At 45.6% G+C, this 233,572-nt stretch overlaps 5 protein-coding genes and 1 non-coding gene across 29 annotated transcripts; 5 read left to right on the top strand and 1 right to left on the bottom strand.

Annotated features, from left to right (window-relative positions):
* Window positions 1-12,225: 12,225 nt before the first annotated feature.
* Window positions 12,226-85,205, top strand: Gm960 (predicted gene 960). 7 transcript variants are annotated; one of them, XM_011248635.3, is made up of 16 exons: window positions 12,233-12,762; window positions 14,797-14,935; window positions 18,434-18,487; window positions 38,772-38,881; window positions 47,324-47,407; window positions 50,650-50,705; window positions 51,438-51,512; window positions 52,484-52,679; window positions 58,664-58,814; window positions 61,120-61,266; window positions 65,218-65,339; window positions 68,716-68,826; window positions 73,623-73,721; window positions 83,692-83,770; window positions 84,749-84,975; window positions 85,056-85,203. In XM_011248635.3, the coding sequence occupies exons 1-16, from the start codon at window positions 12,271-12,273 to the stop codon at window positions 85,116-85,118; spliced, it is 2,205 nt and encodes a 734-aa protein (XP_011246937.1). In that variant the 5' UTR covers window positions 12,233-12,270; the 3' UTR covers window positions 85,119-85,203. The 7 variants fall into 7 exon arrangements, with proteins under 7 accessions (XP_011246939.1, XP_011246938.1, XP_011246940.1 ...); XM_011248634.3 differs by having other exon boundaries at window positions 12,228-12,762; window positions 84,749-85,205; NM_001033447.3 differs by having other exon boundaries at window positions 12,271-12,762; window positions 51,441-51,512; window positions 84,749-85,098.
* Window positions 85,206-85,293: 88 nt separating this feature from the next.
* Window positions 85,294-88,346, top strand: Rce1 (Ras converting CAAX endopeptidase 1). 15 transcript variants are annotated; one of them, NR_160879.1, is made up of 8 exons: window positions 85,294-85,506; window positions 85,644-85,746; window positions 85,847-85,926; window positions 86,176-86,254; window positions 86,758-86,925; window positions 87,042-87,113; window positions 87,376-87,438; window positions 87,697-88,344. NR_160879.1 is itself a non-coding variant. In NM_023131.2 (8 exons), the coding sequence occupies exons 1-8, from the start codon at window positions 85,322-85,324 to the stop codon at window positions 87,930-87,932; spliced, it is 990 nt and encodes a 329-aa protein (NP_075620.1). In that variant the 5' UTR covers window positions 85,294-85,321; the 3' UTR covers window positions 87,933-88,344. The 15 variants fall into 15 exon arrangements, 6 of the variants coding, with proteins under 6 accessions (NP_075620.1, NP_001355641.1, NP_001355644.1 ...); NR_160882.1 differs by having other exon boundaries at window positions 87,363-87,438; NR_160878.1 differs by having other exon boundaries at window positions 86,176-86,279.
* Window positions 86,984-87,041, top strand: Mir6986 (microRNA 6986). Its single transcript, NR_105952.1, has one exon. It is a non-coding gene; the product is annotated as a microRNA 6986 (primary transcript).
* Window positions 88,347-89,186: 840 nt separating the features above from the next.
* Pcx (pyruvate carboxylase) lies at window positions 89,187-200,467 on the bottom strand. Of its 3 annotated transcripts, NM_001162946.1 has the most exons (21): window positions 200,358-200,467; window positions 195,249-195,285; window positions 109,204-109,339; window positions 108,890-109,074; window positions 108,564-108,729; window positions 108,320-108,465; window positions 108,064-108,181; window positions 107,728-107,879; window positions 106,356-106,474; window positions 103,245-103,407; window positions 100,893-101,075; window positions 93,215-93,359; window positions 92,885-92,974; window positions 92,419-92,797; window positions 91,741-91,981; window positions 91,370-91,619; window positions 90,915-91,159; window positions 90,646-90,825; window positions 90,324-90,572; window positions 89,979-90,119; window positions 89,187-89,899 (listed from the first exon to the last, which is right to left on the bottom strand). In NM_001162946.1, the coding sequence occupies exons 2-21, from the start codon at window positions 195,249-195,251 to the stop codon at window positions 89,651-89,653; spliced, it is 3,540 nt and encodes a 1,179-aa protein (NP_001156418.1). In that variant the 5' UTR covers window positions 195,252-195,285; window positions 200,358-200,467; the 3' UTR covers window positions 89,187-89,650. The 3 variants fall into 3 exon arrangements, with proteins under 3 accessions (NP_001156418.1, NP_032823.2, XP_006531741.1); NM_008797.3 differs by lacking the exons at window positions 195,249-195,285; window positions 200,358-200,467 and adding an exon at window positions 116,497-116,620; XM_006531678.4 differs by lacking the exons at window positions 195,249-195,285; window positions 200,358-200,467 and adding an exon at window positions 116,479-116,637 and having other exon boundaries at window positions 89,236-89,899.
* Lrfn4 (leucine rich repeat and fibronectin type III domain containing 4) lies at window positions 95,272-99,155 on the top strand. Of its 2 annotated transcripts, NM_153388.4 has the most exons (3): window positions 95,272-95,976; window positions 96,425-97,783; window positions 98,301-99,155. In NM_153388.4, exons 2-3 carry the CDS (start codon window positions 96,435-96,437, stop codon window positions 98,860-98,862), a joined length of 1,911 nt encoding a protein of 636 aa, NP_700437.2. In that variant the 5' UTR covers window positions 95,272-95,976; window positions 96,425-96,434; the 3' UTR covers window positions 98,863-99,155. The 2 variants fall into 2 exon arrangements, with proteins under 2 accessions (NP_700437.2, XP_017173631.1); XM_017318142.2 differs by having other exon boundaries at window positions 95,286-97,783.
* Window positions 200,468-212,355: 11,888 nt separating the features above from the next.
* On the top strand, window positions 212,356-214,151 carry 2010003K11Rik (RIKEN cDNA 2010003K11 gene). Its single transcript, NM_027237.2, has 2 exons — window positions 212,356-212,695; window positions 213,325-214,151. The coding sequence occupies exons 1-2, from the start codon at window positions 212,420-212,422 to the stop codon at window positions 213,421-213,423; spliced, it is 375 nt and encodes a 124-aa protein (NP_081513.1). The 5' UTR covers window positions 212,356-212,419; the 3' UTR covers window positions 213,424-214,151.
* The last annotated feature ends 19,421 nt before the right edge of the window (window positions 214,152-233,572 follow it).

Genomic DNA, 233,572 nt, shown 5'->3' with positions numbered 1-233,572 from the left:
TCAGTGAATTATTGAGCTTAGGGTATTAAAATAGCTTTATCGTTAACTAAATTTTACCATTTTGCTTCTTTCTGGGAAGGTATGCATATCTAAAACAGCTACATGTAATCACACTACTTTTCAGGTATGATTTTCACAGAGTAAGATCACTGTGTTCAATGTAGTTTTAAAAAATCTGTAAAGTAAAACAAAACCTTGCTACCACCACCAAACAGTTGCATTGTTTTATCCATCTGGCCCTGGTTTTCCTCGTGTATAAAGTGGGTTGGGGAGGGACTGGGGAGTTTTGTTAAACTGCTAATCAGATCTGAGATTCTATCATTAAACGGGAATTTAGCCTTCTGTAAACTGTATTTCAGGGTGTTTATGATTTTTAAAAAGTCACTTATGTAGAATGTGCTACGCCTTTAATCCCAGAGTTCAGAAAGAGGCAGAGACAGGCAAATCCTGAGTTCAAAGCCAGCCTGCTCTACATGGGAATTCCAGGCCAGCCAAGAATTTGTAATTACAAACAAAACAAAAAAACTACCTCACTCCATCCAGCAGTGTAAACATGAGCTTCTCCTGACCCCAGAGCCGGAGTAGTCAGGATGTTCAGGACTAGGCCAAGCTGTACATGATAGTCGTCATGGAAACATGGCCAGGAGACATTAAAACTGATGATGAGATGGGAATCAGCTCAGCATCAGGCAAACTGCAAACCTTTCGTTTCTGTGGCTCAGGATTCTGGGAACTGAGGGTCTCAGAGACAGCCTGTTAGGTTGTGGTTAGAGTAGGCAAGGGTGATATTAGGTCTTGTGATTGACCAAAAGAATAGTGTTTTTAAATTAATTCTTCATTCCAGTATTGCACAATCTTTTGAAAAACCTTAAAAGCATTCTAATTTTCACTCTTATTAATAATCAAAATGATATTCAGACACCTAAGTGGAAGTCCAAATTAACCAAGTTAACTTACGGCAGAGACTCCTTATCTTGTGATTCTTAGTCTGTTCAGAGAAAGAGTAGGGCAGAAGAATTAAAAGTATAGATTTGGGGTCTGGGGTAGCCCAGTGGTCGATCAGTGGCCTTGCACAAGGCCTTGAGTTCAATCCCTAGTACCAGGGGCAGCATTGGCCTTGGAGTTGGATGCCCTGAGGTTAATATCTACTTGGGAACTGTGAGTGCTGGTTCACACAATTAAGCCAAGCACCCAGTAGGCTGAAGCTTGAAGGTTAGAGGATCAGCCTGGACTACAAAGTGAGACTTGTCTCCAAACAAACCAACAAACCTGGTTTTGTAGCATGTCCTTAAATCTGTACTTAGGGGGGCTGGTGAGATGGCTCAGCAGGTAAGAGCACCCGACTGCTTTTCCAAAGGTCCGGAGTTCAAATCCCAGCAACCACCAGGTAAGAGCACCCGACTGCTTTTCCAAAGGTCCGGAGTTCAAATCCCAGCAACCACATGGTGGCTCACAACCATCCATAATGAGATCTGACGCCCTCTTCTGGAGTGTCTGAAGACAGCTACAGTGTACTTACATATAATAAATAATAAATAAATCTTTAAAAAAAACCTGTACTTAGCTCCTTTGTGATGGAGCTTCCTCGCCTATGCGAAGTGAGGGTCAGGTGAATGACTGCAGGTAAAGCACCAGAGCAGCACCCCGCCCACAGCGAGCACTCAGTCCACGGCACCAGAACAGCACCCTGCCCACAGTGAGCACTCAGTCCACGGCACCAGAACAGCACTCCGCCCACAGCGAGCACTCAGTCCACGGCACCAGAACAGCACCCCGCCCACAGCGAGCACTCAGTCCACGGCACCAGAACAGCACCCCGCCCACAGCGAGCACTCAGTCCACGGCAGCCATTGTTTTACCAGACTCCGACTTTACTGTACTGTTTCCCAATTTGGAAAGGAAGCATGCTCAGTAAACAGAATGCTGAGATCACTTGTCTCAGCTCTGCGACTGGGTTGCTTTGGAAACTTGTTCTTTTTCTCTGTAGTGAATCAGTACAGTCAATGACAAAGAGAACCTCTGCTTCCTTTTCCTGTGAGTTGCCAAAGTGAATGGAATGATATCCCCCTAGCGTGCTGAGCTGCTCAAAGGATTCAAGGTTCCTGCTTAGGCTAGCCACAGCTCAGGGGAAGGTCTTGGCTAGACTGTCATGCCTCGAGTTAAAGCTGGATTTTCAGTTCTGTATTACTCTTCAGCTCTATTCTTCCCTCTCATGATTCTTCTGGCCCCTGTTCTAAATCTCATCCCCCCACCCCCACCCTCATGGCCCTCACTCCTGGTGAGCTCATAAACACATTTAAGGCGAGCTTAAAAGGCAGGCAATGCAGGGACGTGGTGGCGCACGCCTTTGATCCCAGCACTCGGGAGGCAGAGGCAGGCGGATTTCTGAGTTTGAGGCAGGCCTGGTCTACAAAGTGAGTTCCAGGACAGCCAGGGCTACACAGAGAAACCCTGTCTCAAAAAACAAAAAAACAAAAAAAAAACAAAAAAAAAAAAAGAGAAAGAAAGAAAGAAAGAAAGAAAGAAAGAAAGAAAGAAAGAAAGAAAGAAAGAAAGAAAAAAAGAAAGAAGGAAAGAAGGAAAGAAAGGAAAAAGCAGGCAATGTTGATGGCCTGTCCGTGTTGCGTGTTGGCACCATCCACCTTCTCCCACTCTGTCTCCTTCCCTTGGTTGGAACTGAACCCATGGCCTTGTGCTTGCTTGCAGCCTTCTTGAGTTCTCTGTACCCACTGGCTCTGCTTCCTCAGCTTTAGCAACCTTGATCACAGACCAAGAGAATCTGTGATCCACGGTGATCACAGACGGTAATCAAACAATCGCTCATTATGACCACAAAGTACATTCAGTGTTACAAATGAAAACTTCAGATGCTAGAAAACAGTTTAGCAGAGAGCAGAAACCTGGGTAAAGAGGAATAAAAGAGGATTCTCGTCATTTGACTGAGATTGGAAAGGAGAAGCACTGACAAGGTGGAGAGCGGCGAGTAGTAGTAACAACGGTCACGGACATGACTTTTCTTGAGGTTTTCACTACACTTCTCCCTCTCCTTTCTTCCTCTTTTCTCTCAGAGTCTCACTCTGTAGCCCTGGGTAACCTGGAATTAACTAAATGACTATGAAATCTAGACCAAGCTGCCCCCAATTTATTGGGATTCTCTTGCCTCTGCCCCTTGAATACAAGCCTATCTTATTTAATTTTTTAAAAGATATTTTTTAATACAGAACTGGATGCTCATTGTCATCTATTGGATGGCACACAGGGCCCCCAATGGAGGAGCTAGAGAAAGTACCCAAGGAGCTGAAGGGGTCTGCAACCCTATAGGTGGAACAACAATATAAACTAATCAGTACCCCCAGAGCTCGTGTCTCTAGCTGCATATGTAGCAGAAGATGGCCTAGTCGGCCATCAGTGGAAAGAGAGGCCCCTTGGTCTTGCAAACTTTATATGCCCCAGTACAGGGGAACGCCAGGGCCACGAAGTGGGAGTGAGTGGGTAGGGGAGCAGAGCGGGGAGAGGGTATAGGGGACTTACAGGATAGCATTTGAAATGTAAATGAAGAAAAATCTAATAAAAATTGGAAAAAAAGATATTTTTTATTTTCTATGCATGGGTGTTTTGCCTGTATGTATATATGTCCACCATGTGTGCCTGGTACCCACAGAGGCCAGAGGGTGTTCTGTTCCCTAGAACTGGAGTTGCAAATGGTTCTGAGCTACCGGACTGGGGCTGGGAACAAAATCTTCATGCTCTGTAAGAGCAGCAAGTGCTCTTAAACCCTGAGCAGTCACTCTACCTCCCCCACCCCTGCCCTCCGCTTTAACTTTTTTTAGGAACAAGGAGAGGTAAACATTAAGCCCATTTCACAGATAAGAAAATGAAGACACTGATAGAATGCCTTACCCAGATCACTGAAATGGGAAAGGAATGCCTCAGTTCAGGGTGACAGGAATTTTGCCCCAGCGCCTGGCGTTTACACAGCTGCTGGGATCTGAACTCAGGGCCTCGTGTTTGTACAATAAACACTTTACCCACCGAGCCATCTCCCCCGTCCCTGAGGCAACTGATTTACTGCAACCCAGATATATCTTTTACTCCTTGAGGCTCCTTACAAAATGGTCATCAATGATGCTATTTTTATTCTAGCTGCTACTTAGTGTCCCTCTTGGCATTGGTGACAACTCTTTGCTTATGGTCGCCATACTCTTGTTTGTTTTGTTTTTTCAGCTCCTGTGGGCCTTTCCTCTCTGTTTCTTTTCTGCTTATTACTTGCTTCTGATGGTGTTAGTGTTTTGTCTAGGCCTTTTTTTTTTTAGATTTATTTATTTATTTTTATTATATGTAAGTACACTGTAGCTGTCTTCAGACACACCAGAAGAGGGTGTCAGATCTCATTACGAGATGGTTGTGAGCCACCATGTGGTTGCTGGGATTTGAACTCAGGACCTTTGGAAGAGCAGTCGGGTGCTCTTACCTGCTGAGCCATCTCACCAGCCCTGTCTAGGCCTTTTCTTATTCTGTGTCTCTTTTCTGGACCATCTTATTCTCTGGGCAGCTTGAATGGCATCTTTAATCCATCAGTCTGACAGAGAACATTCACCTGCTGAAATCCTTAGGGGCTTTGTGGCAAAGCTTACATGCCACGTGTATTTCTCCAGCCTTACCTCATTGCTCCTTAGTTTATATCATAACCACATGGGACTCTAGACATTTCCCCATATGTGTGAGATTTTTGAAAATGCTTATTCATAGTGGCACAGGCCTGTAATGCAAGCATTCAAAGGCAGAGGTGGGAGGCTCAGAAAGCCACACAAGGCCAACTTGACTGCATAGAGAATTCAAGGCTGGTCTGGTTACAGATTCTGTTTGAAAACATGGTGGGGGCAGCATTTGGACTTGCTATTTCATCTAGATCATTCCCCATCTTTTCTGTGTAGGTTTCAACTTCGATACCACTTTTTGGTTTGTTTGAAACAAGATCTTAGTATGTAGGCCCAGTTGGCCTGAAACTCAATGTGTAGATCATGCTGGAATTTGAAGTTGTGATTCTCATGCCTCTGCCTCGATTCTGGGATTACAGTGGTGCATCATCCAAAACTCCATACTGGATCACCATTGCTCACGCCATCTTTCAAGCTGTGAGCACCATGAAGAAAGATAACACCCTTGTTTCATAGGCTTGTAGATACCTGTGCAACAAACTAATGCATGAGAGAGATGACCTTGGGAGGGAAGAGGATTCTGTATTGGAATTAGATGAAACTGACTTTTTTCATATTAAATAGTATGGCCACATTGTTTGTGTGATAGTGCTGGGGATGAAATTCAGGGACTTGTGCATGCTAGGCAGATGTTCTACCTGAGCCACACCCCCAGCTTCTGTCCCAGTTATTTTATCTCCAATCTGTATTCCATCATTTAAGCAGCAGAAAGCTGGACTGCTCTCTGAGTTAAATTCTTAACGTTTAAAAACTATACTAAGGCCATGTGAGAGGTGCATTCTTATAGTTTCAGCTACTCAGTAGGCTCTGAGAAAGGAGGATTGCTTGAGCCTCAAAACATGTCTCAAATCAAATCAAATCAAATCAAATCAAATTTACAATAGGATGGTATTCTTGAGACATTTGGTTCTTCAGTTGTAAGAGCCAGGTGCTTTAGAGAGATTTCCATTTTTTTTTTACCAGAAGTTTCCTTTAAATATCAAGAGACAGACAGATCCGGTAAGCATAAAGTTCAGAGATTATTCCATCATCTGTTGATTGGAAAAGGCATGTGGAATTTCACATAGAAAATATGTCATTTTCTGGGACTGGAGCAGCACTGGAAAGGCTGAGGACAGGAGAGCAAGAGTGTCCCCATGCCTTTGACATAGCCAAGCATGGAGGACAAAAAAGGCGTGGACTCTACTCCATTCCTGGAACTCTAAGAAGACACAGTCTGTCAAAATACCTGATGCAGTAGTGGGCAATGGTCTCAGAGTATCAGGAGTACTGACTGTGTAGGCAAAGGGCTGGTGGAATCCTCCCTATTGACCCCTCCCTATTCTTTCATCTCATCCTCTAAACCTGGATCTCCTTGGCTCCTTGATATTTGGAGGAAATTTTGAAAAGTTCCTTGGTATTCATCCCCTTAGAAGTATATACACAGTGTGTTGGGACATGATGGGAACTAAAAGCCAGGATGCTTGTGGGGTTAGTGTGTGAATGGCTCAGGCCAGGGTCCAGATGGGAGTTCAGCAGTCACAGGACAAGCTGTGGTGGCAGTTAGAAACCATCACTGTGCTTCAGCTACTAAGCCCACAGAAGCCACCTAGTAGGAACCTCCGCTGCAGACTCAGTGGCCTCGCTATCCAGTGGCCAGGCTCAACTGAAGGAAGCCACCATTTATCAGACAAGGAAGACAGAAATGTGCAACTTGGCCTTAGTGCTTCTTCCTTGGTGTTAGAGTGATATAGAACCTTTCAAGTAGACAGCCTCAAGAACGGAGCTGGTAAGGGGATCCTAAGAGACAGAGTTTAAAGCCTAAGACTGCGTGGGTTGTCTTGACTTTGTCAGCCTCATTCTTTTTCATTCATAGAAATGGGGGCTGAGAAATAAAATTACATTCTTTCCCACATGGGTGTTTGATTTGTGATTCTAAACAAGCCTAAGGAAAGCACTGAAAGGTGAGCTCCCAGGGGAGCACATGCCTTCAGAGAATGGGCTAATCAACTGCAACTAGCATAGACCAGGGTGCCAGGGTGCCAGCTTGCCAGCTTCAGGCATGATTTGCAAAGGATGGACATGTGTTGGAAAGCAAGTCTGCACAAGAGACTGCAGGTAAAGTTTTAGTCCAATGTGGCCTTTTGATAGATGGGGGCAGTTGCCATAGGGCAAAAAAGGACTGAAGAGTCCCACCTTGAGCTTCCTTTTACAAAGTAGGAAGGTTTTGGGCCTAGGAACCCCAAGGGCTGTGTCCTCTCTAAGCAGTGCTTTGAGCACATGCTGGTATTGACTAAATGGGGAAACTGAAAGTAGAGGACACTGAGATATTACATCCATTTATCTCTGCCCAGTTTGGATTCGAAACAGCACTTACTTATTATGTTCCATCCCTGCCAAACTATTTTTAACTTGAAAACCTAAATGCCATTAAAAACTGGGCTCATCCGAATGATCTTGACCCATCTAAGAGTGGGCTGGGATCAACCATGATATCCAGCAACTTTCACCTGTCAATAGTGAACCATTTCTTCCTTCTAAAAAGCTCATGCCATTAACCCCTGGGAGGACGGAGACCCAGGGGAAAGTGAATGCTCTCAATCATATCCTGGAAATAAATTTGGCAGCATATATTTACTAATAATAGCTGAAGGGAAATTGTTGACGGCTCCTCGGTTAAGCTGTACTGGAATTTGTGAGTTGTTCTGGGAAACCTACAGTGCCCATATCCAAGAAGAGTCAGTTTTCCGTCTATCTTTAAAGCTGTAGACATTTAGGTCAGTTTCCAGTGTCTTAGCCCAATTCACTCACATTGTGGTATACTTAGTTGTTCTATTATTCACATCTGAAACTTCTTCATGGCAAGGACAACAGACTGTGCTCTCATAGGCCTTGTTTGAACTCTGGTCTATCGCTTTCTAGTTGAGTGGCATTAGAAAAGGAACGAGCTTGACTGAGTCTGAATCTCCTCATCTATAAACAAACTGGATAGTTTTGGAGAAGGATGCTGTGGTGAGAAATTAAATAAAACATGGCAGGTATGAGACACTAGGTGCCAGATATGCACTCAACAATGTTTGCCTAGTATCATTATTTTGCATATGGAGGCAAAATTTGCCTCCAGGAAAACATAATATATGAAAATTTAGATTTGTATGAAAGGCGAATAGGGGAAGTTTGTGTATTAGATAAATATTGTCCAGGTCTGGCTTGGTGGATCTCAAGCCTGTAAGACCAGTGGCTTGGGAACTGAGGTGCGATGAGAGGCTCATGGCCTGCCTGGCCCAGAAAGTGAACTCAGGGCCAGCCTGGGCAACTTAGTAAGACAGAGCTTGTTTCAAAAATAAAAACTGAAATGAGGAGCAGCTCAGGGTAGAGTGCTTGCCCAGCGTGTATGGAGCCCCGGGTTCAGTGCCCAGCCCCCACTTCCATTCATGAAAGAACTGATAACAGGGTTTTTAAAGGAGTCAACTTCTCTGTCTAAAATGATTTGATTCACACAGAACTGGTTTATACAATGTTTTAGGGATACAGCATGTGTGCCAGGCTCAGGTCATCTATAATACAGTCATTCAGGCCAGGTCTGAACTACTGTGACAGGTTAACAATAACTATCCTAAGTACTCCCCAGGGCCTTTTATGATGGGATTAGATGGATTCTCTGTGGTTTCAAAGGACAGATCTGTGACTAATGAGTGGAAGACATGGGGCTAGAGAAATGGGAAAAGATGATAGCTCCTATGACGGAAAACACCTTCCAAACCACTGCTTTCCAAAGTGCAATGGTTTGTGGTGGCAAATTTCCAAATGTAAGACATTCAAGTAGACACTAGCTATCAACCTGAGTGAGGGACGGCTTAACTATTGTAGGAAATGGGGACATGGAATAAGTCAAGTGTTTCCCAATCTTAAGATTCTATGCCTTGGATACCCCATGGATACTAGGAAAAGACAGGAAAGAAAGTGGCTGTCCAGGGAGAGGGAAGGAATTGGAACATTGCTTCTCTGTCTGGGAAATACTGGATTAAATGGCCTCTAAAATTGTTTGTAATTTAAACATCTTAACTCTTATATTGTGTCATAGATGCTATTTTAACTATATCCCTTGGAGATATTTCTATTTTAATTGTAGGAGATTAGAACTTAACATCTGAAGTGCTGAGATGGGAAGGAGGTAGACACCCAGACCCTTCAGGTTTTTGATCCTATAACCTCTTCTCAACTTGTGAAAATGACAACTGGGGAGAGAGAAGACAGCCATGAAAGCCAGAGTGGAATAAAATCAAGGCTCCGTTAGAGTGAGTGAAAAATCAGCTCAGCTATATTCCAGCTCACTGGCTTTAAGATTGTGTAGGCTGGAGTTCCTGCTGAACTGCTTTGGAATGCTGGTCTCAAAGACTGACCCAAGACTGGCTTATGGCACCAACATCTTTTTAATGGGTCTCCTAGAAGATGAATCTTTGTCCCGATTTGCCTACTTGTCTTTCAAATCTGACTGTCTGGCCTTTAGACCAAAGGCTCGCACATGACCAGACTACTCAGCTGCTTCCATACCTTGCTCACAAAGCCAGCTTCCTTTCTAGGGTGTCTCAGCTGGCAGGGCAAATCCAGCTCCGTTTACAGAGAAGGTGAAAGTCAGCTATGGGGGGTGGGGGTGGGGGACACCTTTGTGACATTGTGATTTTGTAGGGTTTGCTTTTGTTTTGTTTTCCCAGCAAAGGAGAATCGATAGGGAAAGCAAAGACCTGAAATCTCCTGGCTGGCCCTGCACCTGCTGCTGGTACATGAGAAATCAGACTGTGTGAAGGGTGACTCAGCCAGGAAAGACAGGAAGCCACGCCGTACCACAGCCAGTCATGTTGAGAAGGAGAGGAAGAAAAGCATAGGGAAAGGGGGCGGAGAGGAAACTATTTTAGTTACGTAAACCTTGGTATTGCCCTTTGCCTGCAAATCTTAGAACAGATGTAGCCACGAACTGGTGTGGAAGTCAGCACCACTATGACCTCTGGTGCTCCCAAACGAATCCCTCGGAGGAAGCATCCCTATCTGACCCCTGATGGGAAGTCAGTGGTGAGGTTGCCCCAGATTCTATGCTCTAGGTGGAGAAGGCCTCAAGAAGGTGAAGGAATGAGCTAATCTGAGCTCATGGCCCCATTTGCAAGGATGTGATTAGTGAAGAGGCACCTGGGACCTGCTCCATTTCAGGAAACCCGGTTATGGGGAGTGGGGGTGGGTGGGACAGACTTTTCTCAGGACCTGAGAGAAGTAGTTAACCCTTTCTCATTGTCTATGTGGGAAACAACTTCTTGCAAACAGTTGCTTGTTTCCCGTGGGAGCAAGTCCTCAAAAGAACCCTTTCCACAACGGTTTAACAAGGAGGGCTCCAGGGACACTTTCAGTCTAAATTCCTAAGGTCGAGCTCTTTCAGGACATGTGAATGATCTGGGGGAGCTTGAGAGTAAGGGACAATCTGAGGAGTTTCTGGAATAAATGTAGAGAACACGTAGAAAACGGGAAAGGCATTCTAACAGTCGCTAGAATGTCGCTGCCTGGCAGTATAGTTTATGGCATTTTAGATCCATTCAAGCTGTCTTTTTGTCTTTTGGGGGTCTCAGAGTCAATCTGGGGCTTTTAGAGTAGAGTCTTTACTGTCCAGGAAGGGATTTGTGTCTCAGAACAATCAGTATCAGAAGCAGACATGAAACACAAATCCAGTTTCTGAGTAGGCAGAGGAATGACAACACTCATCCCGACACAGTCTCAGGATCGGTGAGAACCAGTCTCTGAAAACGGGTCAAGTAAGGTGCCAAAGGTCAGGACTGTAATACTTACAGTTATGCACAAAGGCTTCTCCATTGACCTGGTTGACTGTATGACCTGACCTTAGTCGGTCATTTAATTTCTTTGGTCCTCACACATCTTAATCTACTGATGATAAATGGTCCCCTCAGCAGTCCCTTCTGACTGTAGCATTTACTGGCTGGAGGAAAGAAACTGAGTAGGCACAGTTTCATAACACGGTATTCAACAGCATATAACTACTACGTCCGAACAGGTTGGCAACACAGACTGATTGAGTGAGAAAGCCCAGTGGAAGCTGTGGCTTATTTACGTCCTGGTCTGTGGCAGATGAGGGTGTCACTTGCCTTGGTTCCTTGGATCTTGTAGAGGGGATTAGCATTTTATGGTAACATCAATAATCTCACAGTACAGACCTGTCAGGCAGCTAGGCAGGTGGCATCCAGGTGGGGGAGGCACGGGGTAACTGGACAGAAGTGGTAAGAGGAGTTAAGAGATGCTTTTGTTTTGAGATTCCGACTTGACATTTACAAACTGGGTGTTAAACAGCCTGTCCCTGGAGCCTCATTTTCATTGTTTATAATACCTGTGATTACTTTTAACAAGTGGAGCTAAAAAGAAGTAGAGTGTGGATAGCACGGAGTCAGGGCTCAGCAAATGTATCAAACCTTGCCTATTATAAGAATAAAAAACATGGGAGTCCTGAAGGTGGACCCTCATATAAAAGGCTCCCCCAACTCTGGTCTAGATTTACTATCGAAAGCACTCTGTCCCTGGCCACCTCTGTTAGGTACATGCCTACAGATAGACGAGTGGTGGGTGCTCCCTGTACCTTTATCCCTGGGGCTTATTCCAAGGAGGAGGGCTGGAAGTCAGGACAACCAACTCACCTCAAGCACTGTGCCATTAGCTATCGTTCCTCCACCCTTCATCTCCAGTGGTATTTTCAAGGAGGAGCATTTCTGCTGAGCTGACATTTTCAACGGGAAATATTTTTTAAAAGAGATGAGAAAAGGAGGGAAAAACTCCAGCGACTTCCCAAATGCCAGCTTTTTATCAATTCTGATGATTGTGAATATTCCAGAAGTAAAGGCCACCTCTCCAGTATGTCTGGCTGTGAAAACCTGAGATGGGGACCAGGGGCAAGAGCTCTGAGTGCACTGGAAAAGGGTATACTTCAGGTCCCAAGAGACATGTTCTTTAAAGGAGCACCAAGGTTGTATACTGGGCAGGCACTCTGCCAGTGCCACAGCCTGTTCTGTCTAATCCCAGCTTCTGCAGAGGAAGAATTTTCTCTAAAGGAAAGCGGCCAACGCCCTGTTCCACCCTTCTCCTTGGGTAACTCGTTGCCAGGCAAGAATCTCTCAAACCAGCATCTTCTTTTGGCAACCCAAGGGACAATCTGTCAGATTCCCGATAGTTGTGAGCCTAAGTCCACCTCACTAAACCCGTTCTGCGCCTGTAGGACTGTCTCCCTTGCTTCCAGCTAGAGACACTCAGAGCTGCTTGTCAGCCACACGTTCTGTGAAGTCAAACGTGGGGGAAGAAAGGGTCTGGTGGGAACTGGGAAGCTCCTAGGATCCTCCTGGAATAGACTGGGGAGAAGCTTGGGGACAAGCTGCCAGATACAATATAGTACCTGCAGTTTTGAACTTCAAAATAAATTTCTTAGTATTTGTTCCAAATCTTATTGCAAGGCACACATAATACGGGGTAAAAAGGTTGTTCACCTAAAATCCAGTTTTAATTGGCCACCCATATTTCCCTCTGTTAGATGTGGGAAGTGGAGCCTGGTCCCAGGCACCGCCCGCAGAACAGAAGGCAAAGCCATCTGGGGTCTAGAGCCAGCTTGGGAATCCTGCACTACGCAGCCGCGGCTTTCCAGGGAGCAGCCCTGGAAAACGCCGAGGGCGGACAGAGCGCTTTGAAAAGGGCCGAGGGCCGTGTCTTGGCGAGACCGTGGGAAAGTCTCAGGAGCAGTCGCCGCCCGGCCTCTTCCCGGCTCGCCTCCAACCTTGGCAGATGCGCCACCTGTCCTCCCGCCCACCCGCCTACGGATGCGGGCCGCCTGGGGCAGCTCCCGCAGTGCGCAGGCGCGAGGGCTGGGGGCGGGGCGGACGCGCGGTCAGGCGGGAAGGGACTGCCCGGCGTGGGCGCCCTCCGGGTCGAAGCCCTAGCTGAGGAGGAGGCTGTGACCAACTGGCAGTCCCAGAGCTGCAGCCGCTCTCCTTACAGAATGGAGAGGACGGCTTTGGCTGTCTGTGAGGTGATGCTGGGAAGGGAGAGAAAGACAGTTCTGAGAGGAGGGCATTGTGAGGAGATCCTCCAAGTTTGGGCGCAGGGATCTGGCAATTCCTGAGGTGGAGAAGAAAATGCCGTGAATGGCTAGAAAAAATTAAAATCCCTCTTTCTTTGGGACTGTGGGAAGGGCCTGAGGTATGAGGTGCAGGACCACCCATCAGCCTCGTGGGTCCTTTCTGAGGAACCGATGTGTTCCGTGTTCCGGGCTTTGCCTGTATGTGCGCTAACATCACCACCTAAAGCCGAAGACCTGAAAGGTCACCAACTATGGTGATGCCAAATATGGGGTGATTCTGGAGGGGGCTTGGAGGTTGGCCAACTGGAGTTTTAGCGTTTTCTATCCACCAGTGATGAGAGGGGAGTTGGAAAGGTGAGAAGGAAATGTGCCATCATGGAAGGGTGGATCAGGGAATCAGGTGGTAGGCAAGGGGACACCAAGCTGTAGGAGAAGGTGTGATATGCTCTCGGGGCAGCCACCGTGAGGTGTGGAGGGTTGAATCCAGGGCTCGTACATACATACATACATACATACATACACATTTCTATACATGTGGACGGGGAACTGTTTAGTTCTGGAAGATGGCATTGAATGAATACCTGGGCCAGCTAGCTACATGTGTTCGCACCATTGCTGAACTTGGCAGCCATTACCTAATGGGACACTTAACTCCAGGCCTTCTAAAGAACACTGCACAAATGAATACAGAATTATAGGTTCTGAGATAACTTAGAATATTCCTGGTCCTTGGTGTCTTCTTTGTCATCGTCAAAGGAAGTTGGGGGATTAGATTTAACAAGATGACAGAACCTGGGATGGAACCCAGGGCTCTGACTCACCCACTAGTCAGTATTCTTTTCCCAACTGCTATCATTACACATAAAGGCACTGGAAAAAATCTGAACAGAGAGAGCACAGGAAAAATGTGAAGGAAGATGTTAGGCTGTAGAAGTGTCCAGAAACCATCTTCATAATTTATGGTACGAATTGGAATCTTAGTTACCAAATTTGTTTACTCAGAGCTCCCTGCCAAAAAAAAAAAAAAAAAAAAAAAAAAAAAAAAAAGGTGTTGGCTAAGAGATTTGTTGATTTGGGGCCTTCTAAAGTTTGAATCCCAGCACCCTGGTGGCAGTTCGCTCCATCTGACCTCCATGAGCAGCAAACATGTGGTCAATGTATGTATATACTGACAAAACACTCATACACATAACAATAAGACTTTTAGGCCATTAAGGTAACTTATGCCTTTAATCCCAGCATTTAGGAGGCAGTGGCAAGATGGATCTGTGAGTTTGAGGCCAGCTTGGTCTCACATTGTGAGACCAAGTTGTGAGGTGCCCTGTGGGTGCTGGAACTGAACTCTGGTCTTCTGCAAGAACAGCCAAGTACTCTTAACTTACAGTCCCTTTCCAACATTCACAAATAACATAGCTAAGTATTTATCTTATTTTGACGTTCAAAAATGTTGATTTACTGAATGAAAAAGATAATTCAAAACTAGATACCACTCTTTTCCATAGTTGGCTTTTATTTGGGCAAGAAAATAAAAAAACAAATTGCAGTTCATTTTTAAAAAAATTTTTGTTTCTAGGTGAACTTACCCAGCAACTTTTTTTTGTTTTGTTTTGTTTTTTGTTTTTCAAGACAGGGTTTCTCTGTATAGCCCTGGCTGTCCTGGAACTCTCTCTGTAGACCAGGCTGGCCTTGAACTCAGAAATCCATCTGCCTCTGCCTCCCAAGTGCTGGGATCAAAGGCGTGCACCACCACTGCCTAGCAGCAACTTATTTTCTTAATTTCCTGTCTTGGTGTGCATAATATTGAATTATACTGTCTACTTGCATATTTTTTGTGTTTAGATGCCATGATCTGAGCAAATGTAAATCTGTCATCTCATAAGCAGAACTACAGTATTTTATAATAGAGTTTTAACTGTATCATACAAATTTGCTTAGGACCATGATTTTAAAGATTATGTTTTATCTGAATTGTGCTCTTTTCAGATTTTAAGATATTTAATAATTCACTGGAAATGTGAGGCAGGAACAGCAAAGGGAACATTGCTGGATGGGCAGCTAGTGATTTCCATAGAAGCGTTACGTTCTAAGCACCTGCCAGATTCTCTGCATTGTATAATAACTAGTAAGTAAATTATCTGTTTTGTTTTGTTGTGAGGCATATCATAGTTTGTATAAAAATTTCAGTTTGTCACTGTCTCATTTCTAGTGTAGTTATAAAGCAAAATGACTTTTATAGGTATTCGGTAATAGATTTGTAAGTGTGCAATATAGGGAAGATAAATAGGACTATAGCTTTCTTAAATTAAAATTGCTCAAAAACAATTTTACTTTTGCTCTTAGTTTTATCTTTTTCACAACAAAATCATATCGATTTTATCTTTTTTGGCAATTGCAAAAAAAGGGGCAAAAATAAAGGAAAGGGGGGGGTAAAAAGAAAAGAAATGGCGGTGTATATTTTTACCCCCAAACCCCATTGCATGGGCATTTTGAGCGTAATGGATGCATGTCAGGCATAGATGGCATTTGCATTTATATATCTTCATGTAGTTATGTTTGTAATCTATCAAGAAAAAAGGTGATATGCACGTGACATAGTGTGTCATTATAGAAACATATTTGGAGAGCAAGACTTTGTAGTTATTTGACTTATCACAATAATTATTAACATTCAGTTATTAGTATTCTAGATTTTCTGTGTATGTGCGCACAACTAACTGGCTTTTTAAAGAAACAGTGGCACATACTTTAATCCCAGCGTTTGTGAGGTAGAGACTCCTCTCTTAAGTTCTAGGCCATCCTGGTCTATAGGATGAGTTCCAAGACAACCAGTGCTATGGAGAGAAACCCTATCTCAAAAAAAAAAAAAAAAACCAGAAATGTAATTGGTATATTATAGTTTCATGTGCTTTTTATTAAAGTGGTCAGTGTTTTGTGTTAGCATGTAGAAGAGATCTACTTCCTTTCTTTCTTTCTTTCTTTCTTTCTTTCTTTCTTTCTTTCTTTTCTTTCTTTCTTCCTTTTATTCTTTCTTTGTTTGTTTTGTTTTGTTTTTTGTTTTTGAGACAGGATTTCTCTGTATAGACCTGGCTGATCTGGAACTCACTCTGTAGACCAGGCTGGCCTCGAACTCAGAAATCTGCCTGCTTCTGTATCCCAAGTGCTGGGATTAAAGGCATGCGCCACCACTGCCCCGTTAGGACTAATACTTTTAACCATATATTTGGTTGTTTTTAATTACCTGTTTCTAAACTTATTTGTAATGTATTATCTTTTTCATTAAAAATGTTTATTTTTAATTTTTTGTTTGTTTCTGTTTGTAGGGATGTCCATGTGGATGTCCATACTTAGGAGACTAAAGGTGATGGAGCCTTCTGGAGCTCCAGTTATAGAAGTTGTGAACTTGGTTTCTGGGAACTGAACTCTGCTTCTTTATAAGAGCCCTAGGCACTATTAGCTGCTGAGCCATCTCTCTAGCCCCTTAAATTTTTAAAAAGGCATCATTATTACTGGCTTTTGTTTGTTTGTTTTGTTTTTTTGAGACAGGGTTTCCCTATGTTGCCCTGGCTGTCCTGAAACTCGCTCTGTAGACCAGTTAGCCTTGAACTCAGAGATCTATCTGCCTCTGCCAACTTGAAGTGCTGGGATCAAAGGCATGTGCCACCGCCACTCAGCTGTTATTATTGGCTTTTAAAGAAAGGGCCTTGTGTGGTCCAGGTTGATATCTGACTCAAAATATAGCCAGGGGTAACCCTAAACTCGGGCTCCTCCTTCCTTTATTTCCAGAGTCCCAGAGTTACAGGTGTGTGCTACCACAGCTGGTTTATGTGCTGCTGGGGATCCACGATACCTGTTTATACGCGGCATTCTGCCTACTAAGCTATAGCATCAGTCTCTTCTTTTGATTTTCTGAGATAGGCTGGCACTGTGTGGCCCAGATTGTTCTTGAACTCCTAGCAGTACTCCTGCCTTAGCCTTGTGAGCGGTAGTGTTATGAGCATAAGCCACCATGCTGGCTCCAACGTGTTCTAATTTTGGTACTTTCTGTAGCTGATACATAACTCTTTATTTTGGGGTCTTCTCTCAATCATTAATCAGAGTGTTTCTTGATTTATTTTCCTCTTGTGTTGGATTTTGTTTTCTGAGTCCCAATTTCTTTATGTCTTGGCTTACTCACTGTTGTGGTGGCTGTTAGGTTTCAGCAGCTTCCTGACAAAGAGGGTTGGGAAGGTAAATTTCTTGAGATTTTGTATTTCTGAAAATGTCTTCATTCCATACCTTTAGTAACTCAGCTGTTAGTACTGGAAATCCTGAAGTCTTTATAATTATCCTGTACATGACCTATTTCTCTTTTTCTCCCTGTAAGCTTATAATAATACTTTTAAAAAACCTTTGTTTTATTAGATGCAATAGATAATTTTGAAATTTCAGTGACTTAACAGATGAAATGTTTGTTTTTCCTTTATTTTACCACCAGGTTTTGTGTGTGTGTGTGTGTATGGATTTTTTTAAATGTAGAATCCAAGACCTTTCAGTCTTGTGGCTTCATGTTTCCCTGGATCCTCTAGTGTCTCCCCATTCAGCTAAGGATGGAGAAGGAGAACCAGGTTTATCATTAAGCATAGGCTTGGAAATGACACAGGTTACCTTTGTTCCCGTTCTTCTGGCCGAGACTTAGTCTCATTGTCATAATTGCTCTGTGTTTGCAGAGGAGCCTATAAAACATAGTCTATCTAACTGTGCTCAGGAAGAGTGGCTGAGAACCAGCAGTCCCTGCTCTTTGTTCTGACAATGCATGGTGCTGTCCTTGCTGCGGGTCACTTTCTCTCCATTGTGCCCGGTGCTCAGCCTTTTCATATAGCTCTGGTCCTTTGGGTGTGGTACATTTTGCTTGCAATTCTTCTACAAAAGTTTCTATTATTTAGATAGTGGATTTTTGCAATTTTCTTTTCTAAAAATTTCCCTCTATTTTCCTCCAGTTTTTCTTCTGACTCTTGGTCGAGGAAACCTCATTTTTGTTCAACATCAGTCTTGTTATGTCTTTGCTTTTAGAATGGTCAGATCTTCCATCTGATGGGTAAAAGCCTAACCGCTAACATTTCTGAAGCAAAGGAGAGAGGAGTGTTAGTTATCACTGAGCTCTCTGTTTGGAGTCACTAAAGACGTTAAAAGACAATCCCTGTTTTCATCACAGAGGCTCACACTTCAGTGTATTGAGAGAACAGCTTCTCTGTGCATCAGGGTTAGGGAGGGCCAGCCTCTGGGATCTTGAAAAGAGAAGGAAAGTCAACATTAGTTACTGGCATCTTGTACTCTGATCAATAGCTGCAGTTTGGAGTGTCCCATAATCATGGTCTTTCATGTAGAATAACATCTAAAGGAACAGTCCTGGTGTTGATTATAGGTGTTAAATATAGGTGAAAAGAACTGCCTGTGGCATCGTCAACCCCCACATAGTCATTGTACCTTAAAATACCTCTTTTGCCCTCTATTTATACTGAACTCATTAATAAGATCTCCCTTTAATATTCTGTATCTAAATGCAAGATTTTCAGAGTCCCACTGATCTGTTTAAAGTCAAATCTTTGTAATTGCCTCACTTTTTTTTTTTCTTTTCTTACAGTTGCTTCTACCAGAAGTGTTTATGGTGGCTTGAACTTCAAGAAGTTTCTACAAGGTAAACAATTCCTAACTTCCCTGAGACTAAAGCTCTCTTTGTCAATGAGGTTGATATTTTCTGAAATAGATTTATTCTAAAAGATAGAATTTCAGCCGGGCATGGTGGCGCACGCCTTTAATTCCAGCACTTGGGAGGCAGAGGCGGATTTATGAGTTCGAGGCCAGCCTGGTCTACAAAGTGAGTTTCAGGACAGCCAGGGCTATACAGAGAAACCCTGTCTCAAAAACAAAACAAAACAAAACAAAACAAAACAAAACAAAACAAAACAAAATGATAGAATTTCCTGGTTTCGTAAATAAAAATATAGGCTGCCCACTTAAGTTTGATTTTCAGAGAAACACTAGGTTTTCAAATATAATTTATTTTTCAGTTATGTGTGTGTTTCTGTGTGGGTGTGTATGTCATGTGGGTGTGGGTGTGTGCAAAGTTTGAGGAAGAAGTCAGATCTGATGCTGGTGTTTATGAGTTGCCCAACAGAGGTGCTGAGAACTGAACTCAGCTCTTCTGAAAGAGCAGTACATGTTCTTAACCCCCGAGCCATCTCTCCAGACCCAGACACTCATGTAATAATACTTCATACTCTCCTTTCTCTGACATTCCACTGAAGCAATAAAGTGGAATAGACTTAGGAATGGGCATGACGTCCAGGTAACTGTAGATTTTCTGACTATTCTCTGTACAACTCAGGCAGACATTTCCCAGATATTAAAGAGGATTTGTTCCTATAAAATTTAGATAAGTAATGTACTGTAAATGTTTTTTCCTGTTAGTAATACAGTAATATTTTTCTCTATATTATATGACAACATCAGTATGTTTTTAAAACTTTGTGTTTGTGTATGTGTGTGTGTGTGTGTGTGTGTGATTAGAGAATAACTTGTTGCAGTTGGTTCTTTCCTTCTACTGTGGAGATTCTGGAGACTGGACTCAGACTGTCACACTTGGTGGCAAGCTCATTGACCCACTGAGCAGATTAGTCTTGCCAGCTGCCGTTTAGGAACTTTTGATGATTGTGGGTTTAATGAATTCTTCTTTCCTTTGACTTATGAATAATCTGTATTTATTTTAAAGGACCAAGATGATCTGAGAACTGTTGTGCTTCTATTTTTATCTTCTGTGGTTGTTTGGTTTTAAAATATTAGTCAGTGAACATGGTTTTCTAATTATAAAAATGTAAATTTTACCGAGTTTTTGTTTGGGTGTTGGAGATGCAACCCAGGACTGCACACACACTAGGCAGATGCTATTATTACTTTTTGTGGTACTAGGGATGGAACCCTAGGTTTGCATATGCTCGGCAAGGGTCTTACTGCAGAGAAGCATCACCATCTAAGCTATATCCACAGCTCAGTTCCCATTTAGACTTTAGCCATCCTGTCCTGAGGCCTCCTAAGCCACCCTGAAGGGAAAAGGCATCAGCTTACCACCCTGAAGAGTTGCTGTGCTTCCAACACTTTGGGAGCGTTGAATCCAGTTTAAAAGTTGTGGATTATGAGTGGAGATGGTGGTACATACCAGTGATCCCAGCACTTGAGAGGTGGAGACAGGAGAATGAGAAGTTTAAAGACATCCTTGGCTACCTAGTGAATTTGAGATCAGGCAAGACTACGGAAAACCCTGTCTCAAAAATCCAGTCCCCTCCCGTCCTAAAAAAGAACCACAGAATAGTTGCCTCAAATCATCTCTCTTAATTATTCTCAGTTGCTTTTGGGGGGAGATTGTTTTCATGGGATGCTACAAAGGACGGAAAGATCATTCCGCTGCAGGTGACGTGTGTGAAAATGCTTTGGAAGAAGAAGAAATTCCGTACAGACAGAGGGAGTATGTAATGAGCACTGGGAAGGTGATAGTGTTTTCTGTAATATCAACTCATGCTTAATATGTGTGTACAAGGAGCAGATTATAGGTAAGGCTGCTTCAACTAATATTTGTGAAAGTGCTTTGAAAAATGAAAAGCCTGTAACAACAAAGGAGTCAGTTTATTGCATTGTTACTGGTAGGGAGGAGGCATCATGTACCACTTATAAAACAATCACGTTTTTATACTAATACAAAGTTTAGATAGTGTCATGGTGACTTAGATTTAACTGTTAATTGTAGAAGCTCAAACTCCTTTGTTTAATATATTTTTATATAATTGTGATACAGAGTGAATGGCTCTTTCTGCAGATATGAAATGTTATGTATCAATATACAGTAAAAATTGCCAGTCATGTTTAGTAGCCAACTTCAGCTTCATTCTTCAGTTGCTAGAGCTCATAATACTAACCTCCATTCCATAATGCTTTTTATTCATACTAATTAGTAGCATAAATTGCGCACTGAAGCTCACAAAGGAAATTGGCTAAGACTAAGGCTTGAATCCCTTAGCTCCCTGGCTTATGCACCATTAATTATGTCTTTATTACTATTATTATTTATTTAACATTCCTGTAACACTGTTAGCAAACTGCTTTAAATTGGTCCACTGTCCTTATACTGTTTAATTAGCTTCATCTGGGAGCTCCTGGCAGCTGATTCACTAATCACCAGGGTCCAGAATTGTGTATCTTTACAAAATTAGAGGTATAGCTCTGAATTCAGTGTGACCACACTGTCATCTTCATCCCTTACTTGCTGGGAATAATCCAGCTCCTTCTGTCCTCACTCTTTGGCTTCTTCTGTCTGGATATTCTTCCGATATTTCTCTAAGTGGACTCATACTTTATTCTAGGTTAATAAACAGTGGACCAAGGCAACTCCCTAGTGTCCTACCTGTTTCAGCTTCTTTTCTTTTTATCCTTTTTCAGTTCCTAACGATTCATGCTTTAAATCAGCAAACTTTTGTTGACTGTCTCCTTGCCGTGAAGTGACAGGAAGGGAAGACAGCTCTGAAAATAAAATGTGGTGTTAAGGGCTCTAGTAGAGCTACGTTCCCAGAGCTTTTGTGGTGATCCAGAGGATAGTCTCAACGTTCAATCACAAGTGTGCCTTTCTTCTTTTAGTTGATATGCATCATTATTCTATGTTAATTTCAGACAGCTTTCCTGATTTTTTTTTTCTTGGTTTTTTGAGACAGGGTTTCTCTGTGTAGCCCTGGCTGTCCTGGAACTCACTCTGTAGACCAGGCTGGCCTCAAACTCAGAAATCCGCCTGCCTCTGCCTCCCAAGTGCTGGGATTAAAGGCATGTGCCACCACACCCAGGTCCCTGATTTTTTTTATTGTGTGTATGTGTGTGCGTGTGCTGGGGAAGAGATGCACATGCCATGGCATACATGTGTAGGTTAGAAGATAACCTTCAGGAGTTGGCTCTTTCCTTCCAGTATGTGGTACTAAAAATCAATCCCAGGGCTCCAGACTAAGCGGCAGACATCTTTACCTACTTAGCTGGCTCGCTGGCTTTTGCTGTCCTGCTTTTAAACTTTATTGTTTCTATGCTGAAGACATTTTTTCCGTTTTTTATTACTGACATGTCATTAAACACCAATGGAAGAGCTTGTCAAATAAACTACTCTGAAATATGTGTAATATGTGTTCCTAAATTTCTATTTGATGTATCTATTCTTCTTTAGAGAAGTCAACACTCTCACAATTCTCTAGGGTTAGAAATCTTGCCTTTTTTCAGAGAAGTGAATTTCTCAGTTTTCTTTTCTTCATCATATAACAAATTAATTTTTTGTTAATTATGTCTGTAATATATAATTGTTTATTAAGTTTATTAGTGCTTTTCGGTTCCTCTATGAATTATTTCCTATTTGCTTAATTAAAGAACAAAAGAAAACCAAAGATCAGATTCAATGCCACCTATCAATTAGAATAATCCCCTTGGCTTTTAAGAGCAGTGGACACTGTGCTGGGTAGTTTTATGTTAACTTGATTCAAGTTAGATTCATCAGAGGGAGCTTCAATTGAGAAAATGCCTCCATAAGATTAGACTGTAGACAAGTCTGTAGGGCTTTTTAAAAATTATTATTACTGATCGAAGTGTGATAGCCATGCCCGTAGTGGGTGGTCCTGGGTTCTATAAGAAAGCTGGCTAAGCAAGCCATAAGGAGCAAGCCAGTAAGCAGCACTCCTCCATGGCCTCAGCATCAGCTCCTGCCCCCAAATACCCACCTGGCTGAGTTCTTGCCTTGCCTTTCCCAGTGGATGGTGACTGGGTTATTTATGTCAGCCGGATGAATCCCTTTGCTCCCCTCAACGCTGTATTCTTATTATAACACGTGCATGTAATTCTATTTTCATTTCATATATGTGTATATATTAGCAGCTGGATTACTTCTATAACATATGTCTGTTTAGTAAAACATGATTCTCCCAGTTTGTCCAACTTTCTAGGCTCTAGAAACTCCTTCCTCTCCGGTTCTTCCTGAAACCTGCCAGTTAGTGCTGCAACAGATAGCAAACACAGCCTTACCTATATTTTGAAAATACTTTCTCCTCATTCTTGTGTTTATAATTAACTTCATTTAAATTATTTATCGCAGTCTTGGTGGAAGGCCTTCAACATGCCAAGAGGTACACTCTTGAACACATCCCCAGTCCTCCATTTTTTTTATTGACATAATTTAACTCTATCCAGTTTGGCGAGACATTTTAAAAATACTTTTTTCTAAGTCAGAAACATTTTATCTTTTAAATTTTTCCAAAAATCTAGATAAAAACACTCATCTTTCTGAGTAAAGACTGTTTTGCTCTGCCATCAATGAGACTCTTTTTCTTTTTCCTCCTATTTTTGTAGTGCTCAGGATTAAATCCAGGATTTCTTATGAATGCTAATGAAGAGCTCTTCTAATGAACTGTTACAATCCCAGATTTCTTCCCTCTACTAGCCATTTAATTTTGAAAGTTTATTTGGAAAGTCAAGAAGAAATGATTAACTGAGCCAAGCTTGTTCAGCTTTGAGAATCTCGGGGTGATCAGTCTTTGAATTTTTAAATCTTATATCCAAAGAATAAAATTGTATTACAATTGAACATTTTAGAGGGTTGACAACTATAAATCTGAGACATTATCTAATAATCCCCTGCCCAGCACCAGCTGCTCCCTTACAGCTGTAGCCTCTTCTCTCTATAACAGAAGCTCATAACTTAAGGTCTGATAGAATTTTTTTTTTTTTTTTTTTAGTTTTTTTGAGACAGGGTTTCTCTGTGTAGTCCTGGCTGTCCTGGAACTCACTTTGTAGACCAGGCTGGCCTCAAACTCAGAAATCCGCCTGCCTCTGCCTCCCGAGTGCTGGGATTAAAGGCATGCGCCACCACGCCCGGCCTGATAGAATTTTAAAGTTTTGCAGTTTTGTGGCTATAATTATTTTTCTGGTGAAAAGATGCATAATTAAATTCAATCAGATTTTAACCAGAAATTAAGATGATTTTTATGGAAATTAAGATGATTAACTTTCTCTAATCCCTTTTATTTTTTATTTCCTTGAGGGTTTCACTAGGTAGCCTTGCCTGACATGAAATATACTATGTATTGCGCAGACGTGGCTGGCCTCAAATCCACAGAGCTCTATGTTTTTTCCTGCCTCTCTAGGGCTGGGGTTAAAGACGAGAGCCACCATGCCCAGCTCTCCTGTTCTTTGAGCAAGACATGACATCATTCATTTTTTTGAGAGGTAGATCAGACCTGTTATCTGTTTCAGAAATGAGAAAATCCAGACTTACATCAGCTTGTTCACCTAAGTTTAAAGAGAAGAATTTTGTGGTTTTATAAATCACTAGTTATCCATTAAACCAGAAGAGACCAAGCTTTTGTTACATTCTAAAGAGTTTCTGGCTGCCAAATTTGCCTTACACTAGGGAAGATTTTATAAAGGTTGACTAAAGACGAGAGAAACTAAGATAAGTAGATCTCTGTGCTCTTTTGCTTCCTTATTATTACTTTTGTGTATATTTGCCTGCATGTCTGTGTGTGCTTAGTACTGGAGGAAGCCAGACTTTTTTAGAGTTAAAGACAGTTGTAAGTAGTCACATGGGTGCTAGGAGTCGAACCCAGGTCCCTTGGAAGAGCAGCCAATGCTTTTAACTGCTGAGCTATTTCTCTAACACCCCCTTAATAGTTATTCTGTCTTCGTTTTTTTACTTTTGCAGCTATATTCATGCACCTCATGCCCCGTGCATGTGTGGATTGTATGTGTGGATTGTATGTGTGGATTGCATGTGTGGATTGCATGTGTGCATTGCATGTGTGCATTGCATATGTGCATTGCATGTGTGCATTGCATGTGTGCATTGCAGAGTATAACTTGGAGGAGTCTGTTTTCTCTTTCGACCTGGTAGGGCTCAGGGACTGAACACAGGTCTTCAGGTGTGGCTCCCAAGTGCTAGCAAAGTATAATGGAACTTGCATCTGAATCACTAATGCTACTATTTCTTGACATAACTTTTAAAAAAGCAATTTCAAAAAAATATAAATGGAGTCTAATTAAAAAAATCTACTCAGTCCCAAAATTTTCAATGAAATGAAAAGCTGTACACATTAAAATGCTAATTCCATAGTCACTAATGTTAATTATCATGTATTGATAACCATATGCTCAGCATAACCACTGTGCTGAGTACATTACACACCTTTACTTAATCCCCAAACAACTTTATGAGGTAGGCATCTTTTAAAAATCAAATAACTTGTTCAAGGACACAGTATGTGTTCTTTTTTTGTTTGTTTTGTTCTTGCTTTTCGAGACAGAGTTTCTCTGTTAGCCCTGGCTGTCCTGGAACTCACTTTGTAGACCAGGCTGGCCTTGAACTCAGAAATCCACCTGCCTCTGCCTCCCAAGTGCTGGGATTAAAGGCGTGCGCCACCACTGCCTGGCTGTTTTTTTTTTTTCCAGTATATGTTCTTAAAGTATTCTGTTCTTCGGGCTAACAGCTGGGTATGAACGTAACTAAATGTCTATTAATAGAAAAATGGGTAATTTATGATAACATGTTTTTTCTTTTTTTTTTCCTTGGTACTGGGGATTAAATATTGAGTGTGATGTTCTACTATTGATTCAACTCGCCCATAGTCATCTGGGTAAACAGTTTAGCCAGTAAAAATAATGACTAGATGACTATGCTATAACATGAAAAATGCATATAATATGTTAAATAAAAAAGCATATTGCATACATTGTGAATACAACTGCATCAAAATACATAGGAATGGGAGATTCTAGAAAGAATACTGTAAGATGCCAACATTTATCATTGTGTGTACACTTGTAAATGATTTTGATTAATGTCTGTATGTTTGTGCCTGCGAGCACCTGCATACCATAGCACACATGTGAATGTGAGAGGACAACTTTCTGGAGTTGATTTGACCTTTTCCACCATACATCATGGAGACTGAATGCAGGTCTCAAGTCAGCAGGCTTGTGTGGTCATCAGGGTTACCCACTGGGGCAGCTCACTAGTCCCAAGAAGTTCTATTATTGTTCTTGCTCCCCTTTTTTCTATTTTCACCTTTTCCTTCTGTTTTGCTTTGAGACAGAGTCTTGCTATATAGTCTAAGCTGGCCTTGAACTCTCAATCCTTCTACCTCAGCCTCCTGAGTGGGGATTGCTGGTGTGAGCCATAATATCTAGCATCCTTTTCTTAATTTTCTAATTTTCCAAATGAGCTATATTACTTCTATAAGAAAAAGATTCAAAGCTGCGTCTGGTGGTGCATGTCATTAATTCCAACACTTGGGAGGCAGAAACTGGTGGATTTCTATGAGTTTGAGGCCAGCCTGGTCTACATAGAGAGTCCCAGGCTAGCATGGGCTACATAATGAGATCTGTGATCATTATCACAGCAAAGCTGAGATCCAGCTGCTATATTATTTGGTTTCTTCAAGAGACTCAGGGCTGGTGAGATGGCTCAGTGGGTAAGAGCACCCGACTGCTCTTCCGAAGGTCTGGAGTTCAAATCCCAGCAACCACATGGTGGCTCACAACCATCTGTAACAAGATCTGACGCCCTCTTCTGGTGTGTCTGAAGACAGCTACAGTGTACTTACATATAATAAATAAATAAATCTTAAAAAAAAAAAAAGAGAGACTCAGAAAACCAGTAACGGTTGGTTTTGCTGGGGCTAATGCCTGTACCTTAGCATAATACCATAATAATGCCTACAAAGAATGCACCAGTAAATGGAGTGGAAGTATTACTGCAATTCTAAAAATGAGGCTAATTAAGGCAACACAGGAGGAGCTCTTTTGGTGACTATGATTCATATCATTTACACTGGCTATTGTTCTAGATTGTAAAACTTTTAAAGAAGGAAAAACAGCAAGAAAAGTGATCTTTCCGAAATGTTGCATCAAATCTTCAGTTGAGACTTTAAAATGCAGAGGGATCAGTGATTATGACTGCACGTTCACAGAACTCACCCAGCCAAGAAGCCCATTAACCGTGAAGGTGGGGAGGGCAGTGTGCTGTGTCACACAGCACAGTGGGTCCACACAAAAGAAACATGGACTGAGAATTGGGTGGGTACAAATTCAATTATCTTTTCAAGCCTTCACCTGCCTCTCTACAGCCTCACCAGTCAGATTCATCAAATGTGACCTAAGCTGCTGCTTACCATCCAGTTGAACAGGGAAGCAAGGTTATTGCATACAGCTGAATAAGGAGGCAGGCTATTACAGATGAAGAGGAAGCAGGGTTATTACATACAGGTGAACAAGGAGGCAAGTTTAACATTTTCTACACATACTATCAGTATTTGCACTTGGACCAGAAAAGGTGGCTTGCCATTTATCTGAACCCGAGCTCCACGCCTCCCCCCACCTCCATCCCCTGCCCCAAAGACATTTTCCTATGGGTCTGAGGCTGTGTCGATGTCAGCAGCAAACATTCACTCAGGGCCCCTGTGTCCTCTATGACATTTTAAACTTAAGGTTTTCATGGTTTTAAGCACTGAGCACTCACTCTTACTGGTAGTGTGAAAGCCAGAAATGGAAGTCTGGTGTCTTCTTCAGGCTCTCCACTGAACTTGAAGCTCATCACCAGTTGACGGGACTGGCTGGCCAGCAGGCTTCTGGGATCCCCTCTCATCTTCCTGAGCCAAATCCAGCCTGTCTGTGGCTTTGCCAGTGTTCACCAAAAAATCCTAGTTGGGGTTTGCTGAGATTTCACATCTTAAATTTTAGGAAAATTTGTCCATGCTTTTAAAGTATTTTTTCCTGTCTTAATTCTCCTTCTGGGACTTCTAGTATATATAGTTTAGACAGGTTGATATTTTCCTAAAAGTGTTTAAGACTTTATTCATTTTTCTACAAAATTTTCAAATTTCTTTTTTCCCATTATTTTATTTATTTATTTATTTATTTATTGACTTATCCGGGCCAGAGCCCCCCCTCTCCTCCCAGTTCTTCCCCACAACCCTTCCCCCACACCCTCTTCTTTTCCTCTGAGAAGGGGAGGCTCCCCTGGGAACCAACCTACTCTGGCATATCAAGTCAGGGCTGGCACGTCATTTCCCACTGAGGCCAGACAAGGTGTTCCAGTTAAGGGAATGGGATCCAGAAGCAGGGACAGCCCCTGCTTCAGTTGTTGGGGGACTCACATGAAGACCAAGTTGTACATATGCTACATATGTTGGGGGACCTAGATCCAGCCCTTGTATGCTCTTTAGTTAGTGGTTCAGTCTCTGGGAGCCTCTAGGGGTCCATGTTAGTTGATTCTGTTGGTCTTCCTGTGGAGTTTCTATCCCCTCCCAGTCTCTCAATACTTCCCTCAGCTCCCCACTTCCAGAGCAGCTCTGTCTAATGTTTGACTGTGGGTCTCTGCATCTGTTTCAGTTAGCTGCTAGGTGGAGCCTCTCAGAGGACAGTTATGCTAGACTCTTGTCTGCAAGCATAACAGGTTGTCAGGAATTGGTTCTTGCCCATGGAATGGGTTTCAAGTTGGGCTGGTCTTTGGCCATTCCCTTAGTCTCTGCTCTATCTTTGTCCCTGCACTTCTTGTAGGAAGGACAGATTTTGGGTTGAAGGTTTTGTGGGTGAGTTGGTATCCTTATCTATCCACTGAGAGTTCTGCCTGGCCACAGGAGGCAGACACTTCAGGCTCCATATCCCTCACCACTAACTAGGAGTCTCAGCCAGAGTTACCCTCAGAGACTCCCTGGAGCCAACTCCATCCCTGGTCTCTGACAAGTCCTAGAGGTGCCTGCCCCCTACCAGCTGCCAATTTCCACTCACTCTCCAAACCCTCTCCCTCTCCCGGCTCTTCCCACACCTGATTGCTGCCCCATCCTCCTCCCCATCTCTTCTTCCACCTGCTTCCCTCCTCTGTCCACCTCTGATGACTAGTTTATCTCCCCTCCTGAGTGAGATTCAAGCATCCTCTCTTGGGCTCTCATTATTTAGCTTCTTTGGGTTGGTGGATTAGAGCATGGATATTCTGTACTTTATGGCTAATTCTACCTATCAGTGAGTACATATCATACATGTCCTTTTGGGTTGCCTCACTCTGGATGATATTTTCTAATTCCATCCATTTACCTGCAAAATTCATGATGTCCTTGTGTTTAATAGCTGCATAGTATTTCATTGTGTAAATGAACTGAATTTTTTTTTAATTCATTCTTCGGTTGAGGGACATCTATGCTGTTTGCAGTTTCTGGCTGTTACCACTCTTCTCTACGTGAGATGATACAGCTTTAGGGAAAAGGAGATGATATCTTACAATGTTGTTCAGTCTGGCCTCACACTCCTGCATCTGACAGTCCTCCTACCGTAACATGAGCAGCTGGGTTTACGGATGCAGTACACGGGTCTTTAGTGATTTCAGTGGCTCTTCTTTCATGTCTACATTGCTGGTGAACCAATCCAGTAAGTTCAATTTTTCAGTTATAGAATTCCCGTGTGGTTTATTTCTTTGTTTTTTTTCCTGTGAATGATACTTAGTTATCACTAAATTTTTATTACATTTATCTGTGTATGTATGCATCCAGGTGTGTATGTGTGTTTGTGTGTGTGGGCAAGTGTATGGGTATGCGTGTGCCATAGTTTGCATGAAGATCAGATGTTGGCATATATTTTTCTCAACCTACTTTAATAAGGGTTCAACCTCTCCTCTATCCCACCACCCAACCAAAGGTAGTGGGAAAAGAAAAGTTATTAGGACACAGAGAAAGTAGACCTTTTTAGAAATAGTTCTTTGGAGGTGAGTCCAATCTTTAGTGTTGGGATATCAGCAGTCCAGCCTTCTAGCAAAACACTAACATGAATCAGTGGCAGTCTAGTCCATTCAGCAATCACCACTCACGATTCAGCAGCTGCAGACCAGTCCACTTAGCAGATATCACACAAGAATCAGCAAGGGCAGTTCAATCCAGAAGAAACCGCAAGGCTCACCAACTAGCCTGGGTCACAGAAGCAGCAAGAAGCTGCAGGAACCTCATGAGAAATTCTTTGTCAAGTTTCTATCAAGTCACCACCAAGAAAGCTCAACAATGCAATGTAAGGTGAACCAGTACATGTGTGCTGTCAGTGAAGAGTAGCGAAGTGAAGCAGAGCAGACCAATGCTCCTGCTCCCACTGTCTGTGGGGTCATGTTTATATTCCTTCTAAACGTCACTCATCCTTTCACATGCCTGCTATAACAAACCATCCTTTCACCTGTGTCTGCTTCAGCAAAACATCCTTTCACCTGTGTGCCACAGCAAAACATCATGCGACATAACTAATTTTCCAAAGAAACCAGAAGTTTAACTCTCTTTCTCTTTCTACTTCGTGGGTTCTGAGGATCCAAGCCAAGTTGTTAGGCTTGGCAGCAAGCACCTTTATCTACTGAGCCATCTTGCCAGCTTACATATTTATATCAAAGCTCTGGGGAACTCTTAAAGACACACACACACACACACACACACACACGTTTTAGCCCTGTGTTATATGTTGTTCTTATGTACTTTATCTCAGTAAACCTTTATAAGCCAGCATCCTTCCAGTTTCCCAGATCCTCTTGCCCCCAGTTTCACTCAGGAAGGCAACGCCTGAAGCATTGCATCATGCACAGCAGTCAGGATGCAGCTTCTGGGGCTCTTTTCCTTTATTTTTCATACAGCTTTTCAAGCTGGCTTAGGCAAGATTCTCCTCTGAACAGAAAGACTACCCGATTTTCACTGCATGTTCTCTCCAAATCATGGACGATTTTTCCTTGGGTTTTCTGAGATTTGTATTGATAAGCTGGAATAAAAATGATAGCTTTCTGATCACTCCCAAATGTGAAAACCTTGGCTGCTGTGATGTTGGACTCCTTTTGCTGGGCCTTGAGGGCCAGGTCTGTCTCTAGTTTGTCATCTGGGAGATACCCAACTTAGACTTGTCTGGTTTTTCCCTTGGTCGGGCTCATGATCTTGTCACTTGAGCATGACTCCATCTTTGGAATGCTGCCTTAGGAAAGGACCCATTTGATTTTCTGTAACGTTCATTTCTCTGCTGACATTTGGTTTGAGTATTTGAGCAGATTTATTTTTATGTTTCCTTCTACTGATGTAAAGTAATGAAGAAACTAAAAGAAAAGTAGGAAATCATGGAGGGGGGGAGGAAAAAGTAGGAATTCAGTTGTTTTGGTGAAGTTTCTCCACCATCAGAATAAGCCAGGATCCTCAAAAGTACAGTCATAGGATAGACAAGTTTATTAGTGTGTCACTTGAAAAGAATAGTGACAGAAGTCAGGTGGTGGTGGCACACACCTTAAATCCTAGCACTAAGGAGGCAGAGGCAGGTGGAGCTCTGATTTCAAGGCCAGTCTGGTCTACAGGGTGAGTTCTAGGACAGCCAGGGCTACACAGAGAAACTCTGTGTCAAAAAAACTAAAAGCATCCTTTGCTTTTTGCTCCTGAGTCTGTGAATTAATTAAGCTAACATTTAATTGGAACTATCTTTTATAAATGAACACATCTATAATAGAAACCTTAAAGTCTGCCTGAATTTAGCATCTGCTGTGCATGACTGTCTTCTGAGCCAAGAACTACTATCTTGGAGAGTTCACCTGCCTTAGGGTTTTGATTGCTGTGAAAAGACACCATAACCAACGCTTATAAAGGACATTTCATTGGTGCTGGCTTATGGTTTCAAAGGTTTAGTCCATTATCATCATGGTGGGAAGCATCCAAGCCGACTGGAGGAGCCAAGAATTCTATACCTTGATCCGAGGGCAGCTAGGTGGAGGCAGTTACACACTGGGTGGAGCTTAAGCACTAGGAAACCTCAGAGCCCACCTCCACAGTGACACACTTCTTCCAACAAGGCCACATCTCCTAATAGTGCTACTCCCCATGGGCAAAGCATTCAAACCCATGAGTCTATGGGGAACCATGCCTATTCAAACCACAACATCACTTGTTCCCCTTGAAAAAGGATTATCTATCACAGATGGGCACATTGACTGTTTACACCACCTCATAGAGGGTCCAAAGGATCACTATCCCCTCACATGAGTACCTAGTTGCTCCCTATGGTGTATTCATATTCGACAAAACCGTGCCTTAATTGCATGAGGCCTTAGGGAGGGGCTAGAGTATATAGGAAGGGAAGAACCTCCATTCCTGCTGGGGAATGGCTTTCCAGGAGCACCCACACTCCTGTAAGAAATCCCTCATCTCTGCTCTGTAAAAAAAACCCAGCGAACTCATTGGTTGCCCAGAATGAACTTTGGTAGAATCATGGTTCTGTTATTTGGACCTGAGGAGAAAGGGTAGATATTGTGTAGAACAATGGTGTAGTCTCTGATATGGAGACTGGGATAAATATCTGAAGGTGTGTGTGTGTTTACAAGGGGCTTACAGAAGGAATTTTTATTTTTATTTAATGTTTTTCGAGACAAATTTTCTCTGTGTAGCTCTGTCTGTCCTCGCTTTGTAGACCATGCTGGCCACAGAGATCCACCTGTCTTGTCTTCTCAGTGCTAGGATTAAAGACATGTGCCACCACCTCCCTAAAGAGAGAATTCCAATATGGTTTGTCCCTAAAGGCTGTGACAGTGCAGAGATTAGTGAGACGTGCAGCTAAGGTGAGGCTGCTTCTCAGAAGGTATGTAAATGCTAGGGACCCAAGACACAGTGTTACTGGGGTGTTGGTTGGTCATGGTCATATGAAAAGAAAAAACAAGAAGAAATTAGATATCCTGATGGTGAAGATTAAGCCTGCAGGTGCAGATGGTGGTAATCAGAGAATACTCACCCCCATAGCTGTTGGAGCTAGGAAAGTCTTCCAGACAAGCATCGAAGGAGCTAATTAGGGGCATCAAGTTCCTTGGGGCATGTAATGTCTGCTCTAGTCCCTAGAATTGCAAACATCACACAATCACAGACACTAGCTGGCAAAATCATGCTCCTGCTAGAGCATGAGGCAAATCATAGTCAGCTGCTGCAGTCAGTCTGAAGCAGCCCCAATTCTCACACCTGGAATTAAAACAAAAACATTCTTGTAATATTTCTCTGTGTGTTTTTAAGCAGCCAAAATTCTGGAATTCTTACTACAGAGGTCCCTATGAATATTAGGGACTGGAAAACAAAAAAGAGCAGGCGCCACTAAGGAAACAGGATGTTGGAAGCAGTGTTTGACCCTCCAGTTCTCTGGCTGAGACTGGGCTGTGTGTATAGGAGATGTAAGGAAGAAATGGATTCAGCAAGGACCATGAGGCTGGTGTGGAACATAGGTAGCAACGCTGAGTCCTTGGTAGGGCTTTGACTGATCTGTACCATACCAAGTCCTGTTTCTGTTGATCACCTCTTTCTGTCTGAACCTGTCTCTTTCTGTGTGTGTCTTTGTGTCTCTCTTTGTCTCTGTCTCTCTCTTTCTCTCTCAATCACACATGCATTGGTTGATCTGAAACTCATGGCAATCCTCTTGCCTCAAGTGGTGTTGATACAGGCGTGTATCACCACTGCTTTCTTTGACTTGTGATCACTGCTATTTTTCTTATTTATATTACCTTTTGTGCATATTTCACAATTTTGTATTTATTTGTTTGGTGTTAGATCAGGTCCTATGCTAGTCCTGGCTGACCTGGTATTCACCAAGTATGCTAGAATGTCCTCAAACCTGAAGAAATGCTCTGACCTCAGTCACTGGAGTGCTAGGGTTACAGCAGTGGTTCTCACACTTCCTAATACTGTGACCCTTTAATACAGTGGTGACCCCCAAACACAATTATTTCATTCCTACTTCATAACTGTATTTTTGCTACTGCTGTGAATTATAATACAAACATCTGATACTTGATCCCAAAGAGGTCTCCACTCACAGGTTGAGAACCACTGGATTGCAGACATGTGCCACCACATCTGGCTTGTACAATTTTATATCAGGCAATACACAGTCATATTCTATATCCTGTTATCTTCCTCAGAAGGATATTGATTTTTTAAATTTTATCATATGAGTAACCTTGACCTTGTTCAGTCTTGCTTTTATACATTTTAAGTCATAAGTTTAAGGAAAATCAAGACATTTCCCACAGCAATCTGACTTAGTGTCATTCTGCAACTCCAGGCTCTGTACCTTCATTGCTGGAGAGGTCCCAAGAAATTGTTTTGGTGGGTGTTTATATTGGCACACAATTAAGATTTTTCCATCAATTTTAATCATTAAAGAGCTATATGAAGAAGGTAGTTTAATATTGATAATGTCTCATTTTCTTCCTTTATGTGTCCTGCAAAAGTATCAAATTTTTTTTTCAAGTCAGGATTTCTCTGTATAGCCTTGGCTGTTCTGGAACTCTGTCTTTAGGCCATGCTGGCCTCTGTCTCCCAAGTTCTGAGACTAAAGGTGAGCAAGCACCTGACTCTACTGCCTGACAATATCAATTCTTTTTTCTTTCTTTCTTTCTTTCTTTCTTTCTTTCTTTCTTTCTTTCTTTCTTTCTTTCTTTCTTTTGTTGTTGTTGTTGTTGTTGTTAGGAGCTACTTCATTGCTACATTCTTTATTTTTTTCTTTTTTTAATTAGATATTTTCTTTATTTACATTTCAAATATTATCCCCTTTCCTAGTTTCCCCTCCAAAAATCCCTATCCTCTCTCCCCTCCCCCCTGCTCCCCAACCCACCCACTCCCAATTCCTGGCCCTGGCATTCTCCTATACCGGGGGCATAGAGCTTTCACAGGACCTAGGGCCTCTCCTCCCACTGATGACTGACTAGGCCATCCTCTGCTACATATGCAGCTAGAGCCATGATTCCCTCCATGTGTTTTCTTTGATTGGTGGTTTAGTCCCGAGGAGCTCTGGGGATACTGGTTAGTTCATATTGTTGTTCCTCCTGCGGGGCTGCAAACCCTTTCAGCTCCTTGGGTACTTTCTCTAGCTCCTTCCTTGGGGAACTTGTGGTGAGTCCAATGGTTGGCTGTGAGCATCCACCTCTGTATTTGTCAGGCGCTGGCAGAGCCTCTCGGGAGATGGCTATATTAGGCTCCTGCCAGCAAGCTCTTGTTGGCATCTGCAATAGTGTCTGGGTTTGGCCGTTGTTATGGTTCCCATGACTTTTAGGGTTCTTTCTTTGTCTTTGTTATTCTGAGTTTTGTTATGATATGTTTAGATATGTGGCTTTTAAAACATTTTATTGTATATTTGTATGTGTGTATTGTGACTGTTCTCCAAGCCAAGTAACTGCCATCTTGGCGGGTTCAGCTGTGCCCTTTGCAAAAGGATTGTCCCAGCTGGGCTTGCTGACTGTTTATACCCTCTCATAGAGGCTCTCCTTTAGTGGCTCTCAGCCCCAGGGAGGGGCTCTAGTATGTAGGTTGGGAAAGACTAAGGTAGAAGGGGCCTCATCTGTGAGGATACAGGGAAGCCTTATCCCTGCTGGGTAAAGGCTTTTCCAGGTATGGCCTGTTGGTGGAGGTCAGAGAATAACTATCTGGAGTTGTTATCTCTTTCCAGTAGGGGATCCAAGGACATAACTCCTGTGATCAGGCTTGCAGGGCTAGCCTGTGGAACCATCCCACCAGCCCTGTTTTGTTTGTTAGAAAATTAGACTTCTTTGTACCTGGCTAGCTTATTCAAATAGAAACTTAGATATGTCTTTGTCTTATAATAATTTTGTCAGTACTTCTCTTGGATCTATCTTTTATTTTCCTCCTAATTGATATAAATTCCACATGTCATAATATGCTGTTTTGATGCTTTGATGTTCACCTGTTTTTCATATGTTTCAATACTTATCTAATTCATTATCTAATCATATGCTCTCAATTATCATCTAATCATAAGTGTTATTAATTCCAGTATTTTCATCACCTAAAAAAAAATCCTGAACCCATCAATAACCATTCTACTTGCCCTCAGTCCCTGCACCTTGGCAACATTAATTTGTTTTTTTTTCCTCGATTGGTTTGCCTATTTTGAGCATTATGGAATATGAGCATGGTTTATTAGGATTTCCTGTGTCACACTGTGTCTTTGTGTTTCTATTGCTGTAACAAAACACCATGACAAAAAGCAAGTTGGGGAGGAAAGGGCTTGTTTGCTTTATACTTCCATGTTACTGTTCTCACTGAAGGAAGTCTGGACAGGATCTCAAACAAGGCAGGAACCTGGAGGCAGGAGCTGACACAGAAGTCATAGAGGGATGCTGTTTACTGGCTTGCTCAGTCTACTTTCTTACAGAACCCAGGACCAATTAGTCCAGGAATGGCACCATCCACAATGGGCTAGACCCTCCCCCATCAATAACTAAATAAGAAAATATCTTGCAGCCAGATCTTATGGAGGCATTTTCTCAATTAGGCCTCTCTCCTTTCAGATAACTCTCGTCTGTATGTCAAGTTGATTAGCCAGTGTGTACTTTATTTCTTTTTATGGTTGAAGTGGTATATTACATTTTGTTAAGCCCACTACTTATCATCATTTGGTAGATATTTGAGTTCCATTTTGTGTTATTGTGAATAATATTGCTAAAAACATCATGCCCTAACTTTTGTTTTGGTCTATTCTCATCCAGTTGAACCATTTATAAGTATTTTTAAAGATTTATTTCTATTAAATTTATTCATTTTGTGTATGGGTGTTTTGCCTGCATGTATATATGTATCCCAAGAGTTACAGATGGTTATGAATCATCGTGCAGGTGCTGGGAGTCAAATCCAGACCCACTGCAAGAGCACCAAGTGTTCTTAGCCACTTAGCTATCTCTCCAGACCCCCATTTATGAGGTCTTAAGTTCAAACATTGTATCTTTAAATCCCAAGATTTCTAAAAATGTTTCTCTGTTAGTTTTGCTTTAATTTATTACAATGGATTCTTTTTCTTTGTTAAGGGTCTAAATATTTATTTTACAATGTCTCATTATTAACTCTCAGGTCCAGTGTTATTGTTTGCTGTGTTATAAGTTTGATGGTAAGTTCGTTGCTTAGTAATTTAGAGTCAGTTGCCCACAAACTGTTTAGCTTGAAAATATCTCATGTTAACAACTGGTAGGTCAGAGGTCCTCAAGGTTGCTGAGCTCCATCCAGCCTTGCATGCTTGAATGGCATATGTCTTGGATTGTCCTTCACCCTGGTAGTGACATCCAAAGCTCCTGCCTCTCACTACCTGCATTGTGTAGTTCTGAGTCCTGTGGCTGCTTACATGACATTGTTAAAGCCTTTGTCACACAGCAGTGATGTGGCTACCAGTTTCCTTTGCTCTAGTTACCCCTCAAGTGAGCAGGCAGTGCTTATTCATGCCCTGGTACACGTGTGGAGGTCAGAGGGCAATGTGTAGGAGTCCATTCTCTTTTTCCACTATGTGGGATCCAGGGATTGACTCAGGTTGTCAGGCTTAGCAGCAAATAAGCCTCTTTCTTTTTGTTATCCATTCTGGATTATTACATTTTGTTTTTACTTTTTTCCCCACCATTAATGTGGTTTTTTTTTCCCCCCCGAGACAGGGTTTCTCTGTATAACCCTGGCTATCCTGGAACTCACTTTGTAGACCAGGTTGGCCTCAAACTCAGAAATCTGCCTGCCTCTGCCTCCCGAGTGCTGGGATTAAAGGCGTGCACCACCACACCCGGCTCATGAATGTGTTTTTATTAGATTTAAAAGTATTTGTTTTATAGTATATATTTGAACATGAACATGAGATTTCAACATAGGTTCAATTTATCTTGAAATAGTATTTCTGATTCTTTCACCTATTTAACTCTGGCTTTTCTATCTTTATCTTGTTTGCTTGCTCATTTCCTTTTTGTTGTGTAGATTGAGATGTTTGGAGTAGACTCTTTAAAAAGTACACAATTTATGTTGTTTTTAACACAATTTATTTTAAATGGTTATTAAGATTATTCTAAAGAATTCAGAGCCATTTCCAGCCCCCTTTCTCCTGCATTGATGTTCCCTTCATTTCTGTACTATCTTACTATTTTAAACAGATGTCCCTGATTTCACAGAAAAGTAATTGAATCAGAAAAGGGAGATTTCTCTAAGTAAGGCAGTCATCCACTGGTAACTTAAAGGACTTATGCCGAGTGTCTGGGTTCAGTGGCGAGGTCACTGAGCTTCGGTGCAGTGTGGCCTTGCTGCTGCCATTGTACTCAGTGCTTTGTGGGCTGAGTTACACTCACAGAGCACAGCGACAACAATGGTCTCTGTTAAAATGAATGTCTGGGGTTTTATTTGGGGAAACCACTTTTAAAAAAATAGTTAAAGCATTATTATTTCAAGACGAATTCAGTGATTAGACTTTTAAAGTTGAATTAACTTGTTATAGTGCCTTTATTCCTAATTGTTCTACAGGGCACTGTTTTATTAAAGTGGGAGGTTTTTGTTTTGTTTTGGTTTGGTTTGGTTTTGTAACTCAGGTACAGGAAATAAAGAAGAGAGATGGTGCATGCTATGCTATTCTCTCTGTTGTGGATAATCCATGCCCCTCCCAGCTGCTCTGTGGAAAGCACGGTCTGAGTCACACATACAAAACACGAGGAAGCTCATTCCTAAGGCAAAAACGGCGAGACTTTGACTCTTGCTAAGGCTACAATAGTTTAAAGAGCACAAACCTGAAACGGTCATTCTTGAACTTTTCCGTTTTCAGCTCTAAATTAATTCCCTTAGTGGACTTGTGTTTATTAAGTAATGAGCTGATTTGTTGAAAAAATGCAGGACTATCAGCTAGAATGTTGGCACTGGACATGACTTTATGGAAACTGAAATTTCAGATTGGTTTAACTAATCTAAAAAAATTACAAACAGCTATCTTTCCTCTAGAAAGTAACTCTAAATGTTGAAACAATTTGCCGATGTATAACCAGTTCCCATATTTTGCTTTTTGCAGGTAATCTTTCATCAGGTAAAGGCCTTCTTGGCTCCTGATGCAGTTCTGATTTGTTGGCATTCCTTCTCATATAGAAATACAGCCTGCGCTACCCAGGCTCTCTGCAAAGCTGGCTCTGGCTTCAGAGGAGGGGGGCCGTTCTCAAGACGCATCAGGCATAGCACCCTGCCAGGTGACTTTTGAGGCAAGTTTTGCTGTGGTTCTATATACTCTGATCATTTGACTTATTTTTACGCAATTATGATTACAGGAAAGAGAGCCTGGTTCCATCATAGTTTGAAGGCAAAGTAGAATAAAGAAGCTGTGCAGACATGAAATGATCCAGGGGCTCCCCAAACCCTGATGTCTGTGTTCCACTGAGAGGCTGGTAATTAGTCGACCTTCGGGGCCGCATTAGTCAGAGCTTCCATACAAAATATCATAGACTGGGTGGCTGAAGGAACAAAGATTTATTTTCTCACAGCTCTGTAGGCTAGAAATTCAAGATCAAGATGCCATCTGGATCAGGTATGATGGTTTGTGTCTGTAATTGCTGTATGTTGGAGGCTAAGACATCAGTATCAACTGAGCACTGGAGACAGGGTGGTGGTTCTTTCAGTTGAATTAACCTTGAATTCCAGAGTCAGTGAGATGACTCATGGGAAAAGGCACCTGCCACCACACCTGATCACCTGAGTTTGATCCCTGCATTTTACAAGGTAGAAAGTGAGAACCAACAACACAGAGTTATCCTCTGACCTCCACACATATGGTGTGGTATGTGCACATATGCACACACACGATAAATAAAGTATTTTTAACAAAAATCTCATCTGAACAAATTTTTATTTAGTTGGGTTATAGATCTCTTTATAGCCCAGATTTAAGAGTATAATTGCCTTCTATGTCATCTTTAATGATTTTCTGGTCTCCCATCTTTCCTTGAAAGATGAAAGTAATAGAGATCTAAAGAATTAGAATAATGTAGACATTCTTCCTAGGCCAGGCTTCGTGGCATACATTTGCAGTCCCAGCATTTGGAAGGTGGAGGCAAGAGATCAGTTGAGAGGCATCCTCAGCAACACCGAAGGTTCTAGGCTGGCTTGAGCTTTATAAGAACTGGTCTCAAAACAAATGAAAACCAAAATCTTCCAGGAAGTTCTGGGAAATATGTTTTCATGTTTGAACAACTACATATTCCTTGGGGACGGAACATGCACAATATCAGGACAGCTGACTCCCTGTCTGTGCCTTATCTTCTTTAGGGGAATGAAAAGTAAACAGTCCGGAGCAATTAATGGTTAGTCAGCTCTGAACTGCTGATGTCAAGAAGCAATAAAAAGGTGATTCCGGTGAACCAAGGAAAGCAGTGCTAAGAAACAAGAGCATGTGAGCCAGTTGGAGCAAGTAATAACTCGCATGACTAACATTTACAAATACTCAAGGCTCTGACACCTCTATGAAATGGGTAGAATATGGATTATCACTCCACTTTACAGATGACAAAAGTGAGATTCAGAGAACTGGGCTGACTTTCCTAGTGTCATATGAAGGTGGAAGAAATAGAGCTTAATCCGTCTGAATCACAAAGGTCAATGCGAGTTCAATATTTATTCATTTAGAAGCCAGTGTCTGTTCAAATCAGTCACACTTACATAGGTCTCTTGGGTACGCACTCTTAGCATGTGGTGCTTGATTCTGAGGAACTTGGATGTAAAGGAAAGGTGCACAGGCCAACAATTATTACACTGTGCTGTGTGCCATGATGAGGAGCACCTGAGCGCTGCCTAGCACAGAGGAAGGGCGCCTAGCCCAGCCACAAGGGGTTTCAGGCTAGAGGTCTTGAGATACTGAAAAGTAGATTTGAATTTAGGTCAGATAAGCTCTGGACATAGCAGGTTGTGACACTTGAAAGAATATTAAAGTTTCTCTTTTTTTCTATTGCAAACCTTTTTCCCTAAGAAAAATCTACTTGTGATTAAATCAAATATTTAGAGTACATATATAACATTTAAAGTACATATAATTTGGTTTATCAAAGAAGCCACTGCTGGGCTTGGTGGCGCATACCTTTAATCCCAGCACTCGGGAGACAGAGGCAGGCGAATTTTTGAGTTCGAGGCCAGCCTGGTCTACAGAGTGAGTTCCAGGACAGCCAGGGCTACACAGAGAAACCCTGTCTCAAAAAAAAAAAAAAAAAAGAAAAAAAAGAAAAAAGAAAAAGAAAGAAAGAGAGAAAAAGCCACTGGTAATATACTGGTGCGCATCCTTTCCAATTAGAGTGAGGCATTTTGGCTTAAAGCAGTGGTTCTCAACCTGTGGGCTGAAACCCATAGTGGTGTCAAGTGATACTTTCACAGGGGTCACATATCAGATATTTACTTTGTGATTCATAAAAGTAGCAAAATTAAAGTTAGGAAGTAGCAATGAAAATAAATTTTATGGTTGGGGGTCTCCACAACATGAGGAACTGTATTAAAGGGTTGTAACATTAGGCAGTGTACTGACTGGTTTTGTGTGTTAACTTGACACAAGCTGGAGTTATGACAGAGAAAGGAGCTTCAGTTGAGGAAATGCCTCCACGAGATCTAGCTATAAGGCATTTTCTCAATTGGTGATCAAAGAGAGAGGGTCCAATGTGGGTGGTACCATCCCTGGGCTGGTAGTATTGGGTTCTATAAGAAAGCAAGCTGATTAAGGCAGAGGGAGCAAGCCAGTAAGGAACATCCCTCCATGGCCTCTGCATCAGTTCCTGCTTCCTGACCTGCTTGAGTTCCAGTCCTGACTTCCTTGGTGATGAACAGCAGGGTGGAAGTGTAAGCTGAATAAACCCTTTCCTCCCCAACTTGCTTCCTGGTCATGATGTTTGTGCAGGAATAGAAACCCTGACTAAGACAAGAAGGTTTAGAACCGCTTGTTTAAAGTATTCAGAATCAGTTCTAAGATGTAACTATGGAAATAGTAAAAATGAGTTGAAATCAAGATCATGTTCTTTGAAGAGGTCATGGAATTAAGACTAAATTGTTGCTTAATACGATCATCTTATTGACAGGCAAAATGCTGGGGGTTGAACCCAGGGTCTCAAGAATGCCGAATGAACAGTCACTGAGTTACATTCCTTGCTCCTTGGTCAGGTACTTGAATGTGACATTCAGAAGAGCTCTGTGAGCTTAGTGACCAGGAGTAAGCCTGTGCTGGAGATGAAAGGTAAAAGAGTAATCCAGATGACATTAGCCTCAAAGGAGCAAGGACTTCCTTAAAGCATCATTACTGTTAGAGCTCCCTGTCTCTATCATAGAGCTATTAAGACATATTTAAATGAAGAGTATGATCAAGTAGCAAGATTTACACCAAACATCAGTTGAAACACTCATGAAAGGACTATACTAAATGATACATTTAACTTGGTCATATGAAGAAAATTAATCTCTGGGAAATGTCTCATGTAAAAGAGATTGTGACTTTGATGTTTATAGGACTCTTTGCATTAGGTTGGGTCCTTCCAATGGAGTATGATTTCATAAAACCTTATCTTAAAGAAATTTATTCAGCAGGGAAGTGGTGGTGCACACCTTTAATCCCAGCACTTGGGAGGCAGAGGCAGGCAGATTTCTGAGTTCAAGGCCAGCCTGGTCTACAGAGTGAGTTCCAGGACAGCCAGGGCTATACAGAGAAACCCTGACTCGAAAACAAAAACAAAAACAAAACAAAACAAAACAAAAAACCCAAATATGCAATGGGAAAAAAGCATCTTCAACAAATGATGCAGGTCTAACTGGATGTAGTGTGTGGAAGAAGGCAGACAGACCCATGTCCATCACCCTGCACAAAACTCAAGTCCAAGTGGACCAAAGACCTCAACATAAAGTTCAGATTCACTGATCCTGATAGAAGAGAAAGTGGGGACATCCTTGAATGCATTGGCACAGGAGACAACTTCCCAAAGAGAACACTAGTGGTGCAGGCACTAAGACCAACAATAAGTGGGACCTCATGAAACTGAAAAGCTTCTGTAAGGCAAAGGACACTGTCAATAGGACAAAACAGCAGCCTACAGAATGGGAAAAAATATTCACCACATCTACTTCTGATAGAGAGTGAATATCCACCATACATAAAGAACTCAAGAAACTTGACATCGGCAAATCAAATAACCCAATTAAAAGTGGGGTAAAGATCTAAACAGAGAATTCTCAAAAAAAAGGACTCTCAAAGAGCCAAGAAACATATAAAGAAATGTTCAGTATCCTTAGCTATCAAGGAAATGCACATTAAAGCTGCTTTGAGGTTCTATCTTACATCTGCCAGAATGACTAAGATCAAAAACACAAGTAACAGCTCGTGCTAGTGAGGATGAGGAGCAAGGGGAACATTCCACCATTGCTACTGAGAGTGCAAACTTAAAAAAAAACCACTTTGGAAATCAATATGTCAGTTTCTCAGGAAATGAGTCGATCTACCTTAAGACCCAGTTATATCACTCCTAGGCACATACCCAAAGGATGCTCCACAAGAACATTTCCTCAGCTATGTTCAAAGCAGCCATAGTCATAATAGCCATAATAACTGGAAACAACCTTCATGTCTGTGAACTGAAGAATGGATAAAGAAAATATAATTTACATAATGGAGTATTAGTCCGCTGTTTAAAAAAAAATCATGAAATTTGCAGGCAAATAGATGAAACTAGAAAAAAATCATCCTGAATGAGGTAACCCAGACCCGGAAAGACACACATAATATGTACTCATTTATAAGTGGATATTAGCTGCTAAGTAAATGATAATCATGCTACAATCTGCAGACCCAGAGGGGCTAAGTAACAAGGAGGACTTGGGGGTGGGACTCATGGATCTGCTGAGAAAGGGGAGTAAGATAAATTTGTCTCTGTGGGCAGGTGGGAATGGGAACAGGAGGAGTCAGGTAGGGGTGAAGAGAGGGGATGGGTACTGGGAGAGACACTGGAAGGGGAGCATTTGGGAGATGAAGTAGAAACCTAGTGCAATAGAAACTCCTAGGAATCTACAAGGTGACCCTAGCTTAAGACTCCTAGTATTGTGGGGTACAGAGTCTGAACCAGCCATCTTCTGTAACTAGGCAAGTGGAGGGGTTGGGACACCAGCCCAGCTATAAAACCTTTGACCTACAATTTGTCCTACCTATAAGATGTGCTAGGATAAAATTGGCACAGAACTTAATGGGAGTGGCAAACCAATGACTGATCCAACTTGAGACCCATACCACAAGAGGGAGCCCATGCCAGGAACCAGAAGCTGGATTGCCCAGAGACCTAGGATAGCACCCAGCAGGACCTGAAAAAAAATGTCAATGAAATGATTCCTAATGATACTCTGCTGCATGTGTAGACTGGAGCTTAGCATCATCATCAGAGAGGCTTCATCCAGCAACTGATGGGAGCAAATGCAGAGACCCACAAGCAAACATTAGGTGGAGCTCAGGAAATCCCACAGAAGAGGGAGAGAAAGGATTTGAGGAGCTAGAGGGATCAAGGACACCATGAGAAAGTGGCCCACAGAGTTAACTAACTAGGGAATATAGGGGCTCACAAGAACCACCAGGGAACCTGTCTGGGTCCTCTGCATATATGGTACAGTGTGCAAGCAGGGCTGTCTCTGACTATTTTGCCTGCTTTGGGGATCCTTTTCCTCCTATTGGGTTTCCTTGTCCAGTCTTAATGGGAAGGGATGTGCCTAGTCTTATTGTAACTTAATATGCCATATTTGGTTGTTATCTGTGGGAGACCTGCTCTTTTCTGAAGGGAAATGGAGGAGGAATGAATGTGGAGGAGAGGGGAGGTAGGAGAGACTGGGAGGAGAAGAGGGAGGGGAAACTGTATTCAGGATATATTATATAAGAGAAGAAAATATACACAAACATCTCTATCCCTTTACATGTGAGTGTTTTTGGATCTTTCTTTTTGTCTGCCTGTCTACCATCATCATCACCATCTATCTTACCTATACCTATCAAGGAGGAGAAAGAGAAACTGATACTTTCTTCTGGAGAATAGTCCAGAACACATGAATGCATTTATGTTTGAAAATAAACTTCTAAGCAGGGCACACAAGGTCCTGCCCCTCCCTGAGGATCCACGAGCAGTTAATGGTGGCTGGGTAAGGGAGAAACATCGTCTTTGGCGGTATATCTAAGGTGCTATGCTTCTGTATATAGCTGTCAGTAAACTCATTTGTAGCTTTAATTTTTTCAAAACTTATTTTTAATGGTAGTTGTTAAATGCTTTAACATCCCTTTTAGCCCACCAGAGGTAGTGGAAAAGAAAGGATGTGGGGGAAGTGGGCCTGTTTAGAAAGGTTCTTTGGAGCAGCTCTCATCTGTGTTGCCTGGAAATCAGCAGTTCAGTTCATAGGTTGCAGCAGCAGCAGCAGCAGCAGCAGCAGCAGCAGCAGCAGCAGCAGCAGCAGCAGCAGCTTCACTTGCAGACACCTCACAGAAGTATCAGCACTTCCAGCTCAGTAGAGTTGGGTCAGCAGCAGCCGTGGGTGGCACCGCCTAGCAGACAGCCAGGCCTCAGCCTTGGCTGACCTTGGAGGTCAGCAAAGCAATCTCTCAGCAAATTTAGGAGCAGAGGAAGACACGAGACCAATGCACTCACTGTACAGCTAGCTCTATAAGCTAGCTCAGCCCCTGCCACTGGCAAGTCCTTCCTATACTCCCTCTAAGCATCACAAGTCTTCCACGGGTCTTGCCTCAGCATGTTTGTCTGTCTCAGCTAACATCACTCTGCCAATCAGCCTGAGTCCATAGAAGTGGCAAGAAACTGCAGCACACTGCCAGAAGATTTTTGGTGTATTTCTCTTTATGAAGTACTGACAAATGCAGCTCAACTACACAATGTAAGACTGACCAATACATGTGTGTTGTTACCAAAGAATCTATCATCACGTGTCCTTTCATGTGCTTGCTTTAGCAGAACATCCATTCACTTGTGTCTGCTTCAGTGAAATGTTCTTTCATGAGTCTGCCTTAGCCTCTCACCTGTGTCCACTTCAGCTAACCCGTCCTTCACATGTTTGCCTCAGCAAAACAACATCCAACTGACTTTCCGAAGAACCCTTAAGTTTCCACTTCACTCATTGGTTCACTTTTTTAAAAAAGACACGAACATAGGAGGTGCAGGCTGGGGTAGAAGACAGCCAGAGGCCACAGGCCCAGCCTGCTGCTCTACGGTGGATGCTACTAAACTGAGCAAGTATGTGGTAGAGAAATGGGGGAGAAAGAGAATCAGCGTGGCTATGAAGATAGGCAGAACAGGAATGGAACAGTGGTGAGGAACAGCCTGATGTGAGAGGCTGTGGTGATGTCTAGGCCTGCACTGCCACCAAGGACCGTGTCTGAGTCCATGGCCCTACTAAAGTAAGAATCTGTGTCGATGTCTGTGGCCTGTGTTACCACCAAACACCATGCTGCATTTGTGATCCTGGGCTGCCGTCTGAGGCCATGATGATGTCTGTGCTGAGCTGGTCCCACCTATTTCTACTCCATGGTGGTACCGGTGGCAACCTTGATGCAGGAGAGCTGGCCACACCCCCTTGCCTGGGCAGCCCAGGAGAGCTGGTCCTGATGGTGTGGGTTTGGGAGAGTTGTCAGGCTGACCAACACTAATACCACCCAGGCCCAGATCCAGGGCTTTGAAATGTCCTACTCTAACATCTACCCCACATATGAACTGCCGGAGCATGGGAAGGGGGCAGTCCTACAGATCCAAAGTTTCAAGACTTCCATGCTCAGGACAACAGTGGGATATCTGAGAAGAGTCTCAATGAGGGTCCAGTATTAATGCTGTAGCAGAAGCCAGAGACCTCGAAGCAGACCAATGACTCAGTGCAGAGAACATTTGCAAGTAAAGCTGTTTGAACAAAAGGGGTGACTGTGTGACACACTATGACACACTACAGATTCCACGGCAAGCTTCTTTTTTAATTTTATTTTTTGTGGGGAGGAGGTTACAAGGGTGGAGGGCAGATGGGAAAGGACTGGGAAATGAGTAGGATTGGGGTGCATGATGCGATATTCATAAAGAGTCAATAAAACACTAATATAACTTATTTGCATATATGGGTCTATAGAAATAAAACCTTCAAATTAGAAAGGTTCATAGTTCAGTAGGAGAAATAAATAATTTATATGACAATGTAAAAAGTTAAAAAAAAAAGCTGGGCAGTGGTGGCGCACACCTTTAATCCCAGCACTTGGGAGGCAGAGGCAGGCGGATTTCTGAGTTCGAGGCCAGCCTGGTCTACAGAGTGAGTTCCAGGACAGCCAGGGCTACAGAGAAACCCTGTCTCAAAAAATAAACAAAAAAAACCAAACAAATAAAAAAAAGTTTTATAATTTAGATCTATGAGGTTGGAAAGAAACAGAAAACAGGTACTGCATCTAATCAGACTAGAAGCACCAAGCAAGTTATAGTAGGTCAACAGAGAATGGTAAATTGCCCATCTATCTGTATCAATTCCCTATCTTCCCTTTTTTGTGCATTTCTCACTTTCCAAGGTATTTCTCCATGAATATCCCTAAACTGACCTAAATGGCCACTTCTATAGGAGGAAACGTCTTCTTGGCTCATTTGTGCTGTTGGGGTTAAGGCTGTGTTTTCTTATTACAGGTTGATGAAAATTCTCAAAGTTTGATGACAGACTGTCTGGTTATAAAGCACTTTTTACGAAAAATCATCATAGTTCATCACAAGGTTAAGTTGCTTGTTCTTTAAATATTATCAATTTATCTATGTTTTCTTTAAAACAAAATCAAAATGAGAACCTGAGTAGCCCTGGCTAGTCTAGAACTCAAAGGTCTGCTGCCCTTGGAATATGGGATCAAAGGTACGTGCCACCGTGCCAGCCTCACCTTAGTTCAGTCTTGGTAGATCATGAACTTTTTAGGTGTTGTAGTTTAGAGCAACACATATATTGTTAGAAAGACCTAATGATTCCCTGAATTGCACAGGCATCTGCTGTATGGCTCCCTTTTCATGCCTAGTTTTATTCATTTGGGTCTTTTCTTTTTGTTAGTTTAGGCTAGGGCTTTATCTATCTTGTTTATCTTTATTTTTCTTTCTATATAACTAATATCTGCCCTGATTGTGAGTGACTTCTGTCTGTTGACTTTTTTGTAGTTTTTGTCTTTCCTATTCCTTTCTTGTTTAAGTATTATTTGGTTGTGGCTAATATGTGTGTGTGTGTGTGTGTGTGTGTGTGTGTCTGTGTGTCTGTGTGTCCATCTTCATAGTCCTCTCTTGTTCTGGGGCTTGTTCTTTCTCTGGGGCTCTAGGATATGTTGTTCAGTCACTTCATTCCTTAGTTGTAGGCACTTGGAACTCCACACTTCTCTCAGAGGGCTGCATGCATCCTACCCCATAGCCCTCAGTGTGCTGTGCTCATTTTCATTTGTCTATAGGACTGTCTTTAACTCTTGATTTCTTCAAGAGCCTTTTATCATTCTGTAGTGTGTTGTTTGCGTCATACTATAGGTGTGTGGTCTATGTGTGTTCTACAGTTTTCCTTATTGTTGGTGTGAAATGTTAGCCTATTGTGATCAGATAGAACACAAAGAATTAATAAGTTTTCCCCGTATTTGTTGGGACTTTCTTTGTGTGCAAACCTATGATGTGTTTTAGAGAAAGTCACACAGGCTGCTCTGTATCTTGCAGCATTCTGTAGATTTTTGTTAAGTTCATTTATCTATAATGTCATTTGATTCCGATTGTCTGTTTTTGTTGAGATTGTCTGTCACTCACGCGGTGAGAGTATTGAAGCATTTTGTCCTGTAGTTAATCTGTGACTTTACATCTAGTTACACTGTTTCTAGGAAATTGTGTGCACCTGTATTTGGAACATACAAATTTTAGGATTGTTATGTTCTTGACAGATGTTTTTCCTTAATCAGCGATCGCCTGTGTCTTTTCCCACCGTTTGTTTGAAGTCCGTTTTGTCAGCTATTAGAACAGCAACAGCTGCTGCTATCCACGGAGCGTCCACTTGAACACCTTTTTCTGTCCTTCAAAAGTGTCCGTCTTTTATGGTGAAGTAAGCTTTGGAGTCAAGATATAAATCATCCCTAGTTTTTGGTCCAGTATTCTAGTCTTTGCCTTGTGTGGGAAAATTAAGACCATTAATATTCAGAGTCATGAATGGAAGATGCGTATTGAGTCCTGCCATTTTGTAGTTTTTGTCTTTCCTATTCCTTTCTTGTTTAAGTATTATTTGGTTGTGGCTAATGTGTGTGTGTGTGTGTGTGTGTGTGTCTGTCTGTCTGTCTGTCTGTCTGTCTGTGTGTCCATCTTCATAGTCCTCTCTTGTTTTATCTCTGTCCTTGTTGAATTCTTCCAGTTTCTCTTCAAACACATATTTTATTTCCTTCCTGGCCATTCTATGGATGAGACTTTCCAGCGTTCTTTTATTTGACTGGCTGTTTTCCCCTCCGGTGCTTCCGCTTGGTTTCCTCAGCACTCCTGTTTGTGAAATTCCTCTTTCATAATAACCTTATTTCATTTGTTTATTTGAATGCTCATAATCACTCTTTTGAGTTCTGTCTGGGCTTTCATCTGTCATTCTTTCCTTAGATAGAATTTCTATATGATTATTAATTTTGGAGGAGTTATATTGTCTCAGTCATTTCTGTTTCTGACGTTACTACCCTGGGATTTGCCATCTGGTGGTGTTTCCTGGCTTGGCTTGTTTGCTTTAATCAGCTGTATTATTCAGTTGATGTCTTCCCAATTTTCAAGTAGGGCTTGGCTGAGATAGAGTTCAACGTTTACTTCAGAAAATAACCCTCCAGTCCGGGGGCTCAGGGTGCCTGGGGTTAAGTTCTGTTTTCTTAGGAGATAACTGGAAAAGCAGCAACGGCTCAGCAGCTCTATAAGGTTTACAAACGTCTACCAATTAATGACAGTGGACCATACTTCATAATAAACAACCAAGAGTCTTATGAATTCTACTCTGACTTTAGACAATAAGATGAGGAGTTGGGAGCAAGAGAGATGGCTCAGTGGTTAAGCACACCGTTGTCTTTCTTCCTGCTTATAATCTTGTGCAAACCAACGAGCAATATGTGCTTTTGCAAGAGTACCTGAGTTCAGTTCCCAGGACTCACATCAGGTCCAGCTCCAGGGAATCGGACACCCTCTTCTGTCCTCTGGTGACACCGTGCTAGTGTAAACATGTATAGATAATTTAAAATGTACACGTCAATTTGCAACAGATTAGAAGCCGAGAGAAGGAGAGTGGGTAAGGAAAAGACTTTGAGAATAATTGATGTAGGTAAAGTAGCTGGGCAGGAGAAGTTGGGGTTGTTAAATCTGTGGAAGATTACAATTTCGAACTATAATGAGAGGATACAGATAAGAGGACGAGGAAGAGAGATAAGAGAGGTAGCATAAGCGATACAGGTAAAGATACCTAGGAGTAGTGAGTGAGAAGCATAAACAGTCTTAAAACCTATCGGGGCAATGCAAAGGACAGCACAGCCACCCCAAGACATGCATGCAAGATGCAGGGCTGAGAAACAATAGAAAGGAGGAAGTAAGAGTCCATATGGACTGAGTTGCTTGCACAACTTTGCTGAGTTGAAAATGAAGTTCTCGCTGGGTAGTGGTGGCTCATGCCTTTAACCCCAGCACTTGGGAGGCAGAGGCAGGTGGATTTCTGAGTTCAAGGACAGCCTGGTCTAGCAGTTCCGTGTGGTGCTGTGGGCATCAGGGTGGGGCATTGGCCGCAGCAGCTTCAGTGTTAGTGTGGTTCTGGCCTGTGGGGAAGAGATGTTCTGAGTCCTCTTCTAGTCGCTCCCTGGGACCCCTGCCCTCACTGAGTCCTGTGGGTTGGATGTGTGAGCCACAGTTCTTCTCTTGTAGTTTCTACTGTTTCTACTGTGGACATTTAAATTCCTATCCTGCCTGTTGTGAAATCTCACCCTTCATTTGTTGTTTTGCAGCTCAAGTTTTCTTTCAGTGTCGCGGTGAATGGGACCCTCTCTGCAGAGACCTTCGGGTCTGTAAGCAATTTTATGGCTTTGAATGAATTTTAAGCATTATTGTCCTGGGTCTCTAAGAGGTTTACAATTTCAATTTTAGTTCAAAGTTTCCTTAATACTAATCCTGAGACTCTCACGTTTTCTTATTCTATATTAGCTTTTAACAAACAAATATGTTCATCTCAATCTTGCATGTTTCTCCTTCACTGAGGGGAATGAGCTTAAAGATGTGTTGATTTATTTTGTGTATGTGAGTACCCTGTAGCTGTACAGATGGTTGTGAGCCTTCGTGTGCTTGTTAGGAATTGAATTTTGTTTTTTAGGTCCTCTGCTTGCTCCAGTCAACCCCACTCACTCTGGTTGGCCCCGCTTGCTCTGGTGAACTCTGCTCACTCAGTCCCTGCTTGCTCTGGCCCAAAGATTTATTTATTATTATTCATAAGTACACTGTAGCTTTCTTCAGACGCACCAGAAGAGGGCATCAGATCTCATTACAGTGGTTGTGAGCCACCATGTGGTTGCTGGGATTTGAACTCAGGAATCTTCGGAAGAGCAGCCAGTGCTCTTACTTGCTGAGTCATCTCATCAGCCCAGGGAATGAGCTTAAAGGTTGTGATTTTATTATTTTATTTTATTTTATTTTATTTTTTTACTTTTTGGTTCTGGTTGCTGAATTCCAGTTATCTCTGGGTATTTGTAGTCATACAATCAAATCATGGTTGATTAGATTTTGTTTTTGGTTTGATTAGCAGGGCAGAGAATGAACCTACTTTGAGACTGGACAATGGAGTCACTCTTGTTGTGGGCTTCCAGCGCTATGTGAGGTAAAGGCAAGGTTACTGTCCCTCCTGCTTATTCGCCCCTATTTTGAGCATGAATATTGATAGAAGCGAGAAATGGTCTGCCTGCCTTTTCCTTTCCTCTTTCTTCCCCTTCTTGTCTTTCTCTTCTCTCTTCTTGTATCTCTTCTGTTTGGAAAAGAAGTGTTGGGCAATAAATAAATCAACCACCTTCTTTGTTGGGAAGAATGAGAGCCTCATTGTTCCCTCACACAGGAAGGAATAGTGTGTGCAGAAGTCTTTGTTTGTTTGTTTGTTTGTTTTTTGAGACAGGGTTTCTCTGTGCAGCCCTGGCTGTCCTGGAGCTCACTCTGTAGACCAGGCTGGCCGTGGACAGCGATCTGCCTGCCTCTGCCTCCCAAGTGCTAGGTGTCTCTCCACCACTGGTGAAATTTTTAAAACATTTTAAAAGTTCTTCTTAAACCTTCTTAAAAAAACACTTATTTATTTATTTTATTTTATTTTATTTATTTTTTGTTTGTTTGTTATTTGTTTTTGTTTTGTTTTTTTCTAGACAGGGTTTCTCTGTGTAGCCCTGGCTGTCCTGGAACTCACTTTGTAGACCAGATTGGCCTCGAACTCAGAAATCCACCTGCTTCTGCCTCCCGAGTGCTGGGATTAAAGGTGTGTGCCACCACACCCGGCTTGTGGCCACTTTTATTTAAGCCATTTGCTCACAGTTGTCACACACACACAGTGCTGGTCTTTGAGTGATTTCAGAAACATATGCTTGGACCCATAGACTATAATTGTAATGGAAAAAAATATAATTTTAGAATAAGAAACTATCAGAGAGACAACAAAAACAGGAGCAAAGATATAATCTTTGTAATGCCCATTTATCTGACCAGATACAGATAAAATGGGCTATGTGTATACTGAGAAGTTGAGGAATTTTAAATGTCCATTAAATTATTTCTTGAAAACAAAAGTTAAATTTGTATGTTTTTAAATAGTAAACCAAAGTTGAATTGGAGTGAAGCACACTGCAGCAGAATCCACCCTGTGCTAGGGCATCCGGCCCCACTGTTCATCCCCGATGCCAAGGCCGACACGGGCCTGCTGGGAGAACTGACACTGACTCCGGCTGCTGCTCTGTGCCCCAGCCCCAAGGGCTTCTCCAGCCAACTGTGCAGGATTTCTTCAGTTTCCATATCCTTTTAGCAGGTTCTAACCAATTGCCTTTGAAGATAAGGGTTTTTTAATTTTGATTTTAGGCTTTTGAAGTATTTGCCAAGGAACTGAAAACTATAACAGACAGTGAAAGGTAGCGATGGGACCAGGAGAAATGGTTGGAGTTGAGTGTGGTGGACCTTGCAGGGCTTCTGAGGGCATGTGACCTTCATTCTCTGCGGTGGGAAATAACTGCATGCTTTGGCAAGAGTACCTCACAGCATGTTCAGAGTGCTAAAGGAGAAGAGCTAGTACTTACTAATCAGTGAGTTAAGTGGAATAAGGACTAATGAGTCCTGAGTTAAAACTATGTATATAGAAAAGCAAAAGTCATCGCTTGAAGGAATTGATATGATAAGGAAACCAATGTTTGTTACTGAAGTTGGGCGAGACTGGAGCGAGGAATGATGTTTGTTTGTTTTTGAGACAGGTTCTCTTATGTACCAGGCTAGACTCAAACTCAGTGTGTAGCTGAGGATGACCTTGGACTTCTGATCGATGTGCTGGGATTGCAGATGTGAGCTACCCCCTGGCTTATCACGCTAGCAGATGTTCTGTGGGTGCCTTGTTGAGACTGGGCCTGGGTGTACATGCTGTGTGGTTGTTGAGACTGGGGTGTGGGTGTACATGCTGTGTGGCTGATGAGACTGGGCCTGGGTGTACATGCTGTGTGGCTGATGAGACTGGGGTGTGGGTGTACATGCTGTGTGGCTGTTGAGACTGGAGAGTGGGTGTACATGCTGTGTGGCTGAGACACCTCTTTGCCTCTCAGATTTGCAGTGGTCGTATCTCATGGGCTGCTTCTCCCCCGCTGCGGTGTGGTCTTTGTTTCAGAACTATACTAATTGCTGTGAAGCTTCTTAAGTCTCGGATATCTGACCCACACTGTGGGGTTTGTGGTCCAGGGCAGCTATGAAGGGAGCCGAGCACAAAGTTGTAAACTCATTTAAAATTCCATGAATTGGGGCTGGAGAGATGGCTCAGGGGTTAAGAGTGACAGCTGCTCTTCCAGAGGTCCCAGGTTCAATTCCCAGCACCCACATGGTGGCTTACAACCTTCTGTAATGGGATCCGATGCCCTCTTCTGGTGTGTCTGAAGACAGCTGCAGTGTACTTACATACATAAAATAAATAAATATTTTTTTAAAAAGTTTAAAAAATAAAATATGAATCTTAAAAGTTTTTATGTTTGTAACAATGGGAATTTTTTAGATAAACCACATCATGTTGCGGTACCACACAAAATGAACATGTGTGTGCTGTGTGCATTAATGACTTCATTTTGTGGTACTGTGCAGCTTCCCATGTTACATTCCATGAGCAGACAGTAATACTGGCACCATCAGACATGACATGCTTTTGGGGACCAGCTATGTGGAATAAATCAGTTATTGACAATGTTTAACTTAGCATTGCGAACCATAGGTGTTTGATGTTGCTTACAAGGCAGTAGATACTTTATTTGATGACTATGCATCTGTCCTGGCTTCTTCTGTGCTCATCAGTCGTCCACTCTGCTCTACAGTCAGCCTTTTGTTTCTCAGTCATTGGCAGCCACGATGTGGACGAGTCTAAGCTTTGCTTTATTGGCCTATCAGCTAATTTTCTTTCTTTTTTTTTTAATACATTGTTCTTATTTTTTTAAAGATTTATTTATTTATTATATATAAGTACACTGTAGCTGTCCTCAGATACTCCAGAAGAAGGCATCAGATTTCATTACGGATGGTTGTGAGCTACCATGTGGTTGCTGGATTTTGAACTCAGGACCTTCGGAAGAGCAGTCGGAGCTCTTAACCCCTGAGCCATCTTGCCAGCCCGCTAATTTTCATGATAAAAGTAAATGCTGCCTATTCTAGATTACCATTATTTTAAGCTCATTGTGACTTCTACAATGACCCAAGAAAACGGAACTCCCCCCAAACTGTGGATAAGGGGAAATTGTTCAATACAAAGTAGATGACCACTTTTTCTGTCAAGACAAATATTATGGCTGTGAACATTCCCAGAGTTTTATATAACAAGTTGTATAGAACAGTGTTCTAAAGAGAACTAGATTGCCTTGCCAGACTGTGTGAGAGAGTCTCCAGGCTGGGGCACACATGCGATACTCACCTACAGTCTGGTGGATCTGAGGGGAGATGATGTGAGAGTCAGGTAGCTAGAACTTAATAATAATAAAAAAAGAGGGCCAGGCAGTTGTGGCACACACCTTTAATCCCAGCACTTGGAAGGCAGAGACAGGTGGATTTCTGAGTTCAAGGCCAGCCTGGTCTACAGAGTGAGTTCCAGGACAGCCAGGAGTATACAGAGAAACCCTGTCTCAAAAAACCAAAACAACAACAACAACAAAAACCCAAAAACAAAAACTCGTATTTCTGGCATTGGGGTGGATGGAGTTCAGAAAACATTTCCTGAATAATAGGCAACAATGAGCTCGAGACTTGACTCTTCCCTCTCATTCCATCTGACAAACTTTGAGGCAAGATCCCAAAGACGAAAGCCGGGCGTGGTGGGGCACGCCTTTAATCCCCACTCGGGAGGCAGAGGCAGGCAGATTTCTGAGTTCTAGGCCAGCCTGGTCTACAGAGTGAGTTCCAGGACAGCCAGGGCTACACAGAGAAATCCTGTCTCAAAAAAAAAAAAAATCCCAAAGACGTACGTTGCTTACAAGAAACTTGGTAGTTTTTCAGAGGACTAAAACTTAATAAATACCTTGCATGGAAAGAATTAAAAATTAAGAACAAACTAAGGATAAATAATCAGCGGATGAAATGATGATAGTACACAGAGATATTCAACACCCACAACTGGCCAGATGTGATGACCACTTCTGTAATGTTGGTACTTGTGAGGCAGGAGGATTTTCATGAGTTTAGAGCCATCTTGAATTTACATAAGTTAGGACCCTATCTCAAAAACAAAGCAAAAAACGTGGCTTGATCAGCAAAAGTGCTGTCCAAGCATGAGGAGCTGACTCCCGCCTGTGTCCACACGCAGGCTGGCTGCGTGCTACATGTGTCCACACGCAGGCTGGCTGCGTGCTGCATGTGTCCACATGCTGCATGTGTCCACACGCAGGCTGGCTGTGTGCTGCATGTGTCCACACGCAGGCTGGCTGCGTGGGGCATGTGTCGTCAGCACTGAGGCGCGGGGACAGGGAGCCTCTCAGTGCCACTGGCCGCTAGAGCCTGTGTTCCAGGTTCAGCAGGAAGACCTGTCTGTCTCCATCCTCCATGATTGAAGAACACACCTGATATTGACCTGTGGCCTCCATGTGCACCCACATGCATGCTTACACACATGAACATATACATACATATCATATTCAAGCATTGAGAAGAACAACTGGTCATATTTTTATTTTTTTGGTTTTTCGAGACAGGGTTTCTCTGTGTAGCCCTGGATGTCCTGGAACTCATTCTGTAGACCAGGCTGGCCTTGAACTCAGAAATCCGCCTGCCTCTGCCTCCTGAGTGCTGGGATTAAAGGCATGCGCCACCACGCCCGGCTACAACTGGTCATATTAAAGACAAGGAAAAACACATATATTTTAAAAGATCCTAATTGAATATCTAGAGATGCAAATTATGAATTTTAGATTGAAAATACAGCAGATAAGATTAATGGCAGATTTACACATTGCAAAAGAAAAGTAGCATGAACTTAAAGATAGCAAGAGAAATTACTTAAAATGGAACCACAACAAAAGACTCTGTAATTTTCATGAAAGAGCAGTGACATTCAGGGTGATTTCTAGTGCCTAATCTAGTGATGCATAATTGGAGACCAGAAGGGAAGAAAAATAGATCAAATGTGTAAAGAAATACTAGCCGTCAGTTTCCAAAACTGATGGCCTGTCACACCCATTGTCTGTGAACCCTTAAGTGTAAGAAATAAAACTGCCCCAAAATACATTGTACTGAAATTTCTGAAAGCAACACGACACAGTACAGAGAGGAGATAACTATGGCAGTAACTTCTCCTTGGAAACATCTAGAAGAAAGCAGAATTGGTTTTGTGTTTGTTTTGGGTTTTTTTCCAGGTACTGAATGGAAAGAGAAGAAAAAGTAATCTACCTGGGATTGCATACACAGAGAAAACAGTTTTCAAAATAAAGGCAAGAGGCTGGGATGTGACTGTCAGTAAGCTGCTTACCTGATGACCTGCCTCAGAAACCACGTTTAAATGCAACGTCCGTAGGCCTGCTTTTCAGCCATTCAAAAGAGTCAAGAATTCGCTAATGATCAGTATTATAAAAAATGCTTAAGGAAATCCCTTATAATTTTTATTCTTTGACAGTTTTATACATGCATATAATGTATCTTGATCCTATCTATCCCCAACTCTTGATAACAATAATACAAAGCTATCAGGAAAGTTGTATGTGTGTGTGTGTCTGTCTGTCTGTCTGTCAGCTGTTAGAATATCACTTGAAGTTGGATCCTGATAAGATTTTAAAGCCTAAAGCAATGAGTTGTGACTAACTCATATGTCAAAAGGGAGATAAAATAATCCAAAATAGAATCCAAAAACAGTAAAGAGAACAAATGGACACCAGATAACAAGGGCATAGATTTAAGTAAAACCATGTCTGTATTAATATTAAATGTAAATGGTTTTAGGTATCCAATTAAGAGCTGGTAATATCATTCAATTGGTAGAGTGCCTGCCTAGTGTTCCCCAAGCCCTGCATTTGGATTTCAGTACCACATAAACTGGGTATAGAGGTGTATACCTGTAATCCCAGAACTCGGGTGAACTCAGAATCAGAAATTTCAAGGTCACCCTTGGCTACATAGTTTGAAGCTAGTCTAAGCAAAATGAAACCCTACCTTAAAGAGGTGTGGAGCTGGAGGGCTGGCTCAGTGATTAAGAGCACTGGTGGCTCTTCTCGAGGTCCTGGGTTTGATTCCTAGCACCCACATAGCACTTCACAACTCTCTGTAACTCCAGTTCCAGAGGATCTTCTGGCCTTTACATGCACTGCATGGATGTGCTACCCAGACGTGCATGCAGACAAAAACACCCATACAAATAAAATGAACATAGTTGTAAAAAGTAAAACACCAGCTGCGTAGTGTGGCCTTTGAGCCCGGCTCTCAGCAGGCAGGTGGATCTCCAAGTTCAAGGCCAGCCTGATCTACAGAGTGAGTTCCAGGACAGGCAGGGCTCCCTCCAGATACTCTACCCTTCTCATTGTGAAGCAGCTCAACATCCTCTGACCCTGAGCAGTGAGTGTGGCCTTAGTTCCTGTGATAGTGCCTGCTGAGGGAGACTTCTGAGAGGTTAGCCTTCCTTGTTCTGTGGCTTTCCAAAGCCTTTCAGTCTATAGACTACAGATAGCCCCTCCCCCAATGAGGACCATGTGCCTCCAAGTGTCAAGTGCTGATCCAGACTGAGAAACCCTGTTTAGAAGATAAGCAGAAGAAAGCAAGTCTAGAGGGGAGTCATTCTTTTCAGGGCCTTTGTTTGGGCTGAAGAATAGGTATGGATAGAGTGAGAGAAGTTTCTCAATTACTTTCTGGAAAATACTCCTGTGTAGTTCTGCCCAGGCCTGCAGCATCTTATATTGAAACTTGCTAGGTTTTATTGTCCCACATACTAAAATAAGGTAAAACTTGAGCATAGATACTGAATCTGGGTACTCATCTTCATACCTCCAGAACCTAGCATTTAGCCTGTGGTGCCACTCGGATCTATGATCAGATGGTAAGAGGAATCAATAAATTGTCCCAGTGTTCTAGATGTAGCCCACATTCATTAACTTCCTACAGAGATCTGAGGCTCCCAGTAAATCTCAGGTGCACTATACCTGTCTTTGGAGTGGAAAAAACCTAAACATGCAATTGTCTAGCATATGTGTATATTCCTGGGAGTGTGAACTAGGTCAGGATATAAGTTTTATACAAGAGAGTATACAGTTGAAAGAAAAGTTTGACAGTTTTCTTTAACAGCCATACATATTTCTATATGGACCTTTGGGTCTGCCTCTGCTATCATCAGATCAGGATCAGCCAAGTACAGCTGTCTTCAGAGATACCTCTTATTTCATTGACTGGAAGAAATACAATTTGTTTATGGTGCCCAATTTGGATCTCAATTTGGATACACGTATGTATCTGTATTTTGTACCAAAACTTAGAAACCTAAGGAGTTAGAGAAATGAATGTAAATAGCAGACATATGTGAAAAGAGGGCCCTGCAATATGCTGGCCTGACAATAGGATAGGATCTGACCACATTGGGGAGTCCATGTAGAGTCAGGCAGTGTCCACAGTAAAACTTAGGCAGAGCCTGCTTGTCCAGTGCAGTCTGACCCTTGTTCTCTCACTTCCGCTGGTGCCTCTATTTCTCGCACTTTTCCTGGGGACTTTCTCCGAAGGTTTCTGCCATACTTTCACTTGTTTGTGAGCAACCACTCTTCTGTACATGGAAGAGAAATGATTCCTATTGAAATGGGTGCTAATACACAGAGAACTACTCAGAAGAAATTAAATGTAACACAAATGCCAGCTTAATATCTTAAACCTAGAAAGCTGGCCGTGGTATCATGTAGGGTCTGGCCATGTTAATTTGGGGTAAGTTGTACTAAAACTGCATACTTACTAGAAATTGGATGGTTAATGACTGGACCAGTGAATACAACTGAGGAGTGGGCTGCAGCCATGGCGAAGGTCTTGGAGGCTTACAGTTCGCAGTTTGACTCTTTGGGCCCTATGGAAAATGGCCAGTCGAGAAAGTGGTATTCTAAGATTCCCACTAGTATGAGAAAGTTGCTGCACCTTGGATAAGGCAGCATCTCTAGGATAATCTAAGAAGCCAGCCTCTAGAGGAGCTTCTCTGAAACACTACCCAGAGGACAGGAGAGAGGAAGCAGCCTGGGGAAGTCCAGTAGTAAGTAGTTTTGAGAGGAAATTATTTTCAGTCCTAATGTGAGTTGTCATGGGTTCTAAATAGAATTTTTTTAAAATTGAAATTGAATCTTATTATAGACTAGGTTGGCCCCAACTTGATATGAAGCCAAGAGTGGCCTTGAACTTCTAATCCTTCTTCTTCTACTACCTTTTAAGTGCTGGGTTACAGACATGTCTCACTATGCCTGGTTTATGCAGTGCTGGGTGGGATTGAACCCAGAGTTTCATATATGTTAGGCAACACCCTACCATCTGAGCTACCGAACTACATCTCCCCTTCCCCTTTCTTTTTCTTTTTTTCCTTGTTTCTTTTTGTGTTTGTTTGTTTGTTTGGGCATTTTTTGAGATGGGGGTTCCCGCTGGATTTCCTGGAACTCACTCTGTAGACCATATTGGCCTCGAACCTGTAGAGATCCTCCTGCCTCTGCCTCCCAAGTGAGTGCTGGGATTAAATTAAAGGCATGTGTAGTCTGGCACCACTGTCAGGGGCCACTTTTTATTCTCTGGCTGTATTGATTTCCATTGTTTCTACAGTTCACTGAGTCTCAACTTTGGTCCATTAGTGTTTTAAATGAATAATACAGGAAACACCCCCTCATTTCTCTCAATCATTTCTTCTTTTGCTTTTTGAGACAGTGTGTTAAATTGTGTAGCCTAGGCTGTCCTCAACTCGCTGTAATCTCCCTTGCTCCCCTTTGTTTCTTAAAGGACAGAACTAGGGTCCACAGGGAGACACTGCTCCCCATGCACCTCGGTACGGGGCTGCCCTGTGGGACTTTAAAAGGTGCAGCTAGAACTTAAAAGTACAGATTTGGAGTTGATCTGGCAGGGTCTACCACTCAGTTCTACCAAGTCACAGGCTCAGGTTGGACATGGTATTTAAGCTGACTGCCCCTTTTCTTATTTGTAAAAGGTAAGAATAGGTCTTACTCAAGAAAGTTATGAAGTCTAAATCTTCAGATAGGACATACAAGGAATTTAACATGGCACCTGGCATGTAGCACAACTTACCTGGAATATCAGTACTTAAGTTTAAATCTGACCTGGGCCTCTTACTAGCCAGACTCGCCTTAGAAAGGTGTGCAAGAGGCCAGGTGTGGTGGTGCATGCCTTTGATCCAGGACTCAGGAGGCAGAGATAGGTAAATTCTGTGAGTTCAAAGCCAGTCTGGTCTACACAACAAGCTTCAGGCCACCCAGGGCTACCTAGTGAGATCCTTTCTCAAGGAAACGAAAACATTACACAAGAAATAAATGAATTTGTTGTGTAATACTTCCACAGTAAATGCACACGGATGCTATTTCCTGTGCATTGCACGTGCCTGGCTATGTTGATATTCTGCATGGAACTCTATTTGTTGCCATCGTGTGGGTGGAGAAACAAATTCAGAAGTGGGGCTGAGTGTTCTATTTAGACCTGGTGGTTCCTTCTTGGTCAAGATGTCGGTTCTTGGGTCACTTGGTGTGTACGGGACTTACCTTAGTCTTTGTCTTTTCCTCTAGAGTCTGTGCTTCCAGATGTGAATTATAAAGCAGAGTCGCCTGAGGGGAATCAGTCTCAGAATATGAACGCACAGGGACCAGCTCTGCTACTTTTCCTATTTGTGGATTTCCAAAGTGACGTCCCAGTACAACAAGCGAAAATCTGGGGTATGTGTAGAAAAATGCAGCAGCCAGATTGGGTGTGGCAAGCACTAGGTGCAGAAAGAGAGGGTGTGGACATCTGTTCCAATCCATGTAATCTGTAAAGAACCAGCATTGCCTTTCTAGATGGATCAAGGAAAGAGGCCTGTCTCGGTGCTGGTGCAGTCAGGGAGTCATCAGAAAGGTTTTCCTCCTCACAGGTAATGGGATGGTTCCAGTTTGTGGGCCACGGAACACGCGTATCTGAATCGCCTGGGTTATTTGAAGACCCACAGCTCCCTGTGTGAAGAATGATTCATTACGTTTGCACTGTTATAAAATCTAGAGTGCTTGAGGTGTGCGTTTTCACACGCTTTTCAGGTGAACAGAGGTGGTGAGACTTGGACGTCTTTGAGTGACTTTTGGTCACTCACTTTACTCCAATGAATCCCAGGAAGTGGATCTTAAGAGCTGATCAATACATTCCTAAATGGAAGAAAGTCACAAGAACTGGGGCCTAGACATGCTTCAGGACATTTGTAAGCCTCCTTTGGAGTGTTCCACTCTCTGTGGGCCGTGGAGAACCCTGCCCTTGTGTTCTTCCTGCTGTGCTATTGGTTCCTACTGCATCATGGGTGAAACAAGACTACTTATAACCCAGCTCAGAAGCTCTGCCAATGACTAGTGCTGGTTACTCGTGGTTGTCAGAATGAGACTGACCCTTCCTGCCACCTGCCTTCCTGCTCTTGCTCCTTCCCTGGTGCTTACACGCCCTGGGAGAGCAGCACAGCTTTCCTGCGCTCAGGCCTTTAACCCCGAGAAGCTGCTGTTCTTTGGTGCCTCCTTCCATTGACTGAGGCCAAAAGAGTGGAAAGAAAAGGGAGCCAGGTTATGAGGCTCAAGCGAGGAGGATTTGGTGAGGATTCTGGGGCATGTGCACACAAAGACAAACTACTGCGCAGAGCAGGAGAGAGGACTCAGGGAATAATTAAAACTGCTGGGTTTCCTTTTAGCTCTGATTCTAGCTTCCTCAGTGGTGTTTGAAAATCAAGTCACATACAGCAGCCAAGCCTCCCTTTTCAGTCTTTAACATGAGCTGTTAAATTAGGTGATATCAAAGGCCCTTCGGAGGCCAAATGCTGTCTTGAGACTGAAGATCTGTTACTTTCTAGAATTGTAAAATGCTTGCCAGAGGATAACCCTATGATAATTTGAGTTTGACACTGAGTCTATTGAACATACTCAAAGAACTCAGATGTCTTTAAAGCAGCGTTACCTGTCATTTTTGTTATACTAAGATCATTTAGACACTTCCATTTAGCATATCTCGGAAGGCCTGCAGCTCTTCAGTAGACTCACTTTTAGATTTAAACAATCACTGCTAAAAAACAATAATAAATAAATAAAAATCCAGGTATGGTGGCTTATACACTGTTTTTATTGTTGTTGTTTGGTTTGGGGGGTTGTTTGTTTTATGAGACAGGGTTTCTCTGTATAGCCCTGGCTGTCCTGGAACTCACTTTGTAGACCAGGCTGGCCTGGAACTCCAGATCTTCCTGCCTCTGCCTCCAAAGTGCTTTCTATTAAAGTATATCACCCAGCATGGCCCATGCTTTTAATCCCAACATTTGGGAGACAAAGGCAGGTAGATCACTTTGAGTTTGAAGCCATCTTGGCTAGTTCTAAGCTAGCCTGAGTTACATAGTGAAACCTTGTTTCGGGGCTGGAGAGGTGGCTCAGTGGTTAAGAGCACTGATTTCTCTTCCAGAGGTCCTGAGTTCAAATCCCAGCAACCATATGGTGGCTCACAACCATCTGTAATGAGATCTGATGCCCTCTTCTGGTGTGTCTGAAGATAGCTACAGTGTACTTAGATATAATAAATAAATAAATATTAAAAAAAACCTTGTTTCAAAACAAAAATCACTGCCAGGCTGAAGAGATAGCTCTGTGGTTAAGAGCAAGGTGAGTCCTGCAGAGGAGCAGAGAGTCAGGCCCAGCACCTAAGTAAAATGGCTCACAGCAGCTGCTGTCTCAAGTTCCAGGATCTGATGCCATCTTCGGGCCTCTGCAGCACCTCGAGGTGTGTATGTATACATACATGCATACATGCAGATAAACATAAATAACTTTTTTATCTTTAAAAATAGTAATTAAAATTCCTCTCCTGCTGCATAGTAAGTAAAGCAGCCTACTGGAAGCCCTCCAGGGCTAGGGCAGCCTCTGCAGGCTGCACCGCGAGGGCAGCGAGTCTGCTTTGTCTTTCCCCCGCCTTCCTTACTGCCCTGGACACCTTCTCCAGAGCTCCTTGCTTTAGAAGCAGATTGTGCAGCCTTAGTCTGAGTTCCTGTGTCTTTAAAATCAGTCGCTGGCCCCCGCCCACCTTGTCACGGAGCTTCCATGATTAACTCCTTATTCTGCTACAGCGTCAGAAGCATCTGGTGGTGGGAACAGTTTTAGGAATAATTTTTTTTTTAATTAAATGTATGCTTTCAAAAACTTCTCATTTCTTGGGTTCCTCTTGAGGCCAGCATATATAAAATAGAATCTACGTGTTCCGTCACTATGACAACAGCAGTACTTTCCCCCACTTTGAACACTGCATGTGTGTATCAAAATACTTCCTTTTGCATGATCTCAGTTTATCTAGACAACATATCTGAGAGAGCAGATAAGAAATGCTGTTTTCTGCATGAAGTGCAGTGAATGAAGTTACCTCATTGTCACTGACTGGTGACAAACCTTTAACCTGCGCTCTCTTACTGCTAGTTGCACATTCCTTTATAAAATCGAAGATAACCTTCTCTCCCCGGAGAGCTTTGTGGTGCCCTGTGATAGTAATTGATCCTTCTAACTTTTATTTTAAAATATGTGTGTGTGTGTGTGTGTGTGTGTGTGTGTGTGTGTGTGTGTGTGTGTGTATGTGAGTATGTGAATGAATGTTTTGCCTGTGTGTCTGTATATGTACCACATGAGTGCTTAGCATTCCCAAGTCAGAGTCACTGGAACTGGAGTTATAGATGCTATGAGTCTCCATGTGTGTGCTGAGAATCAAACCTGGTCCTCTGCAAGATCAAGAGCCCCTAACTACTGAGCCACTTCTCCAGCCCCGCGTCGGCCTCTGAGTAATGCTAAGCAGGGGTGGCTATGGTCGCCTCGTCTGAGATCATCCCCAGTTTGCTTATTTTTAGTTTGTTTTGAGGCAGGAACTCACATGCCTCCAGGCAGCCTCAAATGCACTGCTTAGCCGAGGATGCCTTAGACCACTTATCCTCCTGCCTCCATCCCCTAAGTACTGGATCACAGACATGTGCTATGCCCAGTTTATGTGATGCTGGCGATCAAACCCAAGGCTGCTTACACATGCTAGGCAAGTGCTCAGCTGAGTGGCATCCCCGACCTTAGCTCCACTTTAAATAATGTTTGTACGTTTTAGCCTTTTCTTTACTACAGCACGTAAAAAATGACACACTGCGGACAACAGGGGCTCCCTTATCAGTGATGTCCTAGAGGGAATAGAAGAGGGTTAGACTCTCCTAAGAGGAATAGAAGAGGGTTAGACTCTCCTAAGAGGAATAGAAGAGGGTTAGACTCCCCTAAGAGGAATAGAAGAGGGTTAGACTCTCCTAAGAGGAATAGAAGAGGGTTAGACTCTCCTAAGAGGAATAGAGGAGGGCTAGACTCCCCTAAGAGGCTTCCTTCTCCTTTGGAAGAGGATGCCACTTTGGCAGACACCACTATTATTGTTCATTGCGTGAATTAGCATTTGTTTCTTCAAAAGCAATGTAACTCACTTAAATTTTCCTCAGCTTGCTTTTGCAAATGGGAATTGAGAGGGGCTGTCTCTAAAAAGTAATTATTTGTGGAGAGGTAATAGAAGTGGCTGCCTCCAGGAGGCATTACCGCAGCTCCAGTCCTGTCACTTCGTGTGAGCAGTAGTCATCCTCACTCAGGGGTCTAACATTCTTATCCTCTCAGGACTCCACACTCTGCTCACAGCCCATCTCAGCGCCATCCTCTCGGAGAGCCGCAGCACGGTACAGCAGTCCATCCAGTCAGCTGTGGATCAGGTCTGGCAGCTGTACCACCATGATGCCAAGGTAACAAGAGATTGACAGCCTGGGTGTGGATAGTCCAGGGGCCTTGGACCCTCCTTTCCCTTGGTACCTCTTCCTGTTCTGCCTCTGCTGAGGTCCTAGCAAGCACTGCACCTGGGCAGGGAGCTAAGCTTTCATTTAGGCTACAAGCAGACAGTTTGTGCTTGAATAGCAACGGCAATAACACTAAAAACATGGCAACTGTGCCTCTTTCTGATGCTTTGCTTCATTGGTTTTGTTTGTTGGTTGGTTTTTCAAGACAGGGGTTCTCTGTGTAGCCCTGGCTGTCCCAGAACTCACTCTAGACCAGGCTAGCCTGGAACTCAAAGATCCGCCTGCCTTTGCCTCCCAAGTGCTGAGATTAAAGGCATTTGCCACCATCTCCTCTATGTTTTCCTTCTCTGTGCATCTTGATCCCATGCATTCTGGAGCTGATGTTTCAGTAAACATTACCCTTTGCCCTCATTTTCCCAATTCTTTAATAATGTCACACTTGCTGTGCCCAGACTGAGTTCTTCCAATCTGTGCACTTTTGGTAATACATTTCTTAACTCCCTTGTAGAGGGCTATAGTGTGAGACCCTGCCACAGAGTAAGGGGCCACAGGGATGACTCAGCTGGCAAAGCGCTTGCCACACTAGCCTGACCAACTGAATTTGATCCCAGGGACCCTCCTAAAGGTGTAGTGAGGGGACCAACTTGTTATTCTTTGACCTCCAAACATACGTACACTGTGACATGTGCAAACCTGCACATATCATAGACTCAAACAATAGGTTTAACACAAAAAAGTAAACATTTGCTTTATTTTTTTATTATTTATTTATTTATTTACTTATTTTGGTTTTTCAAGACAGGGTTTCTCTGTGTAGCCCTGGCTGTCCTGGAACTCAATTTGTACACCAGGCTGGCCTCAAACTCTCAGAAATCTACCTGCCTCTGCCTCCCAAGTGCTGGGATTAAAGGCGTGCGCTACCACGCCCGGCTTTTTATTTTGTTTTTTAAGATTTATTTTTAGAGCTGAGAAAATGGTTCCACAGTTAAGAGCATTGGCTGCTCTTCCAGAAGAGCCGTTTTGATTCCTACCACCCACAAGGCAGGCAGCTCACAACTGTCTGTAAGTCTAGTTCTAGGGCATCTAACGCCCTCTGCTGGCTTCTGCTGGCCACAAATGTGGTACACAAATAATTCCTGTAAGATGACCCAGATCCATAAAATGAAAACGAATCAAAGCCCTGTGTAGTGCCACACACCTTTAATCCCGGCCCTCAGGAGATGCAAGCGAGTGAACCTCTGAAGTCGAGACCAGCCTGGGCTCCACAGTGAGAGCCTGTCTCACTACATAGAAACAGGCAAGCAACAAACGTCAATTTACTGTGCTAAAGGCCAGCCCCGACCTCCAGGTAACTGAAGGAAGCATTGAGATGATTGGGTAGTGCTAACAGCAGTTGGGGGAGGGGTGTCAGGGTCAGCACTGCTGATGGACAGAACTTAGTGTCTGGGGCCGACAAGACTGCCAGGCAAGAAACTCTGAACTCTTGGAACTTTGTTTTGTTTGTTTTGTTTTGTTTGTTTTTTTTTTTTGAGACAGGGTTTCTCTGTGTAGCCTTGGCTGTCCTGGAACTCACTCTGTAGGCCAGGTTAGCCTTGAACTCAGAGATCTGCCTGTCTCTGCCTCCCGAGTGTTGGGAATAAAGGCGTGTGCCACCACGCCCGGCTGAACTCTTGTAACTCTTAAGAGGCCAGCGAGAAAGAAAAGGATAGAGAGAAAATCATGCACGCACACGCACACGCACAGTGGCTGGGCCTGACCACTTGTTTCATCAGTTTCACAAGTGCACATGCATATTTATATACATACACATGTATGTAGACACAAACATATGTACATATATATGTTGTACATACAGACAGGCATATATACATATATAGAGACACACATATATACACATATATACATTTGGTGGGTGGAGCAGGGCCCCAACAGTCACACTTTGTTTTTTCTCTCAGCCTTTTTATACCTTCTTAGGCAAAAGTTCTTTATGAAATTACCTCACAGATAAATGTTACACAAAAGGGAGTTAAAGAAGGTTGTCAATATTAAGTTCAAAGCAGTGTCTCATTCTATAAGCTCATGATAAGTTCAAAGGAACAGTTTCATGTGGCCTTGTTTTATCATAGTGCACACCTGTGGCTTCATTTTTGGATCTCATCTAGAATGAATGTTTTTCCTTGATCACACATCTGTCCCAACCCTGTTTCCCTTCTTAGTGTAATTTATGAAAGTTCATTGCCCTCCTTATTATGCAGTCTTTACTCACTATTGTCTGAGGAGGGCACTTCTATTCTTGATTCTAACTTTATTATACCTTTCTATCAAAATAACTAAAATCCCCTTAAAGTTTCTTCTTAAAATTATTTGAATCGAATTAGAAATTCTATAAGGTCATCAGTACATCTAAATAGCATTATTATATGAAAGGTCATCTTCATGTTAATCTGCAGGAAGCTTGCCCAACAGAGTGGGCCATCACCCAGGAAGTAATCACACCAGGCTACAGGCAGTGAGGGTCTCCTGGTGTCCACTCACACCAAGCCACATAAATGAGGACTATGGCAAAGACAAGCTGAGAAAGCACATCAGCCCCAAGAAGCAATCCTGGGACCAAGTCTCTGGGGCTACGCCTCACTAGAGTGCACCCCTTGCAGCCATGCCGACTGGTGGGCCATCTCCAGGAAACTCGCTTGCCATCATCTTTCCTAGCTGGCTTGTGCCATTAAAGTATTTTTAATTAGGTGCTTGTGTGCGCGGGTACTCATAGAGGCCACTGGAGCTAGGTGGCTGTGGGTTGTCTGACATGGATGCTTGGAACTGACCCTCTGTAAGAGCGGCACTTGCTCATAACTGTGAGCCATATCCAGTGCCAACTATGTCTTACTGTCTTGTTTGGGAAACAGACTAGCATAGTCTCAGCTAGCTTCAAACTCTTCGTGGACAATGATCTTGACCTTCTTTGTGATCCTCCTGCCTCTACTTCCACAGTTCTGGGATTACAGGTATATGCGCCATCCCTGGTTTATTCTGTGCTGGGGCTTGAGCTCAGGGCCTCATGAACGCTAGGCAAGCACTCTATCAACTGAGCTACATTTCCCAGTCCCTACCCAGTGCTGTCTTTTCTTAGTATGTCTATGTTGTTATGCTATCTCTATGAAAGAACAGAACGTTTTGAGTTGTAAAACAATAGAAATCAAGGTCATGCCATCATCTTATTAAGTATCAGTGGTGACACTGTCTAGTCACTGCCTTGAGTAGAATCTTCACCCCTTTGGCATTCTCGGAGCCTGCACTCTGTGGCTAACACGGTTTCCCCTTACTCCAGACTCAACAGAGACTGCAGGCCTCCCTCTCTGTGGCTGTGAACTCCATCATGAGTGTGTTGACTGGAAGCACCCGCAGCAGCTTCAGGAAGACATGCCTCCAGGCTCTTGAGGTTAGAAGATGGGGCACTCTGCAGCAGGCTTTACAACATAACATACAGTGCTGAACACTTCCAGTGTGATCCTACTGAGTACCAGGTGCCTTCAGAAGTATTTGTTGGGGCTAGAGAGGTGGCTCAGCAGTTAAGAGCTGCTCTCCCAGATGTTCAATGCCCAGCTCCCACATGGCAGCTAATTACCATCTGTAACTCCAGGTCCAGGGCATCGGACACCTTCTTCTGGCCTCCGTAGGCACCAAGCATACATGTGGTACCCAGAAATGCATGCAAGCCAAACACCCATACACAAAAATGTCTAATCTGGGTGCAGTGGCGCATGCTCTTAGACCCAGCACTCGGGAGGCAAAGGCAGGCACATTTCTGAGTTTGAGGCCAGCCTGGTTTACAGATTGAGTCCCAGGATAGTCAAAGCTACACAGAGAAACCCTGTCTCAGAAAAAAATAATTTGTTGAAGAATAACTGTATATATATCATTTTTATAAATGAGAAAAGTTACTTAAGAGTTACACTTTCTTTAGGTTACGCACACAACTATCTGAGAGAACTAGAATTAGATCCTTGGTTCCCAGTTCCTTGAAGAATGCTTCTCCATCCCACAGTGACACAATACACTAGAAATAAGTGAGCAGACACAGCAACTTGTTTATGTGACAAAATGGAGTGAGTGACATAAATTGGAATCGGAGTTGGGGTCAGTCAGTTCTGGACTTGTTTACTTGCTATATGGAATTAGGCCCATGTTTAACTTCTCTGAAATTTGTTTAAAAGTTGAGGGCAAATATGAGCTCCTCATAGATTAGGGGCTAAATATATACTACAGTCTGAATATTTGTATCATTCCCAACATCATATGTTGAAATCCTAGCCCTCAACATGATGTTCTTGGCTACCATACCCAGCTCAACGGCTCAAGATACTTGAAAGTTTTTGGAGCTGTCATGGTATCTCAGGTAGAGGCACTTGCTGCCAAACCTGATTGTACCTGACTGGAGTTTGCTACCTGGATCCCATAACACACACACACACACACACACACACACACACACACACACACACACAGAGAGAGAGAGAGAGACAGAGACAGAGAGACAGAGACAGAGAGACAGAGAGACAGAGAGACAGACACAGAGAGACAGAGACACACAGAGAGAGACAGAGAGAGTAAACCAGTTTTGGTTTTGGTTGTTTTTAAATAGGGTCTCTCTATGAGGTCCTGACCTGTCCTGGAACTCACTATGGAGACCAGGCTGGCCTTGAACTTACAGATATTTTTTGCCTCTGTATCACAAGTGCTGGGATTAAAGATGTGTGCCCTACAGGAAACTTTTTTTTTGTTTTGTTTTGTTTTTGTTTTTGAGACAGGGTTTCTCTGTATAGCCCTGGCTGTCCTGGAGCTCACTTTGTAGACCAGGCTGGCCTCGAACTCAGAAATCCGCCTGCCTCTGAATGCTGGGATTAAAGGCGTGTGCCACCACGCCCAGCTGGAAACTTTTAAAAGAGCTTTAAGTTGTGCTCTTCATTTGGCTGTTTGGTTCTCTGACAGCTGAGACAAATGGGATTGTATCAGGGCCCCACACCTGAGCAGGCTCTAAGACCTTAAGCACAACTGACTCCATGATGGAAGTACCATTCAGGCTGTAAAACTCAGCACATAGACAGCAGCACCTACCAAAACTAAAACGAAGCCCTAGTCCATCCAAGTCCCTAGTTCTGGGACAGTCTCTTAATGTATCAGCCTTGGTTTTTACATCTGTAGTCCTGCTTCTGGCTAACTGTTCTTGTTACCTGAAGGATGAAACTCAGGACATCATTTTTGTATTCACCCAGAGAAAGGCATGGTGCTACACTGGGGTCCTGAACACCCACTGCAGTTGCCATCTGGCTAATAATGACTTTTAATTGGCTTGAACCCATATCTGAGCAGTCTTCTCTGGAGAATACCTCACAAAGGATTAGTTCCTAATTAAGTGGCCTCCTGAGCTGCTAAGATGGTAGTGGGCAGAGTTGCTGCCAAGCCTGACAACCTTACTGTGATCATCGGTAGCTACATGAGGGATAGAGAAAACAGACTCCCACAGACTGTGCTCTGTCCTCTACATGTATGTCTTGGCACCCCACCCAGTAAATTAGAACAAAATGTGTCTCCAGAGAAAGCCTTGACCCTTCTGCAGTATGACGATGCAGAAAAAGATCGGGAAAGTCCCTGAAGAGGACCCTTACCAGAACTCAACTGTGCAGGCATGTCATGGTTTCTAATATTGTTGTGTGAAAATATTCTGACAGAGCAATTTAAGGGAGAAGGGCTTATTTCCACTCAATTCATCATGGAAGTCAGGACAGCAAGGGTTTGAAGCAACTGATCATATCACATTTGTAGTCATAGTAATACAGTATGCTGGCTAGTGTTTGGTCAGCTTGACGGAAGTTAGAGTCACCTAAGAGAAGGAGCCTCAGCTGAGAAAATGATCAGCTTGGTGGGCTAGCCTGGGGGGCTCTTTCTTTCTTTCCTTCTTTCTTCCTTTCTTTTTTTTAAGATTTATTTATTTATTATATGTAAGTACACTGTAGCTATCTTCAGATACTCCAGAAGAAGGCGTCAGATCTTGTTACAGATGGTTGTGAGCCACCATGTGATTGCTGGGATTTGAACTCCAGACCTTCGGAAGAGCAGTCGGGTGCTCTTACCCACTGAGCCATCTCACCTTCCCTTGTCTTGTCTTGTCTTTCGAGACAGGGTTTCTCTGTGTAGCCCTGGCTGTCCTGGAACTCACTCTGTAGACCAGGCTGGCCTCGAACTCAGAAATCCGCCTGCCTCTGCCTCCCAAGTGCTGGGATTAAAGGCGTGTGCCACCATGCCTGGCACATTTTCTTGATTAATGGTTGATGTAGTGGGATGGCGCTATCCCTAGGCAGGTGGTCCTGGGGTATATAAGAAAGCCGACTGAACAAGCCATGGGAAGTAAGGAAGCAGCATCCTTCTGTGGCTTCTGCTTCAGTTTCTGCCTTCACATCCCTGCCTTGAGTTCCTACCCTGGCTTCCCTCAGTGATGGAGTGTTACCTGAGAGTTGAGAGATGGAATAAACTCTTTCCTCCCCAGATTGCTTTTGATCATGGTGTTTTACCACAGCAATAGAAACTCTAAGACACAGAGCAATGGATGTATACATGCATGCCAGATCTCTACTCCATCCTATGTTTTATACAGTTCATGATCTCCTGCCTAGAAAACAGTTCCACCCATAGTTAAGAAGGGTCTTCACACAAAGCTGTCACAAGTACATTTGTAGCATTTGTAAACCCCTTAGTGCATGAACATGGATTGTGGTGGCCAAAGAGGCCACGCCTGAAAGCAGGTTATGGGTGATGGGTTCTCAGTGCAGGTTAGTCTTCCTTCTTCCTTATGGTAACCAGTTGGGATTGCCCATAGACCACAGACATTGCCAGTAGATAACAGACATTGCCAGTAGATAACAGATTCCCTATTTGTTTCTCTCTCTTTCCTTTTTTTTTTTTTTTCCTGAGACAATCTTTCCGTGTTCTGGAACTGGTCTTGAACTCACAGAGCACCACCTGTCTCTGCTTCCAATGTCTGGCTGTTGCTTCATCTCTATGTACTTTTTTCTTAAAAGATAATATGTCACATAGAAAAACTTAAGTACTAATTTCTATTACTACAATTTTAATTTTTTCACATCTCATATTACATAGTTGAAACCAGGAAATTATATTTTTGTGTATAAAATTGAATTTTACCAATTTCAACAAAGATAGAATTTGATTTTGTTAATAAATAGTGTACTTTATTACTTAATCTAATTTAATAATTCATTCCTCTAGTGTTGGGCTTTTACACTGGTAATTTATTGCTGTATGTAAATAGTGCTTCAATTAATACTTTAATTGTGATATCTTATTTTGTCTAAAACTGTTTCCTAGAAAAAAGTACTTTAGTAGCACAGAAACCTTGCCTTTATAAGCAAGTAAGAACCTTCAGTCATCGCTTCACCTTTGTGTGTGCGGATGATGGGGTAGGAAGAAGTGGCCCTGGCTTTTGTCCTACCTGATCTTAAGGGGCCACTTCTTTCTGAATTTCAATTTCTCATCTATAAAATTAATATGTAGGAGCTGGAGAAATGGCTCAGCTGTCATAAGATAATGTGCTACTCTTCCGGAGGATCCACATTTAGTTCCATGAATCCACATCAAGTAGCTCACTATTGGCTCCAGGACATTAATGCCTCTTCTAGGCTCTCAGGAACCTGCACACACACAGCTTCCAACATGCAAAAACACCTAAAGACAAATCTTTCTCTAACTTAGCACATGGTTTTAGCAGGATCCTCACGTCCTTTAACGGATGTCTACAGTTCTGTACTAAGGCATCCAAGGCTGAGCGCATTGATGAACTCAGTCTCCTGGGTGGGGACTGTGCTCTCTGGTTCTCTTCTCCCCAAGGGCTCATCAGACACTTCCCACCCCTTCCTCAGCCTCACTGCTCAATGGGATGGCTGCTTTCTCACTCATCTCAAAGAAGAGAATCCTTTCAACCCAGTCATGAGACAGAGGGATCTCTGCAATATTCGTCTGCTGTAGACAAAGGTCTTGGGAGAAGAATCTTGCTTAGGTGGGAAGACATGGGTCTCACATGCCAAGCATCTCAGGCCCTTCTCTGCCTTCCAAGCTCCCAGAGAGATAACTGAGCACAGTAAAGAAGTCACAGTTCTTGCCTCTACAGCACTTCCCTTGGGTCCCCAGTGAATTCAGCATCTCCGTTTTTTACTATTGTAGGCAGCTGACACACAGGAATTTGGTGTCAAACTGCACAGAATATTTTATGATATCACCCAGCACCAATTTCTGAAGCATTGCTCATGTGACACAGAGCAGGTATGTATATGATAATACTTAGTGCTTTCATAGACATCTTCCATTTTGATGTGGGAACCCTTAATTCAGGGTGGATGAGCACAAATGCTTCAGGTCTATAGCTGTCCTTTCAGCAGGGATGCCTACGTCTAGAGAGGCATCACAGCAGGGATGCCTACGTCTAGAGAGGCATCACAGCAGGGATGCCTACGTCTAGAGAGGCATCACAGAGCCGAGTGCCTTGTAGAAGCTGAGAGCATGGCAAGACCCTGAGTTCCATCCCTGCCACTGAGTCACTGCTGAGTCATCAGAGACTTGATGTAACATTTCTGAGTTTTGGGTTCTATGTCAGTAAAATAATAATAAGGCATCCGTAAAATTACTGTTGCAAAGTTTTTGTCTAATAAAAATCTACCTTTAGTAGTTTGCCTTCAGGGTGCTAGAGTTCTAGAGCTGTCCGTTTAAGTCTCTACTCTTAAGGAGGAGAGATAACTTTAGCACCTTTGGTAGCAAAGTCCTAAGAGGGGAGACCTAGGTAGAAAATTTTGTGTCTCCTCAGACCCAGGTGTAGCTGAGAGTAAACTCACTGAAGCCCACCTCTCCCGCTCACCCTCTCTCCCTGAGGCCCACTTTTCTGCTTTTTGTTTGTTTGTTTTGGTTTGTTTTTTGTTTTTGTTTTTTTCGAGGCAGGGTTTCTCTGTATAGCTCTGGCTGTCCTGTAACTCACTCTGTAGACCAGGCTGGCCTCGAACTCAGAAATCCTCCTGCCTCTGCCTCTCGAGTGCTGGAATTAAAGGTGTGTGCCACCACGCCCGGCTCAAAGATTGATTGATTGATTGATTGATTGATATGAGTACACTATAGCTATCTTCAGACACACCAGAAGAGGGCATGAGATGGTTGTGAGCCACCATGTGGTTGCTGGGAATTGAACTCTGGACCTCTGGAAGAGCAGTCGGTGCTCTTAACCACTGAGCCATTCCTTGACTCTCCCTCCCTCTGTTCCTCCCCTTTTGATTTTTCACAGGTTTTGTCAGCTTAGCCAGTGATGTCCTAGAACTCCCTCTGTAGGTCAGTCTAGACATGAACTCAAACACCTGCCTGCCTCCGTCTCCAAGTGCTGGGCTTTAAAGGCGCGAGCCATCATGCCTGGCTCTGGTTCTCTTGACTTTTTAAAAACTAAAGCATGGGTCTAATAAGCAAATGAGACTAAAGATTAAATGATTACACCAAGGCTTCTGAGAGGGAGGGTGGGAGGGAGGAAAGAAGGGAGGGATATCAAGGTGGGATTTAACATTAGGCAATAAATGCAATAATCATTTCTGAGAAATGGAAAACAATAAAAACATATTTTCTTAAGAATTTTCTTAAGAACAGGAGCTTACTCTGTAGTCTTGACTGGCCCGGAATTCTCTATGCAGACCAGGCTGATTTTCAATTCATAGAGATATCTTTCTGACTCTGCTTCTTGAGCACTGGGATTAAAGGTGTGTGCCATCACAGTCTATTGGTTCAGAAACTCTTTCATCAAACACAATGATGATTACCCCAACGTACTGCCTAGGGAAAGCACACAGGTCATCCAACCAGGAGAGGAAGATTAAATGATTAAGGCAAGGCTCAGAGGGCTGCAGAACGAATGTACAATGGGGCTGGAACCCAGGGGAGCTACTTTAGTCTGCTTGGCATCGCTATGACAAAATATGTGAGAGTGGGTACCTTATTTGGCTCAGAAGTCTGGGGTTAAGAGAATCTGGGCAGCATGGCGCTGGCACCTAATGAGAAAGGAAGCAAGAGACTGGTGAGAGGTGGGGAGAGGTGGGGTGCTTAGCTCCTGTGAGAGTCAAGTGCGCTCTGCACGGCAACAGTGGAATACAGATGACATGAACTATAACGATAATATACTTATTACTTTTAAGATTTCTTTTTATTCTCTGTATTATTATTTAGCTTGAATGTATGTATGTACACTACATGCATTCTGTACCCCCAGAGGCTAGAAGGCAGCTTCAGATCCCCGAAACTGGAGTTACAGATGGTTGTGAACCTCCATGTGGATCCTAGGAGTCAAATCTGGATCCTCTACAGAAACAATAGCTTTTAACCACTGAGCTAGCTCTCCAACTCCTAAAGAGGATATATTTAAACTATGCCTTACAAATTATTCTATTAAAGGTATCTGATCCAAACAACCCAACTACCAAATAAAAGAAAGGTGGGGGGGAGGGTATGGGGGACTTTTTGGGTAGCATTTGAAATGTAAATGAAGAAAATACCATATATATATGGAATATATATATACCATATATATATAAATACCATATATATAGAAAGAAAGAAAGAGAGAGAGAGAGAGAGAGAGAGAGAGAGAGAAAGAAAGAAAGAAAGAAAGAAAGAAAGAAAGAAAGAAAGAAAGAAAGAAAGAAAGAAAGAAAGGTGAGCAGAGTGGTTGGCGCCTGCCTACACTCCAAGCTGCATGGGAAGCTGAGGGAGGAAAAACTCAAGTTCAAGAGCTGACCAAACTATACAGTGACACTTGTCTCAGAACACAGGAAAGGGGAGAGGCTAAGGCCACAGCTCAGGAGTGCGTGTGGAGCCTGTGTGAGGCCAGTCCGAGAGAGAGAGACAGAACCTAGACCAAGAGGGAACTGGAGACTCCTCAGTGGTTAAGGGCGATGGCTGGGTTCTCTTGCAAAGACCCTGGGTTGGATTCCCAGCACCCACACTGTGGCTCACAACTCTCTGTCACTGCAGTCCCAAAGGATCTGACACCTTCTTCTGGCCTTCATAAGCACTGCACATACATGATGATGCACATACATGATGATGCACAACATGCATTATTATAAAATAAATAATAATAGAAATGAAATTGGATAGAGAATTAGGAAGTTACTATACAGTCTGGAAGAATCCTATTTTAACTGAGACCACTTCTAGCCTCAGGTTCTGAAATAGAATCTCATTTCAGAGCAAAAACAAACAAAAAGATAAGCTGGAGAGATGGCTCAGTGGGTAAAGTGCTTATTGTGCGGGCACCAGGATCTGAATTCTGGTTTTTGTGGAGGTGTTTGTCTGTTCATTTTCAGGACAGTTTTTCTGAGTAGCCCTGGCTGTCCTGGAACTTGCTGTGCAGATCACGCTGGTCTTGAACTCAAAAGATCCACTTGCCTCTGGCTCTGGCTCCTAAGTGTTGCGATTAAAGGCATGCACCACCACCAGCATTATCCAGCAGGCTCAGAATTCTGATTCCCATCGCTCACATAAAAATGGATGCCACTGTGTGTCTGTAACCTCACTGCCAAGGCGGACACAGTAGATACCCTGGAGACTTCCTGGCCAGGTATTCTAACTGAAATGGTAAACTTCGGGTTCAGTGAGAGATCCAGTCTCAAAAAATAAGGTGGAGTGTGATAGAGGAAAAGATGTGCTGGTCTACACACACACACACACACACACACACACACACACACACACACACACAAATATGCACCATATTAATACAAACTAGAGCTAGACTGGTGATATCAGCATCAGACAAGTAGGTTTTAGAGTGGACACTACTATGTAGGATAGACGGGATCATTTCAGGGCCAGCGAGATGGCTCAGGATAAGGTTCTTGCTGAGAAAGTCTGCAGACCAGAGTTTGATTCCCAGAGCCCACGTAAAAAGCCATATGTGGTAGTGTATATCTTTAATCTCAGCACTTCTAAGGCAGAAGAATTGGGTAGAAACTTGTGTATCACCTAGCACAGCATAGCAGAAAGAGCAAGAGACCAAGAGAGAACTGACCCCACAGGCTAGTCCTCCATCCCCCAGCATGCCTGTGCTCACACACATCATACACACATTAATAAATAATAATAAAAATAGAGAGGGTCCCTTCATACTAATGAAGTCAGTTGATCCCGACACACTACAGATATTCCTCAACTGATAATTGGATTGTATTGCAGTAACCCATCATAAGTTAAAATCACAACTAAATCCCACTTAATACACCTAGGTAACTGAATATCATAGCCCAGCCTAGCTTAAATGTGTTCAGACACACAGCTTCTAACTTGGAAAAACTATAAACACAAATCCAATTTTATACAACAGTTTGTGGGCTATATTGAATGTTATGCTGAATGTGTGGGCTAGGGGGAAGCCAGGCAGTGTAGGAGCCTTTAATCCCAGAGGAAGCACGCAGATCTCTGAGTTTGAAGTCAGCCTGGTCTACAAAGTTAGCTTCAGGACAGCCATGGCTACACAGAGAAACCCTGTCTCGAAAAATAAAACAAAAAAAGGATGGGGGACCCACAAAGATCATTTGAATGTGCATCCCCAACCACTGTGGAGCCAAGAATCCATGCTAACCATCACAGCCCAGGGGCCATCCATAGTCCTAAACATGCACAGACCGTTTAAGGCTTTAAAATGCAGGAAACAAAATGAAACTCTTAAGTGCAAGGAGTTAAATACAAGCTATATCTGGAGATTTCAACATACTTCTCTCAATAACTGGCAGGACGACTAGATAGGAAATCAGTAAGTCTGTAAGTTTTTAACAGTGCTATCAATCAATTTGACCTAATTGCTGTTCATAAAAACACTTTGTCCAACCATGTAAGATACAGTTCCTCATTCACACGTGATACATTCAGCAGGATAGAACATATCCCAGCCATCAGATATTTCTATATCAGAGCAGTGCGTAGTCCAGCCTTTAGAGATCTTTGTATCAGAATAGACTACGTTCCCAGACATTAGATATCTCCCAATGTAAACGTATTTAAAATTATACAAATTTATGTGTAAAATATTTCTAACAGCTACTTGTGCGGAGGCCAGGGGACAACTCGCAGAAGCTGCTCCTCGTTCCGTGTGTGTTCCAGGGCTTGAACTTGGGTACTGAGGATTGGCAATCGGCAAATGCCTTCATTCAGCGAGGCAGCTTGCTCTGAAGTACATGGTGTTTGATGTTACTCTGTGACACTTGCTACAGTCGTATGTAGGAATCCGAGTGATGACTGGCAGGGATCTGTCCTCTCCTACCATGTGGGCTCAAGATTGGAACTAAGGCTTGGTAACAAACCCTTTGCCCACTGAACCATAGCACCAGCTTCCAAAGTATATTTTGACCACACTAGAATTACTAAAACAAAACTAATAACAGAAACATATCTGAAAGATTTTATAGTAGTTGTAAAATAAATGATAAATGAGATAAAACATGAAGTTAAAGAAAAGTTAGGGGCTGGAGAGATGGCTCAGGGGTTAAGAGCACTGACTACACTTCTAGAGGTCCTGAGTTCAATTCCCAGCAACCACATGGTGGCTCACAACCATCTGTAATGGGATCTGATGCCCTCTTCTGGTGTGTCTGAAGAGAAGACAGTGTACTCACATACATAATGTAAGTAAATCTTAAAAAAAAAAAAAGGACAAAGAAAAGTTAGAAGTAATTTAATGAAATGAAAATGCAGATGATCAGAATGTGTGGACTGTAGCTAACGTTGTCCTGCCTGGAGAGGATGACCTACCTCAGCATGGCGGCCGTGCCAGCCAAAGCTCTTACGGACCGAGAAGAGCAAGCTGCACAAACAGAGCAAATGAAATAAGAAAGAGCCATGTGGACGTTAATAGGAAATAAAAATAAAGAAAAACCATGGAAAGGAAAAGGTAGAGCACATTGATCATATTAATAAAGGAATAAGCAGGTAAGCCAGAGTGAGGAAGAGGGCTTCCTGCAGTGCACAGCTGTAACCCCAGTACCCAGGAGGGTGAGGCTGGGGCATGGAGAGTCTGAAGCAGCCTGGGCTACATAGTGAATTCAAGACCAGATGGGGCTGCAGAGCAAGAATGCCTTGTCTCAGGTTGGTTGGTTTGGTTTAACTATAAGATGCCTCTATTGCAGGTGATATCTGTGAGTCCAAGGTCAGGCTGATCTACAGAGTGAGTTCCAAAATACAGAGGATCTTGAAAAACCAAAACCAATATTTGAGATATATATTGGTATCAGAAATTAAAAATGTGACATCGGTATTTTTAAATTACTCTCAGAAGGTCATATTTGGCAGTACATGTGACAAATGATGAAATGGGTAACTTACTAAGGGGACACCCCTGTGACATGGGATAATCTTGTGTCTATGGAAGAAACTGGATTTCTAGTTTAAAAATAAGTACAGGCCACTTGTCAAACAAAGTTCGTTATAGAACTCTATTCAGTAAGTGAGCACACTTAGCAAGAGTGCTCATACAGAACCCAGAATCCACAAATAAATACATACAACCATTAATCAGGGTATGAAAATTCACATAAAAATCACATGTTCGGGGAATAAAAAGGCCAATGGGCATGGTGGCATGTGCCTGTAGCCCCAGCTCTGACAGCTGAGGTAGGAAGACTGTTTAGCCCGTGCCAAACCCAGGCAACATGATGAAACCCTATCTCGAAAAGGGGGTGAAGCCTGGCGGTGGTGGCGCACGCCTTTAATCCCAGCACTCAGGAGGCAGAGGCAGGCAGATTTCTGAGTTCGTGGCCAGCCTGGTCTACAGAGTGAGTTCCAGTACAGCCAGGGCTACACAGAGAAACCCTGTCTTGAAAAAAAAAAAGGGGGGGGGGTAGATAAGAAGTCCTTTGGGAGACAACTTGACAGGTTTGGGGGGTTACACATATGCTTATCTGGCCTAGCTACCCACTGTGTCACACTGAAACAAGTGCATCCATGGTCATAGTCTCTTTGTTGTGTATTTGTTTTGTTTTGTTTTGAGACAGGGTTTCTCTGTATAGCCCTGGCTGTTCTGGAACTCACTCTGTAGACCAGGCTGGCCTCGAACTCAGAAATCCGCCTGCATCTGCCTCCCGAGTGCTAGGATTAAAGGCATGCACCACCACCGCCTGTTTGTGTATTTGTTAGAACTCCCAACAGGTTGATGATCTATATAGTTGAGCACTGTTCAACCGTAAAGGGAATGAACTATTGATCCGCACATGTGATCTCTTGGAGTCGGAGTTATAGGTGTTGTGAGACCCTGGAAACCAAACTCCTGCCCTTTCCAAGAGCTGCAGGCGCTCTCTCCAGCCCCTCGCATTGTCTCTCACCACTCTCAGAAAGAGCAGGACCTTCAGGACAGCGTGGGCATTTGTTCTCCCTTTTGTACCTCCTTTTACCTGTTGGAGGGGTGCTGGTGCTCAGGCAGGGCAGCCCACAAAGCAGAGCCTGTCAACGCTCCCTTCACAACTTCTGTCATAACCTGTGTGCAGGCCTCACTAAATCTCGTTGGCTTTCACCTAGTTGGAGAGCTGATGGCCACACCTCAAGCAAGCGAAGCTTCTAAACACGGTATTCGTTCTCTAGAGATGTTGTAAGCCATTACCAGAGACTTAGTGACTTAAAAACATCATTTATTCTGTCATAGCGCTGGAGGCCAGAAGTTCAAAATCGAGGCATGAGCAGGCCTGTGTTTCCTTTAGATGCACTGGGAGAGAATCCATCCTGTCTCTCTGGTTTCCTAGTTTGTGGCTTACATAACTCCAGTTTCTACCCCCATCTTCACCTAGTCTTTTCCTACCCAACTGTTTCTGATTTAGGGGGGCCCAGCCTGAGTCCTGCATGCAGTATGGTCCTATCTCTGAATCCTTAATTATATCTACAAAGACCCTTTTTCCAAATAATCTCACATTCACAGGCTCTTGGTGTTAGGATGTGGGCAAACTGGAAAGGGTGCAGCCTCATTCACTTCAACCAGGAACACCTTGAGAACACAGCCTGAGCCATCGTTAGAACCCAGGAGATCCCCTCAGGTTCTGGGCTGTTTCTGCTTCTTGAGATCTTCTGCTTGGACCTCTCTGACATCCCAGTGAAGTCGGAAAGAACTGATCTGAGCTCTTTACCTTTTGGCTCTAGTGGTGGCTCATAGCCTCAGGGCCATCTGTGGCCCACTTAACTCAATGATGCTGAAAGAAAGGAGTATTTACAGAATACCTAATCTGTATTTCCATTTCCGTCTCAACAAAGATGTTCTGAATTAGGTCATTATCTTCCACCTTATAAATAAGGTAACTGTGAAACCTAAACCTTGCTGGTTACATGGCTAATAACTGGCAGGGTTTCAAAGCCTGATCACATTGTGCCTCTGTAGGGCTGAGTGGCAAGCCCAGGGAATGAGTGTGCACAGATCCATTGTCATTAGTCCTTCCCTCATTAGAGGCCACTTTGTGTTAACTCATTGGTGGCACAATAGCGGCCCCCAGTGGCTTCAGCTACAAACTACATGATCAAGGCAATAGGTCAAGTTTTTTTTCCCCCCCTTTTACTTTGTTTCCATGGTAACTAGCCAACTCACCAGATATAGAATTAACCCATCTATAGTTTAAGGAGAAATGGCAGTTCTCTAAAGGACTGGGCTGTCTCTCTTGGGGCCCAGATACTGATAGGCATACAAGGCTCACAGTGTTAGCCATCTCAAGTGGGTCACCCCTCTGTAAGACCAGTTTCTAAAAGGAAAAGGACAAAGACGTGTGCTATGCAAGATTTCCCAGGCCAGAGTGAACCGAAACTCTGCTGGATTTTGAGGGTGATCTTTGCCCCTGTGTGTTCCTCAGAATGTAATTACTTAGAAGTTGGAATTTGTATTAATATGCAGTGAATCTCATGTGAGTGCATCTGAGGAGAGACTGTGGGATCCCCCAGAAATGATGATAACTGTAACTGCAGAGCTCCTATAACATAAAAATCTGTAATGAGAATGCCAGGTAGCTCTCACATTTAATCCCAGCATTTAGGAGACAGAGTGACAACCTGGCCTACATAGTAAGTTCCAGGACAGACAGAACTATCTAGCAAAACTGTCTTAAAGGGGGAAACAAGAAGCAGTGTATCATAGAATGCATAGTACTGTGGTGTAATTCTTACCTAAGACTTCCCTTTGAAAGTGTCAACTTGATGCTTTAAGGATAGTCACTGTGCCGTGTGCTCCTCCCCCAATCCCCAGAGGTCTCCATCACACTGAAAACAAGACTGTGACTGCTGAACGCACATAACCCAGCTCCTCTCCCAAAGCCCCGCCCACCTTCTATTGGCTTACTTCTCCCCTCCCCTTGGTGTAGACATTACAGGAGTGGGGGCGGGGAGGAGGGTCTCACTGTGTATCTGAGAATGGCTTTTATCTTCCTATGTAGCTGAGGGTTATCTTGAACTCCTGCTCTTTCTGCCTCCCTCTCCTGAGTGCTGGGATTACATATGTGCTACTATGCCATTTTATGAAGTGTGCTCCTGCAGCTTTCATGCAAACACTCATTTTTTTCAACTTTTTAAAAGATGTATTTTTAACTAAGTGTACATGTATATAGAGGGACAGATGGTCAGACATTAAAGGTCAGCTCTGGGATATAAGAGACCCTGTCTCAAAGAATTTAATTTAAAAAAAGACAGGGCCAGGGATTGTGGTGTATGCCTTTAATTCTAGCACTTGTGAGGCAAAGGTAGGAGGATCTCTGCAAGTTCAAGCCCAGCTTGTTCTCCACCATATACTGAGTTCCAGACAGCCAAGACTAAATAAAAAGGGACTGGAGAAATGGCTGTGTGGAAGAGGGACCATGCTGCTATTGGTTTGGTTTGGTTCCCAGTATTCACATCAGGCAGCTTGTCAAAGTGTAACTCCAATTACAGGGGACCTGACCACCTCTCCTGTAGACACATAATTCACATAGTTACAAATACACATGGTAAACCTGGAGTAGAAAGATGGGCATAAACACATAAAAATGATGAATAGTGCCATCTTCAGAGCCTGAGGTTCAGGGATATGCTGGGAATGGCTACAGTGTGAGTTGTACAAGGGTCCACAGAAGGGGGATGCTTTGAAAGCTGGAGGCCAAGTAGAGACTGTTGAGTTAGGAGGATGAGGGTGAAAACATCCATATAAACCAAACCACACGTCTCACTAAGGTTCATTCAGACTTCTGCAGAATTCACTTGGTCTTTCTAATTGTTAAAGCACCTGACTCCAGAGAAAAACATTTCAGCCCAGAACACCAAAGACCAGCACAAGAATATTGCCCAGGAATTCCCTGAAGGTAAGTTTCTAGCTTTGGGGGTAAGCCCTGGACTGAAACCAGAGAAATAAAATTCATGGTGTGGAGTGGTCCAGCTATCCAACGATCCCATTCCACTTTAGCCATGCTGCTGCCACCTGGGATTTGGCCGCCTTCCACAGTGATTGAGGGACTTGGAGTAGCAACCGCATGCATTCCTACTTTAAAGCTACTCAATAGGACTTGTGCGTTGTACTTAGTATGTGCACATTAGCCTTTCCAGAGAAACGTGCATTCATTGACTCAGGAGGAATCAGCCAAGGCAAGACTCTGTAAATCTGCACCTGCGAGGCTGGGGATGTAGCTCAGTGTCAGAGTTGGTTTGCTTGTCAATACCGAGTTTGATCCTCCTCTGTGTTTGTTCTTCCAAAACTGGATCTACTACGGATTAGTGATGGTGGTTCCCAACCTTCCTGACGCTGCCACCTTTTAATACAGTGCCTCGTGCTGTGGTGATCCCCAACCATACAGTTATCTTCAGTGTTACTAATTAACTGTCATTTTGCCACTGTTATGCACCACAGTGTAAGTATCTGATGTGCGACCCGCAGGTTGAGAACCGCTGAGCTAAAGCATGTTCACGAGTGTCTAATTCCAGCACTTGGGTGTTAGAAGCAAGATGATCACTTTAAGGCTAGCCTGGGTTTCAAGAGAGTCTGTCTGAACATCAACAACAAAAAGCTGCCTCTGTAGTAACTGCCTAGAACAATACCAGAGAGAGATTGAGTTGCTTATTGCCCGAAGCAAAGCTTAGGTTCAGAGAGGAACTTGAAATGCATATCACCTAGTTTGGGCGGAAAGTTAGATGTCGCCTATCATGGGAGGTCAGGTACTGAAATGTTTTCATCCGGAAAGGTGGAGCGGGAGAGTTAATTTAGAACGATACCCCTGCCCCAACAATCTCTGTAGCATTGGCACAAATCTTCGGGAGTAAGATGAAATGGGCTTGTTCTCTCCTAGAATCCATCGGGCAAGCAGAAAACAAGAGGCCCAAGAGGGGCAGCCCCAACCATGGCAGGGAAGAATCGCGAGTTCTGGGCTCAGCAAGAGACCGGAGCCCGCCAAAATCCGCCACGCGCGACCGCGAGCTCACCGAGGTCTCCCTCACTGCTAGAGGATCGCAGACCCAAGCGGCCCACGGCAGGGCCCAGGCGGCAGAGGCAGCTAGCCCTGCGGGCGGCCTGGAGGTACCGCAGCGAGAGCAGGGCGGGTGCGGGCCTGAGCTACCACCGCCGGGTCCTCACCACCGCCTCCTCTGCTCCCGCAGGACTTGTGGCTACAGGAGGTATCCAATCTGTCCGAGTGGCTGAATCCGGGACACAGGTCCTAAGCATTCTCTCTGAGACGCCCAGCAAGCCAAGGAAGCCCGGGACACGTGTGTCACAACTTCTGTATTTCAATAAAGCCGTTCCAAGCACAAAGTATCAACTATCGTGCAAGGGGAGGGGCGCCCGGGGGACCCGACAACTCGCGCCGCCGCCTGACGTCACCTACGCCGTCGCGTCACTGCCGCGCGCCACGGGTCCGGGCGTGATGGCGGCGCTGGGCGGGGACGGGCTGCGTTTACTGTCGGTATCGCGGCCAGAGCGGCAGCCCGAGTCAGCCGCGCTGAGCGGCCCGGGCTCGGGGCTGTGCTGCTGGGTGTCTGTGTTCTCCTGCTTCAGCCTCGCCTGCTCCTACGTGGGCAGCCTCTACGTGTGGAAGAGCGAGCTGCCCAGGTGCGGGGGATGCGCGCGCGGCCGGGATCTGCGCCCTCGTGGGGCGGGGCTGCGGGCGGAGCTTGGGCCGGACGGGGGTGGGGCCGCGTTGGCGTGGTTGCTGCAGGCCCCCCGGAACTTACTGTCCCTTTTCCTAGGGACCACCCCGCTGTTATCAAGCGGCGTTCCACCAGTGTCCTGGTAGTGTCCAGCTTGTCCCCTCTTTGCGTGCTGCTCTGGAGGGAACTCACTGGCATCCAGGTGCGAAGGAGGTGGGTGGGGCACAGGGCAGCTAGGGGAAGAATCTAGAATTTTGTGGGAGGGAACATCACTAACGCCCCCTTTCCTGTGGCTCAGCCAGGCACATCACTGCTTACCTTGATGGGCTTCAGGCTGGAGGGCATTTTCCCAGCAGCGCTGCTGCCCCTGCTGCTAACTATGGTGAGTCCTGCTTTATTTTTCCAACTCTGTTGTCACTAGTGTAATGACGTGCCCTGCTTGGGTACAGCTTTTGGCAGATGGAAGACAGGAATTATGATGTGGCCCCCTAAGCTTCTGGTGTACATGGCTGGGAAACCCTAGAACTCAGGAAACCTGAGGTCTGGTGAGGCTGACCAAGGGCATAGGTGTGGGCAAGGTCATTGGATTGTGGTAAAAGGCTTTCATTTTATGTTTGCCCCCCCCCCCCAGATCCTTTTCCTGGGTCCACTGATGCAGCTCTCTATGGATTGCCCTTGTGACCTGACAGATGGGCTGAAGGTTGTCCTGGGTGAGTCTTCAAGACTGAGGAAAAGGTAGGCACAGGCAGTCCAGAACACTGGGGAAAGGAGTCAGTGAGATGGTGTGATCTGGACTGAAGAGGTGAGATGTCACCTCTCAGCGTGTGTTTCCACATCAGTAAAATGGATTACATTGCTGAGTACCCTGTAAGTGTGATACTCAAGGAGGCCTGTCTGGACCACAAACAGCACTTGATATGGGCCAGACAGCATCTTCCCCTGCTCTCTCATCATTTGGCTTCCCCAAAGATTGGCCTTGGTAAAATTTGGGTGCCTCTGGAATTTTCTGTGACTCCCTCATCTACTGCTGCCTTCCCTTCCTGCTGCCAGCCATCTCAAGCCGTTGTAATTTGGTCTGATAAGGCTTGTTCCCTTCCCCATTCTGATTCCCAGGATCTCCTAAACTGAGTTTGGCTCGAGTAAATCTGTGGGAGAGGGCCCAGATGTCTCTAGTAACCAGGCACTCACTGCTTATCCTGAATATTCACTCTAGCCCCTCGTTCTTGGGCCCGCTGCCTCACAGACATGCGCTGGCTACGAAACCAAGTTATTGCACCGCTGACAGAGGAGCTGGTGTTCCGGGCTTGCATGCTGCCCATGCTAGCGCCGTGCACGGGTCTGGGCCCTGCTGTGTTCACCTGCCCACTCTTTTTTGGAGTCGGTGAGTCTCGCCCGTCCAGCAATGACGTTCCCAGCATGAGGGCTAAAAATGGGGCTTTGGGTGAGGGGAGCTAGGTAGAAAGCCAGAGGCATATGTGGTTTTCACCTTCCTCCCAGCCCATTTTCACCACATTATTGAGCAGCTGCGCTTCCGCCAGAGCAGTGTGGGAAGTATCTTCGTGTCTGCAGGTGAGGCCTGGAGAGCTGCAGAGGCAGTCAAGGGGTGGGGTGCTCTGATGTCCCTCATAGACACTCTGCGGAAAGGGTTGGAGACTGAGCTATAAGTATTGGACGGGGCCCACTAATTATGGAAGGTGGGGTACAGAGAACAGCCACAGATACTGGGCAGGCAGCCACTGCCAAGGGGACTGGGTGGGCTCTGGCTGTGGGATGTGCACGGCTGGGGTAGGGTGGGCATGCAGTTGTGGTCACTCGCAGCCTCCATCTCCAGCGTTCCAGTTCTCCTACACCGCTGTCTTCGGTGCTTATACAGCTTTCCTCTTCATCCGCACAGGTTGGTCCTCGGCCTTTCATGGGTCTCCAGGGGCCCACAGATGTGGGTGGGAGAAGGGGGACACTGTGGATGCAACTGTTTCTTTTACCACATTCCTAGAGACAGTCTAAGCCAGGGCCCTCAGCTTCTTAAGATCTGAGAGGTGGAAGCAGAGGTTATAATATGGGGGCAGATGAGTATGTGGGGTGGGGGGGGTCACTAACTAGAAGGGCCAGTGGGGGGGGGCGCTGCTTCACATGTTGTGCCCTCTCTCTCCAGGACACCTGATAGGGCCGGTTCTCTGCCACTCTTTCTGCAACTACATGGGCTTCCCTGCAGTGTGTGCAGCCCTGGAGCATCCACAGAAGTGGCCACTGCTGGCAGGCTATGCCCTCGGTGTGGGACTTTTCCTGCTTCTGCTTCAACCCCTGACAGACCCCAAGCTCTATGGCAGCCTTCCTCTTTGTATGCTTTTGGAAAGAACAGGGGCCTCAGAGACCCTACTGTGCTCCTGACGATCACTCTTTTGTGCACTCCAGTGAACTCTGACGGGCTCTCCAGCTCCTCCTTACCAAGGAATACTGCAAGGGAGGGACTGGCTGGGGTCCCCGAGATCTCAGGAATTTTTGTAGGGGATTGAAGCCAGAGCTAGTTGAATCCCAGGGACCAAGAGAAAGGAGCAGATATCCAAAGGGTGCAGCCCCTCTCGAAGGGGGGATGAGCAGCAACTGGAGGTGAGGGGACAAGGGCAAATCCTAGGAGCTGTGGACTGACGCTTCCTTGGCTCCTTTGCGTCCCCCCTTTCCCCTTGAAAAGCTGCTCGGTGGGTTTATTTATAAAACCCCTCCTCTCAACTTCCCAGGGTTTTCTCATTGTCTTTTTGCATCAAGACTTTGTATTGGGATATTAAAGAGATTTAACTTGGGTAACATGGTCTTGGAACCTTGGGACTCTGTGTATTTGGGACTATGTATACTGTCCCGGCTACCTGGGCAGGTAAGCCTGGCAGGCAGGTCCCAACCGTAGAGGATAGGAAGGCGCCTCAGTTGCTAAGGCTGTGGCTTACTTTCCTGAGCTTTGGCGGTTGAGTTAGCAGGGCCCAAATGGAAACTGATCATCGTGGGGCCTGCACCTCTGTTACCAAGGTCAAGGATGACCCATAGCTTTGGCCCCAGCAATGGAGCTTCCAGCCTGTGTCCTGTGAGCTGGAGGAGGGTGGTTCCAGAGCCTCATTCTACACAAGGATGTGGGTTCCAGGCCCAAGAGGAAACTTGTGTCTCAGGCTTTTGGGTCTATGTGGACTGCTACCCCTCTGCTTCACCCAGTCCCTGGAGGAATCCAGGACAAAGGTCACAGCCCTGAAAGTGGTAAGGACTCTCCCAAGCACCTCCACTCTTACCTGCCCACCACACTTCAAGAATGGTTTGTTTTCCTTTGCCTTTTTAAAAATTTGTGAATATCCTTTTAAGTCCCCTACATTTAAGGTTGTTCTGAAACCCACTCCCTGAAACTGGTGATGGAAAATGGACATGTAGTCATTTACTAGTGGCACTCACAGTCATGCGCCTGCCTCCCTAAGGAGCTCTTGTCTCCTCTAGCCTGTGAGGCTGGTGGTTGGGAGGTGAGGGGTGGTAGGGAGGTGAGGGGTGGTAGGCAGTGGCCTGCTCTACCAAGCACCCCGTGAACACTAGACAGACAGGCTTGCGGGGCCTACTTTACCAAGGTCTAGGAAGTTTAAAGAAAAAGAAAAAAAAAGCAGCAGATCTGGCCTAGATCCCATGGGAGTTTGAGAGAAATACACCCACACTGTCACTAGGGTGCGGTAGACTGTACATGACCTAGTGTGGAGGGCAAGGGAAGGCCACTTTTATTGAGCAAATTTCCCAGGACCTGTGAATTAGGTCTTCCCTCTACCCCCAGAGGTAGAAGCCCTAAGCCACCTCCCCCAGGTACAAGGCCACCGACTGTACACCTGTGGTCTCCCACGAGGAGCAGGCCCTTATTTGGCAAGAGATGAATATGTGAGCAACTACCTGCCAGTAAGAAAAGGACAAATAGCTGAAGGGAATGGGCAGGCCATTGCAGGTAGTGTGTGTGCTGTCCCATGGGACAGGACCTCAAGGGCCTGGCCTTCCTACTCTCAGGTACTGGCTGGCCTGGGCCTGCCCTGGCTGCACAGCTTCTGTTGAGAGGCTTGGGGTAGGGTCGGCCAGGCTGCCAGGCTGGAGTAAGATCACTCAATCTCTAGGATGAGGTCGTCGCCTTCCAGAGTCATGTCCTTGGTAACATGAACCTTTCGGATAGTGCCCTCCATGGGCGAAGTCACCACAGTCTCCATCTTCATGGCGCTGAGCACACAGAGGGGCTGGCCCTTAGCCACCTTGTCCCCTGCTGCCACCTTGATGTCTATGACCTTCCCAGGCATCGGGGCCCCAATTTGGCCCTTCACATCCTTCAAAGCCTTGGGATGGAAGTGCATCTCCTGCAGACAGGACAGAGACGACATAAGACAGCAGGTCAGGCCAGTCCCTACCACCTGACTGGCTCTGGTGGCACTATACCTTCATGGCCTGGGTGTCTTTAACCAGAATGGATCGAAGCTGCCCATTGAGTTCAAAGAACACCTGCCTCTGGCCAGCACGGTTCAGGTCGCTTACAGCCAGGGCTTTGATGTGCAGGGTCTTGCCCCGTTCCAGCTCAACCTGCAGGGAAGGCAGACCACAGGAGGCAGAGTAAGTCATGACCACAGGCCCCGAATCCCACAGGTGTGAGGAGAGCCCAGCCCTGGTCACACAGGACTGTTCCTGCTCTCCAGCTCACAAAGCTGTGCATAGCATTTGGGAGCCGTATGGCAGGGCTACTGTAGGCCCTGGGGCTGAATGAAGACAAACACAAGAACCACTGACCTCAAACTCCTCTGCAATTTTGGGTCCTTGAAGAAAGAGACGAGTATTAAGGCTATCCAGGGGGCCGAAGGTAGCCGTGAAGTCTTTGAATTGAGCAAAGACATCAGGGTACATGGCTGCAGAGAGGACGTCCTCTGGGGTCACCTCCTCCCCATGCCTATCAATCAGGTCCTTCTCCAGCTCCTTCAGGTTCAGGGGAGGGAGGGAGGCTCCAGGCCGCCCCTCTATTCTTGGCAGGTCCTTTAGCACCTGAAGAGCAAGCAGAGGGTCAGGCCAGGTTCTTGTACTCAGCCCCTGTCTCATCATGATGCACCTTCCCTACCTTAGAGCGAAAGGGCTCAGGGAAACCCCCATGGGGAATGCCAATGTAGCCCTGCAGGAACTCCACCACAGAGCGGGGGAAGGACAGCTCTTCTGCCTGAGCTTCTGCCTCTGCCCGGCTCAACCCATTCTGCACCATGAACTGGGCCAGGTCCCCCACAATCTTGGAGGATGGTGTCACCTGAAGAGAAAAGATCTCTGGTAATAAGGATGCTAGGCCCAGAGGCAGGAGCACAGCGTGCAGGGTCATTAGGTAAGGACCCTGCTCACCTTGATGAGGTCCCCCAGCATCTGGTTAGCCTCCACATAGGCCTTCTTGACCTCCTTGAACTTGGAGCCAAGCCCCATGCTATGGGCCTGGAAGTGCAGGTTGGTGTACTGGCCCCCTGGAATCTCATTCTCATACACGTCGGAGTTGCCAGACTTCATGGTAGCCGTGCAATCGAAGGCTGCGTACAGTCCCCGAGCCCCTTCCCAGTACTCACTGTAGTCAAACACACGCTCCAGGGGTACCTCTGCAGGGAAGCTAGAGTCAGGAGAGCTTGGCAATGTTCCAGTACTCCCAGGGGTCCTTTCCAGAACTCAGCGTTAGCTCAGATCTCATCTCAAATTTGGGTGGGAGGAGGCAGCGGCCAGGCCAGAGTGAGGCATCTGACTGCCAGGCTCCGCTGGGATTATTCATGACTTTGAAAGGGGCGTGGCCCTAAGTTGTTCCTCTGTCCTACCTGTGTCCAAAGGAGTCCCTTTGGTACAGGCCACCAGGGCCCCCATGCTTGGCTGTGAGGTCATCCCAGACATGGAGTCTACTGCCACGTCCACAACATCAGCCCCTGCTTGTGCACAGGCCAGCATGGCTGCCACACCTGCCCCTGATGTATCATGGGTATGGATGTGCAGTGGGAGGTCGGGGAATCGGTCCCGGAGGGAGCTGACCAGCATGGTGCAGGCGGCAGGCTTCAGCAGGCCCGCCATGTCCTGAAAAAGTGAAGAGGAGAAGGAATTATGGTGAGGAGGGACCTGATGTGTTCCTGTATTGTAGGCCACAGTGGGTATCATGGGAGGGTGAGAGGAATAGACAGGTAAAAGGCCCTGGCACCTTAATGCACAGGATGTGAGTGCCAGCTCGCACCAGTTCTTCAGCTAAGCCCATGTAGTACTCCAGTGAGTATTTAGTGCGACTAGGGTCAGCCACGTCCCCCGTGTATGAGATGGCAGCCTCCACCACACCCCCAGCACTGCCTGCTGCTTCCATGCCCAGCAGCATGTTTGGCAAGTAGTTGAGGGAGTCAAAGACTCGGAAGACGTCCATACCATTCTCTTTGGCCACCTCACAGAACCTGGCAGGTGAGAAAAATAGGTGAATTCTTCCTGACTTCCTGTACCTCCTTCTCTAGGTCCTGGCCCCTAGGGAATGAAGTCTGGCTTGGCAGGGGAGTGGGTATTTCAAACTGTGAACAAGGCCTTTTCCAGGACAGCCTGGACCAAGTGACTGGCACTGGCAGAGCCATCCAGCCTGGCTGAGCCTGGAGGACAGTAAGATTCTTAGCAAGGAAGGGTAGCTGAGGAGAACACTTGAGCAGAGAGCCCTCAGGCCCAGTTTCAACCCCAGTTCCGTGCTGTGACTCCTGGGACAAGTCCTCTCTCTCAGTGTTTGCTGCCACAGAGACCCAGAAGCCCTGACGGCTCTGCCTCTGAAATTCTGTTTGGTCCCCAGAGGATACAGCCAAAGACTCTCTGGAGCCCACTGCTGTGGTCTCGGCAGACCCAGGCTTACTTGAAGACCACGTTGTCAGGGTAGTTGGTGTAGCCCACAGCATTGGCCCCCCTCAGTAGCATCTGGAACGGGATGTTCGGGATAAGCTCCCGGAGCTCCTGGAGCCGCCGCCAGGGGCACTCGTACAGGAAGCGCATGGCAACGTCGAACGTGGCGCCTCCCCAGTTCTCCATGCTGAAGAGCTTGTTGAAGTTGTGGGCAACATAGGGCGCAATCTTTTTGAGATCATGTGTGCGCACTCTAGTGGCCAGTAGTGACTGGTGGGCATCCCGGAAGGTTGTGTCCATCAACAGCAGCCCCTGGTGATTCCGCACAGCTCGGGCAAAGCCCTCTGGCCCTTCTCGCAGAAGGATGTCCCTGAAACCAGCTGGAGGTGGGCCTAGGGTAGACAAGAACATCAACGCCTATCTTACGGCAGCCACCTCCCACTGTCCCTTTGCGATGTTAAAAATGGACCTCAACCTACCTATGGGCACCACAGGAACAGCAGGATCCACAGGACTGGGGCTCACATTGACAGGGATTGGAGTGGTAGGGCCATTCACCATGACATGTCCTGGGGAGAAAGTGGGCACTGGGTCAGGGCTGCTCAGAGGAGTCCAGGGCAGCAGTGTGAGTAGTGGGTTCTGGGAAGGAGGCTTTCTCCAGGACACCTGGGCCTCTTGGGTCTAGGCAGTGGAAACCTAATAAGGGACATGTGGACAGAAAGGAGGGTGCAGGACCTTAACAAGGGCAGGGGTACAGGGTGGGAGATAAGAAAAAGTCAGCAGGAAAGAGAAGGGCAGCGCAGGCAGACCGAGGTAATGTAGCAACTTCTGGGCCCGGTTCTGTGCAGGCCGAAGCTGGAACAGCTCAGGGTTCTCATCGATGAACTGGGTGTCCACTGTGCCTGCCAGGAACTGCTGGTTGTTGAGAACATTCTGCAGGAAGGGGATGTTGGTCTGCAAGACAGAGGCGGAGGGGTCACTGGGCAGCTTAAGGGAGGGAATGGGAGACTCGGGTGCTCCTCTGGAGCGCTGAGGCTTCCCCCACCTCACCAGCATTCCGGCAATCCCTGGAGTTGCCAGGGGCTAGACGCACACCCTCCGCCTTTACTCACCCCAGAACATATGCCAATGCCATCCCCTTGTGATTCAGTCCACACACTAAGATCTAACACCTCCCAAGGCCTAGAACCTAGCTCCGGGAGCAGCACACACCACCCTTTAACCCCTGCCAACCACGCTTCTTGAAGCAATTTTCACGAGGCCACCTCCTGCTAATTCCAAAGGCATCCTCCCATCTTCTTGCTAACAGCTCCCACCTAGACACTCTTTCCTGACCTCTTCTTCTACCCTTCCACTTCTCACATGCTATTGTCCTTAGGATATCCTGATCAGGACCTGCTGCTCCTATGACAGTCTCTGTCTCTGGAGCCAAGTGGAACCATCTCTAGTACATCTGCACTCCCCATGGAGCTCAGCAAGCCCTGCATCCCATGCTCCCAGCCTATCTGCCAGATGGATACCTTGCCCTCTACCCTGCCTACCCATCTTTTCCTGTGTGGCTGGGCATGCTGGACCCCTGTCTCATGACCAATCCTGTACTCTTAATCTCTTCTGCTCAATCCACACATTTCCCCCAAGCTGCCTCTACACAGTCACCCTTGCCCACCAGCTTCTGATAGGAAGTCATTAATGATTACAAAGCAGGACCCAGCTATCTGTGTGGGTGTGTGGGCCTTGCATCTGCTCGTCTCCTGGAAACTTGCCCATGCACCCTCCCCTAAAAGGGACCAAAGCATGGCACTTAACTGTAAAGCCATCTGAAGAACTGCATAAGGGTGAGAAGGACCCTCGAAGTCCCCAGCCACCACGCAAATTCCTCCCCTTTGCGACTACTGGACCTCCCACCATTGCCTCTGCTGGGAAGCTCCCTGGCAGTAGGAATGGGGCCAGGAACCACCTGGCTCCCACAACAGGCTACCACATGGCAGATACTAGAATACGTGTATATTTGGAGTGAATGGAAACTCTAGAGAAAGAAAAAGAAGTACTTGCCACCACCTCATATCACAGATGACCAAAGATCCAAATTATTTTTGCAACAGCTGGGGTGTCCCAGCAACAAACCAAGCATTGGCTTCCAGCTGCAAGGACTTAGGCCCCTCAAGCTGCAGGGTTTCCTTAGGTGTGAATGGTACAGGCAATTAACAGCCCTGGGTCTCCATGAGAAAAGCGCTTCTGTAGTTAAGTAACTTGCTCAAGGCTGGGCAGCTGTACCAGGCAGGACTAAAATCCAATCTCTTTCTCCCCTAGTTCCTGCCACCCACGCACTCCTTAGAGTCAGGTATGGAGGGAGGGGAAGAGCAAGATGGGGTCCAGGTAGCCTGGGACGAGAAGATGCCCCGCAGGAGGTGGTAACTTCCTGTCCCAACTAAGTGAAAGCACTCCTGGGAGACAAACACGATACCCAACTTGGTTCTGAGTCCACCTCACATTTTAGACCGTTCGGACTACACTCCCGAGGAGGCGGCCCCTCTGGAAGAGGGAAGGCGGAGCTATGACACGGAGAGGACCACTGACGCACAGCTTCAAACAGCGTGCCACAGCCAGCCTGCTGGGAAACCGCGCAGCACAGACCAATCCAGCCGGAGGCGGAGGCCGGTTGGCTGGGGAGCGCCCGGCAGGGCGGGAGGGAGACCGAGCAGAGAAGGGAGGGGCGCGGTGGGGCGGGGCACGACGCCAGTCCCCTGGCCAAGCCCTCAGGCCCCACCCGCAGAAGCCCTGTTGGGGGCGCCACCCCAGCCCGCACCCCCCCCCCCAAAGGGCCCGGGCCTGTGGGGGATTCTTCACGTGACGCGGTGATGCAGAACGGTTGTGACCTTCAGTGTGTGTCTGCGAACGCGGGGGTCCCAGTAACAGTGCGGGTTTGCACCCGGCCCTGCCCGTGGGTGCGGGGACGTGTGGGTGTGTGGGCATATGTGGGCGTGTTGGGGAGGGTGCCCAGAGACATGTGACAAAGACCCGTCTCTGGGAGATGGTAAAGAGGCCTAGAGCTGGCGCTTTGTCTGGTTGTCTGCAGAGCCGCGGCGCCCGCCTGAGCGGTTGCAGGATGCTTGGGCGCCAGGGTGGCCGAGGGCGCGCGCGTCCGTGCCAGGGTGAGTGCGCTGCGGCAGCGCCGTGGGGCAGAGCGGAGGGTTTGGCTGGGCCTCGGGCGTGACTGGGCGCCACCCGTGGGCGCTGCAGTGGCCGCGTGTCCCCGTGACCTCCCGAGCCCGGCTGGGGCCCGGGTGGATCCCTGTGCCCCTCCCGGTCCACCTTCCACGTGCGTGTTCGCGGCGCGCGCGTCCGCCAGCGCGCACCCGCCTGCCTGTCGCCGCCGCCGCCACCGCGAACGGCGCGGAGAAAAGGTGCCGGGAGCCGAGAGAGCCGGGGCCGAGGGCCCGAGCGCCATGGGCCGGAGGGCGCGCGGCTGGCGGGCCCGGCCTCGCCCCCGCGAGAGAGCGGCCTGGAGTCGGCAGGGGCCGGCTGGGTCCGCGGGGAGGCCAGCCCGCGCCCCCTGAGCGACGGACACCAGGTGAGCCCCCCCTCCCCCGCCCCGACAGGGCTCAGAGGGAGGCCCGCCCGGGGAGGAGCCACAGTCCACGCCAGGGATTTGGGGGACGCCATCCTCAGCCACGAAGAGGAAGGCAGGGAGGGGGGAGGGGGCTGGCCATTCCAGAGGATGCCAGAAGGAAGTTCCCGGACCCTCCCTGCTCTTGGCCCTCCTCCACTTCCTGCCTCAGGCCTCACCTTGTTCCCAGTACCTGGACTCCCTTCAACTGCTTGGGAAATGTGACCTTTACTCTGGGGGGCCCTAGTCTGCAGCCCCAGCCATCTTTTCTCCCTGGGGTCCTCTGTGAGCCTCTTACCCAAACCTTCCCCAGTTCAGACTCTGGAAACTGGTTCCTGGGACTGTGCCCTGGGCACAAGTGGGCACGTGCCCTAGCCCCACCTGTGCCTGGGGCTGCGGCCCTTTCCCACAGGGCACTCACCATGGCCCCGCCGCTCCTATTGCTGCTGCTGGCCAGTGGAGCCGCTGCTTGCCCGCTACCCTGTGTGTGCCAGAACCTGTCGGAGTCACTCAGCACCCTTTGTGCCCACCGAGGCCTGCTGTTTGTGCCACCCAACGTGGACAGGCGCACAGTTGAACTGCGCCTGGCCGACAACTTCATCCAGGCCCTGGGACCACCTGACTTCCGCAACATGACAGGGCTGGTGGACCTAACATTGTCTCGAAATGCCATCACCCGCATTGGGGCTCGCTCCTTTGGGGACCTGGAGAGCCTGCGCTCCTTGCACCTGGATGGCAACAGGCTGGTGGAGCTGGGCAGCAGCAGCCTACGGGGGCCTGTCAACCTCCAGCATCTCATTCTCAGTGGCAATCAACTGGGCCGCATCGCCCCCGGGGCCTTCGACGACTTCCTTGACAGTCTCGAGGACCTGGATGTGTCCTATAACAACCTCCGGCAGGTTCCCTGGGCTGGCATAGGCTCCATGCCTGCCCTGCATACCCTGAACCTGGACCATAACCTCATCGATGCACTACCCCCAGGTGTCTTTGCTCAGCTCAGCCAGCTCTCCCGCCTTGACCTCACCTCCAACCGCCTGGCCACCCTGGCACCTGATCCACTCTTCTCCCGAGGCCGGGATGCTGAGGCCTCACCTTCTCCCCTGGTGCTGAGTTTCAGCGGGAACCCACTGCACTGCAACTGTGAGCTGCTGTGGCTGCGGCGGCTGGCCCGGCCCGATGACCTGGAAACCTGCGCTTCTCCACCAACCCTGGCAGGCCGCTACTTCTGGGCAGTGCCTGAGGGAGAGTTCTCCTGTGAGCCTCCGCTGATTGCCCGGCACACACAGCGCCTGTGGGTGCTAGAGGGCCAGCGGGCCACCCTACGGTGCAGGGCCCTTGGTGACCCTGTACCTACCATGCACTGGGTTGGCCCTGATGACAGGCTGGTTGGCAACTCTTCTCGAGCCTGGGCTTTCCCCAATGGGACCCTAGAGATTGGGGTGACGGGCGCTGGAGATGCAGGAGCCTATACCTGCATTGCCACCAACCCTGCTGGTGAGGCCACAGCCCGAGTGGAGCTCCGGGTACTGGCCTTGCCCCATGGTGGGAACACCAGTGCTGAGGGGGGCCGTCCTGGGCCTTCGGACATTGCTGCTTCTGCTAGAACTGCTGCCGAAGGCGAGGGAACTTTAGAATCTGAACCAGCAGTGCAAGTGACGGAGGTGACTGCCACCTCTGGCCTGGTGAGCTGGGGCCTGGGGCGGCCAGCTGACCCAGTGTGGATGTTCCAAATCCAGTACAACAGCAGCGAGGATGAGACCCTCATCTACCGGTGAGGATGGGCCTTGCACACGCCCTTCAGCCTGCTTTGTTCACTGCGCCTCCCTCCCTGCTCAACCTGTATCCCCAGGGTCTGCCTGTTCCCCCTCCAGGCCTGTGCCTGCTCCTCTACTTTAAACTCTTGGCTTGGGCAGAGGAATGTGGCTGCTTTTAAAAGGGGTCTCAGGTAAGGCTGTGTGTGCCAGCCTTCCTGACCATCAGTGATAGCAGCTTGGGTGTCTGCTAAAGCACCCGACCCCCACCCCGGTATTTCTGCCTCTGTTTGGTTCCATCCCCTCCCCCTACCCCTCTCACCTGAGGCCTATGTCTGCACATGCCCCGCCCATCTCTGCCCTGACACTGGTGTGCACATGGATGCCTGCCATTGCTTCTGCTTTCCTGAGGGAGCACAGGCCTGTGTGTATGGACAGGGCCTTACAGGCCTCAGGGGCTGTCCAGGGCAAACCTGAAAGATGGGGATGGGGGCTGTACCCCACCCTGGGGCTCTGACCACCTGCCCTTGCCTGCAGGATTGTACCAGCCTCCAGCCACCACTTCCTGCTGAAGCACCTGGTTCCCGGTGCTGACTACGACCTCTGCCTGCTGGCCCTGTCACCTGCTGCTGGGCCCTCCGACCTCACGGCCACTAGACTGCTGGGCTGTGCCCACTTCTCTACGCTACCAGCCACCCCCCTGTGCCATGCCCTACAGGCCCATGTGCTGGGCGGGACCCTGACTGTGGCAGTGGGGGGCGTCCTAGTGGCTGCCTTACTGGTCTTCACTGTGGCCTTGCTGGTTCGGGGCCGGGGAGCTGGGAATGGCCGCCTCCCACTCAAACTCAGCCATGTCCAATCCCAGACCAATGGTGGCACCAGCCCCATGCCCAAGAGCCACCCACCACGGAGCCCTCCACCCCGTCCTCAGCGCAGCTGCTCCCTGGACCTAGGAGACACCGGAGGATGCTACGGGTATGCCAGGCGCCTGGGAGGAGCCTGGGCCCGGCGGAGCCACTCTGTACATGGGGGGCTGCTGGGAGCTGGGTGTCGGGGGGTGGGGGGCAGTGCGGAGCGGCTGGAGGAGAGTGTGGTGTGACAGAAAGGGCAGCCTCTTATGTGCCCTGAGGAAGGAGCAGTGCCACTGTTGGGCCCAGGTGGCAGCACCCAGCCTGGGTGGGCAGCACGGCCCTGGGTCCCACTCTGCTTTTTATCCTCAGTACCTCAGGCCCCCATGTACTTGGTGGGACAGCAAACCCTTTCCTTGGTTTTGGCCTCCAGACTAAAGGGACAGGTCCCACCAACAGGTGCTCAGAGCCACCAAGGCAGGGGCTGCAGCCACCAAGAGGGAGTCTTGTTTCTATTTATAATAAAATTGTTGGGGATACTTCAGTGTTGGTTTTTCGTCTCATCCTGCTTGGTCTCTGAGAGGGAGGAAGGGAGGCTGTTAGGGGTCCACAGGTGAGCATAGGTGTCAAGGCTAAAACCACCAGGCCCAGCAGAGATGGTTCTCATAGCCTAAGACTCCCAGCTAGTCTATGGTAAGCCCAGAGTAGCAGTCAAGAGTTGGGGTCTGGTGTCTGCTGGCCCTGCCAGAAGGCAGGCATCAGTCTAGGACCCTCTGGAAGGCCCTGTGCTTCCCTGGGCCTGAGTGAGATGGCTGTTCTAAGATGTGTAGCTCTATGTTAGGCTTTCCGGGAAAGCTGACTTCAACCAGCTGATGAGAATGCACAGCCTCTGCTCTGCTTCGATGCCTGGCTGGGCCTCACAGTGCTCAGATGAGTCCAACGTGGGCACCCAGTTGTTTACTGAAAGTGCAGTAGATACTGGCAGCTGAGCAGCTTGAGCAGCAGCTACTGTGCCCACAACTGCAGCCAAGCTCTCACACACCCAACCTCCTGACATCATAACAAACCGTGTGTGACCTAGAGAAATGCTTGCAGGACATAAGCAATAGTTGGGAGACAGGAGAGGGCAGACACAGGGTAGGATGTGTGCAGAAAGGGGACAGGAACAGGCCCCAGACCTGTAGTCATGAACCCTACTGTCGCTGCTCTTACGACTACAAGAGGATGCTGGGATCTTGAAGTCACTGTGGTACAGGACAGGCGTGTATGGTTGCATGGCTCAGGGTACCTGGCACAACCTCAAACCGGGACAGCCCAGCGTATACCCCCACAACCCCTCCCATCCCTCATCAGCCAGAGGAAAGCCAGGTCCCAGAGCATAAGGCAGTGGATCTAGGATGTTGGGAACTGATTTTGCAGCATACCCCTGCCCCCAGTGGAGCCTGTAAGCTCTGAATACCAGAAGGTTCCTAGCATCTAGGAACCCACTATCTTTCCCAAGATTGGCTGTAGGAGACAGGCTTCTTTGCCCTACCCCACTGGACAGGCTCAAAACCTTCCTCTCACAAGGTCTTCCTAAAAGTCTTTGAGCCCACTATGGTCACTGACAGAACCTGTGAACAGAGAGGAAAATGACTGGCCACTGTGGGGCCAGCACTGGCACAGCGGGGCCATAAGCCTCTAAGCTTTAACAAGAATAAGAGGACTGTAAGCGGTCAGCACCCAGCTCTGCCCACACAGCCAGAGCACCCACGGGAGCCTCTGTTAGAGGAGGGAAGAACTCAACAGGGGCTGTACCTAAGTGTGCCCCATCTTACGTGGGCAGGTGCTGGCTCAAAGGACAACAACATTTCTTGGCTGTGAATATGTAGCTGCAGAAACTAGTTACAGAAGTAGCCCAACGAGGAAGCAATAGGCACCATGAGGATCTTGTTACCGTGCAGAGGCCCAACCACTGTGGCTAGAGCCCTGACCCTTGCTATTCTGAAGCACCTGCCACTCTAGATGCCAGGAAGCCAGGATTGCTGGGAGCTGGCAGAGCGTCTGAGCTTCTTTGTCAGGGCTAGAGCTGTCACCCAGGAATCCATACTTAGTCAGAGACCCAGCAGGGCCCTGGCACCAGCAGTCTGAGTCCAGCCAGGAGAGATTACTGTGCCACTGAGGCTGAGAGCCACTTAATAAGAGTAAAGCAAGAGCGAGGCAGACAACACACCTGCCCCTCGGTAACACCCGACCAAAGGGCCCACTGTGGGCAAAGGTGGGGGACAGCGCGACATCTCACCTTTACACCTCGGACACGGAACTCGGCCAGGGCTCTGCTCATCTTGGTGGCAGCTGTGGGGTGGTCTTTGCCGTGTGCAATGACCTTGACGAGCAGAGAGTCATAGTGGGGCGATATGACAGCGCCCTGGAATGCAGAGGCGTTGTCCAGGCGGATGCCCATGCCCTCACCACTCCGGAAAACCTGTTGCCAGAGGGAAGCGCAAGTCAGCGTTGGGATGGAAACTGGTCCCCGGAGCGCTGAGCTCCAGGGTACCCAGACAGCCCATCACTGACCAGTCAAGTTTCTTTCTACTTCTGCCAACAGACCCAGGCTCCAGCCCTTCTGAGTCCTATGCATTCATTCTTGTACTGCAGCAAGGAGGAGACAGGGGAGGAGTGCCCAGCCCTGCCAGGCTCCCAGATCATGCTCAGCCCAGTTAGCAGCTCAGGTGGGAAGGGCCAGAACCTGACCTTTCACCACCTGCCTGACAACCCTCCTTGGAGGCCCATCCTGTGTCCTCCATCGTTCCGGAGAAGCACACACAGCAGCTCACTGCAGCAGAGAAGTCCCTGCCCAGATGGCGCTGGGTCACACACACAAGTGCACAGGCCACAGGCTGCTAGCAAGGAAGGAGGTGGGCAGGCTGACCGCGGAAGGATTCCACTGCTTAGATTTCCTTTTGGTTTTGAGACAGACCAGCTTTTTTGTAGCCCCGCCCAGCCTTATAATGTAGCCTAGGCTGGCCTTGAACTCATGATGAGCCTCCTGCCTCAACCTGGGTGCTGAGATGGCACCACCACACCCAGCTGGGTTTTTTTGTTTGTTTGGTTTTTATTTTTTGGTGCTGCTGCTGCTGTTGGTAGTGGTGGTGTTTAATGTAGAGGGGAGGGTGGGAGAAAGAGCAGGGGGGGTGGGAAGAAGACTTGGAGATGAAATATGCACAATGAAGGAAATGCATCCAACCCATCCAGGGAGCGCGAGAGGCAAACAGGGAAAGTAGCAGATACAGACGGCCGCTAAGGGGTTGGGTGTCTGGGGTCACTTAAATTTGCACACACAGGTGAGTGCTCATGACAGGCATGGGGCAGGTGGGAGATCTAAAGTTCACAGAGAAAGTGAGGGAGAAAAGAGGCCAGAGGGACTGGACTGGGGACACCCTCAGCATCTACCCTTCTGCTGCTAAGGACATAAGCTGTGTTCAGTAAAGAACTTCATGCAATATTTAAGGGTGGACACTCAACTGTGTGCAGGAACTACCAGCTAAAAATACCCTGTGGTGACCATCTCGAAAGCCAGCCCCTGGCTGTGAAGGTGGAGGTGGAGAGGTACAGTAGCCCAGCAGCTGGCAGCTGAACCCGGGTGTGTCAGCCAGCGAGTCCAGAAGACAAGCCTACCTGCCCTTCACCCTCCTGATAGCTACTTCCAAAAGTCTGTCCTCTGTTTGCCCTGTCCTAAGATCTGCTAATTCCTGACTCCCTGTGACACCAAAATTGGAAGTATAGGAGAGCCAGGGCTATAGGGCAGCACCAACACAATGCTGCCCCACCCGGGAACTCAGAAATGAATGCAGGTGGTCAGCTATGGTGGCCCTTGGGCCCTCAAGGTCATCAGAACTGACCTAGCACCCCAACCCTGCCTCATACTTAACCATACTACTTTTGGACATTTTTGCAATTCTGGCATCTGGTTTATGCTCATATTTGACATCCTTGTATCCTGGACACCAGTGCCAACCCTACTGCCTCTAACTGCATCCTGAACTTCTATCCTGCATCCCCTGACCAGTAGACAGTGCTACTGACATGCAAGGTGAGGGACCTGGCTGGAGCCACAGACTGGGAATGGAAGGGACAGAGGCAGCTGAGCCCAAAGGCTCTAACCCTGACAGGGGAATCGGCAGAGCTGAGGTAAACTGCTCCTCAGTGCGACCCACTGAAGAGATCCTTTGCTTACTCCCGAGGGACCTGCTGCTTCACTCACTCTCCCACAGAGACCCCAACCCTCTTTTTCCCTACAAGGTCCTGCCTTGCCAGCTACCCCTCATCTTTGACAGAAGGCTGGGTAGAGGATCAGCCACTCTGGGTTTGTCACAATGAGGCTTTGGGTTTCTAGGGCACCAGGACCAAAACATTACATGTGGGGGCTCACAACGATCCCCTAAGCTGGTCTGTCCCTATTCCCAGGTGATCTGCTGACTTTTTGCTAGGTTTCCGTGGAACGTTCTTCCCTTACTCTAGGACAGAACTGGGTTCCCATGTATTCTAAGCCAGCTACAACTGGGCCCCTTGGTGATAACCTGGGCACCATGAAGAAGCAGCGAAAGATCTCAGCCCAGACTGGAGCGAGTGTCACACTTGAAATGTCACCTACCTCAATGCGGCCGGTGTCTGGCTGGAAGCTGCGTGCAGGGTCCTCGGTGGTGACCCGACACTGAATGGCACAGCCATTGATGCGGATGTTCTCCTGCCGCAGGCCCAGGTCAGGCAGGCTCCGGCCTTCGGACACGTGGATCTGAGCATGGACCAGGTCCACACTGCCAATGAGGAGGACACCAGGGAAGGAGGAAAATGAGGTGAGGCATGGAGGCAGGGGTCTGTGATTCACAGGGCCAGTGCTGCTGCACCCTTCTCAGCCCAAGCAGCCTGGGCTCTACCTGATGGTCCCACAGTTTACACTCTTTCCCCAGCGAGTCCAGAAGACAAGCCTACCTGCCCTTCACCTTCCTGATAGCTACTTCCAAAAGTCTGTCCTCTGTTTGCCCTGTCCTAAGGTCTGCTAATTCCTGACTCCCTATGACACCAAAATTGGAAGTATAGGCAGAGGTTACTGTCACAGGATTGGGACATTCACTCTTGGAGAATGGGGGCTACACTGTGTGTGCAGGCAGACTGCAAAATAGGAATCACAAGGCCAGATATGTCAGTATGTGCCTGTAATCTCAGCATTGATAGGTACAGGCAGGAAGATTAGGAGTCCAAGGTCACCCTTGGCTATTTAACAAGCTTTAGGCCAGTGTGGGCCCCATGAGACCCTATCTTAAAAAAAAAAAAAAAAAAACCAAACAAACAAAACAGAATCAAAAGGCAAACAAACGAAGACAGGGAAATGTATTAGTTGGAAGCCTGCAAGGGTAGACCTCAGGCACATGTAGAGCAGAAGGCGCTCCCTGTTTACATGGTTACATAAGACTACCCTGAGCCACTTTGCCCCTTCTTAGAATTGGGAACAAAACACCCATGGAAGGAGTTACAGAGACAAAGTTTGGAGCTGAGACGAAAGGATGGACCATCTAGAGACTGCCATACCTGGGGATCCATCCCATAATCAGCCTCCAAACACTGACACCATTGCATACACTAGCAAGATTTTGCTGAAAGGACCCAGATATAGCTGTCTCTTGTGAGGCTATGCCAGGGCCTAGCAAACACAGAAGTGGATGCTCACAGTCAGCTATTGAATGGACCACAGGGCCCCCAATGGAGGAGCTAGAGAAATTACCCAAGGAGCTAAAGGGGTCTGCAACCCTATAGGTGGAACAACAATATGAACTAACCAGTACCCCCCAGACCTTGTGTTTCTAGCTGCATATGTATCAGAAGATGGTCTAGTCGGCCATCATTGGAAAGAGAGGCTCATCGGTCTTGCAAATTTTATATGCCTCAGTACAGGAGAACGCCAGGGCCAAAAAGTGGGAGTGGGGAGAGGAGTGGGGGGGAGGGTATGGGGGGACTTTTGGGATAGCATTGGTAATGTAAATGAAGAAAATACCTAATTAAAAAAAAATAGAGAACTTAAAAAAAAAAAAGACTACCCTGAGCTACGGCCACTCTTAAGAGCTGTGAGCACAGGCCCTCCAGGTCTAACGAATCGTCTCTAAGGCTCATGACTAGTACTGTACTGGCAGACTGTCCTTAGTCCTCAGTGTCACCTGCAAAGCACAGTGGTAATAATGGTCACCATGGTACCCTCAAAAGGTCACTGACCCTGCTTGCATGGTGGATCTCCATGGTAGTATTCCCCATCAGAGGAGTTGAGGGTCAGACAAGGCCACAGCTAACCAACCCTGCACATGGCTTAAGGTGTGGGGACCCTGATACTGAGCAAGCTAATCTTGGTGAAGCAGCACCAGGGAACTGACTAGAGAACAAGGCTGGAGCATTACTGTGACCCCAGCTCTGACTCTAGGGAGTCAGGCATCTGTGGGCAAAGACAGCCGCGTGGGAGGCAGCATCATTAGTCTTGAGTTCGGCCAAGGAGAAAATGATCAGGAATGTTCCATGGAAAGGTGGACTGGTCCGATGCCCAAGATTAATATTTACAAGGCTCAAAATATGTATCTTGAAATAATGAAAACAATTTTCACAGTTTATAAAATAAGTAGATTTTCTTTTTAAGTCCATACCCAAAGCTTGTAGGAAAATACACTGGTACAAATCTTATAGGAAGCTGCAGCTTACATTTGGACAGATGTTTATAGACATATCCTGAGCCACAAAAGCCAGAACAGTGCACTGTCCAACAGGAAACAAGATAGCTGAATTATTACAGTGCAGATAGTAGAACAGTCTAGTGCTACTAAAAGTGCTCACGAAGAATAATGTCTGGGGGATGCCTTCAACAAATAGCAAATTTTGTTTTGTTTTTTTTTTGAGATAGGGTCTCTGGCTGTCCAGGAGATCACTATGCAGATAAGGCTGGCCAGATGTGCCTGCCTCTGCTGGGATTAAAGGTGTGAGCCACCATGTCTGAGCAAATAGCAAGTTTTTAAACAAGAATAAACATTGCAGAGGCTGCGAGATGGCTCAGCAGCTAAGAGTGCTGGCTGCTGCTGAGGACCTGGGTGTGGCTCCCATGGTGGCTCATAGTGCTCTGTAACCCTAGCTCTGGGGGATCAGATATCCTCCTCTGGCCTCTGTGGGCAAGCATACATATAAAAATAAAATATATAAATTTTTTTAAAAAGTCTATCTAAGGGGCTGGAGAGAGGACTCGGCGGTTAAGAGCCCTGGCTGCTCTTCCAGAGGATCTGAGTTCAATTCCCAGCTAGCACACAGCACTCACAACCACCTCTACTTCCACCCTGAGGAACCTAGGCTTTCTCCTGGTCTCCATGTACACAGTGCACAGACACGCCGCGGCAAACATTCATACACGAAATAAAAACAAATCTCAAAATTTGTTTTAAGTCTATCTAAAACATCAATAGCATCTCTACAAGCCTTGGATTCATCTGAAAAATGGGGTGATGGGCCCCTTCTTCACAAGTACAGCCCCGAGAGCTCCATGGAGTGCCTGCACCCTGGGATCCTCATTATGAGGTAAGCTCTGAGTTGTTTTTATTTTGTGTAAAATTTTTATATTAACCATATAAAACCCTCATAAGATTTTTTTTAGTGAAGTCCCTAGGTCCACTAAAGTAAAGGCAAGTGAGCCTCAGCTGCCGCCTCCAGGAGCCCCTTTCCCGCCCTGCCCTGCGCTCACTCTGTGATCTCCTCGGTGACCGTGTGCTCCACCTGCAGGCGGGAATTGACCTCGATGAAGTAGTGCTTGCCGTGCTTGTCCACCAGGAACTCCACAGTGCCGGCGTTCTCATAGCCTACCTGCAGGGGTGGCCCGTAAGCAGAGGTTCCCAGAGTCAGGGCTGTGCCACCCGAGCCTGCCCACCACAGAGGTTCTGGAACAGAACAGCTTGTGGCAACCCAGCCACCTACCCTCAGCTCCCCCCGCAGTGGCCGCAACCCAGAATATACCTCCACCCCTACACTCTACAGTCTCAAAGATCCCAGGAAGCTACTAAGGCCAGGCTACCCGCAGCAAGTCTAGGTGAAGCCATCCTGGAACCACCTCCACTGTTGCTGTCCCAGCAGCCTCTTTGGCTCGTGTCCAAATCCCTTCCAGCCTCTCAGACCTGCAGTCCTGGGCTTCCCAGCCCAGCTCTCACTGCAGAAGTCCTTCCAGGAAGCTTCCTCTTGTGCTACTCTGCCTCATCCTTATTCTGGCCACCACCTCGAGCGATGTCACTTGAGGACGAGCGACGGTGACACTAACATGGACTACAGCCCTGCTTTCATTCTGCTTCTAGTCCTTCCAGAGCAACACGACACTTCCCTGGGCTCCGAGCTCATATGATTGGTCACAGAGCAAGGCCAAGGTGAGGCTGCTCCTCCGAGGCAACCCTAGCTCCACCAGACCTCACAGAGCCTCTGCTCACATTGCTGAGCCTTGTCTCAGAGCCACTCTGTCCCCACTCTCCATAGCCTCTTCTGAGCCCTGGCTGCCTGCACTGAAGGCCATGGGGGCTCACACCTGGGACAGTGTGACATACCTGGGGGTAAGAAGTCTAAGGGAGGTGGGTATAGGAGAGAACCTGCTGCCATGGTGGGGGCTTCTAGGCCAGTCAGGGGCAAGTCATTGCTTACAGACACAGCTCCCACCTCCACTCCCCAGGATCTACTCCACCAGCTGAGCAGAGACTGTCAGAGACACCGTGATAAGGAAATAGATTGTTCTGCAGCCAAGGTTAGAAGCCAGTGAGGAGGACACACCTTAACTCTGCCGGCATATGAGGACTCTCATTTCCTTTACAGTGATCACAAAAAAGTGAGCTTATATAGCAAGAGAAGAAAAATGGCGAGGACACCTTTCTCTTGACCAAGCATCTCTACTCCCAGTGAGCATCAAATCTGCTCTCACTTCCTCCAGCCTCAAGAGGATCTCCCCCCCCCCCCCCCCCCGCAGGGCCTACCCTTTCTTTCAACAGGCTGTCTACAGGGAGTTTCCAAACCCCCAAGCCGTGAAAGACAGTAAGAAAGCTTGCAAAAATGGGCTCATGTCCCTGGGAACATGTCCTCACCTGCTTGGCAAGTTTGACAGAGTCACTGGTGAGACGTGAGCGAAGTTGGGGATCCAGGTGGGTAGCAGGGGCGATCTCTACCACCTTCTGGTGCCGACGCTGGATGGAGCAGTCTCGCTCGTACAGGTGCAGGATGTTCCCATACTGGTCCCCTGCGCAAACAAGAGACTGGGTTCAGCTTTTCCTAGAATCCAGGTGACTCCTGTATACCCTCTGACCCCTCGGGCCACCTGACTTCTGCTCTGTCCCAAGTCCCCTGGAAAGGCTGTCCCAAAGGTGGCTACTGTAAACCGGGGAGATGTAGGCTTCTGCTGTTTCACACAGCTCCCCACTCACCTAGGATCTGCACCTCAATGTGCCTTGGCTTCTCAATGAACTTCTCCACAAACAACGCTCCATTCCCAAAGGCTGCCAAGGCCTCGGAGTAGGCCCGGGTGTAATTCTCTTCCAACTCCTAGGAGTACAGACAAGGCTGGGCAGACATGGGGCCAGCTCTGTGCCCTCTGCTGACACCTCTGTACACTTCCCAGAGACCAGCACAGGGGCTGCCAGCCCGGCACCGAGACCTTGGCGTACGTGCTGCCCTGCTTACCTCATAGCTATGCACGACCCGCATGCCGCGGCCCCCACCTCCGTAGGCGGCCTTGAAGATAATAGGGAAGCCGTAGGTGTTGGAGAACTCATGCGCCTCGTGCAGGGAGCTGATGGGGGAGTCCGTGCCGGGGACCACTGGAACGCCTGTCGGGAGAGGACGGGGATCTCTGTAACAGGCAGAATCCTCACGCCATCTTGTCACAGGCCCCTCCTGCCAGCCCCTAGGAGGGCCTGTATTTCACCTGCAGCGATGGCAATGGCCCGGGCTTCCACCTTGTCTCCCATCTTGCGGACCACCTCTGGGCTTGGACCAATGAACCGGACTCCAGCATCTTGGCAGGCCTGGGCAAAGTCTGCTCGCTCTGAGAGGAACCCATAGCCAGGATGCACCGCATCTACACCATTTTCCTGCAAGGGGCAGGAGAAATGCCTGGTTACCTTCCTCTCTCTCCTTTTCCTTGCTGGGATCTACTCTCATCCCCCTTGTTCACAGATTCTGCTGGTGGGTGTGGATGTAGGGCGCAGCACAAGATCCTACCCAGCCTCAGGAAACCCTGGCATCTCCTACCTTGGCCACCTTGATGATGTCTGGAATGTGCAGGTAGGCCTGCACAGGTGCCAGGCCACGGCCAATAAGGTAGGCTTCATCAGCTTTCTGCCTGTGCATCTGCCCTGTGTCCTGCTCCGAGTAGACAGCCACTGTGCGGATACCCAGCTCTGTGCACGCACGAAACACTCGGATGGCAATCTCACCTAAGACAGACAGGGTGAACAGTTAGACTCCTGGGTCCTGAGAGAAACACAAAGGAGACGGGCCAGGCAGGGTGAGGAGAGGAGGCCAGGCTAGGCTGGCCCAAGGACCTGAACCCTGGTAGTACTTACCTCTGTTGGCCACCATTACTTTCTTGATAGGCTTATACTCCAGACGCCGGACATTTGGGGAGGCAACAGGGGCCGAGGAGGATCGGCGGACACCCAGGAGCCTCAGGCCCCCTCGAACTGTTTGGAACTTCAGCATCTGAGGAGGGGCAATCAGAGTCTAGGTTAGAGCAGGCTACTGAGCAGCCCACATCTGGAAAGAGAGGAAAGAAGGAGGGACCCTGACCTACAGAAGACTACAAAGCAGGCACCTCATCTCTGGTTCCATCTGTGGTGGAGCTGTGGAGAGCAAGCAAATCTAACCCAGAGAAGCTCAGCTCAACATCGTTGTAACAGCACAGAGTTACAGAGCGGCCCTGTGCAGGCATGGTGTGCATCTTGATGCTGTGCACTCAGGCTCACTACCCTCATTCTCCACGAACCTCTAATATAGACTTCTTTTATGTGTTGATCCTGTCAACCTGCTCTCTCAGGAGGTAGCTTTGGCTCTCAGTTAAAGTACAACGCTTTTTCAAACAGAGGCCGGAACCTTCCTTCTACTGAGGAGTATTAAGCAAAATATTCATCACAGCCAGAAAGGGCAGCTGAAGAAGCTGATCCAGAGACACAGGTATGCTGTGGGATTCCACTGACAGGAGGTCCTAAAATGGTTAAGATGGTGAGATGGGGCTAAAGGAGAAGCAGAGAGGGGTGCTGTTCTAAGCTGATGGTAGGACGGGGAGTTGTATTTAACAGTGACAAAGCTTCCGTCTGCACCTTGAGAAGGACTTTGTAGCAGATGGTGGAATTGCTGTGAATGGACTTAATGCCACTGAACTGTGCACTCTGGCTGAGGTGAGAAATCTGCCATGGCGTACTATACTGCAACTTAATTTTTTAAATCATCTGAAAACAACTTACATACCACAAAGCAGGACTCATAGCTAACTACTCACTTTATAAACTAAAGATGCAGCATTGTGTGGAGGTTCCAGCTATTCAGGAAGCTGAGGCAGGAGAATTGCTGAAGTTGGGGCTATTCTTGGCTACACAGTGAGTTTCAGGACAGCTTGAATTATAGTGTGACTTCTACCCCTACTCCCTCAAAAAAAAAATCTATGGGAAGGGAGAAAAGGATGAGGTACAGAAGACAGAGGAGAGATCTAGGAAAGAAGGAAAAGACAAAACAGGGCTCACATCTCATTGGGCCTCTCCACCCATACACCTTTATCTAACAGTGATTTGGTTCTTAGTAAAAGGTAGAAATGGTTGACTCAGCCACTTGCTTTTAAACATAAAAGCAAACTCAATAAATAAAGCAAACATTGCAAAAACCTTGATGTCACAGGGACAACCATCGATACAGAGGAGGGGAACTATGAGCAGGAAGAGAAGGCATAAACAAGTAAGTCCTACAAAGAAGAAGAGGGCAGGGTAGCTGCAGGCCCACGCCACCCTGAGGCACAGTTTGTGGCCTTAAGCCCATAAAGGGCCTGATCTGTGAGGCCCAGCCAGCAGAGAGGGAGAAGGAAAGGTAGAAGCTCACTCTGACCACACAGTGATGACCAAGTGCTTCAAAGGTCATGTTTTGTGAATGTCCTGGGGAAAGACGGTTACTGCAACTGGACATCAGAGATGATTCTTTGAAGAGGGGACATAGAAGATGGAACCTGAACAGGGAGAAAGAGGTGGCCACATCCAGATGGGTGAGAACAGTAATCACCAAGGCCCTGAGGGAACAAGCTTGGGACAATGACAGAAGCTGGACAGGTAGGAGATGGAAGGAGTCCTCTGTGAGGCAAGGTTGGAAACATGGACAGACCAGCTGGTCACTGCCTCCTTCAGGCCATGAGCAGGTCTAAAGGGCTATTGGAAAAGCCCTATCAGACCATCTTAGAGGCTGAGAAGAGATGCAGAGCCTCTGACTAGGGCAGGGGCCATGGGATCAAGCTGGAGTCAGAGAAGATGTAGGATAACCTCAGACAACATTCACTCTGAGATCCATTGAGTTGAGGACTGATGGGCCAACACGACAAGACTATAGAGAGAAAAGCAGGGTCAGGAGTGAAGGGAGCTCATGGACAAGAGGAGGGCAAGGGGGAAAGCCTGGCATTATGATGACAGAGAATGTATAAATCCTGTAGAATAGAAAAGGCCCAGGCCTGTACTTTTTGACTTGACTAGGAGGAAGAGCCAACAAAGAGACAGCTACCTAAGAGGAAAGAGAAAAGCCAGGAACACAGTGTGCTGAGCCAGGGTGCACGTCTTGCTAAGCTCAAGGCTTCAAAAGTGTGTGTGGAGGAGTCCCCGTGCTGGACTCCAGGCTCCAGCTTTTCTAAAATAGCCATGTCTTGACCTTAGTAGTGCTATAAACCCTAGAGCAGCTATGGGTTGTTTTTTTTCCTTAAGTTTCATGGAGCCCAGGTTGGCCTCAAACTGCATAGGAGTTCAAGATGACCTCGAACTCCTGATTTTTGGGAGCCCCCACTTCCCAAGCTACAGGGATGCACAACCACAGTTGGCTACAGCCATGATTCTTGTTGTGTGTTTAGTTTGTTTTTGCCTCTGTCTGCCTCTGGAGTAATGGTATTAAAGGTGCCACCACTGACCAGTGGGATGAAGTTTTTTATGTATGTCCCATAATAAAAGTTTAACTTAGAAATTGCAAGCAGTAAGAGATTAACAGGAATTAATAATCAAATAGAACAATAACAAATGCCATGACACAGCCATGTGAATGTGATCTCAGGTCTTGCCTGTGGATTGTAGCAACTCAGCGTATTTTCTGCTCCTTAGTAACTCAAGAACTTTCACCTTTTTCACTTAAAGAAAGCAGATAGCTTCCCCTGACAAATCTTAGCAGCCAGCCTCACTTCCCTTCTGCTTTGGGGCCACTGAAGTAAAATACTGGTTACCTAGATACAAGTTCCACAGCAGTCAATGAAGACTGAGACACTACTAACAAACTAGCAAGCAGGTAGCAAATACAGCATAGAGACTCTGAACAAAAGTGAAAAGTGTGATTCTTTTTTTTTTTTTGAGACAGGGCTTTTCTGCGTAGCCCTGGCTGTCTTAGAACTCACTTTGTAGACCAGGCTGGCCTCTAACTCAGAAATCCGCCTGCCTCTGCCTCCCGAGTGCTGGGATTAAAGGCGTGTGCCACCATGCCCGGCTCAAAAATGTAATTCTTGATTTGGGTGGGAGGAAGTGGGAGACTGAAAGACCCATAACAGCATACCACCTAAAACTTAAGACTTGTTTATTTCTAGAATTTTCCCTTCATTACTTTTGCACCATAAAATGCCATGGGAGACTGAACTGAAGAAATAGGAATTGGTGGATCCTAATGTTAACACATTGTGGACAAACTGGGCCAGCATGTCACTGACTAGGAGTTGAATGTCTATCAGCAGCACCAAATGGCATCATTGGTACGTCCTGAAGTGATCCACTTCAGGAGTATGGAAGCCACAGTCCTACAGGGCCCTGCCTCAGATATACAACCACGTTTAACTAAAGCCTAATTTCCATATTTTACCCAATGGGAGACACACACAATTTTTATTCCTCCAAATATGTAAAATTAATGTTTCAAAATTAATGTTTCAAATATGTGAAAGATGCTAAGCATTGTGGTACAAGCCTTTAATCCCAGTACTCAGGAGGCAGAGGCAGGTGAAACTGTGAGTTTGAAGCCAGCCTGATCTACACACAGAGTTCCAGGACAGCCAGAACTATGTGAGAGACTCTGTCTCAATGAACAACAAAAAAAGCCCAACTATGTAAAAGTTCATATGGGACATGAACTGGAGAATCAGTTCAAATGAAAGGAAACAAAACGACAGCTAACTGCACATAGGCGCTGATTGGACCCTGGACTTCTGTTGTCAGCAAGGACACAAAGGGACTGCAGATAAAGTTTAAACAAGTCTGTAAGTTACACAGTGTGTATCTTGCTGCTGCTCAGTAGTAAGGAGAAGCTCTGACAGCAACACAAAGCCCAGCACGTGAGGTCTTCCCTGCAAACGTCTAGACACACACTGCAGACACACACTGCAGACAGAGCAAGGTGTTGCACACAGCAGCTTCATAAAAGATAATACCTCCAACTGAGAAGACACACAGGTCCCACTCCCAAGTCCTGTCCAGTTACCCTGCAAGCCCTGTTCAGATCTATCCAGAGCCTTCAAGCCAGGCCCACTAATGCACTGAATGGTCTCAGCACCATCAAGAGTTCAAGGCCAGTCAAGGCTATCTTTTGAGACTAAGTCTTGTTATAATATAGCTCAGGCTCACTTGAATTTACTGTGTAATCCCCCTGCGTCAACCCCAAAGGCTGAAATTAAAGTGTGTACCACTACACCTAGCTTTAAAACAAAACAAAAGCTTCTACAATACAAAAAGTACATTGAAGCTGGGAGGGAAGTGTGGGGGGCTAGAGTGGATCTGATCAAGGTAAGTTATATAAATATAGTCAAAAAATAAAGTTACAGTTCCTTTTACAATAAATGTAGGCCTCCTGTTCCTTGCTGGGTCAGTTCTACTCCAGGAATCCAGAATTCCATATTATGAAACAGAGACTGAGATGTGTATGTGAGGTGTTCAAACACCTCCATTTACAACACCAAACAGCAGAAGGGATTTAAAGTCTGACTGGAAGGTCCTGGGTAGACATTACAAATCCACAAATGAGGGGTTTGCATGGGTGTTTACAATATGGAAGGTGTTTGTGATACAATGTGAAGCCAAGAAAATGAGATAAACTATATATACCATCTCATAAAGTTTCTTCTGGAACCAGGCTGACAGCTGGTGAGATCACGCCAGTGAAGTGCCTCATTGCCACAGATTGGTGCAGTGTGTTTCTTTCCTCCCTTATGCATCTATATATCCCAGGTACAGAAGTCTGTATGTTTTATCCAATGGGAACATTTATTTTCTAAGATAAGAACTTTACTTATTTTTTATTGCTGTACTGGAAATAAGAAGCTGTAAAAACATGGAACAAAGCAAAGCAGCACAGCCACCACTAATGGTTAAAGTGGCGCCTCTGTGTGTGGGTGTGTGGGGGGGACACAAGGGCTACAAACACAATGGTCATCAGTGGCCTGATCACAGTCAGCATCTGCCATCTGGAACTTATGCATCAATGACTGGGTCCTGATTACCACTTAACCATCAGTACCGGTGAGAAGCCATCAGCAATTGGCTTAAGTCTCTATAGACACACAGTTTATAAACGTAAGCCTAAAGCCCAGACCTTAGGCCCTGTTGAAGGAGATCCCCACTTCACCATCCTTTAACACTCTCTCCTTCCGTTTAGTTTTCTTTGACTGGGAAGTATTTTTTTTTCTTCATTATTAGTTTTCTTCAATTTTAATTTGTCAAAATTCTCCACTTCAGACAAGTCTGGCTTATCATTCACTCATATTGACTGCCTGCTCCAAGATATGTTCCAGGACAACAGGTTAAACTGCTGCTGGCTCAGGACCAGGCTGGGGGCACATTTAGAAAAGAAAATGGGCTGTCGAGATAACTCAGCTGGTAAAAGTGCTTGTTGCCAAATTTGATGACCTGAGTTTAATCCCAGAACCCACATGGTGGGAAGAGAGAACCTCAACAAACACAATGTGGTACTCATGTCCACTCCTCACCAAAAATAAATAAATGTAAAATACACTTGTAATACCAGTTCTTGGTAGGCTGAGGCAGGAGATCAATCTTAAGTGCAAGGCTGAACTACATAGAAGATTGTTTCTTGATAATCACTCGCCACCACTTGAGCACTTGACTCTCATCCTTTGAGTAAACAGGTGAGTTTGCTGCCCTGCCCCTCTCTCATCACACAGGCTCCCCATTCCCCTCTCGAGATAAGGAGTCTTCCTTGGATTGGCATCAGGTGAGTTCCTGGAAGGCTAACCCCACAGAATGTGTGTGTGTGTGTGTGTGTGTGTGTGAGAGAGAGAGAGAGAGAGAGAGAGAGAGAGAGAGAGAGAGAGAGACTTGATGTGATTCCCCATAAATGATCTTGGTGGCCCAGTGACTCCTTGGCAATCCCAATCCACAAAGAACCTGGGGCCAAGAACACTGTGAAGAGAAAGAAGCCCCTCTCAGCCCTCATATCCCTGAAAAGGGCAGCAAAAGCAGACCTGAAGGTAAGTCCTGAGAGACCAGCTACTGGAGAGCAGAAGCCAGGGCTGGCAGCAAACCTGCACAAAATTACAGGCAGAAAATGGCAAGGCCCTTTTGGATGGAGTCAGAGCAGAGGCAAGTGGGAGCAGCCACCACCACTAGAGCTGGTGGGGCCAGGAGGCCCAATGTTAGCCTGCACTATGCCTGCCTGCCTGCCTAGGCCTAGCTCTCTTTTTTTCCTAGTACTGTGGTTTGGCAGCTCTGAAGCCCAGTTTCCTCATCTGTAAATTCAGGTGCCACTTCTAGCCCAGATAGATCATTCCCGGACCAACTGAGACAGAGACCTGAAAGTACTAAATCTTGGTAATGAATGCCAGCTGTTGTCACTCTTTCTCACTGTCTTTTCTCCTCCCACATGAATGGAGGGATATAGAAGAAATATTCCCAATCTCCCCAAAGCCCTATACAGATCACACCAGCATCCCTATACATATACATATACATATACATATACATATACATATACATACACATACACATACACATACACATACACATACATATACATACATACATGTTCACACATGCATGTATATACACCAAGGTCCTCTTGCTAACTGCCCCAAGGCCCTCCATCAAAGCCTTTCTCTGTATAGAGGTAGCATGAAGTCTGCTATATACCAATCCCTCCAAGGTTTTCTGAGTAGGATATTGATATGAGTCATACCAACACATACACACAAAAAGAGACAGACACAGAGAGAGAGAGAGAGACAGACAGACAGAGAGAGACAGACAGACAGACAGACAGACTAGTCCTCTAGCACAGAGCATGCTTTCATCACATGTAAAAACCTAGCCTAGCAGTTGATTAAGATTTATAGGGCCATACCTGCTCTGGAACAATTACCTTGTACCAGCCACCAACACACATACACAGAGAGAGAGAGACAAGAGACAGAGACAGAGAGACAGAGGCACACAGAAAGAGACAGAGAAGGAGACACACACTGTCGCACACATACAGAGCGAGTGAGAGAGAGAGAGAGAGAGAGAGAGAGAGAGAGAGAGAGACTAGTCCTCTAGCAATCCCAATTGAAAGCTAGCATGCTTTCATCACATGTAAAACCCTAGCCTAGCAGTTGATTCAGATTTATAGAGCCATACCTGCTCTGGAACAATTACCTTGTACCAGCCAAGCACCTAGGTGTGCTGCACACAGAGGACGTGATAGAGGATCCACAGGCAGTAACTGCTCCACCCGAGGTCATTGGCCCCAGAATACAAAGTTCTCCAGCACTAGACTGCTGGAGGCCTGGGCTGTAGCCAAGGCTGAAATCAGGGGAAGGGGCGCCGCCTCCTGAGGCCATCATGGGCCACTGGCTGCCTAGGAGGGCCGGGCCAGAGAGGCGGGGCAGTGGGTCATGCAGAAAGTAGATGAGCAGTGGCCTAGAGCCTGTTCCCTGGGCCCTCAGGAATACACAGAATTACAAGACAATACCTGCTAGAAAGCAGCTGCAGACTTTTGTGGTGGATTTTGGACATACTGCCACTTGAAGTTCAAGGCATAAAAATGTCACTCAGAAAGTAGAATGGTACCTAGACAGGCTGCTTGGTAGGGACTGTGCCAGGCATGATGGAGGGCAAGGGTCACATTAGCCTGAAGGCTGGTTCACTACTACAGTCACAGGAGGCCTGTGCTGCAACCAGCCTCTCCCCTAATTCAATGCACTGCCAGACACAAGACAAGGCCGTCACAGACAAGAGAACATACCACCTTGTTCCTAAGCATCTCCATAGCTGATCTAGCCTTTCCCTCACTGAATGAATCCCACTGCCCTCACAGGCCTACACTCAGGAACTTTTAAAATCATGATCAGCCAGAGAGATCCAGCCGCAGGACAGCTGTGGACCCACTGGGTCCCCTTAGGGCCCCACAGATGTTGTGACAGCCAACGGAGTGTTGAGTTCCAGGGTCTGAGATAACTCCAGTGATAAGGTTGACCAAGTTGCACCTGAGTCTCAGCAAATTCTCAAAGCTGAAGGGACAGAACCGTCTGCACAGCTCAGGGGGTATCATAGAGCTTGGGGGCCAGGTGAGAGAGCTCAGGGGTATCATAGAGCCTGGGGGTCAGGTGAGAGAGCTCAGGGGTATCATAGAGCCTGGGGGTCAGGTGAGAGAGCTCAGGGGTATCATAGAGCCTGGGGGTCAGGTGAGAGAGCTCAGGGGTATCATAGAGCTTGGGGGCCAGGTGAGAGAGCTCAGGGGTATCATAGAGCCTGGGGGTCAGGTGAGAGAGCTCAGGGGTATCATAGAGCCTGGGGGTCAGGTGAGAGAGCTCAGGGGTATCATAGAGCTTGGGGGCCAGGTGAGAGAGCTCAGGGGTATCATAGAGCTTGGGGGTCAGGTGAGAGAGCTCAGGGGTATCATAGAGCCTGGGGGTCAGGTGAGAGAGCTCAGGGGTATCATAGAGCCTGGGGGTCAGGTGAGAGAGAAGCAGAGCACCTAGGGTGGTAGGAAGACCTTGGGTGGGCACTGAATAGTGTGGTACCCTCCAAGCCCCCCAGAATTCCTCGTTTGGGTACTAAAGGGGACCCAACCTGTCCTGGCATCCTAATCTAATGTGACCATCCTCTTTCCTCACAACAGTGCCTCTTGGGAAGGTGTTTCCAATTACAGCCCTTCAGGCTGGCACTATTCCAGATGTCTCCTGTCATCCTCATCCCAAAAGATAGCATGGCTAGAGAGAGTAGTGGGAATGGGGGGCAGGCTTTCACTTAGACCACACAGTACCCTATTAGGGGAGTACTTGGTTGGATGGTTACCATGAAGTCCTCGTAGTTGACAATGGTTCAGACTCCAATTTAAATCCTCTGAGGGAAAGCCCTCCTACTTGGTGACATCAATAGTGGAGACCTGAAGTTTGCATTAAGCCTGAAGCTTCCAGAAAGTTCCTTTCCTTCTACATGGGAAAAGCACTCTGATTCTGCAGGCACAGCAACTGGTCCAGAGCACATGCCTCAGGGGATACCATACTGTCTTCCTTGGAGTGACACACAAGTAGAACTCCTTTCCTGCCCACAGAGATGGGGGAGATGGCAAAAGAACAAGCAACCCACTGTTCCCCAAGATCCTTCATCCCATGTTCCTCTTCAGAACACCAGCAACCTGAAGAGGCCTGTTTGCTATTTTCTGCAAATGCTGGCTAACAGATCTCATTCTTGTCTCGGGTTGTGCATTAAAAACAGGGAAATTCCAGGAGCTTGAAAGAACCCAGATGTCCTTCAACAGAGGAATGGATACAGAAAATGTGGTACATTTACACAACAGAGTACTATTCAGATTCATGAAATTCTTAGGCAAATGAATAGAACTAGAAAATATCATCCTGAATGAGGTAATCCAATTGCAAAAGAACATACATGGTATGCACTCACTGATAAGTGGATATTAGCCCCAAAACTCCAAATAACCAGGATACAATTCACAGACCACATTAAGCTCAATAAGAAGGAAGACCAAAGTGTGGGTGCTTTGGTCCTTCTTAGAAGGAGAACAAAATACTCACAGAAACAAATATGGAGATAAAGTGTTGAGCAGAGACTGAAGGAAAAGCCACCCAGAGACTGTCCCACCTGGGGATTCATCCCATATACAGTTACCAAACCCAGACACTATTGTGGATGCCAAGAAGTACATGGTGAAAAGAGCCTAAAATGGCTGTCTCCTGAGAGGCCCTGCCAGAGCCTTACAAATACTGAGGCAGATGTTCACAGCCAACCATTGGACTGAGCGTGTGGTCCCCAATAGAGAAGTTACAGAAAGGACTGAAGGAGTTGAAGGGGTTTGCAACTCCACTGGAAGAGCAATACCTACCAGCCAGACCTTCCAGAACTCCCAGGAACTAAGCCATCAACAAAGGAGTACACATGGCTCTAGCTGCATATGTAGCAGAGGATGGCCTTGTCATACATCAATGGGAGAAGAAGTCCTTGGTCCCATGATAGATGCCCCAGTGTAGGGGAACTGAGGGTGGGGAGGTGGGAGTGGGTGTGTGGGTGGAGGAGCACCCTCACAGAAGCAGGGGGAGGAGGATGTGATAGAGTGTTCCTGAGAGGGAGGGAAACCAGGAAAGGGGATAACATTTGAAATGTAAATAAAGAAAATATCCAATAAAAAAGAAAATTATAACATTATATCGAAATAAAATAAAATAAATTGGAGGATTATAAAACAAACAAACAAACAAACGGGAGAATAGACTGCTGTGACTGCCACTGAGGACGTGTAAATAACTCCTCTCCAGCCACAGTGAATGAGCCACAGTGAAGCGATGGGCGTCTAGCACACCTGTTTCTACCTTGTTACTCAAGGCAGCTCTTGGGAAACTTTTCACCTCATCCTGCTCCAGTTTTCTCCAACACTGGATCTATGAACTCAGCATTCCTCCTTCCAGACAGAAAACCATAGAGCTGAAATGGTGCCTACAACAAAATGCCAAATGAGGCAGGGCAAAGGTCCTAACATCACAGGCGTGAGGTCTGTCGCACTGCCCATGTGGGTTCTACAGTGAGGGGTGGGGGAGGCAAGCTCCCAGTGTCAGCAGGTCACTCTACAGGGTCCTCTCCCAAGCTCCCAGTGTCAGCAGATCACTCTACAGGGTCCTCTCCCAAGCTCCCAGTGTCAGCAGATCACTCTACAGGGTCCTCTCCCAAGCTCCCAGTGTCAGCAGGTCACTCTACAGGGTCCTCTCCTTCAGAGGCGCTTTTACAGTTGCTTTAGGATGAACTGACAGCAGCCAAATATGAGCACAATATCCATGCTTCCCTCAGAGTGGGAGCTCTGAACTAATAGGCATTAAGTCCCCACTGTGGAACTGAGCTGTGACTTTCATCAGAAACATAGTGTGACAGGTATTTAAACACTGAAAATACCCAAAATAGAAAACCTACAATTAAAAAACAACAAAAACAAACCTCCTGACCTCCATCAACTCAGGGTCTCCCTCAACACCCTGCACTGAACAGCAGACAGCAACAGTGCCAGTGGTCACATGTTCCAGATATGTCAGAGAAGTTTCAATTTTCCCAATAAATCATCAAATGTCCCTAGAAATTCTGCTTCTTCAGACCTGAACTATATCTTGCAGGCTGCCTCCTGTAACCAGAAGCAGCCAGCATAGAATTCCATGGTCAGGCCTGTTTGAGCCCAGATACTATGGCTACTATACTGCTGAAGAAATGTGCTCCCTGATAGAGCAGCCTGGCTGGGGAACAGGGCAGGAAGCCCTGTAAGTGCCGCAGTCAAGTGGCAGGCCCTAGAATGTTCCTTCTAGAACATGCGCGGCTTTGATCTTAACTATAGCTGCTTTTACAGAGTAGGTAGTAGAGGGATCACAAGGCAACATCCTGCCTCAGGCACTGGTAGCCAGCTGTCTCAAGTCAACTACCTGTGCTGACTCAAGTGTTCTGGAAAGCAGCCAGCTGTGCAGTAAGAAGGAAGAACAACTCAGAAATAGGCCCTAGTATCTACCAAACTAACCAACAAAACCTATTTCCCTCTTCCTAGCACCTGGCCTTCCCATGCTCCATTCCCACTACCCAGAAATCTCAGCCTCAGTCTGTCCTCTCCCTGGTGCTTTGGTATCAGCTACTGTAGCCTAATGACATGTCCTTTCATCTGTCCCTTTTGGCCGACAGATCCTGGGGCCCCTGTGGTCGTGTTTAGTTTACCATGAAACATCCTAGAGAGAGCAGTACATCCACCAGAGGACGGTGGCCAGGGAGGAACGCTCGGCCGAGATAGGGAGGAACGCTCGGCCAAGATTTTCTGGTTCACCCAGCCTGCAATTGCCTGCAGTGGCCCAGGATGACTGGTGTGAGGGAGGCTGGGAAGAAGGAAACAGGCTTTGTTGGTTAGTTGGATGTAGGGGTGTCACAAGGTAACAAGAGAGGACAAGAGAAGACCACAACAGGGACCCCCAGCCTGAATGTACAGCTTCAGCAAAACACTAGAACATTATGGCAGCTTGAGCTCCAAGGGCTCTACGTGGCCCTGGGTGGAGCTGGACCACTTATAATCATCAATGGCTGTATATGGTCCCACAGTGCTCAGCAAGCCTCCATTCAAATGCTACAGGAAGGGGAAGCCTGAGTATCTGCTGCTGCTACATAGAGCTTCTATGTGTGCAAAGAGACTCAGAGATAGGAGGCAAGAGGGTAGGTATCTCAATAGCCTGGAGAATAGTAGGAAGAGGATAAGGGACAGGTCACAGGGACTGCTGATATGGAGATGGCTGCTTTGTCCCTATGCCAGGCCAACAGTGCCCTCTGGTGCAAGAAGCCATCACTGTTAACCTGCTGCCCACACCCCATCCAAACAGGAAAGGACACTTGCCCTGATTTCTCCATATCCTTTGGGAATCTGAAATGAAATGCTTTCCTAGACACCCATATCCCCAGGTGGCTCTGACAGTCCTATTTGGGCAGCTATGGTCCCTTGAGCCACTCCATTCTCACCCACCGAGTTCCCATTGAGAGGCTCTCCCTGGAATGAATCTACATCCTCAGCAAGGTACACTTGACGTCACAACAACTGGCTGATCCATCTGTCTCTTCTTACTGGGCACGATGAATACGTCAGGCACAGTAACTTTAGCCTATTTGTTCCTCTACTATCTCTGTAACACTCTACATAATACTTGGCACCAAATTAAATATATGCCTGGGGAAGGCAATAAAGAATGAATGCATGGTGAATGAATGAATGAGTACTCCAGGTCACACAGTGAGAAGAACCGTGTGAGGCTGTTAAAATTCATTCAGAAATATTGTGGAGCATTTAGCAAAGATTAATAAGGTACAGTTCCTTTTGGGAACAGTACACCCAAACGAATAGTGTATAAAGTGTCCTCTCCACAAAGCTTAGAACCCAGTGTGCTGCTGGCAGGACACAAGAAAGGGCAAAAGAGCAGGGCAGTAGAGAACACCTGGCAGACTGAATGTTTGCTTCTGCCCCAAATTTACATGTTGAAACCCTGACCTTGGACTTCCCAGGCTCCAGACTACAAGAAAACACGTGTGTTGTTTATAAGCTCCCTGCTCTGTGGCATTTGTTAAGGTAGCCCAAATGGACTCAGACACAAGCTAAAGGTGGGAACTAAAAAAGTCAAGTTTCAGAGCTGAGTGTGGTGGTGTTGAGAAACACTAAAGTCTCAATCCTAAACAAGACTGGGCCATGTCTTTGGTAAGGCAAAGCAGACAGCAGATACTGGCAGATGGTCCAGGAAGTTTCCAGAGTCATGTTGGCCTGCTCTCCATCCATACACTCCTCTTTCATGGTTTAAGATGGTAAAAGGCCTTGGCTGGATAAGAGCAGGACTCTCAGAAGCTTTGAGGGACTCTGGGATCTGGTAAGTCCAAGACACATAGCCTAAATTGAGTCTCTTCAAAAAGATACGTTAAAGTCCTACAGCTCTGATTATAACCTTATCTACAAATGGAGTCTTTACCAAGCAGCTCGGATAGATACTGGATGGCATTTATAACCCAATATATGCCTGGTGTTCTTGTAACATGGAGAAACATGGACAGTGACAGATAGACAGATGGAAAATAATATGAAGATGCAGCCAGCCATGAGACTATAATGATAGGTCTACAAGTCTAGGAAGCCAAGCATCGATTGCAAACATAAGAAACTGGAAGAGGTCAGAAAGGACTCAAGGCCTTAACGGATAGGGCCTTATTTGATGCCCTCCAAAATCTTGGGTGTTTTAAGCTTGTCAGAGTTGGTCTTCTGTTGTGATGACCCTGAGAATCAAGCAATCAGAGTTCTCACAGGTGGCCAGAACTCTGTAGACCCTATTATGGGGCTAGGAATACATCCAAATGTACAATAGAACTCTTCTCTCCTCTGCTCATCCTGCTGCAGGTTGCAGCTGCAGCTGGGGTTTCAGAGCATGTAGCTATTTAGGACTGGCTCAGCCGGGGAAGGTGAGTGGGAGGCAGCAGAAAGACAAGTGAACAGTGATGCTGTGGCACACGGGGCTGCTGGGAAAGCTGGGCTGAGCCAGGAGGAAGGCCTCTGGGGTCAAAGACTTCAGAGTCAAGCCATGGAAGACAAGAGAAGGGGAGGAGAAAAATGGAATGAGGAGAGAACATCAGAGGAGGAAGGCCAGGTAGAGGTAGGGGGCAGCAAGAGTAAATCTAGTCAGCGTCACAAAGGAGCCCAGGGCAGAAACCTGGGCTCTGTCTAAGCCAAGAGTTTGCATGCTGGCAGAGGGAGTGGGCTGTGCCACAACCTCAGAGGATGCTATGGAGGAACCTCACAGCACAAGAGGAGGTGTGCTGCTATTGGCAGGAACCATACTACAGGGTTTGGGGAAGGAAAGAGTGAAAGTGGTTAGTAAGTCAGGAAAATGTTCTAATGCCTGTGAGACACCTGCTAAGAGGGAATAAGAACCCCACACAGGTTGGGAGCAGGGAGGAGAGAGGCAGGGAGTGGACAGGAAACAAAAGGCAAAAGGACAGCACCTGTTAGAAGGGAGGCAGAGGCAGGAGGACAGCACCTGTTAGAAGGGAGGCAGAGGCAGGAGGACAGCACCTGTTAGATGGGAGGCAGAGGCAGGAGGACAGCACCTGTTAGATGGGAGGCAGAGGCAGGAGGACAGCACCTGTTAGAAGGGAGGCAGAGGCAGGAGGACAGCACCTGTTAGATGGGAGGCAGAGGCAGGAGGACAGCACCTGTTAGATGGGAGGCAGTGGCAGGAGGGAGGGCAAACTCTGGGTTCCAATAAATCAAAGATCACAGAAGCAGGGGAGGTAGAAGCTGGGAGCTCCCTGAGGAACCCAGAGAGCTTGTGTTAACTGCCAGTTTCAAGATGGGATGGACAACTCGATAGAAAACTCAGCCAGAGCTAGATGGGGGAGTTGTCCCCAGTAAGACAACATGGAAACACCCATGGACGTGTGGGCAGGTCAGCGCAGAGAGAAGACACAACACAAAGAAGACAGCCAATACCCAGCGAGGGGCTGCTCTGAGAAATGAGGAGTCCAAGAAAGAGGGCATGGAGGCACAGAGCTCTGAGAAGCAAAAGAAAACCAGCTGCCAGTGTCCATACCGCAGAGCTCCTTGGTGGCTGGAGTTGTCCATCCTGGAGAGACGGAAGTCAGGTGGGTCAGGAGAGGGAAGGCAGGGGTGAGGGGAAAGTTAATAAATCTAGTCGCTCTATCAAGCTGCCTAAAGTTTCAACAAGACCTTTTATAAAGTTTAGAAAAGATGAGAAAGTCAGGAAAGCTAGAGGGTCCTAGGCTCAAAAGGCTTGTTTGTTTGTTTGTTTGTTTGTTTGTTTGTTTAAACAGGTCTTACTTTATACCCACGGCTACCCTGGAACTCACTAATAGCCAAGGCTATCAAACTCCTACTGCCTCAGACTCCTGAGGCAAACTGAGAAGTCTTTCCTAAAGAGTGCAAATCACAAAGGCAGCTGGTGACAAGGCTGCAGATGACAGAGGCTGCACTCTAGGGCAGCATGTGGACTGTGGTCATAATGCAGGGGGCAGAGAAAAAAAATGCAAGAAAGGTTCCACCCAGCAAGAAAACTGTAGCCCCTGCAAAGTCCGGCACTCAGTTCTGGTGTCTCAGAAGGTGAGAATGGCAGAGGCTGCAAACACAGGCAAAATGAAATCTGAGGAATTTGGAATACTCCAAGTTCTCTCCCTTCCACAGCCTGGGATGTCCCAGTCTCCAGGAGTGACAGTAAAAGCAAGCATCTGAAGGATGTGACTATGTGGCTCTGAGCGCCCTCTGCATTTACTTGTGACTCCTCACAGTAACCTGTGACAAGTCACCTGCCACTTCCAGGTCTGAAGCTATGGAGACATTCAGGTAGCTTAGGTTGAGCCAAATACCAGAGGAAAGCTGCCAGGATGTCAGGGCCAGAGTGCACAGCTCGGTCATAGGAATCCACCATCCTCCTGTTGGCCACTATAAAGATAGAAAGGAGGCAAGGTCCCTGAAGCAGCTGCAACCCTAGTCAGAAGTAAGATGGAGACAGCAGCCCCACAGCTCCATAGAGCACTAAGCAGGCTCACTCTTAAGCAGGGAGACAGAGGGTCCTGCCTTGGATCTCCTGTGTCCCTAAGGTCTGTTTGTCAAAAGGTTTGACCCCCAGACTTGGCACTATGTGAGCGTTAGAGCAGCAGCTCTCAACCTTCCTAATGCTGCAGCCTTAGCTTTAACATAGCTCCTCATGCCGTGGTGACCCGGGATATCTGATATGGAACCCCTGCAACCCTTAGCTTTAACATAGCTCCTCATGCCGTGGTGACCCGGGATATCTGATATGGAACCCCTGCAACCCTTAGCTTTAACATAGCTCCTCATGTCGTGGTGACCCGGGATATCTGATATGGAACCCCTGCAACCTTAGCTTTAACATAGCTCCTCATGTCGTGGTGACCCGGGATATCTGATATGGACCCTGTGACAGGGTCACTTAACCCTCAAAGGGGTCGTGGCCCACAGGTTGAGAACTACCATGCCAGAGTCTTCGGGCAGTGAGGTCCAGTGGAAGGTCTTTGCTTCACCAGGGCTGTTCTCCCGGAGTCTCCCAGTCTCCCTTCCTGGCTCTGAGATAGCCTGCTCTGCTCTGCCGCAGGCTGTGAACCACTTCTGAGACGATAGGCTGAAGCGCTAAGTTATTTCAGTGACAGAGGCCAGCCCAGTCTCACTGCTGCAGAGGTCTGGAAAAGGCTACCTACAATCCTGTCTCCCAGAAAGAAGGCCACTGCCCACACCTATAATCTTCTTCAACCGTCACCTGTTCACATCCCCCTGTGCATTTTGGAATTGCAGTCTTCCATACGAATGATCAGTCAAATGTCACTGGATACTTGAGGATATTGCCAAAACAGATTTAGGAATGTTTTAATGGACATTTTGGAGAGAAAAATAATATAAAGAGCAGACACATAGAAAAACTATAATTAATCTCCTCAGAGAAATAAAAAATGATTGCATCCATTAAGAGGCGGCTGTTATTTTAAAAAGCAACAAGAGAGAGCTCTAGGAAATTAAAAATAGAGCTGCAGAAAGGTTTTTAACGTAACAAGTATGATCACAAGACAGTTCAGGACAGCATCATCCAGAAAGGCGAGCCTACGGAAAACAGGGGACGGTGTAAGACTCATGCAGGGAGTCCACCATCTAGCTACTTGGGAATCCCAGAGAGAAAGAAAGCGAGGAGTGGAAAACAACCTGTGGCAGAGGGGGTGAGGGGGGCTGAAGGATACCCACTTCCTTCCATGTTGAAGGGTTCTGTGATTCATTTCTGGTTGCTGAAAGCCCCAGCTGGAAAGAGATTAGTAGGAAGCTGGTGAGCTTCCTATAGTTGTTTCCTAAGGTGATGGTAACAAATGATCACAAACTTGATGTCTGAGGACAACAGGGATGCACCGTTTTCAGTTTGGGAGTCCAGAAATTCAGCATCAATTTAGTGGAAATCTGCTCATGGGCAGGGCTATGGGAAGGACCCATTCCTTGCTTCTCCAGCTACTAGTGGCAGCTGGTCCTCCTTGGCTTGCAGCCATATAATCTCAATGCAGCCTGCCTCTGCCTCCACATCACTTTCATAGTGTAACTCTCTCTCCCCTAAGGACCCCTGAAATCGTATATAAGGCTTGTCCCCTGTAAAGGCCCTTAGTCAAATATATATAGGGCCTTGTATCTCTAGGTGTGATCATAAAATACCTCTGAGCAGAGGAAAAAGAGGTTACACAGAACAGTCATCAACAGGGATGCTGAAAGCTCCTGGACCAATATCTCCAATGTCCTAAGGCAGCCCTTTCCACCCTGAGGTGTCCTACAGTCAGACCATCACATTAGTGGCAGTGGGACATAGGCCAGCGCTCTATGCTGCCAGCTGTAGTAGCCTGAATGGTTACTAAGAATGCCCAGGTGAAGCCAGAATTCTTCACTTCACTGCAAAGAAGAATTTCAGGATAAGCTGGTAGAAAGCAGAAAAATCAGGAAGGGATTTTAACACAAAGGAAGGGCAGTACACGCTCCAATGGGGTGTGAGCGTCTCAAAGAGCTACATCCAAGTGTCTTGGCACCAGCCATGCATACTGCCTTAGTGGCTCTTAACATCCATTATTCTTGTTTTTAGACTTATAATTTAAATTTATCTGTGTTTTGCTTACATGTGTATAAGCTCTAGAACACACACACACAGATCGTTGTGAACCACCACATGGGCACTGGGAATTAAACCAGGGGCACTGGCACTAGCAACAAGTGCTCTTGATCATCAGGACATCTTTCTATCCCTGAAATTCCATCATTTACAAGTTTTCTAAGAAGCTTTCTTCCCTCTTTTTTGGAAAATGAGGTCAAAAGGTGGTTCCTCTTTGCCTTAGGTGGGGTCACAATCTGATAAGGTAAAACCATGGGCCTTGAGGGGTTCACAAAGTATGGTACATCTTTTGTCTTTTACTATAAGTAGACTTTCCATTCTCTATTTCATTATTTCTATTTTTTATGTGCATGAGTGAGTGTTTTGCCTGTCTATTAAGCACACAATGTGTATGCAGTACCTATGGAGGACAGAGAAGGGTGTCAGATCCCCTGGAATTGTAGTTATAGACAGTTGTGTGAGTTGTGGGTGTTAGGAATTGAACTTCAGTCTTCTGCAAGAGCAACAAGTGATCTTAACCATGGAACCGTATCTATAGCCTCTTTAATTTTAACTATTATCTTTATGAAAGTGTCCAGTCTTGCTTGTCTGTGAAATTCTCAGAAAATGTCAGGTTGACAGCTAGGAAAGGAGGAAGGCCATTCTTGATCATATACAGTTAGGCCTTAGGTTCATTACTATTTTAACATTCACATTTTCTCATTTGAAAAGTCTCTCTCTCTCATATATATATATCATATAAATACATATACACACCTATACATATATATGTATATACATACACACACATATTATATATCACAGTATATGTATATGCATGCATTTATATTACTGTGTTTATGTAGGCAACCTCCATAGAAAATTGTGCTATAATTTTTTAACTCTTGGTTACAAGACTTCAACTGGCCTCTGGAATGAGAGGCTCTTTCACCTTCTAGGTCTCCTTAATTTTCCATCTATTTATCTTGTCTAAATCAATTAATCAATCAATCAATGTCTAGAAAATACAGCTCTCAGGCATGCCAAGGCCCTGGCTGCCCCCAAAAGGAACAAAAGGAAGCACCTGGTGAGCCTCAAGACGTTTCCCAGCAAGCCTGCAGAGCCACCCTTAGAGTGAGCAGACTGTGGAAAGCTCAGGATTTTCCAGTGGAGTGGCTGTTAGACAACAAGAAAGGCAGATTAGCTGATGGAGAGTGAATGAAGCAAACACCAACTCCAGCAAAGTGAGACGTTAGACAAGGAAATGCTATCAGAGCACACACTTTCAGATGTGACTACTTGATTTGAATAATTTAAAATATAAAAAAGTATGACTACAACCATGCTAGAAGGCTGTAGGGAGAGGACAGGGTCCATAACTGGGACTGAGGAGAGTAGAAAATGAAATAAACCTATCACAGGGGGGAAAATCAATAAAGAGAGAACTGAATATCAGGCAGGCTCAGTTGATAGACTGTAGACGCCTGACTCGCCAGCAAGAAGGACGCCACAACAGGATTCTTCTGCACACGTTTATTGGGAGAGCTTGATAGCAAAAGCGAAAGACCCCGAGCCCAAAAACCAGTGCTGCTTATATAGGCCTAGGACAGGCGTGTCTACACCCGATTGGTTATGCTTTCAGTACCTCATTTACATACCTCGGGCCAGGCAGTGACTCTACTGCACATGCACACATTGGTTGTTTTCCCATATTCATGGGTGTCAGCTTATTGAAACCAGCGCCATCTTGTAATGGCGTTTATTGGCTTCCCACAATAGACTGCTTGCTGTGCAAGTATGAAGACCTGGGCTTGACGTCTGATATCTTCTAAAGGCTGCACATAGTGGTGAGTTTGCAATCCCAGAGCTGGGAAGGTGGGTCCAGGTGGGTCCAGGTGCCATAGCTAACTAGCCTAGGCTGATCAGCAAGCCTTAGCTGCCAGTAAGAGCTTCTGTCTCAAACACAAGATGGATGTTCCAGAGGAATGACATTAGAGGTTGCTCAGTGGGTAAAGTGCTTGTGTGGGGGCGTGAGGGCCTGACTTTGGATCCCTAACACCCACATAGAAAGCCAGGCATGGTAGCATGGATCCATAACTCCAGCACTTGGAGGGCTTACTGACCAGCTAGCCCAGCTGAAATGTCAGATTCCAGGTTCAATGAAAGACCCGATCTCAAAAAACAAAGAGATCAATAGAGGAGGACACCCTGACATCAACCTCCACAACCTTCCATTACAGGCAAGCATGTGTATGTGCACACGCTCGGGCGGGCACACACCCACACTCACACACACACACACACACACACACACACACACACACACACACATATACATACTATGTTCTGTCATCATTATTATAATATTTGTCTGTTTTATGCTGGAATCAAACCTCTGAAGGATACCTCCAGCTCTCATTTTCTTTTTTCTTGTTAATTTGTCAATTCCAGTGACTGTATACTGCTCTATATAGCAGAGTTGAATCATGACTAAATGAGGAACCACTCACTATTCATTGACTGAGTATTTCTGTCTGTCTTCCCACACTCACAAGTGATGACTCTACATATTCAACATGATGGTGTTAGCAAGTGTGATCTTTGAGAACCAAACAGGTCATGGAGGGACACAATTCCTGAATGTGATAAGAACAGTGATCTAAGAATCAAACAGAGGCCTTATTAGATACCTCGATCTTAGATTTCCAGTCTTTAGAAAGTGAGAACAAATGTCTATTGCTTACAAACGATGCTGCCGATGGTATTAATAGCATTTGAATATCGTATACAGACTGAGGCTGTGCTGACAGATCCTTGCTTCTTTTTAAAGCTAAAAGAACCTCAGCATACAGATTGATAAAACTGTAATTGTTAAGGCTAAGGTAACAGGCAAACTGAATTTAATACACTAACTGTTCCATTTTGTGAATGATTAAAAAGTCATAATAAAATCAATTAAAAATGCCCCCCAAAATGGACAGCTGTGATGGTATAATCCCAAAACAAAGGGAAAAAGAGGCAGGAGATCAGGAGTTCAAGGCCATCCTCAGCTAAATAAGAAATTTGAAGCCAACCTGGACTACTTGAGGCCCTGTTTCAAAACAAACCAACCAGAAATTAAAAATGAGAAGCTGGGGCTGGAGAGATGGCTCAGTGGTTAAGATCACTGGCTATTCTTCCAGAGGACTAGGTTCAATTCCCAGCACCTACATGCCAGTCACTCCAGTTCCAGGGGACCTAACACCCTCACATGGACATATACACAGGCAAAACACCAATGCACATAAAATAAGAATAAAATTATTAAAGAAATAAATGTACAGAAAGAAAGAAAGAAAGAAAGAAAGAAAGAAAGAAAGAAAGAAAGAAGGAAAGAAAGAAAGAAAGATAGATAGATAGATAGATAGATAGATAGATAGATAGATAGATAGATAGATAAATAGATAGATGCTGGCTATTCTTCCAGAGAATCCAGGTTCAATTCCCAGTACCTACACAGCAGCTCACAACCGTCTTTAAGTCCCGTCTCAGGAGACCATACTGCCTGTTGGACCTCAGTAGGCAATAGGCATGCATGTGGTATACAGACATACATGCAGTTAAAGCACCTATACAAATAAAGTAAAATAAAATTTAAAAGGACAAAAGAGAAGCCTTGGCTCCTATCAGAGGCATGCAAGAATTTCTCTTAGAAACAGATGTGCCATTGGAACTGCTGCATCAGACAGCACAGCAAACTCTCGCTCTCTAAAGCACTGTTCGAACAATTTGTGTAGGAGTGAAGGACAATGGGCTCCTACATAACCCCTAGGGTCACTACTGACTCCTACAATGTCAGGCTTTTGACATCCGTCAACTCTGTAGGTATAACATCATATTTTGTTTACATTCCTTTCACTTGTGTGTGCTCAGCGCGAGCCCAGAGCCTTGTATTTGCTGGGAAGTACACCATCACTGAGCTAAACCCAAGCTCCTGTTTTGTTTGCACTGTCAGGTCTCTATTAGAGAAGCTGGAGATGAGCTTGAGGTCACGGATATCTTTTGAGTTTTTCTCTTTGGTGAATTGCATGTTCATTTCACTTTCCCATTTTTCCACTGACCTGGTTGTCCTTTTCTTGCTAGCTACAATAAAAGTTTATTCCAGACCCAAATCCATTCTCCATTACCTATGTGGCAGACTCCCTCCTGCATGGAGAATGTCTAGCAGATATTAAGGAAAGGAAGAGTTGAAGTGAGAAAGAAAATAAGAGATGGGGCAAGCTCCAGGCTTGAGTAAGGGCTGGCCTAGAATCAAGCAAGAACACCTCCTTGAAAGAACAAGTGCTTGGGTTTTCTGGGACAGTCCAATTGTAAAATTTCCCAGTATCTGGCTAGGGACATTACCCAATGACTGACACAGTTTTTAAAAACTCTGGCACTAGGCCAAGGTACAGATGTCACTGTCCAAGAGACACGGCCAAAAAGAGTAGACCATCAGCCCAGGGCAGACCATGAGCAGACGGCATGCCTCCTACTGACATGTAAGCTGCCTGCCTGCCACTGCTGCTCCTAGAACAGGGATAATGAGGTCAAGCTGTATCAAGATTAAACTTGAAGACAACATCTGGTCCATGTGATCAGCAGAAGACTGAGATTAGAGATGCAGCAGCACTTGCCTCAGAGGGAGTTTAAGAAACTCACTTTCCAAACAAGTGGGTTGAGGTCAAGTGACTCTTGTGGAAAAGTGAAGACTGGTGGTAGACAAGAGCTCTGCTGTAGTCACCTTCTTGTTTTGGCAAGGAACACACAACACTTTTCTGGCTATAATCTGACATGTTTCTGTAGAGTGCTATGGTCATTGGCATTGTTGTTGCTGTTATTTTGAGACAGTGTCACAGACCTAGCCGCTCTAGAGCTTGCAATATAAACTAGACTAACTTGGAACTTGTAGTGTTCCTCCTGCCTCTGCCCCCCAAGTGTTAGGATTACAGGGGTGAGTTGCCACCATCTACAAACATGCCTGGCCCTAATATTCTTTCTTTAAAGACAAAAACGTCAACCAAGAGTTGACGTTCAGACACTAAGTCTGTTCTAGTTTAAAATCAAGTACCAAGAAGGTTTGCAGCCCAGTACCACGGAGCCACAGAAACCCAGCAGCATGACTGTGGCTCCCATACCTCACCAATCTCCCAGGCAAGTGGTACCTGGTTATCATCCTAGCACAAGGAAGGGGCTAGGCAGGGGGATCAGGAATTCAAGGATAAATCTAGCTACTTAGCAAGTTTGAGCCAATCTATGCTCTATGATACCCTATCTCAAAACAAACAAATAAAAGTCTGCTGAGCTGATACTAGAATCAGTAAAATAAAATGTGAAATGCTTGGTTGAAATCTGGCTTTGATGGCCCGATGTAGCTCAGTGGCAGATTACTTGTCTACCAGCAAGACCCTGGCTCAGTCATTCCAAACACTGCCAAAACAAAAAGCCTGAATTTCAGACAAACAGTAACAACATTTATATATAAGTATATCCTATATAATAAATGTATATTTATACTGCATAAATATTTGTTGTTTAATCACAACTTAAGTTTGCCAGGGTATCCTACAGTGTATTGGCAACTCTAACAAACCATTAGAGTTGAGATCCTACAGGGGCAGGAAAAGAACTAGTAGAGAGAATTCCCAGGGCAAACCCAGTGCCTCTGCCTTAGGGGTCAAGCTGCCTGGGTTTGAGTCAGCTCCACAGACTCTGAAGAAGCTACTTCACCTCTGAGCCTCACCTATAAAGTGTGGTTTAATAGTAATTACCTCTGAGGGTTGGTAAGAGAGATCAAATGAGTTGAGGTATGTAAAGTGCCCCGACCACTGCCTGTCACATAGTCAGCCGTCACTCAGATGGAGGCTGTTTGTACTTGGAGTAGTACTGAGTATTGATGGTGGATCCGTGGGTGCTGCCAAGGTAGCATGGGGCAAAGGGGAAGGAAGAAAGCTGATTACATCACCACTTCACCCCCAAAGGTGTATCAGAGAGGCTGCAGCTACAGAACACCTTGTTTGCTGAGATGGTGCTCAGAACAAGTCAGATTATCTCAAAGACAAGGCCCCACTGCTACCACAAGCTGCTAACAGGGAGCCACTGGGCTGGCCTTGCTCTTCTCACTGGCCCACATGACTGTGCATACTGCTCTATGGCTCCATTTCCAATGGCACCATGTAGTTGATGGAAAGTGGCCATACCTGGTATATTTATTCCTTAGGGATTAGAATTCCCTCTCGTCAGGGCCCTTCCCTCCCCTCTCTAATTTACCACTGACAGAGCACCTCCACAGTGGGCCAATGAACACAGCCCCTTCTCTACCTTCCTCTTAGATACAGAATTCAAAGAAAGAAATTCCTTTCTCTACTTAAAGGCTTAAAACACAAAGGGTTTAATTCCACGCAAGTGGGAGGAAGAGCTAAGAAAGATGGGAAACAAGGCCCTCTGCTCATACAGTACGCAAGAAGCCACCAAGAGCACCCCAAAATAAAATGTTCTGATTACTTTAACAACACAAAGACGGTCCCTCTATCTTCTAAGAGACTGATTTCCTTGCTCCCTCACAATCAACAGAGGATTTTAAAGTACAGTGTTTTGATGTATGTGCCAAACATCTATCTATTCTATAGCTGAACTTGGCCTTTCCTTCATCTTCCCCATCATGTTCCAACATTCACATAAAGCCCCCTCTGGTCTTTCTCAACACTATCTCCCCAAGGCCCAAATTATAGCACCACCCTCAGCTCTTTTCTCTCTCACCCATCATCTACTCCAGAAATCCCATTAGTTTGTCACTATAGGAGCCACTAATGGGTAAGATGTCCTTCTGGAAGTTCTAGGCTGAGCTCATAATGACCAACCTGCTTCCCAGCCTGTCTCCATCATCCTTCCACTTCCTGGACCCTGTACAGCTGCCCACCTGCCTCTGCCCTATGTTTTAATCATCATCTCCTTTCCCTCTAGATGGTCCCCATCTGGAACACCCTTTCCTGTTGTATGACTACTATTATGGGTCTGAGTTATGTGTCCCAGTGTTTCTTCCTCCAGAAGTCCTACCATAACTTCAAGAAATAAGGTGGAGTCTTTTGTTGTTGCTGCTGTTTTTTAGAGACAAAAATGTACTGTGTAGTTCACGATGGTCTCATTTTGAGATCCTCCTCCCCACCCCACCCCTCCTGAGTGCCGAGCTTATACACTGTAACTAGCAGATTTTGTTAAAGTTATAGACCATCCAAGGATGGATATAACAGGAGATGTGACAACTGTAACATGACCAAGAAAGACAGAATGTAGGTCAGCTTAATCGATCTCACAGCCTCAAAGGCTGACTATATCCCCACCTCCACCTCAGACTCCATGTTGGCCAGGGAAGAAGCAGATGCTTTGAAACAATGGGTGGAGTGTAAGCTGAACAGTTTGACAACTGCATCCTCCTAATCACCCCCAGAAGAACAGAGCTCACGTTCTGGAGAGGTAGAGCAGGAAGAAACCTCTGAGCCGGATAGGGCACAAGGCATACTGGAAGACTAAAGATCTTGCAAAAGTGGGGCAAGGAATTGGAGATAAGTGACTCTGCATTTTGCCCCTTCCTGCACACCATTCCTAAAATACCTAGAGCATGAGGGGGGGGAAAGATTTCTGGATGTAAGACCCCTCAAACAGCCCACCTCATCACCTAACCTAGAATAAGACCAAATTGAATCCCATTCACTTTGGACTCAGGCAGCTTTTGAATCTCCCACTCCTAAAACATCTAGGCAAGCCAAAATCATTGGGCTGATTTATTCAAAGAAGACAGAAAGAATGTTGCAGGGGGGAAAAAAAGCAATTTAGAGGCAGTAGAATATGCAGGGAGAAGAAAAATCATATCGTTAAAATCCTCAGGGAAATAAGACCATATCCCAAAAACAATGGAACATTATACATGTGTTCTTAAAGAACTACTCAGGGGAAAAGGCGCTAGGAAATTAAAAGTATGTTGGAAACAAACAAAAACATCAATAGAAGGGTTGGGGTGCTAAGGTGAAAGGAAATCTAGAAACTGAAGCAAAAAGACAAAGAAACAGCACATAAGTCAGGGAGGGGATACGATGAGAGGGTCAGTTAGAGATCAAAAAGCTAAATGATATGAGTTTCAGAGAGTGGTGAAAATAAAGAGGAAAAATTAATAATAATTCAAGGAATTCCCAGGGTAGACAGAGAAGGGCTGGTTGGGAGTATCATAAACACACCAATACCAAGATGGACTGACGGGGCAGAACAGTCACAAATCAGAAAGGTTTTGGATTTCGCAGCAGTTTGAGACACTACAAAAGTACAAAGCATAACTTCAAACTTGTCAAAGAAAAATGACTCTCAACCTGAAATGTTTCTGTCCACTTAGCTACAGATCATGTATGAAAATAAAACAACAAAGTAAGTCAGATATGGTAGTGCACACCTGTCTACCCCAGCACTCAGGAGGCTCTGGAGGAAGAAGGATTAAGAAACTGGAGGCATGGTGTAGTGGTGCAGGCCTTTAATCCCAGAACTTGGGAGGCAGAGGCAGGTGGATCTCTGTGAGTTAGAGGCCAGCCTGGTCTACAGAGTTAGTTCCAGGACAGGACAGTCAGAGTTACATAGTGAGTGAGACCCTGTCTTGAAATGTCCCTTTCCCACAAAAAAAAAAAAAAAAGAAAGAAAGAAAGAAAGAAAGAAAGAAAGAAAGAAAGAAACTGGAGGCAGAGGCATGCTTGTCCCAGTACTTGGGAATGCAGAGGCAATCTCTGTAAGTTCTAGGTCAGCCTGGTCACACAGTGAGGTTCTAGGCTACACAGTAAGTCTCCGTCTTCCAGTCTTTCTCAGTCTCTATCTTACATATCCACACACACATGCACGGGGGTTGGGGGAGGATAACTCTAGAGCAAAACCCTGCTACTTAAATAAATAAGTTTAGTAAGACTAGACCTAGCTGGGCCATGGTAGTGCATGCCTTTAATCCTAGTGCTAGGGAGGCAGAAGCAGGCAGATCTCTGTGAATTTGAGCCCAGCCTGGTCTACAGAGTGAGTTCCAAGCCAACCTGGACTACACAGAAAAAGCCTGTCTCGACAAAACCAAACCAAACCAAACCAAACCAAACCTAGGGCTAGTGCTGTGGCTTGAACAGGAATGGCCCCTGTAGACTTACATGCTTGAATGCTTGGCCACAGTGAGTGGCACTGTTACTAGGAGGTGTGACTTTTTGGAGTAGTGTGACTTTGTTGGAGGAAGTGTCACTGTGCTGGTGGGTTTTGAAGTCTCCTATGGACAAGCTCCACCTAGTGTGGAATCCAGTCTCCTTCTATGATCTTAGAATCAAGATGTATAGCTCTTGGTGCCTTCAACACCATGTCTGCCTGCATACTGCCATGCTTCCCGCTGTGATGATAATGGACCATTAAACCTCTGAAACTGTAAGCCAGCCCCAATGAAATGTTTTCCTTTATAAGAGTTGCCATGATCATGGTGTCTCTTCACAGCAATGAAACTCTGAGATAGCTAGCCAAGTTTCCCCAGAAGCTGTCATGGTGGGATCTATTCCTACAAGGGAGCAGTAGGCATTTGTGAGCATGTGCACATGTGTGAAATTCCCTGAAGATGCTTTGCCTCTGATCACTATCACGCAGAGGCTGGAATTACAGGTGGTTGTAAGCTGCCAGAGATGGGGGATAGGAACAGATCTCAGATCCTCTGCAAAAGCAATACACACACTGAACTGCTGAGCCATGTCTCCAGTACCCACGGGTTTTTGTTGTTTTGTTTTGTTTTGAGACAGGGTTTCTCTGTGTAGCCCTGGCTGTCTTAGAACTCACAGCCTGCTTCTGCCTCACAGGTGCTGGGATTAAAAGCATACACCACCACCGCCTGCAATTCTTAAGGTTTTTTTTTTTTTAAATATTTATTTATTTATTTATTTATTTATTATGGATGCAGCATTCTGCCTGCATGTATGCCTGCATGGCCAGAAGAGGGCACCAGACCTCATTATAGATGGCCATGAGCCACCATGTGGTTGCTGGGAATTGAACTCAGGACCCCTGGAAGCAGTCAGTACTCTTAACCTCTGAGCCATCTCTCCAGTCTCCACAATTCTTAAGCTTTTAATCAGTGCATTCTGAGTAATATGAGATTTCTCTTGGTCCTGCTCAGCCTTGGGTAGACTTGAATCATCCCTTGTTCAGCAAATCTATGCTGCATCTGTTACCCACCTGCTATCACTTGGAGTCTAAATTACCAAAAACTGTTCTAGTAACAGAGCACTTTTGTTCAGGCAACTGTCATTTACTTACCAATGGTCCCAAGTGCAAGAGCAGCAGGGCTCCATAATATGCTTCCTTTAAGTGATAGTTTTTGACTTAATAAGAAAAGGAAAAAAAACCATAGGCTAAGACTGCTAAGATCTTCAGCAAGAACGATTTTATGTGTTGTCAAGTGGTGGTGGCACAGGCCTTTAATCCCAGCGCTCCGAGGCAGAGGCAGGTGGATCTCTGTAAGTTACGGCCAGCCTGGTTTATAGATTGAGTTCCAAGACAGCCAGGGATACAAAAGAAACCTTGTCTTGAAAAACAAACAAACAAAAAAGGATTTGTGAAACAATGAAGAAGAAAAATAAATTAAATTAAAATAAATAGTTTTGTTGCTATACCTCAAACTGCAAAATATCTGCACCACGAGTACCAGAGTAAGTACCTTGTTCATGCCACCACTAGGTCCGCGTCATCTCAGAGCAGCACTGCAAGTGCGAGGACAAGAGCTTTTGAAAATCGGGGCAGGAATGTGGTGTGCGTGTGCGTGTGCGTGTGTGTGTGTGTGTGTGTGTGTGTGTGTGTGTGACTTCCAGCACTTTGAAGGCAGAAGCAAGAGGGCTGGAGTTTTAGGCCAGCTTGGACTATATGGTGAGGCTTTATCTCAAAACAACCACCACCACTAAAAGAGCAAAACCAAAATATTTTGAGGAAGTTTTATTATAACAAATATTGTTGATTTATGCCGACCTGATTTATTCAAAGGTAGTGTATAGGTAAGAGTTTGAAACTATGAGGACTCAGGCGTCCTGGACCCTCGCTGAAGGATAAAGGGTCTGCTGTCCTCCCACATGCACACACACACACACACACACACACACACATCTGCCTCATCTTTGTCATGTAAATGTGGTATACACAACTAGCTCCAGGAGCACAGCAAAAGAACTAATTTCCTGCCTACTCTATGCCAGGCACCTTTTAGCTCACTGAATTTTCCCCATAATCTCACAGGGATATAATCAATCAACCCAAATTTTACTGATAAGAAAAATGAGGCTCCTCAAGACCCACGTGAAGTAGCAAACTCCAGAATTATTACTGCCATTCAATTTCAGAACCCCAGTTTTCCCACCCAAGGAACCTGGCCTGGTGCCTGCTCATAGTGTGGGTTCCAAACATACTTAATTGAACCAAAATAAAATTGAATTGGAATGCAAATGTTCTCCTGGAGCCAGGATCTTCCCATGCTATAAGATCTAGAAAAAGGCCTGTGAGCCAGGGCAGTGGCTAAAGCTAACAAGGAAGTGAACTAAGAATCAGTTAGTTCCCTATTGTACCCAGGAGCCTCTAAAAGAGTAGGAAGTGCTCTTAACAGCTGAACTCTCTCCAGCTGGGAATAAAAAGGCCCAGCTTTTTTATGTGGGTTCTGCTCCTCAAACTCTGGCCCTTATTCTTATACAATAAGTACTTTACTAATTGAGACAGGGTTTCACTACGTAACTATGGCTGTCCCAGAACTCACTACATAGATGAAGCTGGCCTCAGACTCAGAGATCCACCTTCCCCTAGCTCCCAAATACTGGAAGTAAAGGCATGTGCCACCAAGCACACCTAGCCCTTTATATTCGAAATATTGCAAATTTTTAGTAAACTTTAAGTTTTTTCCATGTTGACTTCAGAACTTCAAAAAAATGTATTAAAACTCTGAATATATTAAAAGCATAAGATTAATACATATTATATATTATATATAATAGTATATCCAATAGTGAGAATGCTGGTTCATACCATAATTTGCTTGTTTTGTTTTGTTGAGACAGGGTATTGATAATGTAGTTCTGGCTATCCAGGAGCTTGCTGGCCTCAAACTCAGAGATCCGCCTACCTCTGCCTCTGAGTGCTGGGACTAAAGGTGTGTGCCACCTTGACCCAGCAGTCGTTCTTTAATCTTTTAAAAGCTTAAAAGCTTTAAAAGTCACTGTTTTTCCTAGTGACTGCACCAGTTTACATTCTCATCACAATGTGCAGGACCCCCTCTCCCCACACTCTTTATCAACACTTACTGGGTCTCAGGTAGTTCAGGCTAGCCTTGGACTGATCCTTCCCAGGACTACAGGCACGTTGCGACATGGTCCGCTTCACGTGCCCCTTTGGTAACTCTCATTCTAACTGGCGGGAGGAGGTGTCTCCTGGCTCTGGTAGCATTTCCTTGGTGAGTACTGATGATGAGCATTTTCTCATAAACCTGTTGTTTGTGACTTTGTCCCATCTTTCCCATCCGTGTCTGCCTATCATCCTCATCTCCAAGCTAAGGACCCAATCCCAGGCCCAAATGCTCTACCACTGAGCTAAATTAAATCTCAAACCATCTGCAGGCTGTTTGCCTGGTTTCTTCATTGACTATAACTGATGATTCATACCCAAAGAAGGATGACTAGATCCCGTGTGATCAAAGCCACCTTGTGAGCATCTTGCCGATATCACTGTGGTGGGACAGAGGGAAAGAGCAAGCATGGATTCTGTTTAAAATCTGCTCCCAGAAACTTAAAAACTTAAAAACTTTGAAACAACTTGTATCTGAGAAAGTCCCTCACACATGAGAAGTGGCCAAGGCCCCACACCATGGAAGGACGGACGGAGAGCCGAAGAAGCTGTGATGCCGCTGAGGAAACTGAAAGAAAGGGTCAGGGAGGCAGAGCACTGCAGAAAGGCCTGGCTCATAGGCTCTGACACGTGCTCGGCGAGTGACCACGGCGAGAAAACAACCCTCACCACTCCTGCGGCAGAGCTCTGCTTCAGGTCAGGGTCCAGCAAACCCTACCCCCACCCCACCACCCCAGTGTTTATAACAAGGTTGCCTGAGGGAAGCTCACATGCCTGAAACATAGAAATAAGAATAATTCAGCCTCGGATATTCATTTGGGAAGATTAATATGAGAATCCATGTAAACTGCTCTTGGCAGGGGAGTAGACACGCCACCAACTAATAATCACCCACGTCAAGCAGAGCGTGATTTCCAGGCTAGGCCAGACTTGGAAAGATCATCAGTTCAGTACGGAGAGGCGCCACAATGATTGGGGGTGATCAGCACAGAGGGGACGGGCAAAACCGTGACAGACAGTTGGATCTTGGCAAGCTGGGAAGGAGCCATGTGCCCCCAAACCTCCAACCGTTCTTTCTCTATTAAAGTGGTGCTCACACCCAACACACCCCAGCTGTTTGCATGTCAAACCCACTTCCCAAGAACAGCAAACAAAGGCCAGGGATAGGATGGAGAAATGCCAGGTGGAGAAATATGGCATGAACAAAATGGGTGGAAGGGCTGGGCAGGGGCAAATGAATAGTACTGGAATGTCACCTGGCAAGAGCTAAAAAAATATCTGAGTCAGGTAGCAGGATTGCCTGGGGCAATGGGAACACTTGTGCCACAGAAAGGGCAGTTCGAGGTAGATGACAAGTGGTAAGAGACTCCAGTGGCGCCCGCAAGCAGAAGGTGTACAACGTTAAGGGAAGAAACCACACAAAGTAGAGGAAGAAGTGTTCGTTCATTCATTCGATCTTGACAGAGCCTTTCAGAAAACCTGAGCACTGTTAGGATTGCAGATAAATGGAATAGATAAAGAGGACACTTGTGAAACGGACTTCATTCTCATCGAGATCATTCTGGCTGGGGGACGTAGCTCAGTGACAAAGCACTTAACCAACATGTATAAGGTCACTGGTTCTATTCCCAGTATCCAGGGGAAAACAAACAAGCAGACCATTCCAGATTAATCCAGATTAATCCAGACTGTGTTTTTGTCTCAGACCCCCTCCTAACAATAGGTTTCCTGAACAGGAACATAAGCCATACAAGTAAATCCCCTGTCTTCTCTAGCCCACACTGAGAAAGCACACAGTCCCTATTAAGTGTTGATGTAAGGTTTGGTTTAGGGCTTGATAGAGGAAAACAACTGAAGCACGCTGACCTCCACCCCACTGTCATCTGCCTCCTAAACACATATGTACACACATAGCCTCCCGTCTCCTTGAGTTGCTACCCCATGACTTGGCAGGCATCTAGGCTGTTTGCAGTTTAGATAAAGAGCCAGAGCCATGGGGCCTTATCGACTCTCCTCCTGAACTGAGGGAAAAGTTTCCTCCCAAGCAAATATGAGAGTTCTCTGACGATACACAGAGCAGTGACTGCACTCACAGGCCAGTGGCTGCACTTTCCCTCACTGCTATCCATAAGACCTTGAGCCTTATAAAGTTGACCTTTGCCCTCCAGTGTCAACATGCACACAGCTACAGTGTACTCATATTAAATAAATAAATAAATAAATAAATAAATAAATAAATAAATAAAATCTTTTTTTAAAAAAGGAGGAGGAGGAGGAGGAGACGAACAAGAACAACAACAGACCTTCCCTTGATCTCTGGCAGCTGTGCCAGTTCCACAAGAGACCCTTGTTGGTTTCCTCCAACAAGCTATTCCTACATACAGGTAGGCTGGCCTAGAGCTTTGGAACTACAGCCCATATTCTTCTATCCAACTCTGAGACAGGATTTATCCTCATTATCAGGCAGCATTTTGCCATCTCCAACCACAGATATTCCCACAGACCCATGAGCAATGATCTAGTCCACCCTCTACTCAATACCCATCCTTAAGACCTGTACCAAGAATGTCTCCTCTCCTTTTCTTGATGGAAAGCTATCTGTTCTAGAGAGAGTAACAGTGACTATAATGTGCATGCGCGCACACGCACACACACCCAGGGGCCTAAACCAAAAACAAAACCAGGTTTCCCCAAGAGCCTGGAGAGGTAGTAGGAACCCACTTAGGTTTGGTAGGGTCCCACGGAAGGAATAAATGGCAATGACACTTGAATTTTCAAAGGCAGAGGACTGGGAAGACCAGACAGGGAAGAGATGAAACAGCTGGCCTAGGGGAAGCAGCAGAGGAGGCTAAGAGCTTTTTCCTGCTTAGTGTCACCTCCGGTTGTCCACCAGGGAACAGGTAATATGACGATCTTTCTCCTACTGGAGCCAAGAGACAGATCCCTCACCAGGCCACATTACCTAAGGTCTGTGTGCTTGTACTAGATTTTATTAGAAAGTAGCCTTTTAAATGCTATATGCTACAAAGATTGCTTTTGTGCTATTGGCCTCAAGACCACAGGGTGAGGACAGGAAGGGCCCCTCCTGTTAAGCACATTGCCATCATAAAAAACAAAGCACCCAGCTGAGCTTTGACAAGGTTACTTGGGACAGCACAGCCCACTGCTCTCTTTTGTGTGACCTTCTGAACTAAAGAGCAATTGCTCAAAAAGGGCTCAGCCTGGTTCTGGCCACATCCAGAGAAGCTGCTAATAAAGTACAGCTTTCTCTGAGCTTGGCCAAGGCCCTAGGTAGGCACAGTCTGGATGCAACTCTTCTAAATTAGAGCCAGTGGAAGCTGAACCCTCCCGGGCCCCGTGGCAGTGTCAAGCCTCCATCTCTTCTCCATCTTTTGTTAGAGCTGATAGTATCAGCTTCCACTTCCCTTTCTATACACGAAGGAAGAGGACTTCCACAAAGTCAAGTAAACATTGATTCTGGAAGATGAACCTTAGTCACTCAAACCAGAGCTAAGCCCATGAACAATGAGTTGAGAGGATCACCTAGAAAGCTGCACTGAGAATTCCTGCTCCTAGTGCTGCTGTGGCCTATGACAATTTCTGCTGGGCATGAGTCACTGGATATGGGACTGGAAAGTCTGGTCCTCTTAGCCCTGAGAACCACAAATGGCTGAGGAAACACATCTACAACAGATTTTGACCACTCTCTTGAGAATTCCTTTAGATATGTTACATCAACATTCTCATACCATGGTAAAATATAGGATGGGGCATTTAGCTCCATTGTACTGAGTGGAGAGAACCTCATGAGCCCTAGTACTTGATTCATTCAGTCTAGCTGGAAAAGGCACCAGCTCTGGGTCTCCCTGGGTCAGGAATAGGCCTCAGGCAGGAAGGAGATATTGCTTCCCAGGGTGCTCTGGGGACGCTGACAGTGCTTAGGCTCAAGCTGGGTGGTACTCTAGTTTTAGTGGCAGATGGACCAATCTATACACATCAGGTTGGGAGGGAAGACAGGGGCCTGACACTTGCTGATTCTGTTGTTTTCAATTTTGATATAGAAAATCTAGCATTCCCTCCACCCTCTAAAATGATATGGGGTTGGAGGGATGGCTCAGCAGTTAAGAGCACTTAGTGCTCTTCCAGAAACCTAGTTCCATCCCTAGCACCTGCATCAGGCGGCTCACAGCACAATTTCGGGGATCCAACGTCCTCTTTTGGAAACTCATGCAGGCACATATACATACAAGTAAATAATAAATCTTTTTTCAACTGTAAAATACCCCAAAACACCAACAGTACTGCAACTGTCAGGTAACAAAGCAGGGCTGATTCTAAGACTGTTTCAGATATCAAAACCTATTTGCAAAAATGCTGTTCTTCATGCATGGGACTCCCTGTCCATCCTTCCATACACTCCAGCCATCTACATGACTCAGACCTGACACAATTGCCAAACTGTATTATTTATGAAATAATGGCAAAAAAAGTCTGTTTGTGCTCAGTACAGACACAGCCAGCAATCAACACAGGACTAACCATATACTATATGACAGTAACAACATTAACATATTTTCCCAATTTTTTCATTCCTTCAGTACAGAAGCCAAGGATACAGAAGAGAGATGTTTTTGTTTGTTTCTTCGTCTGTGAAGAGCCAGGTTTGTTTGGCTCCACAAGGGGAGGCCAGGTCATTCTGTGCCATATCAAGCCAACTGGTGATCCCAAGCTAGGAATGACACACCGGAAGCTCAGCTTTCAGGAGTGGGAACGCTGACAAGATAGACTTCTGTACCTGTCTCAGTCCTTCCTGTCCTCACTCCAGTTCCAACTTATAAAAGCTGATTGTTCTACCAGGGCAGCTGGACCCCTCTAAAGGCAATACTCTCTGCCTACCAATCCCCAATCCAGCCAAGAGGCACTGAATTTGTGTGACTTCTGTGTAGAAGACAGGGAGAATTTCTCCTATTCTTTTATTCGGAAATTGTAAGGAAGACCCTACTACACAGCTCTACGTGTTGTGGAGAGACAGAAAGCAGTGATCACCACATTTAACAAATTCACCATGTGCTGGCAGAGGTAAGCCCTTCAAGAGTCAAATGAGTGTCTACTACCAAAGTCCACCACCACAGGGCACTCCACCCCTCAGAGTTTATCACCATTTTGCCAAGCCTATCCCAGGCCACTGAAAATGGGGCTTCTGAACTGAAGCTTCCAGCCCTCTGCTGTCTCACTGTCCCCAGAAGGGTGTTTCTAGTTAAGCAGTGATAGTTCCAAGCCAGAGATCAAAGGCTTCTGAGTTGATTCAACCAACCAGTGCGGATAGGACTTCCCCATCTCCGTAGAATCCTCAATCCCGCCGTATACACAGTGTATATAGATTCACCATCCTCTCTCCTAGCACCACAGCTTACGTTTCAGAATTGTATTAACAATAGCCTGGAATAGCTATTTCTTTGTTATCAACTTAACTACATCTAGAATTAACTAAAACCCAATCAGTTGGGTACACTAGTGAGGAATTTTTCTTTTTCTTTTTTGTTTGTTTTTCAAGACAGGGTTTCTCTGTGTAGCCCTGGCTTCCTAAACTCACTCTGTAGACTAGGCTGTCCTAGAACTCAGATTTCTGCTTGCCTTTGCCTCAAGAGTTGCAAAAACTCAATAAAGGTGTGTGCCAACACTTGGGGTTTCCCCTTGCTTAAATCATTGAAGTGGGATGAGCTTTAATTCTAATCCTTTGAGGTAGGAAGACTCACCTTTAATCTAGGCCATGCCTTCTGGTGGCAGCCTACACACACACACACACACACACACACACACACACACACACACACACACACACGGAAGAAGGACGCTTTTGCTCTTTGCCTACTTGCCATTGTTCTCACTGGCAAGTTTATTCCTACACTAACATTAGAGACTCTTCCTTCGGATTCTGGCCTACACTAGAGACCAACGGAGATGTCACGTCTCATGGACTGAACAATTATAAGATATTTTGGACCTTCCATTGATACACAGCCATTATTGCCAACCAATCCTGTAAGTCACTCTAAAATTCCATATAGATATAGATATAGATATAGATATAGATATAGATATGCGCACACACACATTCATTCTATCAGTTCTGTTCCTCTAGAGCAGTGAGCAGTGATTCTCAACCTGAAGGTCACAAGCCCTTTGGCAAACCTCTATCTCCAAAAATATTTACATTGTGAGTCATAACAGTAGCAAAATTACAGTTATAAAGTACTAACTAAAATAATTTTATGGCTGGGTGTCACCACAACATGAGAAACTATATTAAAGGGTCACAGCATTAGGAAGATTGAGAAGCACTGCTCTCGAGGGCCCTGACTAATACAAGTTCAATGCTTAAGTTGCTCTTCAACTTAGAAATTATATCACCAGCTGAGACTTTGTTTCCTGACCTATAGAAGCAGAATGATCAAATAACTTTGTGGAGTTGCTATAAGAATTCATCAATGTAATATATTTTCTGTAATACCTGGGAGACCATGGCACATTATAGATGCCCAGTACAGTGAGTGACTCCCCAGTATCCAATCTTTGTGAGACAGCCCTCTCTATTCTATCATGCCTTGGGCTGCAATGTACAAGAGGCAGAAACTCAGATACAATCTTTAGGCATTTAAGAACAGAGCAACAATCCTATACAGGGTGATGGCTGGAGGAAGCAATAGGCTGTGAAATAAAAATCCTATTCTTCAATCTGCTTCCATTAACCAGAGCTGTGTCTTAAGGAAAGTCACCCCACCATCCTGAGCATCGTTAGAAGAGTGGTGGCTTTTTCACAGAAGCAGTAGGAACAAAAAATAAACTACAGACTACTTGCTTTGAGGCAGCATTCTACAAGGCCTGATGGAGACCCAGTGCCATCCTCAGTCTGGCTGAGAAAGAAGGAATCAAAGTGTGGAGTTGGTTAAACAACACAAAGTAAAATCTAAACAGAGAGTAACACAAGCACTGAAAATACAATGCGATACCGAGGAACAGACTCCAGCAAATGAAGACTTACACACTGAAAGTTACAATAGGTTATTTAAAGAAATTAAAGGTCTGAACCAAAGGAAACATGCTCATGTTCACAGATGACTATGCAGACACACCCAAAACTGATCTACAGACTTAGCATCATGCCAATCGGTTTTTTGGAGGGTGGGAGGCAGGAGCTTGAGACAGGGTTTCTCTGTGTAGCCCTGGCTGTCCTGGAATTCACTCTGTAGACCAGGCTGGCCTTGCCTATCTCTGCCTCCTGAGTTCTGGGATTAAAGGCATATTGCCATCATGCCCAGCTGCCATGCCAATCTTAATATATACTTCTTAATATATACTAATGGCCAATAAACACATGCAAGGATGCTTTACATCCCTAGCCACAGGGAAGACATAACTCAAATTAAGCAAGAGGCCAATTCACAGTCATTAGAGTATGGTAAAAATCAAGATAGTGAGTAGTGGTGAGGACCTGGAAAGACTGGAAGTCGTCCGTGCTGCTACTGGGGAATAAAATGGGGCAGCCACTTGGGAAACAGTCTGCTAGCTCCTCAAACAATGAAGCAGTTGCCATGTGAGCCAGCAATTCTGCTCTTAGGACATCAGGAAATATATGTCCACCTAAAAACTTGTGCACAAGTAGTCATAACAGCATTGTTCACAACAGGCAACAGGTAGAAACCCTCCAAACATCCATCAGCTTACTTACGGATTAACAATATGTGGGACAGCCATACAATGAAATATTCAGGCACTTAAAAATAAAATATTGTTGGGGCTGGAGAGATGGCTTAGAGGTTAAGAGTACTGACTGTTCTTCCAGAGGTCCTGAGTTCAATTCCCAGCATCCACATGGTGGCTCACAACCACCTGTAATGGGATCCAATGTCCTCTCCTGGTATGTCTGAAGACAGCTACAGTGTACTCATATCAAATAAATAAATAAAATATTGTTACAAAGTGACTGAACTCTGAGAACAACCTATGTGAAAGAAGCCAGATACAAAAAGGTATAAGTAATACAATTCATTTAAAACAGTGAAGTCCAGGGACACAGAGCACATAACTGCTGTCAGGAGCTGGGAAGAGAGATGAACAGGGAGGAACTGCAACTGCTAATGGGCACAAGGTCTCCTTGTAGGGTGATGGGAATATTCTAGAATTAGATAGTGAAGATGGTTATTCAACCTTGTAAATGTACTAAAAAAACCATTGAATTTCAAACTACTGAATTACACACTGTTAAAGGGATGAATTTTGCCAGTTAGGCCTGTAATAACAGCATTTTAGAATACAGAGATGAGGGGAGGCAAGTTCAAGTCTCAAAACAAAGGGTAGAAGAAAAATTCTAGCCAGTCACAGTGGTATGTGCCTAAAGTCCCTGCAGCTTGGAAGATCGAGACAGGGTGACCACTTGAGCTCTTGAGTTCAAGATCAGCCGGACCTACATAATGAGTCTTGTGTCAGAAGCGGGTGGGGTTGGGGCTGTGGAGGTAACTCATGCCTATAAGCCCACAGCTCAGGAGGTTGGGGCAGGGAAAGTGCCTGAGCTTCATAGTAAGCTCCAGGTCAGTTTGCTATGCAGAGTGAGGCCTTGTCTCAAAAACAGACAGCTAAGACTAAATGCACATTCCCCGGTCAACCCTAATTCTAACCCAGTCTCAAAAACAAGTCAGTAAAGTGATGATTGCAGAGAAAAGACCTGAGTCAACTCTTGTCACGCACATATGGAGAAGCTGTATGAAGCAGAGTGCATCTGTAACCAGCCCTAGGGAAGCAGAAATGGCAGGATCCCTGAGTCTTCCTAGCAGCCAGTCTAGCACATTGGTACAGCCTAAGATCAGAGATCTTGTCTCAAAAATAAGATAGAAGCCAGGCGTGGTGGCGCACGCCTTTAATTCCAGCACTCGGGTGGCAGAGGCAGGCGGATTTCTGAGTTCAAGGCCAGCCTGGTCTACAGAGTGAGTTCCAGGACAGCCAGGGCTATTCAGAGAAACCCTGTCTCTAAAAACAAAAAACAAAAACAAAAACAAAAAACAAAAAAAAACCACCCCCAAAATAAGATGGAAAACAACCAATATCAGAACACTATACATAACACACACAAGCACGGATGTACACACAGTACATTTTATATGAATACATATCAGTAAAGCTGTATTTAAAAAAAAATGTTAGGGCTTCAGTTTAGTTCTGTGTTATAGCACTCATGAAGCATGCATGAGGTCCTGGGTTATACCTCCAACACTACAAAAAATTTACCCAAATTCATTTTTTGTTTTTTTTTTTAAGTTAGCAACTTTTTAATGAAGACTGGACACCTACTTAACTTGTATGAAGTCCAGGGTTCAATCCTTTTTTTGTTTGTTTGTTTGTTGTTTTGGTTTTTCGAGACAGGGTTTCTCTGTGTAGCCCTGGCTGTCCTGGAACTCACTCTGTAGACCAGGCTGGCCTCGAACTCAGAAATCTGCCTGCCTCTGCCTCCCGAGTGCTAGGATTAAAGGCGTGCGCCCGGTGTACCAGGGTTCAATCCTCAGCACCTATCACATATGTTCTTATGGTTTAATCTACTGTGATGTTAATCATGAGGAAGACTGAGACTTGCTCAGACATGTAGTTGCAAAAGGAAGAAAATATTTTAATAACCTCTAGATGACTGGGGCTACTCCCCTTGACATTATATCCGAACTCAATAGACAAGCAGTTCTCTGTGACAGGAAATCTCAAACCTCATGAACTTTTCCTACTCTGTGACTTTAAAATTCACTGGCCTTTCTCAATGTATAAATGGGTTTTTTGACCAACATGATTTTGTAATCTCCTGTGCTGGTCATCTGGAAAATACTGGCTCCTTGCATTACAGTGTTCTTCTGGAGAGGAGCATGGCACAGACTGAAATGAATTAATAAAACACCACCGGTATAATATCATCACCAAGGTCAATGTTGTTGGAAAGGCCTTTCAGTATTTTAAAAGTACCCAGCCCAGGACAAACTCTAATTTGTTCTTTCAAGCTCTAATTTCACCAAGGCTATATGAATTGTTAGCTATTTACTTTGAAGCAACAGATTCATCAATGTTCATTTTTTTTGGGGGGGGGGGTGGAGTTCAGAAAGCACTCAAATCTGTGTATCTATAGTCTTGACCACAGTTTCACATCAGTGCATTCTGAAAACCCATCAAGTTCAACATGCAACTCATACAACTGAGCAAGAGCTTTTCCTACAACCCCCACAGCTGGTAAGTAAAGTGCTTAGTTCCCACTTCATCACACAGAACGGTAAGAACATGTGCCCAAGCACAGCACATTAGTGTTGAGTAAATAAATCTGCTTCATTAAGGTCAGCGTTAAATGAAGTGGAGGGCAAGGGCCTGGGATGGTGCTCATTCCTGGAAAGATGTTGCCAGTTTTGTCTCTAATTTAGCCCTAAGTTAACATCATTGGTGAAAAGAAAAGTAATCTGTTAGTACTGTTAGGAAAATTGTTCTGCTCTGAAGACTACCTTGGACTGGGTTTAAGGACCTGCAAGTGCCTGGGGAGCCCTCTAAGAACCGCTGGGTGAGGACAGCACGCCCTCCCAGATTGAAGGCAGTGGGATAATAAAGCAAACAGCCACGCCTGCTGTGTGACTTATGAAGAGCCATGAGCAGATGTGACTCTCCCAGACAGGTGGGAGCTGACCTGTGTCTGCAGGACGGGTGGCCTCCAAATACAGAGCTGGCTGAACAGGCTCCTTCCTCATTGCCAAACCCAACAACACAATTCCTACTCCCCGGCCTTGCACCACCTTTCCCTTCCTTTGACCTCCAACTAGAGGACCAGTATAGAGAGTGGATGGCTAGGGAGAGAGGGTGGGAGGACAGCGAGGGAAGGGAAGCACAACCCACATCTCCTGCCTTTGCCCCAGGACCCACCATCCCCTTCCTGAAGATACTTCTCTCACCTAGACCCAAGTAAGCTCCAGGCACTTCATAGGGAAGGTGCCTTTTTTGACCCTAAAATGGGCCCTACTCAGAAGTCACAAACATAAGACCCCTCGCTGGCTCTCAAAGCACTGTACCCCCATAACAAACAGCAAGCAGCATGAGGGCTGCTGGGAATGGATTTTTTATTTTCGATGAGACTGTAACACCAGCGCCCACAGCCACAGTAAAGCCACTTGGCTAGAGCTGAAGAAGGAAAACAAAGTGCCATTCAGGGCCCAGGGACAAACAATAGGCCCTTATCCTCTCTTCTGGTCCAGGCCCAGAGCTGCTAAGCAGAACTAGAAGGCACAATGGGCAGCCCCTGGGCAGGGTACCCCTTAGATGTGTGTGGTCCCAGACAAACTTTGTGTGTGTGTATGTGTGTGTGTGTGTGTGTGTGTGTGTGATCTGTATACATGAAGGACTTGAACCATTAAGTATTACTCTGCTAGTACCATTCTGATAGCCCAGTGACACAGGTCCATATAGGAAATGTCACAACTGCCTCCTGGGACTGGGCTTAGACATAGACCAAAATAATTACATGGGACAGCTGGCTATCCTTGCCCAGGGATACAACTCAAGAGCATCCCAAAGGGTTAATGTGTGCCAAAAGGGCACAAGATGGGAACTGTGAGCATTTGGAGGAAGGAACTCCAAAGTGTTCCTTGAGGTGTGGCCGGGGCCAGAAGCCACTCTTGAGCAAACAGTGGTACTTCTAAAAATATAATCACAATCATGGGTTTGAAAGGTTTGTCCTCAAAAAATGGGTGAGGAATTAGAAGTCTAAACACTTCCTGTTTCCCATCTCTGGGGCGATCAAGCCACCTTGGAAACAGTAAACAGTGAGTCCCTGGGTCTTCACACTCCCTCCTATTGGCTACAGGATACGTTGAGTGTAGCACCTTACTGGGCCAGCCCCTCAGTGAGGCCCAGAGGTGAGGTACCAAAAAAGGAGAGCAAAGAAAGCCTTTACTGAGAGGCTAGGATCAGGCAGTATGAATTGAGAACAAACCCAGATGACTCCCAGATTGGTAACCTCTGCTGAAGCACTGAATTCAACTCTAAACATGCTCTGTCCCCTAGGGGCCAATTCTGCCACCCATACCAGAGCTGGTTAAAGGTAATGCCTGCAAAACCCTAGGCTGGGCTAATGAGAAGAGGCTCACCAGATCATCAGACAGCACCAATCATGAGCCTAGCAGGGCAGCAGGGGGCTGCTCCCGCTCCTCTTTCACTCTCCACTTGATGACAGGGAGAGACAATTCTGAGTTTGAAATGTGCCTAAGGTTCAAGTATCCTGCCAAACTGCCAGTCAGAAGCTGCCAGCTGCAGGAGACAGATAGCTACAGGGGAGGGAGGATCCCCTAGAGGCCCCCATGGGCTTGGGGCGTGCTCCTGAGCGCTGTGCTTTTCCTCCACAGTATGATCACAGCATTAACTGCACAGGCTCTGGCCTTCTGCTGGCTTCTTTGATGACAGGAGATGTCAGGGCCTTCTTTTCCCTACTGTGTTCCCAGCAGGTATCTGAGACTTACTCCTTCAGCTACAGAGCAGTACCCAAAGCCAGGTCTATAGTACAGCACTCCATGCCAGGCAGCTACACAGAAACTAAGGGTGTGGAGTGATGCAGCCCCACCCACAAAGGGCTATGCTGGTGGCCTTCCCTCAGAGGAACTCTGGGGAAATGGGCCAGGGATCTCAGGAGGCAGGATGCCAGGCTCCAAGGTTCCCACTACACATCCCAAAGTCTCGTGCTAAAAGGAGGAGAGAGGGTATCCGGGCAGCAATCCCAGCTCTGACAAGCATGCACTGGTGGGTGATGCCTGGTTCCAGCCCAAGGCCCCACTTTGGTTCTGTCTCCTCTCTTAGTCCAGGCGCCAGCAATTGCTCGAATCTTCCTGCTCTTCAAGCTAAGTACTCTCTACCCTGACTCGAACTCCCTCAAAGCTCTCCACAGTCCCCGTCCTGTCCTTCTGCCCCCTCATCCCCAGTAAACAAGCTCAGCAACTCGCATTTCTTTAGCCCCAGGGTCTGCTGGAACACACACTACTGTTGGCAGGACTTGGCAAAAAAACAAAACAAAAAAAAAAATGCCCTTTGTGCAGGGGCAGGTTCTCTTTCCTGGCTCTCCTGTCCATTCCAACTGGGTAAATAGTTATGGAAATAAACCCAATGGGAGAATAAGATGGAACCACAGAAAGTGTACGGTGGACTTAGCCCTTTGTAACTTCCAGTAAACCATTACTGGAAAACTCATAGTCCCCTCAGGAATGTATGTGGAAAAGCTCTGCTTAGGAGAAGGAGCTCTGCAAATCAGCATAAGCTTCTGGGGGGGGGGGGGAGCCTTCTCCTTTTCCTACCTAAAATAAAGGAATTGATAAGCTAAGAAAAAAAGTATGGGATTCTAGAACTAAGCTCCAAGGAAGACTAGGCCAGTCCAGGGCACCCTAATTCTGGTGTACAGTGAAAGAAGCTGCTGTCTACTGTCACTGGGCTTTGCCTCAAACTTTGGTTCAGGACACCAATCTTTAAATTGTATATCCACTGCCCTGGTTGCCGTTAGAAAGGAAAGGTCTGGAAATCTCCTGGCACTTTCAACCCTAAAGGAGAGATCTGTTTGGTACTTAGGTGACCTGGGTTGACAGTTACCCAGCCTAGGGGGTCCTGGCAGCACCATTCCCTGCTCAGGGCAAGCTGCAGGGAAGGTCCTCCAAGGGCTGCCTACTATCTAAAATGGCCTAAGAGGACATGTAACAAAAAGAGAACAAGATTCTCAGCTTTCCCCTGGGTTAATAGTCTTCTTATCCAAGATGCAGCAGCCACAATCAATTGTAAAATATCTAACTGGTCAGTGGTGGCACACACATTTAATCCTAGCACCCAGGAGGCAGAGAGGCAGAGAGGCAGAGAGGCAGAGAGGCAGAGAGGCAGAGAGGCAGAGAGGCAGAGAGAGAGGCAGAGAGGCAGAGAAGCAGAGAGGCAGAGAGGCAGAGAGGCAAGGGCATTCTGAATTCAAGGCCAGCCTGATCTACAGAGTTCCAGAACAGCCAGGGCTACACCAAGAAACCCTGTCTGGGGCCAGGGAGATTAACCTTTAATCAAGAATCCAAGTCCATCCTCTCACAGAAGCCTATATTACTCTCTATGGTATGACAGAAACAATGAATGGGTTCTCTCCTCCTCCCAACAATGCTTCGAAAGAGAACTGCACTAGTGAGACTCTCGCCACCCCATGTAGCTACTGTACAGGGAGGTGACTAAACCTCCATAGGTTCCCTCTAGACCAACTCCACTATTAACATTCCACTTCTAGTCATTACAGATAGAGAAATGAGAAGCAAAAGAATAAAGCACACATTTCTCAGCTGGTGAGATGCTCAGCCCGTAAAGGGTCTTGCTGCTAAGTCTGACAAGCAAGAGTTTGATCTCCAGGAACAACATGGTTGATGGAAAGAACCAACTCTAACCAATTGTCCTGACATGCAACCCGCCCCCCACACCTATAATTAGACTATTTAGAAAACAGACTTCCCCAGCCTCTGGTCACTTTGAGGCAATAACCTCCAAACGTCCTCCTCAAGGGGGTCCCAGCAACGCTAGAGCTTCTGCCTGGATGTTAAAAAAGAACAACTAAAGAGGAAAACATTTGTTTGCAAGTTCTCTCTTCGAAGAGTACTCTGTAGGGCCAAGGTAGGGTCTGTGCCAATGCTACACACTCTCCAAGATGTCTAGAGTGGGATAGTGCAGTGACAACAGTGGAATGAATGGGTCCCAGGCCAGAGTGAATGAGCCAGTTTTGAGGATCTGTGCTAAGAAGAACACATAGGCAACAATGAAGTGGGTGAAAGCTTGAGGCATGGTACCCAGGGCTCTTCTGTGTGAAGGTGGAACTCAAAGCTCGGTCATAACTCTTTGGAGTTACTCTATTACTCAAGATAAATACCTGGGTTTATGAGAATGGGCATCAGTGACAAGTGATACCAACTTAGTAGTAGCAGTTTGGAGCCCTGACAATGCATTTTTTAAAAAAAAAAATGCTTGTTCAGTGACTATATGAATGAATAGGCTCAGAACAAGGCTGCTTGTGTCAGAAGTGATCAAACAGGCAGAGATAGGCAAAAGGTGTAAGGATGACTAGAGCATACCATCCTTTTTTTCATGTCATACTTCTTGCTGGGACAGGTGAAGGACACAGTGAGGGTGGGGTAGAATGGAGAGAGCAATGGTATTCTCAGACTCCACAGACCCTGGTGACTCAGAGGATACCTGCTGAAAGCTCTCTTCCTTTTTTTTTTGTTTTTTTTTTGGGGGGGGGTTGGTTTTTTTGTTTTGTTTTGTTTTGTTTTTCGAGACAGGGTTTCTCTGTGTAGCCCTGGCTGTCCTGGAACTCACTCTGTAGACCAGGCTGGCCTCGAACTCAGAAATCCACCTGTCTCTGCCTCCCAAGAAATTTCTATTCCTTATAAGCTAAGTATCCATGCTACAGTGTAACAGAAAGATCTATCTTCTTTCTCCTGCCATAGGCTCCTGCCTAATGGCTGGGACAAAAGGAAAACCCCAAACATAGACTCAATTTTGGAAGATGGGACAAGCACAGGGAGACAGTCACTGGGGCTGGCCCTGGGTAGGGACAGTACACCAGATCTAAACAGGAGCTTGCTTCAACCCTGATTCTTTAAGCCGTACCTCTCTCATCACACACTCTCCTCCAAGTGGCCCTGCCCTTTGGCTCCTTCTTTCTACTTGACATCAGGACTCTCTTCTGTTCGGGGAACCAGAGCTGGGCCGAGATCCAGACTTCATTTGTTCAATGCACAGAGACATTAGTGTGGAACGAAGGAAGCACGGCTAAGGAGGAAACGCCTTTCCTGGCCCTTGGCTGGGCTGCCAGTGACTGTACCCATTTATACCCTCTTCCCTGTACACGTAAGGAAGAAAACCCAGTTTCACTGAACAGCTAGGAGTGAGCAAACAGCCTCAAGAAGAAACTCAGTCACTAGCAAAAAAAAAAAAAAAACCCAAACCAAAAAACAACAACAAAAAATTCCTTTGTATTTCTTCAGACCTTCAGGCAAGATTGTCTTTATCTCTGTTGTAGTCCTTAAGAGCATTTTAAATTTGAGTGTATAGCATATACCTGCAATCCCAGCACTCAGGAAGTAATCTGCTATACAGCAAAATTGAAGCTATCCCTGGCTACATGAGATCCTGTTTCAAACAAACAGGTAAACAAACAAAGAGCTATATTCTAGAGAGGAAATGGGGGGGGGGGGGGAGAAGAACATGCTAAACAGATGAAAAGTGGGGCACCTAGGCAAAAGCCCTGCTCCTGGATTCCAGACACAGTGTGTAGAGAGGGGAAAGACTACAGGCTTTGCAAAGAACACAACACAGAAACAAGAGCCAAACAGAGACATTCAGAGACAAGCACAAGCTCAGACCTTCAGAGGTAGGAATGTTTTGTTTAGTCACCACTGTGGGCAGGATGATGGAGGGATAGCTTGGGTGCTAGCAGTGTCAGAGATTCTAGGTCTGAACTCTGCCATGTCCAGGACAAGGAGCTTTCCCCTTGAAGAACCTCCAATATGGTTCTAAGAAAGCAGAGGGCTGGGCTGTGGCTCAGTGGTAGACTTGTCTAGCATAGCATGTGAAGTAGAAATGCTAGGAGAAGCAATACCAGGAAAGCTGGGTGTGGTAGAGCACTCTTGAAATCTAACACTGGAAGGCTAAGCCAGAAGAACCACTGAGAGTTTGTACCCAATATGAGTGAGGGCCAGCCTAGGTGACACAGTAAGTCTCCATCATTCATTAGTTAATTAACAGTTGGGTGGTAGATTTGATAGAGTGCTTGCCTTGCATAAGCCTTGAGTGCAATCCCAAGCACCACAGAAATCAGCGCGAAGGTGCACACCTGTAACCCCAGCTCCCAGGAGGTAAAGGCAGAAGGGTCAGAAGTCTACGATCATCTATGGCCACACAGAAAGCCCTCCAGCAGCTTGGGCTGCATAAAATGTTGCCAAAAATGGGGAAGGGGAAGAAAAGAAAGGAAAGGAGAGAGGGAGGCCCCTAGGAGGGCAGAGTGCACTTAGTCACTGATATCACATATAGCCATGATTATCATAGCACCACTTATGTCGTGATCATTTCATTCTACTATTGCCTTTTCATATATAAATTTAGTTCTAAGTAAGAGAAATACAGCACATAAAAATCTCCAAAAAATCTGATCTTCCTTACACGAGGATTCAGATAGCAAACCTCTAGCGAGAGAAAGCCAGTTATGATTCCGATCCTGAACTGTGCTTGGTAGAGCCACAGGTTGGAAGTTTGGTCACTAACTGCTGGATTGCAGAGAGGTGGTGGAACCTGTGAGGGGTGAGGCTACCTGAAAGAAGGTAGGTCATCATAGGTATATCTTTAAAGACAATATATTTCTTCCTTCCTTCCTTCCTTCCTTCCTTTCCTTCTTTCTCACTTTCTTTCCTTCCTTCCTTCTTTCCCCCCCCCCCAACTTTCTGGCTAACACAAAGAGATCTGTTTCATCTGTCACATGATAGAGGTGCGATGTACTTCAATGCCACAGCTCCAGAAACAACAAAACCAACCAACCACTGACTAATCTCATTTTTAAAACCACAACCCTATAAACCCCATCCTCATAAGCTCCTTACGTTTGGTTTTTTTTTTGTCACAGTAATAAAAGCTAACACAGCTACACACCCTATATTATATACAGGGCTCCTTCTCAAACTCATATTTCAGTTAGGAAAAAACAAGACCCACCATCTTCCTAATTACAATGCTCTATGCTCATGAATGAGACTGGGGTATGTTTGCCTACATTAAGCCCACCTGGCATCTATTATTCTAGAAAAGGTTTTCTGAAGAAGCCATAGAGTTTCAATGGTCTTCCTCTAAATCAAAGGGAAGAGGGTAGAATGGGCTTTGGGCTTGAAATCTAATAAACAGAATAATCACATGAGGATAAAGAGATAACAGACAGATGTAGTTTATTTCAGCACATAACTGTCCCTCATGTAATGTGAATAGTTTTGTGGTCATCTGCAGAAGCCAACAAAAACATCTCAACTCAGAGCAGGCATAGTACCTGTTCTTTCTCTTCTTCACCCTTTCACTTCCTGCCTCTCTGTGGCTAAAGTATCATGCACATTACCATACACAAGAATGTCTAGATGGGGACATCAGACATAGGGCAAGGACAAGCAGATGGGGCAGCATCACTTGGTCTCAGTGGTCTGAGTAACAATGGCTCCCATAGGCTCATATATTTGGATGTCTTTTCACCAGGGAGTATCACTATTTCAGAAGTTATTATTAGGAGGTGTGGCCTTGTTGGAGGAGTGTATCACTTAGGGTGGGTTTTGAGATTTCAAAAAGCCCACACCAGGTCCAGAGTATCTCTGTCTCTCTCTGCTTGCAGAGCAGGATGTAGCCCTCAGCTACTGCTGCAGTACGGGGTGTGCTGCTGTGCTCCCACCATGATGATACTAAATGAACCTTCTGAAATGTAAGCAAGCCCCCATTAAATGCTTTTCTTTTTATACGTATTGCCTTGGTCATGGTGTCTCTTCACAGCAAGAGAACAGTGACTAAAACAATCAACATCACCAGGGGACATTATGAAGAGTTCATCACTTGTGCTTTCCCTTCTGGCTCAGATAAACTACCCATTCAAGCTCGCTATTACCTACAAAGCAGGTTCAAACAATGATGCTCATTCCCGTACAATAACTCCAAAATAAAAGTCAGTAACATTTGCTTTATAAGCAAACAGCAACCGTCATCACAATCATGCATGTCTTAACCAGATGTACACTGAACATCACACCAAAGAGTCCTAGAGGGTGCCCTGAGCAGACCTTGGGCACAAACTCCGCAGCCAGTCCCACAACACCCAGAGGCAGCTCCACTCCCAGGTGCTCTAACACGACCAGAATCCCAGGATCCTAGGATCACAGAGACAGCTTGACTGGGAAGAGTTCTGACACAACCAGGATCACAGGAAGGACAGACTCCAGTCAGACATAGCCAGGGCAGGTAGCACTAGAGATAACCAGATGGCGGGAGGCAAGCATAAGAACATAAGCAACAGAAACCAAGGTTACTTAGCATCATCAGAACCCAATCCTCCCACCATAGCAAGTCCTGGATACACCATCACACTGGAAAAGCAAGATTCAGATGTAAAATCACTTCTCATTGATGATGATAGAGGACATTAAGAAGGACATATATAACTCCCTTAAAGATATACAAGAGAGCCGGGCAGTGGTGGCTCATGCCTTTAATCCCAGCACTTGGGAGGCAGAGGCAGGTTGATTTCTGAGTTCGAGGCCAGCCTGGTCTACAGAGTAAGTTGTTCCAGGACAGCCAGAGCTACACAGAGAAACCCTGTTTTGAAAAAACAAACAACAAACAAACAAACAAAAAGATATAGAGGAGAACACAGGTAAACAGCTAGAAGCCCTTAAAGAGGAAACACAAAAATCCCTTTAAAAATTACAGGAAAACAGAATTAAACAGGCGAAGGAAACAAACAAAACCATACAGGATCTAAAAATGGAACTAGAAACAATAAGGAAATCACAAAGGGAGACAACCCTGGAGTAAGAAAACCTAGGAAAGAGATCAGGAGTCATAGATGCAAATATCACTAACAGAATACAAGAGATAGAAGAGAGAATCTCAGGTGCAGAAGATGCCATAGAAAACACTGACACAATAGTGAAAGAAAATGCAAAATACAAAAAGCTCCTAACCCAAAACATCCAGGAAATCCAGGACAAAATGAGAAGACCAAACCTAAGGATAATAGGTATAGAAGAAAGTGAAGATTCCCAACTTAAAGCGCCAGTAAATATCTTCATCAAAATTATAGAAGAAAACTTCCCTACCTAAAGAAGAGATGCCCATGAACTAACAAGAAGCATACAGAACTCCAAATAGACTAGACCAGAAAAGAAATTCCTCCCTTCACAAAATAATCAAAACACCAAATGCACTGAACAAAGAAAGAATTTTAAAAGCAGTAAGGGAAAAGGGTCAAGTAATATATAAAGGCATACCTATCAGAATTACACCAGACTTCTCACCAGAGACTATGGAAGCCAGAAGATCCTGAGCAGATGTCATACAGACCCTGAGAGAACACAAATGCCAGCCCAGGCTACTATACCCAGCAAAACTCTCAATTACCATAGACAGAAAAAACAAGATGTTCTATGACAAAACCAATTTTACACAATATCTCTCTACAAATCCAGCCCTACAAAGGATAATAGATGGAAAACACCAACACAAGGAGTGAAACTACACCCTAGAAAAAGCAAGAAAGTAATCTTTCAAAAAACCCACACAAACATAATTCCACCTCTAACAACAAAAATAACAGAAAGTAACAATCACTTTTCCTTAATATCTCTTAATATGAAAATTAATATTACCAACATAACCTAATCAATTGAAATTCAAAAATATAAGGAATTAGAAATTTGTTGGCTGTTATCCAATAGTAGCTCTAATTTGGTAATTGGAGAAATAGGTCCAATATTGTACAATCCATATACACTTTCTGCTTGTTTGTACATGACAGGGTCTTGCTGTGTGCCACATAATGATCTTGAAATCATGCTTCTCCTATCTCAGCCTCTCTATTAGTAGGAGTGTTTATTTGATGTTTTTACACTATACTATGCTTTTCAGAATAGTTTACATACTTCAAAATTATTTATAGAGCCAAAAGAAATGTAGGCAATTAACTTGGGAAGTGGCTTGTAAGAGAACAGCAAAGAGTGAGACTGAATGTTTTGCTTGATATTGATAATTATTGTATCAATTTTGCAGAAGAGGACCTCATAAATTACTCTTATCCTGAGATAAATGCTTTTCAAAATCATCACAGCCAATGAACCAGAATCGTACCCTCACCTAATGTCTGTGCCACCCTCCAAGCAGAAACATTGTTTATTTAAACAGTTGATGAATGACTTCATGGAGAGATCATCTTAATACACACATCATTTCTTTTTTTGTTTTTTGTTGTTGTTGTTTTTTTTCACACACCATTTCTTAAATGAATGTAACCTGTTCCCTGAGGGCTGAGAAGGACGACAGTCACTCAAGTCAAATAGCTTTGACTGTAGCAGGAAATCTGTATCCAAAAATTGTGCCTTCTATTCATTCCTTGGCAGAGCAGAACTGTCAACTCTTAGCTTAGCTACTATGGAGGTAAAATGTTTTGGTGATGTGGGGGACACTGAAGTACAACCTTATTACAATGACCTCCAATGTCTAAAAATTGTTCTTATTTTGGGTTTGTATCACAGAAAGAGCCAAGATTTTAAGCTCTACTAAAAACAAAACAAAACAAACAAACAAAAAGACTTTATCTATTTATGTTCATTTAATAACATGTCCACAATTTTTATGATTGGTATAAAAATAGATATTGTGTTGAATATAATAATAAAAAAAAAGAGTCCTAGAATTCCATTACTTTCTTCCCAACAAGAGATGAACAATAGCTGAGTACTTTATATTGGTCAAGGAAACACAAACAGGTTTGGATGTCAGAAAACGTTGAGGCAAAAATTCAAAGAAAAAAGTTAGAAATCAAGGATACTGATTTGGTAGGTGAAACATCAAATAGTCTATTCTTCCTATCATTTGCAAACCAGTTAGACATGACACTTAGACAAGAGGAAAATTCCATCCTGAGCTCCTACCTCAGGGAGGGCATCTCGGAAACCAGTATGAAGAGAATGATGAAAGCTAAGCCAATGCTAGACACAAAGAAGACAGGAAAACAAAACAAAACAAAACAAAACACGCAAACAAGTAAGAACAGGATCCTGTGCAGCTCTTACTGAAAAGCACATCATTTAAAGAATACTACCTTTTATGAAAATAATAGGTAATTATAACTAACCTGAAATGTGTCCACACTAATGAATTGGAAATAGCAAACATAGATAACTCAATAAGTATTTATAGAATACTTCTTAAGTACTTGGCATAACAGAGGAAGAGTTTTTTAATACCTTACTATGGGGTGGTGATGGTGGTGCATGGCTTTAATCCCAGCACTAGGGAGGCTGAGGGAGCCAGATTTTCATGAGTTCAAGGCCAGCTTGGTCTACAGGTTAAGTTCTAGGATAGCCAGGGCTACACAGAGGAGTGTCTCTTTAAAAAAAAAAAATTAAATGTAAAGCAAAACCCAAACAGACTTAACACATGTTATTCTATAACTGCATTTACTCTAGGTATGAGAGCACATATGACCTACAGTTGAACTTACAAAGACAAGTGTGCAGGGAGGAGATTAAACTTTGAGTTTGCTACTTCTGCTGAGTGTGTCATGTTTTCACCACTGCAGCTGTTAAGTACAGAGCTGAGTGGGTCTCAATAGAGTTACGATCCTGTGCAACCACCACCACCATCTATTTCAGAGCACTTCCATCAGCAAAACAAAACAAAACCAGATACCCCATTCTCTGTTCCTCCAACCCTGGAAATCACCACTCTGGCTTTCTGCCCATGCTAGTGGTGCCCAGGAATGTCACCCAGCATGTCGCCTTTTGGCCTGGTCTCTGAGGCAGCAGTATTCTTAAGCTTCCCCAGGCTGCAGCAAGTGTCAGTGGTTCACTATTTCTTGCCGCTGAATAAGAATCCATTCATTAGGTGGTGAAAGTTTGGGCTGATTCCATTTGAGAGTTATTATGAATAATAACCATGTGAATTCTCATCTGCAGCCAGGCTTCGGGACTCTGTGGCTTCTTTTTCCCATCCTTTATCCCCCTCATTTCACCCCCTATCACTAGGCAGGAGAAAAAGGATAGAGGAGAGAGAAAGTGATTTGTGAATTTAATGTCTTTGTTTCTACTTTGAACAGGACTACTCACAAACCACAATCAATCCCCCTGAACAACCAACTCCACCTAGTAGGGCCCCAGCATTTATATACCTTCTGAAAATTTCCCAGAATTCCAAACATCACACATTCACAGAAATTATCTGCAGCTGGCAAAACCATAGCTCGGCTAGAGTACAAGGCAAGTCATCGTCAGTTGCTGTGGACAGTCCAAAGCAGCACCACGCGCCACACCTGGGGTTAAACCACATGCGCATTCTTATAATATTTCTGTGGGTGTTTTAAAGAAACCAGAACCCCAGATCCCAGAGCTGTCACTTCGTGTGTGTGTGTGTGTGTGTGTAAAATACAACATTTTAAATATCTACTTTAGTGCAAGAGCACTGAATCAAGGGTCTCATCCATACTAAGCACTTGTTTTACCTCTCAGCCACAACCCTGGCATTGGCATTTAAATATATAACTTAAGTTGTCTGAGTTAATCTTTCTCATTATGTCTGGTTGAGTACTTGAACCCAACAGACTGACTCTATGATTCAACTATCAACTATACTGCTACAGTTTGGATAAAGGTCTTGGCATTTGTGTTAACTAGGCTTCTGTCAACCTTACACAATCTAGAGTCATCTAAGAAGAGGGAATCTCAATTGAGAAAAGCCTCTGTCTTAGGATCCTCTAGAGTCACAGAACTTGTACAATGAATCTATATTATAAAGGGAATTTATTGGAATGACTTACAGACTGCAATCCAACTAGACCAACAATGGGAATCTGTGAATGGAAAGTTCGAGAATCTAGTAGTTGCTCAGTCCCACGAGGCTGGATGTTTCAGCTGGTCTTCTGTTTAAGCTGGAATCCTGAAGAAGTAGGCTCCAACAAATGTGCTGGCAGGTAAGTGCAAGCAGGCAAAGAAGAGCCCTTCCTTCTTCCATTCTCCTTATGAAGGCCTCCAGCAGAAAGTATGATGCAGATAAAAAACTGTGCCTCAAGATCTGGATTAAAGCTGTGTGTCTTCCTGTCCCAACTTCTTTGTATGATCTTTGAATGTCCTGGGCCATCGACTGCAACATCAACTGCACCTTCACGAATGGCCTTCCATGGCCTCTCACAGTGGGCAAGCCTCAGCTGCTCTCCATGCATTCCAAACCAGTACCACCTGGGTGATTCTTAGATATGACAAACTCTGGCTGCCAGCATGATATTTATCTCTGGAACTCAGCTTCTCTGTGCTCACAAAAAAACACTTCCCAGAAGATTTTATCACAGCAATACTGGTCTCTTCTTAATCACCCCTAATTTCTTAGCTGTAGTCAACCAGCATCAATTGTCCCAGCAACCACTTCTACTACTGACTCTAAAGCTGCAAGTTCTGCTGCTTGCTGGAGCTGATACATAGACCCTTGTTCTATGACATCATCACCAGCTTTCTGTTTTCCAACTCCTTCACTGCCTATACTTGGCTTTCCTGGGACTTGCTCTGTAGACTACATTGAATTCAGAGATCTCCCTGCTTCTGTCTCCTAAATGCTGGGATTAAAGCCATTTAACACCACACCTGGACCTAAAACCTTTACCTTTTCACAAGATCTTTATAAATTCTGGATTGTAGTTCATTTCAGATATAGTCAAGTTGACCCCAAGAATAGCCACCACAGCCTCCATCAGATTTCCCGGCAGCGAAGTCTGCGATTTTCTCCAATGGTGGAACTGTGGATACTACAGGCCTAGCCAGGTTGTATAACAAAGCAAACTAGAAACAAAAATAGGGGGAGCAAGCCAGTATGCAGCAATCCTCCATGGCTTCTTTCAGTTTCTGCTTCAAGTTCCTGCCTTGATGCTCCCAGCTATTGATTGTTAGCTCAAAGTGCAAAAACCCTTTCCGTTCTAAGTTGGTTTTTGTCATGATCTTTATCACAGCAATAGAAACCTAATTATACAGTGTTGAATGATTGGCCCAGAGTCTATACCGTTAGTAAATATTTAGACCATTAAGAGGTGGGGCCTAATGAGAGGCTTTGGACATGGGTCCTTGATGGAAACCGTGGTGCCTTTGCCCCTTCCTCTTCTGGTAAACACTTCCTTCACCAGAAGTCTGGACCATAGCGCCATCTTGTCACAGTCCCAAAAGCAATGGAGTGATCAATCATTGACTGAAATCCAAAGCTGGGAGCCGCGTTGCTTCATGAGCAGAGCTCTGGTATTTGTTACATCAGAGAGCTAACACGCATGTCTGTTCTTCTCTACATTTTCATTCTGGGATGTAGAGGTGGGCTGGATGGTAAGGGAAGCTGCAGAAAATTTAAAATCTTGGGAGATGTTTCAGTGGCTAAAGTGCTTACATATGGCCCTGAGTTTAGATCCCCAACGCTCACATAAAAGCTCAGGCATGGCTCTGTGTGCCCATAATTCTAGTGCTCAGGGAGAAAACAGACAGGAGGCATGCCGGGGCTTGCTAGGTGCCAGTTTAGGGGGGAAAAAGGCAACCCTAGGTTCAGTTAGACTCTGTCTCAAAAATAGAGAAGCAATTGAGGAAGATATACAACATTTATTTCTTGCCTGTGCACCCACACATACATACTCATATGTGCACACATGCACCTACATCCACATATACATAGGTACCCACATGCACACACACATAACACGCATAAACTATGAGGTACTAACTTCACAGACAGAAAACAACCTCGGTACTTGTACTCCCTCCTGTTCCACAGCCTTGTAGAAGAGTGTTGTTCACAAACAGTAAGTAGGAAACAGTACAGGCCTTGTGCGTGCTTTACTATAAAGCAGGGGCTCTAACACATATGCCAGGCTTCTCTTGGGACCAACTCCATCTTAGGTTCAGGCTCCATCTTAGAGGACCTGACCGAAGGTTGAATTAAGTTAATCAATAAGCCTGTACCTAGCACGAGTTTCCAGGTCACTCCCTAACCACCACCAATCAGGAGGAAAGCAGAAGTTACAGATATACCTAAAGATATTCACTTATACGTTTATGGTTTGACTCCCAACACCAACCAATAATTTTAAAGGGCAGCAAATTCCATAATAGCCCCCCAATCATATGTGTGCTGAGTTGAATACCCCCCTGCTTGCCTCTAAAAAATGCTTGCTTGAAACTGGCCTCTGAGCATCACACTCCTGCCCTGCTGTGTCAGGGTCAGGCTGAGCCCGAGCTCAAGCTTGAATAAAAAGACCCTAGTGACATTGCATCGGAGTCAGCTCCTTGGTAGTCTTTTGGGATTTTGAGAAATGGGCACAACACTCTGAAGCTCCATTAGATCAATGGCAATGTCAGGTGGGCAAGCATGCAGAGAACCTCAGGCCCACAATGAATGTACAGTGGAGGTGCCCAGGAAGGCAGCAGAGCAGATAATGGAGAGCAAGGAAAGTCTGTAGGCCTGTGGATGTACTACAGTGGGGAGAGTGCTCACCTAGCATGCACAAAGCTGGGGCTTTGATAACTAGCACTGCACAAAGCAGGCATAGTTGAACATGCCTATAATTCTGGCACTCAAGAAGTAGAAAGGGAATGATCAGGAGCATCCTCAGCTACATAGAAGATGCAAATCTAGCCTGGGCTAAATGAGTCAATCCAAAAACAGTTTTTAGAATGAAAAGTAAGTGAAAGAGAATATGAAGAAAAATTTGCATACAGAAATATAAACAGACTCCATCCAAGAAGTATATGATTGGCAAACAGAAGGAAATGTACCTAGAAGGAAAAAAAATACACGTCAGCTCTTCTAATTCAAATGATGATGGAGATGAAAAGGGACGCATTATGTTTGATAATAACACAGTAAGACACCTGTGGTGTGCTGTCCTGAGGTCCTCAAACCTGCCATCTTCAGAGCTGATCAGTGGCAATCATGGCTACTTTATCAAGTGCAAGGGAAAGTAAAAAGAGTAACTCAGCATCAAGGCCAAAAATGAAACAGGCCAGTGTATTAGTCAGGGCTCTCTGTGGAGTAACAGAACTGAGAGAATGAATATATAGATGGAAAGGGCATTTATTAGCGTGGCTTACAGAATGTGGTCCAGCTAGTTCAACAATGGCTGTCTACTTGTATTAAGTCCAAGACTCCTGTAGTTGTTTAGTACAAGAAGCTGGATGTCTCAGCTGATCTTCAATATATCCCAGAATCCCGAGGAATTAAGCTTTAACGTCCATCAGTGAAGGAATGAAGCTGCCAGCAACAGTGAGAGCAAGCAGACAAAGAGTAAGAGCCTCCTCTTCCACATCCTTTATATAGTCTGTCACTAGAAGGTGTGGTCCAGATTAAAGGTGGATCATTGTACTCTAAATTATTTCGCTAAGAAAAATCCCTCCTTGGTGTACCCAGCCATTTGGGTTTTTAGCTAATTTCAAATATACTCAACTTGACAACCAAGAATAGCTGTTTCAGCCAGGAGAAAGTGCCACCTTAAGAACCGAATCCTGAGATTCCTGCACAGGTCCAGGAAGAAACAATATTTAAGCCCCAGAAGTCAGCTTTGCAGCACCCAGTTCATCTTAAACACATCAACAACTCTAGCTGGTGTGGTGGTGCACACTTATAATCTCTGTACTCTTAAGGCTGATATAGGAAGATTACTATGAGTTCAAGGTTAGCCTGAGCTAAATTGTAAAACCCTGTCTCAGAAATACCAAAAGAGGGATGGAGAGGAGCTAGGAAGATGGCTCAATAGTTAAGAACACTGGCTTTTCTTCCAGAGGACTTAGGTTAAATTCCCAGATTCTCAGTATCCACATGGCAGCTTACAACCATTTGTATCTCCAGTTCCAGAGGATCCAACAACCTCTGCAGGCACCAGGCATATATACAGTACACAGACATACATGTAAGCAAAACACCCATATACATAAAATAAAATAAATAAATCTGTGGGGTAGGGATTCAACACTAGGAAGACAGCTTAACAACTAAGAGTGTTTGCTGTTCCTCCAAAGGACCCCAGTTAGGTTTCCAGCAGTTTCATCAAGCAGCTCACAACCACATGTTACTCCAGCTCCAAGGTCTCTAATACACTTTTCTGCCCTCCATAGACACTGTGACTTTCACTTATACATACACACACACACACACACACACACACACACACACACACTTAGTCTACATCACAGAGATCCACCTGCCTCTGTATCCTGAATGATTAAATTAAAGGCATGTACCATTATGCCCAGCTATAAAAATATATTTTTAAAATGCTATAAATTGGTCATGTAGCAATTTATTCCTAGTTTAACTTAACATGAAAGGATATCAGAACTAGCTCAAGGCAGGGGTAGATCCTCTGAAAGGCCAGGAAGATGTGGAGCTTGTCCCCCTCCCGGGCATTTCCCTGGCATGAGAGGGTAAGCCAGAGAACAGGGGCCTAGGAAAGGAAACTGACCATAGAGGCAGGACAAGGGAAAGTTGATGGATGCCACATTGGGCAGAGCAGCACAACAGAAAGAACATGCAACTGCTGAACTCAGAAGGCAGTTTATAGAACAGCAGCAATAAATATTTTTGAATTCCAACTCAAGATATAGCTCAGCAGTACAGTGCTAGCCTGCTGGCCTAGCATATGTACAGGAGGTGCCACAAAGCAAAAAATAAATAAATGAAAAGAAAAGACCCACAGGGAAAAGTGAAAGAGGGGAGGGAACATAAGAAAAGAATACAATGGAAAAGCAGTAGGCTTTCTGGAAGAAAGCTGTTTCATTGTTTTAGAGCAATCACCAGTGCAGTAGAACTCTATAGAAACAGGAACACTGAGAAATAATATTTAGATCCCAAGATTACACCAGGGGAGGTTTATGGCAACCCAGGAGAAACATAAGAAACAGAAAGCTGCCCCTCATTCTGGTGTGTCTAATGAGCAGCCTTTGAGCCTCCCTGGGCTGAGGTGGCAGTGTTCTGGCCCACCCATGTGGAACCACAGCAGCCCAGAACCAGATCACAGGTAGGTACTAGGGAAGGCTTAAGGCACCACAAAAAGATGGCATCTGGAGGTATGTAGAAGACAACAGGTAGCCTTTTTAATAGCAGATGTGAATACTATGTAAATTGTTTTTAGAAAACAAGAATGAGGCTATAATGAAAGTAACAGTGACCAGAGTAACAACAAAGGCTTTCCAAGTCTACCCAGGAATGCAAAAAATGTGGAATTATTATGGGAATTTCAGAAATTAAAAGGCAAAGACAGCTGGAAACAAGCACTAAGACTTTGCAACAAAGGACAAGAGAGATCAGGGTTTGATGTGTGTTGGGGTAACCTTTTTTCACATTGTGTGAAGATGTGTCTCTGTGTTTCCAATTCTCATTAAACTACCTCATTAAACCAAATCCCTCAGACACTTCCCAGTCATTGCCTGTGTGCTAGCCTGCTCTCTAAGCAATCTGCCCATACTGCCCAAAGCTAGAACTGATTGAGCCCCAAGACCAGGCCAGAGCAACATAGGCCAAATTAACCAACCACAGATCTTTAAAACCCGAGGGGTGGATGGAACCCAATGACTCCAAGTCTCACTAAAATTCAGAAGTCCATGACATGTGAGAATCAGACTTCCAGACCCAAAATTTGCAGTTCTACAATTCTGGGTGGAAACCCTGCCAGCTGCTCCCACCATATTCCTGTGAGGGGGCTGCTTCGATGTTCAGGTGTGAGCTGGAGGCTCCTGGGAAGGGAAACCAGAGCTGTAAGACACGGGGTCCCATGGCCTTCAAAGGCAAGCAAGAAGCTTTCCAGACAGCTATATAAGTGACTGTCCATCCTTCCTACTGAAAAAAAAAAACTGTGGGTAAAATATATGTATTGAGAAGAGGGGCACACCCCACATACACATACTTCTTAAAAGAATAAACAAGTCAGCAAGGAAATACAGACTTCTCAGGCGGACACCTAAGAAGAGGCAGAAACCCAGAGGCAGGTAACTGTTGTAACTTTTATCCTGAGGCTCCTTGCAGAACCAGGGAAACCTGAGCTGTAGTTTTTCAAAGGGCATAGGGCACATCCCAGTGTTCAGCCAAGTGGGAAATCTAAGGAGAGCTTACCCCAAGTCCAGCTGAGATTTCCAAAAGATACCCCTCAGTGTGAGAGTCGGCCAGAAATAAACCTCGCTACCCCCACACACTGGAACTATCTGCAGGGAAATCAAGAGTGATCCCATCACATAGAGAGGCAAAAGATAACTCACCCCAATAATTTGAGATTATTGGCTCTCACATGGACATGAGATCCAAATTCCAACACCTGAGAGACCACAAAATCCTCAGTGCTGTGTACTGCTAGTGGGAAAACAAGTCATATATAACCTAGATTAGTGGGTCCAGCAATTCCTTTCCTAATTGATATCCCAGAGCAATGCTTGCTCAAATTCATAGGAGCCCCGGACAAGAATTTCATGAAAGTATCATTTTTTTAGGAGCAAAATAAAGGTAAAAGTCAAAAAAGCTCTTTAGTAAGACCAAGAACAAATACACAGGGTAGAGTGGGAAACCCTACAACAGTGAAAACAAATTGCACTCTCAGGAGGTGAGCTGCAAAAATAACATATCCAGGGTGTTGATAAAGGGGTTTTGGCGGAGAAGAAGCACGGGAGAAAAGATGCAGGACGGCAAATCTCTTTAAAGATTTATTTTGTATGTATGAGTATTTGCCTGTGTGTATGTACGTATGGATGTGTGCCACATGTATGTAGTGCCCTTGGAGGCCAGAAGAGGGCATTAGATCCTCTGGAACTGTCTTTCGATGATTGTTACACACCACGTGGGAGCTGGAAAGCAAACAAATCCTCTACAAGACCAGCACATGTTCTTAACCTCTGAGCCATCTCTCCAGCTGCTACATTTCTATTCTAAACAGACACATGTCTCTAAAAGACTGGAGATCATTTCAACCAGAGTGAGCCTACAGAGAGAAGAACTGAATTATTCTCTAAAGAGAACAAAAACACTTTGATACATTGCGATATTCATTCCAGATTTAAGTATTACTCAATTTTAAAAAATCAGAGACATTTTAAAAGTTAAATACAGTTTGGACTACCACTTGGTAACATATTACTAGGCAGTTAGGTTCAAAGATGTCATTGTTGAAAACTTACCTGGGTAACCCAGGCTTCTTGATCTCACAACTTTTTACAATAAAAGCAACTTCACCATTGCAGGTGACCTGCTACCCAGGAAGCAAAACTCCAGTCCACCTAAGCCCAGGGTTCCTCAGAGACTTCTTGAGTTGACTCTGTAATTGCTGGGTCTGTTGGCCCTCCAAGGTGGGCTGATCTGGGGAATATGCTCTTGGGATCCGTCCGTCTGTGAAGAATGACTTCATTTGCCTTTGCCTCAGAAATGCCCTTAATCTGAGAAGCAAGTCAGCCAGAAAGCTATCAAATAGGCCAGATACAGGTGACACAGCTTAGTTTGTGATTTGGCCTCAAAGTGGAATCTGATGTCCCTACCTGTCCTTTTAGCTGACCTTCCCAAGTCCCAGCACAGAAACCACAGAAATCAAGAATAAATTGGAAGAATAATAATAAAGAGGGTTATTAAAAAGGAAACTGACAAGATGGCTATGAGAAAAGAGACTTGCCACCAAGCCTGATGATCTATATTTGATCCCTGGATCCCACATGGTAGGAGAGCCAGCTCCTATAAACTGACTTACATATACAAATACACATACATACACACACACATGCACACAAATAAGAAATGAAGAAAAAATATTAAATCAATAAAAAAGTAGTGGAGTTTTGTTTTATTTTTATTTATGTTTTGTTTTTTGTTTTCTGAGAGAGTTTCTCTGTGTAGCTCTGGCTATCCTAGAACTCCCTCTGTAGACCAAGCTTTGAACTCAGAGAGCCACCTGCCTCTGCCTCCCAAATGCTGGGATTAAAGACATATGCTACCACACCTGACCTAATAAAAAAAGTTTGTTTTTTATTTTGAGGGTTTTTGGTTGTTTTTTGTTTGTTTATCCCCCCAACCCTCAATCTCTCTGTCTCTCTTTTTTGGTTCAAGTCAGGGTTTCTCTGAGTAGCCCTGGCTGTCCTGGAACTTTGTAGACTAGGTGGGCCTGAACTCATAGAGCTCTGCCTGCCTTTTTCTCTTGAGTGCTGGGATTAAAGGAACACACCACCAAATTGACCCAACTAATTTGATATTTGTTTGTTTGGTTTTTTTGTTTTTGTTTTTCCAAACAGGGTTTCTCTGACCATCCTAGACCTTGGCTCTGTAGAGCATGCTGGCCTTAAATTCAAGAGATCCACCTGTCTCTGTCTCCCTAGTGACGGGATTAAAGGCCACCAACCAGCCCTTTTTTTTTTTTTTTTACTTTTTTTTTAATTAGGTATTTTCTTCATTTACATTTCAAACGCTATCCCAAAAGTCCCCCATACCCTCCCCCCCCCCACTCCCCTACTCACCCACTCCCACTTCTTGGCCCTGGCGTTCCCCTGTACTGAGGCACATAAAGTTTGCAAGACCAAGGGGCCTCTCTTCCCAATGATGGCCGACTAGGCCATCTTCTGCTACATATACAGCTAGAGACACGAGCTCCAGGGGTACTGGTTTACTTCATATTGTTTTTCCACCTATAGGGTTGCAAACCCCTTTAGCTCCTTAGGTACTTTCTCTAGCTCCTCCATTGGGGGCCCTGTGTTCCATCCAATAGCTGACTGTGAGCATCCACTTCAGCCTCTTTTAATCTTGAGCTTGCTAGATAAATACTCTGCCTCTGAGCTACATTTCCAGCCCTCTTGAAAACTTTTTAATTGGGAGGCTAGAGAGATGATTCAGCAGTTAGGAGCACCAGTTTCTCTTCCAGAGGTCCTGAGTTCAATTCCCAGCAACCACATGGTAGCTTACAACCATCTGTAGTGAATTTTGATACCCTCATCTGGCATGATGATGATGTACATGCAGAGAGTGCTCACATACATAAAATAAATTTTAAAAAACCTTTTTATTGTCTTTTTGTTATGTAGAGAAACTCCATTTCAAAAACAAAGCAAATAGTAGATGAGTGGATGGATGGATGGATGGGTGGATGGATGGATGGATGGATGGATGGACGGATAGATAGATAGATAGATAGATAGATAGATAGATAGATAGATAGATAGATGATAGATAGATAGATAGATAGATGGATGAGGGAGGTGGGGGACAATTCTAGAGAGCTAGGATGTAGCTCAGTGGTAGAATGACAAAAAAGCTTCCCAAACCCCATGTTCATATTCCTGGAAAGAAGTTTGTCTTAGTCAGGGTTTCTATTCCTGCACAAAACATCATGACCAAGAAGCAAGTTGAGGAGGAAAGGGTTTATTCAGCTTATACTTCTGCATTGCTGTTCATCACCAAAGGAAGTCAGGAAAGAACTCACACAGGGTAGGAACCTAGAAGCACGAGCTGATGCAGAAGCCATGGAGGAATGCTGCTTACTGACTTGCTTCCCCTGGCTTGCTCAGCTTGCTTTCTTATAGAACCCAGGACTACCAGCCCAGGGATGGCACCATCCACAAAGGTGCTATCCTCTCTTGATCACCAATTGAGAAAATGCCTTACAGATGGATCTCACGGAGGCATTTCCTCAAGGGGTGCTCCTTTCTCGATGATAACTCCAGTTTGTGTCAAGTTGACACACAAAACCAGCCAGTACAAAGCTGTGTCTGCAAAGGCTGATTGACACACTAGAAATCCAATGATGCGGCATTGGAACATTGGAAGGTCCAGTTGGAACGTTGCAGATCTAGAGCCTAATCACAAATTATCTTGGGCTAGCCTCTTATCCATCTATGTGTCAGACCTAAAATCCTGTGACTAACAGATTAAAAACCTTCTAGGATATATTAACTTAGCAGACTACTAGCTTCAACCACCCCTAATGCTAAGAATGTCATCAGATAGCATCTGAGGTCTACAGCTTAGATGTCTACATTTTACTTTAATGCTCCTCTCTGACATTTCCACCAATGTATTTGAAAACTGTCTTGATTTATGTCTTTGCCTGTTACTATGAAAACTTCATAAAATTGCTTCCACATGAAAAGAGCATAGAATCTGGTGTAACATAAATCTGTGTCCCTGGGCCATGGTTGCTCCAGAATAAAGGTTCTCTTATCCTCCTTGGGGTAAGACCTGTGCTTTTGCATTGACATAAGAGAAGCAAGGCCCAAGCTTCTTCCTCTCAGGGATTCCAGCACCTTCAGGTCTAAACTTGACTCTTTTCTTTCTAAAGACAGGGTCTCCTGTAGCTCATGCTGGCTGACATACAATTTATTCTGTAACTAAAGATGACCTGGACATCTAATCCAGTTTGCAAGCCTGGCTTTTTGATCATCATGTCTTCCCTCAGGGTGCCACAGACTGGGTGCCCGCCCTCTTCTTGCTCAACCCTGCTGTGACAATAGTTCAAGGGCCTGCTCCCCAGTGCTCTTACTCACAGCCCACAGATCCTTGTACTCAGAGCCTGCTCGCTCTCCACAGGGACTCCCATGGTAGCTCCTCCCACGGGGACCTTTCACACAGCAACCAGTGTGACTTTTCCAGTAGTACAAGGAATAAATTTGTGACACTTCACATGAGTTATTTCATTTGATCTCTTCCAACAATCCCATAAGGATGACCTCAATGCCCTATAAACATATTTTAAGAATCCTATGTAAAATATCAGGACTGTGTTGAAAAGACAATGGTAAAATTAAACCATCTCCTATTTTTCTTTGAATTACGTTCCCATCTTCATATAGTTCTTCTATAGCCAGAGATTTCTCCTAATAAAGTATCTACTCTAATTTAAATATGTATATGTATGTATATATCAGGGCTGAGCCAAACTTAGTGTTATACACTTTTAATCCCAGCACTTAGAGGCTGAAGCAAGTAGATCTCTGAGTTTGAGGCCAGCCTGGTCTACAGAGAGAGTTCCAGGGCAGCCAGGGCTACACAGAGAAGCCCTGTCTTGAAAAACAATAATAAATCAGGACTGCTAACCAAGTATGGCAGACCATGCCTGTATTCCCAGAAAATAGAAGGCTGAGGTAAGGGGATCAGGAGGTCAGGACATCCTCAATCATATGGCAAATTGGGGGCCAGCCAAGATACTGTCTCAAGAAAAAAAGAAATTTGGCTCTAGCATGTTAAATAAAATTTACAGAGACCACTGCTTTGAACTAAGCTTCTGAACTGGGTCCCAAAAGACTACTTACTGACTAACAATCAAAATAGAATCACTCATGCTGAGGTTCCAGTAAGCTAAAACTGAGCCTTAGACCTGACAATTGGGATTAGAAAGCTAACAGCCAAATTCTGCAAAGAGACCAGCTTCAACTGGTATGATAATGAGGCACCTTCAGCCTTCAGCTTCAGGAACCTAATGGTAAGCAATCATTTATTTTTCTATTGTTCTGCCCCCAAGGCCCCACCTCAAGAAAAAAAAAACTGAAAATTACCAATTTGCTTTTGGTTTTTGTTTCTTCTCTCTTCAGCCATTTTTCTGTCTATAAAACCAATTTCCCAAGTTTGGCTCATTGGAACATTTATTTTATTTTGTAGAATGAAGTGTGGCCTGGTTCCTGAATCAAAAATGAAGCCATTTAGGAGTCATTAAGCTGCCGGTTGTCATTTTGTCCCCTGAAAGCTTCTTTCTAGTAAAGCTGAATCACTTCGTCTCTGCATCTGAGGCCTGTGAACAATCACAGGAACTACCACAGCGTTCACCAGGCCCAGGGAGATCTGCTCTATGAAACAATACTAACTATAAAATCACACAGAGAGAGTGAAAATAGTACTAACACAGGAAAAGCCAGTTCCATGGGCGTGTTTGGGGGGTCAGGTTATGATCAAATCCCAATATGTGGTTGAACTGGATGGCTGATAGACAGGGAGATCTTGCCATTGTTGAATTCTTAATTGGTCTCCTTTTCCTTGAGTAAAGAATGAATTGCTAGCCAGACCTAGCAGTACATCACTGTAATTCCAGCTATTCTGGAGGCTGAAGCAAGACAAGAGGTTCACAAGCTCAGGGTCTGTGGGGCTATATATGGTGAGTTTAAGATGAACCTAGCAAAATAGCAAAATCTCCCATCTCAAAATAAAAAGTGAAAGGGGGTACTTAGGCACGGTAGTGAACACCAGTAATCCAGCACTTAGGAGGTAGAAGTAGGAAGATCAAGAATTAAAGGTTAAGATAGAGAAATTCAACAGTTAAGAATGTATCATGCGAGCCAGCCCCACAACACCCAGAGACAGCTCCACTCCCAGGCACTCCAACATGACCAGAATCAGAGGATCAGAGGTGAGAAGGACACAACATTTGTCCCCAACACCTGGAGACCTGTGACCTGTGGGACCAAGGCACACAGGAACTCCACCAGACCAGTGGCATGGTTTCTGTCCAGTCTGTCTGGGCCTGCGCCCTGAGCAGACCTTGGGTTCAAACTCCACAACCAGCCCAACACCCAGAGGCAGCTCCACTCCCAGGAGCTCTAACACAACCAGGATCAGAGGATCCCAGGATCCCAGGATCTTGGTCACACCAGGATCTCAAGGTCTCAAAGGCAGCTTGACTCCCAGGAGCTCGGACACACCCAGAATCTCAGGATCCCATAGTCAAAGGATCACAGAGACAGATTGACTCTGAGGAGTTCTGACACAACCAGGATCACAGGAAGGACAGACTCCAGTCAGATATAGCCAGGGCACTAAGATAATCAGATGGTGGAGGGCAAGTGTGTAAGAACACAAGCAACAGAAACCAAGGTTATTTGGCATCATCAGAACACAATTCTCCCATAGCAAGTCCTGGATATCCCAACACACAGAAAAATCAAGATTCAGATCTAAAATCACTTCTCATGATGATGATAGAGGACATTAAGAAGGACATAAATAACTCTCTTAAAGATATACAAGAGAACACAGGTAAACAGCTAGAAGCCCTTAAAGAGGAAACACAAAAATCCCTTAAAGAGTTACAGGAAAACACAATCAAGTAGGCTAGGGAAAGGAAAAAAGGAAAGGAACAAAACCATTGAGAATCTAAAAATGGAACTAGAAACAATAAAGAAATCACAAAGGGAGACAACCCTGGATTAAGAAAACCTAGGAAAGAGATCAGGAGTCATAGATGCAAGCATCACCAACAGAATACAAGAGATAGAAGAGAGAATCTTAGGTGCAGAAGATTCCATAGAAAACACTGACACAATAGTGAAAGAAAATGCAAAATACAAAAAGCTCCTAACCCAAAACATCCAGGAAATCCAGGACAAAATGAGAAGACCAAGGCTAAGGATAACAGGTATAGAAGAGAGTGAAGATTCCCAACTTAAAGGGCCAGTAAATATCTTCATCAAAATTATAGAAGAAAACTTCCCTACCTAAAGAAAGAGATGCCCATGAACTTACAAGAAGCCTACAGAACTCCAAATAGACTCAACCAGAAAAGAAATTCCTCCCCTCACAAAATAATCAAAACACCAAATGCACTGAACAAAGAAAGAATTTTAAAAGCAGTAAGGGAAAAAGGTCAAATAACATATAAAGGCAGGCCTATCAGAATTACACCAGACTTCTCACCAGAGACTATGGAAGCCAGAAGATCCTGAGCAGATGCCATACAGACCCTGAGAGAACACAAATGCCAGCCCAGGCTACTATACCCAGCAAAACTCTCAATTACCATAGACAGAAAAAGCAAGATATTCCATGACAAAACCAATCTTACACAATATCTTTCCACAAATCCAGCCCTACAAAAGATAATAGATGGAAAACACCAACACAAGGAGTGAAACTACACCCTAGAAGAAGAAAGAATCGTTTAACAAACCTACACAAACATAAATCCACCTCTAACAAGAAAATTAACAGGAAGTAACAATCACTTTTTCTTAATATCTCTTAATATGAAAATTAATATTACCAATATATCCTAATTGAGTGAAATTCAAAAATATGAGGAATTAGAAATTTGTTGGCTGTTATCCAGTGGTATCTCTAATTTGGTAATTGGAGAAATAGGTCCAATATTGTACAATCCATATACACTTTCTGCTTGTTTGTACATGACAGGGTCTTGCTGTGTGCCACATAATGGTCTTGAAATCATGCTTCTCCTATCTCAGCCCTTCTATTAGTAGGAGTGTTTATTTGATGTTTTTACACTATACTATGCTTTTCAGAACAGTTTACATACTTCAAAATTATTTATACAGCCAAAAGAAATGTAGGCAATTAATTTGGAAGGTGGCTTGTAAGAGAACAGCAAAAAGTGAGACAATGTTTTGCTTGATATTTATAATTATTGTATCAATTTTGCAGAAGAGGACTTTATAACTTACTCTTATTCTGAGATAAATGCTTTCAAAATTATCACAATCAATGAACCAGAATCGTACCCTCACCTAATGTCTGTGCCACCCTCCAAGCAGAAACATTGTTCATTGAAACAGTTGATGAATGACTTCATGGATAGACCATCTTAATACACACATCATTTCTTAAATGAATGTAACCTGTTCCCTATTGGCTGAAAATGATGACAATCACTCAAGTCAAATAGCTTTGACTGTAGCAGGAAATCTGTATCCAAAAATTGTGCCTTCCATTCATTCCTTGGCAGAGCAGAACTGTCAACTCTTAGCTTATCTACTATGGAGGTAAAATCCTTTGGTGATGTGGGGGACACTGAAGTACAGCCTTATTACAATGAACTCCAATGTCCAAAAACTGTTCTTATTTTGTGTTTGTGCCACAGTAAGAGTCAAGATTTTAAGCCCTACTAAAAACAAAACAAACAACAAAAAGACTTTATCTATTTATGTTCATTTAAAAAACTAATAGTTATATATTATTTTAAAATAACATACTGTTCATATATTTGGAGTTATTTAAAATTTATATTGAGAAAAATGTATGTATTTTCAGTATTGCTATAGACAAACATCTACATAAGACTGCTCAATTGGTTGTTGTTTTATATCAAACAACTTCTATAATACTCATTTTTATTGCTACAATATTTTATGAATTTTAAAGAATATCATAACAAATGAAAGGTATTGCAAGTTTTGAAAGGGCGGGCTTCTCCGGGAGGAGTTGGGGTACAAAAGGGAAAGGAGAATGTGATCTAGTCTATTTACTCAAAATATGTTTTTAAATGTTAACAAATTCAGGTAAATTGAAATTATGTATCTTTTCTCATCATAATGCAACAAAACTTAAATCAAAAAAAAAAAAAGAGTATATCAAGCACTCGCAAAGGACCAGGGTTTGGTTTCCACACCCACATGGCAGTCTGAAACCATTTGTAATGCCAGTTTCAGGTGTTGTGATGTCCTGATGATGTTCTGGCTTCCATGAGCACTGCATATACAAGATTTGCTGTAAATGCTGGCAAAACATTCATCTACATTAAAAAACATAAGCAAAAGATTTTGAGGTCATAGTAGGCTACATATTGAGTTGAAGGCCAGTCCAAGTTACATGAGACTGTCTAAAAACAACAACAACATAAGAAGAAGGCTAGAAATGTAGCTCTGTGCTAAAAAGTTTGCCTGGCATACACATGGCCTTGGGTTCAAGTCCCAGCACCACAAAAAATGTAAAGGAGTTTGACCAGTTGTTATTCAGAATATTAACTAACAAACCATTTCTAAAGTTGGGAGGTTCAGTCCATCCACAACTCAGGCAATGCGGTAATGACAGCTGAAAGTTTTTCCTCACAAGACAGGTTTACCTTCTAGCCACCTTGGCTTATGGGAAAAGAGGGATTGAACTTATCGGTGGCCCTTTCTCATGCTGGGTTAGCACATTTTCTCACAGCTTTAACTATGATGCCCTGAGTGGTTCTCTGAATTGATCCTATTGATCCTAGTTGTTGTTCACTGGGTTATTTAGATATTTAGATCATTTTTCATCAAGTCTGGAAAGTCTCTAGCTACTATTTTTTCTCTTTTCTTTCTAGACTAGAATCCCCACCATGTGTGTTGATTCACTTGACTTCTGCTTGTCTCTGAGATCTGGCTCCTTCCCATTCATTCTTCTTTCTGATTCTCAGGTGGGATGTGCTCCACTTGCCTGTTCTCAAGTTTGCTGGTTCTTGCATCGCCCTGATCTGCTGTTGTCCATCTCCACTAGTGACAGCTTCAGCTCCAGAGCATGTGTGTGGGTCTCATTTGTCTTGTCTAACATATGCTGATGATCTCTTTTCAAAGGCTGGTTTTGGTTTTTGCTTTTCATATTTTCCTTTAGTTCTTTAGATTTATTTAAAATGGAACATTTAAGGGGCTGGAGAGATGGCTCAGAGGTTAAGAGCACAGGTCCTGAGTTCAATCCCCAGCAACTACATGGTGGCTCACAACCATCTACAATGAGTTCTGGTACCCTCTTCTGGTTTGCAGGCATACATGCAGGCAGAATATTGTATATGTAATAAATAAACCTTTAAAAGAAAAAAGAAAAAACAATGGGACATTTAAGCTTTTGTCTAGGTGGGTCTCATCAGATACCCTGCATATCAGATATTTACATTATGATTTATAACAGTAACAAGATTATGAAGTAGCAATGAAATAATTTTATGGTTGGGAGGTCACTGTAACACAAGGAACTGTTTAAAGGGTCACAATTAGGAAGGTTGGGAACCACTGTCCTAGAGACGACTATCTGGGCTTCTGTGGGAACCGTTTCTACTGATGAGTTTTCTCTTTTGTGCATGACTTACAATTTTTGGTTGAAACAGGAATATATGTTTCAGTCACTTTTCTTGGTCAAATATATCTCAATTATTATACATTTCTGCTTAATTTCCAGAGTTCTGAGAAGAAAGATTTTGACCAAATTCACCATTCTTACTCTGCTAGTCCTCTGAGATCAATACCTAATGTGGCATTTAGAAATGGGGTTGTCAGTCTCCAGAACAAACTTTCAGAGAAAACAGGTAAGACAGCAAGACTCTAATAGTTAAGTTCTTTGTACTGGATCTTAAACTCCAATTACTGTTACAAAGTAACAGCCTTCTCAGTCTGACATGATGATGCACACCTTTAATCCCAGTGCTTACGACACTGAGGCAGGTGGATCCCTGTGAGTTCTAGGACACTGTAGTCTACAAAGTGAGTTCCAGCACAGCCAGCACTATGTAAAGAAACCCTCTTTTAAAAGAGAGAGAGAGAGAGAAAGAGAGAGAGAGAGAGAGAGAGAGAGAATGTTCTCTATTTAAAAATAAAAAATTGCCAGGCATGGTGGCGCATGCCTTTAATCCCAGCACTCGGGAGGCAGAGGCAGGCGGATTTCTGAGTTCGAGGCCAGCCTGGTCTACAAAGTGAGTTCCAGGACAGCCAGGGTTATACAGAAAAACCCTGTCTCGAAAAACCTAAATAAATAAATAATAAAAATAAAAAGATGATTTGAGTAGATTATTTAAATATTAAAATGGGCTAGGAGTATAACTCAACAGTGAAATGTTTGCTTAGCTTGCTTAACAAGGTCCTGAGGTCAATCCCATTACCTCAAAACCACAGCTAAACTAAACTAAAACACACTAGAAAGAAAAAATTTGAAGTGCAAAGTTATATTTCTAGCATCCAGAAAAACACTCAGTACATTATTTTAATATAAACAAAATAGAGATATTATAGATTTTATTTTACAGCCTATTTTATATGAAAGTTTTATAGGTCTTGTTCTGTGGTAATAAAACTAGAGTGACTGTCTGATTAGCGTACAAGAGCTATTTTTAAAGGCCATAGCACATGATCCCAAACAGAATAACATATAGAACAACCACCTTCTGATAGACATTTTGGTGACTTCCTGATTTCTGTAACAACAGTCATTTGAATACCTTAACATACTTGTTTGATCCACTATACTTCAAGTTGTACTTCTCAAATTAGATTGCTGTCACTCAATGACAGTCACCCCTAGATATATGAGAAGGAATTCATTCCAAGTCCCATCTTAAATGTCAAAATCTGCAGATGTTCAAGTTCCTTATATAAAATGGCATATGTGCATGTAACCCCCACACATCCTCTTGTAACCTTCTTGTCTAGATTACTTATAATGCCTACAGCAACATCAATGCCATGAAAGCAGCTACCATACTCTATTGCTTAGAGAATAATACAAGGAAAAGAACTTGTCTGAATCTACAGATATGGGAGTCAAAATATGGAAGACTGTGGGGCAATGGACTATGCACAGTCTGGTCTCCAGTCAAGCTGAGGTAGAACCCCGGTGGTGGTAATTCCCACCTACATGGGACAGAAGGCGTTCCCTCATGTCTTCTGGAACCCTGGCTCCTGTCGAAATTACAGCCCCCACAGCCCCCACAAGAGAAGCATGTGGCTAGTAGTCACGTAGACAATGTCTCAAGCTTCTGCCGATCAGGCTAGACTCCTCCCAGTTACCTAGCAACCGCAAGATAACACAGCCCACTATAAGAGGGGCTGCTTGGCCCCTCCTCAATCTCTTAAGCTTTTACTTTCCCTACTCTCCCTCTTACTCTCTCCCTCTCTCTTACTCTCTAAGCTTTTACCTCTCTCTAAGCTTTCACCTTTCTTATTCTCTAGCTCTTTTCTCTCTTTCCCTTTCTTCCTCTCTCCACATGGCCATGGCTGGTCTCTCTCTTTTTTACCTTTTCTCTTTTCCCCTGCCTTTCTACAATAAAGCTCTAAAACCATAGACTGTCTCTGTTCATCAAGGCCCTCCTAATGAGCCGTGCCTAATCTCCCATCAGAAGGCCTTCCTACACTAAGGACTCTCACCTGCGTGGGAACCTCTCTTACTCTGCCTTCTTCCCATATCTCTGGGGCCGAGAGTGTTGCCCTGGGGTCCCTATTAACAGGGACTGCCTCTTGTCCACCCCTCAACCTCCCCACCCCCCGCCAAGTGGGGTCAGTGGCTTCACACAGCCAGATGCCCACCGGGGCTGAGTTGAAAGCGTCAGCAGTCCTTCCGAGTCCTCCAGTCCTCCAGTCCAGAGCACAGGAACTCTGGCCAGACACAGGCTCTCTCCCTCCCCACTTCCCCTACACCCAGCCCCACAGAAGACCAACTGTATTCTTACATGCTTTAAAAAAATTATTTGTTGTAATAGATAGTTAATCTCACATTGGGGTTTCTATCCTGCTTTTGATTATTCAGTTCCCAGAGAAAAGATACACAACTTTTTATATTGATAATAAGCCTTAATCAGCACTAAAGTTGGGCAGATAGATATAGCTACCTTCTAAGCTATAGAATCTACTTCCCCATCAATAACCCCAAATTATAACTTGTTATCTGGGCAGCTCTTAACTCCAAATGGCCAGCCCTCATGGCCATATTTTCATGACTCATCTAACCCATGGCATCTTCTCCTCTTCCCACATTCTTTCTCCTTCCTCTCTTCTTGTTGTCTCTCCTCAGACCCAAGCCCAGGAACCAAAAACCCCTGCCTATGTCCTGCCCAGCTATAAGTTGTTGGCATCTTTAGTTACAAAACAGGAATAACTTGGGGGGCAAGGTTACATAGTGTCACTGGGGTCTACATTAGGATTCTCTCATCACTGGGAGCAACTAGGCCTTGGGGGGCAATATTCTAGCATTACAATACATAACAAAAGACCAAACCTCAACATTTATTGGCATGAATGTGCATCTGCTTGTCTCTATATGCACTGTGTGTACAGTGCCTGAGGAGGCCAAAAGATAACATGAGACTCTGAAATTAGAGTTACAGGCAGTTGTGAACCAATACAGGCAAGTCTCTGCAAGAGTAGCAAATGCTTTTAACTATAGCACCATCTCTGGGGCTGCACACCCCCACCCCCACCCCCACCCCCTGCCACACACATATTTTGTTCTTGCTGTTGTCATTTTTGTTCTTATAAGACAGAGTCTCACTATATAGCTTTGTCTGGCCAGGAACTCATTACATAGAGCAAGCGAGTCTCAAACTCAGAGAAAGACCAATCTGCCTGCCTCTGCCCACCATGTGCTGGGATTAAAGACATGCACCACCAGGCCTGGTCCCTCCCCACACTCTCACTCATACACTTTATCACACTATCCCTATATTAATGAAAGGAAAACCATGGAATCATAGGTGCAGAGAGACTATATTTAAAATTCCTGCAGACATACAGTAAAATTGGCCCCAACATGATCTCGTTGTCCATGGAGATACATTTCAAGATGTCCAGGGCACGATTGAAACTTCTAGTAATACTGAACCCTTATATGAACTGTTTTTCCCATATGCAGTTACCTATAATAAAGTTTAATTCATAGGTTAAGCATTATAAAAAGTTAAAAGTAATAATTAGTAAAATTAGAACAATGCACTGCTATGAAAATAATATAAAGCTATAATAATTTACACTGTGCTCTGCAGTGACAATTTTGGAATTTTGGTTTCTTTAAAAAACACAGTAATATAATAAGAATATGTTTTTGTTTTAATCCCAGGTGTGGGACATGGGGCTGCCTCAGATTGTCCACAGTAACTGACTATGATTTGTCTCTTGCTCTGGCAGAGGCCTGATTTTGCCAGCTGCAGATACTTTCTGCAGTTGTGTGACTTTGGAATTCTGGAGTCTTTCAGAGGGTATATAAATGCTAGAGCCCTGAAGGGTGTGGCAGGTTGTTGGCTGTTTTTGATTGTTGTTGGTCTCAGTTTGTTAAGTAGTCATGAGCAAAGAAGATACAAGAATAAGAACAAATTAGATATCCTGACAGTGAAGATCAAACTTGCCCCAAAGAACTCAATCACCAGGAAGTAACCTAGTGATAACATCAGCCCCTTTCCAAGCCCTAACTTTATTCAGAGAGCTCTTTCCTTCTTCTTTGTGTTTTCTTCTCTCCTATCTAGTGTTAGAGGGTTGAAAAGGGTGGAAGAAAAGGGGTTGGAGAAGGATGGAAGAAAGATGAACCCACAAAGTAGCCAAAGATCAGGCTACAAGTGGCACTCAGATATTGGGCTAGGCAGAATGGGAAATTTGGTTTCATAGAGGAAATGGCAGGGGATGAAGGAATGGCGTTTGACCCCCAAGAAGCCAACAAAATATTTATTGTGGCTGTTACTGCTAGGATATCTCCCCGTGGCTCTGCTCCCAGAGGGAATTTTCTGGGTTCTTCTTCTTCCTCCTCCTACTCTCTTCCTCCTCCTCTTCCTATATTGTTTCAAAAAAAGTTTGGGAGAATGGCTGTGCAACTGAAAACCGTGTGGGTGGAGGTGGAAGCTTTTGGGAAGCAAAGAGCACTGCAAAAAAGAGAGAACAAAAAGGTTCAGTCCCAGTAACTGAGCAAGAAAGCAAATTTCTCACAGGAGGAAAGAGGGAAAGAAACTGTGCTAAAGGAAGGTCTGGTCAAAGAAAAGCTGAAAAGGCAGGAGGACAGGCTGATGACAGTCCATTTTGAAAGAAAGGGCTAATTTCAAATCAACTGTGCTGCCAGAGTGGGAGGAGGGGCAAAGAGTAAAGAGATGAGCACCATCAGCTTTCCCAGTAGTCATACAGTATATGCCTGCTAATGGTGTAAGAAAAAGGTTATGACGAGATAGGATGGCATCCTATAGAAATGACAGATCTAAAGTGTTTTAAACAGGCTGTGGTCTCATATGGGAAGCACAAGCCTTATGTGAAACAAATTCTAAATAACTGGGCTACTCAAAATAGAATTATTCCCCAAGACTGGAAGGGATTGGTGACAGCTATACTAGAGGCTGGCCCACAGTTGAAGTGGTTAACATGGTGGATAGAAGAAGCCTCGAATATTGAGCAAGGGGAATGAATATAGTCAAAACCCAGTTAGTTGCTAGGCAAAGAACAGAACTGATTTGATGATGCTACTATAGAACAATGTCACTTAGTGGCTTTAAGAGCTCAGGACAAAGTTGAGGAACCCATAAAGGTTCGCCTCATTTACAAAGATTATATAAAAGGCTCTGGAAAAGCCTTCACTGACTTCTTACAGAGATTAGTCTCAACTGCGAACAAAGCTGTATCAGACCTTGAAACAAGGCAAATTCTGATTGAGACCTTGGCATTTGAAAATTTGGACACTGAACATAAAAAAAAAATACTAGACCATTAAAGGTGCAGGCGTTGCCTATAGACAAGTGGATAAGGGATATGACTGATATCAGTTCTAACATGTACCATGCATCAAGCTAAAGCTAGAGATCTCCAATATCAAAACACCCAGTGCTTCAATTGCGGGAAATACAGTCATTTGCAAAGATACTGCAACTAAGCTACTGAAGGTCTAGATCTCAAAATGCCCAGTGTGTTAACTTCAAGAAATATGGTAAACAAGGAGTCTCTGAGGACAATGATTTTCCTAAATATAAACCAGAAAGAAGGCCTAGGCTTCCAGGGGTTTTAGGCAATGTGGCAAGAGTTGCCACTGAACCAATGAGTTCAAGAGAGAGATCCAAGGCAATTTCTTACCATCAGAAAACAGCCTTCGCAACAAAAAGTATAAACTGTTTGCCTCTTGTCAGTCAAGAAGTGAATTAAGCTGGGCGTGGTGGCGCACACCATTAATCCCAGCACTTGGGAGGCAGAGGCAGGTGGATTTCTGAGTTCGAGGCCAGCCTGGTCTACAGAGTGAGTTCCAGGACAGCCAGGGCTACACAGAGAAACCCTGTCTCAAAAAACCAGAAAAAAAAAAAAGAAAAGAAAAAAAAAAAAGAAGTGAATTAAATCAGGCAATCTACTATATGGATGTGTTAACATCAGAATGAAAGCCTGCAAAAGTTTTGTGTTGGGGACACAAGTTTATATTTCTATAGGAAATAAAGAGCTATCATCAAAAGTAATAAAGATTAGAACTGAGCAAGAGAGATCACCTGAAAGCCTTGGCCAATGACCCAGAAAGCATTTATTTCATTGAAAATGTCTCTGTTTATAATTTTTCATTATACTCAGCACAATTAAAGGCTTAAAACAGAAGTGGGGGACCTGTAGTGACAATTTTAGAATTTTGTCTCCTTTAAAAAACACAGAACTATTCTAAGACTATGTTTTGGTTTTAATCCCAGGTGTGGGATGTGGGGCTCCCTCATATGCTCTGTCCACAGTAGCTGACTATGATTTCCTCATGCTCTGGTCGTGGTATGATTTTGCCAGCTTTAAACAGTTTCTGCAATTGTGTGACTTTTGGAATTCTGGGGACATTTCAGAGGGTATATAAATGCCAGGGTCCTAAGAGGCATGGTGGGTCATTGGTTATTGGTTGCTCTTGTTTGAAGTTTGTTAAACAGTCATAGGTAAAGAAGAAAAAGAAAAAGAAAAAATTAGATATCCTGACAGGGAAGATCAAACTTGCCCCAAGAAACTTGAAGCCCCTAATCAGCAGAGAGTAGTCTAGTGACATTGTAGTCCCCTTTCTGACCCTTGACTTTATTCAAGAGCTCCTTCCTTTCCCCTCTATCCTTTTGTCTCTCCTATCTAGTGTTAGGGGGTTGAAAGGGTGGAGACAGGTGGGAAAAAAGGAGAACCCAGGAAGCCCACAAAGTAACAAAAGACTGGCTACAGTACTCAACTTTTTTGGCTCATTGGTTTCACAGGTCTTGTTTTTGGTTTGCTTTTTATGAATAAGGGTAATTTACATGTATTTGTGTATGTGTGTGTGTGCCAGCGCACACACACCCGTGCATGCAACCATGTACATAGAGTGTCCTCAGAGCCATAAGAGGACTTTAGATCCTCAGGAACTGGAGTTACAGACATTCTTAGCAACCACATGCCTCTCAAGAGCTTGGATTAAAGTGTAAACTATCACACCTGGCTTGTTCTAACTTTTCTTGTGCTGATGTGAGATCACACAACATCTACATGATGAGATGAAGACAGACAGACAGCATAGCATGGTGGCATAATGTAAGGCTTCTACACAAGGACAGATGACTTGCTCAAACCCTACTACACTCCAGCACAGTTGATTGACAATCAAGATGGCCATGAAGCAGCTGACAGCTGGGCTTCCTAAATAGTATGGATTTATTGAGCAAAGGGGTAATTTGTATCCTAGGAAGTAAGGAGCAGGGCACCCAAGAGATTTTATCAGGCTACTTTTAACAGTGAGTAATTTGCAACATAAATTGTTTGTAGAATTTTACACTTTATGTTTTTTGGAAACAGGTTAGCCACAGATAACTGAAAACACTCAAAAACAAAATGTTGGATAGCAAAAAAAAAAAACAAAAAAACCAACAACAAAAAAAAACCATAAAACTCTTACAAAGAAACCAGGCTAAATGTCACTTGACAATGACTTTTTGTTGTTGTTGGGTTTTTTTTTTTTTTTTTTTAAAGATTTATTTATTTATTTATTATATGTAAGTACACTGTAGCTGTCCTCAGACACTCCAGAAGAGAGAATCAGATCTTATTACGGATGGTTGTGAGCCACCATGTGGTTGCTGGGATTTGAACTCTTGACCTTCGGAAGAGCAGTCGGGTGCTCTTACCCACTGAGCCATCTCACCAGCCCATGTTGTTGGGTTTTTTTTGTTGTTGTTTTGTTTTGTTTTTTCCGAGACAGGGTTTCTCTATGTAGCCCTGGCTGTCCTGGAACTCACTCTGTAGACTAGGCTGGCCTCGAACTCAGAAATCTGCCTGCCTCTGCCTCCCAAGTGCTGGGATTAAAGGTGTGCGCCACCACTGCCCGACAATGATTTTTTTAAGGTTTATTTTTTTATGTTATGAATGTTTTGAAGCCGGGCATGGTGACGCACGCCTTTAATCCCAGCACTTGGGAGGCAGAGGCAGGTGAATCTCTGAGTTCGAGGCCAGCCTGGTCTACAGAGCGAGTTCCAGGACAGCCAGGACTACACAGAGAAACCCTGTCTCGAAAAACCAAAAAAAAAAAGAATGTCTTGCCTGCGTGTGTGTATGTGTATGTATGCCTAGTGCCCAAGTCAGGAAGTTGGAAGCTCCTCAGGCATCAGGAATGTAAGTGGTACATAGACAAATATAGGCAGGCAAAATACCCATACATAAATATTTCTTTAAAAATATTCACAACAGTGATGGTGGGGGGAATCCTGCTGAGAAAGAATCTATAATGTTATCATGCCAATTTCTCTCCAACTTAAAGGACTTTCTCTTGAGAACTCAGTAGATCTTCATACTTATCCACATGAGGTCACATAAGCACCAGACATTGAGAGAGATACTACTGCAGAAATAATTCTCAGGAGGTTTACTCTCTACCCCCACAAATTTCCTGGGACCAACCGAAGAACCAAGACAAGAATCCCACATCTATTCACCATCTGAGATCCAGTCTCTAATGAGATTTGATGGCAATGGTCCCTCAGAAAGTCTGGTAACTCTCCACTGGGAGGTCAGGGAGAGGCCAGGTGATCTATCAGAGGAAGGACTGCAGGCAACACCAATTTCAGTTGTAGCACTTCTCGGTAACTAAGCCTGACTGAGCAAAAAGTAATTCTTACATTCCACACTCTCTTTCTTTTTGAAAAAAAAAAAGTGTGAAATAGTGAGTGGAATACCAGGCCTAGACTTGGAAGACAGAGACCCAAATTCTAACCCTGCTGAGTCACTGACATGAATTTTGCAACTGGTCATGGGTCAAACAAAATCTTAACAGCTACACAGGACCGAAGTTCTACTTACTTTTTATTCAAGTTCTACCTATGTTGTAGGAAAGAAAGCTGTAAGTATATAAATCAAATCCAGTTTATGGTTTCAGCATCTGGTAGAGAAGTGGAGATACAGGAGAGGAAATTAAGCAATGGTGTTTAAGCAGGGCCCAATGATAGTGAATCACAGATTTGCTTCATAGCTATGTTCAAAAGCTAAGACCTAATTTCATCTGGGCCAAGGGTCCCTAAATCATAGGGAAAATATCCAGTTTCAGGGGAAATACCAAAAGTTTCTTAAGAAAGTAACATGAGTCTCATAATTGTTTCCTTATTCAGGAGCTTCTGAATTCCAGAAAGATGTAGAATTAAGTGCATATGTGCAGAGTTAAAGCCATAGTATTACTAATTTTGGGTTAGAAATCTTGCTAGGCAGTGGTGACACATGCCTTTAGTCCCAGCACTCAGAAAAAAAAGGCAGGTGGATCTCTAAGTTCAAGGCCAGCCTCATCTACAGAGCAAGTTCCAGGACAGCTGGGGCTACACAGAGAAACCCTGTTTCGAAAAAAACAAAAAATAAAATAATAAAACAGAAAAGAAAGAAAGAAGTCTGCTGTGCCGAGCTTGGGATGTGCCCCAGGAGCAGAGCCCACGCCTAGCATGCACACGGCCCTGGAGCCCATCCCTAGCGGCTCCCACTTCTGTGCATTTGCTGGTACTTTATATGCTTTAAGGAATTTTGGATAGACATGGTGGAACATGCTTATAATTCTAGCACTTGGGAGGCAAAGGCAGGAGAATTACAAGTTCAAAGCCAGCCTGGGATACATAGCCTGGGCTATATAGTGAGACACTGTCTTAAACAGAAAAAGACTACCCCATAGCAGGAAAACATTAAAAAAAAAAAAAAATCCACATCATGATAGTCACTAGGGAAATCTAAGTTGAAACCACAATGAAATGCCATAGTATACATTTTAAATGTGAAATTCTTTAATTGAAAAGGTTGATGATTTCTAATGCTGGAGAAGGTGGAATGTGACTAGAATTCTCTATTACTGATAGAAATATAAAACAGAATAACCACTTTGGAAGGGTTTAACATGTAATCTAATCACTCCACTCCTGGGCAAAGGAAAAATATCCATTAAAACAAACAAACAAACCTGCCTTGAACACAGGCAGGGCACTCACGCACGCAGGCGCACACACACAAACTAGTAGAACTTCAATCTTTAGATCTGGAGGCATCACCATCAGAGCACTTGCCAGATCAGACTCATACACCACTGATCACAGCAGCTTTATCTGTAGCTGACAAAAGCTGGAGCTGACTGAGAAGACCAACATCACGCACAGGGATGAATCATGTGATGTCCATGTAATACAATAGTTCCTCAGCAGTAAGAATAAATGAATTCTTGATACATAGATGTGTTTTAAAATGATTATACTGAGTAAAAGAAGGCAGACAAAGTAGATGTGACCTTAAACCAGCCTACCTATGGAAAGTTCCAGAAAGATGCAAACCAATCTCCATGAACAGAAAGAAGTTTATGGCTACTTGAGAGTGGAGGAGACAGAGAGATATTCCAATCAAGCTAGCTTGGTTAAAAGCATTGTTCTTTTAACCAAGGGAGAAAGAAGAAAGCAATCACAAGTGGGAAGGAAGGGAGAGACCTAGGAGGGAAAATGGACGGAGTGGAGGAGGGGGGGGGAGGGAGGAGAGGGGAACCTGATCTGGTATTGGGTGAGGGAAAGGAACTGAAGCCCCGAGGGCCAGCAGAAAGAATGGAAACAAGCAACCTCAGGAAATAGAAGGCTGGGGGGGGGGGATCCCCCAGAATGCACCAGAGACCTGGGAGGTGAGAGACTCCCAGGACTCAAAGGGAGGGACCTTAGATGAAATGCCCTAAAGTAGGGAGAAGGAATTTATAGAGCTGACCTCCAGCAGGAAGACAGGACATCAAGTGAGGGATGGGTTTGCCATCTTACAGTCACATTTCTGACCCATAATTGTTCCTGTCTGAAAGAATTACAGGGATTGAAATGGAGAGGAGCCTGAGGAAAAGAAGGTCCAGCGACAGGCCAAAGTGGGATCCAGCTCACAGGGAGATCCCAAGGCCTGACACTATCACTGAGGCTATAGAGCGCTCATGAAATGGGACCTAGCATGACTGCCCTCCAAAAGACCCAACAAGCAGCTGAAAGAGTCAGATGCAGATATTTATACCCAACCAATGGTCAGAAGCAGCTGACCTCTGATGTTGAATTAGGGAAGGCTGATGGAAGCTGAGGAGAAGGGCGATTCTGTAGGAGGACCAGCAGTCTCAATTAATCTGGACCCCTGAGATCTCTCAAACACTGGATCACCAAACAGACAGCATACACCAGCCCTTATGAGGCCACCAATACACTCATACAGTAGAGGACTGCCAGGTCTGTGTTCATTCAGAGATGATGCACCTAATGCTCAAGAGACTGGAGGCTCAGGGAGTTTAAGAGGTCAGGTGGGGTGGAGGGTGGGGCATCCATGTGGAGACGGGTGGGTTGCGCAGGAGGTGTGGGATGTGGAGCAGTCGGAGGGTGGATTGGAGAGGGGGATGGAATATGGAGTGTAAAAAATAAATTAAAAATAAAATAAAAAAAAAATTTTAAAAAGCATTGCTCTTCTAAAAGACCCAAGTTCAGTTCCCAGCACCATGTCAGGTGGCTCACAGCTACCAGCTCTAGCTCCAATGTGATCTGACTCCTCTGGCCTCCTTGTATACCTGCACAGACACACAGACAGACACAGTCTCTCTCTCTCACATAGACTCACATAGACACATACACACACATTAAAATAAAATAAATCTTAAACCAAGATAGGGCTAACCATAGTACTTCATGCCTGTAATTCCAAAACTAAGGCAGGATTACTGCAAGTCAAAGCTAGCTTGTGCTAGAGTAAAATACTGTCTCAAAAAACCCTAAAAATTAAAAGATAAATAAATAAAACATAACAGGAATGTTTAAGGCAATTTAAGAGTTGGCTTAATTTATTAAATTTATAAGAGTAATTAAAATATTAAGGGATTTTTAATCAGGCAATTGGAAAAAAATAATTAAGAGAAGGTAACTATAATTTATAAATTCAATTTAAAACTTTCAAATAGGTTTAATGAATTATTCAAGGGAGACTAACATTAATCAAAAGGCCTTTCAAAGTGATTGTTAAATCTTTCTAAAATCTAAAATGGAAAATTTCAGTGTTTACACTTAGAGAGTTAAACTTAAAAATCCTTAAAAGAACTAGATGTTTTAATTTTCAATTTTAATAATTCAAAACTCACACTTTTCAGTTTGGCATAGTGGTGCCTGCCTTTTTAATCCCAGTACTCAGAAGATAGAGGCAGGCAGATCTCTGTGAGTTTGAGGCCAACAAGGACTACACAGCAAAATCATGTCTCAAAAAACAAAAAACAAACAAAAAAACCTTCAACCAAAATCACTATGAATGATCTGGCATTTCTCAAAGCTCCATTGGTCAGGCCAAGGTGTGGCACCCAACCTCACCCAAACATGCTACTCACCCTTCATGGAAACATACCAGTCACTGAGGCTTCCAAAATCTCAGGTCTCTTATGCATGAAAGGAATATCGCTCAAAAGTAAATACTACATTTACTTTAATGATTTATTATTAATAAATTTCTTATCGACTGATAGCATGTCAGTGGGGAAAACACTCAGAAATGTAAAGCAAGTGCAGATATAGGTGACAGGCTTATAGTCTTACAGTTAACTGTGACAGACCGTGGACTGACTACTGACAGACAGGAGAAAGGAGACTTAAGCATGACTCAGCACAGCTAGCTCATGGAATTTCCCCTGCAACCTCAGCTTGGGATGTCATGTTGCATGTGGGTCAGAAGAGGAGCTGCCACAGGAGTCTGGCCTAGCCCACACTCACATAGCTAGAGCAAGGTATTTCCAGCAGCATTGGCATATCCCAGGCTGGGCTGGAGTCCAGATTACAAATTAAGACCAGAAGTAACATACAAGCTGCAGACTGAGGTGGGTTGGGAAACCAAGGTTCTGTCTTCTGGTGGGACACTTAGTAACAACAGCAGACACTCACTTCCCTCTGAGATCCCCAGGAAAAAGGTACAGATCAGAAAGGATCCAGCTAAGATGACAGAGTCTTGGTTACTGTAAGGAAGAAAAGCTCTGGGGAAATAGCAGGGCTCTGGGAACTGATGCGCAGAACAAGCTTTGACAAAGCAAATGACCTGGGAGTGGTCCCTTCTCGGCAACTAACTTTCTCTTCTAACTGATAGATTTGTCATCTGTAAAAGATGACAGCCTTAAAAAGCAACAGCATCAGCATCCTGGATTCTGCTCATGAACCTTCTGTGGGCTTTATCTTCTTCCGTACCTTGGCCCTATACTAATAATTAGTACACAGAGCCAGAAAACATAAGTGAATGGTGGATAGGCCATCAGCTTTTTCGCCATGGACTTTGTAAGGAGAATGTGTGGTAGAGTTAAAGACACCTACTACTGACCTAAGACAAGAAAGACAAGAGGAATGTGGAAGATCTCAAAAGTAACCAACTCTAGACTGGAGAAATGGGTCAGCAGCTAAGAGCACTGGATGCTCTTCCAGAGGACTCACGTTTGGTTCCCAATACCCACACACAACCATCTGTAACTAGTTCCAGAAAGCACCTTCACCTTCTTCTGGACTCCTCAGGTACTGTAATGCATGTGGTGCATAGGCAAAACACCCATACACATAAAAGACCTTGACAGAGAGAGAGAGAGAGAGAGAGAGAGAGAGAGAGAGAGAGAGAGAGAGAGAGAACAGGAACTCATGGGTCAAGAAGAGCATCCTGAGAAAATTCTTTGCACAATTAGTTAAAAAAAAAAAAAAAAAAACAACAAGAAAAATCCCTGTACAAAGAAATCTCTACCCCACAATAAACATGTGCTCTGGAGAAACAACAACAAAGTCCCCAGGGTCCCTAGCTGTGAAGCAGGGAGAGCAGCTCAGAGAGAGGGAAAGAGTATCTCTTCTTACAAACTGGAGAGAGACTGGACTGGAGAGAGATGTTGGCCCAAACCATTGCATTAGAACTCAGACTGAGCAGACACACACGGATCTCCCAGTGACCTGCAACCCAGAGAAGCCCCAAGGGAGAAGTGTTTAAGAGTGGCAGGTTTACTGGGCATGGTGGTACATGCCTTTACTCAGGAGGCAGAAATAGGAGACATTCTGTGTTCAAGGCTAGCCTGGTCTACAGAGCGGGTTCCAGGTCAGCCTGGACCACATGAAGAAACGGTCTCAAAAACAAAAGTGGCAAGTTTTAGAGGACAGTGCTGCTGAATGCTCTGTAGGCAGGAAAAGGGACAATTCTTTTACTCCTTGTTCTCTGGCTGCCAGACATCAGAGAAATGCATCAAGTATTTTTTACAATTAGATGACACAATCTCCTTTCATGTCACAGCTGACCATCTCCAGGCTGTCAGCAGCCAGTGCTCTTAACAGCCGAGTGCCACTGCCAAATGCCTGTCTCTGAACTTGGGGTCTTCTCAAAGGCTGCACAGAAGGGATGCTTCCTGTAGGTCAGCACCACTATCCCCTGCCCAGCTTCCCAAGACACACCCTCCCAGAAAAAGGGCCTCCTGCTGCAGCTGGCCAGCTGCCAACTGGAGCTTACAAAGAACCAGATGTCACCTTCCTGTGAAAACCCAGAAAAATGCAGAGATCAAGATGAAGTGGAGATTTTCCAAAAGCTAAGCCTGTGCCTTTTTGTACTGACTGAACTTAAAAGATGGCATGCGCACATTAGGACTACAGTATCTTAAGAAACTCCCATGTGACCCATTGACAGGCCTGGGCTCAGGCTCAGAACTCACCATTAGTGTTGTCAGCTCTCCAGAAGGTAGATGTTAGCTAAAGTAAAAGAGAAAAAAAAAAAGGTTGTTATCCTCATTTCTCCAGACACTCCCCAGAGAACCCAGGAATGTCAGAAACACCGGGAGTGTACAGAACTGCTTGTTCTATAAGGGTCATAATGCCCCTGCTGCCTGCACCCCACATCTTACTGCTCTGCCACCCAGTCATCTATAAAATGTGGGGCAATAGCAATAACTGAGAAGAAAGACAGAGGGTTAGAATCTGTGATCTTTCTGCCTCAAACTCCAGAAGTAGCTAGAGTTACACATAAGCCTGTATAGGGGTAGAAGAATCACAAATTCAAAACCTATGTCTCCAAATAAAAGGTAAAAGGGGACTAGAAACAGGGATCAACAGTAAAAAAAAAAAAAGTATTTGTTCTTGCAGAGGGTCCAGGTACAGTTCTCACAAGCACATGACCACTCAAAACCTTCTGTAATTCTAGTTCCAGGGGATATGATACCTGGGCTGCATGAACACTACATACATACATACATTCACACATGCAGTTAAAACACCCATACACATAAAATAAAGGTATGTATATAAACAAGACTGGGATATAGCTCAGTGATACAGCAGTTGACTAGTATCCATGGGACGCTAGGCTCAATCAGTCCCCAGCACTAAAAGAGGAAACAGGCATGCTCTCATGAGGGCCAACATGCAATAACCATTTAAGTAAAACGCCCGACTGGAACCACTATGAAAGAACAAAACTCACAAGGCTGTCTCCTCCAAAGTGCTTTTTCTTCCCTCCCTCCTCCCTCCAGCTCCAGATGTACTTTCTCTAGGCAGCAGCACCTACTCTTCAAGAGCTACCTGCACTCCTGATTCTCAGATGCTGGCCTATCTCACTGTGCAACTTGACACTAATGAAGTACAGGCCTACGTGACCTGCCATGCATCTTCTCTTCACACCCCCCCCCTCTTATCCTCTCTTGCTGAGGCCCCTCCTTGCCATATTTAAGAGGACACCTCAATATTTAAGGACCCCCACCCCAGGAACACACAAGGAGTATATAGCTACTTTGGATACTCTGTAGGCTACTTCTTTTCTAAAGACCACTTGTGAGCTACTCAGGCCACTGATCAAAAAAAAAAAAAAAAAAACACACACACAGCAAAGTGGGAGACAGACCAGCAAGCTCACTTGTCTACAGAAAGCCAGTTGTCATAATAGATTATGTCAAAATGAAACAGAATGTTTAGGACATTTACTTCAATAAAACATTTACTGAGTACTGCTTTACATAGAGATCTATGCCAAAAGGCACTGCCAAAAAGCGCCAATAAACTGTTACAAACCAACTTTAGAAGACAAATACGGGATAAAACATGAGAAGCAGCTAGCAGGACCTGAACCCAGGGCTAATTCCAGCCATGCCATTTCTACTTGTATGACTTTGAATGAGTTGTCTCACCTCTTTGTACGCAAAGTCCCTATCACAGAGTGGCAGTACACACATACACACCAACACAGACGTGAACACACAAATACACACATGTTGGCTTTTATAATTAATAACATCATCATCATATTAAAATAGAGAGCCATAGCCAACTGAATAGATTGGCAAGCTTAATACAGGAAAGCCACTAGTTTTGAAGAATAGTTCAAATTTTGACAGAACAAGAAGAAAGGCCCTGAAGAAAACAAGGTCACTAGAAATAAGCAGAGGACAGACACTAAAAAACAGCTTGATGAAAGTGAATAGTCTCAAAGGCAGATAAGAAGTGACCTTGAGTTCAAGAGGTCAAGGGTAAGACAACATTAAAGTCTTGTTTCGTTGAACAGTGTAAGAAGGAAACAGGGTTTCACTGTATAGTTGAGAATATTGGCCTCAGATTTTCAACCCTCCTGCCTCACCTCCTGAGTGCTGGGACTGCAAGCTCAGGCCATAATGTCCAGCCACTTGGGAAGCCAGCTGAGGCAAACTTCCCATTCAATAAGCAAATAGTTTATTCTCTTTGCCAATTTCCCATCTTTCACTTTCAGGTCCTCCTTCCTGGCAGGTAGCCACGGGCTCAGGTGAGGTCCCAGCAAATGAGCAGATGCAAGTTCTGCAGAGGATGCCTCTGGACAAGAAATCAGCCCCGAGGCACTTTCTCCACACAACTGCCTCTAACCCTCAGGAGCAGCCTGCACTTCAGTCTCAGACACTAGTTCTATCTCTCTACACAACTCAACACTAACGTAGCAGCAGCCAGGCACTTCCAGAGCACAAAAAGTAGGGGCTCATTCAAAAGAGGTAACATGCTAGCAGAGGCAACAAAAGAGAAGACCCACAAGAATTTTCTAGAAGTAGTGTGACCTGAATGAGGCATCTGGCTCAGACAGAAAAGTATTCCAGAAAGATGAGACTCCCTCCTAATGACCACGGCCATTGCCCCAGACTGACTTCTTTCTGTCTCCCCCAGCTTCTGCCCTACTAGCCTCACTGGTTTTCACCCTGAGCTTTTCAAATTTATCCAAACATTTATTAAGCACTATCTTGTTCCCATGACAGTGTTAGGGACACAAATGATGATAATGTGGAATTTGGGAGGACATGCACCCAGCACACAGCATTTGGGATAGTGCAAGAGAAAAGCAGGAGGGAACTGGGTGTGCACCTATACCAGAGCTTGTGAAGTAGAGGCAGAAGGATGAGAGCTGAAGGTCAGCCTCAGTTACATAAAAACTCTTCTTTAAAAAAATGGGCTGGAGAGATGGCTCAGCAGTTAAAAGAACTGACTGCTCTTCCAGAGATCCTGAGTTCAATTCCCAGCAGCCACATGGTGGCTCTCAACCATCTGATGCCCTGAGGACTACGACAGTGTACTCACATACATAAAAAATAGACAAAATTAAAAAAAAATCTCTGCATGGTGGCACATGTCTTTCTTCTTCTTCTTCTTCTTCTTCTTCTTCTTCTTCTTCTTCTTGGAAAAGCAATGTTTTTTTCTTTTTTTAATTCTTGGAGATTATAATTACATTTCTCCCATTTCCTCCCTCCAAACCTTTTCATATGCCCTTCCCAGACTTCTTCAAATTCAAGGCCTCTTTTTTCATATAGATAGATTAGATATAGGTAGATATTCCTAACTATAGCCTCCTCCATCCACATTATGTTGCTTGTATGTATGTTTCCAGGGATGATAGATATAGGTAGATATTCCTAACTATAGCCTCCTCCATCCACATTATGTTGCTTGTATGTACGTTTCCAGGGATGATCATTTAGCATTGAAAAACCAATTGGTGTGCTCTTCCCTGGGGACGACTCCTTCTCCCACTGCCAGCTTTCCTGAGCTACCTATAATTCTCTGTGCAGGGTTGGAGCCTTGTGGATCCCCCTATCCCCATTTAGTTTAGTATGTCCATTGGTGTCACTCTTGATCAAATCACATTTAGACACCCATGTTGGTGAGATTTTATAGGTACAGCTTCTAACATTAATTATAAGGAGACACAATCTTGTAGCAAACTCCCTGATCCTCTGGCTCTTAAAATCTTTCCATCCCCTCTTCTACAATGTTCCCAGAGCCTTAGGTGCAGGAGTGTTTTGTAGTATGTAGCCATTAGGGTTGGGTGTCAAGTGCCTTTAATCTTAGCACTCAGGAGACAGAGGCAAGTGGATCTGAGTTCGAGGCCAGCCTGGTCTACAGAGTGAGTTCTAGAACAGCCAGGGCTACACAGAGAAACCCTGTCTAGAAAAACAAAAATTAATAAAATAAATAAATAAAGACTTAGAGATGTAACTGTTGGCATGTGGTTGTAACCCCAGCACTTGAGAGAGACAGGCAGGGGGGACAGGGGGGGGATCATGAGCTCAAAGGCAGCCTGGGCTACACTGCAAGATCTTGTCTCCAAAAATGAAGAGTTTGAGAGTTAACAGTGAAGAATAGTCAAACAACAAGCTTTAGCTGTAAGCAGGTGGAAGGCTCAGCATGTCCACCCCCAACAGGAGCAGAGCATTTGCATCATATACAGGGAAAGGGTGACAAGCAGGAGGCTGGAGCCAGGATTGCTGGAGGCAGTGGGTGAGGGAGCAACGGGGAAGGCAAAGACTGGGGCTCTAGCTGTGATCTAGGGACTGAGTCTATCTAGCTGGCTCTTCGGACTTCAGTTTTCTCAGATGGAGATCGGGAGTAATTAGCCTGGATGACCCGTTTCATAAAATGAAGAGACCTTCAGATTTTTAAGAATTTCAAACCTGCCAGAGACCTAGAAATCTTATTTGATTCCAAAGCTTGTGACAGGAGAAAAGAGCCCTGCAAAGGTAAAGCAACTCCCTCAAAGTACACAGGGCAGTCACTCTGGGAGGAATCTGCACGCACAAGTCCTCAAAGCCAGGGCTTCGCGATTGCCCAGAAGGGCACTTCCCAAACGCACTTCAGACTTCGTATACGCTGTAGAAATAACGGGCAGTGTCCGGGCACAACTCCTGAGGGATTTTGGGCGGATGGATCACTGAATCTTGGGAGGCTCAGAATCCCTTCCACACCTGAACCAAAGTGGAACCCAGGGGCTCCTAGGAGCTTCCCCCTGAAGATGTGGTATAAACATCAAGAACAAGAAAAAGTCTCTCTCAACGCTCCCGGCATGGATTTCATATGCAGTATGATGGGGCTACTGTGAGCGCCCCATTCTGACAGACTGGAGTACGAGCCCTCACGGGAAGCTGGCGCGAAGCACTTTAGGGCTTGAAGCGTCAGTTTCTCTATCTCGAAAATGGGCCCGCAAGAGCAGGATTAAGGCCAATGTGGGCCGCCAGAGGGGTGGAACGAGTTGCCTGCGCCTGAAGGATGCTCCGGCAGCCAGGGGCTCCTGGGAGCCCAGAGCAAAGGAGGGGGGCGGGTCCGTGCCTCCCGGGTGCCCGAGGGGATTGGGGGGAGGGACTGTGCACGTCCTGTCGCGCCGCGTCGTGCAATGCCGGCAGCCGTCTCCCCGACACTCGCGGAACCCACGTCGCCTTGGCGCGCGCCACCCTTACATAAGCGTCCCCGGCGCCGGTGCCGGTGCACTTCCACCCGCAGCGACTTGCACCAGGAAGAGTAAGGTGCAGAGCGCCGCGGACACTCACCTCCGCCCTGCCGCCTCTAGCCGTGGCCGCCGCCTCTGACGGCCCCTGCCTCCACTGACAGGGAACAGCTGCGGTCTCCGCGCAACCAAACTTGCTGCAGCCCTGGCTCCGCCCGTAAGACTTTCCATTGGTGGAGACAGCCCAACCCCTCCAAAGATTGGATGACTGGCCCTATCATTCACCGCTCCCCCTTTCAGGACTCCTCCCTGCACCCACCTACCCCTCGCGTTTAAGCCTTGGCGCCTCACGTCGACTCCGCCCCTCGCGTCCCCAGAAGACCTTGTGATTGGTGAAGAGGCGGGAAGAGCCCACCCCCTACGCGCCGCCGCCTACTCTCTTTTCTTGAAAGCCTCACGTGGGCCGTCTGGCGCGGCCAGGGCCCGCAATAGGCGGAAGTGGTCCGGCTGGAAGCTCATCCTGATTGGCTGACGGCGGGGGTGGGGACGTGCAATTCATTCACTCGGGTAGCACGTGTCTCTTAAAACCGCAACCATAACAGATGCACGGGGGTTGGAACAGCGCTGCCAGACGCACGTACTCTTTAGCAGATACAGAAGAGGTCGCAGGAGAAGCGTTAGCTAAGGACACGAGGAAGCAGAGAGCGCCGGTACCACCTGGGGTCTGTGTCTGCGTCCTGTAGAAGCTGCGTGTATGGAGGTGGTGGTCAGGAGCCCGCCTCTGTGTGACCTTGGAGCAGCAGCTTCACGTCTCTGAGCTCAGGTTCCTGATCGGCAAAGCTGGGCCGCTCGGAACCTTAAAGGTTTTCTTTCTAGAAGGTTCAGTGTAGCTAATGAAAGTCACCCAAGCAACTCCAAAGTCCTGCCTTCCAGTGATAGGAGACCAGACAGTAAATAAACTTAGTCCATCATCATTGATCAGGCCAAGAAGAGAAAAATAGACCATTTCCTGACAGGACAATCAGGAATTATGAGAACATCGCGTTAAACAATAATTGCTTACTAACTCCGACTCTACTGTGTAGATCTTGCCAGGGGGCTGCTGGGCAAAGTGGCACAGGTATGTCACACTAGTATTTAGAAGACTGAGTGAGGTAGGAGGATTTCAAGTTCAAGGTGGGCCTCTGCAGTATGGCTTCTCTCTCTCTCTCTCTCTTTTTTAAAGAGAGAAAAAAAAGGCAATTCCAACTTCTGGTCCCCCCTTTATCTGTCAGAACCCCTACCTTGCATGAATCTAATACAGATGGATTTATATTCCAATTTTCCAGATTCATATATTACTTTTAAACACTAAGTATGTGTTTGGTGTTATACTAGGAAGAGTGGTGAACAAGACCTAGTGTCAGCCATTGTATCAAAGACTTCATATGCCTAACAACAATGACACACAAAAAAAGCCAGGCATAACGCCACAAAACTCTAATCCCAGCACTTGGCTGGAGGATCAAGATGTGGGTTGGGTTTTTTTGGTTGGTTGAATTTTGCTTGTTTGAGACAACAAAGTCTTCCTATGTCTTGCCTGGCCTGGAACTCACTGTGCAATTCAGGCTGGCCTGGAACTTCTAGATTCAAGTGCCTCTGTCTCCTGAGTGCTGGATTAAAGGCATATGCCACCACACTCAACTGAGGAGCAGGAGTTTTAGGCCTGCCTGGGCTACATAAGAACTTGTTTCAAAAAAAAATATATATATATCATTATTTATCTATGGGCATGTCTGTGTATAAGGGCAGAGGTGTGTCAGTTCACCTGGAGTTGGAGTTAAGTCAGAAAAAGAGTTTAAACTATGTGACCTTGGGCAAAGGCCTCTACCTCTCTAACTGGCTTTCCACATGAGAAGAGATTACAGGAAATGAGTCTGTCAACTATTGATCCTGTTTACTCTTCGAGTACAGGAATACCTGTGATTTCCCACGTCCTGTCTATAGTTAACTTTCCTCTACTATGTAGGTGTAAGACATGGAGCATGGCGTCCTTCAGAAAGGTTTGGCTGGCCATGGTCTTTGAGTGAGATGGTGTGACTTGATCCTTCTTGGTTCCTGTAAGCACTGAGTTCTGAGCAGAGGACATGAGGTTGCCTGAAGGTACACATGACTTCTACACCCACCCCAAATGACTCAGACATGAACAAAGAAACTGATGGAGGCAGAACCAAAGAGTGAGAGGACAGTTGTGAGCAGGGAACTGTAGGCTCTGAGCAGCACAGAGTGAGGGGACAGTAGTGAGCAGGGAACTATAGGCTCTGAGCAGCACAGAGTGAGGGGACAGTTGTGAGCAGGGAACTGTAGGCTCTGAGCAGCACAGAGTGAGGGGACAGTTGTGAGCAGGGAACTGTAGGCTCTGAGCAGCAGCTGTAGCACCTACTTTATGGAGCCCAGGTCTGCCCAGGCTTTCGTGTCTGTGATGACTTTTCCTGGCAGGGTTGGGGATGGCTCCCATTCCAGGCCCCGTCGGCCCAGTGACCAAGCTGCCTGACCTAAAGCTGGGGTGAGAAGCTTTAGCAGGGTTGGAAACTGCTTCTCAGCCTGGGCTCAGTACCACTCATGGCAAGGTCTTGGGTAGGAAGCTCTGCCTTATACGTGTCACTGGAAGTCAGAAACAGCTGTAGCCTCCCAAGCCACCCAAGCCTATCCCTGGGGACTGAGGGGACTGAGGGCCCTGCATTTCCACTCTGGTTTAGGAAACTCGCCAGATGGGTCTGCCTCCACACTGAGAGGCCTCTGAAGTATTTCCCAGGCTTCTGTAGTGATAAACTTCCTGGTACGCTAAAAACAAAACCAACCTGATTTCTGGGCTCACACCCACTCTTAAAGATTATGTGTCAGGAAGTCTGGGGTGGAGTTCAGAAATTTTTTTATTGATTTTTTTTTTTTTTTTTTTTTTTTTACTGATAATTGAAATCTTGGGGAACTTGGCTAGAATCCTAGGAAATTTCAACAGAAGGTGAGACCAGACAAAAGGGCAGACCCTGGCCTTAGGCAGGTTTGGCCAGGAGTTGGGCTGTGATACATAGGATAAGGACCCAGGACAGGAAGGGAGGGAAATGTACCCAGCATCTCAGGGGCTTCTACAAGGCCTTCTTTGTGACTTCCACTTTGTGGAGAGTGATATGGTTTTTGTCTTCTAACCCCTTGCTCACATTTCAATATAGACACTGTTTAAGAGTTGAGTCTGGCTGGGTGATAGTGGTACCATTTTTAAATATGATGTCAAAGCCAGGTGTAGTCATTACATGCCTTTAATCCCAGCACTCAGGAGGCAGAGGCAGGCAGATCTCTGAGTTCAATGCCAGTCTGGTCTACAGAGTGAGTTTCAAGACAGTCAGGGCTACACAGAGAAACCTTGACTTGAAAAAACAAAAAAAGACGAGAGAGAGAGAGACAGAGAGAGAGCAAAAGAGAGAGAGTTTAGTTAGTTAGTTAGTTAGTTAGTTAGTTAGTTAGTTTAGTTTGACAAACACTAGTTCATGATAAATAGAAACCAGTCCATGAAAAGTAGTTAAGAGGATTGGAGTAAATTAAACTGGCCCAGAGGCCAAGAATCCTGTAGGACAGGGGACTCCAGGCCTCTGTATTTAAGGAAGGAAGGAAGGAAGGAAGGAAGGATCAACTACAACCAACAACCTGTAACAGGCCAACTCAGCCGGGGTATGGGCAAACAAGCTGCTATGAGGGGGAGCCATTGAGGGATAGCTCCTTCTTCTTTAAGTGTTATTTTTTACTGCTTTCTGTGTATGACTGTTTTGCTTGGTATTCCCAGAAGCCAGAAGAGGACATCAGATTCCCTGGAACTGGAATTACAGGTGGTTGTGAGTTGCCATGTGTTTGCTGAGAACTGAATCTGGGTCCTCTGAAAGAACAGTAGGCAAGTGTCCCAGATCTTTCCTTTTTTAATGTTTCCATCTTCCAGATCCTCAAGGAATCCTGGCCACACTACTGGGTCTCTGGGGATTGTTTCCGTCTGTCAGTACTGCTAAGCCATCCTGAGTCATCATGACAATGAGGGGAAGGTGACCCTCTGGAAATCACTGGGTCCATAGCAGTGTCCCACCAGTCCATGACCAAGCAGACATGGTTCGTTTTAGGAGCATAGCACTAAGATCCTTAAGCCCACAGATCTCCAGAGAAATCAGGACTGTTAAGCACACAAGATTGTCTTTCTATTGAGAAAGATGTTTTAAAAAAGAAAGAAGAAGAAAAGAAAAGACAAAAAGACCCTGTTCTTCTATCCAGAAAATTGAGGCTTGGACGTGACTAATAGCCTGGTGATCTGTGTTATCTGTTGATCCAGACCATACCAAACCTCTACAACCAGAACCAGAGGTAGGTAGTAATCTAAATGGCTCTTCTAGCCAGAGGTTCCCCCAAGCTCTCAAAACCAAGAGGAGAGGTGGCTTATAGCCCAGATGACCTCTACACCATCTGTATAAGTGAGAGCAGGTCAGACACTCAGGCCCTTAAGCTAGTACAGGTATCCTATCTTTAGAACCCATCTTCTTGGAAAAACCAACATGTACCCTGAGTCAAGTTTCTATGAAATTATGCTTCCTCGTATACCAAGGACTGCACCAGGAAACTTTTTTTCTAAATTATGCTGGTCTTAAATATATTAAGAATGAGCCACCTTCTATTAGACTCTTGAGAAGCCTTAATCCAGGTTGATGAAGTCAGTCTGACCTGAGTTTTCATGCTCATTTCTTTGCCATTCTCTTCTCTGCCTGACACAGGTCCAGGTTCCCACCTGCTCTACAAGGTTAGATCATTGGTACAATGTGCAAACTGCAGCTATGCAAAGCCACCCTGTGCCCTTGCCTGGATATAGTTTTGGGTTGGAGGCAACTTAAATATCAACACCTCCCCCTATTGTGGTTTTCACGGTCCTAGTCCTGTTGCTCTTCCCTCTCCCCCACTCAATCTCTTAAGCCTCTGCCTGCTCTGCTATCTGGTGTGAGCAGTCCCATCTTCACAAGTTCTTTCAGCCGTTCACCAGCACTGGGAGCCTTGGCTACATCTTTGCCACACTGCTTTGGTTGTCTAAATAGATGGCCTCCAACAAGCAAGGGGATGGATGGCTCCCTTTCCCAATCTCAGTAGGGTGACCATAGCATCCCCTTAGCCACAGCACACATGCAATTTCTGTCCTGTCAAACTGCTGTTTCAGTGCCCACAAGCCCAGGCACACAAAGCCTGTGTTAGACACATCATCACAGCTAAGTCACTGCTACAGGTTGAGACCAGAAGAGGGATGAATCTCCAACCCACTCAGAGCCACAGCTCCTCTGGTTGATCTAGTAATCTTATCAAGTATGAAGGGATGCTGTACCCATTTGACAGGTGTGGATACTGAGGCTCCCAGAACTGAAGTGACCTCTGATCCCACAGCCTGGGACTCCCTGGCTATGCTTTTTTGTATTCTGCTGGTCACCTTGGATCACCTGGGAAAACCCTAGGCAAGAAAGAATAGACTTCAGATGTCAAACAAAGGGCTTTGTTTTTGACACTTGTGTCTTAAGGACATCTTAAGTCTTGAAGCTAGAAGGACTTTGAACAATGTGTTTCCAAGATCTCCCATAAGATAAGAAATGCCTGGTACCTGGCTGTGCAAATAGCTTCTCAGGCCTCTGCACAGACCTGTTTCTGCAGTGGACTTACAATGGAGTGCACGCTTGTGCTTGTTAACAAAGGGAGTTTGTGCACCCAGATGAGGAACACAATCAGGAGGCAGGACAAACCCACATCACCCCTGCATATCTGAACAAGTGTTCTTGGCTCTGTAAATTAAGCTCACTTCCCATACAGGAAACCTTAAGCAGCGAGTGCTCTTCTGCTCCCGGGAGCTTTTTATAGGAGCTTTTAAGGGTAGTTTTCAGTAACTGTGAGGTTGTTGGCTCTTCACTTTGATTCGCCTAAGTGATCAGGTGGAGGGCTGTGGGAAGGCAGAGGCACTTGTCACCTAGTGAGAAGGTTGGATTACTTGAACCTAAGAACCATCTCAGCTTCTCTGTCTAAAAACCAAGAGTGTAGGTAGACCAGTTGTCTGAACTAAGAAAGTTAGAGGCCTAGCTGGGAGGGTGTCTTATACCTGTAATCCTATCCCTTAGAGGCTGAGCCAGGTGTGGCCACAGTTCTGTGACCTAGTTATGTGAAATTTCTTCCTGGGAGGCAGCTTCCTCCTCTGGCTAGTTCCTGGCCTTCAGCCTTTCTTTCTGCCCAGCATGAAATTCCTGGGAAAATGTTGGGGACTTTTCTCTTTCCTTTCTTCTTTCTTTCTTTCTTTCTTTCTTTCTTTCTTTCTTTCTTTCTTTCTTTCTTCCTTCCTTCCTCCCTCCCTCCCTCCCTCCCTCCCTCCCTCCCTCTTTCTTTCTTCTTCCCTCCCTCCCTCTTTCTTTCTTTCTTTCTTTCTTTCTTTCTTTCTTTCTTTCTTTCTTTCTTTCTTTGTCTCTCTCTCTCTCTCTCTCTCTCTCTCTCTCTTTTTCCTGTTGTTGTTGTTAAGATAGGGGTGAAGGAGTTGGGATGCAGGGCTGTCCTCTATGAGTAGCCCTGGCTGTCCTGGAACTCTTATCTGTAGACCAGGCTGACCTCAAACTCACAGAGATCTGCCCGCCCCTGCCTCCCATATGTGCGGCCACCCACATGACACTGTGTGTGAGGCCACCCCTCCCCCCTACTAGGGGGGTCTGTTAGCACAGGCATCTCGAGAATCAGTTTCCTTTCCTTCAAGGATGGCCACAGGGGAACTGTGCAAGTCTGAAGCCAACTAAGGCTACATAGTAGTTTCAGACCAGCCTGGGCAACAAAAAAGAACAAGGCCCTGGACTTAGGCTGTGCCATGTGTGTGGAATGCTACACCTCTGCCATGGACTCTAGTATAGCCCCAGTGACCCCAAGCTCCCGATGTTCACCACCTCTGTCCTAGTTTGCTTTCCATTGCTGATAAACACCACGACCAAAGCAACATGCGGTGAAATGGTTTATTTGACTTAAACATCCTGACTACAGCCCATCGTGAAGGGAAGTCAGGGCAGGAACTCAAGCAGAGACCATGAAAGAGCACTGCTAATCGGCCTGCCTTTGTATACATACACTCCTCACTACCTGACCCAGGGTGACACCACACAGTAGGCTGTGTCCTCCCGTGTTGGGCAGTAAACAAGAAGATGCTCTCACAGGCTTGTCCACAGGCCAATCTGATGAAAGTACTTCTGTAGTTGAGATTTCCTCTTCCCAGATGAATCTAGCTAGGGTCAAGTTGACTAAAAACATAGAACCCCTCCCTCAAACAAACACCCCCACACACACCAAAACTAGTCACTGGGTATGTCAGTCACACTCCAGAGCAAGCCGAGGCCCAGGAGTGGTTGGCCAAAGCAAAACAGACTCTGGGGGGTTTTGTGCACTTTTTGTTTTATATTATTGATTTTCTTATATTTTTGTCTGTTTTGATTTTCTTTTGTCTTTTGTTGTTGTTATTCTTTTTGAAGAAAGAACATGAAGTTGAGTGAGTTGGGAGGAGGTAAGGGATGGGAAAGGATATGCTCAATATGTTGCATATATATTTAAAAATGTAATAAAAATTTAAAAATAATTAAACAGCATAGCCTCCATGTTCAGCTCCCCGGCCCCCATCTCCCCTGAGAGCAGACTGGGCCTTGCAACATCCTTCTAAGAAACAGAAGATAGCTGAGAGTGATGAATGTCACCTCTGATGTCACAGCCCAGAGCCTGGCTTCTGTCTTGCTCCTGCTCTCCAACCCTCACACTTGCTTACTCTGATTGAAGCAAGCTGCTGTCTCCTGAGTGGCTCTCTGAAGAGGATCAAGTGGCAACAGCCAACAAGAAACTGAGGCCCTTGGCCTAATAATAATCTATGAAGAGCAGAATTCTGTAAACAGTTCCACGAATGAATGACTGAGCTTGACACTTGACAACGCATCTACGACCTGGGCACCTGGGGGAGGGGGAAGACACTGTAGAGTGTCCTTGGGAGCCCTTGAGAAGCCTGTACCAGGCTAAGACACTCCCAACCCCCAACAACCGTCCCCCCCATACACACACACAGGAACAAAGAGATAATGACGGTGTGCTGTCTTAAGCCGCTAATGTTGTTTTAAGCCACTAAATTTCATTTAAGCTCTCTGGAGGTTTAGATGCTATCCATAGAGGGATTAGCTCCAGAACCAGTAAAAACTGCTTGAAAAACCAAATGAGGACAGAGTATGGTGGCACAGGAACTTAGTCCCAACACTGGAGAGACCTTTGTGAGTCTAAGACCAACCTGGTCTACATAGTGAGTTCCTGGCCAAACAAAGCTGTGAAACTCTGTCTTAAAAAAAAAAAAAAAAAAAAGGAGGAGGAAGCAGGATGTTACAATGTCTCATCTGACATCTGCATTCCTTCCTTGGGTGATTTGTCATGTAGCAACAGGTAACTTAACAGCCTTCAGTATTTAACACTATGTCTGGTCCTACAGACACAAAGATAAAATGACCATTTCTTAGCCTTCAGGGATGCTTGGTCTGGAGGGTTAAGTTGGATGTGTGCACTGTTGGTCTGCTGGCTGAACAGTCTACCTCACCCAGCACCGTGGGGTCAAGCAGATTTGTGGGATGTATGGCTCAGGTCTAGACATGGGAAGACGAGGAGCTGGAGAGATGGCTCTCCTTTTTTTTTTAAAGATTTATTATTAATTTTATGTATGTGAATACACTTATCCCTATCTTCAGACACACCAGAAGAGGGCATCGGATCCCATTATAGAAGGTTGTGAGCCACCATGTGGATGCTGGGAATTGAACTCAGGACCTCTGGGAGAGCAGTCGGTGCAAGATAGTTCTGCCTTTCAGAGCAGCTGCTGCTCTTGCAGAGGACCCTGTTTTATTTCCCAGCACCCAAATGGTAGCACACAATCATCTCTAACTCTAGTTCCAAAGAACTGACTCCCTCTTCTGCCTCAGCCAGGCACCAGGCACACATGTGGCACACATACACACGTGCCAGCAGAAATACGTACATAAGGTAAACCTGTACTGTAAAGAGTGTAAAGGGTCAGGACTGGCCAGGCAAAGCTCGTGCAGGCAGTGGGGAAGACAGGGTAGCTGCTTGTATTTTCTTCTGTCTCCAGTGAGTAGAAGAGATGGTGTTAAGACAGGAGTTGGAGGCCAGGCAGTGGTGGCACACGCCTTTAATCCCAGCACTTGGGAGGCAGAGGCAGGCAGATTTCTGAGTTCGAGGCCAGCCTGGTCTACAGAGTGAGTTCCAGGACAGCCAGGGCTACACAGAGAAACCCTGACTGGAAAAGAAACAAACAAACAAACAAACAAGACAGGAGTTGGGTCCACAGCCCAGTTGGTAAGATGCTTGCCGAGCACACATGATGCTGAGGACCATTCTCCAGCTCCTCAGAAAGCAGGCCTTGTGGTGTAGGCCTGTAATGCCAGCACTCAGGAGGTGGAGCACTCACTCAGGAGGTGGAGCACTCAGGAGATGGAGGAAGGAGTCTCTCTAAGGCTGAGGCCAGGCTGGTCTATGTATTGACTTCCAGGCCAGCCAAGGCCACATGGAGAGAGTTGGTCATGTTGTCTCTTCACAGCAATAGAACACTGACTAAAACACCCACTAAGCTATCTCAGCAGCTCCAGGGCTCCATCAAAGTTTCTCTGGGTGCCTGCTGAGACTAGCAGATATTAAGAGAAACATCGCGGATATTAAGAGAAACATCGCGGAGGGAAAACTCCAAAGCTGAGAGGGAGGAAAGAATATGAGGTCAGGCCCAGGGAGAGAAGATGGGAGTGAGCCAAGAAGCACATGCAGGGCTTCTCTCCCCACAGTGCTGCAGCCAGGGGCAGCCCAGGGTGTCCCATTCTATCTCAAGGCCTTCAAAGGCAGGCTGACCCGGTGCTACTGACCAACTATTTCTAGCCAGATGCTAATCTCTGTAAGCTGCTGCCTGATCTGTAAGAGGCGATGGTGACGCAAGTGAACTCAGAAGCAAGAAAATCATTTGACTTTAGAAGTTCAAGGCCAGCCTGGGCACAAGAATGAATGTCATCAACTTGCTTTGAATATGTGTCCAAGACCCTCTGCACCCCAGTTAATTCACACAATGACCTGAGTTCTTTTTGTTGTTGTTGTTCTTGTTGTTGTTGTTTTGCTTGTTTGTTTTGTTTTTTTGAGATAGGGTTTTTTGTGTGTAACAACCCTATCCTGGACTTGTAGACCCAACTGACCTCAAACCCACAGAGATCTTCTTGCCCTTGCCTCGAGTGCTGGAGCTCAAGGTGTTTGGTGGTGGCCTGCCTGGCTCTAGCTTGAGTTCTTTGTCACTCTTACACTGAGGGAACCAAAGAGAGAAGAAGGATGCAACCCAAGGTCACAGAGCTTTAAGCAATGAAACTGCAGTCTACCTAGAAGACAGTGGTCCCTGGAGCCTGAGCTTTTAACCATGTGCTTTGCTAGAATATTGAGGGCAAAGCTAAGGCTGGAGAAATTTAGTTCTCCTGACCCTGGCACTGTCCTGTTTTCTCTCTCTCTCTCTCTCTCTCTCTCTCTCTCTCTCTCTCTCTCTCTCTCTCTCTCTCTCTCTCACACACACACACACACACACACACACACACACACTCTCACACACAGAACCTGCCAGGCTGAGGATGTAGCAGAGTTGGCACAGTGCTTGCCTAGCGTGCACAAGCATCAGTGTTCCATCCCCAGCACTGTCTACACAAGGCATGGTGACCCATACTTGTAATCCAAGAATTCAGGAGGTGGAGGAGGGCAGAGATCAGGAATTCGAGATCATCCTCTGCCACATAGCGAGGCCCATCTGGGCAACATAAGACCCTGTCTAAGACAAAAGTCTGGCACTGAGATAATATTTACTATAGGTCATTTTTTTCTTTGTGTCTCTGTATGGTGTGTGAAGGGATTATGTGTGTGTGTGTACACTCGCACACATGTGTGTAATCTAGAAGTTGACACTAAGTGTCTTCCTCTGTCATTCTCTACCTTTAATTTTTTTCCTCTTAGTTTTTGAGAGAGGAACTAGCTGTGTAGACCAGGCTGGCCGAAACTCACAGAAATTCCCCTGGCATGAGCACTGAATGAGCCACCTTGCCTGGCCTCACCTTTTTACATTTTCAAATTACATTTATTTGTGTGTGTGTGTGTGTGTGTGTGTGTGTGTGTGTGTGTGTATTGTGTGTTCTTGAGAGCCACAGCGCATGTGTGGTGGAGAGAGGAAAGCCTGTGGCAGCCAGTTCTCTCCACCAGGTGAATCCCAAGGATCAAACTCAGGTTGTCAGGCTTGTCAGCAAGTGCCTGTACCCACTCGACCACTCCTTCCCCTTAGTTTTTGAGACAGTGTGTCCCACTGGGTCAGGAGTTCACCAATGCAGCTCAGACAGGGACTGCAAGTCCCAGAGAGTTTCCTGTCTCTCCCAGGTCTGGGATGACAGATGCATATCCACCTTTCCACAGGGGTACCAGGGAACCCAACCCAGATCCTGTGCAGCAAGCACTTTATGAGTGAGCCGTCCCCCCAGCCCCTGCAGGTCACGATTTTGGATGTGTGCCGCTGACCTCCAGAGCACTTTTCACCTTGTAAAACTGAAGGTCTGGAGCCATGAAAACAAGTACCGTCCACTGTCCAGCCCCTGCCTTACCCGATTTCACCCTGGTAGTTACGGTTTTGACTGTTGTAGAATGAAGCTATTCTGTTCTCTGTCCTGTTGTAGAAGTAATCTTTGCTTAATGTCAATGAGATGAGTGGTACGGCCAGCCAAGGCCAAGGCCAGAGGAGGCCGGCAAGGTCTCCAGGGTGGTGTGGTCAGAGAAGGCTGTCTGGAGGGAGGAGGGAAGACAATAGGAACCAGCCTAGCATTCAGAAGGATCCCGAGCTGGAAGCCAGCCTGCGCTGTATAGTCCCACAGGGTGAGAAGTCAATGGAGAGAATGACTCAGAGATATTTGGCCTCTGTGGCCTGCCCTTTGGTTTATGACAGCCACCTCAGCAGCACTGACCTTTGTCTACAGGTGATCTCCCATCATATGAGTGAAGGCACCAGGCCATCTCACAAAGCTAGTGGCTTACCGACCAGTGCTAGCTTCTAGGATCATGGGGACCAGCCTGCGTAGCCAGTCCTTTAGAGAACCCCGGCCCTCCTATGGGAGGCTCCATGAGTCCCAGGGGAGGTCTCTGGATGGCCGACTCCACAGAGCACTGAGCCTCAGACTGGGCCGTGAGAAGTCCAGGTCGCAGGTCCCCGATGGCACGGAAGGGCTGGAGGTCTCTGTCCAGGAGCGGCTGCCAGGGACCCTGGGAGACAAAGAACAGCTGATCCAAGGCCAGAGAGGAGGAGGCAGCCGGCGGTGGCTGAGACAGTACCAGCAGGTGTGGCTTCAAACTGAATTATCACTTTCATGGGGAAGGGTGGGGACTCCGGGCAGCAAAGGGTTAAGAGCACAGCTGACCTGAGGAAAGCCAAGCAAAATACCCAGGAATTGAATGCATTTGACTAAAAGCAGTTGTGATTCCCCTCACCCCTGTGGGCACTGGGGATTCACTGAAGGTTGGAGGAGGGTGGGCAAATGGGGTCTGGGTGGAATATGGTCAGAGCTGTTTCTGTTTTGAGATGGGGTCTCGATAAGTAGCCCAGAGTGGCCTGGAACTCTTGATCCTACTCAGTGTTCTGAGTGCTGGGAGTGCAGGCATATATTACCACACAAGGCTCTGAGAGCTGTATTAAGATGATTAATGTAATACTATGTTGCAAGGGTGACTAGAGCAGGAGGCAGGCAGATTGGCCAATGCAACTTCTGGCAAATTACCGTCTGTACCTCTCACACAGGATGAAGAGTAGATTTGCCCCACCCCTCCTGGCCCTTCGTCCCAGGGGGAAGGGTCTCCCCTCCCCCCAGGAGTTTAGCTTCTCTTTCATGGCTCTACCCCCACCTGGTGGCTGTGAGTGGAACACCACTTGAAGCCACTGCTATGATGTTTCTCCTACTTTGGTCTTCCAGCATGTGAAAAGAAGGTGGAGGAGTTTTGTCGCCAGCTTCCCCAGTGTGACCCTGAGTCAACCAGCCTCCCCAGAGACCTTGTTGGACACCAACAACTAAAGCTGCTGTGACTGTCCCTCACTCCACCGGCTCTGCTCCTGTGTCTTTTCATCTGCCCCTGCATGGCTTTTCTGGACTCTGAACTGCTCCAGCTTTTGAACTTTGTCTTGTGACCCAAGGAGGCCTCTGCCACCAGATCATTCAAAGCCCCCATGTGGCTGCTCTTCTTGGTTCTGGCACCTATCTCTTAGCAAAGATCTCCATAGGCCTGAAGAGGAAATACCTGGCTCTCTACCTTTTGGGTTTAAAGACTCCCTGGACTGGCATTTATGAAGGTCTTAGGGACCTACACAGAAATGAGAGTAGCAACTGTGACCCCTTGGCCCCACAAAGACCAGCCACCCACTTCCAGGTCAGAGTTCAGTGAAGCCAAAGAAAGGCTGAGAACTTCCTGAATATCACCTGCTCCCAGGGCCAAGCTCCACATGGCTTTCTGGGCAGCTGCCAGTGACTGGCCAAGGCTTGGGCCTCCCTCATAGACTGTGAGCCTTCACAGGCTAGGACCATGTCTGGACTGTCCTGGGGGGGTTGCTATATGCCTGAGAAGCCCAAACATGCATATGGCTGCCTTTGGACTTCATGATATCCCGATGAAGAAAGCAGGGAAGTCTTCTCTCCCTGTGTGACAGAGGGAAACTGAGGTCAGGAGTGGAGAAGAGACCTTCCTCCTACACATACACACTGCCTAACACTGGGGTTGAACCCATTAATAAAGCCACTGACCTGAAGGAAAGTCTTTGTCTAGTGACTAATGCACAGGCTCTGGGCCTCTCCCAGGTTCAGAGTCCACGGCCTCACTCCGAAGGGCAATGCAGTGATGGGCTCCTTGTTTTCTCAGAGCTCAGAAACCTGGTAGGGCTACTAAAGGCACACAAGAGGTCCTGGTCCTGGTGGCCATTGGGAACTTGTGTGTGTGTGGGGGGGGGGGGTGTGGGTGTGGGTGTGTGTATGTGTGTGTGTGTGTATGGGTGTGTGTGTGTGTGTATGGGTGTGTGTATGTGTGTGTATATGTGTGTGTATGTGTGTGTGTGTGTGTGTGTGTGTATATGTATATGTGCATGACACAGTGCACATGTGGAGGTCAGAGGGCAACTTCCATAGTTGGTTCACTCTTCCCTATGCGACCCAGGTGGATCTCAGGTTATCAAGGGCACACAGCAAGTGATTTCCCCACTGAGCAATCTTGCCAGCTCTATCTGTTTATTTTAAGGTAAGGTCTTGTAGTCAAGGCTAGCCTCAAACTCATCATAAAGCCAAAGCTGGCCTTGTACTCCTGATCCCCCATCCTTTAACTCCCAGATGCTGGGATTACAGGGTTGTGTCAGTACGCCTGACTCTTGACCTTCTGGCATGGCTTCCAGAGCTGTGAGTGAGCTTCTCAAGTTTCTGATTTGGGGTCACTTGTGCCAGAGGACATGGGAATCTCATGTGTTTGGGGGATTTTAGCTGGAGCAGAGACCACTGCCTTTCAGTAGGGCTGTGACATTATCAGTCTGAGTCACACATCCACAAGGCTGTCTCTCCTTGCACTTGCTGTGAATGTCCTTTTCAGACCATGCTGGCTGCATTGTAGGCGTTCAGGAAGTACGTATGGCCATGGTGTGATTGAGAAGCACAATCTGCCTCCAAAGGCCTCAGACCGCAATGCCCAGGCACTGCATGCATTTGCTGCAAAGGACTCCTTTCCCTGCTCCCCGCTGCCTCCCACATCCCTGTTGTATACCCAGCCCATCTTTCCACTTCCATTGGTTTTATTATTAGATCTAAATACACTGTAGCTGTCTTCAGATGCACCAGAAGAGGGTGTCAGATCTCATTACGGATGGTTGTGAGCCATCATGCGGTTGCTGGGATTTGAACTCAGGATCTTCAGAAGAGCAGTCAGTGCTCTTACCCCCTGAACCATCTCTCCAGCCCCCTTCCTTTACAGGACAGCCAGGCTCTGTAACAGCTGCCTAGCCCCTCCTGCACTTGGAGCCTCAGTTTCCCCATCCATCGAAGGAGATGCCGACCGATCTTACCTTTCCAGATTTGGCAGGGGGAGGCAGGGGGATCATACTGAGTCAGGCCAGAACCATAGTCAGGCTGAGCTCAACTCTGACCAGAAAGAGCTGAGGTGATGTAGCTTTTGTTTCCAGGTGGGGGTACCCCCTAGCCAGTTAGCTAGCTGCCTCATGGAGACATGCATTCCCCACCTTGTAGACCTCTCTGTCGGTGCAGGCACACATGAAGGTTGTGGTACCCAGAAGCCTCCCAGGCATGGGTCAGCATGGCCTATGTGGAGGCGTGTGCCAGGACTTGACACTCACTGGCCCTCAGACAGCATCTGTCCAGCTGTCTTGATCTACATCCTCCTTTCAGTGCCCTCACCCCAATATTTGCTCTGGCCTCTGTGGGCAGAGCCTCTCCGTCGCAGTCCAGGGGTCTTGGATCTTACAGCTAGCAGGCCTGGGACTCACTGTACTCCAGTCTGCCCTGCTCCGCTCCTGTTCCTCAAGCAGCCTCTTTTTCAGCCTGCTCAAAGCCAGGGAGCGCATTCCTCAGCCAGCACGGCTGCATCAGTGCTCCTCCTGGTCCTCAAGTGGTTCAGACTGTGTCTGTAAGGCACAGACAGCTGCATGACGCTGTTACAAAACGGAACAAATGTTCACTAGGGCAGCATCCATAGGAGGCCTGATTTCCTGCACCAGGGCTGGGCGCTGGGCCTAACTGGGCATCTTCTTCAGCTTCCTAGAAGGAAGAAGGCTGGAAGCAGGTTGGGGGAAGAAATTCTGCTGGGGAAGTGGGGCCTCATGGCTGCACTAATAGGGAAGCCATGATGCACACAGAAAACACTGTGTCCCCAGCATCTCTCTGAGCGAGGGCTGTACCTGAAAGAGGCCATTTACCTTACAGATGAGAACAGGGCCACAGTGGGCCAGGGACCAACTGGGACTGACAACCCGAGCTGCCGCCTCCCAAGTCAGGCCTTATGCTGGATGTCCAAAACCCCACTCTGAGGGAGACTATGGGATGCAGTATGGACAGACAGTCAGAGGAACTGAGGAAGCCAAGGCCTGTGGGTCAAAGCCTCTTCCCTGAAAGAAACTTGACCTTAGGGAGGATCACTCTCCACTCTTACATGCACTTGTATGTTCCTTCTCCCTCCTCCCTCCTCCCTCCTCCCTCCTCCCTCCTCCCTCCTCCCTCCTCCCTCCTCCAGCTCCCTCCTCCCTCCTCTCCCCTCCCTCCTCCAGGTCCCTCCTCTCTCCTCCCTCCTCCCTCTTCCCTCTTCCCTCTTCTCTCCTCCCATCTCCCTCCTCCCTCTCCCTCTCTCCTCCTCCCTTCTTCCCTTCTACCCCCTCAGTTGTGTGTATGTTGTATGTGTGTGACCACACAGCATGGTGCACATGTGGATGTCAGTGGACGACTTTGTGGAGTAGGTTTTCTTCTTCCATTTTGACTTGGACTCCAGGGACCAAACTTTCATGTGCAGTGTACACCTCTACACACTGAACCATCTCATTGACCCCCTCTCCTCTGGCCTTAACTGTCTCATTTGTAAAATGGGCATGCTGATCCTTTGGGATGCTATATCCCAAGAGAAAACCCTCCCACATCCCCAATTTGCCCTTATCAAGCTAGAGAACAAAGTGTGTAAAATGTCCAAGGCCTGGGTAGATAGCTCAGACAGTTAAAGACTGGCTACCCAAGCATGAGGACCCGAGTTCAATCCCAAGCATCCAAACAAGAAACAGGGGGTGTCCCGAGAGCTCATTGGCCAAGCAGCCTAGCCTAATGAATGACCATGGGTCCCAGTAAGAAACCCTGTATCATCTGGGCATGGCAATGCACGCCTCTAATGCCAGCACTTGAGACCAGCCTGGTCTGCAGAGCTACATAGTGAAACCCTGAAGAAGGAAGGAGGAGGAGGAGGAGGAGGAAGAGGGGAGGAGAGAAGGGGAGGAAGAAGAAAAGAGCCCTATGTCAGAAAAACAAGGTGAATGGCACCCAAGGGACACCTTGTTTGAGGTTGACACCTGATGAATGATTGTACACACACACACACACACACACACACACACACACCAGGCCAGACAGAAAGTGAAATTCTGTTCTCAGTCTTTGCTAGCTGAGTGATATCAAGCAAGCCATTCAACCTCTCTGTGCCCTGATTTCCTTGTCTGCTAAATGAAAATAAGAGCTGTCTCTTTTCACAGGACTGCTGGATCCCAGAGTTAATCCACGGAAAACAGCAGAGCAGCTAATGGGCCCAGGATTCTTAGTCATCAGTTCTAGAGAGGTCTCCACATGTGACTAAGGGCAAGAACACTTGCTGACTCAGCACCCACCTCTGGGAAATGAGTGTTACAACAGCCCCTGGCTGGGGGCAGCTGGGGATGCGATGGGCCAGGGACATGCTGTGCCCCACAGGACCAGTCCTCGGAAGCAGCTGCCCTAGGCAAGCCTTGAGGAAGTCTGGCACTCGAAGCCTGGCATGTCCTCAATTCACCTTGGCCTTGGCAGGACTACCGGTGCCAGGGAGAAGCTTTCAGGATCTGAGAGAGTGGGCCCAGCAGGCCACAGACCAGATGGCTGCGCTGGACCTCCCAGGAGGAGTCTGCCTTAGTGCACCAGCGAGTGAGGAATGGCTAGGACAGGAAGGCAGACACTGGCTCCTCTCTGCACCCTCCCCACTGTGCCTGCCACTGACCATCCCTGCCCCACCACAGCTCCAAGCCAAGCAGCCAATCCACCCCTGCACTTAAAAGGCTCACCCAGACAGTGAGGGTCTCAAACAGGAGGACACACAGTCCTCCCCTCAACGCCCACTGAGGTCAACTCTCTGAGGATGAAGCAAGCCAGCGGAGGGTGCAAAGGTTCCCAGAGAAGGGAAGCAAGAGAGGTCTCCCCTGAGGGGCAAAGGAGAGCTACAGCAGGCTGTTCTGGGTGGCAGCTTAGAAAGATTCTTTGGGGCTGCCCAGCATCACAGATGATGGATGGAAAATCCCCCAGGAGAAATGAGGACAGCCTATATTTCTGTTTTCCAGGTTAGGGTCTCTGGGTGCTAAGGACATAGCTCAGAAGGCTATTCCCCCCCACACACAATAATTATATAAATAAAATTTGAAAAGCAACCAAACAACCAAACTAGCTGGAGAGATGGCTTAGTGGTTACGAGCACTTGATGATCTTACAGAGAACTAGAATTTGGTTCCCACCAACCACACACACACACACACACACACACACACACACACGCCTGCAAATAAAATAAATCTGAAATAATAATAATAATGATGATAATAATAATAATAATAATGTAATCAGTGAATATTTATTAGACCAAATCATGGTGTAGCCGTCAAGAGGGCTGGGAAAGAACACTCTAGTGCATGTTGGGGAGGGGACACGAGGGCATTAAGTCATTGCCTTGCACAGTGTGAAGTCAGTAGGTAACAGGGACATCCATGTCTGAAAAACCAAGGAGCTACAATGGCAGCATGTTGTCTGGAACTCGGAGGAGGCACCTGTCAGAGCACCTGCATAGGAAAGGGTGGGGTTAGGTAAAGGCTCTCAGAAACCCTAGGTCACTTGATTTTAACAAGTACATATACTGGTTTTGTTTGTTGGTTTTTGTTTTGTTTTTTTTTTTGTTTGTTTTTTGTTTTTTTCTCTCAGCAAGATTTCACTTAGGTAGCCCTGACCAGCCTGAAACTCAGAGATGCCTCTGCTTCCAAGTGCTGAGATTAATGGCGTGAGCTACCATGCTTGGCCTAAATAAAGTGAATTTTAGTAAACATGTCTTGTGGGCCTGAAAGCAAAGGCCTGTAATCTCAGCGCTTGGGAAGTGGGGGCAGAAAAGCCAGGCATTCAAGCTACATAGTTAGAGGTTAGCCCTGATTACAAGAGCCCATGTCTCAAAAAGAACGAAACCAAACTAACAATCTATCAGGGTCACAGATGTGACTCAGGGGTAGAGCTGCGAGCCTTGCATGTGTGAGGCCCTGGGTTTGATCCCCAGCAAGGCCAAAGTTAAGTCACATGTATCCAGAGCAGGCCTATGGCTGTGGCTGCAGGATGTGGCGCTTTGTCACTACCTCTGCTCTGTCCCACCACAGTGCAGGTTTTCCTTCTCCAAGGACTACTGACCTAGATCCTACCACCAGGAGGATCCAACGCAAGCTGGGCGACTTAAAGTGCAGCCTTCCCAGCTGTGGGGAGAGGAAACGGCTGCCTCTGTATATATGGAAATCCGTGGGCAGGTTTATTTGCTGGGAAGTCTGGGTCACTTCCCCTGTGGGCACTAGACACCCTGGAGGGTCAGGAATGGGCTGCTTGACAGGGACTAAAGCCAGGGAGGCAAACCACTGCAGAGCTGGTGTTAAAAGTGGCCTGGCTGGAAGCAGGGCCACTAAACTAAAACAAGTGTTCTGCGCCTGCCTACGCAGGTAGGCCCAGTGTCAGACAGACCTAGTGTGCCTCTCCTCTGACTTGATCACTCTAGTGTGGTAACTGCTAGAAGATTCTGCTTTTGTCTTTGAAATAGAGGCAACATGACCAAGCGGATGGGTTATTGCAGTGAGTCATATGGAGGGACATAAGGAAGATCTGAGTATAAATAGTGTGTTCTAAGAGTGCTGGCCTTAGGGCTTGACACGGCTGCAACTTACTGTTCCCTAGGTGACAAAGGTGTAGCTGTCAAGGGAAGGAACTGTAGTGCAACCACTTTAAGCTTATCCCTGACTAGTTTGCAAATAAATGAGACTCAGACCAGGGTCATTTTATTTGGCTTTGACAATTACTGGGGGGTAACCTTTAATCTACCTGCTGCCCTGGCCATCTCCCGAGCAGGGTAGCCCAGATACTTGCTGTTTCTCCTGACCATGTGCTCATAGTCCACCTCCCCTCATGGCTGCTTCCTCCTCTCCTCTTGTTCTTCTCTTCTTCTCCACCTGGTCTAATTTTTAATCCCAGTCTCAAGTTTCTACCCTGCCTTGATCATTCAGTTCCCTGATAAAAGACATACAGCTTTTATTGCTTACAATGAGCCTTAAACAGTACCCGAGCTGGGCTGCTATCCCCCTCTGTGATGTTAGAATTTACTTGCCCATTGCTCACCCCGAGTTAGCACTTACTTTGTTTCATCTAAGCTGCTCTTAACTCCAGTTGGCCAACCCTCAGGGCCACATTTCCATGACTTACCTAACCTGGGGCAGCTTCTCCTCCCTTCACCTTCTTCTCTCCCTCATGGTTCTCCTCCCACCCACCAGGAACCCTAAAAACTACCTGTATCTTCTGCCCAGCTATTGGCTGTTGGCATCTTTATTTACCAATCTAGAAATAACTTGGGGACAAAGTCACATAGTGTCCCTTGGGCCTACGTGCAGACTCTCTCATCTCTGGGACAACCAGGTCTTGGGGACCCATACTTAGCATCCCAATACACAGCAAGTGTCCAAACCTCAACACGGAACCCATCAGACTTCTATGCAATAAACAGGAACAAAGGGCAGCTTTAGGCAGCAAATCCTGACCGGTGCTCTCCCAACTAGGGGGCCAAGGCCAGTGTCAATGATAAAAATGGGGCTTTCCCTGTGGTCTTCAGCCCCAAACCTACAGCCCTGGCATAGTGACTAGAAATATCTCAGGCAACTCTGAGAGACAGTCTGCAAAATGGCTGAGTGAAACTCTGTCACAAAAGAAAGCTATGAAGTTTAAAAATAAGGGGACCAGGAACCAGTGAGCTGGCTCAGCACTTGCTCTCAAGCCTGAAGATGTGAATTCAATGCTCAGGACCCAAGTGATGAAAAGAGAGAACCAACTTCCACCAGTTGTCCTCTGACCTCTAAACTGCCTCAAAAAACAAACAAGGAGGTAGACAGTTGGCTCAGTGGTTAAGAGCACTGCTGCTCTTACAGAGGACCCAGCGCCACATGGCAGCTCACAACCATCTGTAAGTCCAATTCCAGAGGACCTGATGCTCTTTTCTGGACTCCACTTGTATAAGACTTGCACATGGTACACACATGTCCATTCAAATAAAATACTTATTTACATAAAATAAAAATAAAGTTGGGCAATGTTGGCATGTGTCTTTAATCCCAGTGTTTAAGGGGCAGGGGAAGGCGAACCTCTGAGTTTCCAGTCAGCCAGGCATACACAGAGAAACCCTGTCTCAGAAAACAAAACAAAAGCAATAAATTAAAAAATTAAAATAAAATACACCAACTGTAATTGCTCAAGTCCCACTTCTAAGATGGTGTACTAGGCTCTCTGCTCAGTACAGACACAGGAACCCAGCCTCGTCACATTGCATGTATCAACAATAAGGCAATGAGTTTGCTCTTGATTGACTGAAGTCATGGGTGTGAAAGCTACTGGTACAGAGGGCTACGTGCGTGCGCGCGCGCGCGCACACACACCCCACTCATAGACACAGACACTCTCTCACACATGCTTAGACACACACACACACCACTCATAGACACACAAGACTGTCTGAAAGAGCTCCAGCCCACAACCTGGCAAACACCTGCCCTTTCCAAGGCAAAGTGTAGGACGGTGGGGCCTTCACCTGAGCTGTGTAGGCGAGTCTGCCTTTGACTTGTGGTTATTTTGAGATCTGTCTTCATGTCACTCTCCTCTGCACCCACTCCACCTTGACACTCACACACTTGCCACCTGCCTGGCCTTTGCCTGAACTGTTTCCTGGGAAGGCAGATACAGGAGATAGAGAAGTCATTGCTCAGCTTCTGGTTTCTTTTGCCTTTGTTTTTGTTTGATTGATTGATTGATTGATTGGTGATTGGTTTTAGAGACAAAGTCTCACTATGTAAATCTGTGCTTGCTTTGAACTTACTTCAATTCTCCTGTGTCTGCCTCCAAAGTTTGATTTAATTTCTTAGACTATATTTATTTTTTTAATAATTTATTTATTTTTATTTTATGTGCATTGGTATTTTGCCTGCAAATGTCCGTATAAGGGTGTCAGTTCTCCTGGAACTGGAATTACAGACAGTTGTGAGCTACCATGTGGGTGCTGGAATTGAACCTGGTCCCCTAGAAAAACAGATGATGCTCTTAACCCCTGAGCCATCTCTGCAGCCCCAGACTACATTTATTTATGGGGGTGTACTTTTGTGCCACAGTGTATGTGTGGAGGTCAGGGGGACAACTTTCTGGAGTTGATTCTCTCCCTCTACCTTGTGAACCCCAAAGCTCGAACTCAGACTGCCAGGCTTGGCAGCAAGTGCCTCTACCTGCTGGGCCGTCTCACCAGCCCCAGTGTGAACCTTTGAATGCCCGGCTTTACCTCTGGATTCTAAATCAGACTTTTCCATGCCCAAACAAGAACAGCTTGAGTACAAGCTGCCTCCATAGGAGCCTTTGATGGAAAATGAGAGATAGCAGCCACAGAGGGCTCACTGCCAAAGATCTGAAGCAGCTGCCCAGGGGTGGGGAACTTAAGTGGGTGTGTGGAGAGTTTGGCCTCTTTCCCTTTACCAGGTGGCCTGGTATGTTCCCAAGCCAGAACCCCACAGGCCCACATCCTCAGGTCCTGCCTCCCCAGGAACATGGTGTGCCTGGATACTTCAGGAGAGGGTCTTAGAAGGTTCTAATTTGATACTAGACAGATTGGGAGGCTGGGTCTGGGCTCTTGAAACTCAGAAAGCTACAGGGGTTCCCCCCTCACCACCCTTGCACCCTGTGGAAGTTAAAGCAGTGTTAGATCCTCTGGAACTAGAGTTATGGATGGGTGTGAGCCACCACGTGGGCACCGGGAAGCAAAGGCAGGTTGTCTGCAAAACCAACAGGTGCTTTCTCCTACTGATGAGTCGCCTCTCCAGCCCCCAGTTTTGGGGGAGGGGTGTTGTTAGTTAGTTGATATTGTTTTTTAAGAAGAAGAGACAAGGAAACAAATTGGTTCAAGATCCATCAGAGGTCTCCAAAAGCCAACAGAGCAATAGACCAGTCAACTAAAACAGCCTAGAGTAGACTAGAAACCAGGAGTCAGGCTGGAGAGCTGGCTTGGCAGTTAAAGTGCTTGCTGAGAAAACACGAGGACCTCTGCTTGTTCTCTCAGTCCTTGAATCCCACAGTAGAAGGAGAGAATTGATTCCACAAAAGTTGTCTTCTGACTTCCACGTGTGTGCCTTGGTACATATACCTGTAATTTTACAATGCACACATGAGAAAATAATAATAATAATGCAAAACAAAAAAAGGGTAGAATAGGAAACATCAGTGAGACAGTCAGACATAGTGGTGCACACCTTTTATCCCTGCACTAGGGAGGCAGAGGCAGGCGGAGGTGGCTGAACCTCTGACTTTAAAGCCAGCCTAGGCCACACAGTTCCAGGCCAGCCAGCCAGGGCCACTCAGTGAGACCTGCCTCTGTCTCTCTCTGTCTCTCTGTCTCTCTCTGACTCTCTTTGCCTCCCTCCCTCCCTCTCTCCCTCCCTCCCTCTCTCCCTCCCTCCCTCTCTCCCTCCCTCCCTCTCTTCAAAAAGGGGGGAAGGTTGAAGTCCATGAGTAAAAAGAGTAATCTGCAAACCTGCATTAATTTGGCTCTGGGATTAATTGGGCTCTGGGATTAATTGGGCTCTGGGATTTCCCCACCACTGAGCTGATCTGCAGGCTGAGCTGTGCTCCCACATTAGAGAGCTAGGAAGAGTTACGTTTTATACCAATTTTTATCTATTTTTTTTAAAAAAGTGAGTTCCAGGACAGCCAGGGCTATACAGAGAAACCCTGTCTCGGAAAAGCAAAAGTATTCTTAACCACTAAGCTACCTCTGCTTCCCATATGGAAACACCTTTCGTCCAGTACTGGGGATAAAAATTGGTATGAAAACCAGCTGTGGTGCCTCATGCCCTTAATCCCAGTACTTAGGAGGCAGAGGCAGGTGGATCTTTGTGAGTTTAGAGCCAGACAGGGCTATATAGTGAACGCCTATCTTACTATAATAAAAAATAATTACAAACAACAGCAGAGCATTAAATCATATTTATGAACACAGGTTGCACACACAGAAAACAGACTCTGAAAGCAGCTTTTGGGATAAAGCATTGAACTGGACCTAGCAGTCAGATGCGCATGTGTGGAAGGCTGGGGTCCTTGTGTGATCAGCCGTGCATGCATTGAATGCAAGATGAGCAAATACATAACTGGTTCCAATGGTGAGCAGAATTGACAAGAGTGTAAGCAGGGTTTCAAGAGGCACACAGTAAGTACTGAAAGAGCCAGGCACAAGCAGGTGTCAGAGACACCTTTATTTTTAGCTATCTGTCTGTGTACCTACCTACCTACCTACCTACCTATCCATCCATCCATCCATCCATCCATCCATCCATCCATCCATCTCAAACAAACAAAGTCTTACTATAGCCCTGGCTGTCCTGAAATTCAAAGAGCTCTGCCTGCCTCTGCTTCTGGAGTGCTGAGATTAAAAGTGTAGCCACCATCCCCGGCAGGGACAACCTCCAGAAAACACTTCCTTCTGCAATATCACCAAGGCTTCTGCTTGGTGGCCAGGTTCGTACCACATGACCTTACTTTTTTAGGAGCATCTAATTGCACCAAGACCAATCACCTGATCTGGAGGGGCCAATCAGCATCTTCTCCCCCCTCCCCTTCTTTTTTGTTTTGTCTAGACAAGGTCTCTCTGTGGAGTCCTGGTTGTCCTGGAACTCCCTCTCTAGACCAGGCTGGCCTTGAACTTCCAGAGACCCACCTGTCTCCGCCTCCCAAGTGCTGGGATTACAGGCCCGAGCAGCCCTGGACCGACAGGCACAGAGCAGCCCTGGACCGACAGGCACGAGCAGCCACGGACCGACAGGCACAGAGCAGCCCTGGACCGACAGGCACAGAGCAGCCATGGACCGACAGGCACAGAGCAGCCCTGTACCGACAGGCCCGAGCAGCCCTGGACCGACAGGCACAGAGCAGCCATGGACCAACAGGCACAGAGCCTTCTCTTGATTCTGACATGGACTGACTTCTGGATGTTACCTGAGAGAACTGTTTGGGCATTTTCTTTCCTTCCTTTTTAATTTTATTGTTTTATGTGCACGGGTGTTTTGCCTGCATGTGTGTCTGTCCACCATATGCATGCAGTGATGGAAGAAGAATAAGAAATATCAGATATGAATGTTTTCTATCCAGTGCTATAAAACATTTGTGTGAAGGACAAATCTTTTGTCGCTCCTCTTCCTGGTGAGAATTTTTATACAAATATTTGAATCCCTCCAGCCAGTGAAGCCTTGTTTACACAGCTGTACTCCAAGAATTTGGTGGCCTGGAACAGTGACCCCTTTCTTCTTGGAGCAATGACCCCTTGCCTTTCCTTCGGTTCCTGTGCCGTTCTTTTCAGACTAGCCAATTAAATTAAGACTGTGAGATCCGATCTCAGCCATGCCTACTATATGAATTGGAACAAAATCCAAACGTACTTCCTGTCTTTGTGAATTCACTCTTCCCAAGCTGACCTTTTTGATCAAGAGTAATGTTTGCCTTGTCCAGGCACTTCAGTAGGAGTGGTGGTCTCTTCCTTTGTGATCCCAAACTTATTTCTAATAAAACCCAGAAGATGTCAGATCCCCTGGAACTGTAGCTAGAGACGGCTGTGAGCTACCACGTGGGTTCTCAGAATCAAACCCGGGTCCTCTGTGAGAGCAGTCAATGCTCTTCACCTCTGTGCCATTGCTCCGGTTCTGTCTGGTATTTTCATCTCAGAATGGGCTGCAGGTAGAAAGGAGGAAACTGAATGGCACTTAGGCCCGAGACCATCTTTGACTTCAGTCCCTGTTCTTCATGGCTGCCTTGTGGTTTTTTACTTTTGTTTTTACTTTGTTAAACCTAGTCTGTGGGTTCAGTAAGCTTGAAAAGGAGTTCTGGGATTTGTCAGGGTTAGGGATGGCTTTGCAGTAGAGGGAGTTGCCAGGTAGCCAGTCAGACATCAGCAGGCTTTGAAGGTTCTTAATCACAATAATATAATCCCTCACAACCAGCAGCATGTAAAACCAGGGTCTGGCTGGCATGGGGCTTTGATTGCTGGTGAAAGACTGAAGTCAGAATAAATCGTGCCACTAGCAGGTGAATACGTGACTTTCTCACTGTTCAAAAGATCATACGATTACTACCTAGCAGGAGGATTTATGGTAAAAAGGCAAAGACATGCCATTGGCTCCTCCCTAAGTTGAATTAGCTCAAATGAGCCTGCAAATTATCTGATCAGGAAAACTCTTTTCAGGTTTGCCATCTGTCTGAGAACTTTAAAAAATAATCTTAAGCTGAGTGGTGGTGGCGCACACCTTTAATGCCAGCATTCAGGAGGCAGAGGCAGACCGATCTCTGTGAGTTCAAGACCAGCTTGGTCTACATAGTAAGTTCCAGGACAACCAGGGCTACTCAGAGAAACTGTTTCAAAAAACCAAAACAACAACAATTTTTAAAAGTTTTAAAGGTTCCCTGTGATGGTTAATGTTGGCTGTCAACAAGAGGGAGCTTCAGATAAAGAACAGCCTCCATCAGACTGGCCTGTTGCAATGCCTCCATCAGACTGGCCTGTTGCAATGCCTCCATCAGACTGGCCTGTTGCAATGCCTCCATCAGACTGGCCTGTTGCAATGCCTCCATCAGACTGGCCTGTTGCAATGCCTCCATCAGACTGGCCTGTTGCAATGCCTCCATCAGACTGGCCTGTTGCAATGCCTCCATCAGACTGGCCAGTTGCAAGGCTGGAGAGAAGGTTCAGTAGTTAAAAGTGAGCTTGGCTGTTCTTCCAGAGACAGACAGGGTGCTGGAGAAGCCAAGAGCTCAACATCTTGATCTGAAGGCCGTAGAAGGAGACTGGGCAGAGTTTGAGCAAAGGGAACCCCAAAGCCAGCTCCTATAGTGGTACACTTCCTCCAATTGGGCCATACCTCCTAATAGCGCCTATAAACCAAGATGAATCTATGGTCACCCCTATTCAATCCACCATAGTTCCCTCAATGATACCTGTGATTTGGAGGTATAAGCCAAATAAACCGTTTGTTCCCCAATTTGCTTTTGGTTGTGGTATTTGTCACAATAGAAAGAGCAAACTAAGATATGACCAAACATGTAGGCCCATAGAGTGGTTTCTCTGGACACTCTCTGTTCTCATCCCTACACAATGGCCCCTTTGATCACGGCCCACTCCCATCCTTGAGAACACCTCATGTTATCCTGTAGAAGCTCTGCCTGACTTCCTCACCGTGTTCTGTGTCTCATAAGAATTCATTCCACTGAGATAGTAAGGACTGTGTTCCTGAGGGGAGGCCAGAACAGAGTCCCAGGAAGCAAATGCGCTGGATGTAAAGAGGAACCAGGAATAGGGGTAACACTGCCAAGTGGCATAGAGAGAGACAGGACGGAGCCAAGACCTGGGTGTATGAAGAGGCAGATGTGGACAGGTAGGTAGGAGAGAGAGGGGGAACCTAGCAGGATGTCAAGACACATGGCACTGTGGTCCCAAAGGAGCCACCCCCAAGACAAGCCAGAGCCCCTCTCCTATCGGGTTCTATGGGACCTCAGAGCCACCATCCTCAGGGGGTCACAGTTAGGTGGGTCTCTCTGCCCAGAGCTCCCTTCAAACTCCCCCAGGGTTTCTATTTTTACCCTGAGTTCTCAGTTCCTGAGTGGGAGGCGGTAATAAGAGAGTGGGAGAGGCAGAAGGAAGACTGCATCTCTATGAAAAGGCTGGGTTTGGATGCAGGTTTTCTCCTCCTCCACCCTCAGTGAGAGGGTCCAGAAGAACAGCACTCATTGCACTTTTCCAAAATGTTTCTCCAGTCAGGGGAGGGGGAGGTTGGTGCACATATGACAGGTAAACATGCGGAAGTCAGAGGACAGCGTTTGGGAGTCTGTCCTCTTTCCACCATGTGGATTCCAGGGACTGAAGCCAGGGCACCAGGCTTGGCAGCAAGCACCCTGAGCCACCTTGGATGTCCCTGTTGCACTTTCTCCTCCTTTTGGTTCCTTTCCTAGTTTGTTTGTCATTTGCTTGTTACTTATTATTACTATTATTATTATTACTATTATTATTGGTTCAAATCCTACCTCTGCCATCTGCCGATGCTTGCTCTTGTCCATACTTTCTAGTCTCTCTGTGCTTCTTTTAATGGGTAAATAAGGGCTGTTCAAGGAAACCTTGTCATGAGGATGTTGGGAGAATTAAATGAGTCAGAACTGTGCCTGGCACATAAGGACTTTATGTGTGTGGGCATGTGGGTTCTTGTGTGTGTGTGTGTGTGTGTGTGTGTGAGAGAGAGAGAGAGAGAGAGAGAGAGAGAGAAAGTCAGGGAGAGAGAGAGTGAGTCAGAGAGAGAGGGAGAGAGAGAGAGTGTGTGTGTGAGTCAGGGTCTCACTATGTAGCCCAGGCTGGCCTTGAACTCACAGAGATCTGCCTGCCTTCTGCCTCCTGCGTGCTGGGGTTAAAGGCATGCCCCACTGTGCCTGCTCTGGTTTTTAAATACTGGCCAAACTGCTGCTATATGATGGCCTAAGGCACCTAGAGATGACTAAGACATGATTTCATCTCTTCAAATATCCAGCATCCAGTAGGAGAAGTGCAGAATGAATAATTCCGGGATAGACAATGGACATGGCTATACTAGCGGAAAGCACAGCAGTATAGAAGAAGGAATGATCCACTTGCCCACTTGCTGGAACGATTATGGGAAGCCTTACAGGACAGAGTTTGGAGTTTGCAGGGCTCTTTATTTTTTGTATTTGTTTGTTTGTTTGTAATCTTTTCAAGACAGGTTTTCTCTAGGCTATCCTGACTGTGCTGGTGGAACTCCCTCTAGATCTGCCTGCCTCTGCTAATAGTAAAAGAATCTGCTACCATGCCCAGCTGCAACAAGACAGAGTTTTGAAGGATTGAGAAAAGTGTGAGACCTTTGGAGAAAAACAGGAAATCTCAAGCAAAAGGAACTACCTCAGTCGAGCGGAGTGTAGAGACAGGGAAGGGTTCCGTGTGTCGAGGGAAGAGTGGGTGGGGCATTCTGGCTGAAGCCTCAAGCATATGGTCTGAGGGATGGTGATGCTGAGTGAGACTGAGTGACAGGTGAGAAGCCAGAGAGCTATCTACCCAGGAGTTCCTGACTTACCCAGATATTTAGAGAAAGTGTTTTCTTATCATCCAGGCTAGAAAAAGAAATGACAGAATTCTGGGAATTACCATCAGGAGGGATCTTCCATATATATAATTTGCAAAGGTACACATGTATGTGTATGTTTGTATATGTGCAGATGCACGTATGTGCACCTGTGTGTATAGGCATAGGAGGGGTCAGAGGTCAACCCTAGCTGCTGTTCCTCAGGTAACCCTTCCTATTTATTTATTTATTTATTTATTTATTTATTTATTTATTTATTTATTTATTTATTGAGCCCTGGCTGTCCCAGAACTTACTCTGTAGACCAGGCTGGCCTTGAACTCACAGAGATCCACATGCCTCTGCCTACAGAGTGCTGGGACTAACAGCCCTGCTGGATTCAAGTTTCATTTTTAAATTATGTATGAATGTGTGTGAGAGAGAGTGTGCATGCAAGTGCGAGTGCCTGTGGAAGCCACAGAGGTGATTGGGTCCCTCAGACCCAATTAGAGAAATTGTGAGCCACCCAACAAAGTGGGTGCTGGGAACCAAAAGCGGAACATGTTCTTAACCACTGAGCCATCTCTCCAGCCTCCCACTCTGGTTTTTTTGTTTGTTTGTTTTGTTTTGTTTTGTTTTTGTTTTTGAGACAGTTTCTCATTGGCCTGAAGTTTACCAGTTAGACTAATCTGACCGGCCAGCTAACCTCAAGGATTTGCCTGTCTCTACCCCCGCCCCCTACACCTCCTTCCCCACCTCCCCCACTCCCAGTGCCAGCATTACACATGGACACCATCACACCCAGCTTTTTTATGTGGGTTCTGGGGATCTAATTCAAGTTGCACACTTGCATGGCGAGCACTTTGCCTGCACTGAGCTACATCCTCTCTCCACTTCCTTCCTCCACATGGAAACCCCTGGGCTGACTCTGTCCCATTCCGTCCTCCTGGGGAGATGTCAGCGTAACTTTTGAAGTGGCCATCTAGCCCAAATCCAGGCCCCAGCTCTGAAGTACAGAACAGGCTGGGACAGGAAGGTGGACAGTGGACAGACAGTGGGCTTCAGGATGAGGCTGGAGGTGGGTAGTACCTGAGCCTTGTTAGCTCAGCCCTGAGCTCACACCCTTCTGTCTCAACAGGCCTCTTCTGGCTCTATGTTAACTGGCTGCCAAGACACCCCGCAGGTGACACCTGTCACAATTTTAAGGAAATTTCCTAAATGTCACCACTTTCACCTGCTTTCTGTAAACTAAAGGCCATGTTGGGAACAAAAGAGGTCATGATCTGAAGTCAGCCAGGATTGTATGTTCCTCAGTGCCAGGGTTAGGGTTGTACACTTCCCCAGAAACAGCTCTTCACTGCGTATTTTGATAATTATATAAAGTGATGAGCTAGAAAGCCCTACACAGAGGCGAATACTATATACATTCCATTATTGTTTGTTTTGTCTTGAGACAGGATCGCCTTGACCTCCCAATGTAGCTGATGATGACCTGGAGCTCCTGATCCCCCTGTCTCTGCCTCCTACAAGCTGGGATGACAAGAGTGCTCCACCACACTCTGCTCCTAGATTTCATTATTACTCTTTCAAAGGGGAACGTGAAGAGAAGGTAGCAGTGTCTCCTTGCTGCCGACTGTGTGCCTAGTTCATTCAATTTGCCTCTTGCCTGTGAGCTGTCCAATGGCTTCCTTTTCTTCCTGTGGATGAAGGAAGGCATTGAGTCAGGGTAGGAAATCCATTTACCTGGTGTGTAAATTCAAGTTCCAAGAGTCCAGAGAGTTTCTGGCCAGAGGTGGGTCACCTCTCTAAGGACCACAGGAGGAGACTGACTTCTGTTTCAGGTGTGTAGCCCTGTGGCTACACCAGGCTGCTGTTTTTACCAGAGCATATCATACATGTATGACATCATGGGGTTTCACATGCCCTGAGATCCAAGCTAGGAGCAGCACCCCAGAACCCTCTGTCTTAGGCCATCAATGTGTAAAAGAGACATGAGTCCGTGCTGAGTAGTGACATGTGCCCGTCATCCCAGAAGGCAGAAGCAGGAGCATCATGAGTTCAAGCCCAGCCTCAGCTGGGAGCCTGTCTTAATAAAAGGAAGGTAAGGGTCAGTGACATGGTTCAGTAGGTAAAGGGGCTTGCTGCCAAGCCTGATGACCTGAGTTTGAACTTAAAACTAACAGTAGAAAGAGGGAACCGGCCTCCACATTCATGCTGTAACACCCAAACACAGTAAATTAACATTTAATTTTTGTTTGTTTATTACTTTTAAATGTTAAGTTATATGTATGCCAGGTGTGGCGGTACATGTCTTTAGTCCCAGCACTCAGGAGGCAGAAACACAAGGACCTAGATGAGTTTGAAAACAGCCTGGTCTACATAGTGAGTTCCAGGCCATTTAGGGCTACATATTAAGATTACACACACACACACACACGCGCGCGCGCGCACACACACACACACACGCACACACACACAGATTAGAAAAAAAGGTTTTTCAAGACAGGCTTTCTCTGTGTAGCTCTGGCTGTCCTGGAACTCACTCTGTAGACCAGGATGGCCTCCAACTCAGAAATCCTCCTGCCACTCCCTCCGGAGTGCTGGGATTAAAGGCTTTCCCCACCACCACCCAGCTACATAAAGTAATTTTAAAAATTAAAAACGAGGGCTGGTGAGATGGCTCAGTGGGTAAGAGCACCCGACTGCTCTTCCAAAGGTCCGAAGTTCAAATCCCAGCAACCACATGGTGGCTCACAACCATCTGTAACGAGATCTGACTCCCTCTTCTGGAGTGTCTAAAGACAGCTACAGTATACTTACATATAATAAATAAATAAATCTTTAAAAAAAAAAAAAAAAGCGTGTGCCACCGCTGCCCAGGAAGCACTCTTAAAAAAAAAAAAAAAAAATTAAAAACGAAAATGGGTTCAGTCTTGCCAAAGCTATAAGTAGCCTTGAAGGTTAGTTAAATGGGAAATGGCACCAAATGTCCATGGTCCAATCCCTAGCTCCAAGACAGAACTCACTTCTTTTTCAGGTCCAGAAAATGATGGTGCCCCCTATAGGTGAGGGTGAAGTTGCAACCTCCCTTTGGTTTTCTGGACCAAGCTTGTCTGTCTGCTCTCCACACTACTCTCAGACAACCCAGCCTTTTGGTATTGGCTCTCCATGAGATTGTCAACTTCTCTCCCAGACTCCAGATCCTCCTGGAGGCCTAGTCAGGTGTCTTCCCAGCTCGCTGTTCTGGTCACTGTGTCCAGAACAGGTGCCCCGCCGCCCCCTCCTGAAGGGCAACACCCAGCCTCTCCTAATACCCGACTTATCTTCCTGCCAGACTGCGCGGGCAGGGAGGGGACCTGTCCCTTGTTCCCGGAAGATCGCCCACGCCTGGCACTGTGCCGAGAGCCTGGGTGAGAGCGTCATAAATATCTCCTGAATGATTCATTCATTCCTTGGAAGAGAAAGTATGACCCTTAAGAGGTTAAAAAAGAAAGTCAGGTGTGGTGGCACATGCCTTTAGTCCCAGCAATTGGGAGACAGAGGCTGATATCTCTGTGAGTTCGAGCAAGGCCAGCCTGATCTACTTAGTGATTTCCAGGACAGCTAGGGCTATAAAGTGATTCATTCTCCCATTCTCCCTCTCTCTCTCTCTAAAAAAAAAAAAAAAAAAAAAAAAAAAAAAAAAAAAAAAAAGACTTTGAAGTCATTTGGCCTTCATATCCACCCTGGGCCTTATCTCAAAAAAAATAAATAAATAAATGGAGTGGCCGCCGATGAGGTCATTGCAGAGATTACAAAAGATGATGTCGGTAAGTGACCTGGACTGGTATAGCGTACAATCACAACTCAATCATGGAAGGAAATATCAGCCATTCAGAGAAGGGAATACTGCTGGCTGCGCTGCTCGCTGGTCTGATTTTGTGAGTGTGTGTGTGTGTGTGTGACTCTCTTGAGTCCGTTTTACAGATAAAGAAACTGAGGCCTAGAAGGAGAACAACATAAAGGGAGTGGGGTGCGCCCCTGGTGAGCACAGGGTTCCCTAC

This window comes from Mus musculus, chromosome 19 (assembly GCF_000001635.26).
Source record: "Mus musculus strain C57BL/6J chromosome 19, GRCm38.p6 C57BL/6J".
NCBI lineage: Eukaryota > Metazoa > Chordata > Mammalia > Rodentia > Muridae > Mus > Mus musculus.
Note: the sequence above shows the minus strand (reverse complement) of the source record. Positions and strands in the feature narration are given on the sequence as shown.

Excerpts from the sequence above, each read along its gene's own strand:
- Gm960 (XM_011248634.3), top strand. The coding sequence starts at position 12,271 with ATGTGGGAAGTGGAGCCTGGTCCCAGGCACCGCCCGCAGAACAGAAGG. Across the intron at positions 14,936-18,433 it reads TCTGCATTGTATAATAACTA|TTGCTTCTACCAGAAGTGTT; the intron begins GTAAGTAAATTA and ends CTTTTCTTACAG. Across the intron at positions 47,408-50,649 it reads TCATCATAGTTCATCACAAG|CTCAAGTTTTCTTTCAGTGT; the intron begins GTTAAGTTGCTT and ends GTTGTTTTGCAG.
- Rce1 (NM_001368712.1), top strand. The coding sequence starts at position 85,322 with ATGGCGGCGCTGGGCGGGGACGGGCTGCGTTTACTGTCGGTATCGCGG. Across the intron at positions 85,747-85,842 it reads GGGAACTCACTGGCATCCAG|CCAGGCACATCACTGCTTAC; the intron begins GTGCGAAGGAGG and ends CCTGTGGCTCAG. Across the intron at positions 85,927-86,175 it reads TGCCCCTGCTGCTAACTATG|ATCCTTTTCCTGGGTCCACT; the intron begins GTGAGTCCTGCT and ends CCCCCCCCCCAG.
- Lrfn4 (NM_153388.4), top strand. The coding sequence starts at position 96,435 with ATGGCCCCGCCGCTCCTATTGCTGCTGCTGGCCAGTGGAGCCGCTGCT. Across the intron at positions 97,784-98,300 it reads GATGAGACCCTCATCTACCG|GATTGTACCAGCCTCCAGCC; the intron begins GTGAGGATGGGC and ends CCTTGCCTGCAG.
- Pcx (NM_001162946.1), bottom strand. Across the intron at positions 109,075-109,203 it reads AGTAATGGTGGCCAACAGAG|GTGAGATTGCCATCCGAGTG; the intron begins GTAAGTACTACC and ends TGTCTGTCTTAG. Across the intron at positions 89,900-89,978 it reads AAGACACCCAGGCCATGAAG|GAGATGCACTTCCATCCCAA; the intron begins GTATAGTGCCAC and ends TCCTGTCTGCAG.
- 2010003K11Rik (NM_027237.2), top strand. The coding sequence starts at position 212,420 with ATGGGGACCAGCCTGCGTAGCCAGTCCTTTAGAGAACCCCGGCCCTCC. Across the intron at positions 212,696-213,324 it reads GGCTGAGACAGTACCAGCAG|CATGTGAAAAGAAGGTGGAG; the intron begins GTGTGGCTTCAA and ends TTGGTCTTCCAG.